The 288,358-nt window shown below is 42.2% G+C and overlaps 5 protein-coding genes and 2 long non-coding RNA genes across 29 annotated transcripts; 4 read left to right on the forward strand and 3 right to left on the reverse strand.

Moving 5' to 3' along the window:
• Positions 1-13,660: 13,660 nt before the first annotated feature.
• Mpp5 (membrane protein, palmitoylated 5 (MAGUK p55 subfamily member 5)) lies at positions 13,661-105,493 on the forward strand. 5 transcript variants are annotated; one of them, XM_030246824.1, is made up of 15 exons: positions 13,661-13,724; positions 59,024-59,112; positions 61,882-62,169; positions 74,531-74,739; positions 82,020-82,097; positions 82,404-82,550; positions 83,983-84,144; positions 85,587-85,664; positions 89,468-89,651; positions 90,636-90,707; positions 91,040-91,111; positions 94,432-94,599; positions 95,632-95,834; positions 97,144-97,254; positions 102,237-105,369. In XM_030246824.1, the coding sequence occupies exons 3-15, from the start codon at positions 61,905-61,907 to the stop codon at positions 102,411-102,413; spliced, it is 1,926 nt and encodes a 641-aa protein (XP_030102684.1). In that variant the 5' UTR covers positions 13,661-13,724; positions 59,024-59,112; positions 61,882-61,904; the 3' UTR covers positions 102,414-105,369. The 5 variants fall into 5 exon arrangements, with proteins under 5 accessions (XP_030102684.1, XP_006516160.1, XP_006516161.1 ...); XM_006516097.4 differs by having other exon boundaries at positions 13,666-13,724; positions 61,645-62,169; XM_006516098.3 differs by having other exon boundaries at positions 13,705-13,885.
• Positions 105,494-107,760: 2,267 nt separating this feature from the next.
• On the reverse strand, positions 107,761-126,787 carry Atp6v1d (ATPase, H+ transporting, lysosomal V1 subunit D). Of its 2 annotated transcripts, XM_030246956.1 has the most exons (10): positions 126,654-126,787; positions 126,198-126,415; positions 122,006-122,123; positions 117,044-117,123; positions 115,251-115,318; positions 114,519-114,563; positions 113,175-113,278; positions 112,546-112,612; positions 110,005-110,083; positions 107,761-108,389 (listed from the first exon to the last, which is right to left on the reverse strand). In XM_030246956.1, exons 2-10 carry the CDS (start codon positions 126,236-126,238, stop codon positions 108,248-108,250), a joined length of 744 nt encoding a protein of 247 aa, XP_030102816.1. In that variant the 5' UTR covers positions 126,239-126,415; positions 126,654-126,787; the 3' UTR covers positions 107,761-108,247. The 2 variants fall into 2 exon arrangements, with proteins under 2 accessions (XP_030102816.1, NP_076210.1); NM_023721.2 differs by lacking the exon at positions 126,654-126,787 and having other exon boundaries at positions 126,198-126,417.
• Positions 126,788-126,850: 63 nt separating this feature from the next.
• Eif2s1 (eukaryotic translation initiation factor 2, subunit 1 alpha) lies at positions 126,851-151,789 on the forward strand. The gene is made up of 8 exons (NM_026114.3): positions 126,851-126,959; positions 131,305-131,546; positions 139,343-139,422; positions 141,871-142,022; positions 144,730-144,836; positions 145,911-146,008; positions 148,037-148,180; positions 149,570-151,789. Exons 2-8 carry the CDS (start codon positions 131,306-131,308, stop codon positions 149,693-149,695), a joined length of 948 nt encoding a protein of 315 aa, NP_080390.1. The 5' UTR covers positions 126,851-126,959; position 131,305; the 3' UTR covers positions 149,696-151,789.
• Positions 151,790-153,469: 1,680 nt separating this feature from the next.
• Plek2 (pleckstrin 2) lies at positions 153,470-171,951 on the reverse strand. 2 transcript variants are annotated; one of them, NM_013738.3, is made up of 9 exons: positions 171,670-171,717; positions 164,834-164,998; positions 160,911-161,092; positions 159,652-159,743; positions 159,167-159,354; positions 158,856-158,957; positions 156,908-156,991; positions 154,691-154,769; positions 153,476-154,086 (listed from the first exon to the last, which is right to left on the reverse strand). In NM_013738.3, exons 1-9 carry the CDS (start codon positions 171,709-171,711, stop codon positions 153,959-153,961), a joined length of 1,062 nt encoding a protein of 353 aa, NP_038766.1. In that variant the 5' UTR covers positions 171,712-171,717; the 3' UTR covers positions 153,476-153,958. The 2 variants fall into 2 exon arrangements, with proteins under 2 accessions (XP_006515997.1, NP_038766.1); XM_006515934.3 differs by lacking the exon at positions 164,834-164,998 and having other exon boundaries at positions 153,470-154,086; positions 171,670-171,951.
• Positions 171,952-175,752: 3,801 nt separating this feature from the next.
• Gm46359 lies at positions 175,753-209,855 on the forward strand. 5 transcript variants are annotated; one of them, XR_001780633.2, is made up of 5 exons: positions 175,753-177,269; positions 180,956-181,083; positions 181,707-181,814; positions 186,359-186,498; positions 190,828-191,100. It is a non-coding gene; the product is annotated as a predicted gene, 46359 (long non-coding RNA). The 5 variants fall into 5 exon arrangements; XR_001780632.2 differs by having other exon boundaries at positions 175,754-177,269; positions 181,711-181,814; XR_001780634.2 differs by lacking the exon at positions 180,956-181,083 and having other exon boundaries at positions 175,754-177,269.
• Positions 193,638-205,253, forward strand: Gm46360. The gene is made up of 3 exons (XR_001780636.1): positions 193,638-193,705; positions 193,976-194,086; positions 204,032-205,253. It is a non-coding gene; the product is annotated as a predicted gene, 46360 (long non-coding RNA).
• A 16,718-nt stretch (positions 209,856-226,573) lies between the features above and the next one.
• Positions 226,574-272,338, reverse strand: Tmem229b (transmembrane protein 229B). Of its 13 annotated transcripts, none has more exons than XM_011244117.3 (4): positions 245,483-246,499; positions 245,263-245,301; positions 242,540-242,720; positions 226,574-229,952 (listed from the first exon to the last, which is right to left on the reverse strand). In XM_011244117.3, the coding sequence occupies exon 4, from the start codon at positions 229,932-229,934 to the stop codon at positions 229,431-229,433; it is 504 nt and encodes a 167-aa protein (XP_011242419.1). In that variant the 5' UTR covers positions 229,935-229,952; positions 242,540-242,720; positions 245,263-245,301; positions 245,483-246,499; the 3' UTR covers positions 226,574-229,430. The 13 variants fall into 13 exon arrangements, with proteins under 13 accessions (XP_011242419.1, XP_030102594.1, XP_030102595.1 ...); XM_030246734.1 differs by having other exon boundaries at positions 226,574-229,955; XM_030246735.1 differs by having other exon boundaries at positions 226,574-229,955; positions 245,236-245,301.
• Between the last annotated feature and the right edge of the window lie 16,020 nt (positions 272,339-288,358).

A 288,358-nucleotide genomic window follows, 5' to 3' on the forward strand; every position in this document is an offset into this window, starting at 1 on the left:
CTAGAGGAAAGGGATGTAAAGGCAGGCAACAGAGTCTGAGTCAGAGATAGTCCCTGCTCCAATTGTTGGGGATCATGTGAAGCTGCACATCTGCTAGGTTCAGACCATGCCATGCTCTTTGGTTGGCGGTTCAATCTCTGTGAGCCCCCATGGGCCCAGGTAAGTTGGCTCTGTAGGTCTTCCTGCGGAGTTCCTATTCCCTAAGGCTCTTGCAATCATTCCCCCATTCTTCCACAAGACTCCCTGAACTCTGCCTAAAGTTCGGGTGTGGGTCTCTGCAACTGTTTCCATCAGCTACAGGATCACCCTCTCAGAAGACAGATATGCTAAAAGCTAGGCTCCTGCCTGCAAGCATAGCAGACTATCAATAATGTCAAGGGTTGGCTCTTTCCCATAGTGGGTCTCAAGTTGAGCCAGTCATCGGTTGGCCATTCCCTCCATCTCTGCTCCATCTTTATTCCTGCACATCTTGTAGGCAAGGCAAATTTTGGGTAGAAGGTTTTCTGGGTAAGTTGGTGTCATCCCCTCTTCCCTCCACTGGGAGTCCTTCCTGGCTACAGGAGATGGCCACTTCAGACTTCATATCCCTGCCCCGTTGCTAGGAGTCTCAGCTAGGGTCACCCCATATCTTCCCAGGAACCCCCTTCCAGGTCTCTGGCTTCTTTCAGAAATGTCCCCCACTGATTTTCCTTCTGTCCCCCAGCCTCTCACTACCCCAACACCTGTTTTCCTCCCAGCCCCTTCTCCTACCCAGCACATGCTAAAAAGGATGTGGAGCAAGGGGAACACTCCTTCATTGCTGGTAGGAGTGCAAACTTGTACAACCATTTTGGAAATCAATTTGGTGGTCTCTCAGAAATTTTGGAATAGTTCTACTTTAAGACCCAGCTCTAACTACTCCTGGGTATGTACCCAAAAATATCCTCCATCATACCACATGACATTGTTCAACTATGCTCATAGCAGCTTTATTTGTAATTGCCAGAAACAGGAAATGACCCAAAAAATGGATAAAGAAAATGTGGTTCCTCAACCAAAGAATGGATAAAGAAAGTGTGTTTCATTTACACAATAGAATACTACTCAACTATTAAAAACAAGGACATAATGAAATTTTCAGGCAAATGTATGGAACTAGAAAATATCATCCAGAGTGAGGTAACCCAGACACAAAAGGACTTGTATAGTATTTTCTCACTTCTAAGTGGATATTAGCCATAAAGTATAGGATAAACCATGCTACAATCCAGAGACAATGTTACAATCCTAAAGAAGCTATGTAAGAAGGAGGGCTCAAGGGAGGATGCTTGAATCTCACACAGAAGGGGAAATAAAATAGTCATTGGAAGTGGATGGAGACAAGGTAACTTTTTATCTTTTGAAAGACATAGAAACATCTTTTGACTAACGTGGTATATCCATGTAGATCAGGCTGGCCTCCAACTCACTGAAATCTGCTTGCCTCCACCTCATAAGTACTGGGGTTAAAGGTGTGCACCATCACCACCCAGCAATAAATTTATTCTTAAAGGCAGTATATAATTATAGACTAAAACAAGGAAGTTCTATAGTATAGATCTTGAATGGCCCTCAAAGGTCCATGTATTGAAAACTTGGTCCCAGCTTTTGGTACTATTAGGAGGTAGCTGACTTTTAGATAGTGGAAGAAAATTAGATCATTGCAGGTGGTGGTGGTTTGAATGAATACCCCCACAGGGTCATATATTTAAATGCTCCATCTCCAATTGGTAGAAATGTTTGAATGTTTGGGAATGATTACGTGTGGCCCTGTTGAAAGAGGTGTTAGTAGGAGCAGTCTTGGAGGTTTTATAAGCCCAAGTCATGTCATTCCCACCTAGCTCTCTCTCTCTCTCTTGCTCGCTCGCTCACCCGCTCGCTCTCTGCCCCCTGCTTGTTGCATATAGATCAGATGTAAGCTCTCAGCTACTGTTCCAGCACCATGCCTGCCAGCTTGTCTGCTGCCATGATAATCCTAACTCCCTGGAGCCATAAGCCCAATTAAATACTTTCTTTTCTAAGTAGCCCTCATTATAGTGGTTGTCACAGCAATAGGAAAGTAACTAAGATAAGGGTGTGCCCTTCACAAGGATGTTATGATTCTATTCTCTTTCTCCTTTCCTTTTCTTTACATGATTTCTCACCATGATGTATTGTCCAGCCACAGGCCTCAAGCAACCAAAGACTGAAACCTCTAAAACTATGAGCCAAAGTTTATGTTTTCATTTATTTTGCTATAGTGACTGAAAGCATAAACACACACACACACACACACACACACACACACACACACACACACACACACACATATATCAAATCAGTGAAAGAACTTAGCACACCTGAAGCCCTCAGTCCAATTCCCAGCACCACTAAAAAGAAAGCTAACAGTTTTAGAAGGTTTTTTTAAAAATGTACACCTATACCCAAACCTGCTTGCTCTTATTGCTTTATTGCACTGCACTGTCACAGGACTCTGTGACACAGAATGAGTGCTTACCTGCTCCACTCCTGGAAAAGCTGCTGCCAGCATGGCAGAGATGAAGGGAGGGATCAATTTTCAGTCTGAGGTTTTGGCTTGGAACACACTTCCCAATAGCCTGCTAGAGAAGAGCTATAGACTATACACACACACACACACACACACACACACACACACACACACATACATACATACACACACACACACATATATATACACTATATAATAATCAAATGAGTTTCTGCTGCTTTCCCTTTTATTTGTGAATTAGCATAAGAATTTTTATCAGTGGGGATCAGGAGATGATGGTTCAACAGTTAAGAGCACTTGCTGCCCTTCCAGAAAACCCTGGTTCAGTTCCCAGCATTCAGAAGTATCTATAAACCAGTCCCTGGGGGATCCAATACTCTCTTATGGCCTCTAGGAACACCAGGCACACATGTGGTACAGAAACATAGATGTAGGCAAAACTAGCACATCCATGTCATCAAAGTATTTTTTCAGCCTTAAACAGGTCTGAATAATGGTGCACACTGAAGTCCCGGTGTTTGCATGACTTGAGTCTAGGAATGTACCAATACAGTGTAGAAAGAGCCTGTCTTTTAAAACACACGTTTGGGAGGAGTACCCACATTCCTTTAAACAATCAGCGATGTAAAGTGTAAAGCAGGGTCTACTGATTTTGACGGGGGACAACTTCTGAAGGGAAAACTTAGGTTGAAGTAACCTTTTTAAGCTATCTAGGGACTGAATTTGAAGACAAAGGTAACTGAATTTTGAAATGTGAGGTTAAAATGCTTATTTGGACTTATGATACCTTTTGACAAAGTGCCATATCAAAAATGCTAAGCTACGAATGTAAAGCAGTCTGTCATGGAAGTGTGCCATTTCCTATATTACTGATAAGATAGGAACGGGTAGGATTTTCTGCCAGAATCATGGTAGACAGTTGGGTGCGTTTTTGGGATGGAAGCAGATGATATCATTTATTTACATGAATATGAGTGAAAGAATAGATTTTGATAATGGTCTGCGATTATTTGATTTTATCTACATAATTCCAATGGTTGCCTGCTCAGAGGGAGTAAAATGTTACAAGGTCACTAATATAATACTTTTCCACAGGACTTGGGGGACAGTTTAGTGGTAAATTTTGTCTAACAAGTACAAAATATAAAACCAAATCAAACCAGATGACTAACCAACCATAACCACCAAATATGGTTGCAAATACTTGATATTCCCTCAAGGACAGAATCTACCCATTTCCCTTGACTGTGGATGAGATTTAGTGACTGTCTTTCGAGACTAAATCATGAAAAAGCCCGTGGTTTCTGCCTTGGTCTCTCTTTCTCCTGGATCCTTTGTTCTGGGGTGAGAGAGCTATTGCCACCCAAAGAGAAAGGCAAATGACCAAGAAGTGGTGTCTGTAGTAAACAGTCATGAGGGTGAGTCTTCTTCCTGAAAGCCACCCTTAAGTCTCTGTCATGCCTGCAGATAACTGTCTCAGCAGCCACCCTGACCTATAACCTCAGGAGAAAACCTGAGACACCCAGTAAAATTGCTTCTGGTTTCCTGACCCACACAAACGGAGAGAATACATTTGTGTACAACAGTGAATCACAAAATCTATCCCTAGTTTTACTGCCAGCACTTGTCCCGTCTGTGTTTCGTGTGGACTTTTCAGGTGCTTTATGAAACTTCGCTAACTGAAGTTTTAAACCCTTGTAGCTACTCCATGCCTCCATTAAAGCAAATTTGTGCATTTTATCAAGATGTTCTGTGTGTTCATACATATACACAAATATATAACCTAAGAGGAGGGAAAAGCAATGTATTTCACTACTGTTGCCCTTTTGCTCTCGGCTCTAATGCTCGGACCTGAGATTAGAAGGCTGAGACACTGCTGTGCTTTCTTTCCTGTGTTTGCTCAAAATGTTACCCAGGGGCCATGAACCTAAAAGCTTTCTCTGAGCACTTGTTTATAGTTAGGCCCTAGCAGGAGCTACACATTGTTTACATCTACTTGATTTAAACAGTTTAAAGTCACAAATATGCCCTGAAACAGTCTTCTAAGAGTTCCTTTGGATAGAGGAAACTCTGTCCACTCCCACCAGTGGCTCTAGGGAACGCCCCACAGGGAAGCTCTGGATATTCCTGGTCTCCCTCCCTGCTTGAGAGCCAAAGCCTATTGAAATTCTGGAGTCTTCCACATGGGAAGGTTAGGGCTTCCTGTGACAAGTTCGTACACTACACTATGTCAGCTTCCACTGACAGATTTTAACAAGTTCTAGGTAGATTTGCTTCTCATACCTGATTTGTAATTTCTATCAAAAATTCACAATTAACCTGACTTCCCCTAGTCTGTTTCATGACTTCAGAATCAACCCAGCTGCTGAAACTTCATACTGCAAGCCTTTAGAATTGTTATACATTAGAAACAAGATATTTTAGCTTGCCAGAAACATGTAGAAGTTCTAGAACTACAGTAAAGTGCAAACACTCAGTCATCTAGTCTGCCTTCAGAAGGAACGTTTTGATTTCTAATTCGTGGCTATACCAATTCAATAAGGTATAATTAAATTATAGTAGCTATAGTAACCCATGAAGCATAGCAACAAAGCAGGAAAGTACAAATAGTTTTCTTTATTTGCCACTGTCTACTTTATTTACCTCCTGCCACTTGGAAGGAAGAAACAGGAGACAGAAGCAATCACCCCCATGCAGAATGTTCTTATGAAATGAGATCATCATAAGTCAAACATGACAAAACTGGTTTGTTTATGACTCATCATCTCTATTCTACATACTCATAGCTACGTCATTCATAATCTAGTCGGCAAATATGTGTTAAGTACTGTGTATCAGATACTAAAATTGATAGAAATCCAAAAATAATAAGGAAAATAGAAATCTAAAAATAATAAAAATATAAGGAATACATAATAATAAGGAAAATAGAAATCTAAAAATAATAAGGAAAAACATTAAATCTTTGTCTTTATAGACCTACAAGTCTCATTTGGAAAGACAAGATAATATGCAGTGCATCAGGTGTGAATAAGTATAATGAAAAACAGAGTAGTGGAGATACTAAAAAGGGAGTAGTAGGAGATAGTGGAAGATGCTATTCATCTAGTGTGTAACAGACCTCACTGAGAACATCTGAAATGTGACCCAGATGGAGCAAAGCAACCATGTGGAGACTACTTCAAGCACAAGAGACATCAAATGCAAAGCCTTTGATACAAGCTGTTGGAACAGGAGGGGCAACAAAAGCAGAAATGTGTTTGATGTGAAAGGAGAAGGGGAATTGGTAGTAAGAGCCGAGGTCAGGACCCAGAGAGTATTGAAGCAGAGTGACACTGGACTTCATCTTTATTTAGCTTTCTGGGAACTATGCTAAGAAGAGAAGCTACTGATGGGCAGGAGGTTACTGTGATAATCCAGGTAAAAGGTGATGGTTTGGACTACATCAGGATTGGAAATACTAGGGTTACAACCTGGATAGCTTTTAAATGTAAATGTGTGTATGTATATATGTATGTGTTTATTTGTGTGATTGCTGCCCTTCCATATATGTGGCAGTGAACATGTCTAGGTCAGGGGACAACTTTGTGGTAGCTGGTTCTCTCCCTCTACCATATGGATCCCAGAGATCAAACTTGGGATGTCAAACTTGGTGGTAAGCACCCTTATACCCTGAGCCATATTCCTAGCCGTGGTATCTTCTGAAGGGTGATATAACAGAATCTCATGATGGGTTTTATGTACAGTGTAAAGGAGTGCGTGAGCAAATAGAAACTAGACAAAATGATAATTTTCACATTAAATTTTCAGGGCTTGTTAGGATATCAAGTGAAGATGATGAGCAGTCAGTTGAATCTATGCACCTTAGGGTAGAACTCCAGACTATAGATATATTTGGAGTTTAGTTTAGTGTGTTTAGATAGAATCTGAAGCCATGAGACCAGATGAAATCATCAAGGGAGTAACTAATCAAGAACATAGTGATGGGACCAGGGATGTAGCTCAATGGTAGAGCAAATCGTCTATACACAAGCCTTGTCATTTGATCCACAGCAACACAGAGGACATGGTACAAACAATAGAAACATATAATGTAGTGTTTGGCCACTGCTCTAAACAACTTACATATATAAATTCACTTAATCTTCACAGTCAGTCTAGAAGATACCTATTTTTTTTTCACTTTCATTTTATAAATGAGTAAGTTAAACCCCAGAGAAATAAGTGACTTTCTTCTGACCACATGGCAGACACTACAGCTGTGATTCAAATCCAGAGAGGAGTGAACTGTTTAACGTTAGAACTCTAGGACACCCCAAAAATTACCATCTGAGGAGACAAAAAGTAATAAACAAAGGAGGTGCCAATGAGACGGGAAGAGAAGAACCATGTTTAAAGATTGTCGAGAAGTCTTGGTCTTGGCAACAAAAGCAAGAAAAGGAAAGGGCATTGACATTGTTTGGTGAGTGCGGCAATCAGATGCAATACGTGATACCACTGTGGCTGTAAGGCCTACCACCTTCAGAAATCAGCATGCAAATGTGCTACCCAGCCATGTTCAGGAGATGCTCCTGAATGCCAAGGCTAAGACAAAATACCTCCTGGGCTGGGCAAATGAGACACAGATTCAGACATGAGGCTTGTGAAGGAACAAAGTATAAAGCTATTTCAGCATCCAGTTTGTCTTGAAGGTTTTGTTTTGTTTTTTTAATTTATTCAGAGACATGGGAAGTGAGAGACACTCAGGACTAAATGTGGGGTAATCTTAGCCAAAATGCCCAAAAATGGGGAGAGGAAACTCAAAGAGTCCACCTACAATAGATAGACAGGGCCTCAAGTGGAGGGACTGGGTTACTAACACACAGACAAAATTTCTGACCCAGAATTATTCCTGTCTAAAAGAACTTCAGGGACAAAATGGTACAGAGACTGAAGAAAAGGTGGTCCAATGACCAGCCCAACTTGGGACCCATCTCATGGGGGTTGGGTGTGGGGCGGACATCTGGCCTGACACTATTACTAATGCTATGATGTGCTTACAGACTGGAGCCTCTGAGAGGCCCTACCAGCAGCTGAGACAAAAACATATTTACATCCAGCCATTAGAATGAAATTGGAGACCCCTATGGTTGAACTAGGGGAAGGATTGAAGAAACTGTAGGGGAGAGTGACCTCATAAGAAGACCAGCAGGCTCAACTAAGTCAGACCCCAGGGAGCTCCCAAAGACTGAGCCACCAACCAGGAGCATAGGACTTGTCTGAGGCCCCTGGCACAAGTATAGCAGAGGACTGCCTGGTCAGGCCTCAGTGGGAGTAAATGTGCTTAATCCTCTAGAGATTTGAGGCCCTAGGGAAGGGGGAGGCCTGATGAGGAGGAGCACCCTCTTGGAGGCAAGGAGTAGGAGGAATGGGCTGAGGAACTGTGGGAGAGGTACCAACGACTGGAATGTAAAGAAATAAATAGAAAATATTTATTTTATGTGTATTGATGTTTTGCCTGCATCAGTGTCTGTGGGAGGGTATCAGATTTCCTGGAACTGGAATTACAGAGAGTTTGTGAGCTGCCATGTAGGTGCTGGGAATTGATCCCAGGTCCTCTGAAAGAACAGTCAGTGCTTTTAACTGTTGAGCCATCTCTCCAGGCCCCCATCTTGAAGATCTTAATCAGTTGTAAAATAAATTATAATTTTTTTTTTTTTTTTGGTTTACAAAAGCAAACTGACAAAAAAAGATCCCAGAGGAGAAAACAGAAAATATTAAGTCTAGATGAAGATACAAACACACCTTTGTCTAACATTAACAAAGCAGCTGGAATTTAAAGCCTGGCCAAACACTAGGGTTTGCTTTTGTTGTTGTTACCAGGGAAACTTAAGTTCCCTTTGTAGACTCTTAGCCTTATTTATAAAAGAATTTAGAAACTGACTCAAAGGGAGCTCAAGGAGAATTTTTATTGGAGTTTAAGGGGAAAGCAATGGGTAGGTGGAAATCCTCCACCAGGAGATGGAGGGAAAAGTCCTTGCTTTCAAGGAAGGTATGAAACGAAATTGGTTTCTGAGAAATCAACAAGCTCTCCCAAGCAGGGAAGTGGTCTAGTGAGCTGAGAAAGGCCCCAAAGCATGTGGCCATCCTGTTTTTTGTTGTCCTGCTCCCTTCCTGTTTGTATTTTGTATTTTGTGATTTGTTTCACATAAACTCTACTCATAGAGGACTAAGCAGGCTAAGGAAGGGGTTCCAGTCTTTTCCAGAAAACAGCTTTCTTTCACATACTACTCTTGATGTAGCTTCTTTTGTTTTGCCGCTGCTGGAGATGGGACCTAGAGTCTCACACAAACTAAGAAAGCTCTTAGCCAAACTATCTGGGTATTGTTCTCTCTCCACCTTTCCTAGGTTAATTTCTGGGCTCAGATGATCTCCTTGCCTTGGCTTCTGGAATAGCTGTGACCATAGGCCATATACCACCATGCCAGACACAAAAGCTGTTTGAAGCTGTTATGCAATTATATTTCAATCAAAATGAGTTTGAGAATAGAAGATTTAGGCTATATACTACTCAGACCTACACACAGACATTCACATACTAACATGAGCTAAAGTAGTAACTGATATTTTTTGTGCAAATGAAACAAATTTGATTGGGAAATTGATGAAATGATATGTGTAATTTTACAATCTCTTAAGAACAGACTTGGCTTGCTTTTTGAAACTTAGTCATAATCATATCTTCATCAGAAAATTTCTAAGTTCCAAATTTACCTACTACTCTCCAGAATAAAATTTCTTCATGGAACATGCTTTATTTAGCTAAATGTCTTTAGCTTGCTACAGAGCCACTAAGAAATGTATAAATTAAAGTGTTATCAATGACTGAAATCCTAAATATTGAACATCTAATACTGGGGTTAATAAACCCAAACTTTGATTTCCTGTATACATGCCATTCAAATTTAGACAAATGGCTTATATGGATTGTGTCCCACCTAAAGGGCCATGGAATAAAAGTTTGGTTCTCAGCTTTTTGGCACAATTAAGAGATGAATGAATCATGAAAGTAGTAGGTTTTGAGCTAAGGGCTAATCTAAGGCCACACCTACTTGCAGTAGCCTTTTATTTATTTTTTTTACACCCACTCTAAGGGAAATAGCAGACTCCCTATCTCACAGACTCCACAGGTACCTTGATTGCAAGATAAAAGCAAATTTCCTGATTCAATTCCCACTTCCATAAAGACTTTTAAAGGCTCAGGCTGCTAGATATCAGAGGACTTAGGTATAGTGGGTATACTTTAACTAAATGTGCTCTCCCCCACTTCCCTTACATCCTCAGAGCCATTAATTCCCTCCCTGAAATGCAGGAGCCCTCTCCTTCCAACCACCAGAGAAGGAAGACAGTCTAACTGCAAGCAGTACTATGAAACATCCCCCTTCCTTGGAGACCTATAAGAAAGGACCCCCATTGTGTTGCATGTTGTTGTACCTGAACTTTCATGGTATCTACCTATGACTGGCTTGGAGACTGACTTCTGGGAGACCCTGTCATGTTGTCTGTCAATAGCATTAATAGCTTTTCTAGTAACTCTCTTACCCAAAAGATAAATCTGCCTCAGTGTCCCTCTCAATCCCAACCCTGAGAGGATGGCAACTTCATCAATAGATTGATTAATGCATCAAAAGAACATCACGGGTGAATTATTAGTAGATAGGGCCTAGTTGGAAGAAGTTGGCCACTGTGCGTTATGACCTTCGAAGAGTATCCCTTGTTCCCAGAGTATCCCTTGCACTCTTTCTCTTGCTCTGCCTCCTCTTGTCATCTGTGACCTGAGCTGCTTTGCCACACTATGTGTTCCTGCTCCCATGAGTATGGGCCACAGAGCAAGAGTGATAAGTATCCATGGACTGAAACCTTGAGCCCAACTAGGCCTTTCTCTGTGTTTCTCGGTTATTATAATACAGTGCTGGAAAATGACTAATGCAGTCTGTTTTTTAATTTTAAATTTAGTTAAAAATTTAATTTATGAAAATGGCATATATTTGTGATGTTTAACATGTTTTCAAATGTGTGTATATTTGAAGAAGGGCCAAACTGATCTAATTAACTTTTCTTAATATGCTTAGTTTTTGTGGTAAGAACCTTAAAATTTACTCTGTTTTTCAAGTATGCCATACATGATTAAGGATAGTCACTATTTTGTGCAACAGAGCTCTTAAACTTATTTCTCCAATCTATCAAATTTTGTAGCCTTTAATAAAAATCTCAACTCCTACCTATTTTCCCATTATTGCGGTATTCTGACTAGTTTATTCTTTGTCCTTGTCCTTACCTCCAATTAGCTAGTAAAGGTCCTCTTGCCATGAACTTTATCTTTCTTTGATTCTTTAATTTCATTTTCCATACTTTTTTTACTGTTTGTATTTACCTTGTCTCTTTATTGTGAATTCCTCCAGGACAGAGTCTATCAGCTGTTTCAACTCCTATAGCACAATGCTATTCTGAATGTTCCCCCAAATTTAAAGCAGCATGGCGTTCTACTACTTTAATACATCGGTGGGTGATATAAGCAGATATCAAGACAAAGAAGGAGGAAGAACGTGTCCTATGGTTGTTCTTCTTCTTACAGTTGGTTTTACAGTTTGGCTTTCTCTATTCATCCGTAATGTTTAGTTACAAATCAGCCAGGGTGACTCAGCAGGTGGACTGCCTTCTGACAAGGACGAACAGTTAGTTCTTCAAACAGGAGGTTTTAAAATAAATTACTGATTACTATTTTATTCCACTTTGGGATGAATGTTATATTGTCTTAACTCCCGTACTACCCATGTTAGACTCCATTTGCAGAAGCTCCCAGTCATAAAATCAGAAACAAAAGCCCTCTTAAGTTACAAATGAGAAAATTTAAGTCCAGGAAGGCTTGTTGCACATCCACATAATAGCACTCTCATCACTTTGCCTGCAGTTTTTATACTTTCTGCTCTTTCAGGTACCCATTTTTGCATACAAGGCCAGTAATTAGTGTGATATTGGGGTTCTGGAAAATGTTCTATTTACCAAAGAATAGGTTTCATATTTGCCACAATCTTCTCTTTTTAAAAATAAAAAGTTTATATTCTATACTTAGGATATAAAATAATAAAAATTTCCTGTACTTTATAAAGGAATCTCCCATATTTCCAGAGTAGCAGCTGCCCCATTGCTTCACACTAATAGTGATTGATCATTTTATCAGAGTGGAGCCTACAAGAGGAAAACCTAAGCAACTGGGGAAGCAAGGCAAGGTAGTTACCCGGCAGGGGTGTTCATTAGGGAAGAAATGTTTTGGAAAGCTGTCTGGATGGGGCTATTGGAAGGTATGAAGAGAAATGCTTTCTAGGAGCCTGGAAAGATAAGTGTTAAGAATGTTTGGTGCTCTTGAGGAGGAAATGGGTTCAGTTCCTAGCACCCAAATGGTGAATTGTAATTGTCTGCAGTCTGAGACTCAGGGAATCCAAAGATCTCTGCCTCACCAAACACCAGGCAATAGGTAACACATACACATAAATGCAGGCAAATATGCATATACACAAAATAAAAAACAAATACATCTTTTAAAAAAGAACACCCTCCCACCCTTTGGCTATATCTGTAAACATCTTTTGTCACTTTTGGAAAGGGAGATGTGCCTGGAATCTAAGGGACAGAAACTATTTTGTCAAACACATTATCATGCACAGAACAGTCCTCACAACAAGAGTAAGCTAGCTTTATGTCAACATTTCCAAAAAGGGGGTGGGGTGGGGGAACCACTTTTTAAAAAAGGAACTAGAGTACTTGTTACCTAATGTCTTATGCATTAAAAAAAAAAAAGGTAGAAAGGAATGTCAACACTCACTAACCTTTTGTGTGTGGCTAACAGTGTCTAGGAATTCTGGAGACAGTCCACTTGCAGTTCACAAATTCTCACTTCTTTGTGAAGATGAACTAAGCAGACAGTTCAGTTACATATATTTGGAAGTTGTCCGTCTGTACTCAAAGTCCACTGAGGTATGTTTGACAGAAGGAAAGAGGTCTTTAGTGGTATGTAAAAAAGTCCTGTCCTTGGCTCTGCCTTACTAACACCAATAAACAACGTTAAGTACTTAATAAAATGTCAGTAAGATTTGAATTTGATGATCCAGGAAGAGAAGGATTTCGCCCTCCCCCCACCCCCCAAAAAAAGTTGTGCTTACTTCAGAGGGCATAGTATTCCTTGGGGACACTAACAACCCATAAGAGGAAAAAGGTAGGTAGGAGCCTGGGTATATTGGGAATGGTGCTTAAAAACCACGGTGGGAGGAAATAAAGACATGATTAATTGCATATACGAAGGCACAGAGGGACAGTTGTCTACGACATGTGCCCCTGAGAAAACTCAACAGGCTGAAGCAATGGATTTAGGTCCAGCAGAAGAGGTTTCTACATAGAACATATTTCTGTTTGCTCCAAATCCAGTTCCTCGCGCACACTTTCATAGCACTTTCCGTGCCCACCCTTCCCAGATGGTGGCATAGGTGTGTCCTGACAGCATGGACTCGCGCTGGGACTAGCCTAAGTAACTCCCAATCCTCTCCGGAGAATTCTGTGACAACTGTGGCCTTTGACATCCTTCCTGGTTTTCAGAAAGGAGTCGTCTGTGGAATCAGGGAATTGTGTGGAACTTTATACACAACCAGGTGTTGGCGTCACGGTTGTTTTGAGCATTAGCATTTTTGATGTGCCTGACAGGACAACAGGGGTCTCTTCCAAGGGAATCGGATTTTTCTCAGGAGATGACCGCTTCCCAGGCCCCGTCGAGCCTTAGCGGCTTCCGAGTCCGTCTCAGGGAAGCACGGCGACCCCACACAGAGGCGAGGAGGTGGGCTGAGGCAGCGAAGCGACTCAGCGGTTAGAACGAACGCTTCGCAGTTCGAGGCGGGTGAGTGCGCGCGGCCGAGCCCCCGGGAGGCGGGGGGGGGGAAGAGCGGACCAATCAGCGGGCCCTCTCCCCACGCGCGCTCAGGATTGGACGATCCGTTCCAGCCTCTCTCCGGGCCGTGGGCGGGCCGCGCCAGGAACGGCCTGGGATAGGCGCGCCCGCTGCGCCAGCGTCCCAGGGGCGCGTGCGCGGTCTCGCGTCAGCCGCGGGGGCCGGTCTCGCGCGGCCTCGAGGAGGAGTTGCTGGCGACGGCGGCGACGGAGGAGGCTGGCGGTGAGGAGGGGGCGGGGACTGGAGACTCCGAGGTGGGAGGAATCGGGAGTTTCTGGATTCTTTATCCAGTGTTTTGAGGGCCGCCAGACGGAGGGCTGTTGCTTGGGCTGCGTTGAGGAGCGAGGGAGGGAGAGAGGATCGGCGGCCGCCGGGGCTTGGAGGTAAGGGGCGGACCCGCAGCGCCCGGGCTGTGGCGATCTTAATCAACAGGTTCCCGGGAGCGCGGCGGGGGAGGGGCGGCGGGGCTCGCACCCCCTCCCAGACCCGCCGCACCGCCAGGGTTCCCTGGGGAGAGCCCCAGGCTGAGCCGGGCGCCGCGGTGGCAGCCCAACCTTTGTCCCTCGGAGGGACGCTCCCCGCGCGATGCCGGTTGGTTCCCTGGGCCGGGGGGTGGGGGTGGGGGGGACGCACCTTGGCGCGGTGGCGGGCCACCCCGCCGGACTTGCCGGGGGCACGGCAGGGAGTCGTCTCGCTGCGCCCAGGCCCGGAGTTCGCGAGTCTCTGGGACTCTTCCCTCACCCCACCCCTGGCCGGATCGGGGAACCAGCCTGGGAAACACTTTCCCGTGGAAGACGGAATGCAGCCAGCGTTCCGGTGCCTGAGTCAGCCCCTGGTGTTCTGCTACTCATTGCGTTCTGCGGATAAACAGTTCCTGCTTCCTTGTGACCACTGCTAAAGAGTAGTGCGTTCTCAGAACTTAGACGGAGATTGTCCGGTGAACTTTGAAGCCTGTAAATGCTTGGTAGAGCTACTTTCAATGAATGCCGCTCGGAACGATCCTTATTGTAAATTACGTAACTGACTAAGGATAGCTCTCTCCTTCTGTCCAGCTGACTGACACACAGTAATGTGTGTGGAATTTAGATTCGGCCGAAAAGTTTTCCATGACACTTTACTCTAAAATGAATGCAGCACCTACGAGGGTTTTTACTTAGTGTGTTGTGTCTAATTTAGAGTTTCAAGAGTTTAAATTCTGAAAGCCAGTGTAGCAAGAATTCTAAAGTTTTGATTTAGCGGATAAGGTGGAAGGTATTTCTGGTTTTAATAAGGCACTGTAATGTTTTAATGATACTATTCTAATTATCCTTTTAAATTATGCCAGAAATTAATAACTTGTTAACTTTTGCAACAGTAACAAATTATGTGGTGTGCTGGTGTCTTTGAAGTATAGGTATTGGTGGGAATGAACACTATCCTTTCTTGACGAGCTGTTTCTATAGTATTTCTGTGGACACGATTTCTTGTTTTAAAGATCATTCTAAACTGTAATAGCAGGCTTACATTAAAATTTAAAGAGCTTTATAAGTAAAAAAGACAAAGATATCAAAAGAGATTCATAATCTTTTTTTTTGGGGGGGGGGCGTCGAGAAAGGGTTTCTCTGTATAGCCCTGGCTGTCCTGGAACTCACTTTGTAGACCAGGCTGGCCTCGAACTCAGAAATCCGCCTGCCTCTGCCTCCTGAGTGCTGGGACTAAAGGTGTGCGCCACCACACCCAGCGTTTCATAATCTTTTAAAAATTGAGTAAATTTGCCACGAATGACTAAAAGTCATCACCTTGAATTTGACAAATAATGGTGGACTCCTTAGTGATTTTATACACACACACACACACACACACATACACATATATAAATATAATGTTAAAATAGATGAGAGACTTAATATAATTCTACCTAAGGGTCATCCAAAGTGGTACAGTGACTTAGCTATGCATGTCGACTTCGGAATTGTAATTTTTTTGAAAAAAGATTTTATTTATATGTTCATGGGGGTGGGATATTGACACATATATGCATGTGCCAGTGGCAGCTGAAGGCATTGAATTCCCCTAGAACTAGAGTTACAGGCTCTCGGGGACCACCCATTGTGGGTGCTGGGAGCTTAACTTGGTTCCTCAGCAAGAGCTCTTTAATGCTGAGCCCTCCATCTAGGCTACTGTATTGTGGTCTGATTAAAAAGCTCAGACTCACTACCTATAGTCCCCTACCTATGTAAACAAAAGCCAAATCTGCTTTCTGTCATGTCATGTCTAAAATACTTCTGTTCTTTGTTTAAGATACTGTGTAGACCAGAGTTCTGAGCCACTGTTTGGTGTTCTCTTCTGTTGAGGTTTCTCCTGTAATGTGTGCACAGCATGCATTAATAAACTCACATAATTGAGAATAACCTCCTTGAAGTCCTTTGATGGATCTTGTATGTTAATCACAAACAAACTACCTTCATATTAACATTTACACTCAAATTGGACTGGTGAGCACTGTAGTCTTACAAAGTTAACACACATTTAAATGTCACAATCATCAGACTTTCAAAAAATTTAAGATGACAATATTTAGCATATTCTTTTAACTTTTCCACAGGTAAAATTCATGCTTTCTTTTCATATGTTACCGTGTACAATATTTTGGAAATGTTTTGGGAAAAAATTGTTCTGACTTACGTATATTAATGTGACCTATTAATTCTCTGATGTTTTGCTGATTTTGGAGTGTTTATTATACACTTAGTAAATTACAGGATCATTAAGTTGGAAGTCATCTTATGTATGTACAGAACATTTTTAGGTCTCAGGGACAAGTTAGGGTTGTAGAAGAGGTGATGAGTGTGAAGTAAATACTTCACACTTGTTTTGGTATTCTACTTTTAGTGGTGTTCTCATTGCACGTGACTGCCCACTTCTCCTCCCTAGCATCTTGCTTGGTATGTAGCCCAAGCAGACCTACACCTGGTAATGTAACTAGACTGGCCCCAAACTCCTCATTCTCTTGCCTTAGACTCCAAAGTACTGGCATTGCAGGCATGTGCCACCACGCCCAGCTCTTTACTAATTGTTAATTAAATCAGTAAGTTACTTTCTCCACATCATATTAATTACTGCCAAGGTTGTATGTCCTGCCCTCCTCACTTCTATCTGTGTTTTTTCCTTTTTTTTTTTTCAATAACTACCCAATTTATTCCTTTTTGAAGTTTTTTCTATTTTTTTAAATACTTCAAACAGTGCTTAATGAATATCCTTCAGTGTGTCTCTGAAAGATGTGTGTTTTCCCAAGATGTATACCACCTGCAAAGGGAACTGTTGACTGCAGTTTGCTGTGCATTTTTGACTTGATTGGTTGCAGCCAGGCAAATGATTTTCCCTGCATTTACTCTTATGAGTGGAAGTGTTTTCTTATCTTTGCCCATGATTAGCATTGTCAGTTTTAAATTTTTCTGACCATATGGATGAGAAATTATGTATTTGTTTCCTTTCTTTAAAAGATTAAATTTTTATGTATTGGCACAGTCAAGAAACGGAACAGTTTCATGTACTATCTTTTTTTAAAGTCAGCCTCCCCCCAGACTTTACTCCTAGCAACTAATGATTTCCCTCCTATAATCTCTCTTTTTAAGACATTTAATAGTATTATCTAGTTTTTCTTGTCATTCATTTGAAGTTTTTAGTTTATTAAATCCTTTGTGAAAGGTATACGTACTGCACACATGTGGAAAGACACACGGAGCCTTTCCTCTTTGGGGAGGGGTTTGAGACGCAGACTGTTCAAAGCCCAGCTATGTCTTACTTAAGCTGGAGATTGTCCTTCCTCGTGAGGCTTACGCACCTCCTTGTACACCTGCCTTGTTGGCACCAGCCTTGGCTTTTCAGTCCTCCTCACCTCTTCCTTGTTTCCTTTGCATCCCTTTAAACCATTATCTTGAGGTCTTTTTCTTCTTACACAGGCCATGTCTTGCAAGTCTATGTAAAGGTATGAAATACTCCAAGTATTTGCATACCATCCTTGTAGAGGTGCCATGCTAATCTTTACCTTGCCAGCATTAGTGTATGTGCTGCTTAAGCAAGCACCATCTCTCCTTTTCTTTCATTTAGCATGATACATTTTAGGTTTCATCTTTCCTGAGCACATCCAGTTCCTTCCAATTTATTGCTGAACACAGTATTCTCTTGTATGAATACCAACATTTATTTATCTATTCACCAACATTTGTTTTTAAGCTTTTTGTGATTGTAAAGTTGCCATAAATCTGTGTAAATAAGTTTTTTAGTGTCTTCCTTTCTCTAACTTATGTATTTAAAGATGAAACAAAACAGCAGCAAAATTAAAGCAAAATCTGTCTTTAGTAGGCAAAGTAGTGGCCCTTGAAGATATTCTAATAATTAGAACTTGTGAATATATTTGGTTATGTTTCAGTTTAATCAGGTTGTTAATCAGCGTCTTAGAATATGGAGATTATTCATGTGGGCCTAATTATCACGAGTCTTTAAAAGGAGAGAGGGGAAGGGTGGAATCTGGGGGAAAAAAGATGCAACAGTAGAAACAGCTTCTAGATGGAGAAAAGAAAGCTGGTGTGTTTGAAGATGGAAGAGAGGAGCCCCAAGCAAAGTAGTGTGCTTGATTTTCACAGGTAAAAAACCGTAGGAAATGAATTAGTCTTTGGCACCAGGAGTATGGGGGACACGGCTCTGATAGGACTTTAATGTTAGCCCAGGGGACCTGTCAGGCTTGTGGAATTAAAAATTCTTAAGTATGTGATTCTTTAAAGGCCATTGTGTTTGTGGTACTTTGAAGCACTCTGGAAACCTAGTCCACCACGTACACTTCAAATCTCTTCCAAGTAGCTGAGCCATTTCCATTGCTGCCAGCAATGTGTGAGAGCTCTGTTGTTTTACATCCTTATCAGCACTTGATATAATCAGCCTTTTTCATTTTAGCCATTCTAACAGGCATATAGTAGTATGTCAAGGTATTTTAAAATTAAGAGTTCTCTTATATTATAATTAATAATGTTGAATATTGTTTGATGTGCTTATTTGCATGCACTCTTTGTGAAATAACAAAATGCTTTGCCATTTTTATTTATCTTTTTTTTTTATTTTTTTATTAGGTATTTTCCTCATTTACATTTCCAATGCTATCCCAAAAGTCCCCCATTCCCACCCACCCCCACTCCCCTACCCACCCACTCCCCCTTTTTGGCCCTGGCGTTCCCCTGTACTGGGGCATATAAAGTTTGCAAGTCCAATGGGCCTCTCTTTCCAGTGATGGCCGACTAGGCCATCTTTTGATACATATGCAGCTAGAGACACGAGCTCCAGGGTACTGGTTAGTTCATATTGTTGTTCCACCTATAGGGTTGCAGTTCCCTTTAGCTCCTTGGGTACTTTGTCTAGCTCCTCCATTGGGGGCCCTGTGATCCATCCAATAGCTGACTGTGAACATCCACTTCTGTGTTTGCTAGGCCCCGGCATAGTCTCATAAGAGACAGCTATATCTGGGTCCTTTCAGCAAAATCTTGCTAGTGTATGCAATGGTGTCAGCGTTTGGAAGCTGATTATGGGATGGATCCCTGGATAAGGCAATCACCAGATGGTCCATCCTTTCCTCACAGCTCCAAATTTTGTCTCTGTAACTCCTCCCATGGGTGTTTTGTTCCCAATTCTAAGAAGGGGCACAGTGTCCACACTTTGGTCTTCGTTCTTCTTGAGTTTCATGCGTTTAACAAATTGTATCTTATATCTTGGGTATCCTAAGTTTCTGGGCTAATATCCACTTATCAGTGAGTACATATTGTGAGAGTTCCTTTGTGATTGGGTTACCTCACTCAGGATGATGCCCTCAAGGTCCATCCATTTGCCCAGGAATTTCATAAATTCATTCTTTTTAATAGCTGAGTAGTACTTCATTGTATAAATGTACCACATTTTCTGTATCCATTCCTCTGTTGAGGGACATCTGGGTTCTTTCCAGCTTCTGGCTATTATAAATAAGGCTGCTATGAACATAGTGGAGCATGTGTCCTTCTTACCGGTTGGGACATCTTCTGGATATATGCCCAGGAGAGGTATTGCGGGATCCTCCGGTAGTACTATGTCCAATTTTCTGAGGAACCGCCAGACTGATTTCCAGAGTGGTTGTACAAGCTTGCAATCCCACCAACAATGGAGGAGTGTTCCTCTTTCTCCACATCCTCCTCAGCATCTGCTGTCACCTGAATTTTTGATCTTAGCCATTCTGACTGGCATGAGGTGGAATTATCATTTATTTTTAAATTTATTTATTTTTAGACAGTGTGTTATTCTGTTTTCCCGTATGTTTTTGCAGTTTTGCTCTTCCTGCCTCAGCCTCCCCACTAGCAGGGACATTACGTGTACCAGCTTCCCAGACTTCTGTTTTTTACTGTAGACTTTAGCCTCAAGCACGTGCTTTACTGCTGAGCTGCACCCCCCAGCCCAAGTTTTGATAGTTCTTTATAGTGCTTTTTCTTTTATCAGATAAGTCATTTGCCAAGATTTTTCTCCTAACCTATTAACCTTTTCATCTTCATATCTGCCTTTTGAGGTATTGACATTGTAAACTTTGATGAAGTCCAAATGAGCAATTGTTTATTTTATGGATCTGATCTGTGATATCGTATCTGAAGAACCTGCCTTACCCAGGCTCATCGAGTTTCTTCTTTACTTTTTCCCACAAGTTACATATTTTTACATTTCACACTTGGATTTGTGTTCCATTGCATTCATTTCAATATAAAATGAAAAATACAAGTAGTTTCATTTATTTGTCTTGTTTTTTCATGACACTTGAAAGGACTTCTTGAAATAACCAATGTTTATGTCAAAACAACACAATATTGGTATGTTCTATTAATCTATTTATCTGTCTTTTTACTAATAATACATTGTCTTGATTATTGAATGTCAAACATGTCTTAGCAAACAGTAATGTGAATACTGCAAGTATTCTTTTTCAAATTCACTGTGGATATCTTAGTTCCATTGATTTCCATATAATACCTAGAATCAGGTTGTTGAAAGCAAAAGAACTACCATATTGGTAATTTGATTGGGGTTGGCTTATCTGTAAATCAACCTGGACTCTTGGTGACTTCATCTTGTTAATTTTTTAATTTATATTTAATTTTGCAATACTAACAGTTGAAACCGAGGTCTTGAGCATCTGGATAACTGCTTAACACTAAACTGTATCCGAGCCTGTGTCTAGTAATTTATAACACAGTATTTCGCCTCATTAATCTTGCTCTTGATTTTGTTCATGAGAATTTTAAATTTTTCAACAAACAGTTCCTGCATAATATAGGTCTTTATCTAAGTATTTCAGTCTTTTTATTCTATTATAAATGGCAAAATGGTAATTAAAATAGTTTCTAATTAATGATTAATATGTGGAAAATCAACTAAATCATATAATAAACTTTATATTTGTTTTTGTTGTTTTGTTTTGTTTTTTGCATCTTTTGACTCAGGGATCTCATTGTGTAGCCCAAGCTGGTCTTGAACTAAAAAATCCTGCCTCAGTGTCTTAAGTACTGATGATTATAGGCATGTATCATTGCACCCCCCTCCCACCTCCCTTTTTTGACGCAATGTTTGTTATCTGGACTGACCTTGAAATGCTGAGCTCAGATGATCTTCCTGCCTCAGTCTCCCAGGTTGCTGAGCCTATTACGTATTTGGTGCCAAATATATGTATGTAATGTATGCCAAATACATATGTAGATGAATGTGTATTTGGCTTGCATATGTGTCTGTGCACCATTTGTGTTCCTGTAAGGTCAGAAAAGACCATCAGATCCCCTGAAACTGGAGGGATGGATGGTTGGCCAGCATGTGGGTGCTGGGAACCTGGTTCCTCAGCAAAAGCAGCACAGGTAAATCTTAACTGCTGAGCCAACTCTCCAGCCTCTCATTTTATTTTTCCCCTAGGCTCATTGGCTTTCTCCCCCACCCCCACCCCCAAACAAGTGGTTGATATATTGTGATTTTCTAATTAAAGAGCTGTAATATAAAGAAAAAAAAATATTTTTTCATTTAACTCAGAATGCTTTTTTTAATTTTGTTTGTTTATTTATTTATTTATTTATTTATTTATTTATTTATTTCAAGACAGGGTTTCTCTGTGTAGCCCTGGCTGTCCTGGAACTCACTCTGTAGACCAGGCTGGCCTTGAACTCAGAAATCCGTCTGCCTCTGCCTCCCAAGTGCGGGGGTTAAAGGCATGCACCACCACTGCCTCTCTTTCTTTTTTTAAACTTTCACTTGGCTAGAATTTCCAGTGGTTTGGGATAGGATAAATAAAAGGATATTTTTTTTTTAAGATTTTATTATTATTATACATAAGTACACTGTAGCTGTCTTCAGACTCTCATTATGGATGGTTGTGAGCCACCATGTAGTTGCTGGGATTTGAACTCAGGACCTTCGGGAAGAGCAGTCAGTGCCCTTACCCGCTGAGCCATCCCATCAGCCCTAAAAGGATATTCTTATGAAGTAAGATAATTGCATTTTCACTTTTAAAAAATAGGCCATTTTATGGATCCTTTGAACTAGATGAAACTTGGTATTTCCCAGGTTATTGAAGTAATTTTTTTGTCATAAATGGTTGTCAAATTTTGTCATATCTTGTCTGCATCTGTTGAGATGATCATGATTTCTTTTTCCCCTATTAGTCTATTAGCATGATTCATACTAGTTTTTCGGTGTTGAATCAAACTAGTATGCTTTTACGATTATTTTAAACAAAAAGTCACTTTGGATAGATTATAAATTATGTATAAAATTAGGAGAATTAAGATTCCTTTAACAAGTATGTGTGTTTAGTATGTTAAAATTCCTTTGTGCACATTTGTATTCATGCTTATGTGCATATGTACTAGGTCTACCTTTGATGTTCTGAAGTACCTGTCCACCTTGTTTTTTTTTTGAGATTGTATCTCTCAGTGGCCTGGGGCGCAATGATTAAGCTAGACTGGTTGGCATCAAGAGATCCCTGAGCCCCAGGGATCTTATCTTTATCTTCTAAGTGAGAGCTAGATTTTTTTCATGTGGGTTCCGGGAATTGAACTCAAGTTCTCATGAAACTTGGTATTTCCCAATAAATACAAATATAAATAAATATAAAGCAAGTGCTTTATCAGGTAAGCTATCCTCTCAGTCCTGGACTTAAGATTTGCTGATTCATAATGAAGTTTGTAGACTGAAGGACTCTTCTTTAAAATTACAAAGTAATCAAAGAAAATGTTAGATGTATCACTGTAATCAAATATTCTTTACACTGGGTTTATGTGTACATGTTAAAATAGCTTTAGAAAATGAATTATGGTTTTTGTTATTTGCTTGTTTTGTTTTTTTATGGGGTAGGGGGTAGTGCTGAGACAGGGTTTCTCTGTATAGCTCTTGCTGTCCTGTAACTCACTCTGTAGACCAGGCTGCCTTGTTTTAATTTTTTTTTTTAATACAGATGTTGATAGAAGCTTAATTCCTATTAAAATCTATATCTCCCAATGGGAAAAAAATGAGCTGGCATACTCATCCCAGGAGATAATATTCAGCAGTGAAAAGAAGCAGATTAATACATGGCATAACCTGGATGAATCTCCAGATACTAGTGGGGGATCTCAAGTTACTAGGTGGTTCCACTTACATAATGTACCTGAATTGACAGAATTAAGAATGGATAACAAGGGAGGCAGTGTGGCACACATCTTTAATCCTAGCACTCAGGAGACAGAGGCAGGGATCTCTCTGAGTTTGAGCCTAGCCTGGTTTACAGAGCAAATTCCAGGATAGATGGGGCTACATAGAGAAACCCTGTTTCAAGAAACTAAGAATAAATACATAAATAAAGAAAAATGAATTTAAAAATGGATGAACAGATTAGTTGTTAGAGATTACAGGCCTTCTATAGAATAGGTGTGATCTTCAAAGGGACATGCCAAAGATCTTTGTGAAAATATAGATCTTAACCAACACTATGAGCATGTGGTTGTGATATTGTACTATAGTTGGAAAGGTTAGCAAAGATTAGGAGCTCTGTATATTTTCTTACAACTGCATATGAATTTCAAAGTAAAAGTTCTAATTAAGGGGGGTGGGAAACAAAGTAAAAAGAAAAAGGTCTAACAACTTATATCTTGAAAATCTAGAATCATGGGGAATGCCTTGGAAAAAATTGTATTCCCTATAAAGAATGAGACCATCCAAGTAAGAATTTAAGGTTGATGAAGAAATAAATTCAGTTTGCACACTTGACAATTTCTGCAGGTACCAAAAATCCTCTGTTGTAGGTATTGAGTTCTCTTGTTACAAAGGTAGTTGTCCAAAGAACATGACTGTTACAATAAAACTTTATTGTTCATGCATCTCTTGATGACAGGGATATATTCTGAGTAATGCAGTAGTAATGAGGTACTCTCTTCCAGGTTACATTACAGTCAGGACCAGTACAGTAGTTGTCCCAAGTACAAAGTTGCCGCTTCTCTTTCTTCATTAGCATTACTTAGGCCTTAGCCTGAGAAATGTCAGAGTTCACTTACACAAAAAGGTAGTGATGATATAAACCAGCCAGTGCTTGACTTGATTTCCCTGTCCTTACCGTAGGTCAGTGAATTATTCAGAAGAGAAGGTAGGACAGAACAAAATTAGAATTATGCCCCTGTATACTATGATACAAAGGAACTGAGTTCTGTGTGAGTAGGTTTGAGGAAAAGCTTATGCTGAAGTCAGATGTGATACCTCATGGGGCAAGCCCAGCACATGGGAGGTTGAGGCAGGAGATTTGCCTTTGAGGCCAGCCTGGGCCACATCGTGCCTTCTGGGACAGCCTGAGCTACAGAATGAGTCTTTTCTCAAAAACCATGCACGTAACACAGGAAGGGTTTTACCAGGGAGAACATACAAAAGCATATGGGGGCCAAATACTCAGTTGAAGAACTAAAAGGAAACTGGTATAATTGCAATGCAGAGAAAATTTGAGGATTGGTCTGAAAATTTTTTTATTAGATATTTTCTTTATTTACATTTCAAATGCTATCCCTAAAGTTCCCTATACCCTCCCCCTGCCCTGCTCCTCTATCCCCCCCCCCCCCCACACACACACACACACTCCCACTTCTTGGCCCTGGCTTTCCCTGGTACTGGGGCATATAAAGTTTGCAAGACCTAGGGGCCTCGCTTCCCAATGATGGCTGACTAGGCCATCGTCTGCTACATATGCAGCTAGAGACATGAGCTCTGGAGGTACTGGTTAGTTCATATTGTTGTTCCTTGGTCTGAAATTCTTAATTCAGTATATTGGTAAGAAATGTGGAGCTGTTCCTTTAAGACAGTGAATTTTATATGTATAATGAATATATTTTAAGTAGGAGTAGTCTCTAAAATGGTGCTTAGAAGTATAGTATAAATAGTAAAAAACAGTCCAGTAATACAAATGGTTATAATTATTAGCATGATATATATGAATGAATGACAGAATCTCACAGTATTGCCCAGGCTAGCCTCAAACTCGGTATCTTCCTACTTCAGCCTCATGAGTACTGGGATTCAAGGTATGTATGTACAACTGTTCCCAGCTGGTGAGTTTTTATTTTGAACAAAGACAAAGTTATTTAATTCAGAGTTTTTATTTATCGTGAAAACTTAAGAGACTTTAAAGAAACAAAAGAAAATCCATTCTACTTTATTCCAAAATATCTTAGAAGTCACATACATTTGTGGGTTAGTCAGAGTGGATTGCTTGTTTGCTAGTGAGTACTTGCAAAAGGGAAGTAAAATATAAAACAAGTGCTAGATTGTTTGATTTTGAGCTTAATACCTTCATGAAATGTGGGTGAATGGAAAACCCTGCGTTCTCATTAAATATATTTTGAGTTGTGAAAAGTTTTCTTTGGTTAAACTATAGAAGACACTTAGTTGTGAATATTAAGATTTCAGTAACTTTGTTGAGCTGTTTAATTTGTTGAGCTGTTTAATTTGACAAATTTTTAAAATTTGAGTTTATCAAATATTTAACATAGGATTCTAATATTTGGCCTTCTTGTTTTTTCAGTTTAGGGCTCTTTTTTTTAGTTAATCATGTGCTTAAAGACCCTAAACATAAAGGCTTTGAGGCTTCTTAGGTTGATTTTTTATCTCATAAGGTAGAAGAAGATTACTTTCTGTAAATATTTTAAGCTTCATGGGTCATTTTGCCTCTGTAGTAGGTATTCAGTTCTGCTGTTAGAGTACAAAGGTAGTTATCCAAACAACCATGACTATGTTCCAATAAAACTTTATGGTTTGTGCATCACTTACTGACACGTGTATGTTCTGAGAAATATGATACATCATTTGTAATTTTTTCATGGTGTGAATGTCACAAAATGTGCTTACACAAACTTAAATGGTGTGGGTCATTACTCTGAGGCCTCTGAGTACAGGATTTACTGCCTTTTCAGCAGAACATACTTCATCACAGTAAGCCTTTTATATAAGTAGGCCTAGACTCTAAAATAATGATTAGAAGTATAGTATAGATAATAAAAACAATCCAGTGGTATAATTTGTTGCCATTATCAAGTATACATATTACACATAATTGTACATATTATACTTTATGTGTAGAAGGTTTTGTTTACATCAACATCAGCATAAATGTGATCTATTATAGTCTTTTGGGATCAGTGTCTTAATGTAGTCTGTCTTGACTAGAAAGTCTTTATGCTGTCTATTACTGTACCTGTTTTAAAAAAAAAAGAAAAAGAAAAAAAAACACAAAAAAGCCTGGCGGTGGTGGTGCACGCCTTTAGTCCCAGCACTTGGGAGACAGAGGCAGGCGGATTTCTGAGTTCGAGGCCAGCCTGGTCTACAAAGTGAGTTCCAGGATAGCCAGGGCTATACAGAGAAACTGTGTCTCGAAAAAAAACAAAACAAAAAAAAGGTATGCTTGATTTGACCTTTGGGTTTTGCCTACATACCTCTCCTTTAAGTCAGCCGCCCTCCCCCCAAAAAAAAAATCAGTGTAGGAAGTAAAAGTTTTAGAAGAAACATTTAGTTTAAATTTATTAGATATTTAACTTTGTTATAATTTTAATAGACTTGGGGTATCTAAAATATTATGTTTAGTAATGCGTGTGCATTACTGTACCTGTTTTGTACCTGTACTGTACATGTTACAGACGCTGTGGTATCATGCATGTTTCCACAGGCTAAGTATGCAGATCTGTGGGCAACTTTCAGGAGTTGGTTCTCTTTACCATGTTGACCCTGAAGAAGAACTCCATTTGTTAGGCCTGATCATTTTACTGGTTGGCTCTTAGTAGTGAAAAAGGCTTTGTTTTGTTTGTTTTTAATTATATGTATATATGTCTGGGTGTGAATTAAATACTCATAAATTGGAACTGGGGCAGAAGTTTGATACCCTGGTGCTGAGTTATAGGCACTGAGCCACCTGGCATGGTTGCTTAGAACTGAAAGTAGACCTTCTACAAGAGCAGGAAGTGCTTCTAACCTCTGAAACACTTCTCTAGCTCACCTTTGCCATTTGGGGGGAATTCTATTTGCCTAGCATAAAGAGATTGTTCTATATTTCCTTATATAATATTCATGGTTTTACATTTTAGAGTTAGGTTTATGATCCATTTTGGGTAAAATGTAAAGTATGAGATTTCATATCCATTTGTTAAAAAGATTTTTTCTTCTGCATTTATTTTCCCTTGTTTCTTTTCCAGAAACAATTGCATAATGTGTGAGCTTCTATCTGTGAGCTCTTGCTTTCTGCTAATATGTCTTTTCTTTTGTTAGTACTACATAGTGCTGGCTACTGGGGCTACTTCTATTAAGTAGTCTGAGTTTTTCGACTTACTCCTTATAAAAAATTGTTATTACTGATTTAGTCTATATATTTTGAAATAAGCTTGTTGATATCTCTAGTTATTTATGCACATCTTGAAAAGAATTATGCAAAACCTGAATATTTAAAACTTAAATATTTAGTAGAGTTAAATCCTCAAAGGATTATAGAAGCAGGATGGCTTTTGATGTCACTCGATATGATGTTTGCCTAGCATTTTTTTTTTTTTTTTTTTTTTTTCCATTTTTTATTAGGTATTTAACTCATTTACATTTCCAATGCTATACCAAAAGTCCCCCATATCCACCCACCCCCACTCCCCTGCCCACCCACTCCCCCTTTTTGGCCCTGGTATTCCCCTGTACTGGGGCATATAAAGTTTGCAAGTCCAATGGGCCTCTCTTTCCAGTGATGGCCGACTAGGCCATCTTTTGATATATATGCAGCTAGAGTCAAGAGCTCCGGGGTACTGGTTAGCTCATAATGTTGTTCCACCTATAGGGTTGCAGATCCCTTTAGCTCCTTGGCTACTTTCTCTAGCTCCTCCATTGGGAGCCCTATGATCCATCCATTAGCTGACTGTGAGCATCCACTTCTGTGTTTGCTGGGCCCCGGCATAGTCTCACAAGAGACAGCTACATCTGCGTCCTTTCAATAAAATCTTGCTAGTGTATGCAATGGTGTCAGCGTTTGGATGCTGATTATGGGGTGGATCCCTGGCTATTTGCCTAGCATTCTTAAGGGCCCTGGGTCAATACCAGTCTCACCAAACATGAGTAACTAAGTCAGATTCCCTTTGTTTACTCTGATTCCACAAGAAACTGTCAGCCGGGCGGTGGTGGCGCACACCTTAAATCCCAGCACTTGGGAGGCAGAGGCAGGCGGATTTCTGAGTTGGAGGCCAGCCTGGTCTACAGAGTGAGTTCTAGGACAGCCAGGACTATACAGAGATACCCTGTCTCCAAAAAACAAAAAAGTTAAAAAAAAAAAAAACCTGTCTATATACTGCTGCCATTAGCATGTTCTTAATATGTTACTCTATAACAGTATTAAATAACATTATATATATTCTTTCTTTATAACAAATATATGAGTTTTTACTTTTTTAGATTTTTAAAAAGTTTTTATGTATATGAGTGTTTTGCTTGTATGTATGTATGTATGTATGTATGTGTATATGTGCACCACATGCATGCAGGCCAGAAGTCATCAGATGCCCTGAAGCTGGAGTTACAAGTGGTTTTGAACCATCATGTGGGTGCTTGCAACTGAACTCAGGTTGTTTACAAGATCAACAAGTGCTCTTCACCACTCAGCCATCTTGCCAGCCCCTCCTTGTAAAACATTTGTAAGCTGAGGGTTGAAACTATTATTTTCTGTTTATTTAACTGTGCCCTGGAATATCAAACACAAAATATTTCCTGACTGATAACCCTAGAAGAAAAAAATTTCCTAAACAGCTCTTTAATTTTAGCATTAGAAAATAATTTGGGGCTTGACATGTAGTAAATAGAGTATTTAACTAGTATGCACAAAGTGCTAGGTTTGATTCCCAGCGGCACATAAACTGAATGTGGTGGGTAATTCAGGCACTCACAATGAAGAGACAAGATAGTCAGAAGTTCAAGGTCATCCTCAGATGCATAGAGAGTTTGAGGCCAGCCTGAGACCCAAGGTACTCTATCAGAAAAACAAAACAAAAATGCAGAGTTTTGTTAATCTGATGGTTCTTTCATCTCCTCCTCTGAAACACATGCATACTGAAGTATCAAAGGGATTCATAGGAGCTTAGGCCATGAGACTCTTACCTATCTAAGGACAATACATGTGACCTTTAAATATTTTTGAAAATGATTCACTTAATAGGAATTAATAGATGCTTAACAGCTAGCCAAAAGAAAGTTAGTAGGATTTTGGAGACTTAAAAATAACCACCTTTTTGAAAAAAAATTCAATTTTTTTATGTGTATGGGTGGTTTCCTGTACGTGTGTCTGTGCACTTGTATTCTGGAGGTCAGAGGAGGGAGGGTATTGGACCCCCTGGAATTGTAGATACTGTGAACCACCATGTGGGTGCTGCGTTTTAAATCTGGGTCCTTGAAAGATCAGCAGCCAGTGCTTTTAACCACTGAGGCATCTCTCTAGCCCCCATAATCATCCATCTCTCTCTCTTTCTCTCTCTCTCACACACTTTGTTTCTTATTGTTTTAGAGCAATATGAATATATACTGTGACTAAATAAAAATTGCCTTTTGCTTTCCCCTAACTCTTAATTCAAGTGGTATTTAATGTTTCATCTCTCGATGTGTTAAGCTGTGTGTGGTTGCCTCTATATCTATTCCTTAAGTATCACCAACCACATTTCCAAGTTTTTATCAGTACTCTCTCTTTGGGAAATGAGGAAATTGAGGTTCAAATTAATTATTCAAAATCATATTGTGATAGTGAAGATTAGAAATTCATTTAACCCCAAACCCTAGTTTTTCTTTGTAGTGAAGCCTACTTAAGACTTACTTAATGTTGTCTTTTTGGTAAGATTATCATTTTGAAGAAAGACCCTTCAACTTACTTGGTATTTAAAATATACTTGAATTAGAGCAAAGGATCTTGAGCAGATTACTAATTAAGCTCGATGCGGGTAGAAACAAATGTCTTTTTATCTGAGTATCTTACTGTTTAGTGTGGCTGTGATGTAATGAGAAATGTGTTTGGACTTTGTTCTCTGTTCCTGACGTAGAGCTTTTAAATCCCTTGGAATTTACTTAGTGATAAGAGTGTCTTTTGTTGCAATGACATACTTCTTGCCTGGACCCTTAAATAGCTTCAGGTTGGGACTGGCCACCAGAAAAATCAAGGCATGATTACAGGTTAATTCTGTACCTTTGAGGAGTTAGGGTGGAGTAGAATTACCAGAAGCCAATGATTAAATCAATCATGCTGTGAAAATAAAGCTTACATTAAAAATACTCTAAATGATAGCATTCAGAGTCTTCTGTTGGTATGTGCACCTGGAGAAGACACAAGAACGTACTATCTTCTTACCCTCATGCTTTCCCCTATGCATCTCTCCCATTTGGATTTCCTAAGTTGTATTCTTTTATGTAAATCAGAGATTATATGCAAAATGCCTTCTTGAGTTCTTTAGCCATTTGATAAATTTTTAAACATGAGGAAGGGATTATGGGAATTCATGGTTAATAAATCGCTGCATGATCAGAATTACAGGAGATTTAGGACATAAGGCTGACATCTGAATTGGAGGCAGTCTTGAGACCTGTACCATACTGTGTGAGATGGAGGTAGATGAGAATTGTAAGACTTTCAGTTGCTATCTGAAGAATCAGAGAATCTCCAGGAATGAGAAAGAGACCATTTGATGTTGGGTATTTAGTGGGGCTGGAGAGATGGCTTGGTAGTAAAGAGTACTTGCTTTCTCTTGCAAAGGACCCAGGTTCAGTTCCCAGGACCAATGTGGTAGCTCTTAACCATCTAACTCCCAGGGAATTTAAGCCTCTTAAGGTCATGGGTACCAGGAGGAAGAACATTCATACACATAAAATCTAAAAGAAATTTTAAAAAAAGTATATTGTGAAAAATAGTTCAGGATAGAACATTACTATATGCTTAATCTCATTTTTATTTGCTTAAATTTTAACTTTGACTTAATGTTGAATTCTTTTTAATCCTATAAACTAAGAAATTATATTTTTTGTTGTTGTTGGTTTGGTTTGGTTTGGTTTTTTGAGACAGGGTTTCTCTGTGTAGCCCTGACTGTCCTGGAACTCACTTTGTAGACCAGGCTGGCCTCAAACTCAGAGATCTACCTGCCTCTGCCTCCAGAGTGCTGAAATTTGAAGGCATGTGCCCACCACTGCTCAACAAGAATTTGACATTTTAAAGCAGTTCTATTCATTTTTTTCTTAACTCTATGTGTATTTGTGGTTCCATGTATGTAGAGACCAGACAACTTCAGGTATTGTTCCTTAGGAGTTGTCCATCTTACTGTTTGAGACGTGTCTTTTGCTGGCTTGCTGCTGACCAATTAGGCTAGGCTGTCTAGCCAGCAAGCCCATGAACCTGTGTGTCTCTCTTCTAGGGATCAAATTCAGGTTTTTATGCTTGCATACAAATGTAATGGGCTATCTCCCTAATGACAATTATATTTGTTTTAGGTTGGCCAAAATTTTGAAGTGGTAGTGTCATATGTACTGAATTAATTTTTTCAACATCAATATAAACTTATACTGGTGATTAACTCAGGGGTTTTATTTTGAAAGTTAACTGAGATGGTGCATCAAGAGTAAAAGACATAGTTCCTGGTATATATTGGACTCTCCATGAAAGTTAAAATTAAGTGGGAAATAGAATATGAGCTAGATTTGGTATAGTGAAGGATGATGATAGTTGAATTAAATATGATAAATGAGTTGTATTTAGATAAATTTTTTAAAATATTCTTATCGTTGTTGTGGGGGTTTTTTTGTTTTTTTGGTTTTTTTTTTTTTTTGGTGTTTTGGTTTTTTTGTTGTTGTTTTTTGGTGTTTGGGTTTTTTTTTTGGTATGAGACAGTCTTCTTGTATATCCCCAACTGGCTTCAAGTTTACTATGTATTCCATGCTAGCCTCAAACTTGTGATTCTACTGAGTCAGCTTTCTGACTACCAGTATAATTAGATATATTTTAAATAGATTAGATAATTATCAATAATTTGTTTTAGTAACTTTATAGGAGTATTTGAATTGGTTGTCTTAGTCTACCAAGATTCAATGATGAGATAATTGTACATCTAGGTCAGGTATTTTTCTCTGCAGTAGTAGTGAAAATTAGAAGGGGAAAATAGTTTGTTGCTCTACCTTAAACAGTTCACTTATATCATAAATTCAAATTCTATACAGCTTTGCTGTTGACTCTCAAACATTATTTGGAGTTTTCCACTAGATTATATATACTATATACTTTCCCCCCTCTGTGCTAGGGATTGTACATGCTAAAGAGGCAAACTCTTTAGCAATAAGCTGTTGTGTACTGCCTCCCCCTGCTCTGCATCTCATTATGTATTTACTTATTTGGGGGAAGGGGCAGGCTCTTAGTTATGTAGCCTTGGTTGGCTTGGAACTCACTATGTTGACCAGGCTATCTTTGAATTCAGAGATCAGCCTACCCCTGCCTCCTAAGTGTTGGGATTCAAGGTGGCTCATTCTATATATTTTTAATTGGGAGAGTTGAAATTCAGTGGTGTTTGAAAAGCGTTTGTTTAATTTTACTAGTATTAGTGTGCTTGTGTTAATACTTTGTATAACGAATCATTTGAGCTTTGTATTCCTTTCCTTTTATGCCAATTCTCCTAGGGTTCTCTTTTTCTGTAGTCCTGGTACAGCAGTCAACAATTAACATTGTACTGAGTTTTTGTTCTTATTTGATTTTGATGGTAGATTTTAGGTTTTTTAAATATAAGGGTACAAAGCAGTAAAGGATAGCCACAAGTTAATGTGTAAGTTGCAGAGTGAGTAGCAGGCTGTCTTGGCTGGGCCACCTAAGATTGTCTCAAAACATAAAGGACAAGAATTCTGCCTTCGTAATCTTTCTTGTCAGTGACTATTCAAGTGTTTTGTACCAACTGAGTACTTAACATTCTTGAATAAAAGTGTAGCCAATTCCTTTTAACTGCTATAGGATTAGCAGTGTAGTTATCTTACGTATTGATCTTCTAAAAATGTTACTTAGACTAGACTCATGCTCTCTCCTTTAAGACTGTGCAAGCTAGAGCTTGTTTGTACTCTTGATAATACTGTGGTACCGAAAGTTCATTGTATTCTTGTTGGGTGACATATGTATTCACCATCTTCCTTGGCAAGATTATTTTCTGTGTTGTGACACATCCACACTTTATAGTCCTGAATATACTGTTACAACTTCCTCAGTCTAACCTTATAGATTAGTCTTGCTGTGTCTTTAATAGTCCTGTCCTAGTAACTCTAAACTGGTTATTTGGTATTTCTTGATTGACAAAGCAATACAAATATTTTTAATTTGTATACCTGGCAGCCATCTAGAATAGAGGTAATCATCTACTAATTTGCTGATTTTTGAAATGTTTTTTCTCTAGTAGGCTGTAAATCAGTGAGTGTTAGAAGTTGAATATCTTGTAATGAAGTTTTAGAGGCGTGAAACTCTATGTAAGCATGTGTTAAGGGAAATGATTGATTGGAGGGAATAGAGAGACTCCCTAGTGAATACATTCAGAACAAAGCTATAGCCGTGCGAGTTTAATGACTAGAATTCCTTGAGTGTTTTTTATTGTGTCTTTTAAAAATGCATTATTATACACTGAGCGTGGTGGCGCACACCTTTAGACCCAGCACTCGGGAGGCAGAGGCAGGTGGATTTCTGAGTTGGAGGCCAGCCTGGTCTACAGAGTGAGTTCCAGAACAGCCAGGGTTATACAGAGAAACCCTGTCTCAAAAAAACAAAAACAAACAAAAAATGCATTATTATTATTGTATATGTATGTATCGTGTGTGTGTGTGTGTGTGTGTGTGTGTGTGTGTGTGTGTACATGGGTGTGTATTGTGGCACGCATGTGGAGGTCAAAGGACAACTTAGTTCTCTCTCTGCACCACAGGTCCAGGGATCACAGTCAGGCGATCGTGCTTGCATGGCAAGTGCTTGTACTCGTTGAGCTGTGTCTCTGCCCCTTGTTATTGTGAGTCATTGCAATGATAACAGATGCTGTCAGAAGTTAGGAACCTGACCTTTTTTCCAGTTCAGCCTCACACATAGGAAATTACTACCCCTAAGCCACATACATCCCCACCCTGATATATTTTAAAGTATTGGTGTCCCTCATGAAATTTAAAACCTCTATGCTTATGTTTTAAAGTTAATATTAGTTTTGTAGTTACAAAGACAACAGGCTCAGTTCTCAGTACCCAGTGACTCATAACTGTCTGTAACTCTAATTCCAAGTGATTCAATGTCCTTTTAAAGCAACAATCACACACACATACACATGCAGGCAAAATGTAACATTCACATAAAGATAAATCTTCAAAAAAAAGTTGTATATGTTTTCCCGGTTTTTGTTAATAACTTTATAAACTGTTTCTGTGTAAATACAAAAGTTGATGGTATGCAAATGCTGTTTTGAAACTTGCTTTTTTCACATGCCTTTGCATCATATCACTTCATCTAGCTAGGCCATCACGTTAAAATACCCAAATTAAACAAAAGTAAAGATCTGGAAGTATAGCTCAGGAGTAGAGTCACCCCAGGGAAGGAGGCAGAAAGAAAATTAACAGAGTATATCAAAATTATGACTATCTCAATTATGTAGTAAATATAAAAATAATATAGTTTAAATCTTTAAAGTAACAAGTCTTTGACATCCAGACTGTATTTTTACACTGATAGTACATCTCAAGTAGAATAATAAGTTTTCATTAGAAGCATTCATGAACTATATAACAATATTTTGGTTAGAAGGAGACCATATATTAGCCCCATAAGGTTATAATGGAGCTGAAAATTTGATATCATCTAGTGATATTGTAACAAAGCACAACTTATTCTGTGTTCATGGTGATGCTGGTATAAATAAACCTTCTACAGTACTAGCCATATAAAAGCATATAGCAATGTAGTTTCATAAATGAGAAAAAATGACTGCTAGTGGTTTATGTATTTGCTATACCATAATGTACTTTAATATTTTAATGTGTAATTTTTTCTTTTCAAAAATACATTTACAGTAAAACAGTCCTTCAGCACCACCATTGCCCTTAAGCATTGTATCTTTACCCTTTGCTTTGATTGGATCAAATGTCCACATTGAATTGGCTTATGCTAAGTTCTTATGTATGCTCTCTGATGCTCATAATAATCTGACTAATGGTGCACTTCTTAGAATCTCTCTCCCTCATTAAGTGAGGCACCCTATGGTTAACCTGCATTTAAATTGTATTAAATTCATAGTATAAAAAGTAGAATAATATGTCTGAACTGCTCAAGAATATTTAAAAGGTTTCTATATCAGTTATTAAATTTAAATTAAAGTTAAGTTTAAAATTTTGTTCTTCAGTTATTCCAGTTATATTTCAATAAATAACTCCCTGTGGTTAGTAGCTGTAGCAATATAACTTTTAAAGTTTGATGGTGTCCCATTATTTAAGTTTTTCTATTATTTATTCAAGTTTCTGTTTGTGGGTTATTTATTTTTTATAACTCAATTTCCTATTGATGAATTATTACCTCTAAAGTTACATTGTTGAAGTTGCTATCCTTATAGAAATACATTATGTAGGAATAATTCCTAAATGAACTAATAAATTATTTTTATTTTTGGTAGAAATTTCTCTTCAAAAATATTAAGTAACATCAACAATGTATAAATAAATATATTTCAATATATAGTTCCCAACAGTGAACATTATTGGTCAGTTATACCAACAATACAGAAACAATGGGAAAGTAAAAATTTTTAAATGTTTATATCACCTTTTTTAAACTAATTTTTAATTTTTAAAAATTTATGTTTTTATGAGTATATGCCCTGTGTATACTGGTGCCCCCAGAGGCCAGAAGAGGGCATGATAATCCCCTAGATTTGGATTTATCAGAGCTAATGTGGATACTGGTAACCAAACTTGGATTCCATGGAATAGCAAAAAGCACTCTTAACTGCAAAACCACCCTTCCAGCCCCCACCTCCAATTTATTTATTTATTTATTTATTTATTTATTTATTTAGTTAGTTAGTTAGTTAGTTAGTTAGTTTTCTGAGACAGGGTTTCTCTGTATAGCCCTGGCTGTCCTGGAACTCACTGTGTAGACCAGGCTGGCCTTGAACTCAGAAATCCACCTGCCTCTGCCTCCTGAGTGCTGAGATTAAAGGTGTGAGCCACCACGCCCGGCCCCCAATTTATTTTTTAAGTTATCAAAGTAATGGGTTTCTTTATAGCATTTTCCTGCATACATGCCATACTTCTTTTGTTTGTATTTCTTTTTTAAAAGATTTGTTTATTTATTTAATGTATTTGAGTACACTAAAGCTGTACAGATGGTTGTGAGCCTTCAGGTTGGGAGTTGAATTTTTTTAGGACCTCTGCTCGCTCTGGTCGGCCCGGCTTGCTCTGGTCAGCCTTGTTTGTATTCTTGTATCCTCTCCCACTACCTTCTTCCACTTTCAGTGCCTTTCTCTACTTATATCACCTTTTTATTTGTGTAATTGGGGAAAAGATTGTTCTCACTATAAATATTTCCATGGAATGAACAACAAAAAGCCAGAAGTCACTGGAAGCTGGAAATGTAATTGGTACCCAGCATATGCCAGGCTACTTAGATGAGGCTGAGTTCATGTTGGAGAATATCTCTAGGATGTGATATGCTTTGGTACCAGGCCAGCCAAGGCCTCATAAAATGTCCTCTCTCAGGAAGCTTTTGGAGGACACTCAGGAAGAGAATAGACAAAGAAGGAAAGGATATGAGAATTTCCCAAGGTGAGGATGAAGAATTAATAATGGTTCTCAGTACTACACTTTCAGAAGATGCTTCTGTTAGAATCCATGCAATGATGGCAAAGTCAGGCCCAGGAATAGAAGAAAATTTAATGAAAGCTCACAAAAATATTGTTCACCATAAGGAAACCAATAAAGAATGGTAAAGCTCTCCAAACATAGCAACAGCTGAAAGCCTGTTAAACATAGTCTTAAGGAACAAAGGCACTAGTTACTAGAATTAACCTACAACTGTAGCAGTCAAAGTGGGGCCACATGATGAGAATTGTGGCTTGAATGAACCCAGCCCTTATATGACCAGGAGGAAGGTGCGAAAATAACAAAGCCAACCATTCTTTGCTTCTTTTAGAGGAAGATTGGAGGATAAGAAAACATAAGATAATGGAGTCTGTGAAGTCAGCCTGCTAGAACCTGGAAAGATATCAGAGTAAACCTTTAAAAAATACTATTTCTGGGACAGGAAAGATGGCTCAGTGAATAAGAGCTGTTCTTCCGGAAGACCTGGATTTGGTTGCTAGCACCTACTTAGTGGCTCACTAGAGTTACTGTCTGTACTGTCGTCACTGAGGATCTCAACCGCTTTTGGCCTCTGTAGGCACCAGGTGTGCACATGTATACATATATACATGTGTGGAAAATACTCATACACACAAAAGATAAAATGAACTAAAAATATTTTAAAAGAATATAGGAGTGATTTCACTGAAAAGGGAAGTAGAACTTGTGGGAAGAATAACTGTAATATTAGAGAGCTAGTTCTCATTTTCTAGAATAAGTAGCTTTCAGGTAGTGTCATTAAAAATGGCATGTGTATGTACAGAATGTATGTATAAGTGTATTTCTGTACATGTTGCTAGAATTATGAAGATTGATTCTCAGTGAAACAATTGAAAGAGTAAAAGTAGGCAGACCTCAGGTAAGAGGTGAAATGCTGAATTTTCCTTTTTGTCTTAAGTTTTCTGGAATGTAGTGACGTACATATGTAATGTAGTTGTATGTCGTGATTGTACAAACAACACAGTTGCAGATTAAGGCTCTAGGATGTAAAGTAATTGTGTGAAATACTGCTGTGACCATGCTAGTATCACTTAACTACTTTGTTACAGTTGTCATTAAAGAATTTGAAAGATAGTTCTCTCTGGGCTTTTAAATGTTTTGTGGTAGGTATGGTTTTCCTCTTCTCCCCTGTCTTAGTTACTTTCTCGTTTGCTGAAATACTTTGAGAAATGTAAAGGAAGGAAAAGCTTATTTTTGGCTCATAATTGAGATTACGTCCCATTATTGTGGGAAAGTTATCAGCAGTAGGACCTTAGGCAGCTGCTAGTGCTATATATAGCTCTATCTGCAGTCAAGGAGCAGAAAGCAGTGACTGCTTGTGCTCAGCCAGCTTTCTCCTCTTTATGTAATCCAGGATCCAAGCCCAGGGAATGATGCCTCCTGCAGTGGTTGGTGGCCCACCTCAACCTAATCAAGATAATCCCCCACAGGCATACCCTGGAGATTCTAAATCCTATCAAGTTGAAGTCAACCATCATACTTCATGTATCTACCATTTAGCAATTCTTTCAAATTTAATGCAGCAATTATTGTGTTTCTAATAGGAGCATACCTTGTACTGCCCTGGATCTAGAAGAGCCAATATAGAAGACTGGAATTGCTACAGATTATTTGCATTCTAGTGGGGAAAGTACTTACACATATAAATAGGTGAGCATGTAGGACAGGTTTTTTTTTTTTAATTTTTATTTATATTATTACATTTTATATGTGTATGTAGGTGCAACTTGTGGGAGTTAGTTCTCTCCTTCTACCATGTAAGTCTAGGGATGAAACTCCTGTTTGGCCATCAGGCTCGACATTAAGTGCCTTAACCTGCAAAGCCATCTGGTTAGCCTGCAGGAAAGACATGTAAGTAGTACATAAAGTATGCTTTCAGACTTGGCTATAGGGACTGAAGAGATGGCACCGAGGTACAGAGAACTAGCTGCTCTTCCAGAGGACCCAGATTCAAGCCTCAGCAACCAAACAGTGGCTCATAAGCATGTGTAACTCCAGTTCCAGGATATCTGACACCCTCTTTTAGACTCCATAGGCATCAGGTACATACTCAGTACACATACATACATACATACATACATACATACATACATACACATACATACATATATATATATATATATATATATATATATATGCAGGCAAAAGACTCATAAAAGTAAATCTTTTTTTAAAGACTTGATTATAATGGAGATGATAGAAGTACATTTATTTGTATACTTGTATGAAAATATCATAATGGAACTATTATACAATTCATATGTACTGATATAAAAAGGAAAATCCTTGATCATTAAGTCAACCATTAATAGGTCCTTTGGGACTTGAGCTGTTCTAGCAGTATTGATAAGATTTTGATAAGAACATGGACCCATAATTTTGCATGCTATCAGACAGCTGCCTTGACATTGTTAACTTTTTTTAGTAACAAATTGTTCATAGGCATATGCTGTAGTACACACCTTTAATCTAGCACTCAGGAGTCAGACGCAGGTGGATCTCTGAGTTCTAGGCCAGCCTGGTCTACATAGCAAGTTCCAGTACAGCCAGGGCTACAGAGACCCTGTTTTGGGGGAAAGAGTTATGTTCTTTTGCTTTTTCCTTTTTTAAAAAAATTGATTTGAGCCGGGTGGTGGTGGCTCACGCCTTTAATCCCAGCACTTGGGAGGCAGAGGCAGGCAGATTTCTGAGTTCCAGGACAGCCAGGGCTACACAGAGAAACCCTGTCTCGAACCCTCCCCCGCCCCCAAATTTTGATTTGATTGCTTTTAACTTTTATCATTGTCATAAATAGTATCCTGCTTGTGTTCTCTGTTTATGTAAAGTATACATACTCTTTTCCTTGCTGGGAACTGGGGCCACTATGTGCTAGTCTAGTCATGCATGCACTATTAGATACACCCTTAGCTAAACTTTTTTTTTTTTTCATAAACTGTTTTGTTTGCTGTAGTATGAGTTTTACTTTAGCCCACTGTGAATGTAAGTAAAAACAGTGGACTGCCTTTTAAAAGGGGGTATGAGGACTAGAGTTCCTTTTATGAATACTTAACAGTCTGTTAGATATTACTGTAATTAAAATCAATTTTTTGAAGGTTGCATTTATTTTTTATTGGATATTTTTTTATTTACATTTCAAATGTTATCCCCTTTCTGGGTTTCCCCCCTCCCAGAAACCTCTATCACATCCCCCCTCCCCCTGCTTCTGTGAGGGTGTTCCTCCACTCACCCATCCACTCCCGCCTCCCTGCCCTCAATTCCCCTACACTGGGCCATCTATTGAGCCTTCATAGGACCAAGGACCTCTCCTCCCACTGATGCCAGATAGGGCCATCCTCTGCTACATATGCACCAGGAGCCATGTGTACTCCTTAGTTGGTAGCTTAGTCCCTAGGAGCTGTGGGGGGTTTGTTTGATTGATGTTGTTCTTCCTATGGGGTTGCAAACCCCTTCAGCTCCTTTAGTCCTTTCTCTAACTCCTCCATTGGGGACCCTACGCTCAGTCCAGTGGTTGGCTGTCAAATCAGTTTAATAATATCTGTGTTTTGTTAATATTTTTAGACCTTAAGGCTTTTTTACTTTGACCTGATATGTATATTGCCATCCTACCAAAATACATATAATTCTAGTCTTAGAAGCAGTGTCCTCAGGAGAGATGTTTAAAAAATAACCACTTCTCCTCATTACTTTTACTCCTGTGGTACTTAGCATCACTGCTCATTACTTCAAAGGAAAAAATGGAAGAATGGTCATAACTTAACCCCATAGGCATAACTTTGATAAATAGTAATCTAACCTTAAAATGAATTTTAGGCTTAAGGACTTCTCACCATTTGCTAGCAATATATTGTTTATTGGTAAAATTATAAATGAGGATGTGCATAGTAAGCCTGTCTCCCTCCCAGATAAGTAGTTTTTTCAGCCAAAAATGCTCAGACAAAAGATTACTTATTGATACATAACATAGTATATATGTAGTCTCCCTTATTCTTATGGGACATATGCTGGTATACCCAATATTGCCTAAAGAATTTGAGTATAAAACCAAGCCCTGTAAAATACTGTGGATGGAGGTGTGTGTGTGTGTGTGTGTGTGTGTGTGTGTGTGTATTTAAACATGCTTATGGTAAAGTTTAGTTCATAAGTTAGGGACAGTAAGAAATTAATAATATATAATAGCTAAAAAAACTATTATGACCCATCCTCTGTAACTCCTTCCATGGGTGTTTTGTTCCCAATTCTAAGCTTTCACCTATAAAATGGGGCCCCCTTGACAGAAGAAATCATAGAGATGCTGAAAGGTCATGCACTTTTTCTCAGTATCAAGAGGAAGTGATTATTATATGATGGGAGAAATTTCTTTTCTGGTCCAGTCTATTTGGAGTTCTGTAGGTTTATTGTATATTCAGGGGCATCTCTTTCTTTAGGTTAGGGAAGTTTTCTATAATTTTGTTAAGATATTTAGTGGTCCTTTAAGTTAGGAATCTTCACTCTCTTCTATACATATTATCCTAAGGTTTGGTTTTCTCATTGTGTCTTGAATTTCCTGGATATTTTGGGTTAGGAGCTTTTTGCATTTTGCGTTTTCATTGACTGTTGTGTCAATGTTTTCTATGGTATCTTCTGCCCCTGAGATTCTCTCTTCTATCTCTTATATTCTGTTGGTAATGGCTTGCAAAATTGAAGGGGTTTGCAACCCATAGGAAGAACAACAATATCAACCAACCAGAACCCCCCCCCCCAAAGCTCCCAGGGACTAAACCACCAACCAAAGAGTACACATGGAGGGACCCATGGCTCCAGCCGTATAGGTAGCAGAGGATGGCCTTGTTGGACATCAATGGGAGGAAAGGCCCTTGGTCCTGTGAAGGCTCAATGCCCCAGTGTAGGGGAATTCAAGAGTGAGGAGACAGGAGTGGGAGGGTGAGTGGGGGACCACCCTTATAGAAGCAGGGGAAAGGGGGATGGGATAGGAGGTTTCCGGAGGGGAAATTTACATTTGAGATGTAAATACATAAAATATCCAATTTAAAAAAAAAAGAAAAAAATCTTATTTTAAAAGCAATTTTATTTAAAGAAAAATGTTTTCTCCAAAGCTGTGATCAGCTCTTCTGTTTTTTTTTTTTTTGTTGTTGTTTTTTTTTTGAGCTCTTTCTTGTGGTAACTTACTTTACTTTTATAATAAATAACAATAAAACTCAAAAAAAAAACCATTATGACACAACATAAATTATACAAATTCTGTGAATAGATTTTCCTTTCTCTGATTTTATTATGTATTACTCACCCCTGTTTACAATGGAAACTGGAAAAGCAGACTAGAGTTTATAATGTACCCAAGGAGGGCCATTGTATTGCACACAGTATGAGAGCATTAGATACAAATTAGACATTAACTCTATGACAGAGCTTGAAATCTGCTTGGTTTACTATGACAGTAATATTCTAATTTCAAGGTAGAAAATACATGGTGCTTCAAAGGCATGCATAGATGAAGTGCCTTAGCTTAGTAAGGTAGGTTGTGGAAGAGAGCAGGTGAGTTTACGGCGATTTCATAAGACAGTGGAAAAGAAAAACTTAACAGGTTGAAAAATTAAAGTGTAATTTTTAAATGAGTATGAGAAAATATATTGGCGATGTGGAGGTGGGAATTTTATAGGGATTATATAGGAAATAATTTTATTTGGGAGCTGGGGAGGGAAACATAAGATGGGGAAAGTGTTTTAGGATTAAGTAAAAAGAACTCACTAAAGGGTCAGGCTAAGGAATTTCAAACATGTCCTACAGGATAGTATAAAGTACCCTGGAGTCAGACTTCAGGCTCAGACAAATTCTGTACCTTGCTAAAGGCACTCCATTCAACAAAGAGACTACTGTGAAGTTTAATTTAGATTATGCATGCCACATATTGAGCCCAGTGAATGCATGTTGCATACTTAACCCTCAGTAAACGGTAGCTTTAAAAAGGAAAGAGGCAACAAAAACTTCTAAAGGAGCACTGTCATGGTAATAGGGATTCTTTGAGAAAAGTTAAATCTGGCAGCACTGAGAAATGAATGACCCACAGAGAGCAAGACGGAGTGAGGTTGAGTTACTGAGCTCAGAGAAACCATGCAAGAGACATGGGAAGAGGAGCTGGGGTGTGTGTGAAATGTCTTTACAATTGATAGCTATGTATATTTAGGGGTTACTACAGGAATGATTTTCAAGCTGCTCAGCTTTTACCATGGAGGCGGGGTAGGGGGGAGGGGGGATAGCTAGTTTGTTGAGCAGCTAGTCTGTTAACACTTAACATACTTTTTAGAGCTATAAGGTAATTTATTATTGAAAAGTTTATCTGGTTAAGACAAGTGGCTCACCTTGACAACCCATGTTGAAGTTGGAACATGACAGAATAGAGAGTAATTTTTTAATGTAGGATCACTTGGAAACTGCAATGTTGGCAGCTTAGTTTCATTTTTCACGGCTAGTAGGGGAGAATCACATTTCTAACATTTCTCCACAGGACTGTCTCTGCACCTTTATTAGCTCAGTTTTTAGGAGCCTTGAGCAATAAATGTGACTGAAGTCAGGTGGTAAAATAAGATTGTGATCCATTAACAAATGCAGTATGAAGCAATCAGTTGAAGAAATATGTTTTCTCTGACCATATTTTAAAAGCAGGAGAGTAGTGTAATTATGTGACTTTTCAAGGAAGCACCCAGTCTGAATGGTAGTTACTGTTCTTTAGAAACAGCATTGTGGAGCCACAGGAATGTTCGCCTGTTTGGATTTTCTGCCTTGTTACTTCTAGTTATGTGATTTAACTATTCAGTGCCTATTTAGGAAAAGGAGTGTCTGCCTTGCCTACATTTTAGGGAATTTGTGGAGATAAGACTAAGAAATTGTGTCAGGCGTGGTGGCGCATGCCTTTAATCCTAGCACTTGGGAGGCAAAAGCAGGTGGATTTCTGAGTTTGAGGCCAGCCTGATCTACAGAGTGAGTTCCAGGACAGCCAGGGCTACACAGAGAAACCCTGTCTCGAAAAACAAAAGAAAACAAAAGAAATTGTATTTCCAGTGCACTATAGAAAACAGTTTGGGCCAGCTAGGTGTCTCTACAGGAGAAATCACTTGACAGTCTGAATGCTGTTTCTGGAACCTATGTAAGGTGAAAGGAAAGATCCAACTCCACAGAGTTGTTTTCTGACCCCCAGTAGGTTTGATGTGCACTACACACACATACACACACACGATGATAATAAAATTTTAAGCAATCTAAATGTAAGATGTGGATGTTTAAATTACTTAGGAACACGTCCGTTTTAGTGCCTGATCCAACAATTAATACTGTGCTAAAACTCCTAGTTTTTTATTTGTTTATTTTTGTTTTTTAGTAAACACACTGAAAGGGTATGGATAGGGGACTCTCTAGCCCTGGCCTTCAGTCCATATAGTTTGGGCAGCAATAAGAGATATGAATTTAAGTGCCTCTGAATAAAAATGAGGGTGCTGCAGGGTGTTGTCTAAAAACTGAGGGCACAGGACAGATGAGATTCGTGCTAGGAAGACCACTTCATCACATTTCTTTGATGATCAAGTTACCATGGACACATCTTTACATCAGTCATGGTGACAGTCATTGAAGGAGGAGACTCCTCTGGTGCTCTTGAAGATTTATAGTAAATTCCATGGCATGCAGCAATGAGTCCTTCATCACAGAAAATTTCTGGCCCCAAAGTATCAGCTTATTCATGAAAAATCTTGACTGGTCTTTGCAAACTAAGATACCAGCCTGCTGCTAACAAGTATTTTGTGGGGACAACAGTGCATACCCATAACAATGAGTTCTCGTAAGTAGCTATAGTGGCTACACCATTTAATAAGTCCTGTTTGCCATAAAGTTGTTAATATAGGCACTAGGAATTAACACTCTTTAAGTTTGTTTTTGGTTTTTGTTTGTTTTGTGGGGTTGGGTTTGATTTGGGGATTATATTTTGAGATAGGGTCTTACTGTGTACTTCGGACTGTCCTAGAACTCGATCTAGACCAGGCTGGCCACAAACTCACAGAGATCCACATGATTCTGCCTCCCAAATGCTAGGATTAAAGGCATGTGTCACTACACCCAGCTTCTTAAACTTGTGTTTTAAAGTTAATTTTTTCAGGCTGGTACTAGAAGAAGAGAGCTTGGGGAACATGAGCGATACTGTAAAAGTAGAATTTGATACCTTCTTCTCAGTACTTACACATCCTTCCTCTTCCTTAGGGACAGGGTCAGGGGAGTGGCCTGACTCTTGAGGTCCATATTTTAAAGTTCTATATAATTCTCCTAGGTCTAATTATTACACTATGTATTTTAGAATTATACTTAACTCCCAATCTCAGAACCTTTGTAATAGCCATTTTTTAAAATTACCCTTTTTATTCCCTTTGCTGCTTTACTCGCTCAAGTGTGAAGTATTAAAATATTATCATTATTGGCTACTCACATTTTCCTCTATTCAGCTATAGTTACATTATAGTTGATTTCTGAAAAGTCATTTTGTACTATTCTTGGCTATCAATAATCTCTTGGTGCTTAAGGAAGATATTCCAACAGTTTAACTTAGTATTCAGAAGTATCTGGTTTTATCTTGTTTCTTACATTGGCTGTGTTGTCTAGACTGTTCTTATCCTCTAGGGCTTATATATTCTTGATTGGTAGCCATATACCAATCAAGAAAGGCCATATTATGGGTCATTTAAAACTACATGCTTAAAAATCCATTTTTTAGCCTGCTTGAAAATGGCATAAATACCTTTTCCTCTAGTACATTTTTCAGGAAGCTCTTTGGGTGCATTCACTCTTTTATTATGTCACTGTTGAAGATGATAATGGCACAGTTGAAGTAACCAAGCATTTGATACTTTTGATACTGTATGGCTCCTAACTCCTACCCTGAGTGTGAGGTCTTAGAAATCTCCAAAAACCTTGAATTTTGTGTTTGACGTGAACAAATAGAGAATTTCCCATTGATTAAGATAAAATACTTTTTTACTTATATATTATAGCACACAAGGACCCCAACTAATCTGGTTTAGAAAAGTTACCATGACAACTTGGTAGCAGTTACCTAGTATACACAAGGCTCTGACTTTGATCTTTAGCACCAGAGGAAAAAGAAAAAAAAAAAAAAAAAGAATTCTGGTCTTTGGGCACTCTTCCCCTGTGCCTGCTTCCTTATACTGTATGGTACTGCTGTTATAGAATGGTGACCAAATTTGTAAAGAGCACACACAGTGAAGGATGAGCTCATCCTTAGCTTTATCTCGACCCCCAAGAAATAGTGTCCAAGCTAGGCTTTAGCATTGAAAATGAGAGAAGGTTGTGGCAGAGTAGCTCATGCCTAGACAGAGGCACAAGTATAGGTCAGCCTGGATTCTTAATAAGATCCTGTCTTTAAATACCACCTACTTCCCTATTCCTACCACCTCCTAGAAGCAGGAGAATTTCAAGCTTCAGGCCAGTTTGGATTGCATAACAAAAAATTTCTCGGAAGGAAGGAAGGAAGGAAGGAAGGAAGGAAGGAAGGAAGGAAGGGTCAAGAAGTTGTTAAATAAAAGTACCTCTGGTGGAATCACCATGCCTGACCTAAAGCTTTACTACAGAGCAATTGTGATAAAAACTGCATGGTACTGGTATAGTGACAGACAAGTAGACCAATGGAATAGAATTGAAGACCCAGAAATGAACCCACACACCTATGGTCACTTGATCTTCGACAAGGGAGCTAAAACCATCCAGTGGAAAAAAGACAGCATTTTCAACAAATGGTGCTGGCACAACTGGTTGTTATCATGTAGAAGAATGCGAATCGACCCATTCCTCTCTCCTTGTACTAAGGTCAAATCTAAGTGGATCAAGGAACTCCACATAAAACCAGAGACACTGAAACTTATAGAGGAGAAAGTGGGGAAAAGTCTCGAAGATATGGGCACAGGGAAAAAATTCCTGAATAGAACAGCAATGGCTTGTGCTTTAAGATCGAGGATTGACAAATGGGACCTCATGAAACTGCAAAGCTCCTGCAAGGCAAAAGACACCGTCAATAAGACAAAAAGACCACCAACAGATTGGGAAAGGATCTTTACCTATCTTAAATCAGATAGGGGACTAATATCCAATATATATATAAAGAACTCAAGAGGGTGGACTCCAGAAAATAAAATAGCCCCCTTAAAAGATGGGGCTCAGAGCTGAACAAGGAATTCTCACCCGAGGAATACCGAAAGGCTGAGAAACACCTGAAAAAAATGTTCAACATCCTTAATCATCAGAGAAATGCAAATCAAAACAACCCTGAGATTCCATCTCACACCAGTCAGAATGGCTAAGATCAAAAATTCAGGTGACAGCAGATGCTGGCGAGGATGTGGAGAAAGAGGAACACTCCTCCATTGTTGGTGGGATTGCAAGCTTGTACAACCACTCTGGAAATCAGTCTGGCGGTTCCTCAGAAAATTGGACATAGTACTACCGGAGGATCCCGCAATACCTCTCCTGGGCATATATCCAGAAGATGTCCCAACCGGTAAGAAGGACACATGCTCCACTATGTTCATAGCAGCCTTATTTATAATAGCCAGAAGCTGGAAAGAACCCAGATGTCCCTCAACAGAGGAATGGATACAAAAAATGTGGTACATTTACACAATGGAGTACTACTCAGCTATTAAAAAGAATGAATTCACGAAATTCCTAGGCAAATGGTTGGACCTGGAGGGCATCATCCTGAGTGAGGTAACCCAATCACAAAAGAACTCAAATGAAATGTACTCACTGATAAGTGGATATTAACCCAGAAACTTAGTATAGCGAGATATAAGGTACAATATGTAAAACATATGAAACTGAAGAAAAACGAAGACCAAAGTGTGGACACTTTGCTCATTCTTAGAATTGGAAACAATCACCCATGGAAAGAGTTACAAAGTTTGGAGCTGAGACAAAAGGATGGTCCATCTAGAGACTGCCATATCCAGGGATCCATCCCATAATTAGCCTCCAAGCGATGACACCATTGCATACACTAGCAAGCCTTTGTTGCAAGGACGGTGATATAGCTGTCCCTTGTGAGACTATGCCGGGGCCTAGCAAACACAGAAGTGGATGCTACAGTCAACTATTGGATGGATCACAGGGCCCCCAATGGAGGAGCTAGACAAAGTATCCAAGGAGCTAAAGAGATCTGCAACCCTATCGGAGGAACAACATTATGAACTAACCAGTACCCCAGAGCTCTTGACTCTAGCTGCATATGTATCAAAAGATGGCCTAGTCGGCCATCACTGGAAAGAGAGGCCCATTGGTCAGGCAAACGCTATATGCCCCAGTACAGGGGAATGCCAGGGCCAAAAAATGGGAATGGGTGGGTAGGGGAGTGGGGGGGGGGGGGACTTTTGGGATAGCATTGGAAATGTAATTGAAGAAAATACGTAATAAAAAAAAAGAAAGAAAGAAAAAAAGAAGTTGTTAAATATTTGATTCTGTGATTTTTGTTCCTCATTTTTCATCTCTTTTGTTTTTAAACAAAAAAGTTCTTATAAGAAAACTCTAAACACATGAAATAAACTCAAGAAAATAGTCAAAATAATAAGTTCTAAGAATTTTAATGATGAAGTTTTTCTCCTAGCATCAAATAATAATAAATTTTTAAAATAGTAAAGATTATAGTGGCTTTGCTTTGAATTAATACAAATTTGGAATTAAGTCTTTGGCTCTTCTAGATTCTGACTTAAGACCCGTCATAGTGGCATACTCCTATACTCCTTTAATCCCAGCACTCGAAAGAAAGGCAGAGGCAGGAGGATCTCTTGAGTTTGAGGTCAGTCTGGTCCACATCCTGAGTTCCAGGACAGCCAGGAATATATACAGAGACTCGTCCCAAAACATCCAAAAAAAAAAAAAATGACATAAGAGGCAACTTGACCCCTTCCTACTTGTTTCCCCGTTGCAACCAGAGTATTACCTTGGGTGTTAAGGGATTAAATGGAGAGAGTATGGACAGCTCTTGGCCCTAAGCTTGGCACATAGTGTTAATGCTTTACTGTTTCTGTTTTGTGCCTCTGTCAGTGCTTACACAAGCCATTTAAATAGTTGTTCTGCTTGTACTCTGTATAAAATAAGAATTCCCATTTGAGTTACCATACACAGATTATAAATGTTAGATAATATAATGGATATGAAGCTATCATGTCCATAGAAATACATAGGGGCAAGGAGATCACTTTAGCCTATTAGTTCAGGTCAGCCTGGAAAACAGTGAGAACCTACCTAAAAAGCAAAGGTTGAACAGCATCTTTCATTTTTTTTAAATTTCTATTTTAAATAGAAGACAGAAGGTCCAAGAAAATTCAAGTCACTAGCCAAAATTATACAAATACTTAGTGACAGATTTTAAATTTTTTCTAGATTTATCTACTCTATTTTAAATATAAGTATTTAGCATGCATATATATCACATGCATTCTTGGTACCTACTGACAGAGGTCAGAAAAAGGCATCAAATGCCCTGGAACTGGTGTGAGGGATTGTGGTGAAGCAGCATGAGGGTGCTGGGAGTCAAACTGAGGTCTCTGGAAGAGCATAAAGTGTTCTTAACTGCTAAATCTCTGTAGGTGTGACGGTTCTAAAAAGAAAACATCCGCAGGGTAATAATCATTCGCAGAGCAGATACAGAGCAGAAACAAATTAAAACTACTGCTGAATAAATTGCTTTACCTTGTATGTTGGAGTCTAATAAGAAAATAAATACCTTTTAAGGAATAAAGTATACATATTCCCCATCATGGAGTAGTCTCTGTGACCACCAGAGCCCACAGAGTGTCCGTCTGTGTGATGCAAGAAGGGAATCCAATATGACTCAATAACCAGTGTTGATTCAAAGGTCTAGAGTCTGACCCCAGGCAGCTTATGATAGGCATATTTGAGCATAAGACAATTTTGGGGAAAGTTTTCTAATGAAAATTAACCCAAGTGTTCAATAAAGCTTAAGATTATGTTAAAAATTTCAAAGTACATATGACCTCTTCCGTAAGATGGGTTCTATTGACTGAGAAACAGTGCTCAAAATAAGGGCCTTGGAGACTGGCTGGAAACACTGACTGCTCTTCCAGAGCACCTGGGATGGATTCCTAGTACCCACATGGCATCTAACAACTGCCTGCAGCTCCACTTCCAGGGGATCTGGTGCCCTCTTTTGGCTTCCATGGACACTGAGTGCGGATGATATGCAGATGTGCATGGAGACAAAACACCTCACACTTTTTTTTTTTTAGTTTTAGTTTTAAGAAGAATTGGCATCCAAAATTGCTTTGGAAGAGCTGATGTGATATTTGGGAATACTCTTTAAAATTACTAGTATATACTAACTGTATTAAACAATTTATTATAGCATATTAAATTATGTTATTATTTATTGTGGGGACAGATGACCATTTAGACAACTTTAATTCTGCCAGTCCATGATCATAGGCTGTCTTTTCATCTTCTGATGTGTTTAGTTTCTTCAGTGTTTGTTTACACATTTCATTGTATAGATCATTTAAGTCCTTGGTTTATTCCTAGGTATTTTACTGCTGATACTAGTGTGAATGAGTTTCTTTTCTTGATTTCTCTTAGTAAAGTCCTTATGTGTGTGTAAGAAAGCTGTTTTGTTGTTGCTCTCGATTTTTGTATGTTGATGTTTATTTCCTACTTCTTACATAGTTCTTAAAGTCTTTTGGCAGAATCTTTAGTGTTTTCTAAATATAAAGTCCTATTTTCTTTAAATGGGGATAACTTAACTCTTCCTATTCATGGCCCTGAAGTTTTTATTCTTTATTGCTCTGGCTAAAACTTCAAATAGTCTATTGGCCAGCTTCTATGGAAGTGAATGTGAAGGTTCATGAACAATTTGGCAACAGTAGGTAATCTCAGAATGAGCAATGCCCAACAGTTAATTCAAGCAAATAAATTCAAGGTGTTTCCAGCAGGGCCAGCCTATCCTTGTGTGTGTTCATTGCAGCCTAGATGTGAACATATAACACTATATGCCAGCATACCTCCCAACATTAATGAATACTATCTAACGTACCTCAGCTCACTCTTGAGACTATTGTTTGTTGTATATTATACTGCTTTTTATCATATATACAAAAGGTTTGCTCTTGTAGAAACATAATAATTTAATTACAGAAAACAAAAACTTTAATATTTACCTACTGCCATTCCTCAGCATGTTAGTATATAAAATAGGTCTACAAATCAAACATTTACTGGTAATAAACCATAAGGAAGTTTATTTTAAAATAATTTTGTATATACATATATTGAGTCCTTAGAGTCTCTCACCTCCCAGGTCCCTGGTACTTTCTAGAGGGTCTTCCCATCCCCCCATGCTGCTTATCTCTATTCATTCTCTCGGCCCTCAGCTTCTCTCCCCCCCCCCATACCTGATTTGTTCCCCTTTCCCCCTCCCTCTCTTCTCTTCCTCCCATGATTATTTCCTTCCCCCTTCTTAGTGGAATTGAAACATCCTCATTTGGACCTTTCTACGTGTTACACTTCTTAGAATCTGTGTGTTATGTCTTAGGTACTGTGTAGTTTTTGGCTAAAATCTACTAATCAGTGAGTACATACAATGTATGTTCTTTTGGGTCTGAGTTACCTTACTCTGGATGATATTTTCTAGTTCATCCACTTGCCTGCAAATGATGTCCTCATTTTTAATACCTGAATAGTATTCCAATGTATAAATGAACCACATTTTCTGTGTCCATTCTTCAGTTGAGGGACATTTGGGTTGTTTCCAGCTTCTGCCTATTATAAATAAGGCTGCTATGAACATGATGGAGCATATGTCTGTGGTATGTTGGAACATCTTTTGGGTATGTGCCCAAGAATGGTATATCTGGGTCTTCAGGTAGAACTATTTCCAGTTTTCTGAGGAACCATCAGATAGATTTCCAGAGTGGTTGTACCAGTTTGCAAATTCAAACACTAACATAATACCGAATGGGGATATTCTAATTTAATATTTAAACTGAGGAATGGTATCAGGAAAGTATTACAAGTACTTTTTTCCCACATAATAAAATCATTATGTTTGTATAAAAATAGAAACTATGTACAATAGAAACAATATCTTCTGGCATCCCCAACTATGCCTGCTTGGAGCCTAGTCACTACCATGCATGTTTTGTGTATGTGCCAGTGTCCAGTGCACATGTGTGTGGAGGCTGGAGGGCATCAGGTGTCCTGTTGTGTCGCTCTCTGCCTTTATTCTTTTGAGATGAGTTTTTCAGTGAACTTGGAGCTTGATTGATGGTTTTTTTTTTCAAGCTAGCTGTCCAGGAAGCCCCAAAGCCCTCCATGTTGTTCCCCATCACTGGGATCACAGCACATGCAGCCATAGGTAGCTTTTATGCAGGTGCCTGAGATCTGAATTCAGGTCCTTAGGCTCGTGCAGCAAGTATTCTTTCTTACCTACTGAGCCATCTCCTCAGACCTAGATTGAGATTTTATTTTCCCTAAGCATTTGAGTTATTCACTGACATTTGAGCAAGCATAGGTCATGTTTAGAGTAGTTTGTTGCTACTTCTTAGCTATGAGTATAGTTTAGCAACAGAGGATTTATACAGTGTATGCAGAGTGTTGTACTTGAGCCCATCACCAGAAAACTAGTAGGATTAGCAACGAATAACAATGAACAAGGTGCAGAAATAAAGTAAAACCCTGTAGATGTATAGCATCTACAACTCTAACAGCAGGAATGTGTGCTCATAATAAAAACTAAAATGTTTAAGGATGTAAAGAAAAACAGTAATTGGAAAATGAAAAGCAAAAGTTGAGGAGGAGGAGAAAGAAAGAAGGTTGTAATTTTAGTAAGGGGGTAGGGAGAATGAAAGATGGAATGAATAAAAGAATTAAGAAGGGAAGAGAAATGTGACAAAACCCAGAATAGTAAATATGTATATATGATCAACATGTGGAGGAAGAAGGAAAGTTGCTATTAGAAAAGAAACAACAAAACCCAGGGAAATGAGCGTGTATATCTAACTATGTCTCTATGTTCATACATGTAGTGAAAATAAGAACCCATCTACCTGTCAGCAAATACTCTAAGGGGGGAGAGGCAGGTTTTAACAACAACAACAAAAGTCTTGTCTCTGCTTAGATTATGCAGGCAGAAATGGCCATTCTTTACCTCTGCCAATCTACACTTCTTTCTGTGATTCTTTGACTGTGAGCTCCCTGGAAAGGCAGAAGCTGGAACACAGCCCCCTTTCCTCTGTGTGAGTGTGGCTTACATTGGGTCACCATCAGAGTGGGTCAGAATGACTTTCAGCTTTTCTTGCTGGCTCATACCAAGTAGCACCAAACTCACGTTCCCTTGGCTATAAATTGACTTTGAACAGATTAGCTTAGTTTATTCCCTAGGCAGAGTTAATGCCTGGATCTCAGGCCCCTTGGAAGTCGATACAGAGCACTCCTGTCGCCCACCTCACCAGGGCTGTTTGCTTTCTGTTCTGAGTCACTGAGAAGCTGGGTTATGCTGTCTGCTGCTTATCTGCCATATGTTCTTTCAGTTCTCTGATAACACAGTTCCCTGAGAATGAATTTTTTAAACTCCTACTACCATTTGCCTTAAATTATTAAATTTATAGTCTATAGTTGACTGTATTTGGGAGCACAGAGTAACCACTATGATTATTGAATATAAGGAATAATCAAGCTAAATACTGTGCAAATCACCTCAAAACTTAGCATTTCCCTCTCCCCTTTTTGTCTGAATGATCTGGAGGCCATCCACTATCACTAAGTTAAAGGTTTTGTAGTGAAAACATCTGAAATTGATTGTCTCAGCAACTTAGAAATGTTTAATACTTTATTGTGCACGCATTCACTGTACAATTTAGTATTATCTCAAAAGGGATTTCTCTCGTGTTCTTCCTGAGATTGTGTGTCCTTGAAGGTCCTCCTTCCATTCCTCCTCTCTATCTAATAGACATTCTATTCTTTGCTTTTTCCTAAATGTCTGTTCTTATTAATTTACATTTGGGTGAGGACATGTGGTGTTTGTCTTTTGTGCACGGCTTATGTCACTTAGCATAATATTTTTGATACCATGTTTATAAAACGGCAAACTTTTTTAAGCTAAATGGTATTATGTACGTGTTTCATTTTCTCTGTCCATCTCTTTTTAATTGAAACTGTTGTATGTTTGATCCATGTATGTGCATTTTTGCATGTGTGTGGGCTGATGGAGAGACCAGAGGCTAATGTCAGTTATCTGCCTTTGTTTCTTCCCACCTCCTGACCACTTTTTGAGGTAAGGTCTCTCACTGAACCTGGAGCTTATCTTTTTAGCCAGACTGCTGACCACTGAGCCCTGTCTGTGCCTACTCCCACCCACCCAAGCTGGAATACAGATATTCAGAGCATTGCCCAGCCTTTATGTGGGGGTGCTGAGGATTTGAATCAGGTCCTTATGCTTTGCCTACTGTGCCATCTATCCCGTTAGCCCCTTAATTGTGTTTTTGTTGGAGTTTTCTTGGTGTAGAGTTAGGCTGGGTACACATTTTGGATACTCACCTTTCTTGATGTATGGTATACAAATATTCTCTTTTTATCTGAAGGGGCTGACTGTCAATTGTTTCATTTGCTGTACTGACCTTTTTAGTTTGATAGTGTTAGTTTTTGTTGCCTGTACTTTTAGATCAATCCCTCAAAAAATTATTGTGATTAATAATTATTGTGATAATTCCCTTCACCCACCCCATGTTTAATACTGATAACTTCGGAGTTTCTGGTTTTAATGTTTAAATCTTTGACCCATTTTGGGTTGATTTTTGTAAATTATAAATATAGTAGTATTTTTTCTAGCAATTTGGTTTATATTATTTTATATCAAGGCACTTGTATGACCTAGAATCATAGGAGGAGAATTAGGACCTTGTAAGCTTAACTCTTTGAATTCAGATATATTTTATATATATAATTTCATACAGGAATGTAAAAACTGCTAAGTCCTTGAAAGCATAAGCATTGGAAAAAGATAGATCTTCTAAATGACATCATGTTACTGGTACCCAACTGAGTATGAAGAATCTTACTACTTTCTGTCCACAAAGACAGAATATTCTATGGCTTTAAGATAGATGTTACCCTTAGTCCTCCTTGAGTTCTTAATTGGATTTTTACTTTGCACTTTTGGGTTTTTGGTTTTTTTTTTGTTTGTTTGTTTGTTTTTTGTTTTTTTGTTGTTGTTGTTTTTTTTTTTTTTGAGACTCATCCTCAATTTGTGGATCAGGCTCACTCATAGCACCCATATCAGGTGGCTCACAACTGTCTGTTGAGGCTGGCCAGACTCAGGGATCCTCTTGTTTTAAGACTCAAGAATTTACAGGCATGAGCCACTATGCCCAGCTTCATTTATGTTTTGAACTCTCGATCCTCCTCCATCACCTTCCAAATGCTAGTGTGCACTATGGTGCCCAGCTAAAATTTTTTTAAAATGGAATTTTGCTTCCACTATTTATAAACTTAAGCAGCATTGTGTGTCTTAAGATAGTTTTAATGATGTGCAAATAGCAATAACTTCTTTGGAATGCAATTATATGATGATAAATAAATGTTCTCTTATCTGAAACCTAAACTATGTAGAATTTTAAAGATGACATTACAAGACTGTGCTTTACTTAAAAAGTAAGCCCAGGTTATTTGTACTTGACCTTTTAAGTTACTAGTGGGCTAAAGTTCAGTTTACTTCAGAGGAGTTCTTTATAAAGGCTTCCTGGCATAGGGAGGTGGCTCAGTGCTTGAGAACATGTACTGCTCTTCCCAGTGCTCAGATCAGATGGCTGACAACTGTTTGTAACTCCAGCTCCAAGGATCTGATGCCTCTGGCCACCACAGAAATAGGCACACACGTGCATATACCAAAAAAAAAAAAAAGATATAAATACACATAATTAAAAATAATACAAAAAAAATCCTCAAAACAACCACAAAAGTGTCTTTACTTTGGTGATTATGAACCAGCTTCCCAGCCGGGAATAGTATGCCTGTAGTCCACACACTTAGGAAAAGGAAGCAGGAAGATAAATTGAAAGTCTGCCTCAGTTACATAGCAGATTCTAGGCCAGCCTAGGCTGCACGTAACCCTGTCTCAAAGCAAAAAAACAAAAGGATTTTTTTCATTTGTTTCTTGAAGATTGATTTTTGTTTAAATTTGTGCCCTTATTTTATTGAGTAATAATTTGAGTTAATGCCTCATGTGACTAACTTCCCTGTATTTCAGTTTTGACTTGTATTTACTTTGTTTTGGATATAATTAGATCCTTGTTTTTTGTTTTTGTGGAGTTTTTTGTTTGTTTTTGTTTTTTTGTTTTTGTTTTCCGGAGAAGGGGACGAAGGAGTCATTCATTGTTAAGTAGAAGTTTGTGAAACTGCAACTCATGCATCTAGTTAAGTATTGTTGAGTAAGTTGAGTCATGTGTGTTCAGGAGTGAGTCCAGGGCTTATGCTTGCTAGATGCATGATATACCATATTAAGCTACATCCTCAGCAGGTAAATAGGGTCTTTATATGATGTGAATATAGCCTTTTTAAAAAAGTGTTTCTGCCCAGCAGGTAGCACACACTTATAAACCCAGCACTTGAGAGGTAGAGATGAGATGATTAGAAGTTCAAGATCACCGTCAGCCACATAGTGAGTTCCAGGCCAGCATAAGCTGCAGGAGTCTGTCTGAAACACTCCCCAAACACACAGCACACACACAGAGAGACAGACAGACAGAGATTACACATAACAAGGATAGCTCCTTTTTTCTTTCTTTTTTTATATTTTTTTGGGGGTGAGGCGTGTTGCCTGGCATTTGAACACAGAGTTGCATACATACTAAGGAAGAATTCTAGTGACTGGGCTGTATACCCAGCTCTAAGATGCCTTGTTAGGTGTATAAGGTTTTGTTTTCCTTTGAAATTGATAAATAGGCAAAACTTATATTTAAATTTGATTTTAAGTGTTCAATTTAGTGAGGTTTAAAAATAATTTATGTAGGACTGAAGAGAAGACCCAGTAGATAAAGGTGCTTGCTGGCAAGCTTTATAAATCCAAGTTCCATCCTTGGGACCCACATAGTAGAAGAAGAGAATTAAGTCCCATAAACTACCAGATATAGTTTCAGTTTCTCCATACCTTCCTTCAGTGCTTAGTACATCTAGTCTTTTTAATTTTAATGATTTTATTGTTGTTTAGTAAATAACTGGTAAATAAGTGACCAAAAACAGCCTAGTGGAAGAAAAGTTTTATTCATCTTACACTTTACAGTCCATCAATAAGGGAAGACAAGGCAGGAATTCAAGGCAAGAACCCAAAGGCAGGAATTGTAGCAAAAAATCTAGGAGGAATACTGCTTACTAGCTTGTTCTCCTAGTTGTGCACAGCTACCTTCCTTATAAAGCCCAAGCCCAGCTACCCAAAAGTGGAACTACCCTGTTGCTAATGAACTATAATTAACAATTGCCAATCTGTTGGAATCCGTTCCTCAATTGGGGTTTCCCCTTTCCAGGTGTGTCAGGTTGACAACTGAGATTAGCAATCACAGTTGTTTTTAGTGTTACTTCACTGTATTGTTTTATATCATTCATAGGCCAACAGTTCACGGATCTGTATGATAATGTATAATTCGTTAACATTTAGTATATTCAGAACTATATGAACACCACCAATAATTTATATCATTCCCTAAAGAAACCTACACAATCAGTTGTAATTCTCTTACCCACCTTCCTAACTACCATCTTTATAGTCCCACCAATTTTAGACATCTAATAAATGGAATCATATAGTATGTGGGATTTTGCTACTTGCTTTTTTTCTTTTGGTGTATATGTTTGTACATGTTTGTATGAGTATACACATATACATTTGTATGTGTAAGTGGAGATCAGTGTCTCATGTCTTCCTAAATCCCTCTCCAACTTAGTTTTTGAAACAGGGTCTGTAACTGAACCTGGAGTACATCAATTTGTCTGGGCTGGCTGGCCAATGAGTTTCAAGGATCCCCTTGTCTCGGTACTCCCTAGACTCTGGCCTTTTAGACCCTCGCTACAATGATGAACATTTTATGTTGGCTCTGGGAATATGAACTCAGAACCTGGCAGTTTCATGACTGTTTCATGGCAGTCACTTTACCAACGGAATCATTTCCTTTGAACTAACTGCTCCCTCCCCATTCCACACACACACACACACACACACACATACATACACACACACACACACACACTCACTCACTCACTCACTCAGCACCAAAACCAGCAGGGTCTCACATAGCCCTGGTTGATCTGACACAGAGATCCACTTGCTGGGATTAAAGGCATCTGTCATCATGCCCAGTGGCTTTTAAAACTTGTTTTTGAGGTTTATCTCTGGTATAGCCTGTTTTAGTGTTTCTTTTCTCTTCTCTTCTCTTCTCTTCTTTTCTTTTTTTCTCTTCATTATTCAGTATTTCATGTATGTATCCATACCTTGCTATTTACACATTCATCAGTTAGTGGACATTTGTAGGTTCTCTACTTTCACTATGTTAAATAATACTGCCATAGATATTTTTGTACTGTTGTACAGATTGTGTATTGTGTAGATGATGTGTATGTTTTAGGTTTTATACCTAAGAGTGGAACTGGTAAGATTGGTACATTGGTGTTTGCCTGCATCTATGTGTATATGAGGGTGTTGAATCCCCTGGAACTAGAGTTCCAGGCATTTGTGAGCTGCCTGTGGGTGCTGGGAATTTAATCTGGGTCTTCTGGAAAACAGCCAGTACTAGTAACTGCTGAGCCATCTCACCTCTCCATCCCCACTACTTAACATTTTCAGTAACACTAATATATAACAACATTGATTTTAAGTAATATCTGTCAATAAATGGAATGATAGTATGCATTTATAACTACAAAAACTCCTAACTACCTGCAAAAATGAATGTTATGCTGAATTAACCTTTTCTTCGCTTCTCCACAAAACACTGCGTACTTTTACACTTGGTTAGTTGCATACTTTTACATTTAGTTAATTATTTCCTTTTCTGTTTTTGCAGAAAAAAGAAAGCTAACCTGAATATTGGGAGAGGAAAAAAACAGAGAAGAGAAATAAGGATAGAAGAAAAGATTTTCCAGTTTGAATAATGTAAGTTCTTTTCACTATTCTTGGCCTGAGTTCTGTATTAGCTGACAAGGCTGTTTCTATGGAAACATAGTCCAGCCTCTTAAAATGTCAGGAGAACGCTGATCACTTGAAATGAGACTTTCCAGCTGCTGGTCAAAGGGCTTTGCAGGCTAGAAAAGAGAAGGGAAGATGAACAGGGTGGGGGGACATGGGAATTAGACTTTACTTATGCATGGACATATTCATGCATATGAAGTCTGTCTTTCCCATCTCCCTCTGCCTAAAACTTAAGGTTATATAAGAAACTATTTTCTCCAGTAAACTGATTCCTAGCTTTGATGCAAATGGTTGTTTCTTGGTATTGAGTTTTGAATTCTGACATCTGTATCATTTGATCATACAATTGCCAGTTATCTGCAACACTCCGTACTTCTGTATGGATAGTTGTACATCAAAATGCAGCACAAAGAACTATATCCTTATATTTTCCTTGTTTCTTGTCACCCTGTTTTAGATGTCTGCATCCTCTTTGAACTTAACGTAGTCCAAGTTCAGTTGAACAGATATTTCTTGGACATTTTCTCTATCATACGTATTGTACTAGACATGTAAAAATAAGACATATATAAGGAAAATGTTTTTTAATACATTGGAATCTGATGAGGAAACCCAGAGAAAAGTAATCATTTAATTTAATTTTCTGTCTCTCACTAAACTAAACACTTAGGAGGAAGAACTAAAATAGAATGTTGAAGTGACTAATACTAGTTGCAGAACTCTTTTGAGAATGAAAGAAAGACTAGATCCATGTAGACAAGTGTGATGATAATAGTCTAACCATGAAAATTCTGATCCAGATAATGATTTATAGTTTTCTTTTATGATTTAGCATGGTGAATAGATGTACTTTTAAAATATCCAATAATTATAAATGAAAAAATTAAGAGTTCATTTTTAGAAATGTATAAACTCCTAGGTTTTTAAAATTAACCATCGCAGTATAGTAACTCCTACATAAATTTGTTTGCTTATAGTAAGAACATTAAATAAACTGCATCCAGTTTAATTTATACTTTTTATAATTAACATAGCTTAAGAATCACCTAATATAAATTTCATAGCTCTCATTTTCATAGGAAAGAAGGCAATCGAATGGTAAATGAGGTAGTTATATGTAGGTCACATGGTTATTAATAAAAAGACTTAAAAGTTTGGATGGAGGATAATCTGTCATTCTTGTAAAAATACAGTTTTAGTCACTGGTGTAATTCATATCTATTTTCCTGACTGTTGACCTTAGTGCTTCTTCTAGAGCCAATGTAGGTGTTTATTGTATTAAGTAGTTTGTTTTTTCTCCCAGTTTCATTGTAAGGACATTTGAAAGAAGGCTGACTAGTATTAGGAATACTGTCTGAAAACTTGGATTTTACTGAGTCAGCATTGTACTCTAAACATACTTGCTGAAATGATGCTCAGCTCAAGGAGGCAGTAAGCTCATTAGTGTAAATATTTTTAAAGCCTGGGCAGAAGAAGCTAATTAAATTTAATGTGTGGGTTTGCACACATAAACAGCCTGCATATTTATGCCTAAGTGGGTTGAAGAAAAGCTAGTGCCATTGAATAAAATATGTTTTTATTTTAATTTATGTTGAAGGACTCTTAACATAGAATCAAATTAATATTAATAGTACATGTCTATATTTATTTTATAACTTGTATACATTATCTTTTTTTAAAACTAAGAGAAGTTCTGTGAAGTTAATCTTCTAAGTTACTCAGGTTGAGAGAAAAACTGGCTGTCCTTAAACAACAAGCTAGGAAATATGGTAGAGGGAAAATGAAAGTTCAGTCTCCCTGTCTGTGTGCGCCTTTTGCTATATGTGCTATGCTGTTTTCTCTAAATGAGTCCTTATAAAGTTCATCTTAATTTTCTTTATGTATTACCAGTTATAAAGGCTGATATTCTCTGTAGTCTTTTTCTAATCTATATAGTTTTATCCTTGGATACCTTTGCTGATAAACCTTATTATTCTTTGGGCATGGTCTTCATTGCAAAACCCACTTAAAAAAATATTGTTTTACCCAGAAATACTTTTCTATATTTAAAGTTAGCCACTAAGATGGCTTGTGCTATGCACCAGATTATAATCAGTTGTTCACACAGGTAACTAACTGTGTGTTTTAATTAAGCATAAAGTTGAGATGTTTAAAGTTACTGTTGAAATGTCTCTCTATCCACAAAGCACCTATTCTCTACAAAAGTAATAGGAAACCATTTCACTTTCTCACTTTGCTAAACTTTTTAATATATCAGTTTTCTTAGCTGTAAAATTGAATAGTATGCTTCATAGTTTTGAGAGGCAACTTTTTAAAAAATATTTCATGTCTTCAACATTGTAAAATGAAAGGAGTGACCTTACTCTGTATTACCAACTATATTAAGTACCTATTAGATATTCTCTATATTGTGTAGAAATTAGAAATGAGCTGAATGTATAAGTTTGTTTTTAATATTATAATTCTTATACTTTTCCCTCCATCTTTCCCTCTTAGATTTCCCTCATGGATACATTTCATAGCATTATTATGTGATATGAGAAGTTATTTTTCTTTCTTTGAAGTAACATGGATTTTATACTACAGAATCAAGAGAATTGGCTTTATAGCAAATTTTGATATATAAAAAGTGGTACAGGTTTTTATAGATAACCATGACAACATCATATATGAATGGGCATGTAACAGAGGAATCAGACAGCGGAATAAAAAATCTTGATCTTGCATCACCAGAGGAATATCCGAAGCACCGAGAGATGGCTGTTGACTGCCCTGGAGATTTGGGCACCAGAATGATGCCAGTGCGAAGAAGTGCACAGTTAGAGCGGATTCGACAACAACAGGAGGATATGAGACGTAGGCGCGAAGAGGAAGGGAAAAAGCAAGAACTTGACCTAAATTCTTCCATGAGACTTAAGAAACTAGCTCAAATTCCTCCAAAGACTGGAATAGATAACCCTATATTTGACACGGAAGAAGGAATTGTTTTAGAAAGTCCTCACTATGCTGTGAACATATTAGGTAAGTAAAAATAGCACAATATGTTTTGCTTTGGTTCCTTGCATACCCTAACGAAAATGTGTATGCGAAGGGCCAGATTTAAGAGACTGTAAGTGATGGCGAGTTGAGTTCAACCCTGAGATCAGTTCTTTTATATTTTAGTCACATTAAACAAAAGTGTTGGTTTAGATATTGTGCTAGTTAGTTTTCTGTGGCTGTGGTAAACACCAGGACTGAGAGCAGCTTGGGGAGAAACAGATTTATTTGGCTTGCATGTCGCAGTCACAGTCTGTCATTGAGGAAAGTCAGGGCAGGAACCATAGAGGAAAACTGCCTCATGACTTGCATGCTCAAATTGCCCTTTTTAACAGCCTGAGCAACTGCCCAGGGGTGGCTGCTGTTCCTGGGGAGATGCAACGCACATCTGTTCATCCCAGAAAGGGAACGGGGACAGACCAAAGAAATGGTTACACCAATGTCCAATTTGGTGAGCCAGTGAGCTTTTTATTGGGGTTACTAACAAAACTGTGGATGAAAGGTTACTTAGCAAGCAGCAAAGATAATGTTAAAGACCAGAAAATCTACCCCAGAGTGGGTAGCAACTCCCAAAACTGCTTGACATTCTCCATGCAGCTGACAGATAGCTTGACAGTCTGAATGTCTTTTTCAGGCAGGTTAGCTGCCCCGAGTCTCTTGTCTGCCCCCAACAATTCTTTGATCCTTTTTTCACTGCTGGCTAGGGGCCTGAGTCTTTTACATTCCTGTTCTCCCTGGCTTGTGTCTTTTTGATCCTCCTTTTCCTTCCTAGAGCAAACATTCAATTTGGAAGGAATATTGCAGTTCTGAGGAACATAGCACATAGCAGTGGTACTGCCCACCATAGTCTGGGCTCTCTCACATTAGCCATTAATTAAGAAAATCCCCCAAATATACCTACAGCCAATATGATGGAGGGACTTCCTCAGTGTAGATTCTTCTTAGATATCTAGGTTTATATCAAGTTAATGAAAACCAGCACAATTGACCCTTTGCCAACATGATATACAAATACTATTAATCATGACCTTTCCTTTCTTATTTGTCCTCAAGATATCATGTAAGTATTAATATCACAGTATGAAATAATCCAACTTTTAAAAGTTCCACAGTCTTTAAAAATTCTTGCAATTTAAAAGCTCACATTCTTATAAATCCAGAGTCTCTTTTAACTGTGTGCTCCTCTAAAACCAAAACCAAGTTATATACTTGAAACATTAGACAGTTACAATGAAATCAACCCAAAACTCCAAACTCAGTGGTGTCAGCTTAGTGTCTAATATCTGGGACTCCCTTATGATCTTCTGAGCACTAAAGGGCTTTGGCAGCTCAGATTTTTAGATCTACCATTTGCAAAACACACATCTTGTCTCATAAGCTCAAGTTGATCCCACTCTACTAGTGCAGCTGTCCTTGGTAGTTACCCCATGGTACTGGTTGGTATCTCTCAGTATTCTCTGGTCTCCCCTGCAATGAAGGTACACCTGCAATCAATGGCTTCTCAGTCTCTTCAGGGATTCTAATCCTGCCACATGGTTCCAGGTCTCTCCATGCCTTCTTCACTCTTGAAATTTTGTGCCATTGAAAATCAGTTACTGGGCTGGAGAGATGGCTCAGAGGTTAAGAGCACTTGGCTGCTCTTCTAAAGGTCCTAAGTTCAATTCCCAGCAACCACATGATGGCTCATAACCATCTATAATGGGATCCGATGCCCTCTTCTGGTGTGTCTGAAGACAGCAACAGTGTACTCATATACATAAAATAACCAAACAGTTCTTTAAAAAAAATTAAGAAGAGGTTGCTCTATCCCACACTCTGTAAGCATTCCTCTTCTGGCCTTCTCTTTAAAAAACACAAAAACGTGACGAAAGGATGGACCATCTAGTGATTGCCATATCCAGAGATCCATCCCATGATCAGCTTCCAAACGCTGACACCATTGCATACACTAGCAAGATTTCGCTGAAAGGACCCAGATATAGCTGTCTCTTGTGAGACTATTCTAGGGCCTAGCAAACACAGAAGTGGATGCTCACAGTCAGCTATTGAATGGACGACAGGGCCCCCAATGGAGGAACTAGAGAAAGCACCCAAGGAACTAAAGGGATCTGCAACCCTATAGGTGGAACAACATTATGAACTAACCAGTACCCCGGAGCTCTTGTCTCTAGCTGCATATGTATCAAAAGATGGCCTAGTCGGCCATCACTGGAAAGAGAGGCCCATTGGACTTGCAAACTTTATATGCCCCAGTACAGGGGAACGCCAGGGCCAAAAAGGGGGAGTGGGTGGGTAGGGGAGTGGGGGTGGGTGGGTATGGGGGACTTTTGGTATAGCATTGGAAATGTAAATGAGCTAAATACCTAATAAAAAATGGGAAAAAAAAAAACCAAACCAAGACAGTTACCATTCGGGAGACTTACATGTTGCTAATTTCAGCTTCTGGCTTGAGATGCAGCGTTTGCTGGGATCACAGTTTCATTGTGTTCCCCCTGAAGAAATAGTTGCCAAAAAATCTCACCTCAGTGTTGCTGGCCTCTTGTTAGTCACAGCTGGTTTTTCAACCTCAGCCAACTAGTCGATTGTCCTCTTACATCAAACGTTTCGGTGATCCTGGTCTCTTAGGAATCACTGCTGATTCGTAAACCTCAACAACCAGAAACTACAGACTCTTAATTTGGAACTATCACCAGAACGCCTGATACAGTTTTTGAGAGATTCCTCCATTGTCTGCCTTTGCCTCAGCAGTCTTCTCCTCCAAGCTGCCACAGAGCAGCCTATGAAGCCCTAAGCACTCAGTGGCTTTTCCAGCCACAAGTTCCAGTTTCACAGCTCTCTCAAAAGCAGTATGGTTACCACAACACCAGCTCCTGAGACCGCTCTCTGTCCTAATTTGCATTCTTTGCTGTGATAAGCTCAGTAACTGAAAGTGACTTGGAGAAAAAAGGATTTATTTAGTTTACATGTACCAATCATAATCCATTATTGAGAAAAGTTAGGGTAGGAGCCATGGAGGAAAGCTACTCACTGGCATGTTCTTTGTGGCTTGCTCAGCTTGTTTTTTAATACAGCCCTGGACCACCTGCCTGGGAGTGGCACTGCCCACAAGGCAGTATGTTTTATAGCAACTCAGTTTTTTTTTTATTAAACTACTAGAAAATAAAGTTGAATAATGATGAAGATAATAATTACATCTTAAAATCTAGTTTTTGATAACTGTCAATAAGATAAACAGGAATTTTTTAAAAAGATAAACAGGAATTGCTTATGTGGGATCAACTTACTATCTTCGAACTCTTTTGCATGACAAAAAATTGAAAACCTGGATCTAGGATATGATTTATATACAAAAGAGTTCTGTGTCCAAATAACATGAGAATCCTAGGTTAAAAAACTCTTCTTATTAAAGAATTTCTTCAAGCCTTTACATTAGCAGGCAGAGTGGATCTAATGAGATTAGATCTGAGATCTGAGTGATGGCAGATGCATATTCTCACACGTGGAGCATTTAATCAATAAATTTTATTTCTGCATACACTGATCCTTACAGAGCTGTGTTAAGAGCCAATAGAAGTCATTTTAAGAAATGTTGCCTTATATGTTAATTTGTGTTCTCTTTAAAGCTAGGTGATGTTTCTTATAGTTACTGTTTTTTAGATGAAATAAACATTTTTTTAATTTTGGATGTAATAAAGTTTGTTTTTTATATCATTGTCATTTTACCATTCCTGTGCCTGTTGAAACCTGCAGTTAGGTACCTTAGCATATACCATTCCTATAATAATCCTGTTAAGAAGGCCTCTATGGTCTGTTTCAGAGATAAAGACAGTAGCCAGTATCAGTGCGGACGTGTAATCCTAGCTGCTGGGAAACTGATGTGGGAAGATTGTGAGTTCCAAACTAGCCAGGACAACATGCTGTGATCTCACACAAAACAAAAGAAACAACAGTTGAATTTCAGTCCCATCACTTGCTTTGACATCAAGCTAATACTTTGGGAGGGTTAAATTTGAATTTGCCACATCTAGAGTTGATCTGTGCTGCTGCAAGTAGAGGTTTGAATAGGAAGTAACATCTAGCCTGCACTTCACTCACTTGGCCAGGGCTTAGGCTAACCCTGATTTGCCCATGAGCATCATATACATGCTACGTTTGTTCTCTCATGAGTCTTTATTCCAGATAGGAAGCAGTTTCTATTGTATCTCATTTACTTTTCTTTGATAAATTTTGTGTAGAATGCATATTTAAAATGTCTGTGCTTAAATAATGTGTGTTAGACTTCTAGGATGGTGTAAAGGGACAGATGGCAGAAAGAATCCATCTAACTTCAACAGACAGGACTGTTTGAAACAGGGAAGGACTGAACTGGGTGTCTGTAGGGAGTGTTCTGCGAAGAGGAAAGGGAGGTGGGAATGGGAAGTTAAATACAGCTTCAGGGGGCTACATACAGTCTCTACTTCATAGAATTGTTGGTCTAGACAAGACCAGTTTATTTTTCAGGACTGCCTGGCCTCCAAACACTGTCCCCTCCCCCAAATCAAGGGCTTTCATGTTGTTGCTTTCAGGATGCTGACAGTGTGTGACTGAGTTAGGCAGTGGTGGTGAGGGGAAAGGGGCTGGAGTTTCAACATAGGGGTGGTGGATTTTAGCAGGTCATAGGAGAAGGGGAAGTTCCTTGGTCAGGGTTTGACAGAGTTTGTTCAAGGTTTATTCCAACTGTGTATTCAGAGATAGTAAAGTCTGCTGCATACCCTCAGATAGAATTACAGTAGGAAAAATTAGTATTTAGTACTTCTATATGAAAGAATTTTAGTGTTTCCCCTCCTAAGGGTTTTGTTAGAATAGAAATGTTTTATCTTGTTTCTTCTTGCTTACTCTTCATTTCTTACCGTTTCTCCCTCCCTCATTTAGCCTGGATTGATCTGGTTTATGTTGAATTCTTTTAAGACTAATGTATTTGTCCATGTGGCATTACTTAGAATCAGGCTAAGTTTATACTTTTTATACTTTTTTCCGTTCCTACTCATGACTTCCATTTCTACAAGTTTAAAAGACGACTATTATTTCTTCCAATTTATAATCCACTATGGTTTTCATTAATGCCTTTATGTGGCCTTTTACCTTTTTACCTTTTAATGCTTTTATGTGGCTGTTTTACCTATTTTCTAAATTGAAATATGGTGCCAGGTATTAGTAATTTATTTCCTGGAAGATTTAATAAATCATAATGAAACTCATCATTTTGTACAGGAACCAAAAAAAATATTTCTAAAGAAGTGTAATACTGCTTATCAAATATTTTTCTCTGCTAATAATCTGCTAACACATCAGACTACAACAGAAATACTCCCTTAAAATTATGTGTCTGTTTGTCAGTGTCTTAATTAATAGACACATGACAGGAGATGGCTTCAGCCTTCTTCACAGCCAGAAACAACAATTTTTTTAAGTGAGGGAAGGACAGGGCTGCTCATTTATTTCTTTGAGAAGACGCCTTCAGTTTCCAGTCAACACATCATTTATCCGTGAGTAGACAAAGCATTCCTTAAGAATTTAAAGTGTGACTAGAAAGGTTATTTTTAATGATTGTATATGTAAATTTGTACATATTTATATGTATATTGTACATTTGTAATATATAATAATAATAAACATTCAGAAAAGTGGAATGATACAGGAAATACTCAGGAGGAACAAATCAAATTTTGTTTAAAAGCAGCTAGAAGTCTTAAATAATACTGTTACAAGTTGTAAGAATTTTAATTAAGATTTCCTTAAAATTGATGTACATTCAAAACCTTCCTTTATTGCAAATAAAGTAATTGTTTTGTTCTCATTTATCATCAAAGTAAACTATCTTGTTAACGAAATCCTGAAAAAAAAGTGAAGGTTAGAGTAGAAAGAGATAGAACCAGATAATTCTCAGGCTATGTATGCCAACTTTTGTTTTGTATTAGCAGTTATATAATTTGGGGTTGTGGAGAACTAGGCAGAATAAAGAGAATAGGCTGGAGAAAACTGCTTTCTGTGTGTGTGACTGTGTACTTGATACACCCTTGAAGAGGCAGCAGGAAAGGGCGTACACACAGAGTGAGCTGCTTGATAGTTACGTAGAAAACACTTGCATTTTGTGGTTAAAGCCTCTTGTTGTGTACCAGATGTTTTAATGTGAAGAAAATAAAAGATAAAAGCAAAGAAAATAAGGGTGAATAAAGAATGAAATAAAGTAACAAAACTCTTCTAGATTTCTAACATAAACTGACTTGATATAATGAGATATACTACAATTTTGTCACCCTGTCATAAACGTTTAAAGATAAGGATTTTTTAAAGCTAGCAAAATTTCAGGGCCAGTGATTCTTTTTTATATTAGCTTCCTTCTGAAGTTACTTTTACTATCAAATGTCTGCTTAACCTGTTTTAGGTACTTCTAAATAAACTATTAGCCATTTTTTCATGGATATTTGTTGTTTACTTCTACAAATAAGTGATTAACTGATTGAAAATAGTTAGTTTGAAGTATTGTTTCTAAATGAGGTTGCTTAACTTAGAGTGTCCCTGAAGATTTAACAGTTTGCTAGATAATGCATACTCCTATAAATGTTGGTTCTTCAACATAATCTTACTAAAAGTAATTCAGTGCTATAGCATTCAATTTCAATAAATAAAAAATGCACATACCTGAGATTTGACTCTACTTTATTAAATAATAATAATTTGTAACTTTCCCCCCTCTTACAAAGACGTCCTCTTATGGTGTGTTAAATGCTTGACAGGGCAGGAGACATGGCACAGTGATTAAGAGTGCTTACTGCTCTTGCCGAGGGCTACAGTGGGTGAAAGGTTTCAAAACAACCTGTAACTCCATTTCTAGAGGACTTGATGTCTTCTCCTGACCTTTAGTGACTCCTATATATGTATGGTTTAAAAAACAAAAACAAAAAAAAAAAAACAAAACCTCATGCCCATATGCGAATTTAAGTAATTTTTATTGTCAATTATTATTGACTTTGGACAACTTATTTATTTTTCTGAACCTCAGTATTAAGGTTTTCATGGGATCCAAATAGAAGACTGTATGTGAACAAGTGGTACACTTATATTTGGAAGTTTTGTTGTTGCTTTTATTTATTTGTTGCACTGTTATTAAGTTAACCAAAATCTGGCACATACTTGGCAAGCACTGTTACTAGTATATTAAAATCCCATCTCTAAAGTTTTTTTAAATTTAATGTAACTTATTAATGATTAATGACTGTTCAGGATATGCCTTAAGTTTCTCATAATTTTAAACAAATTCATACTGACCTGGTCCACTAAAAACCAAAGTTCAAAGATCTGAATTGTATCTTCTTTAGTTTAAAAAGAGAGAAGAGGGTCTGGGAGTGTGACCCCAGTGCAGCACCTGCTTAGAGTAAGCAAGGCTTTGGGTTTGCTCCCTGGGAATCTGGGATAAAAAGTCTCTGGCAGCTGGAAAGAGAAGATTGGGAGAGCAAACGACGCACATTCAGGCCCCAGCACCCACGTGCCTGTGACTCCAGCTTCAGGGCAGTCTGCTGCCTCAGGCCTCCACAAGCACTATTACAGATATGTACATAGCTTCACAGATAAGACATACATATAAATAAAAATAAAAATTTTTAAAATGCTTCAGATGGTTGCCCAGAGTCTTGAATATTTGAAGATAGACTCTTGCTTCTTATTACCTGTTTTTTGTTTATTTGTTTGTTTGTTTTGTGAATCTCCTTATGAAGCCCAGGCTAGCATTTGGCTTCCATGCTTCTGCCTCCCACCTCTGAAATCTAGAAATACAAAGTTGTGCCCTTAGGCCTGATCCTATTGCCTATTTTAGAGTCTTCATTCTATGTTTTATTCTTAGAAGCAAGCCAAGACTGGGAAAAAAAACATTAGGAGGTGAATTTAAGGACTTGTGTTCATTATTATTATTATTATTATTATTATTATCATCATCATCATTATATTCCAAAGCCAATGTATTTGATTTCTATTAGCATATGTAATCATTTAAGTCACATGAAATGTTAGATAAGATACTGGGACCTTAATATACTTTCTATATAAAGTCAAGTAAGGAAGAACTAATCAAATCGTAGCAGTGAGGAATTTAATCTAGACATGAAGAGTTGCTTAATAGGAAAATTGTGACCCCCCCCCATAGAATTTATTATCAAAGCTAGTAGTATTATTCATTATGACATCATTCTTTTTTTTTTTTTTTTTTTTTTTTTTTTTTTTTTTTTTTTTTTTTTTTTTTTTTAAAGATTTACTCATTTATTTATTATATGTACACTGTAGCTGTCCTCAGACACTCCAGAAGAGGGAGTCAGATCTCGTTACAGATGGTTGTGAGCCACCATGTGGTTGCTGGGATTTGAACTCCTGACCTTCAGAAGAGCAGTCGGGTGCTCTTACCCACTGAGCCATCTCACCAGCCCTATGACATCATTCTTAATTTCAGAGATAAAACCTTTTCTCGTGTTCATTAGTGAAAAAATGAGAAAATAATGAACACATTTTATTTATCATATTTCAAAGCCATACATATGTAATTACTTTCTATGTGACAAAATTATTATAAGAAAATTCATCATAATTTTGGATGTTCTTTAAAGTGATCAACTTATACCAGTTTCAAGAAGGCTTATGTCGTTTGGTATTTCACATTTTCTGTAAAGTACTGCAACTTGAGATGATTTAGTTTATATCTTCTTGTGCTGTGTGTATCTGATGACATACTGAAAACTCTTCTAAGTGACTGGCAACTTAGTCTGTTCTACTTGTTCATCAAAAGTACTTGGGCAGCTTTCCTTCCTGAGAACGCCATCTGAAAGCTTTCCCTGTTAATTCAGTCATGACAGCAGCTGTGGGGTTTATCTTTTTATTCATACCTATAGATTCTGCTGTATGTCTTTGTTGCTCAGAGCAGTGCACTGCTATCAGAAATCCTTTACATAACTATATGTGATCCAGCCAACTATTCGTGTGCTTCAATAATGGTTGGTAATACCTAAGTAATAAGGCTGAGCTTCAGTGCAAGTGGTCTCCCTTTAGTATGGTTAAATTGATTCACACAATACATTTGGAGTTTTGATGAAAAGCTTTTGCTAAAGAAAAACGAGAATGAATAGGTCTTGATAGACTTCTGTATGGGTATAAATAATGCTATTTGGAACTAGGTTTAAATTGGTCTTAAACCTAGTTGAAATTTATAGGCAAGTATAGTTTTCTCACTAATTTAATTTTTTTTAATTTACTTATTATGTGTAGGTATTTTGCCTTCATGTATGTTTGCATACTACATATGTGCCTTGTTTCCTCGGAGGCTAGAAAAAGGCATCTGGTTCTCTGGAACTATACTTGGAGATAGTTATGAGCTGGAATTGAACCCAAGTCCTAGAAAAACTGCCTGTACTCTTAACCCAAAGCCATCTCTCCAGCGACTACTTATGTTCTTTAATGTGCATAGGTCTCATATCATGAGCCTCTTCTATATTTCAGCTGTATTCTTCTTTTTCTCTGGGGCTGCCTGTACCTATGGATGTTACCATGTTCTCAAGTCCCTCTGAATGAAAGGCAGCTCCGGAATGATTTTCCCCGCTCTGAGTCTTAAATTGTCACGTGGCCTTAGAATTACTATGGACAGAGTGGCCAGATAAGACCTTTCTTTGAAACCTATGTTTCTTATTTCCAGTTCTTATCAACAGACAAAGGCTAATAAAATTTCTTCAAATTTGAAAACTACCATCTCTCTTTAACTAATTACAAATTTTCTTTTCCTGTACTTATTTGTTTGTTTTTTAGACAAAGTCTCATTATATAGCTCCAGATATTCTGAAACACACTCTGTAGACCAGGCTGGTCTCGAACTCAGAGTTCTACCTGCCTTCTGTCCCCAGAGTGTATGTCACCAAACATACAACTTTTAAATTTTTCTTTGGCAATTTTTTGAGGGAAGAGTATAAATGTGTGTTCATATGTTTGCTTGTACATATATGTGTGCATGATGTATTGAAGCCAGAGGTTGACATCCAATGTCTTCTTCAATTTCTCTGCACTTCAATTTAATGAAGTGGGATCCTGGCAACCCAGAGGTTGCCAAGTCAACACCGTGGCCTGGGTACCCCTGTCTCTACTCCACGGGGCCAGATAAGTGACGGATGCTGGTGACTACAATGCTGGTCCTCAAGCTTGTACAGCAAGCAGTTTGTACTATGGGCCATCTCCCTACCCTCCTCTTTAGTTATTTTTATAGATAACTTTTTATTAAAAGCTATTGTTCTAACATAGCAAAACAGTATGTTCTACTTAAGACTGCAGGAATATCAATTCAGTTATTAAAGATAAACTAATTGAAAAAATACAAATGATCATGTCTTGTAAAAATATGTTCACCAGAGAATAAAAGATCAGTAATCTATAATTTGATATGTTTCAAAGTAGGCACTCACAATCATTGCTTGTTGCAGTATAAGTTGCTATAAATCTGGGAGGCAGTTTGTCAGTGTGTATCAAAGTCTTTTAAATACTTCTGCAATCAGTAATCTTACACTAGGAATTTATTCTAGTGAGTAATTAGTATTACAAAAATTATCAATGTCACTGTACAGTTAGATGGGCCTTTTTAAAACTCAGAAAAGCTACATAATATGAAGTAATGTTGTAAATATTTAATATTAATTGGGGGTTTCTACCCCACCTTTGATTGTTCAGTTCCCAGATAAAAGACATAAAACTTTTATATTTATAATAAGCCTTAGCACTAGAGCTGGGCAGATAACAATCCTCTATGGCTATTTTGTCTCCTTCCCTGTAAATAACCCCAAGATAGGACCTGTCATCTCCTGCCTGGGCCACTCTTACTACAGCTGGCCAACCCTCATGCCCAGTTCCCATGATCCCTTGCCCCATGGCGACTTCCTCTCTCCACCTTCTCTCTCTTCTCCTAGTGGCCCTACCTAGACCCCAAGCCCAGAAACTGAAGCTCCACTTACCTCTCTTCTGCCCATCTAAAGACTGTAGGCATCTTTATTCAACCAATGGTTTTAAATTAAGAAGCAAGATTACATAGCATCACTTGGTATACTTGAGGATTTCCTCATCCCTGGGGCAACTATACCGTGGGGGCCAGTATTTAGCATTACAGTGCATAGCAACAGACCAAACCTCAACAAAGTAATACCAGTAATGATAACAAATAGATGAAAATATAAATATTTTTTAAAAAAGATATTAGTATGTCATGTTAAGTAGCTTTGGTGTACAGAAGAAATCTTCCATTAGTGTTTTGATCTTAAAATAACTTCCTTCTCCCTGGAGTTGAAGAGACTCTGAGAAACAGTTCCCTTCTAGAGGTTGCTTATTGGTTTCAGTCAGCTGTGAGGCCCAAGGCCTCACTTTTCTTATTTCCCAGACTACTACTCTGAGCCTCTTTTAATAGTTATTAACATTTTTAATAAGACTCCCTCCTCTTTGGGGAGTATTTGTTATTCTCTTAACATTGTGAACCATTATCTTAACTGCTTTGTAAATTTCATAAATTTTCTTTCAAGTTACTTAAATGCTTTCCTGTATTGCTCAAAAGATACTTTAAAGTTACTAATTTGGTAGAGTCTTAAATTACATATCCCTTTGTTTTGTTTTGTTTTGTTTTGTTTTGTTTTGTTTTGTTTTGTTGAGACAAAGTTTCTCTGTGTAGCCCTCACGCACACAACATGTTGGGGAGCAGGGGAGAAACTACTAATGGTTCTTAATCATTTGGGCTTAATCATTTCTGGAAACAGTGTACATGCTGTGTGTGCAGCCTGATAGGCATAAAACACACACAGGCTGGGAACATTTTAGGAGACACACACATTCATTAGTTTTGTGATAGTTAAAATGGAACCATCCTAAGTGTTGGACTTTAATGGTTATTATCATATGTGCATTAGTCATGTAAAATATGATGGACCCATTACTTATAATGTTCTTTTAACAATAGAGATGTGAAAAAAGCAATTAAAATGTACTGTTAATGAAAAAAGATGCTAAGGGGAGGAAATGTTTCTAGATAATGGGATTATTGATATTCTTTAATTTTGTATTCCCTTGTTTGTTTTTATAGTAAGAATATATTTGTCTAATTAAAATGCTTTTTTAAAATGCAAGTTATTCTGTTTTATAGCTTTAAGAGTTTTATGAAATGTTGGTAAAATAACACTTAAAAAAATAAGTGAACTTTTTTCCCTAAAAAACTTTTTTTGCTGGTTCAAGATATTTTATCTTAAAACATATCAAATTTAAACCAAAACAGTTAATTTTGGGATAACTTTTCTTCTCTTGCTAGACGTTGAAGACTTGTTCTCTTCACTTAAACACATCCAACACACTTTGGTTGATTCTCAGAGCCAGGAGGATATCTCACTGCTTTTACAGCTTGTACAAAACAGAGATTTTCAGAATGCATTCAAGATACACAATGCTGTCACAGTACACATGAGCAAGGCCAGCCCTCCGTTTCCTCTTATCGCCAATGTACAAGACCTTGTACAAGAGGTATGTGTCTTAACATCTTGTTGACATCTTCAAAGTAGTTATTAGTCATAAAAGTGGACTGTTGCAGAGACTGATGTGATTATTGTCTGAGGTCATTGGTAGTGGTCACCTGCTAATACACTGTAATGAGAAGTGGGAAAAAAATGCTTCATGCATATGTGCTGAAATTTTTTTATGATCTAGCTAGAGCACTGATTATGAAGTTAATTTTATATATAAAATAAGTTTGTATAGTAACCAATGTTTCGATCTTAATGCATCTAGTATGGTTTTATTAAGTTAACCATTATGCATTATAAACTCATGTAAAACGATGATCTCTAATAATTAGAGATTATAAATATATAACTCTTTAAGATATATTGTTTGTTGATAGTTTATGGATCTTAGTTATGAAAATGGTATAAATGTTGCAGATTATTAATTTTTATTATTTTTTAATGTATATATGTGTTGTGCCTCCATGTATGTCTGTACACCTCATGAATGCAGTGCTCATAGAGGCCAGAGGTTGTCTGTTCCCCTAGGATTAGAGTTACATACATGTAGTTGTTAACTGCAGTATGGGTGCTGGCAGTCTAACTCAGGTCCTCTAGAAGAGGAACCTGTGCTCTTAACTATTAAACCATCTCCCCAGCCCAGATTTTGCAGTTTTACTGTTGTATAAAAGTTTCTTTTTGTTAACATGCTACTTTTAAATTCCAGATTCAGTTTCTAGTTGCTGTTCAGGATTTAATATATCTGCAAGCATCTTTCAAGTTGAAAATTTTAAAGTGTTGTACACAAGCTCAGATTTGGGGACATACATTGTCATGATTACAAAATTTTATGTTATTTTAACCTTACAAAAATAATTCTGAAAATTTATCAAATAGATGTATTTCATTGAATCCATATAAAGATAGAAAAGGAACTCGGAGAGAGTATAATTTCCAAGGCTATACATTAAATTAGAAGATACTTTATATTTGAGCATAGTGTCCCTAAGGGAGGTGTTTTCCTTGTTGAAATTCGTAAGATGGCGAAGTTTTCATAGCGTGACAGAGCAATCTAGTGTTGCCCAGGGCAGAGTAACCTCTGGACATGTTTTTAGAAAGGAAACTGGCCATCTACCAGAGTCTCAAAGAACTGGTGGACTACTTATTTCTTGAGGTATCTCCCCTCCCCTTTTTCTTTCTTGTTTGTTTGTTTGTTTGTTTGTTTGTTTGTTTTTCAAGACAGGGTTTCTCTGTGTAGCCCTGACACTCTTAAAGCTCACTCTGTAGACCAGGCTGGCCTCAAACTCAGAGAGTCGCCTGCCTCTGCCTTGCTAGTGCAAGGATTAAAGGCGTGTGCCACCAGCTCATGGCTCTGGAGCTCACCTTTCACTGTTGAAATTAATTGTGTGGTATTCTTTTCATTGAAGGAATTGTTGAGCACTGGGTATAGTTTGATGTTCTAGCATGTGTCTACCATATTTGCAGCCGTAGGTTCAATCCCCAGCAATGAGGAAATACGAATTTCCAGGGTTTTGTTTTGTTTTGTTTTGTTTTGTTTTGTTTTTAATTTAAAAAATCCATTTCTTTAGCTTTTTTATTTATTTATTTACTTAAGGTAATTTAGGCACACACCTTTAATCACAGCACTTGGGCGGCAGAGGCAGGTGGATTTCTGAGTTTGAGGCTAGCCTGATCTACAGAGTGAGTTCCAGGACAGCCAGGGCTACACAGAGAAACCCTGTCTCCGGAAAGAAAAAAAAAAAAAACAAAAACAGAGATTGAAATAGCATTACTTTGACCAGGTTGGCCTTGAACTCAGAGATCTGCTTACCTCTCTCTGTTTCCCTAGTACTAAGATGAAAGGTGTGTACTACCACCAGGCAGTTTTATTTAGAATAACTTTGGCTGAGGATGTAGCTTATTGGTAACGCATTTGTGTAGCACTGCAACCCCTGGATAAAACCCCTGGCACCACAAAAATAGTAAAATAAATAAAAGCAGAATTTTTCTGGGAGTAATGATAGACACCTGCAATCTCAGCACTCAGGAGGTGAAAGCAGGAGGACCAAAAGGGAATCCAAAGCCAAGATGGACTTATTTCAGACTAGCCTGGGATCATGTCTCGTAAAACTATGTTTCAGGAACCAAAAGTACATACATATATACATACATACATACAAGAAATTATCTCATGCTTTTTAATTGTACCTTTAAGATTTTATTTTTTTCTTTTTATTTATGTGTATTTGTGTGTGCATGCATACATGCTTGCAGATACTTGTAGAGGTCAGAAAAGAGAATTAGTCCCTGCAGCTGGAGTAACGTGGTTATGTGCTGCCCAGCATGGGTGCTGGGAACCAAAGCACAGTCCTCTCCAAGAGCAACGGTGCTGTTAACACTGAGCCATCTTCCACTCTCTACTCATGCCACTTTTAAATGGGAATCAACATAAGTGAGAAATCTTAACAAATTTAGTGAAACATTAAGAAGTGTTTCTTGTTTTTATAGCTGACAATGTAAGTTAAGTGCTGGTGAAATGGCTAAGGACGTAAAAGACACTTTCCACCAAGCCTGATATCCTGAATTTGATCTCTGAAACAAACACAGTTGAAAGACTCAACTCCTGAAATTTGTCCTCTGGTCACATGCATGCTATGGCATGTATGTACCCACATATGATTTAACACACACAGAGGAAATAAATATATTAAAAAGTAAATACTTATATGTATCAGTTAAGGACTGAAGATGGCACATAGTATTAGGATTGCATTCCTAGTACTGCCAAAATAATGTGAACAAATTCTCAAACATTTACTACAAAAGATGAGTATTAAGGCCTTAAAAAGCTTCAAAATATTAAGATTCAGATTAAATCTTTGATGATCGAAGACATAAACAAGCAATTTTTGTGGTTATTAAAATATTTTTTAAAGAAAAGGTTTATAACTTGAATTTCATTAAATAAGCTTTTGCTTATCTAAAAACATTGAAGTAAAATATAAACCAACATGTCAAGAAATAGAATTTGATACTTTTTTTTTTTTTCTCGAGACAGGGTTTCTCTGTGTATCCCTGACTGTCCTGGAACTCACTTTGTAGACCAGGCTGGCTTCAAACTCAGAAATCCACCTGCCTCTGCTGGGATTAAAGACATGTGCCACCACGCCCGGCAATACTTTCTAAAATTTGATGTGTGTGTGTGTGTCTGTGTGTGTGTGTGGGGGGGGGCTGTAGTAGCATGAGCACAGTGATTGAGGGGGACATATGTCATATGTGCAGAGCAGTGGTTTAGTGGTGAACCCTGTGGGCATAAATAATGCCAGGGCTGGGAAAGAAGAAAGAATCAGGTGATATTTAATGCTAAGGAGCTTAGACTTGATCCTATAGATGACTGAGAGACAGATGATGAGGATTACAGTGGTCATATTTCTGTTTTACAGTTGAAAATCACAAATCAAAAGTTATATAATACTTTCATAAACCAATTTGAACAATATGATTTCATTTTGGTAAAAGGTGTAAGAGATATTCCCCCAGGGATAAGGATGGAGTTTGGTATCTGACTTCTTTTTTTAAAAATTTATTTACTTTATGCATATGAGTACATCACCATTGCTCCCTTCAGACATACCAGAAGAGGGCATCAGACCTCATTACAGATGGTCATGAGCTACCATGTGGTTGCTGAGAATTGAACTCAAGACCTTTAGAAGAGCAGACAGTGTGCTCTTAACCGCTGAGCCATCTCTCCAGCCCCCCTGACTTCTTGCCTAGCATTTTAAGGCTCTGGATTCAGTCCCTGGCCTGATACAAAAACAAACAAAATGATGTATAATTGTCCTTCGTTATCATTGCACTTTATAGCCTCAGATTCAGCCTAGTTTGCTAAAAGAATCTAAATCTCTACTGAACAGACTTTTTCCCCTTGTTATTCCCTAAAAAATACAGTACAACTATTACACGTTAGGTATAAGTAGGAAAAATTTTAAAGTATATGGATGGAAAGGTATGTTAATTATATGCACATACTCTGCCCTTTTGTAGAAGAGACTTAAGTGACCTTAGCTTTGGGTATGAAACAAGAGTTCCTGTAACTAATTTCGGGTGATACTGAGAAAAAGTTATATACGTAGAGTGTGTCCAGCTTTATTGAGATATAGTTTGCAATTACTAAAAATGGGTGTTTTGTTATTGGCTCAATGTAAATATCTGTGTATGCACCTATGAAATCTACCATCCACTGTCAAGTTACTAAAATATCCTCCATCCACAAAGCTCACTTACAGTCCTGAAGAGAGTAACCACCTCTTCTTTAGCCCCTTTTGTCATTTGCAAACCTGGTTTCTGTTTTACTAATTTGCCATTTATGAACATGTCAAATAAATAGGCAACATCTGCTCTTTTGTGTCTGCATTAATTATTTTTCTTGTCAGTGTGGCAAAATACCTGATAAGAAGCAACTTGAATGGGGATGATTTGTTTGGGCTCACAGATTGGGGGAAGACATAGCTTATTCTGGCTGTGAAGGCATGGCATTGGGACAGCTCACTGTGGCAGAAGGAATGTAGGGCAGCAGGCTACATTGCCTTGGCAATTAGGAAACATAGAGATGCTGGAAGTTATAACCCATGGCATATGCACACACATAAGCCATCAGCAGCCCACTTCCTCCAGTTAGGCCTCACAAAACTAACAGCACCACCTGGAGGATCAGATGTTCCAACATAAGCCTATGGGGACACTTCACATTCAAACCATGGCAGCATCTGATTTCCTCTGCTCAGTCTAATCTTAAGGTTCATTTCTTCTGTGAATGTATCAAATTAAAGCAACACTTCACAAATGATGGGCATGTGACCAGTCCTCCAGGTCCCAGTCCCAGTGATGCTTTCTGAGTAGTAGACTGTGTGACAATGTGTCGTGTCATTTCTATCGTGAGACATTGGCTGTTTGCTATTACTGATCCATTTTTAATTGTTCTTACACTTGTTTATTGCATAGTGTGAGTGTGTGCATGTGAGTATGTGCATGCTGTGGTGTGAGGATGTAGGTCAGAAGAAAACTTTGAAGAGTCAGTTCCCTTCTTCAACCATGTGGATTCTGGGAAATGAACAGGGGTTGTTTTCAGGCTGTTGGCAAGTGCCTTTACCTACTGAACCATCTTGTCAGCTTTTTGGCTACTGACTCTCAGATATGTGGTGTGGTGGTGTCTTGTTTTAATTTGCCTTTCCATCATGATTGCTGACACTATTTTTGTGTGGTCATTGGCCATTTCTCTGTTTTTAATGAAATGGGTGGTCAAGTCTGTTTTCATTGGGCAGTGGGAGGAGGCAGGTCACATATAAGAACAGTCTTTAAATTCCCTTGGCTTTGTAAGTGAAGTTCTCGGACACTAGCATAGATAATGTCTATGCCTGCTGCTACAGAAATGAGTATTTATCAGAGTTCTGCTTTTTTTTTTTAAGATTTTAGAGATGCCTAGGAACTGACTTAAAAATATAAACAGAAAAAAAGTGTCTTACATAAAATATTACTGAGTTGATTGTAGCCTTTTTTATTTTTTTTACACTCCATATTTTATCCCCCCTCCCAATTGTAGCTTTTATAAAGTCTTGATTTCTTTTTTTTTTTTTTTAATAATTCAAAACTGTCCCTCTCCGAGTTGCTTTCTCCAGCAGTCAAAAAGTATTTGGTCAGGGATTATAGATTTCAAATTAACTTTGAGTAGTTTTCATGAAGTTTCAAAAGGAAAGCAGTGTCTTTAAAATCAGCTTTCACTTACCTAAAGTTTTTAGGTACCAAAACTGGAGGACAGAGTAGTTTCAGTACTATGTTTTGTTTATTAGACAGTGTTTTAATGGTTAGCCCTGTCTTATCTGGAACTCACAGAGATGCTCTTGCCTATGGAATGAGGGGATTAAAGGCACCAAGCACTGTCCTAGTAGGTTGGGTTTTTTTTATTTTATTTTATGTTTGTGTATGTTTGTGTGTACGTGCGTGTGTGTGTGTGCGCGCGTGTGTGTGTGCACATGCACATGTGCATGCATGCACTTACAGGAACCAGAAGGCATCAGCTCCACTAGATTTGGAGTTACAGGAGGTTGTAATCTGTCTGCTATGGGCTCTGGGAATCAAACTTCAATCTTTTTATAAGAACAGCAAGAGCTCTGAACTATGGACCCATCTCTTCAGACTTTATCATTGATTTGGTATGCTTGTTTTGGTCAAAATTGGTCCTCATTTTATCATCCTAAAGGTTTAATTGGAGAACTGCTAATAAAATAACCATAAAGAATATAGAATTCCTGTTTTAATCATTGGTACACTTATATTTTCATTAATTTGACAATTTTTGTTTTGTTATTTACTTTATTGCAGTGTACCATTTTGGAGTGGGGGTTTGGAGGCACAAGGGCAAAAAGAGGCATAAACAGTAAGAGTACACAGTATAATCTTTGGGAGAAAGTAGTGTGCAGAGGAACATATCTACCTCAATATTCATTGGTAGAAGATTGTGTGCAGAGGAACATGTCTACCTCAGTATTCATTGGTAGAAGATTGAAAATTGCAAATAAGTGGACTTAATTTTTTGTTCATGTAGTTAAAAGCAAGGAAACAGGAAAGAGTACTTAAATTTCTTAATGGAAAGAGTAGATAATATGACATTAATCTTTTAAAGTAGACAATACCTATAGTACATTAGTTAAGCCATCCAGCAGTGTTAGGAAAGATCACAAGTGCAGACTCAGATTGAAGTCATCTGGTCAGCCTTTGAAGGGCTTTACACAGTGGACACCAGCCTGCCCATGAGGAAAGAAAGACACAGGGGCCTGAAAAATGTATCATAACTGTGGGAGTTTATCCTGAGAACACATTGTCCAACATTACATTTATCTTGTAAATCTATAACTTTAAATTTTCATCTCAGATTTTTAATAGTATTTGAAACATAGGATTTAAATCTCTAAAGTAGCATAATAACTACTGAGTGGGGCATATATCCTGTCATGTAATTATTATAGTAGATTTTATACTGTGTTAGAAGGAAATTTCAAAAGTGAAACAGTTCATTTGTAGTTGTAAATACCATGATATTTGAAGTATGCTTTAAAAAAAAAAAAGGAATGTTCTTTTTAAAGATCTCTGGGAAAGGATTTTTTTTCTTCATGTTTCTTTAGTGTTTTTCTTTACTCTTGAGGGTTTTTTGCCATTTTATTCTCATTTAAAAATATTCTCCTGTATAGATACTACTGCTAATTCTTATGAACCAGGAAAAAAAATTTTTTTTTATTTCTTTAGGTACAAACTGTCTTAAAGCCAGTCCATCAGAAGGAAGGACAAGAACTAACTGCCTTGTTGAATGCTCCACATATTCAGGTAGAAAAAGGACAGAATGTTGTTTGTTTCCAGTATTTGTTTTTTTTAAATCATAGTCTCTTAGTCTTGGAAGAGACCTAGTCATGCAGAAAGCAGAGTAATTATTGCTGGGTTATACATTCCATATGTAAAACTATACAAAGTATGTTTTAAAATAGCTTATTTTTAAAAACTGGGCAAAAGTCCCTTACATATTTGTCATGTTTTAGGCCCTTACAGACTTGATTGTAATACTATGTGCATGAGCAAACTATACAGAAATAAATTGTGGTCTTACTTTTCATACGGTGGGTTTCTTTGAAACAGGCACTTTTACTGGCCCATGATAAGGTTGCTGAGCAGGAAATGCAGCTAGAGCCCATTACAGATGAGAGAGTTTATGAAAGTATCGGCCATTACGGGGGAGAAACTGTAAAAATAGTTCGTATAGAAAAGGCTCGGGATATTCCATTGGTAAGTGTTCTCATGTCTGATCTAAGATTGTTTTCTATGCAAAGACCTCATATGGTGTACAGTTGAAGATCCCATTATGTTCCTGGAGAGTTTTCTCTTTGTGAGTTGTTACAATTGTTACAGCAATTTGTTACAATTGTAATATGCTCTTGCTCAAAACCCTTATTAGGTTGAAAAACTAATTTCATTACCTTTTCTCATAACTTAAAATAATAACTTATGAAATACTTACTGAGAATCAAGAAGAGAAAACAAGTTAGAAAATCTGGTCTTTGGGAGCTAGATACATAGTTTAATTGAAACGTTCTTGGCACCCAAACATGAGGATCAAGAGGTTGTACCCCAGCACCTATGTGAAAAGCCAGGAATGATGACATTTCTGTAATCCCAGCTCTGTCACTGACAGGAAGACTTCTCTGGAGTTTGCAGGCTAGCCACCAGCCTAGCCAGATCAGTCAGTTCCAGGTTAAGTGACTTTGCTCCAAATATGAGATGGAAAGAGATTGAAGACTTCCAGCACACACATACGCGGTCACACACACACACACACAGAGTAATAGAGTAATAAAAATAATTTTTAAAAAGAGTGCATTAAGTACTTTATGTAACTGGTTCCATCTTGGAGAATAAAAGGAAAGGTCATGATAATATTAAAGTAAATACTTAAGAAAATTAGTTTTATAAAAAAGATTTGTTTATTCATTATGAGTATGTGTCTGAGTGTATTTATATGTGCCACATGCATGCAGGTGCCTGCAGAGGATGAAAGGGAGTTGGATCCCCTGGCTTGAGTTACAGGGGTTTGTAAGCTGTCCAGTGTGGGTGCTAGGAACAAAAATCTGTGTCCCTTGTAGGAACTGCTGTAACCACTGAGCCCCACAAAATAGGTTTTATCTTATTTTACTGTTCTAGCTTTTGAGTATACACTTTCCCACTGTTCTTTCAATTTGTATAATAAATATTAGTATTTAATACATTTGGCTATAGCTGTGTTTAACATTTGTATAGTTAGCCATATAGCTATTTATCCCTTAATTATATTTTGAATTTTAAGAAATTCTTTATAGTTAAGCACTGTGTTAATTATGCCTAGATGTTTTCTAGGTGTTGGAATAGAATGCAGCAGAAAAAAAGTTGATTTTATGTCTTTAAACACAGTGTATTTTTTTTCTGCTTTTATATGCTTCAGAAGTCTGTACTTCAGAATTCTAATGAATACAGTATCTCTGAGACAGAAATGTTGGGTGGGGAATACTTAGCTTTCGTGTTACAATTACAGTTGTTACTTTAGCAATGTGAGGAAATCTTTTTTTCTTAAGATAAGCTAAACTAAGGACTAGTCTTACTAGATTTAAAAGAATAAAATTTAAAAATGAAATGCTTAACAAAAAATTGCATTTTTATGTTTAAATTAGATATTGGGTGTTTTTAGGGTGCCACAGTTCGTAATGAAATGGATTCTGTCATCATAAGCCGGATAGTGAAAGGAGGCGCCGCAGAGAAGAGTGGCCTCCTGCACGAAGGAGACGAAGTTCTGGAGATCAACGGCATTGAAATCCGGGGCAAGGATGTCAATGAGGTTTTTGACTTGTTGGTACGTTCAGACTGTAGAAGATTTGATTCATTTAAAAGCTTGTTTTGTTATTAAACTTAGATCATTAGAGAACATTTTTTAAAATAACTAATGAGTATAAGGTAGTTTTTAGCCTAACTTTTACAGAATTTGTCAATTTTTGTTATTATATATTTAGTTTTAGGTTTATTTTTATTTACTTTGAGTTTTATTATAACTTTTATTTTTACTTTTACTATTTTTTTAAAGATTTGTTTCTATGTATTTCTGTACACCTTGTACATTCCTGGTGAATTAAATTAAAACTCAGTTTCTTATTCACACTAGCTATAGTTGAACAAGATTGATTATGTAGTTAATGGCTGTTGTCTGAGATAGCCACTACACATCTCTGTTGAGTAAATTATCCTGGACAGTGCTGGTATACTTTGGTACTCACTTTTAATTACCTTCTTAAAAATAATTTTCTAAGATTTACTTACTTTATGCCTTATGAGTGTTTTACCTGCATGAATATGTTCCACATACATGACTGGTATCTGAGAAAGTCGGGAAAAGACATTGGATTCCTTAAAGCTGGAGCTACATATGGTTGTGAGCCAAAATATGGGTGCTGGGAATCAAACCGAGATCCTCTGCAAGGGCCACAAGTGCTCTTAACTGATGAACAGTCTTTTGTTGTTTTTTGATTGTTTGTTTTGAGGTCTCATTATGAAGTCCTAGCTAGCCAGGAACTCACTATGTAGACTAGGCTGGTCTGAAATTCAGAGATATACCTGTCCATGTCTCCTAAGTGCTGGAATTAAAAGCATGTGCCACCATGCTTAGCCTCATTGTCTTGAAAATGATGTTTAATCATATTGTATACAACACAACATATGATTTTTCTTTTTCCTTTTTGAAGGCAAGGTCTGAAATAAAACACATTATATAGCCCAGACTGACCTTTTTGGTGATTCTCCTCCCATGGCACCAGCCAGTACTCCCCTCTACAAACCCATGTGCATATTCTTAATCATTCAACATGAGGTGATACAGTAGTATGTCTCCTACCTGCTGATATCTATTGTAAAAGCTAGAAAATATCCATGTCCCTCTTTCCACCAAATCTCTGCTCATACATAGCTCTGTAGAGCAAAGTGCCATTGATGGTCACTCATGGTCCATTTGATTGGTACTGGCTTGCACTGTGCACTGTTTGTATTTTGTATAAACATTATGAAGAATGCTGTCTAGTCTGGATATGTCTGAATACAGCTAGTGCTGTACTGGGCAGGAATTATGAATCTAGCTGCACAACTCAATACAGTAAACAGTGGACAGGAAGACTAAATAATGAAAGTAGCTAGGGATGGGAAATGTTTTCGTATAGGACTGAGGGAATTCTGCCATCATCCTGTTTAAAGTGTGTTAATCATAAGATCATGGGAGATTTTTAAAGTATTTTAACCTTTCTGTTACAGTCTGATATGCATGGTACTTTGACATTTGTTCTGATTCCTAGTCAACAGATCAAGCCCCCTCCTGCCAAAGAAACTGTAGTAAGTAATTTTAAAATTACTTATTTTAAAATTGTTTATTCTTCTTTGACTTATGTCTAATTTTCTGTATCAGAAACTTCACTGAATATAGTTTGTTCAAGTAAAAACAGAAATCACGTAATTGTATTTAAATAAGTATAAAAATCAACTTTTAAAATGTAGTAAACTCTGAACTTTTTAAAAGTAAAATATACAACATAGTTCAACTTCAGACTAACAGTGTTGTTTGTCTTCAGGTATAATTAAGTTTTGCTCAGTCACATAGAGAAGGGTACTTTAACAAATGTGTGTAAGTCATTACTCTGGTGTATTTCTATCTACTAAGTATTTAACACAGCTCTATTAAATGATAGATTTGATTACTGTACAACCTAGCAATTCCTGGTAATAGAACAATCGTACATGAATATTCAGGCATGTATTATTTATAAGACCCAAAATATAAAAACAACTTAAAAATAGCAACAGCCACCAGCAATAACTTGAAAATACAACATAGTTTATCTGTCTGTACACTGAAATCTTACTTGATTGAAAAGGGCTGAGGTGTGAGTATATGCTACAAAATAGATAAGCTTGAAAAATTTATGGCAATCACAAGCCCTTTACTGGTTTATTTACATACAGTATCCAAAATAGGTAAGCCCATAGAAACAGAAAAATTTCAGTGGCTCCTTAGATGGAGATTTGGGAAAGAATGGAAATAGCTCCTTATCAGTATTTGGTCCAGAAGGTTGAAAATATTCTAACAATATCAATGGTAAGCCTCTGTCTCTGCATATACTAAAACCATAAATGGTGTAGCATATTAACTACATCATAAGCAATTAAAAATGAGGTTTTAAGTTCCTAAATTGACATAGAAGCCTGATCTTTATATATTTGTTATTTTTTATCATTATTTTTGTTTAGTTATCATATCAAATCATGGTTTTATCATAACATTTTCATACATGTATCATACATTTTCATACATGTATAGCATTCTGCTTTGCTCATAGTCACCACAGGTGTGTTGTTTTATTTAGCTCTTTCTGTTTTCTGTTTTGTTTTGTTTTTTTCCAGAACATACTGCGGTCGGTGTTGCGTGTGCAACCTTTTTTATGTTTAGAATTCTTTGTAGGAAGAAACATGAGGAAACAGACTTGGCCTCTGAATTTAGTCATTTCTCTGTACTTGCTATGCCTTTCCATGTGTCTGTCCTGTAAATAAGGCTCAAGTGTGAAAAGAGGCTCTGCACACTGAAGAGGGTTAGAACATGCTGTCTTCTAAATGCTCCTGATAACCCATCCTTCCTCAGTAAATGATTTTTGTCTTTTGAGAATGAGTGTCAGAGGTTGAGGTATATTTTATCAGCTTTTCTTTTCTGCTGTTCATGCAGTTATAATAAAAGTTATTTCTTTTACAGTTACACATTTATTTTTTTAAGGTGTGCATATGCAGTACAGCATCTACATGGTCATCAGGGAGTCAGTTCTCTCCTTCCACCTTGTGGGTCTCAGAAATCAAAATTGGGTCGTCAGGTTTGGCAGCAAGCCCTGTACCCACTGAGGTATCTTGGTGGCCTGTTAAAGTTACTTTAATAGATAAAACTAGCATGCTATATTGATACTGCTGCTTCTCAGTTAATGTGGTATGTTGTCACTTGTTTTCAGCAAATGCAAAATCAGAGTCCTGAAATCATCCATTCATCACAGCTGTTGGTTAGCTTTGGATTTTGGGGACAGGGTAGTATTGACCATCCTGGAACCCGCTCTGTAGACCTCAGTCTCACAAGTGTTGCCATTAAAGGTGTGCATATCCATGCCTGACACTTGTTTGGGTTTTTTTATAAACGTAAGAGTGAAACAACTGTGTAGGACTGTGGCTCATAACTAATCCCAGCACTTGAGAAGCTGAGATGGACAGTCACTGAGTTAGAGGGCAGCCTGGGTTAGTAGGGCGGAAAAACTAAAAAGAAGTAGCCTGTCCTGTGGAGGCCGTTGGGCTTCTACCTTAAGTTACTACGAAATAAAAGGCTCAGCTGTGTGTAATACATTTCAGGTGTGTCTATGTGTGCTTGCCCTATAAACATAGTATGTCCTCTGCTACATGAAACAATCCTCCATGTTGCCAGCCATTTAAATTAGGAGAGCTGGAAAATGAACTGGGTAGGCCAGAGTAACTTGAAAAGCATCTTTGAGCGATTTTCTTGCCTTTGGAAGAGATCATAGAGCTATGTTCATCCCTCACTTGTTTTTTGAGTTCCCTTGGTGTAATAGAGGACAGTAGATCACAAGACCTTTCTATCTAACACCCAACTAACTGTCTGTCAGTGCAGAGGCCACAAGTCTGAGGTGGTGGTAAGGGTTCAGCCTTTTTTTTCAGTCTCTAGCCTCTAAACCTTTATTTTCTGTACATTTTCATTCTTTTTTTCTTATTGGATATTTTCTTTATTTCAGTCTTTTGGTGGTGGTACATACCTCTAATCCCAGCATTTGGGAAGGGAAGCAGGCAGATCTTTGAAATCTGGAGCCAGCCTGGTCTACATAGGATGTTCCAGGACAGCCAGGGCTACAAAGTGAAACCCTGTCTCAAAAACAAGAATAAGAATTCAGCCTTTTAAGAAGTATCTGTAGCGGGCACTCCAGCAATATACTTTGCATAACATTGTTGGGTATTGCTTTCAGACAATGAGTTAATAAAATCAGCCTGACAAATCACCCAGTTAGGTAGACCTACAAAGCCTGTTAAAGTAATTTCCACTACTTGTAGTAAGGCCTAAATTTTTACTTTTTTGGTTCCCAGGGTTTGGGGACACACACATACAAAAAGGTAACAATTTAAATAGATTTTGGAAGTAATTTTCACCCAGTTTCTAAAGCAGTTCTAGCTCATACTGTTTCTCTTATACTGAGTTGATAATTTGTATGTGTGTTCTTTTTAAGCACCATTCCAACTATGTTTTGATTCCCTGCTATCCCACACTACTTTTTAAAATTCATTTTGGTACTGAGTATTCAAGATTTTAATCTAAAGTCTATTTTCACATCAAGAATAGAAGGTTCCATAAGTAGATAAATAGTTATCTTAGTTAGGTAAATAGAACCCTACTTTCAAATAGAACAATATCTTTACCATATTTGTAAACACCACCCAAAGAACCAGAATGAGACTAGCATCTAAAATTCCCACCTATGCCCCCTTTAGCCTCTGTCCACCTTGTAGTCGACCCCACACCCAACATAAACATTTTCCTCATTTCTAGAAACACCCAATTCCTTCATATTTTTCCTATAAATATATTGCATAGTTTTGGATCAAGTAAGGTAAGAATTTTTCCCCAGTGATCATCCTGATTTAGATCATTTCTCAGTGTGGAACATGCTATTTACATGCATTTTTAAAAGAAACACTAAGCAATTAAGGCACAACTACACTGGTCATGAAATCAACTGGCTATGACAGCCCCAGGGAAGCTGACACTTGCTTACATGGGACCTGGTGACACCTCACTTAGGATCATTGTTTTCACAGGTCAGACCGCTTCTATTCTGGTTACTTTGCCTTTGAGGCAACTTTGTACCTCAATTTGTTAGCTGTTAACAATCACCCAGTTTGAACTACTTCTACTTCTTTATAGTCTACAGAGATGTCAATAGATAAGTTTTAAAAAATCCTACCCTAACATGCTGTTGCTTAACTAAATGTCCTTTCAGCTCATTTCTCTGCACTGATGTAACACATAAGTTACATTTGTGCTGGATATTTTGCTTTACCATTTTATTATTCTTGCTCTTATTTGTACCCCCTTTATGTTTCAGATCCATGTGAAAGCTCATTTTGACTATGACCCCTCAGATGACCCTTATGTTCCATGTCGAGAGTTAGGGCTGTCTTTTCAAAAAGGAGATATACTTCATGTGATCAGTCAAGAAGATCCAAATTGGTGGCAGGCCTATAGAGAGGGAGACGAAGATAATCAGCCTCTAGCTGGACTTGTTCCAGGTAAGAGACAAGATTGAAAGCATTTAAAGGACTGAGGGCCCAGCCCAGTGGTAGAACATGCACTTAACTGCAGAGGCCTGGAATCAAAATCTGTTGCATCTCCTCCCCTAGATTATTTTAAGATAGAGAACTGAGAAGATGAAGGTTGATCATGTTAAAAACCTTTTATGTTAAAATCGTAATGCATTAGGGACTAGAGAGATGGCTCAGTGGTTAAGAGCACTCGCTGTTCTCCCAGAGGATCCAGGTTCAATTCCCAGTACCCACATGGCAGCGAACAAACGAACAAAGCAAACCAGAACAAAAAAAATCTTAATACTTTGAGGAAAAATGTGTTGTCTGTTTATTTGTGTCATTGGTAACAAAGGTAGAAATGAAATAAATCATTATGATACATTTATGAATAATAAATACAAATAAGTATTTTGAATGGTGTGTTGAAATCAGAACATGATGAATGCCTGTGTACTTCTTGAAAGTTAATGTCTAGAATTGATGTGTTTGAGTTGAGATAGTCTCAGTGACGAGAACCATTATATGTCCCAGCGTGGAACTACAAAGTACCATATAGTAATGCTCATTGAAAAAGTTTTTAAGGGTGAACTATTAAATTTTCTGATATTAGTTTATTGTTCACCTTTTTGTAATAAGTGATAAATAATACATATGATTAGATTGATAAGCAGGGTCAAAACAAACCTTTTCAGTCTTAGACTAGAAAGATGACTCACTGATTGAGACTTGATATTCCTTTCTGAAAGAACCCAAGTTTGATTCTCAGTATCCATGTTGCACTCAGCCCACACAGACATACACATAATTAAAAATAAACCTTCTCTTTAAAGGGGGCATTTGTAGGCTATGTGTCTTAGCCTGGATTATTCTTGTGTTGGCAAAAGGGTTTGGAAGGCAGTGTGAAATTACTAGTGTTTTCTCTTTGATTAAAAATGTTTATCCTTCTGTTTGTTCTTTTTGTGTTATTAGGCAAAAGCTTTCAGCAGCAAAGGGAAGCCATGAAGCAAACTATAGAAGAAGATAAGGAGCCAGAGAAATCAGGTTAGACACTTATATTTGCTATTGCACTTACATTTGGTATTAGTAAAAGCAAGAGTCTTTGGGTTTTCATCTGGAACCATGTTGAATTTACACATTGGAACTGTCAAGAAAGAAAGGTATAGGCCTTGAAGGAGTAATAGAAGAGGCTAAATTCATTATCTTTAGATGTAAGAAAAGATGAAAATATTACACATCTATCTACAATATAATTAATAGAAAATGATAAATTGAAAAAATAGTTGTCAACAGTATAATAAATCTTTAATCAATTTGAAATACCATTGTTTTAGTAATAGATATAGTGTTTATAACTATTTTTGATTGATCAATAGGAAAACTGTGGTGTGCAAAGAAGAATAAAAAGAAGAGGAAAAAGGTTTTATATAATGCCAATAAAAATGATGGTAAGTTCTAATCTCACAAATAGCAGTTGTATTTATGACATTTGTAATATTGTTTCCTGTAAAGTTTTTTTCTATTCAAGTTGTTTGCAAAATTATTACTTGCCTCTAACAATTTTTTTTTATTAATCATTTTATTTGTTTACATTTCAAATGTTATCCCTCTTCCCAGTCTCCCTTCCACAACCTTACCCCACTTCACCTCCCTCCCCTTTGCCTCTAAGAGGGCGCTCCCATTCCAGCCTCATCCCCTTCTCTGGGGCATCAAGCCAAGTGCCTCCCCGCCCACTGATGCCTGATGAGGCAGTCCTCTGCTACATATGTAGCAGGAGCCATGGACCAGTCCATGTATCCTCTTTGGTGGGTAGTTTAGTCCCTGGGAGCTCTGAGGGGCCTGGGTAGTTGATACTGTTGTTCTTCTTATGTGGTTGCCATCCCCTTCAGCTCCTTCAGCCCTTCCCCTATACTCTTTCATTGGGGTCCCTGGGCTCAGTCCATTGGGTGGCTGTATCTGCATCAGTCTTAGTTGCTGGCAGAGCCGCTTAGAGGACAGCCATACCAGGCTCCTGTCTGCAAGCACATCTTGGTATCAGCAGTAGTGTCAGGATTTGGTGTCTGCAAATGGAATGGATTGTACATTGGGCCGTCTCTGGATGGCCTTTTCTTCAGCCTCTGCTCCATTTTTGTTCCTGCATTTCCTTTAGACAGGGACAATTCTGGGTTAAATTTTTAATGGGTAGGTGGCCCCATCCAACTACTGGAGGTTCCTTCAGGTTCTGTCTCCCTGCTGTTGGGTATTTCAGCTAACAATTTTTACACACACACAAATGTGTTTGAGGTAAAATGAATAATTTGTAAATATAGTATCTTAAGTCAGAGAAGCAGGTCATTCTACAAAACATATTATTTACTGGCTGAGACAGGCACACAGGAATATTTATTTTATATTGACAGATTGCTAAGATTAAAAAGTTTTAAAGTCTTAACATCTCTGGGCTTATGTTCTTGGGACAGCAGTGTGCTGCACCTGGCTGACAGCTGTTGCCCTGATTGATTCACTTACAATCTAGTTGGGTATCAGCACCACTTACCGCTTTTTAAATTCAGTCATATTTTCTGGGTGCATTACCTTCTTGATTGATCTTCATTGCATTTGAATTTCTTAGCTCTGCTTTGGTACACATTAGAAAGGTCAGGTTAAAGTCAGAAGTACTACTGTTTAAAAGTCTGCAAGGCATATTTCTTAGGAATGTGAAGCATTTATGTGTAAAAATTAGTCCTGGTTCTTCCTCATGCTCCCAGAAATAAAACTCAGACTCAAAATATATTTACCAATATCTTGGCCATATAACTAGGCTCTTCTTTGACTAGGTCATGATTTAAAATAACCCATTTATTCTAATCTCCATTCTGCCACATGGCTAGTTACCTGTGCTTAGGTAGCACATATCTGTCTTGTCACATCTTCCTGAGTGAATCTCCTATACCTGGCACTTTCCCAGAATTCTCTCTGCCTCCTGGATGTCCTGACCTTCCTGCCTAAGCCACAGGCTTTTTAAGTAACAGGTGATGCATTCATAAAATAGACAAGATATTCTCTCTGCATTTATATGCAGCATAAATTAAACTAATAAAGAAAATTTTATTACTAGATATTCTTTTTGTTTGTTTTTTAAGATGGGGTTTTTCTATGTAGCTCCATATGTATACTAGATATTCTATACACTATTGAATCTAAATTGAATCAGCTTTAATAATTGCTTTCTAAGGCAAGCATTCTTTATGCCTGGCATGTTATGTAACTAAGAAGATCAGTTAGTTTTTTTTTTGTTTTTTTTTTTTTTTCTTTTTTTTTTTTTTTTATTAGGTATTTAGCTCATTTACATTTCCAATGCTATACCAAAAGTCCCCCTTACCCACCCACCCCCACTCCCCTACCCACCCACTCCCCCCCTTTGGCCCTGGCGTTCCCCTGTACCGGGGCACACAAAGTCTGCGTGTCCAATGGGCCTCTCTTTCCAGTGATGGCCGACTAGGCCATCTTTTGATACATATGCAGCTAGAGTCAAGAGCTCAGGGGTACTGGTTAGTTCATAATGTTGTTCCACCTATAGGGTTGAAGATCCCTTTAGCTCCTTGGGTACAAGATCAGTTAGTTTTTAATCTTACTAGCTAAAGCTGTGATTAATATCGTTATTTGCTAGTACAATGCAGAACTAAGTCTGGAGATGAGCCCTGTTTTCCTTGTTTTCTTTCTGTCTCCACTCCCAATCTCTCTGTGTGCTGAGAAATGAATCCAGGGCTTCATGCATGAGAGGCAAGTGTTGCACTACTGAGCCACAACCTAGCACCTCTTGCTTCATTTCTTGAAACAAACTCAAATTGATGAAGCCAACTCTGAAAGCTCCTATACTGTAGAATACTTGCCAGAGCTGAATGGGATGAGTAAGTGAGGAAATCAGAATGCTACCAGTGTGACCGTGCATGTTTGAAAACGCTCAGAAGAAAGAACGTGACTTTGAGAAAGGAAGCAATTGTCTATGTTGCTTAAAGTACCAGCTGTGCCCCATGGCAATGTGTGCTCTCACCTCACAGTAATTTTCTTGAAGTTGCAGACTAATAGATTCAAAATAGATATTCAAGTATCTGCTTAAATTGTTATAGGTAATCGAACAGTTGAGTTAAAATGTAAACAAATACAGCCTGAGCTCCTACTCTAGGCTGGGCACTAGCAAGACTAAAAGGTTACCCTCCGTCATGGAACTGACTGGTGCCTCTTCCTAGGACATGCCAGACTACCAATTGCTTGCGCTTGCTCAGATTGGATGGCTTTGGCTTCATCTGTATCTTGGGCTTTAGTTACTTTTGTTACTCTACTCCTTGGATTAAAGGGTGGATATCACAAGTGTGACTTATTTTTAAGTTACGGAAATCCAGCCAAGCGCTCTAGCATGCTCACGTATACTACTTGTAACCACTGTGTGCACATCCATACTTGCTTTCCATTATATCTGATCCTAAAAATAACTCTTTTAGCTGGGGTCTTTATGAAAATGAAGTCTCTGGCAGTCTCCTGTGTTACAGTATTCTCTGCAAACTAATTATTTTTAAATTAGGCATAATGGCTTAAATACCTGTAATCCCAGTACTTGGGAGCTGAGACAGGAGGATCACTACAAGTTAGAGGCTGGCCTGGCTACAGAGCAAGCTCCTACCTCAAAAATACACAATACCAGCAAAACTTCACTATTTTATGTAAAAGTACATCTTCATGACATGACATTAATTGTATCTGAAAGTCTTAACTCTTTCTTTTTCCAAAGATTATGACAATGAAGAGATCTTAACGTATGAGGAAATGTCACTTTATCACCAGCCAGCAAATAGGAAAAGACCTATCATCTTGATCGGTCCACAGAACTGTGGCCAGAATGAACTGCGCCAGAGACTAATGAATAAGGAAAAAGACCGCTTTGCATCTGCCGTTCCTCGTAAGTTTGGATACACTCCCATTTTCCTGTGCTTTTCTCAGAATCTTAACTACACAGGAAAATGTTCATTTTATTCAGTGTCGACAAAAGGAAATTTGTTTAGCCAAACTTGTTGGCAAATTTTTATTAAAGGCAGTTCTTGAGGAATTTACATTTTTCCTAAGTATATGGCACTAAGGGATTTTCTAAGTAAATTATATTTTGGCTCCTTTCCCTATTACAAAGGAAAAACAATTCCTGATTTTTTTAAAACTGATATTGAAGATAGAAATTTAGAACTAATTTCTGGAAAGAGCTTTAAGATTACATGTTAAGTTTACCTACTCTAACAGAAATAACTTTTAAGGAACGATGACTTGGCAGGGTTTTACCGTATAAACAAACTGGATCAAGGTAACTACAGTTAACTATTAAAACACTATAGATGGGCTGGCGAGATGGCTCAGCAGTTAAGAGCACTGACTGCCCTTCCAGAGGTCCTGAGTTCAATTCCCAGCAACCACATGGTGGCTCACAACCATCTGTAATGGGATCCGATGCCTTCTTCTGGTGTGTCTGAAGACAGTGTACAGTGTACTCATATAAATAAAAATAAATAAATCTTAAAAAAAAAAACCACCATAGACATTTTTTTCATGATTTCATAAGAACAGTAGTAAACACACAGGCCCTTAACATTTCCTCAATTCATTATTTCATAATTTGTGTTATAAAATAAAAAATCTTACTGGGTTGATTATCCCTCTTCTCCACACTGATCTATGTTTATTATTATTATTATTATTATTATATTTATTACTAAGGATTTATTTTATTTTTATTAATATGTGTGTTGGGGAGCATTTTAGTGCACTTGCCTGTGAAGATCGTTCCACATACCCTGGAGCTGGAGTTACAGGCAGGTGTAGGCTCCCTGCTGTGAGTGGTAGGACCTGAACTCAGATCTTCTAGAAAGACCAGTACATGATCTTAACCACTGATCATCCCTCCCACCCACTGTGTTTATTATTTTATCTGAATTTGTCTGCTTAGATACAACTCGGAATAGGCGAGACCATGAAGTAGCTGGGAGAGATTACCACTTTGTTTCTCGGCAAGCATTTGAAGCAGACATAGCAGCTGGCAAGTTCATTGAACATGGTGAATTTGAGAAAAATCTGTATGGAACCAGCATAGACTCTGTACGACAAGTAATCAACTCTGGCAAGATATGTCTCTTAAGTCTTCGCACACAGGTACACCTAGAATTGTGTTGTAGGGTGTTCAACTTGGAGGGCATATTTCGTAAAGTAATCCAGTGAAAACTGTTTGCCTTAAGCATGACACAGATTACTTAAGTCCTCGTGTGATTTTCTACTCACTTTTAAACTCAAATGTGTAGCTGAATCTCTCACTTTCAACATGAATATATTTTAGGGACTTAAAATACAGTTAACTCCTGTACTGACCGTACTTAAAAAGGCTTCAGAAAATACTGTTTCTGATCTGAGAAAAATTAGAGAATTTGAAAGGTGTTCTTCGGTTTGAAAGGCCATTGTTTGAAGGGCTCACAAGTGTCACAGTGAAGGCTCAGTGTTGTCTGAGTAATAGAACTTGGATTCACCTCTTTGACGGAGTAAGCCAGACAAAATTACTAACCAATAGAGTCCTATTTTAAAAGATGCTTGATGAGATTTGAGGTTTGAAAAATGACATTTGCTGTGGAAACCTTTTGCTTTTTATAAACAATTCATCTTTAACATAGAACTTTGATGAATGTGCTGGGTCTGTTGCTGATGGCAATTCAAACCACAAAATCAAGGATGCATTGAGTCAATGTACACAGACAGAAATGGACTCTAAAATGGCTTGCTAAAATAGCAATTCTTCTTTTTGTTTGTTTGTTTGCTTTGTTTGGCTTGGGGTTTCTAGAGAGCAGAGGCAGAGGTTTGTGCTATTTCAACCATTAACATTTAATGTAAGGAAACTTTTATTTCTTTCAGAATTCTTTCTTTAGATTAACAAATATTACCACAAGGCTTCAAGTAGTTTAGCATGTTAATGTTTCTTCATTTAGGAAAGGGCATGTATATAATGGGTTGTTGGAGCACTTCAGTTTGAGAATGCACATTAGTAATGCAGAGACAGGACAGTGTGAGTCCATAGCTCTTAATGCATACAGTCTGTGTTCTCGTGGATATGTTTGGCTTCTATATGGGAAGTTTTTCTCTCTGGTTTTGCTTTTTATTATCTTCACCTAGAAAGGCAACTGCCTGGATTCTAATTCCTCAAAAATGACTTGTACTGTGATTTTATAATGCATGTGATTTATTATCACACAGTTGTAATCCTTCAGAGTCTTTTACCTGTATTTCAGCACTAGAACACTAGGCTAATGTAATATATGTGAATTTATATTTAAATACATTTACAGTGAATGAAGATACTATGAATTATTTATGATGAAATGCTTGGAAATATTTATAGACACCTTAGCAATCTATGTTATTGAGAAGTAGTTCAATGATAGCAATAATTTCAACAACCTAAATATCCTTGTTACAGTCCTTGAAGACCCTCCGGAATTCAGATTTGAAACCATATATCATCTTCATTGCACCACCTTCACAAGAGAGACTTCGGGCGTTGTTAGCCAAGGAAGGCAAGAACCCAAAGGTAAACTTGTCACAGTGCTGGGTCGTCACTTTTATCAAGCAAGACTCCACCCTCACCTCAGCTGCTGGAGCTTCAAAGCTCTTACAGCATCAGCTGTCAAGCTGATGATTCTTTCTGTCACTTGTCCCCAAACTGCCACAGCTACAGCTGGCTGAACCATGGCAGCTTTCCCTATTACAGAGCTGCTCCCGTCTTCCCCAAACACCTCTTACTGCTAACCTCAGATCTATGAGTCCCTCCTGAACGCCTTAAAACCCCTTTAATCTCCATACACACCTGACAGGACTGCCTCCTCCCTACTCCAAAGGTCTCAGCAAACTTTTCTCGTTAGCTGATCACATTTGCAGAGTTCCAGAATTGAGTGCTTCTTTTCCACACAAACCTTGTTTTCTCTTCTCTTTGTTTTCCCACATGATCTGGAACAGAAATGGGGGTGGGGCGGAGTGTTTAAATTATTTTAGATATTTACTGGATGTGTTGATGGAGACCATGTTATACATATGGGTTTCATCTGCATTTTCCTGAAAATAATGAAAATCTTTTCATGTGAGCATTTGAGCATATTCCTCTGTGCAGGCCTCAAGCCCTGTTATTTTAAAGTTAGATGCTTATATATTTTTTCATTGTGTGTATGTATGTGTACATTTGTGTAGGTAGGTGCATGTGTGCCATGATGTGAATGTCAAGGTCGGAGGTCAACTTTTAAGCATTGGTTCTCCTTCCATCTTTACGTGGGTCCCAGGAATTGAATTAGATCAGAAGGCTTGCAGAGCAAGCACTTCTACCCACTGAGCTGTTTGGTAGCCCCTTGATACATGTGTATATTGCAGTTACTTTCTCCAGATCTCAGTTTGCTTTTTGTTTTGGTTTTTTTTTTCTTTGTTTTTAAGATATATAGCCTGAAGCTTGCTGTGTAGACCAGAGTGGCCTTGAACTCATAGAGATCCACCTCCTTACATCTCAGTGTTGGGCTTGAAGTCATACATAACCACTCCCAGCGGTCTTTTTTTTTTTTTAACTGCATCCTTTGGTAGTGAGAAATAAGTTTTTGTTTGGTTTGCTTTAGTTTGGATGTAAGGCAGGATCTTGCTATGTAGCTCAGGATGATAGAAAACTGTCAATCCTCCTGCCTTTCCCTGACTCCCAAGTGCTGGGCATATACCCATGTGCCATAAAACCCTGCCAGAGAAATGTTTAATTTTAATGAAGTTAACTTTTTCACTTGCTTATGGCTAATGAACTTTATACATGTCTAAAAAATTATAAAGTCATTATCCTGTGCTTTCTTAAATATTGTATTTTATTGTATTGTGCTTGTGTATTTTGGTTAAATTATTCATAGTCTTAGTGTGATGTGAAAGGAAGTTTTGTTTTTGAAATAATATGGTTACCAAATTGTTCCAACAATCTTTGTTGAAAAGTCTGACTTTTTTGTTGGCACAGTACATACAGTTTGTATGATGGTTGGGGTATACGTGTGCCATAGCACACATGTCAAAGTCTCATTTACTGCTGAGTCACTTACTGTGTTGGCACTTTTATTTCTGGATTCTATTTAGCACTTAGACTGATTCCATACTGTTTTGATTTCTGTAACTTTATTACATCTTGAAAAACAGTCAATAAATAAGAATGAAGTGCCAATGCTTAATACAACAAGGGGCAAACCTAAAAATACTAGATGCTATTTGAAAAACCTCAGACTCAATAGACCACAAGTTGTATGATTCCATACATTTAGGATGTCCAGGACAGACAGATCTGAATACATGACATAAATTGCTTAGTAATTCTTTTTTTTTTAATTTAAATTTTTTTTTAAGATTTATTTATTCATTATATGTAAGTACACTGTAGCTGTCTTCAGACACTCCAGAAGAGGGAGTCAGATCTCGTTACGGATGGTTGTGAGCCACCATGTGGTTGCTGGGATTTGAACTCTGGACCTTTGGAAGAGCAGTCGGGTGCTCTTACCCACTGAGCCATCTCACCAGCCCTTAGTAATTCTTTAGGAGTGGGAAAACAAGGTTAATGGCTACTACATTATAAATATTTTTAGGTGGTGTCTCATTTTATTGCTATGACGATTCACCATAACTAAGGCCATGTTTAATTGGGAGCTTGCTTTCAGTTTCAGAGACTGAGTCCATGACCACTGTGGTGGGGAGCATGGCAAACAGGTATGGTGTGGGAGAAGTAACTGAGAGCTTATATTTGAGGCAGACAGAGATAAGGCCTGGTGTGGGCTTTTGAAACCTCAAAGCCCAGGCCAGTGACACACCTCCTTGTCCAAGGCCACACCTCCTAAGTCTTCCTAAAATTGTTGTGCCAACTATGAACCAAGCGTTCAAAATATGAGCCTCTGGGGGCCATTCTCATTCCAGGAACCACAGATGAGGGTAAAGAATCTTCTAGTGTTGATTATGGTGTTAACTGCAGAACTCTACAACCTTAAGAAAAAGTGGATTCATGTATTTTAAATTAGTAAATTGTATGGTATATGAACTATTTAACTCAAGAAAACTGTTAACTTTTCCCTAAGATGGAGGAAAACCTCATTAGCCTTTCCTGTAGACATTGTTTAGAAACTGTTGTGAAGTTTGAACAGGTTACTTCAGAAAACCTGAGAGAGCTTCTGTCTTTTTTTGTCTTTTCTATTTAAATCACTTCGCCTTCATTTTGACTTTATTTAAGTCACACATGCCTTAACTTCTGACGATGAAACCTTTTATGATCTTTAAGCCTTTCCTCTTTTCAAACGTAGGCATTTGTCATCATAATTTTTCTGTAAGCAACTTGCTAACTACAGCCATAATTTTTTTATTATTTTGTTAAAATATTTTCTACTGTTGTCACTTTTATCTTAAACTCATGAGTTACTTCAAAATATGTTAGTTTTCACCTATTTGGTGATGTTAAAGAATGCATAACTGATTTACAGTTCCATCAGTATCAAAGAATAGATCCAAAGAGATGTCGATCCTTTAAAATGTGTTGTTTTATTTTATGGCCCATCACCCTCTCTGAATGTAAAAGTTTCTGCTCTGCACTTGCTGGCTAGAGGGTGATATATATAATTGCCTCTTTAGTCCTCTTACATTTGTATGTTCAGTGTTATTTCTCACAGTAGTTTTATCACGTAACAAGTGAGTAAACAGGAATCTTAGTAATAGTGTTACTTACCCTGTCCAAAATGTAAACCATCAGTGAACTTCGTGTACTGACAGCTTGGGAATCTGCCCTAGATTTCGGGCTTTAAGTTTGCTGACAACTGATCTTAAGCTTTGAGTAGACAGGTTTCAGCACAACTGTCATCGTGCTGGGTTGCAGTGATAAGGTCTCTGCTGTGAACATAGTCTTCAGCATTTTACATCACAGCATTTCAAGTTGAAACTGTCCCTCCCCCTTCCCCTCCCCCAAGTTTGTTTTTTGTTTTTGGTTTTGGTTTTGGGTTTTTTTTTTGTCATGCTTTTACTGTGTTTTCCTCTACTATTGAGTGCAGCTATTTTGTGGACCCAAACTTAAAAATCACCCAAGACATTGATCTGAAGTTTGATTAGCCATCTTAATCAACAAGGAGGACGGGGGACAGTGTCCACGTTTGGCCATGAGCGCCATGGCTGGGGCTCTGGATGACTTTGCACATAGCCTCGCCACTGGCTCGTGTCCATTAAACCTTTCCTTTACTCACTATTCTAAAGTAGCCTGCTATATATCATTTCCCATACTATAGTGGGATACCTTTTTATATTGTAAAACTCTCCTTTGTAGGGCCCGGCAGGTTAGTCTTAGCAGCCTTTAATACCTTTAATCCCAGAATTCAGAAGGCAAAAAGTCAGAACATCTTAGGATTCTGATGCCAGCCGTGTTTACATAGGAATTCCAGAACAGCTAGAGCCATATAGAGAAAACGGTTCCTTGGAGGGGCTGGGGAGGAGAAAATTAAATAACAAATAAAGAAAACTGTTTTTAGTAGTGCCCAGTGTGGCAGTATACACTTGTCATCCCAGTACTTGAAGCACAAGGACAAGAATTCTAGGCGCCTGGGGATAGACAGAGACAGAGAGAACATGAATAAGAGAATATCCTTTGTACATTGAAAGTTTTAAATTGCATGTTATTAAATCTTGGATTGATACAAGATTTTATTAGAAAAGATAACACAATCAATATATCAATCCTTTAGTTTTCTCATAATGTTAATTCTGCCTAACTTGTAGTACAGGTAAGACATTTTTGTTTTGTTTTTGAGACAGGGTCTTTCTGTGTAGCCCTGGGTGGACTGGAATTATGTAGATCAGGCTGCCCTCAAACTCATAGAGATCCACCTACCTATGTATCCTGAGTGCTGAGATTAAAGATGTGCACCACTAGCTCTAGCAAAAGCAAATGTTCTTGTAAAGAATGTTTTAGAGGCATTTATTCCATCAGAAAGTTGGACTCCATATTAGATATTACTCGCTTTTTTAAAGATTTATTTATGTTTATGTGTATAGATGTTTCACCTGCATTTGTGTCTGTGCACTACATGCCTACAGTTATCCAGAAGGTCAGAGGGGTCAGGTCCCCTGGAACAAGAGTTAAGGATCGTGTGAACCATCACTGTATAGATGCTGTGAATCAGACCTGGGTCTTCTGTAAGGACATGTAGTGCTCTTAACTGCTGAGCCATCTCTCCAGCCCCAGTGCTACTTTTAGATAAAGGTTATGATGCTCTAAATGTTTGAAAATCAAAGTTTTTAGGGAAGTCAAAATAACACACTCGTTTTTCAGGCATAAAGATAAAATGAAAATACATGAGAACAAAATGTGCTATAAACCAGTGTTTAAACAAGAATTCTAAAGATGCTAATGTTACCAAGGTGGCTCAAGAGAAGGGTTGGGAAGGCACTCTTGAATCTACAACAGACTGGAAAGCCATGTAGGAACCCTCCTGACTCATCCTGTATTCTGTACTCACAGTCTTTATGCTTTCCTTGCAGCCTGAAGAATTAAGGGAGATCATTGAGAAGACGAGAGAGATGGAGCAGAACAACGGACACTACTTCGACACTGCAATTGTGAATTCAGATCTTGATAAAGCCTATCAGGAATTGCTTAGGCTCATTAACAAACTGGATACTGAACCTCAGTGGGTGCCATCCACCTGGCTAAGGTGAAGGAAAGGACTGTTCTGTGTCATCATGATGAACTTTATTTGGCAAACCGCCAACAGGAGGATAGCCTTAACGCTGAGAGTTCATGTCTTAAACTAGTGAGAAAGGTCCATTAGGCAATTTGTACATAACACTTCCTGCACATTGCTTTAGGGGACCTTGACTTGTTTGGAGACTGAAAATGGAAACTTTCTTCAGAGCATTTTTGATTTATCCTGGTAAAACCTTTTGTTTTCACCTTTCTGACTCTTTGCCTCTGGGTCAGATGTCTATAAAAAACATGTATGTATATATGCAATAGTCCATTGTCTCACATAGATATGAATATTAACATTATTTAACATTTAACTTAAATGACTTCATGGGATTGAGAGAAGGGGCTGTGCTTCTGTGCGCTGAGAATAACAGTATTTTCTTAAACAACTGACTTGGTCATCAGAAATATTTCTTAAAAAAGAAAAGAAAAAAGGTGCCACTTTAGTTTGGAGCAACTTTTTAAGTTTAAATTTATTGGTTTTATCTTTTCATTCTGAAAATCATTCCATTAAAAGTACTAGTTTTGCTGGGCATGGAAATGCACGCCTTTAGTCCCACACTCAAGAGACAGAGGCAGGTAGAGCTCTGAGTTCAGGGCCAGACTGGTTTACAGAGTGAGTTCCAGGCCAGTCAAGTCTACACAGAGAAACCTTGTCTCAAAAAACCAAAAATAAAAAAATAGAGAATGCAGCCTCCAGTGTAGTTACAAGTATACAAAAGATGCTGACATTTTTAAAGATAGAATTTTCCAAATTACTTTATTAAATTGTGATGATTTGATAGTCTTGACTCCTTGTTCTGATAAAGAGTTCATATAAAACTATGTTGACCATTAAAACTTCTTCCTTGTGATGCAAATTTTTTTTATGTCAGTGAAAGGACATAACACATTTGACAGTTTCTGTATTTTCATATCTGAGCACAGAGTTGTATCTATGACTGTGCTATATAGTTATCAAACTGGAAATCAGTACTGTATACTGATATTTAATAGATTAATAAATAGTTGTGTTCTGCATTGGAATAAAGTTTTATACATACATACACACTGAGGAAATACTGACAACTAACTTAGAGATCATAAGGAAGTAAGTCATTGAGCATTTTAGAAAAGGACATCAGGAGTTTTATTAAGCGTGTACAGACAAGTTTTTATCCTAACAGTCTTCCTTGTGAGTGAAATACAGCAGCTTGCTAAATCTTAAATGTTCATGCTAACGGGATTTTTGTACTGTCTCTTTAGCTATAGCTTTAAAATTGTCTACAAATCCACAAAGAAAGTTACCTTGTAGTCGTCTCAAGCCTTTAAGGAGAATGTTCTGTGTGACAACCAACCTCAAATGTGAATGTCTTGATTTTATGTAGCTACAGAATTTCATGTTCCCAAAACTAAACACTGGAATGACACTGATGTGTCACTTAGCACAAGCAGTTGGTGTTGATGTCTTGTCAGTGCTGTTTGTGTCTGATTTCTCTTCTGGATAATCTTATTGGAACAAATGTAGAGTGTTTGTGATGTCTTTTTATGTTCAGTTTTGCATGGCTTTTGTAGTTGGCTGGCAAGTGTGTCTATTAGAAATACTTTCAAAATAATTTTCCTTAGGAATAAGCACATTCTTGGGTTGAGGGAAGGAATGCTATGCTATACGGTCTGAAGTCTGAACACTCCCAGTTTACAGCAGGAAAAGTTAACGCCTTGTCAGCACTGACGGTCAGGTCACTTAGCACGTAAGGGATTAAATCTGTCCAGGTTTTCACTGGTTTTCCCCTCAGGAATGAAAGGTAGTCTATGGTCAGTAGAGCTTTGTGATCTGCGTGCCGACCAAAAATACTGCCTGGTGAGACTTGGTGAATACCTGTAACCCTATAGGAAGATCTAAAGTTTAAGGCTGGTCTAAGTTACATCAGACTATCTCAAAATAAATAAATAAATATCTTTTTTTAATGAGAAAGAAAAGCATGGATGAAAGGATGAATATTGGATTTAAGTAAAGTTTTAAGTTAGTGTCAGTGGGGCTATGTGCTATCAAGACTCTCACACAGACCTTTACAGCAGAGCCTATACCCAGGCACTTGCCATGCCACCATGTAGTTTTTGACTGAGATTCTCCAGGTCAGCGAGATCCTATACTTTACTTGTAAGTCATGATAGGATAGTGTACATCCTGAGCTTTTGTAAATCCTAATGGTTATGAATGTACTAATGCTCAACATAGTCCTAAACAGTGAAAAGTTAGCCTCTGCTTTAAAAAAAAGCCTTGTTTTACCTGTGATTGTATGCCATTAGGGCCAATTCAATTTCCTATCCCTCTGTGGTTCTGACTGGAAACTGCTGTGCCAGGAAGCCCTAGCCACTTACAGAAAAATCGTGGTTGGCTGGGAACACAGCTCAGTCGGTAAAGTATCGCCTAGTATGCACAAAACCCTGGCTGTGGCAGAAAGCCAGCATGGGTGTTCATGGGTGTAATCCCAGCACTTGGAAAGTGGAAGCAGACAGATCTGCAGCTCAAGGTTACCATCAGCTACAGGAGACCCTGTCTCAAAAACAAAGTAGGTAACTCCAGCTAATGACATGTCCCCGGGAAATCCAAACAAGGAAGTACCTTCATTTTTTTCATACTTAAGAATAAATAGGTAGTACTTTGACTTGTCCACATTAGCTTTCTGTGAAAATCTAGTGTATGGATTATTTTCCTTCTCTCATGGCCTAAGGAGTAAATATTGATAAGGAATGATTTGAATGTAATTTTTTCGAATGTGTGGAAAATATGAAGCAGGGATTTATCCTTAATGAAGGTAGCCACTGACATTTGTTGTTGATCTCCCTTTGTACTGTCTTGTTTCTGCACTCGTCATTTTGAGATATTATACTGCACAATGTATTATAAAAATAAAAAGTAAAACTATATTTCAAATTGTAAAAGCCACTGGACACTTTCTTATGTTTATATCCAAGGTCTGTGTACATATAGACTACTCTCCTTCAAGGGATTGTCAGGATCAACACTGCTGGAAACTCTTAGGTGGAATACAAATTACAGTGTAAATGTGGGGTGTCCTTTATTGGCATAGATAGTCCTGTTTATTGGTTGGAACAAACAAGCTTTTTGTTGTTGTTGTTTGGTCTTGATACACAGTCCTGACTCTTGGAACTCACAGTTCTGCCTGCCTCTGCCTCCTGAGTGCTGGGATTAAAGACATGCACCACCACCTCTGGCCTTTACAAGTATTGAAAATAGCCAATTTAAAGTTGTTAGCACAAAACCTGAGAGGGAAGAGGTATAAAACAGGCAGCCAGGAATTGAGGATGTGGGCTGTTAGCACCTAGTGTACTTCTCCCACTGTTTATCACCCAGAGGGGTCACACCACAGTTTTGACGACTGGCTTTTCCACTCCTGATTTATCCCCTTTGGATCAGCTCACTTCCACTCCCAGAACTCAATAATATTTACCCACTATTTAATCTTGACTTTTTAATGTGAAACCATAGGCCATCTAAAGTTTTAGCTGAATGTGATGGTGTATGCCTACAATCTCAGCACTTAGGAGGCTGCAGCAGGAGGATGCTGAGCGCCAGACCACCTGGAGCACAGTAAGACGGTCTCTCAATAGGAAATCATCTGTAAGTCTGTGGACAGTTTAAGCACCAGAGCTTTACTGCAGCTACATGAGAAATTAAAATGCCTTTGGTCCAATGCTTTCAAATATATGGATATCAATCAATCAATCAATCAATCAATAAGTAAATAACCTAAATGTGGCTATCTTCAAACTAAAAGCAGTACCTAGTTAGCTCAAGGATTGTGCCTTTGAAATCAAGATCCCCTGGACTTGGATTCATTCCACCTATGCTATTTAACTTATATAAGCTGTTCAATTTCTCCATATGCACAACTGAAATGGTACAATTAACACCTCACAAAGTAACTTGCTGAACAATTCATTGTTACTGTGTGGTGTGTATATGCCACAGGTCACTGCACAGTTCACATGAGTCAGTTTTTCTTTTCATCATGTGGGTCCCAGGATGGAACTTAAGTTGTGGGATTGAGCCATCTCACTGACCATACAAATGTATCTACTTAATTTTTTGTGGTGTGTGTGTGTGTGTGTGTGTGTGTATATGTGAACTTGACATTTTCTGTGAGCTACATCTGGTTTCTTACAAATCAGATCCTCCCCCACCCAGAATCCCTATAGATAAGAACAACCCAGAAGTGCATGCTTATAATTCCTGCATGGGAATGCCAGAGACAGATCCCTGCAGCTTGTTAGCCTGCTAGTCTAGCCTGTTTGGCAAGCTCCAAGCCAATGAGATTATCTCAACAAAGATGGACAGACAGGTCTAAGGAACAGCTCTAAAGGTTGTCCTCTAGCCTCCATGTGCATATGCAAAACGTGTATTTGCACATACCAAAAAACAAAAACTTAAGTGAGTAAACTTTTATGGTCAGTGAGATGTCTGCCCCTAAATCCCAACTGCAGTTCTATCCTGGGAATACACACACACACACACACACACACACACACACACACACACACACACACACAGCTTTTTATAAAACTTAAGTTTGACTATTTGGGCTTAAATTCTAGATTCACTGTCACCACTTTGTAGCTTTAATTTAAAAGCAATTAAGCTCCCCGTGTCTCAAGTCTTTCTTTCCTCTACGGAATGGGCTAAAACACATATTTTTGGACTTGGGGTGTGTTTAGCATGAGACTTGAGTAGGCTCTGTAGCACCAGTTTTAAAAACAAAAAAAAAAACCTTCTCATGATTTTGAGAACATAAACACACAAATCAGTAAGTACCTGGCAAATAGTCCTAAATGTTTGCAGAATCATTTAGTATCTTTACTGTGGTAGCAGTTGGTCAGACTCCGTTAATGCTGGTGTCACTCTCATAACCAAGAACTGTCTTGCCCAGGCAAGCCCAGAACACACAGAACTGGTTACACTAAAGTCTGAGTACTCACAGATAATCAGGCCAAATTAAGCAATACTGAACCTCAAACACCATTTGGTCTGTCCACTGGCATATTATCTTCATAAAAAAAAAAAAACAGCAAAATGCTATTGCTCCTAAGCAAAAGCTATCTGATTAGTCCAAAATAGGAATGAATATTGTTCTTAGGTTAGGAAGGAAGTATTAAGAAGCCTACATAGTACTAGTGGTCACTTATTAGTAGCCCAATATGCAATAAACTATCTCAAATCTAGTAGCACACTAGATTGGCAGGAAGGTCAGTGATCTGAGCATAAGGACACAATCACTATTCTTAGCTAATTCTCAAAAAGAAAAAGAAACAACATGTTTTTAAAATCATTTTACTCTGTTCATAGGTCACATTTAAATGGGCAGAACTGCTTCCATTACAAACACATATCGTGCAAAGAAAAATAGGTGAAGAATTGAGCCATAGGAACACAATGGCTGTACAGCCTCGGACAACAGCGGCAAGGTTTCCAAGTGGGTAGGAAGGAAGGTTGCTCACAGCCTTTGCCTGCGACCATGAATGTTTATAGTACATATTTCCTAAAGTTTTAAACAGATCGGTCAAACAATTGTAAATAGAATAATATGACACTTTTCACAGAGGAAATTCTGTAGGTTGCTGGGCAGGTTTTGCAAATCTCGGGTTGCTGAATTATGATGCAGGAAAAAGTCTTACAAGGCATTCTGATAAATCTTACAGCCAGAGAAATTCATATGCCAAAATAAATATCCACACATACCGAACCTACACACTGAGTTAACATGGAGCTGATGCTCAGTCTGAAGGGAGCAGACGAGGGCAGCTATTCGAACAGCAGGTCTTCATCCTTCTCTTCAGCCAGCAGGTTGGCAGGCTCCATCACCTCTCCAGCTGCTCTCCGCCGCTCCAAGTCCTTCTCAAATTTTTCCTTGATAATCTTTTTCTTCTCCTGTATTTTCTTTAACCTGCAAGAAGGGGACTTTCTGAATGCTGTTTCAGTGCATAGAAACTCAATGTCTTCAGTTTCTTTAACTAGGCAATGAGCATGGAAAACTAGATTCTGACTTTCATTTTCAGTAATTTAAAACTCATTCTCAAAATATTTGAGAATAAACACTAATATCTGATTGCAGTAGCCCTATACCCTATTCTATATTAAATAAAACTTGAAATCCATTCTGCACTGGAACAGATTTTGAGCATTCCGCTTTTACATTTTTTGAGTCACTATAACCCTAAACATGAATGATAACGACAGTTCTACTTTACACTGAATTGCTCCAAGAGCTAAGAACAGCATGCTTCCCTAAGCACACCTCTCGCTTGCCCTCCCTCCACTGACGCAAGCTTAGAGCACAATCCCTTTGTTTACTATTTATTTCCCCATACTGCTCTAAATCTTCATAAACAGCCAGTGGGCATCATCATTTCTCAGCACTAACAGAAATCCGCCTGCCTCTGCCTCCCAAGTGCTGGGATTAAAGGTGTGTGCCACTACTGCCTAGCCACTCTTTTGTTTTAAAGAATAATCTTACTACTTTTTCTGAGAGTCATAAATTTTTATGCCATGTTTAATCTATGTGCAAAACATGACACTGATCTCTACAGCCTTTGAAAATATAGTAGTCCTGCTCTCTGCAGGGGATACATCCTAAGACTAGCAGATCTGAAAGTCTGTATATTATGCTTTTTCATGCATGGTCAGCCCTTTGTAACTAAACTTTCTATCTGTATACTAAAGCAAATGTGGTTAAAAATTGATAAAGTTGGAGCTGGTGAGATGGCTCAGTGGGTAAGAGCACCCGACTGCTCTTCCAAAGGTCCAGAGTTCAAATCCCAGCAACTACATGGTGGCTCACAACCATCTGTAACAAGATCTGACGCCCTCTTCTGGAGTGTCTGAAGGCAGCTACAGTGTACTTACATATATAATAAATAAATAAATCTTTTTTAAAAAATTGATAAAGTTTAATTTGAAAATTAAGTATAGTAAGGTATTAACAATTATTCCCATAAGTCAAAAACTTTCACCTCTTAAACACAGCACCACTGTGGTGACAGCCGATACCAGCTCTAATAACAGATGTGTACTAAGTGACTGACAGCAGGTAGTATACAGGGTGGGTATGTTAGATGAAAGGATGCTGCTTCACCTGTCAGCAAGGGACCACAAAGTCTCATGCTACATAGAAGAGCATACAATTGAAAACCCACATATTAGGTCTCTCATTTTCTATTTCACATTTTGGACTGCAGTTAGCCACAGTCAACTGAAATGAAAATCAAATGCAGGCAAGGGGGATTACGTTTATAATTTCTGCTTTCAGTTTTCTTTCCTCTGAGTGTGTATTCTAATATAGCCCAGGATAGCCTTAAGCAGCTTACAGTCTTGCCTTCTGAGTTCTGGGATAATAAGCAAGTACCACATGCCCAACATTTATTTCTTGCTTTTTATTTAACAAAACAAAATACCAACTGTGCTTATTCCAAAGTTCATTAAGTACATTAGTCACTGAGCAAACCAAACCTGTACATATGGAAAACAAAACAAAAAACCAGTAAGTGCCAATTTCCACAAACCTATAGAATTCTTCTCGCTCTCTCTCATCCAGTTCTGTGATGATATAGGCAAGGGTGCGTTCAATCCGGGGAATAATGACTAGAGTTTAAGAACATACATATGTGAGAACTTAACCGCCCTTTAAAAAGATCCCAGTATTTATCTGAATAGTACTTACTATTTTCTAATTGTAGCATTAATGTACACCTAATGCAGTAAACTTGGGAGAACAAAACAAAGTGAGACGCAATCTAACCAAATAAAATTACCTTGTAAATATTTTTGGTATGTACCTTTCTGGTATCTTTTCTATGTACAGATACCATATTGGGTCAAAACAGATCCAACACTAGACTCTAAGTGTACCTAAACAGATAACAGTAAGCCACAGGTGTTACTTTAAAACACACGAGAACTATGTTAAGTGCTGTGACTGTTGTGTCATTCAGTTCTGCTTCACATACAGTGTTCCTATTCTTCCGGAATGTGAGCTCCCCAAATTTGAGAACCTTATTCATTTTGGGTTTTTTGTGGGAGTTCAGACTAACACTATAAACAGCAGACAAGAAATATGTTTCAGCATCCAGGATCTAAAAATGGAAGTAGAAACAATAAAGAAATCACAAAGGGAGACAACTCTGGAGATAGAAACCCTAGGAAAGAAATCAGGAGCCATAGATGCGAGCATCAGCAACAGAATACAAGAGATAGAAGAGAGAATCTCAGGTGCAGAAGATACCATAGAAAACATTGACACAACAGTCAAAGAAAATGTAAAATGCAAAAAGACTTTCAACCTAAAGTTATCAAAAAAGATAAGGAAGGATACTATATAATCATCAAAGGAAAAATCTACCAAGAACTCTCAATTCTGAACATCTATGCTCCAAATGCAAGGGCACCCACATTCATAAAAGAAACTACTAAAGCTCAAAGCACACATTGCACCTCACACAATAGTAGTGGGAGACTTCAACATCCCACATTCAGCAATGGATAGATCATGGAAACAGAAACTAAACAGAGACACAGTGAAACTAACAGAAGTTATGAACCAAATGGATTTAACATATCTACAGAACATTTTATCTAAAACAAAAGGATATTCATTCTTCTCAGCACCTCACAGTACCTTCTCCAAAACTGACCATATAATCGGTCACAAAACAGGCCTCAACAGATTCAAGAAGATTGAAATAATCTCATGCATCCTATTAGATCACCACAGACTAAGGCTGGTCTTCAATAACAACATAATAGAGAGCCCCCATACACATGGAAACTGACCAACACTCTACTCAGTGATAACTTGGTCAAGGAAGAAATAAATAAAGACTTAATGAAATTAAGCGTTTAATGAAAATGAAGCCTCAACATACCCAAACTTATGGGACACAATGAAAGCAGTCCTAAGAGAAAAACTCATAACTACAAGTGCCTCCAAAAAGAAACTAGAGAGTGCATACACTAGCAGCTTGACAGCACATCTGAAAACTGTAGAACAAAAAGAAGCAAATACACCCAAGAGGAATAGATGGCAGGAAATGATTAATTAAACACAGGGCTGAAGTCAACCAAGTAGAAACAAAGAACTATACAAAAAAAAAAAAAAAAAAAAAAAAAAAAAAAATCAACCAAACCAGGAGGTGGTTCTTTAAGAAAAATCAAAAATATCAACCAACCAATACCCCCAGAACTCCCAGGGACAAAACCACCAACAAAGAGTACACATGGAGGGACCCATGGCTCCAGCTGCATATGTATCAGAGGATGGCCTTGTCGGGCATCAATGGGAGGAGAGGCCCTTGGTCTTGTGAAGGCTGGATGCCCCAGTGTAGGGGAGTGCCAGGATAGAGAAGTGGGAGTGGATGGGTTGGTGAGCAGGGGGAGGGAGGGTGAGGTAGGGAGTTTTTGGAGGGAAAACGAAAGGGGATAACATTTGAAATGTAAATAAAGAACATATATAAAATAAAATAAAAAGAAATATGTTTCAGGAATAAGGACGTAGCTCAGTGACAGAATACCTGCCTAGCCTGTGCTAAAAGTAATAATGTCTACAAATATTTTTAGATAGTACTATTAGGGCACCAGCTGAAGGAAGGTCTTTCTTCAGGCCTTGCTCCTTTCTTACCTAAGAATAAATGTTTCTTTTGTGGAAATTGAGTTCTTCAACCAACAACATTGTTAACAATATTTTACTGTTTTAAATAATAGAATAAAAGATAAAATAAATATAGTAAAATGAGACAACAGCCTAAGGTGAGATTTAAAGATAAATGTTTAGTGTTTTTTAAAAGAAGATCATTCAACCAATGGACAGAGGCTAAGAAAGCACTAAGACTCTCAAGGAACAGAGTCTCTTCTCAAGTAACTGCATGAATGATCAGAGGCGCTTGAGCGGTGGTAACCTGGAACTCCCTCATGACGCACCGTGTGTTTTCTCTCCTCACTGTGACAGAAGCCCATCTTACCTTTCAGCCTGGTGTGCTGGGGTAGAATACTAAAGCTGGCAGGGAGGGACAAGGGACTGAGCAAAGGACCTCCCAGAAGCTCTGACTCACCATGCTCAATGGCATTAACACGCCTGTTGGTGATTTTAATGGCTTCATCCAGGGTAACAAAGGAAGTCTAAAATAAAAGGACAAATTAATAACAAGCATGTCTCCATGATCAGCCAAACCTGTACACTTGGCCCCACTCAGACTTGTACAAAACATTTGGGAACCCAAAAGACAACTAACTTCTTTTCAGTCTACCTTAGTGAAAACTCACTTGAGATTTCTATACAACTAGTGGTATTTCCATGGGGAAACATTCCCTCATAGCCTAGGTACGTATTAACTGGACACATACACAAACCATGTTGTATTTACGTTAAGTCTGGTACTGACCATTGCTGTTCTAGTAGAGTGTCTAGTAGAGTGTCTAGTAGAGTGTCTAGTAGAGTGTCTAGTAGAGTGTCTAGTAGAGTGTCTAGTAGAGTGTCTAGTAGAGTGTCTAGTAGAGTGTCTAGTAGAGAGTCTAGTAGAGTGGAGCTGTACCACTAACACATGCATTTTATTAATAAAAAGCAAAGAAACCCATCACTTCAGAAGTCAGATCATTAGGCTTGTTTCACACAGGATCATTTGAGATGAGTGTCCCATGTGACTGCCAGAAGCCAGGCTGGGCACTCTCTGCTGCAACCCACCTGCAGGGAAGCCAGTTCCACCAGTAGTTCCACTGCTTTGGCATAATTCCGCTTTAGTTTAGCCAGCTGCTCCCCACCTCTGGCTAAACCGGTCAGTTCATAGCCTGAAAGAGCCGGTCAGACAACATTTTTAACTAGAGAGTAGATAATCCTCCGAGAATTCCCAAAAGGAAGATAATTCAGAAGAATAACAAACATAGAAAGAACTCCACTAACTCCTGCTACATGCAGATTCCAAACACAGAATGCCACACCCAGCTCGCAGGAGCAGGCCTCCACTACCCCACAGGGCCTCAGGGGCAGACCAAAGACAGTCCCACCTGAATCTCACTTGGTGAACCAATGACTTTATAGGCTCATATTACAGAGGCATGAGTTACTTGGAGAACTATTGACCCCCAAAGTTGCTTCACGGGAAAGTCTCCCCCTAGCAGTTAACTTTCTCATAGCTGTACAGTTAGACCCCACTTCAAGTTAGTCTTCCATGCTCTATCTACTCTAGCAACCCTAGAGACCACGTATAGCTAGAACAGAAATGCATGAGGGATGGCTAGAATCTCAGCTAAGGATCTAATCCCCTTCTGAGGGAAGGTCCACAAGCCTGACCTTGAGGGTCTCCTGCAGGCTACCACAGCTTCTCCAATTGGGATAGTAATTGCTGGGATTTGTATAGATTTTATTTTATAAGACTACTAGAGAAACTGTTAAGGACAGAAGCAAGACGTGTGTGTGTGTGTGTGTGTGTGTGACCTGTGCACTGGAGATGGAATCCAGAACTAAACACATGACAGACAAGCTCTACCACAGAGCTTCATCACTAGCCCAAGAGGGGACACATTACCACTGTACAAGCTTGGTGGATGAGCTAACAGTGGCCAATGTCATTAGCACAAGGAGACTTTCTGTACAGGTGACAATTCCTTTACTATATGACCCTCATTTAACACTATACACAATTCAGTGAACAAGTTCATGAACCAATGACACAGAAGTAGCAGAAGAATATTTTTATATGGGAAAAGTTAAATACTTTGCTTTGAGAAAAATAAACAAATGTTACTTAGCCCCACAAATGCTGCCGAATTAGGAAAGGAAAATTCCAAAAAGCTTGGAATAAGCTAAAACTCTCTAGAAAGACCCAGCGTTCAGAACGTGTCATAGAACATAGATCTTACTCTACTTTTAAAAGACATGAACAAGAATTATAAAAAGTCCATGGTGAATGCAGCTTAAGGAAAAAGGCAGTGCAGAAGTCGAGTGAACTGGTTATAATATTTTTAAACAGCAAATGACTACCACCTCTATCTCTCAGTTACTATTACATACCTTAGGATCTGTACTTACTGTCAGTTCCTTCGTGGTAATGTTCAAACACTGGCAAGGTAACACCTGTTAGAAAGATAATGAAGATGTGTATATGGACTCACAGTCTGGGCTGGAAGTACTTTTTCTTTCTTTTCTTCCATTGGCTCTGGTTCCTCTGAAGCAGACTATGTAGCCCAGGCAAGCTGTTTTTCTTTTTAAAGACAAGATTCTACTATGTATAGGCCAGGCTAGCCTAACTAGCTCAGTTGGTCTCTGCCTCTTTAAAAGGGTGCTGCTTTCTATACTAAGTATCAAATACTAGAAATATTAAATCAAATACTAAAAAACCCAAGAGATTAAGTTTAGAACTATAAATAGTTTCAAGTAATATACTTAAGAATTTATCTTCTCAAGAGCTTGTTTCTTCTCAAAATTAAAATTATCCTGAGTACTAGAACTAGGTTGCGAAACTTTTTTTGTTTGTTTGGGGGTTTTTTTGTTTGTTTGTTTTTCAAGACAGGGTTTCTCTGTGTAGCCCTGGCTGTCCTGGAACTCACTCTGTAGACCAGGCTGGCCCCAAACTCAGAAATCCGCCTGCCTCTGCCTCCCAAGTGCTGGGATTAAAGGCGTCACCACTGCCCATCTTGTTGCTAAACTCTTAACATGCCATCAACTTGTTCCATATTTAAGAGAAACTGGGGCTTTGTCATGCAACTGATTAGCTGTAAACTGTCCCCTTTACCCCTGCAAGGATTAGGGTTGGTCATTTACCTGCTACATTGTCTTTCTTTGCTCTGATCTTCACTTGGGCTTTATTTACATTTTGGATAACTGTGGTGCTGGGGGGGGGGGGGGAAGAGAAAGTCTTTATTTAGTCTTGTTTGCAAAAATGACTCTAAAAGGACCCACTGGATGTTGAAACCAGGAATAAGAAGTCACAATATGTGTCAGTAATCATCTTTTTTTAAGATTTATTATTTATTATAAATATATAAATTATAAACACACACACACACACACACACACACACACACGAGCTCTCTGTCTTCAATGACACCAGAAGAGTAAATCATATCCTATTACAGATGATTGTGAGCCACCATGTGGTTGCTGGGAATTGAACTCAGGACCTCTGGAAGAGCAGTCAGTACTCTTAACCGCTGAGCCATCTCCCCAGCCCCCAGTAATCATCTTTATTCCAGAAAAGAAAACTCACAGAGTTAGTAAAGGCCTCAGTGCAGAACTAACAAGCGCTAACTCACTAGCCACAGGATAAGCAAATGTAAAGTAAGTGGACGGCCTGTGTTTTCAGTGAGTGGACATGTGACTTTAGAGGATGTATTCCTAGCAGTAAACTTTCTTTCTTTCTAGGTTTACTGTTCAGTTGGTGAGCTGTTATTTACAGTCTTTATCCTAACTTTCTTCTGATGTCGTCTAACTCACCATCTATTACAAAAACAAAGAACTTTTCCCTTAGCCACACAAAATACACTACTATTGGTCCCCCCCTTCTGCTGGAAAAGTCAGAACAACTAATTATATTATCCTACTCCATCAGCCTACTGCACTAGCAAACACTGAAACCTGCCACCTAACTAGCTTCAGGGCCCACCGGTGTAAGGCCTTCATGACAGGAAACACTCCTACGGCAGGAAGGGCCCATGTCATCACAAGAAAACAGCTTCCACCTCTGTCTAGCCAAGTACTCTCAGGAACACTTCCCCTTAAAACCGGGGTAACACCATTACCTGCCTCACAGAGTTACTAAGAGAATCATGAGGGAATAAACTGGCACAATCTATTTGCAAACCGGTATGCATTCTTTGTCAAGCCATAATGATGTGATAAAAGCCATAAAGCTCTCAACTGAATAATGGATTCCATTCTCAACAAAAATGTATCCTAAAAACATGAAAATATTCACAGTCATTCCCTCAGATTCAAAAACCTAGGATTCAACTCAAAGACCCAGCACTAGGAAAAATGGTTAACAAACTGTAAGATTTCTTAGGGTACAAACCTGTGAAAAAACATGGCAAAATGTTAAATGAAAATGGGCTTCAAAATATCAAGTTTTCTGTGCTTGGCACTTATAAAAAAAACATTAGAAAGATAAGAGGTGGGCTAGTGAGATGGTTCAGTGGGTAAGAGCACCGACTGCTCTTCCAAAGGTACTGAGTTCAAATCCCAGCAACCACATGGTGGCTCACAACCACCCATAATGAGATCTGATACCCTCTTCTGGTGCGTTTGAAGACAGCTACAGTGAACTTATTCTAATAAATAAATCTTTGGCCGGAGCAAGTGGGGTTGGCTAGAGCAAGCAGAGGTCCTAAGTTCAATTCCCAACAATCACATGAAGGCTCACAACCATCTGTACAACTAAAGTGTGTACTCATATACAAAAAATAAATATATCTTTTTTAAAAAAAAAAAGATAAGAGGCAGTTAAGGTTATGACATTAGAAGTATCCCTATTACTGTACCGTTTATCTTTCTACATTTTTTAATTAATTGAACCTGAAGGCACTGGGTTTTTTCAAACACCTTGTTTGTCATCTTACCTGAAGTCCCCTGCTGTGAATTTGGCCTCAGCCAATGAGAAGGCAGCTTCTCTCATCACTTCACCCATCAGCATTTTAGTCTAAGAAAGTACAAGCCAACAACAGATTCAGTCAAGAGCTTACAGAAAAGTCATGCCATAACTAGTTCCTTTTACTAATCATCAGTCATGCCATAACTAGTTCCTTTTACTAATCATCAGTCATGCCATAACTAGTCCCTTTTACTAATCATCAGTCATGCCATAACTAGTCCCTTTTACTAATCATCAGTCATGCCATAACTAGTCCCTTTTACTAACCATCAGTCATGCCATAACTAGTCCCTTTTACTAACCATCAGTCATGCCATAACTAGTCCCTTTTACTAACCATCAGTCATGCCATAACTAGTCCCTTTTACTAACCATCAGTCATGCCATAACTAGTCCCTTTTACTAACCATCCGTATTCTATGCTAAGTATAAAGCATCGGCATCAAACCCTGACTTGATTATGAGAAACTCCAGGTCTGATCACGGTCCTGATGATGTCATAAAACCATGAGCACTAAAATTAAAATAAATTCACTGACAACCACCAAACTGAATCTAGCAAGGCTCACTTATTCTTGAATAAGTACATGTTGACTCGCTCAAAGTAATCTTCTAAATTCACCCAGAGTCCAAAACCCCATTGGCAAACTGGCTCCAGAGTGCAGCAGAAGATGTAACACTGGGGAAAGCCAACTTTTTTTTTTTTTTTCCGAGACGGTTTCTCTGTATAGCCCTGGCTGTCCTGGAACTCACTTTGTAGACCAGGCTGGCCTCGAACTCAGAAATCCGACTGCCTCTGCCTCCCAAGTGCTGGGATTAAAACGCCACCATGCCCGGCTTGTTTTTTGTTTGTTTGTTTTGTTTTGTTTTGTTTTTTAAGAGAAGAGAAATTGAGTCATAAAAATATAAAATTAGCTGAACAAACATTAAAATAAACATATCTGGTATGAGATTGATAAGAAAGAGAACAGAGTATTCAGAAACAAGTCTAGGTCTATGAAAGAATTTATTATACTAAAAAGACCATTTAACTGTCCATCCATTCACAAAATGACAAATCCCTACCTTACAACATTCTTCCACCAAAAAAGACCTGTCTGTAAAAGAGGTCAATACATTTTCTCCTCCCCTCCCCTGTGTGTGTGTGTTAGAGATGCGGGGGAAGGAAGCGGGGAGGGAAGGGAAGGGCAGGGGAGGGCAGGGGAGGGGAGGGCAGGGGAGGGGAGGGGAGGGGAGGGGAGGGGAGGGGAGGGGAGGGGAGGGGAGGGGAGGGGAGAGATTGGTTTTCCTGCTCTATAACTCTCCACTTATTTGCTGTCTCTTGAAACTGGAGTTAAGCCAGCAGCTAGCAAGTCCCCACCCCACCTCATCCACCTTGAGTTACAGGTTCCTGGGATCATGCCTAGCTTTTTCCATGGGTTCTAGGCATTTGAACTCAGGTCCTCTGGCCTCTGCAGGCACTTACACTCACATGGACATACCCACAGATACACACATGCACACATAGTGAAAATTCATCTTGAAACACATGCACAATGAGCAGATGGAGAGGCATACACCTGGAACCCTGGCGTGTAAGAGACAGAGACAGGAGATGGTTTAAGGTCACCCTTCATAGCTCACAGCTTTGAGACCAGCCCAAGTTATATGGAAATGTTGCAAGAAAACTAAACCAAAACAAAAATTATAAGCCAGGTGTTTTGCACCTATAGTCATAATTATTCAGATTAATAAGTCCAAGAGAATTGCTTGAGCCCATGAATTCATGGGAATTTGGGCAAAAAGGTAACTCTCAAAATAAATAAGCAGTTATAAAGTACAATACTTTCCTAGTCCTTTGACGATTTCTAAACCTTGTATAATTTAGATCTCTAAGAAGTCAGCACAGGGCTCCCACCAAACCCCAGCACTGGACAACTAAAGCAGAAGGGCTGAAGTAAGGTGGGCTCTACCCAGCCTGTGACTGACATCCAGGATAAGAAAAGTGAGAGAGGGAAGACAAAGGGCAAACTTTATATTTAAGAAAATAAAACTTAAAGAGCTTTAGTTGTAAAACAAAACAAAAATAAAATAAAATAAAAAGCCGGGCGTGGTGGTGCACGCCTTTAATCCCAGCACTTGGGAGGCAGAGGTAGACCAATTTCTGAGTTCGAGGCCAGCCTGGTGGAAGAACACTTACCTAGCACATATAAATCCCTAGATTTAGGTCTGAATCTAAGGAATTCAAAAATCTCAATTGCCCTTTAATTTACAGATACGAGAAAAATACTTTTAGTGTTTTATACACTTACTAGAATATATAATGACCTTTTTTTTTTTTTTGGTTTTTTTCAATGAAAAGAAACTCACCAAAAGAATCAAATTACCAGTGACCATGAAAATCTGTACAAGCTCACACATAACTGAAAATAGCACAGACTGAAGACAACACTTCAGCACAGCAGACTGGCAACAAATGAAAACTTCATTACTACCCATTAGGAAAGATGTACGAAAACAAGCAGAAGTTAATTATAAACTAGTATTAAATCTTGGCAGTTACCTATAACTTGGAAGAAGAGTACAAAATTATTTTCTGGAAAAATGTTAGCATATATGCACAAAATGATTTCAGCATTTCCTCCTCCCAAGGCACGATTAAGACTAAATACTGGACTACAGCCACATCATTAGCCATTATCCACAGTAAAAGACCATACTATAAAGACTTAGACAGATTTTTGTACTGATATATAAAGTTGTCTATGTTATGGCACAGAGTAGGGGAGAAGGAGGAGAAGGCAAAAATACTACTACTGTTTATTCAATACTACTGTTATTTTAAAATCCATGTGTATGCACAAAATACTGGGGGGTCCAAGACAGCTCAGTGGTACAAAGCACCTGATGACTCTAGATCTTGATCCCCAGAACCCACATAAAAGCCGAAAGGGCTAAGCACAGTGCCAAACATCTTTTTGTTATTTTGTCTTCCCACTCCCCACCCCCAGAGCTGAGGACTGAAACCAGGGCCCTACCACTGAGCTAAATCCCCAACCCCAGTGCCAAATATCTTTAATCCCAGTACTTGGAAGTAGAAGCAGGCAGATCTCTCTGAGTTCAAGGTCAGCCAGGTATTCATAAAGAGTTCCAGACAGGGGGCTGGAGAGATGGCTCAGCGGTTAAGAGCACTGACTGCTCTTCCAGAGGTCCTGGGTCCAATTCCTAGCAACCACATGGTGACTCACAACTACCCGTAATGGGATCCGATGCCCTCTTCTGGTGTGTCTGAGAACAGCTGTATGCTATACACCTATAGTGTATGCATATACATTAAATAAATAATTCTTTTTAAAAAAAGAAAAAAGATTTCCAGACCAGCCAGAATTATATAGTGGAAATAGAGTACTGAAAAGCCCTGCCTCAGAATAAAAGAGGACACATAGCATACACCTGTGGTCCCAGCACTCCTGTGGGGACAACAGGTGGAGCTAGAAGAACCCTCTGACCAGCCAGCCTGGAGTCCACAGGTCAGCAGCAGATTCAAGGAGACACTGCCTCAGTAAGATGGAAGGCAAGAGCCAAGAAAGTTGCCTTCTGACTCCACACATGTTCTCTGGCCTGCATATGCACATAAGCTACAATAAACAAACTCATATTTAGAAAGTGGCAAAACTAACTCAGAGAAATAAGAGAGAGGACTGCTAGAGGCAAGGAGACCTAGCAAGAGAACCTCTAGTTTTGAGAATGATTCTGTATAATTTATATACTATTCTGTATAATTCACAATTTACCCCACCCACCCACCCAAAAAATCTCTGAACAGAATCTACTATGAGCTGGCACTATTTCAGGAACTGGATATAGAATACTGAAAAGACCAAGTCCTTACTCTGTGGAAATTAAATTCTCTAGTAGGAGTGAAACCATCAAATAAGATAATTATCATTCAGTAGTGTGTAGCAGCTTTAGATAAAATGAAGAGATATGACACAAGTAAAAATAGTAGTCGCTTCAGATTGTATGATCAAACAGCCCCTTTGATGAGATCAGAATGACCAGAGAAACCAGTCAAAAGAAGTTCTAGGGAGGGATGGAGAGATGGCTCAGCGGTTAAGAGCACTGACTGCTCTTCCAGAGGTCTTAAGTTCAAATCCCAGCAACCACATGGTGGCTCACAACCATCTGTAATGAGATCTGATGCCCTCTTCAGGTGCATCTGAAAATAGCTACAGTGTACTTATATGTAATATAATAAATAAATACATCTTTAAAAAAAAAAAGAAGAAGTTCTAGGGAGCTAGATACAATCTCTTATGCCTGGAATCTATCATTGAGAGACTGAGGCAAAAGAACTGCTATAGTCCCAGACTATCCTGGCCTACAAAGCAAGGCCTGATCTCAATTTAGAAAGGACCAAGGTAAAAAGCACTTTAATCACAGAAAACATAATGAAAAGCCCCTGGAAGGGGACATGAGAAAGAGCACCCCACATGAGGTGAAAGAGGCAGGCACAACAGTACAGATCAGAAAATGTGGCTCTGTACATGACAGAGTTTGGGTTTTATAATGAACTCTCTGAAACTTAAATTTCTGTGTGTACATTTGCCTACATAGTACATAACAGTTCTGTATTATTATACCTATTATAGAGGTATTATTATTTTTGAAAGGAGAAAAGTTGACTTAAATAATATCAAGAAAAATTAGGAAGGAGATATTTACCTATGCAGTAAGGTATACATTTAGCATAAATGAAGCCCTATGCTTAATCCCCAGCACCAGAAGGAAGGAAGGAAGGAAAGAAGGAGAAGGGAAGGAAAGGGAGAAAGGGAGAAAGGGAGGGAGGGGAGGGAGGGAGGGAAGAAAAAAGTGCCCAAGTGCCCAAGGCCATACTTGGTTTTCCTTAGATGTATATTAAGTAGATACCCTGCTCTAAGCAAAGTTCTACCTCTATTATCTTCTTCAGGATCTGTCGAAATCGAAGAGTTAAGGCATCAGACTTTTTCTTCAGAAGGTTTCGACCAGTCTGTGCTCCTTTTAATCGAGCCTTCATGATGGTCTGTGCCCTACAGAGAAAAAAAAAAAAAAAAAAAAAAAAAAGCAAACATATTTATTGCACCACTTAAAAGATACAACAAATGCCACCATGAGAGAGAGATCTACATGCTGTTTTATATGAACTAAGAACTGAACGTGCTCATTCAGGTGCAAAGAACGTATCTATGAAGCTCTCACAAAAACTGAGAATGGCTTTCTTTGGAAAACCAGGCTTGGGAAAATCATGAGCTTACTTTTTTACGACTGCATTTTTGTATATTCTACACTTTATCCACAATGATATATTATATTTCTATTACTGTTGTAACAATAAAGTCATAAACAAAGATCTTATTATCACTGGAGGTCAGGCAGACAGGAATTTGAACCAGATTTGATTCTAATGACTTACCCAAGACTCAAAAGAAGGCTTAACCCTAAGAGCACTAGACCCCAGTTCCACAGTGCATCCCTGAAAGATGTTACATTATGGCACTTGAACAGTTTTCCATCTGAAAGGGTAGTTAGCAGTGGGTGACTGCCGTGACCCTCCCACCAGAGTCTAATCCAGTGAAGCTGGTTCAGTTTCCAGCCCAAGCAAGAGCTAGCCACACCAATGTGTATACTGAACATTCTGCACTGTTGACACTAAATACCAGAATTAAGACTCAAAAGATTGGAAGAGGGGCTGGGAAGATGATTCAGTGCGTAAGAACACTTGCTTTTTGAGCATAAGGAGCCAGTATCCAGGAGGAAGCCCGAAATGTCTGCATGTGCCTGTAGCCCCAGCACTGGTGGGCAGAGATCCTGAGAGCACCCTCATTAGCCAGTCTAGCCCAAACCACAAGCTTACAGTTCCATAAGAGACTGTCTCAAGGCAAAGAGGGGGAAAGCAACTGAAGAAAAAAACACTAGACATCCTGTTTTGACCTCTACAGGCACAAGCACCCACATACTTGAATGCAACACATACACACAGGAAAGGGGGGGGGGTGTGGATGGGAAGAAACTTAGATAAAATTTAAGTTAATCCCAGCACTGCAGATTCCTACAAGTTTGGAGCTCATGGATGAACTGACGGATCAACTAAAGGTCGTTCTAGATGACTGTACCTCTGTAAATGGAAAGTTTTCAGTTACAGAGACTAAAGAGCTGGATAGGGAGTGGTGAACAGCTGTAAGCCAGCACTTGAGACCTGAAGGCAATAAGACTGGAAGCTGAAGGTCAGCCTGGGATATATAATAATGAATTAGAGGTGACTTGCCTAACAGTTACAAGAACCAAGATTTACCTGACTTCTATTAACTCCAATTTTTGTGCCTTTTTCGCCCTTGAGACAGTCTTATGTATCTCAGGCTGGCTTTGAACCCCTGGTCTGCAATGCTTCAGGCATGTGCCACCACACCCAGATTTATGTAGTATTAGCAAGTGGTGGCCAGGGTATTGTGGCCAAGTGCTCTACCATCTGAACCACATCCCTTTTGGACCTCCTTTGTTTCCATCCAGACTTGTTTCATGTTCTCTGGTGATACATGAAATGAAAGCAACATTCCACAGGACAATACTACCAAGCGAATGAAGGAGAAACCAAAACCAGTACTGTGTGATCTGGACCACGGCAGCTGTTGAACCTGCTCTTTTCTGTTTCAAAGCTGCTTAGCCCTAAAAAAAAAAACAAAAAACAAAAAAAAAAAAAACAAAGAAACAAGAAGTTTGACCTTCAACTAAAACATTGACTTTGTCTCCCGTTGAATCAAAGACATCTGACTATATGACAAAGAACCTGCTGTCAGGCTTTGGGGAAAATATTTACTTCCCACCCCTGACTTCCTCTCAGCTAGCAAGCAGAGTGCTCTCAAATAACAGTTTTCAGGATCACAAACCTATCGTTTCGAGCCGGGCGTGGTGGCGCACGCCTTTAATCCCAGCACTTGGGAGGTGGAGGCAGGCGGATTTCTGAGTTCGAGGCCAGCCTGGTCTACAGAGTGAGTTCCAGGACAGCCAGGGCTATACAGAAAAACCCTGTCTCAAAAAACCCAACCCCCCCCCCAAAAAAAACCTATCATTTCTCCTGTCTGAGCCCAAAGAAGCCCATTTTTCACCTTGTAGTCTTAAATTAAAAGTCCCAAAATAAAAATAAAAACATACCAGCATTACAAATAGTGATTAAATATGGCCAGACATTATTTATAACAGTAAGACCACTAGCAGCAAAGCAAAAAGGTGAGCGCCATTCTGGCTCACACAGGTGTGCCTGGGCACTTTAAAGAGCATGAGTTGCACTCAGGCAGGCTCAGAAAAGGGAAAGTCCACCTGTGGCTGTGTCAACTGTGCCTGCTCTCTGACAGGAACAGAAGTCAGGATTCTAGCCTCCCACAGAGACACAGAGACCCTGTCCTGGTTGATTACCTTACGAAGAAGGGTTCTCTCAGATCCCTGACACATTTATGAGTTAGATAAACTATATATTCAATTAAAAACCCTTTTTCTTTCAAAGAGAGGTCTAGGATCTATCAATCAGATGTCAGCTAAAACCAGTATTTAGTTCTCCTATGGGCTTTGAGTTTTGTTTGTTTGAGGCAGGCATGGTTATTTCTACTTTTAGGTGCTGGGGATTCAACCCAGGGCCTTTTGTATGCCAGGCAAGAGCTCTGCCTCTGAGATATTACTCAGTGGCATTACAGTTGGGGCTAGTGGCTGGGGAGTGGGGAGGAGAACTGTGGTCATCCTAGGATATGTCCTTGTGTTTCCAGAAGCCACCCTGGAATCGGATGTCTCAGTAAAGTTTGGATGGGGCCATTACATGCTGGCTTTGGGATCACCCTAGGGTCGTCCTGATCTTTAGCTGTTTCACGAGCACTGCACTTCCCCACAGCTGGCAGGTTTGTACAGTTAGTATAACTTGCCATTTCAAAGCCATTGGGGAGAAGGTTAAAAGTGTTTTGTTTTGTTTTTAAATAATTAAACCCTTTCATTCACTCAGAGCTACATATACCCTGGCAGAGACAGAAACTCATTCTGTGGTTTAAATGAAACTATTTAAGAGTCCTTGGGTCTATAAGTAAAAAGGCATAGGATAAGGTAAACAATACAGTCTGTCTCTCTCTCTCTCTCTCTCTCACACACACACACACACACACACACACACACACACACACACACGCAAAACCCTAAACAGGCCCCAAAACAGGACCACAGTGAGAGACCTAATTATCAGAATAAAAACTGATTTCCTTCTTCAGGAACAATTGAAGATGAGAGCACAAATACCCTTTTCTTTCCACAAGTTATTATATGTATTTGAGAAAACTTCAAGTTTTCACTTCATCACTTCTCCTAACAAGGATGTTAACCCAAAGCAGAAAGGCGGCCTGTAACTGAGCACATCCCAAGCAAGGGTTCAAGGAACAATTTTCTGTGGACCTTCTATGCATTAAAAAGATGCCTCCTTCATCCAGGAGACAGCCCAAATAAATACCCGCGTGACAGTGTCATGAGTGACACTTGCTAGACGTAAAGAGTGCAGTCATCACAGGGCTATAGGAATACCTCAGAAATGCAGGGATATCTTCCCACAGCAAATAACACTTGACGGGATCCAAGACTGAAACCTACAGCTGCGAGAGGGTGACACATTCAATGTCACTTTGGCTGAGGGGCCTTCTAGCTGCTTCCCTGTCACATAACTTCCCGTCTGGGAGCTTTGGTCAGACCTCAGCGTCTACATCTCAATCCTCAGCAATGATGAGCCCTGGGAGGTAGAGATGGCGCCGACGGCTCAGTTATGTAAACTCCGTGTGTGGCTCAAAGGGTGTGCGGAATGAGTGAGTAAAGGCATCGACCTCCAAAAGCTGCCAGCAGGTGAACCCCCTTTTCCTGTGGACTGGAACCACTTTCTCCGGCCTCTTCTCTCAGAAACAGCAGGGGAGGGGAGCGTTGGAAAGAAACCTCGCTCGGAACTCAGAGGAAACGAAGACCCTGGGGAAAGCTCAAGGAGCGACCCAGAAACCAAGGAACCTTGCTGGTGGCCAAGGGTACGCAGGAATGCGCGCCGGGAAGATGTGCCTGAACACGGTTGTCGCTTGTCCTAGTCTTTAACTTACATTCGCGAAGGGAAGATTTCAATCCGGTCTTTGCCCGACATCCTGACGGTGACTCGGCTCGGGCCCCCCGGCGAGACAATCGGGACCGCAACACCTCCAGAACCGGTTACCCCAGTGCCCGCCTCCACGGGAGTCAGCTGACCGGGTCACTTGACAACTGCGTTGCTAAGAGGCAACCAGGAAACCGGTTCCCACTTCCGGTTCCTGTTGGGCGAGGACTGAGGGAGGGGGAGGAGACGGAATGCCCGGATGTGGAAGCGCGCACAGTCCGGAATTCCGGGTCTCTCCACCGCCCCTCCCTCCGGCGAGTCGCCGGCACCCAGCACGCTCTGAGGGATGGGTCAGGAGAGGATCACGCTCCTCCTCTTCCTCGGCTTTCCGCCATTCGTCACAGCGCCCTCTCTTGGTTGACTAAAACTTAAAGCGATCATCCTGGAGCAAGAAACAGAAACTTACCTCTCCTTTAAACCTAGCAAGTTCCCTCCGCAAAAAAATCTATAAATACCAGGGGCAGTGACTCTTCAGCTCGTCCCTTGGTTCACACCGCCCATATTAGGAGGACCAAGACTCTATGGTTAGTGGCAACGAAGGATCCTTTTCTGTCGGCGCCTGCGCAGTGAGAGGTGGCTCCGCATGCGCGCTGGGTTGGGCGAAGCGCACGCTGAGGAGCTTCGGCGTCCGGGGTTGGTGTTCCGAGTCTCCTCGTTGCCACTAAGCAGCACGGCGTGGGACCCTACTTCGGGATTCACACATCCACTTCAGGTGACCGGCCCCGCAGCTTGCTCTCCCCGAGGATTCGCCTTGGTTTTGTCCAGTGCGGCTAGGCCCCGGGCTACCCCCCCTTTCCCGTTCTTGCGCGGGAAGTGTCTGGACCCCGTCGCCACCGCCCGCTGGTGATTTCCTGCGCCCTCTCGCCAGCCGGTGTCTGCTCCTGCGAGCCAGAAACGTGGCTGGACGGGCGGAGGAACCCCTGAAGGAACGTGGGCCAAGTAGATTTTTACAGCCTCCTTAAAGATGTCTTGTGGTGGGGAGGCCTCTGGAGAACCCTCGACTCCAGTCCCACTCCTAGTTCAAGACGATTGCTTTTACCGGACCGGAGAATTTGGGCTTTTTTTTTTTTTCTTTCTTTTATCCTTCTTTTCAGCCCCAAGATACTGCCAAAACTTTTCTCTCTGTGGAGACTGAACTTTTCGCCAAAGAAACAATAGGATAAACCACCATATTTAAGTTAAAAAAAAGTCCAAAATGGAACTATTAGTGTTGAGGTCGTTAAGTTTTCGCTCTAGCTGTGCATTTCTGTATGAGTGAATTCCTGGAATTTAAAATCAGCTGTTGAAGTTATTTGCCCTGTTTGGGTAACTGCGAAAATAAAACTGGAGTTTTGTAATTATGGACGCTGAAAGCGTAAAACTTTAGAGTTAAGTGTGTACTCGCATTGGGGCTCTTAAACACCCCCTTATATTTAGGATGCTTTAATTTCCACTAAGGAACAAACATTGTTTCTTGAAGAAAGGGTACATCAGAAAAGTCTTGATTTTTCTCCTCCTCAAGTTGTTGTTAAAGAGGTGGAGACCCTCGACAGTTCATCAAAAATGTCAGTTATGAAATTGTAGTGCTTTTTCTGTGCCTATGATGCCAGATGGTGGGCCCTGATTCTCAAAAGACTTAGTTGTACTAGTAAACTTTAGAGCTGAACAGCGTTTTCCCAGCGTGGTACATTTTATTTTGGAATGTTCATTGCCCATATCTGCTATGGTGACATGACAATGTACCGACTCTAGAAGTTAACAGGGGCAAAATACTAATAATGCAAGGTATTTGAAACTAGCTTTGAAGTGTGTTTTTGTTTGTTTACATCAGAACACATACAGTCTGTATGGCATTAACTACAGAAGTGGGATCCCTTGTGAGAGGTGTGAGGTACACATATCTTTAATCCCAGCACTGAAAATGCTTGAGGCCAGCCAGAGCTGCACAGTGAAACCCTGTCTCTAAAGGGGGGGTGGGAGAGCCCTTAACATTGTCATACTGTGTGTGATACAGGGAAACTTTGTGGATATCAGATTTTGTGTTAAAGACTTGAGTTTAGTTCTTGTTTTTAGTGTATATTATGTATCTGTCTTTGAAGTCACTTATATTTCTGTTCCTTGGTTTCCTGTTAATACTTTTTTGGGCCTTTTCAGAACACCTTGTAATCCTAATTTGTTTTCCCACTAGTACTTAATTCCCTAGGGAGGGATTTTTGTGTCAGAATTGCTTAATACTAAGTAATGACTACCCCCAAAATTGTTTTAACAGATTAAATTGCAAAATGAAAAAAGTCAGAATGCTTTGAAAATTATCAAAAAGGACTGAATAAATTCTTGATTTCTGTTTTATTGACAGAAAAAAAAAAACATGGGCTCTTTTTTAAATAATTGTTTTTATGAATTGATTTAGTCAATCAGCCAACAAGTAAGTTCTTTGTGACACGAATCCCTTTGTAGTTTCAGAATACTTTCTTTCTACTGTAAGTAATATACCATTTCATTATTTACTCCATATTCTGCAAACAGATTTGTGCCTTTTAAAGTAGTGGCCATGTTTCCATTCTGTGTTCTCTTACCCTGTTGCCTGTAACCTTTAACCAGCTGATGAAGACAAAAAGCATCACCTTTTTGGATGCTACTATTTGGAGAAATTTGCTTAATAAATATGACTAGCAGCTTTTAAATCTCCTAGCATTGTTAGACATTTTTCTACAGTGTTTATTTTGATGCTTACTTTGGAAGTCTTTGTTTAATTCCCGAGTTTTCTCTATACAGATATTTGAAAGCATTTGCATTCCCTCCCTTAAGAGAAGCTCTGTTTAAAAAATGGAACTGCTGTTTCCAAATGAGTATTCTAGCTGAGTAGATACTTTCTTTTATTTACTAAATCCCTGTTTTGTTGAGCAGAGGAGAAATGAATCCGCCACATGTTACTTTTAGATAAACAGTACTTTCACTTCTGTCCTGGTAGTTTGGCCGAGTATGTGATACATACGTCCAACACTTGAGTGTCTATCAGGGTTACTTTTTGATCGTGTTAGATGTTGCTAAGATATTTGTTAATATAGTCTAATTTTAAGAGCACAAATAGTTCAAAATTTAATAGGCTCAAATTTTGACTTCCACCACATATCAGTATATAAAGGGGCAAGTTGCTCAGCCTGCACCTCCATTTCCTTATCTTCAAATAGGGAGAACTAGAGAGAACGTGGTATGTCAAAGAGCTAGGCAATGGCCAGATCATGTAATAGTCATACTGATAGAAACAGATGCGCAAGTGCCACATACATCTTCCCAGTTGGTAGTGGGACTATGTGCATGTCTGGTTGTTGGGGGTGGGGGTGTTTGTTTATTTATTTTTCGGGGCAGGGTTTCTCTGTATAGCCCTGGCTGTCCTGGAACTCACTTTGTCAGCCAAGCTGGTCTCAAAACTCATAGATCTGCCTAGAAAGTAAGTTACTAAAATGTCACATTTATTTTCTTAGGCCTTTGGGCGATAGTTACTACCTATCTTCTGAGTTCTGACAACAGTAAGTAGGTTATGATTAATAAGAAAACATAAAAGTCCTCACCTACAATTAAGGTCTCAGGACTTCCTTTTTAAAGTAGAGTGCTAACTGGTATGATTTCCAACATATGGATTATTAAAGAGAAGGTGCTGGGTACTTTGGGTGGATCAAAGGGAATGATTTTAAGTATCTTTAGTGCATGGAGATTAAAAGACACTTGAACTGTAGAGATTTATAAAGCTCTTCTCAAGAATAGGCATATATCAAAATAAAAATAGAAAAACGGGTGATGAAGTACTTCCCTAGGAAGGATAAGGCCCTACCTCATCAAACTGTTGGAGAATAATATAAGTTAGAAATAATGACTGAATTATGTCATTTGGGTTTTGGTTGGTTGTTTTATTTTTGTTTTGTTTTTGGAGACAAGGATTTTCTGGGTAGCCTTGGCTACCCAAAACTCACTGTAGACTGGGCTGGCCTCAGACTCAGTGATCTGCCTGACTCCAATTGCTAAGTGCTGGGATTAAAGGCATGCCCTGCCACCACCACTCAGCCTTAACTCATTTGTTTTAAAAGGAAATAAAATATGAAGTCATTTTTTATTTTATGAGTGTTGTACTTGCATGTATGTCTGTGTACCATGCATGTTCTTGCAGTGCCCACAGAGACCAAAAGAGGGCATCGGATCCCCTTGGATGGGAGTTACAGATTGTGGGCCATCATGTAGGTTCTAGACATGGAATCAGCATTTGCTGGAAGAGCATCTTGTGTTCTCAACCATTGAGGCATCTCTCCAGCCCCTTAATAAAGTTTTATTTTGTGATACTGTAATTTTAGCTACAGTGATTAGACTAGGGGTGCAGCTAATGAGAGGCAAGTCAGGAAAGCTTTGCTTAGTGTGTAAATAGAAACTCGGCATAGTCTGCCGCATCACAGGCAAGATTGTAACATTTGGCTCAACGTTGGTTAAGGTTTAAGTGATCAGTCTTCCCTTTGGACATTATGTGGTAGCTAGCATCTGCCATCTGAGCTGACTTAGACAGAGTAGCTTAGGTAATGTTGAAACTGTGTGATGATGATGCTTCACACACACACACCCATTCCATGATAGTAAAATGTTGGGTGCTGGTTTACTGTATTTTGGGAGTTTGTTTTTGCTTTGCTATTGTTTTGAGATGGCATCTAGGAATATAGCCCGGGCTGTTTTCAAACTCATAATCCTCTGGGTAAGCCTCTAGAGTGTTGATGTACATATATACACCTAGATGCCCTACTTAAGTGGTAATATTCAAATAGTGTTTTAACCTTGACATGTTCCTTTAATCCTTAGGCCTCACGTCACTTTATAGATAGTCATTATTTTTTAATAGTTTCTCTAAAAGTGATTGCCTAAGCATCACAAAAATATGGAGCATATAAAAACTAAAGTTGAGTCCTGGGTATCCATTTTCTGACTTGTAAGAGATGAGACTAATATCAATGTTACTTTGTTCTGTTCCTTCATTGTCAGGGTCTACAACATTGATTATTTTTAGCTTAACACTTTATTTTTGTTTGTTTAAATTTCAGAATGCCGGGGCTAAGTTGTAGATTTTATCAACACAAATTTCCTGAGGTGGAAGATGTAGTGATGGTGAATGTAAGATCCATTGCTGAAATGGGGGCCTATGTCAGCTTGTTGGAATATAATAACATTGAAGGCATGATTCTTCTTAGTGAATTATCCAGACGACGTATCCGTTCTATAAACAAACTGATCCGAATTGGCAGAAATGAATGTGTTGTTGTCATTAGAGTGGATAAAGAAAAAGGTAAGTGAGGAAAAAATAGTTAAGAAATATAAACTATAAAACTAAAGAATTTCTTATTTTAAATTGTTTATTTTTAAAGTATATATTATAAAATACACCTAATTAAACTACTATACTTTGTTAGTTTTCTGAGTCTCAAGAGACAATTAAAGAAAGAAGGTCACTCAAGGATGAGACTTTACTCACAGGGAAATCTAGCCTCTGAACTGAATATCAAAAAGACCCTCTAAAGCATATTTATTAATTGTTCACAAAAGTTATTTTTTTGGCTTAGTTTCTCATACTAAAAGACCCTAATATGTTTCCTGAAGGGACATCCCTCCTTTGCAACTTCAGTCCTTATTGGGTACTGTTTGGACTGTTTGCAGTACTCAATAATTCAAGATATTCAGGTGTGCCAGAACTGACTCTTGTGACCAAAGTTACGCAAAAGCTGTAAAGCTCCTTCAGACAGACAACTCTGTAGCTAACAGAAAACACTGTTTTCTACAATGACTTCTTCAAGATCAGAGTACTTCTAGAAAACTATTTCATTCTACTATTTACGTAGATATAATGATTCTACTAGAATTCTTGCTACATAAGTTCTTTTACATACAAAATAGTTAGAGAAGCACGTGGGGGCTGAGGACATAACCAGTCATTTAAATGCTTGATTACAAGCTGGAAGAGGTGAGTTCAATCCCTGAACCCATATAAAAAGGCCAAGTGTGATAGCATAGGCTGGTAGTCCCGACAACTCTGGGAAAGGTGGAAATCTGGGATTCCAGCCAGCCAGCCTCCTAATTTACTCAGTGAGTGTCTGGCCAATGAGAGACCTTATCTCAAAAATCAAACTGAATAACTCCTGAATACATCCAAGATTCTCCTATAGCCTCAACTGGCATATGGTATATACACATAAAACCACATACCCACATCTGCATATACGCAAGCCATGTTTCATTTGTCTAAAATTTTAAATTTAAAGGGTACTAATTAGCTAACTAAGCAGAAACCTTTTACTATAGTAGTAGTAAGGGGGTTTTGTGGGTGGGGGTTGTTTTTTGTTTGTTTCATCGGTTGGTTTGGTTTGGTTAAGGTTTGGGTTATTATGGTTAGTTGCTTGGTTTTTTAAGACAGGGTTTTGCTGTGTAGCCTAGGCTGGCCTTGAACTCACAGACATCATCCACCTGGCTTTGCTTCCAGAGTGCTGAGATTAAAGGCATGTGCCACCACTGCACAACATGTAGTAGTAGTTTAATTCCAGAGTTAGTTTGTGGCCAAATGACTTGTATTTTTTAGTATTTTAGTAATAAACTAATTATAACCAAGTTCCAAAGAAAGAAACTTAGAGTAGTAATTAACTTATCTTTACTTATAAGGGAGGACCCCTAGAGAACATACCCACTCACCAAGTTCTCAGCACAAAAGTTTATTACCCAAGAGGGACAAGGCACTGTGGGGATTTGCCTCTGGATCAGACAAAAGCAGACAGTAGGTGTTTTAAGAGGACTAGTTTTCTGAGAATAAAAAGGGGAAGTCTATGCAGGGGTCAGTTGATAAGTCCTGATTAGACAAGTTAGCCAGCATAGTCAAATATTTTGTCTCAGGAATGAGTCATTGGCCAAATAAGGGAGTAGACCTTGAGCACTAGCTTTAGGGATGTAATTTAAAGGGAAAGGACAGAACTTGTTTGAATGTTAGTAGGCGTGAATATGAATATATTTGGTGTGGAGTTTTTTTTTCTTGATTTAAAATTAAGTTAGCAATAAAATGACTGGGTTAAATGTAGAAGTGAGATACAAAATTAACAGATTTTAGGAGTTTGTTTGTCCTTCTCCTGCCCACTAGCAGGATTTCTCAGCATAGCCCTGGATGTCTTGAAACTTGCTCTGTAGACCAGGCTGTCCTCAAAATGACTGATCTGCCAGGCTGCCTCCACCTCTGAGTGTCGGGATTAAAGGCATGTACCACAATGCCTGGTGATTTTAGGGATATTTTATATGTTTCAAAAAAGAATTACACTGTATGCATACACACGCGAACTCCAGTAGCTCTAGCAGTTACGGTGTTTGTGTGTTGTCCCCCCAAATCCCAGTCTCTACAAAATCTTTCAGTGCTGAATGAATATCTTTTTTCTTTATGCATCTTTTTTCTGGATTCCATATAAATCATCACCATTGTGAACCCTTCTAAGCATGTTGTATACTACACTATACCATACTTTGTTTTGCTTTATTTTGTTTCGTGTTCTACAGGGCTCTGTGTAGCTCTATCAAACTTACTCTGTAGACTAGACTGGTCTTGAACTCAGAGTTCTGCCTGCCTTTGCCTCTGGGGTGTTGAGATTAAAGACATGCCACCATGCCCAAAAGGAGATCTGTTTTTAATATGAGAAAATTAGATCCTATTGGACAACACTTCTACCATATCAGCTGTAAACTCCAGACATGTATAAAAGTTAACTGTTGAGCTGAAGAGATTGCTCAGCGGTTAAGAGCACTGATTGCTCTTCCAGAGGTCCTGAGTTCAATTCCCAGCAACCACATGGTGGCTCATAATCATCTATAATGAGGATGCCCTCTTCTTGGGTGTCTGATGACAGCAACAGTGTACTCATATACATAAGATAAATAAACCTTTAAAAACAAAGTTAACTGTGTAAGACACAGAAGTCAAAAGGTAAAAGTCCACACTTGGAAGAAAGGAGCTCTGCTGGGTCATTTTTCTGTTTTGTGTTTTCCCCGAGTATATACTGAAGACACTAAGCAGGGTACCTAAGAGCCTGCTATAAAACTTACAGTATTACTTGCTATATCACATAAAACCCTGGGTAGCCACAGCATATGAAAAATGGTAATAATGATAAGGATTAGAACAGTCACTCTCAATTGGGGTCAAATGACCCTTTCACAGGGGTCACCTAAGACTATCAGAAAGCTCAGATATTTACACTGTGATTCATAACAGTAGCAAGATTACAGTTATAAAGTAGCAATGAAAGTAATTTTATAGTTGGGCCACAACATGGACTAAAGGAAGCATAAACTAAATGAATTAAAGGAAGCATTAGTAAAGTACTATTAGATTAGAGAAATAGGAAAGGTCCACAAAAGGAGAACCCTGGTCTTTACATAAATTCTGTCCCAGTCTGTGTGACTCCTGAATTAATAGACAGATAGCCTTCAAGCATCCCTAGGGGTTTAAAATCTGAAGGTTAAAGTTGTTTCCTATTTAAGTCCATTTTGAGTTTAAATAGTTACTTTTTCCTGATGAAACAACTTTTAAAGGAAATTTATAGTAATTCAGAGCCTATCCCAAATGTCATTCATAATGTCAAAAATGTACCCTAAACTGTTAGACATGGGGGGGAATAAAACCAAGCAGTGCCTGGGGGTTGGTTGCTAAGGACCAAATATAATCCAAGTTTGAATTAGGAAACAGGATTTTTTAAGTGGTTTTCCTGCTGCCCAAACACATTAGAAAACTATCTTTTAAAGAATGAACAAAAGGAAATCTTTAAAAAGAAATTAGAGAGCTGGGCAGTGGTGGCGCACGCCTTTAATCCCAGCACTTGGGAGGCAGAGGCAGGCAGATTTCTGAGTTCGAGGCCAGCCTGGTTTACAGAGTGAGTTCCAGGACAGCCAGGACTACACAGAGAAACCCTGTCTGGAAAAAAACAAAACAAAAACAAACAAACAAACAATATATATGTAAAAGAAATTAGGGAAAAAAAACAATATAAAGGAAAGAAAGTGTCAGGGGAAAAGAATACAGATGAAACATCAGCCATGTCTAATTCAAAAGGACTCTGCCAGCAGAAGAGTAAAGCAGCAGAAATGTACTTGAGGGAAATACTAGGCCGGACATGTCTGTTGTAGTGAAATAGCCCTCAAAAACTATAGAAAGAAAGTATGTGGGTATAGTGGGTAGGGATAAAAAGTGTTCTGGTTTATTAGAGATTATTAATAGAGGCCAGGCCTTGGGGGAAAAAAAGCCATGTTAGAATTATGTATCCAGTGATAATACCAAACAACAAAAGTCAAAATTGAGATGCTTTAAAGAGAAACTGGGAATTTACTGCCAAATAGAACTACATTATAGAAATAATAATACTCTTTTAGGCTCGTCTTGGGGTACTTGAAGTGAAAATGTGTTTAATTTTAATACACTCCTTTTTCCCCCTTTCTCTTAATTTCTTACAATGCATTTAGTTGTTTGTCTTATTTGTACCATCAAGATTTAAATTTATGAAAGTAACTGACTTATAACACAAAAGACCAGTATTTTTTTTTTAATTTATTATATGTAAGTACACTGTAGCTGTCTTCAGACACACCAGAAGAGGGCATCAGATCTCATTACGGGTGGTTGTGAGCCACCATGTGGTTGCTGGGATTTGAACTTCGGACCTTCAGAAGAGCAGTCGGGTGCTCTTACCCACTGAGCCATCTCACCAGCCCCAAGACCAGTATTTTTAAAGGAAATTTTTCTTACAATACCCAAAAGGAAAGCATGTCATGACATGCATGGTCACTTAAGGAAGCTCTAGTTTGAGATGTGACAGAAGGAGCTATGAGAAAGAGTAAACCAGTATAGTTGGTTTTGCTTTATTTTTGGTAGTGATGGCAGGGAGTAGACAGATCATATTGGCCTAGGCTGGCTTCAGAATCATAATCTGCCTCCCTAGTGAGGTTATAGACATGATCCACCTCCCGTGGTAGAATCCTGCAGGGTAGGGTGACTGGCAGAGCTGGCCAGTTTGAACACTCCTGGAAGGTATTTGGATAAAGGGGTTGCCAGTAATTTATCCTCCTGACTTGATAATAGGGCAAGTACAATATTGGCATACTGTGTGAGAATAAGTAGATTCCAGACTAGGAGTTTGTATAATATAGACCAATTACTAACTTGTAAGAGTTTGCTGGCCCTGGGAGAGGCTTTCTCACTCAAGCTACTGAGATTGCAAGAATAGGAATATCAGTACATAGAGACTTGCATGGCAACACTCCTAACCCCAGCACTCAGGAGGCAGAAGGAGGCAGGTTTCTGTGAGTTCAGTGCCAACCTGGACTACAGAGTTAGTTCCAAGATAGCCAGGACTACATAGAAAGGTTTATCATCATCATCACAATATAAAAAGCAAAGTGGTGGGATGCCTTTAAACAGCACTCAAAAGGCAAAGGCAAGTGGATCTCTGAGTTGGAGGACAGCCTGGTCTACAGAGTGGGTTCCAGGACAGCCAGTAGAGAAACCCCTACTCAGGCGAATGGGAGGGAGAGACTAGAAGCTAGTCTCATTGGTTTGTGCCTGTGGTTCCATCTAATCAGAAGACAGGTCTAGGTTGTGAGTAGCTTAAAATATTTTTCTATCATGAAATCCTGGGTTTAATCTCTGGTAAAGACAGGGGGGAAAAGAATACAGAGGGAAGGAATAGTTACTGTAATATTACTGGCAATTTTGATTTGTAACTCCATTTCCAGGAGATCCCAAGCCCTCTCCTGGCCCCAGGGTAACAGGCATGCATATGATGCATAGGAATTACATGTAAACATTTAATTATAAGCACCCATACAAATTGAAAACACTTCTAAAAAGTTCTAAAATATACTAAGTTGATTAAGACAAGTGAAAAATGAAAACCAAATTGGACAAAAGGAAAACGAATACTTGAATAATAGATCTGAATCTTATTGTATTAATAATTATACTAAATGTAAATCAAACTCGTATTGAAATTAAAAGGCAAAGATTTATAGACTAGATTTTAAAAAGCAAGACCCAGCAATAATGCTGTCATACTTTACTGAAAATAGGTAGATGGAGCCAGTGGTGTTTGGTATATGTTTTTTATCCCAACACTTGAGGCAGACAGATTTCAGAGTTCATGGCCAGCTTGGTCTACCTAGTAAGGCCTGTTTCAAAAATAAATAAGAAGATGGTAAATGGTATGCTATAGAATATCTGTTAATATCAGATAAAGTAGACAAGAATTAAGCAGGAACATTTTGTAATAACTGTCAATGTGTATGTGCCCACTAGAGATTAGTGATGGGAAGTAAAAATTTTAAATAGATGAATCTATAATTGTAGTTGAAGGTTTAGATAACCTTTAAATAGTTAAATATAAGAGCCACATTCAAAAGTAATTTGTTACAAACTTTGATTTATTCTATATTGTTCTATAATTGTTCTATAAATTTATAGAACATTGTACCCACAAAAAAATTGAACATTTGTTTCAGTATGTTCATGTCATACTTGCTAAAATTATAAGTTGGGTCCTAGTAGAGCTTTAAGTACATTTGAGGGCTGAAATCAAATATGTTCTGATCATAATGAAACTTGCTTGAATCATTATCATTGTATCTTGAGGGAGAAAGCAAACATTTGCTAATTTGAACTCCCATATATTAAGATCACAGAAAATCTTGTTATTATGTTAGAAAAGATGAAAAAGCTAAAGTGATTAGGTTTTTAGTTGAAGAGAAAATGAGACCCTAAGGGTCTACCTCAGTGAATGACCTTGCCTAGGGTGTGATGCTTTGGATTTGAACCCTGGCACCTGAAAGGTAGGGGTAGGGGGTGTCAGGAAAAGAAAAGAGGTGTGATCAAATAGAGCTAGACATGGTGGTTCACACCTTCAGCCCCAAGATAGAAAAGGCAGGCATATATATCTGAGATCAAGACCAGCCTGGGCTATCTTATCTTGTGAGACCATCTTTATTTTTAAAGGCAGCTCATTTGAGCAGTCATAACTCTGTATACTCACACTTATGCACTCAGTTGGTTATCAAAAAGGCTACAGAAGTATCTGAGTGGTAGATGCATTGTCTTTTTAAAAACAACACAGGGACAGTTGGATGTCTATTTGCTAAAAAATATGAACATGTTCTTAACCTTACAAAAGTATCCTAAAATCATAGACCCACATGAAATTTGAAACTAGCTCTTTTAGAAGAAAGCATAAAAGTAAAGTTTTATAACATTTTTTGCTACAATTTCTTAGATTAAAACATTAAAAGCGAATCCATGAGAAGAAAAATTGATAATTTGGACTTCGTTGTTAAAGGCTTAGGTTCTTTGGGAAATACTATTAAGAGAGTGAAATAACAAAAGAAGTCTTTTGTGTGGTTTATTTGCTAAGTGTGGTCTTATGGTGCACTTTTTCTGTGTTCATACCCAGCATAGGATTGTGGCTGTATCTATGGTCTGGATATCTGACAAATTCTTTATAATCTTTCTGAATCCTGGTTTCTTCAGATTGAAAGACCAGCATCTCTGGGAAAGAGAATCTACCATGCAGATTGCTTTAAGGGTTCATTGCGGTGATAAGTTTGAATGAGCCTGGTCTACAAAGTGAAGTTCTAGACAACCAGGGCTACACAAAGAAACTCTGTCTCAAAAAACCAAAAGCAAAAAAAAAAAATAGCCACAAAAAAAAAAAATGTCAATTTTCTGCATTTGCACCTTCTGAGTTTTAGAATTAACAGGCATGTGCCACCATACCTACTTTGACAATAGCCTCTTAATCAAATCATAGTGAATTCTTTACTGTCCTGGTGTTTAGAGAGAGAGATTTAAGTAGTTTTCAATGAAATAATTTTAAATTTTTTCTAAAATAATAAAGAATATATAATTGCCCTGTGATAAAAATATTTCTGAAATCTTATCTAAATCTTTCATAGCAGTATTTTTATCAGTGATTAGTGTAGTAATTATAAGCTTCTCTGTCAGATACTTAATTTGCTAATTACATCATTTTTATATTTATACTTGAGCAAATGAATTTATTTTAAAATATTTTCATACAGGATATATAGATTTGTCAAAAAGAAGAGTTTCTCCAGAGGAAGCAATCAAATGTGAGGACAAATTCACAAAATCCAAAACTGTAAGTTGGTTCTCTTTGTTAGATTTCTTTACTTTGGAGGCTATGGCGATGGCGTGATAGTTAAAGTGCTTGCTCTTCTTGCTAAGGACCCACCCAGGTTTGGATCCAGTACCCACATCTGGCAGCTCACAACTGTCACTCAAGTTCTGAGGATCCAGTGCCCTCTTCTGGCCTTGTTGGGTGTTGTATACACATGTATATACCCACCAAGAGTACACATATACACACAAATAAAAGTAAAAGGTTTTGAGCTGGCATTCGTGGTACATACACCTTTAATTCCTGTGAGTTTGAGACCATCCTAGTTTACAAAGTAATTTCTAGGACAGCAAGGGATATTACACAGAGAAGCCCAGTCTCAGGAAAGATGGGTGGGTGGGTATGTGGGGGGGGAGGAAGAGAGGCATGGATGGAGGAGGGAATGTAGATAGATACGTAGAGATTGATAAGTTTATTTTGTGAATAACTGTTTTGCCTGCATGTATGTGTCTGCACGTGGCTGTGTCTTGTGCACAAGGAGGTCAGAAGATGGTATAGATTCCCTGGAACTGAAGTTACAAATGGTTGTGAGTCACCATGGGTGTGTTGGGAATTGAACTCAGGTCTTTGCAAGGCCAGCAAGTGTTCTTGCCTCCTAAGTGATCTTTCAGTCCCTAATCTTCTGTTTTTCATGACATTATGTTTTCTTTGTCTTTTACTAGTATTTTGGTCCTTTCTGCTGTGTGTTCCTATCTTTGAGATAGAATACCAAGAAAATATTTGAATAAAAATGTTTTTTATTATTATTTTGATTAATCCAGTGTGATAGTTTGACACCTAAAAGCAGTCCTCCAGGCACACCTGTGAGGGATTGTCTTTATTGAGGTTAACCATGTGGAAAGATTTGTCTCGTGAGTGGGACCATTTCCTGAGCCAGGGATGCTGGCCTGGGTGAAGTACAGGGGGCAGGCTAAGCACTAATGTGCATGCATTGAGTCATGATCTCTACTCTTGACTGCTGGTGTGACCAATTTTCTCAGACTTGCCTCTGACCTACTTGTCTGAAATGTAACCTGGTATTGTAAGCCAAATAAAACCTTCCTTCTTTACATTACCTTTGTTAGGCTATTTTATCACAGCAACAGAAGAGACCCAGTAAAATAAATAATGAAAGTTCCACGTACATCAGACCATGATCCAGATCTCTCCTTTCATTTTATGTATTTACACATCTGAAACGTGTAAAAGAAATGTTTTTTTTTTTTTAAAGTTAAACCTCTTTTTTTTAAACTTGTTCAGAAAATATAGTCTGTGAACTAACCCTTTCAGCATTACTTGGCTACATACTGGAAATGCAGAGTGGCAAGCTGTGGTGCTGCCAGTCTCCATTCCCAGCACCCCACACCAGCATAGGAGTTTGTGATCAACTCAACCTACATAGTTGCCACCCTTTCTCAAAAAGACAGACTAGGGTTGTAGTTGAGAGGGAAGAGCATTTACCTAGGGTAGAGAAGGCCCTGGGTTTGGTTGGGTTTTTTGTTTGTTTGTTTTATACTGTCTAAGTAAAAGTGTTATCTTGATCCTGTTTCTACAACACTGCTATAGGCAATTTACAGATTTTTGGTCTCTAGGACATTGTTAAATTGAGTGTTTGCTGGTACATAGCCCTATCTACATGAAAAGCTAAAACTGGAGTTTGGCTTCAGTCTAATCTGGGTAATATAGAAAGCCTCTATTTTCATAAGACAATAGCATAAACAAGAGTATATTTCCAGTGATAAAATTAAACAAGTGGTTTAGGACCTATTCTTACTCAATTTTGATGTGAAACATGAACAACTTATTACATACATGCATACATTTATTTGTTCCTATATGTGCATGGCATGCATATGAGTTGGAAGATCCTTCTGGGGACCAGTTCTCCTACCACCTGGGTCCTGAGGATTGGACTCCAGTCTTCACTCCTGACATTAAGCACCTTTACTGGGCCGTCTCACTAGCTCATGAAATAGCTGCTTAGTTTTCTCTAAATTTGTATTATTCTTAGGGAGTTTGATGGGTAATGGAAGTATAATTGTTAAATGATAAGAGAGCAAAAGAAATAGTAAAATCTCAGTTGTTTCTGTACTTTGAACAGTTTTCCTCTTATAGTGTGGTTTTGTATATATTTGATAATATAAGAGCACTCTTGGTAAGGGAAGATACTAAGTGCCTTGTTGCAAGTGAAGCAAATGCAGGTGTTTAATTTGTTTGAAACCCAAAGTTATGTCATATTTCTGCTTATACCTACTTGAGTTGACTATTGTGAAGGAGTGACTGTTTCTTTATGGAAAGGAATTTGTAGTTAGAAACTTTACTGTTCAGGAATTATTGAAATGAAATGACATCTTCTGTTAAAATACAAAACTGCCTCCTCTTTGTGGCTCTCTTACTTTGGAGTTATTGAGTTCTTCGTTTTACACCTAGGTTTATAGCATTCTTCGCCATGTTGCTGAGGTATTAGAATATACCAAGGATGAGCAGCTGGAGAGCCTGTTCCAGAGGACTGCCTGGGTCTTCGATGACAAGTACAAGAGACCTGGATACGGTGCCTACGATGCTTTTAAGCATGCAGTCTCGTAAGAACACCTTAATTCTGCCTTCCTGTCTCACCTGCTAAGTCTTAGCACACAGATTGATTGCCTGGCATCAGTCATACAATACCCAGACATTAGGTCCTTGTCACTTTTAACTTTAAAAATGTAAAAGGCCAAAGCCGGGCACACACCTTTAATCCCAGCACTCGGGAGGCAGATGCCGGCGGAATTCTGAATTCAAGGACAACCAGGGCTATACAGAGAAACCCTGTCTAGAAAAAAAACAAAAACAAAAAAAAGGGCCATGATGTGAAGGAATGCATGTGGTAGTGAATATATGGTTTTCATGTGCCATATATACATGGTTTTATCTCTTACTACTTTCTTCTACATTTCCATTTCCTCTTCGTGCCTGGATGGTTTCAGGACCACTGTGGACATCTCACCCAAAACAGTGCAGCCTCTTGCTTACTGCACTTGCCCGAATCTTCGTCCCAGGCCACATTAGCTTACCTTCCATGTGGCCGCAAAATTGACCTTTTTATGTAGGTTTGCTTTGCCTCTTTTTGGTTTTTTCGAGACACGGTTTCTCTGTATCACCCTGACTGTCCTGGGGCTCACTTTGTAGACCAGGCTGGCCTCGAACTCAGAAATCTGCCTACCTCTGCCTCCGCCTCCCGAGTGCTGGAATTAAAGGCGTGCACCACCATGCCTGGCTGCTTTGCCTCTTAAAAACCTGTGGTTTTTAAGTATTAGGCTCTGGTTCCAAACCTGGTTTTTTCTGTGTCTTTCCTGGCCTGACTTTGTTATTTAACTTAGAAACACCATGAGATGCCATTTCAAAAACTTTCTTGCCAGTATTATGAGTCTTTGCTGTATTTTTCCTTTGCTTATATCCAGGGTTAAACAGATACTCCTGACTTCTCTGCAATTGTAGATTACTGGCAACTACTAGAAAAAAGTAGTCAGTTGGTGCCTCTGTGTATTCAGGGTCTCAGCTTGTTCTGTGTCTTCATTGCTGCCCCACGCCTGCTCTTGACCAGTTCTTGCTCCCATCTTTGTGGTGTCTGTTTCTCGGTGTTCTTCCTCAGAAGCCCTCTCAGCCGTTCACTCTTGGCTGACTTGCTCACTACCCATCTGCTTCCTTCCAGGCCATTTGAAAAGTTCATTTCTTCTGAACTCCTGGGGTTCACACCCTTCCAGCTCTCAAGCTAATCGTATTCCTGCCAGTTACTCCTGTGCTTGGTTCTTCAGCTTTTTCCTTTATTATTGATTTCTGCTACACAAAAAGAGTTCTCATCCTTACCTTGACTTTTTTATAGGAAGCATCTTGTCCTCTCTAGTAACCATTTATTTACTTCTCCCTGCGTGCTGTCTCTGCATCTTTTCCTTCCATTCCTTCCTAAATGTTAATGCTGCATGACTTCTCACCACTATCTTGAGATTAATTTTCAGCCCTTTGAGGGTTTCTAGATAATAACCTATGAATAGAATTGTTGAATCAGAAGATTGATTTTACAGATATGTACAAATATATCTATTTGATTTTGCCAATTTGCATTCCAAATTAGTTCTGTTGTTTATATTCTCCTAGCAACTATGTAGATAGATATTGCTGTTTTCCCTCATCTTTACTATCATCTGATAAAAATCTCAGATTTTTTTTCCTTTTGCCATAATTGATTTGCTTGACACTGCTTATTCATCAGGTCAACAGCTTTGTGTATTTATTGATTGTAAATGTCAGTCTGTGTTTGTCTCTCTCAATCATCATGTGACAGTGTTGATGTTTCTCTCAGTTCTCAGTTTGTCTTGTACAAGCTAATTGAAAAGTTCCCTACACACACATTCTTTCACTTTTCATTTCCTTTTACACATACTAAATTTTCTGTCACCTTTTGCCTCTGCTTATTGGTGTCTCCTGTTCCTTGTTATGTTTTGTTTTTCTTCCTTCCCCCTCCCCGTTATGTTTTGTTTTTCTTCCTTCCCCCTGCCCCGCCCCCTTATTCAGTTAACAATGGAATGTTAGCTAAGCCTTTCCCTGATCCAAGTCTTGGACACTTTGGGAGGATTAAGTGAAATGCTGGTTTCTGCATGAAGCCCTTCCTGACCTCCCTGGCAGTAAATGTCGTCCTGTTCCAGTACCCAAGTGCTGTTTCCAAGCTAGATTCTAAGGCCCTGAAATAGAGATTACTCAGAAGTACTTAAGTCAATTGTAATGGAGTGTCAGGTTTATATTAGAAGTATTTATTGAATTGCTTATTTTAGCAAGATCTCCAAAAATTTTTGTTTTGATAATCAGTTTTCTGTTTGTCATAGACTTTATTTGCATTGCTTCATGTAATACAATTCTATGAGACATTGTTGCATCTATGAGACCCTGTTTGAATTTTTTTTTAAGATTTATTTGTGTCTATGAGCACTCTATTTGTATGTGTGCCTGCACATCAGAAGAGAGCACTAGATAGACGAGAGCAGATCCCACTGTAGATGGTTGTGAGCCACCATGTAGTGGCTGGGCTTCTGGAGGAACAACCAGTGTTCTTAACCACTGAGCCATTTCTCCAACCTAGCGTACACATTTGGAAAGAGAAAAGAACACATAATTAAAATTATACAAGGTCAGAATTTTAACTTTCATGTAGAAATGAGTACTTCATTGTTATGTGTATTGCCCTGTGGGGTATGTTTGTTTTCACAGTTATTAGTAATATTACCTTGAGAGTTCTTGTTTTGTTTTTTTTCTCAGAGACCCATCTATCTTGGATAGTTTAGATTTGAATGAAGATGAAAGAGAAGTACTCATTAATAATATCAATAGGCGTTTGACCCCACAAGCGGTCAAAATTCGAGCAGGTAAATGGCTTCTGAACGACATTAAATATTGTACATGCCTGAGCAAGCTGCTAAGTGATGAGACTTACTAAAACATGTTGCTACATCAACAACTATACGTTTTTCTAAAATTGGTGTTTGTTTGTTTGTTTGGTAATAAACTTTAAGGTGTTTTGGGTTGTTTTTGCAAAGTTGGGGGGAGAGTTATTTGACTGCTTTGGGGTTTTGTTTTGGCTCTTATAATCAAACCAGGGCTTCATACACACTGGATAATTACTGTGCCACAGTCTCATGTCCTTGACCCAAGAAATTACTACTTCTACAAAACCAGATGTATACACAAATGAAATAGTCCTAGAAGGTTAACTAACTGTAATTCAGCCCTTTAATAAGGAAGTATTATTTTGCCTTTGTTTACAATTTAAAATATTTCAACAGGACAGTGGTATCATTCCATGCCTTTGTATTGATCCTATGCTAATTGTCTGGACATTCTTCCTGTACAGATAACTAAGGCAAAGTCAAGTAACCCTTTCACAGGAGTCACATATCCGATATCTACATTAAAATTCACAACAGCAACATTACAGTTAAATGAAGTTGCAATGAAATAATTTTATGGTTGGGGTCACCACATGAGGAACCTGTATTAAAGGGTCCCAGCATTAGGAAGGTTGAAAACCAGGGGTCTAAGAGGTAGAGGTTTATAAACAGGGTGGACCATATTCTTAGCATTTGGGAAGCCCTGGGGTCTCTCCCCAGCTAGCACCAGCCCCCAGTAAAGATGCATAGATGTTAACATTTCCTCTTCAAGAACAGACGTTATCAAATTTTCTTAATTACAAGAATATATACTTAACATCTATACAGGTATTCTAAAAGATCTGCTGGGTCAGTACTGACAGGATGGCTCAGCAAGTAAAGCCACTCGCTACTAGGCCTAAATACCTGAGTTCAAACCCAGGGCCTACATGGTGGAAAGACCAAGTTGCTGAACCAAAGGGTGTGCAGTTTCTAAATACTTCTAGACAATTTGGTGTCACAGTGTATCTTTCCTTGGTGTCATTTCTGGTTTTTTAATTTTTGTAATTTTAGATATTGAAGTAGCTTGCTATGGTTATGAAGGCATTGATGCTGTAAAAGAAGCCCTGAGGGCAGGTTTGAATTGTTCTACAGAAACCATGCCCATCAAGGTAAGTTGCGTGTTTTCAGATACTTGTGGTCAAACTGTGTGTTAGCAGTTGAGCCCAGGGCCACTAAGTCATGGTTCTAATCTTTTCCCCTTTTGGCTGGTCATGTTGGGTAGAAAAGTACAGCTCCATGATAAAGTGCATACCTGGCATGTTCAGTGCCCAGAGGGTTGGGGTCCGAAAATCTAAAACAACCCAAGCAGTCACAAGAGTCCAGCAAAGTGAGATCTTTATTTGACCTAGGTAACAAAAACTGACCGGTCAGGAGCTGACTGTGTCCTTGAACATTCATCTCAGTGAGTATTTAAGTAGATGAAAAAATGTATTGGACTCAGACCACCACTGATCAGGGCCACAGAACAGACTTGGGAGGTAAACCCACGACCCCTGAACCAGAATGTCATAGAATTTTTAAGCTTCAAAACCACAAACATCTATCTATGCCAGGTTATCCCTCCATCCAGGGTTTAGGGATAAGGGACTTCCTTAGGAATGTGTTTTCGTGGTACACTTACCCTGTTCTAATATGTTGGGTTGTTCAACTGTGGTGGGGCAACTTACCTAGCATTCATGCCTCAGCTTGACGAACAAGATGTTAGTTTCCCACATACATGTCTTTCTGCCAAGCAGGACATCAGTTTCCCAGGGAGGTCTTAAGGACTTAAACTTTATTTAACCCCTATTCAAAATGGAAGTTTTATTCAATATCACGCCATTCTAGTTCCTTCTTATAATAGTTTTCTAAAAACAAAACAAAAGTATCATGGAGATTGAAGAGCCAACACAGGGGGCTAAAAGCTATTACTCTTGCAGAAGATCTGAGTTCGGTGTCATGTCGTTTTTAGTTGATATTTCTGGGGGGTTATTTGCAGTTAATGGCTTTTCGTTGGCGCTCCCATCATAGTGAATATAGAGGGTTTCTATTATTAGTGGACCAGCAATATTAAATCTTCTTTACAGTAAGAAGTTACAGTGCCCAAAATGCTTGTAGTGCCTTGGGAGGCAACATTTTTTTTTTAACAACGTACATTCAACTGGATGGTTGTTACTCAAAGTTTCTTGGAAGGATTTTTCTATCAATTTAGAGATAATTCACCTTTTTCGTTTTTATGATTTATTTATAGCCAGGCATGGTGACACATGCCTTTAATCCCAGCATTGGGGAAGCAGAGGCAGGCAGGTCTCTGTGAACTCAAGGACAGATTGGCCTACCTAGTGAAAGGGTCTCCTTTATGTGTGTGTTTGCCTGTATATGTACCATGTCCATGCCTGGTGCCCACAGAGACCAGAAGAGAGTGTCAGATCCTCTAAAACTGAAGTTACAGATGGTTGTGAGTCACTGTGTGGATGTTGAGAACCAAACTAGCATCCTCTGCAAAAGCAACAAATGTTCTTAACCACGGAGCCATCTTCCCAACCTCAGTTACCCATTATTCTGATGACAACCACCAGAAGCACCCAATAGTTATAATTCTTCATATTCAGTGTTGCAGTGAGCTGTATATATGTACTAGATGAGATCACTGCATCAGTGGTCTGACTACATGTGATGGTTAGTGTTGGTTTACAACTTGACAGACTTAGAATTCTCCTGGGTATGTCTGTGCAAGATCATCTTAATTATGTTATTGAGGTACACTGACCCACCCACTATGAAGGACACCATTCTCTGAATGGATCCTTAACTGTAGAAATGGAGAGGGAACTGAATAGATTGAATGCATGCATTCATTTCTGTCTTCTGACTTTGGACATAATGTGACTGACTAACTCCCACTGCCTTGACTTTATGCCATGATGAGCTATGCTTTGAATTGTGAGCTAAAATAAATCCTTCCTCCTGTAAATTGCTTTTGTTAGAGTATTTCATCACCTCAATGAGAAAAAATCCTAAGGGAATGTATTAATAAACTGGTCTAGAGACCTGGGAGGCAGGTCAAGATGATTTCTTCATGTAGCAAATTAACAAAGCAATTTTTTAATATCCTGGGTAAGTATAATCATAACTTCATTTTTGTCTTTCTCCTTTAGATTAATCTAATAGCTCCACCCAGGTATGTGATGACAACAACGACCCTGGAGAGGACAGAAGGCCTGTCTGTCCTCAATCAGGCTATGGCAGTTATCAAAGAGAAGATCGAGGAGAAGAGGGGCGTCTTCAATGTTCAGATGGAGGTGAGATCAGGATCTTACTTTTTATTTTGTTTTTAATGCTTTTGCTTTGTTTTTTGCTTTTGATACAGGATTCCATGTAGTCAGGGCTAGTTTTCAGCTCACTTTGTAGTCAAGGCTAGCCTTGAACTGCCTGATGACTGCCTATCTACTTAACTTCATTTTTTTTTTTTAGTATGTATGCCCAGGTACACTGACCCCTGGGTGCACATATGAAGGTCAGATTAGTGTTGGATATCCTTTATCTTGTTTTCTTGAGACTCCCTGAACCTAGAGCTGAAGATGCCCCTGTCATCACTCCTACCTCTAGGTCACAGGTACATTCCACTATGTCCAGCTTTACCTATGGCTGGTGGTAGGGCTTATGCAGAAATTACTTCACCTTTTCAACTTCTTAGTGCTTTTGAAAATGTCAGATAGGGTGCCAGCAAAAAATGGCTCAGTAGTAAAGGCCCTGGCTGCCAAACATGGTGACTTAGAATCTGGTGTCCAGGACCTTTATGTTAGAGAAAATGACTCCTAAAATTTGAAAAGCACACCGTGGCAATGCATTCCCACACACACAAGTATTGTCGTTTGGATGTGATTGAGTTGGATGTGATGGTTTGTGCCGATTGTCTCTGCACTTGGGAAACTGAGACCAGAATGATTGCCTGAAGTTCAGAGGCTGCCTTATCAGCATATCAAAGCTACCTGCCCAGTCACATATAGTTGGGAATAAAAAATTTGAGTAATTGTTTGTACAGAATATTTCTAAAAAGGGTTTTGTCTGTAATAAAACACTGTTAGCACTGGAATGCCATATGGGATAGACATTTGTGCTAGTGCTGGGGTTTTCCCCTCATGGAGAAAAATTTGCTGGGCATAGTATGACACAAACCTATAATTTCAGCATTGGGAGGCAGAGGCAGAAGTACTGGCTTGTTATTTACATAGGGAATCCTGTTTCAAACATAAAATAATCTGTCTTTCTCTCAATATGAACAAGACCTAATTTCCATATGCTGTATATCTGTGTGTATAGATGTTTCGATCTCTGAGGAAGGATAATAATTTATCTGGAGCCCAAAATATTCATTTTAAAAAAAAACAAAAAAACAACAGGCCATTTGGTGGTCTTCTGCTGTGATCAGTGAACTCGTTTTCAGTTGAGCTTATTAAAATGGCAGGAAGTATTATTCCACTGTAGTGTATACTGCTTCCTTGGATGGTCTTGAATTTTCTTAACTTTCAGCTGATAGAACTTATTCAGTGGTGAGTCAGCACAGGTATGACTGAATTTTGTTAGAAATGAATTTTTTGTTGTTAAATTTTAAACATTGGTCAGTAATACTATTGAAGTCAAATCTACTCTGCTGTTTACTTTATTTTGAAATTGTGCCTCTTCCACAGCCCAAAGTGGTCACAGATACAGATGAGACTGAACTTGCAAGGCAGCTGGAACGGCTGGAGAGAGAAAATGCAGAAGTGGATGGAGATGATGATGCAGAAGAAATGGAAGCCAAAGCTGAAGATTAACGTTTTGGCAAACAGTCCAATTTAAGGAGTACGAAGCAGCCCTTCCTGGCTGTCAACCCTAGACTTGAGAGTTTTCCAGTATTGAAAACTTCAAAGCTGAATATTTTTATTTCCAAGTATTTAAGTATTCAACAAGCCAGAATCTAAATGCCCTCCTTCATGTCAGCTGTTTCCACATAGTGGCTCTAACACCTCAAGCATTTTTCAAGGGAGTGGCTTGATTTGACCAGAGACAAATCTTAAACAGCAGTCCTAATATTGGGCCTACAGTTTCCATTTCTCATGTCTCTGGAATGGCACCCTTATGGTTCAGAGATTTACCAGGGACTCCAAACACAAACAATCCCAATCTTTCTATATAAAATGTATTCAAGCAAACATCAAATAAATTTCTGGGATATTTAATTGTAGGCTTCTTCCTTCTTGTCACAAGTTAAAGCCAATCTGAATGCTCAGATCCTAATTATCTTCATATGGTAGAACTCAATGGGCAAGTAACTAAATGACTTATGCAGGAACAGACTCTCCAAAGGAATGTTAGAGAAGAAATTAGGAATTTGACCCCTGGTAGAGAAAAACCTTGAAATCAATTAAAGATTTATGTGCCTGTTAACTTACTTGAAAGCAGTGATAACTTGTGTGAGAAGTCATCACACTCAGTCCCTTTGGTTTATTCTAAGCTACTTACCTTGAATTCATAATTCAAGGGGTATTTTAATGTGCTGCTGCTTTGATGGAGTTATTTTGAGCAGCATCACCCATCTGAAGGGGACAGTTTCCTCTATCTGGTAGGTGCTACCTAATTCTTGAGTTGTGTGTATGTGTGTGTGTGTGTGTATATATACATACATGGTTTTATATATATATAAACCACACATGATGTGATTTAACAAAATTTTTAATCCCATTTTTACCTTCTCAAACTAGCTACTTTAAAGGTTAATGTGCAAAATAATTTTTTCAAATAACACAAAGTTACAGCTACAATATCACATGTAGAAAGTCTTCATTTAGTTTGGCATGCTTATCTTAGGATATGTATACTATTTATTATCTGTAAGCAAACTTGAAACTAAGTCAGTCCAGGACTAGACATCATGGGAAGAGTTCTAGAGTTGGGTACAGAAGCACATGCTGATGGCTCCAGTACTTGGAAAGTTGAGGAGGGAAAATTCCTTGAGCCAAGAGTTGCTGATCAGCCTGGACAACCACTGCAAGACTCTGTATCAAAAGGATTGGAAATTAGAATGTTGAGAGATGTTTTATGCCATTTATGAAAGTTCTTTTGTTTAATCTACTGGTCTAACCTTGTGTGACCCATTTCCGAGGAGCCATGCTTGCTAGTCTGCATACCATGTTGCTAGTATTTAGGGACTCTGAATGTACTCCAGATTGGCTGACTACAGCAGTGGTTCTCAACCTTCCTAATGCTGGGACCTGTCGATACAGGTCTTCACATTGAGGTGACCCCCCAACCATAAAGTTATTTTTGTTACCACTTCATAACTTTAATTTTGCTACTATTATGAATCATAATATAAATATCTGGTTTTTGATGGTCTAGAACAACCACTGGTCATGCATCAAGAAGCAAGTTTAGGGCCAGGTATGGTAGTGCATGCCTTTAGTCCCATCATAGACAGTGGCAGTTGGATCTCTGAGTTCAAGGCATAGCTGGTCTATATATACCAAGTTACAGGTCACCTAAGACTGCATAGTGAGACTGTCTCAATTTTTTTTTCAAGTTTATAAAAGAACATGAAGGTGTTACCAAAGCTGCAATAGTAACTGTAATCTCAGATAATTCAGAGACAGAATACACATATTTTAAGGATTTAGAAATATAGCTAAGTTGGCCTGGTGCATAGCTAGCAAGTCAAGGCCCTGGGATCAATCCCCATTACCACAGAAGAAAAAATGTATTATCAAGTATAGCAAGCGCCCTTTTCCTAGGGATTGTTTACTGAAAAGTTTTATATTTAAGAGAACAATTTAGTCAGGTTGGTGGCATATATCTTTAATTCCAGTACTTGGGAGGCTAGCCTAGTTTTCAAAGCAAGTTCCAGCGCTGTTACACAGAGAAACCCTGTCTCCAAAAAAAAATTTAAGCCAGCCAGCCATGGTAGTGCACACCTTAAATCAGAGCAGTCTCAAGACTGGGTCTACAAAGCAAGTTCCAAATCAGCCAGGCTACACAGAGAAACACTGTCTCAAAGAATTAGAAATAGCTTATGGCTCCGTGATAGATTTTAATCTATCTGAGCTTTGTTGCTAGGTTCTACAGTTGTGTAAAATGCTGACTAGCCTGGGAGATCAATACTGCAGTGATCCTGTGATGAAAAGAACAAACTAAGACACATTAGGCCAGGCAGACTCACCCAGCTGTGAGACTGAACAGTGTAAACAACACACAGAACTTACATATCTTGGTTCTCCCACCAAAGCCTTCTCATTAAAAATGCTAATAGTTCTGTTTTCCTTCTGCCATCGATTACAGTCATATGGTCCTTAATTTATACAACAAAATAAATAGACTTCATGACTCCTAACAATGATTTGAAACTAACTAAAACGAAACATTGAAACTGCTTTTTTTAATTAGTTTTATAACCAAACATAGCCAATTTTCATGAATATGTTCCAAGTTTTGGGGGGTTTATTTTGTTTGGTTGATTGGGGTTGTGTGTGGGGGGGGGTATTTCAAGATGTTCAGGTTCTTAACTGGAGCTCTAGAGATGTGCTGATCTTTGGGCCACTACTTAGCTATTGTACACCAGCCCATTTGTGTCCTGGGCATTTTTTTTTTTTTTTTTTTACAACGAGAACAATTAAAATGAGTAGGCATGAAAAAAAGCTGGGTCTAGCTAGACCTTGCCAGCTCCACTGCTTTGTCTCAAGCCAGTGCTCATCTGTTTTAGAACCCTTGAGAATCCTCTCACCCATAGCTATGGGAAGCAGGAAGCTATCAAGCCAAATGTAGTTTAATTCCGATAAGCACCTGTCAACATTCTAAAAGTAACTCTAGGTACATTAAACCTGGAAAGATGCCAAATGAAAAAAACGGTGCTTGAAAAGGCAGTCTCTTACAAAGTAAGGAGTAAAGGGAGAAACAGACAAGTTCTTGGGATTCCAAACACGGGGTCAGATATTCCAGACGTTAAGAGGAAATCTATTTTAAGAGAAGTTTTTACTTAGACACTTTAGAAATATCCACTCCCCTTAAATGTAAGTCATGTATTTTATCTATTAAAGTCCAAGCCATTGTCCTTGGCAAGAATCCTGGCCATCACTGCCAGATCACTGTATACATTTAATAAAAAATATTTATAAAAACACTGTATGATACAGACTTGTCACTTTAACCCCCAACTGGGGATGAGCTAATGTTCATTTTTAGACCAAAGTTTTATACCTTGAGTTAACTTTTGTCATTTGTATCCTTGTCGTTTGGAGAGCTGAGGCTCCACATCTTTCTAAATGTCCATTTTATATAAAAAAAAAAAAAAAAGCTGTATTTCTGCCTTTTAAAAAATATCTGCGACAGATTTCAAGAGTATGACATCTGCAACTTGTGATACCTACTGTCTTACAGTACAAGACAAACAGTATCCTCTGAACAGACATCTGTTTGTCAGCATCCCCACTTTAAAGTGAGAAACATCATCCTGGTGACAGATCACCAGAGATTCCTCCACAACCAGCTTCCGTAATACATAGGGCCTCACAGGTTAGAAACCTGTGGGAACCAGAGAACTAACTACAAGAACCATAACAGTCAGGGACAGATGTCATTCTTTATTAATCCCAGAGATACTGAGTTGTTGAAATCAGTTGAGAGAGAGTCTTGAGACTAGAGTATTTAATACAGAAAACCGGAGTTAGTGTTCCAACAGAGAAAGAGGTACTACTATTGTCCCCAAAGACAGATTTCTGTCCTGAAGAGCAAAGTCAAGATGCTGCCCACCTAACAGCTGGTCCATCTTTTAAAGTTGGTCATAGGAAGGCAGAAGGAAATCATCGCATCCCCGCTGTCATCTGAGGAGCCACTTTGGGCAGTCTTACTCCAAAGCCATGCAACATTTATAATGATAAGGTTTTTTTGTTGTTGTTTTGTTTTTTTAACAGTACCAAGAATTGAACTCAGGATGGCCAGGCAAGTCCTCCACCACTGAGCCACATCCCCAGCCCAGTATCTTGTACTCCAGTTCTCCAGGAAGTCTTATCTGTATCCAATGATGAGAACCCTGGTCCCGCTCCTTTAGATCATGTTAGCTTCTTGATAGCTTCAATCCATTCTGCTCGCTCAGCCTTGCTGCTGGCCTGGATATAATAGTGTGTGTCATCCTTCGTAATCACTTTGAAGAGATTTCCTTGGACATTCCCTTTAACTCCTACACAGGGGAGAGGAAAAGTATTGAATATCCATGTCAACTTCCAGCTTGTATTTCCACTCCCTATAGCCATAAGGTCTGCCAGTGGTTATTCTAAAAGTTTGCAGCTTGCTTGCTTGCTCCTGTGCTACTCACAGACCTACAGTTTCACATCAAAGAATCTCCTAAATGTATGTTTTAAAGAAGCACATAATTTGATGTTTACTTTGGACTGGTTTTGAACTTCAGTTTCTATACCTACAAGTCAAAATGTTGCTACTTTCCTACCATAGCTGGGGATTGTAAAATCAGTACAAACAGAAAATGACGGCATTCTTTAACATGAAAACACCGTGTCCCTTAGCTGTAACTTAGATGGACGTTTACAGGCCATCAGCACAGAAACTGAGAGTAAAGAATATCAAAAGAAAGGATTGTTCTGTTGATTCTTGAAACAGCAAGAACATCCCATATAACCTTTTACTTAATTTTTTAAATGGGTGTCAAAAATGACATCATTGACTCACTGAGAAAAGTTCTGCTCAGGGTTTCCTTCCAAGGCCATCAATAACATGCAGATGGTGGCCCCAGGGATCTTTAAGCCAGAGCAGAAGTTGTAGCTTACCAGTAGGAACACCATTATCCTCCAGAGCAGACACAAGGGAACCACGAAGAGAAAACCCACCTACTGGCCTGTTCTCTTCCTGTGGAGGAAGAGACTAGTCAGTAATTTCATGAACACACACACACACAAAGACCCATCCTCCAATAACTGATCTGTAAGCCTTGTAGAGCCACTCCAAATTATCTATAATAAAGGAGGCTGAACTTGGGCATCTTGCCCAAGTAACTTAAACCAGTGAGGCAGTTTGGGCCTCTTCATGACCAGTAGCAGCAGTGCCATTAAGTTACCAACATTCTGTAGACTGATCCAACATTCTACCAGAAGCATGCACTGGCTTCCTTAACCTTTGTCCTGCACATTGGACGTTTGTTATGTAAGTCTTTAGTTATGTGCTTGGTATGAAACAAGATTGGGTTTATGGTATCTGGATGGTTAAAGAGCAACTTGACATACCAGGAGCCTCAGCCCTTGATCCCTTCTTTTAATAATCAATACTAAATGGTGGCTTCAGCAGACAAAAGCTAAAGCAGTTACTAACAATGCAGAGGTGTTGACTAAGATACCAGAGAAGGGAAACAACACAAAGAAGGGATCCAGCATGGTGGGAGTCTACAGCAGGCAGTCTCAACCAGAGACTGAATAGGCCTTGAGAAACAGATCCTGGGTACTGACATGGATTTAGCCCAGCAGTAGGAAGCACAAAGCAAAGAAAACATGAGAGTAGATGAATAGCAAAAGGCCCTGGACTCATCAAGGGCACAAAGTAGTTGAGGTTAACTAAGAGTTAAATGCAAATCCTGTGCTCATACATTTGATATCTTCATTGCTTTAAATGGGATTTGTGTGGCTGGGAATGTAGCTCAGTTAGCATGCTTGTTTAGCCTACACAGAACTTTGAGTTCAATCCAGGGTGGTGGCACATGCCTGTAATCTCAGCACTCAAAACCATCCTTGGTGACATAGTTTGAAGCTACCCCGAGCTACATGATATACTGTCTTTTAAAAAAATTTAAGCCGGGCGGTAGTCACACATGCCTTTAATCCCAGCACTTGGAAGGCAGAGGCAGGCAGGTTTCTGAGTTTGAGGCCAGCCTGGTCTACAAAGTGAGTTCCAGGACAGCCAGGGCTACACAGAGAAACCCTGTCTCGAAAAGAAAAAAAAAAAAAGGCAAGACAGCAACACCTGAAGCAGCAGCAGCACTAGAAACCTTCGAGAGGTCAATAGGTGCCTTCTGGAGACCCAAGGGTTTGACTCCTCAGTCAGCCCTCCTGCTATCTCTCTTCCCAGGCCTTTGTCTTCCTTGTGCTTGGCAATGTGGTAGTTTGAGTACACTTGGCTCATGAAAAATGGCACTATTAGGAGGCGTGGTCTTGTTGGAATAGGTGTGGCCTTGTAGGAGGAAGTGTGACACTGTGTAGGCAGGCTTGAAGTCCTATGCCCAGGCTCCGCCCTGTGCACTAGAGACCCTCCTCCTAGCTGCCAATGAGGAAGCTCCTGGAACACAGGTCACTCTCAGCTCTTTCTCCAGTGCCATTCCTGCCTGGATACTGCCATGCTCCCAACCTTGATGATAATGTACTGAACCTCTGAAGCTGTAAGCCAGCCCCAATTAAATGTTGTCCTTCATAAGAGTTGCTTTGGTCATGGTGCCTCTTCACAGCAGTGGAACCCTAACAACCAAGAAGGCAGGGAATGAGAAGTTTCCTCCATGAGGCTAAGTGGTCCTGACGGAAAACAGATATCAAAGGTAAAGCTGAACACCACAACTAAAGAGCCATTTTTCTTCCTTTGATTAGGACTAACTTAACTCAGCATGAGGTGGTAATTATCAGAAACTCAGAGCAGCAACTCCTGACACAAAATGTGATGTGTAAATTAAATACATTAAAATGTTTTCAAAGGTGAAAAAAAAAAGCTGAGGGAGGCAGAACTTGGGGGCCAGTCAGATGAAAGGTTAAAGAGGCCGGAGTCCCCTGTGTACCCCTCACCTTGCCCGCAAAGCAGGCTTTGGGGAAAGTAAAAGGTGCTTTTTCTCAAAATAATGGCAGTCCTCTCATGGGAAGTGGGCATGGAAGGCCACACACTGAGCAGACAGCTGGATGACAGCATAGCATGGCCTGCATGGAGCCATGGCGAATATGGGAAAGGACACACACTAGCTCCCAGTCTGCTTGGACTCAGAAGTAGTACAGCCCCAAGGAACACAGGCCACTCACTTTGGAAGGGTCATAGTAGTGCAGGAAAGCTGGGTCCTTCCTCAGAACAAATCTGCGCACCTTCCAGTTTTTCCTCTTGTGCCCCTGTAGGAAGAAAAGGGCGCAAGTCTCACTGGTAAGGATTCTACATTTCTTTCCCTTTCCCATGCTCCCATTGAACAAAACCCCAACAAGCCAGCCTCCTCGGATGGGACGACCTTCCAGCGAGGTTTCCAAGAAACTCGAGGATCACAGTGACACGATCCCTGTAGTGGCACCGTAGCAAAAGTACCACATTTACTATACATAGAGGTGAGAGCACTAAAAGAAGAGGTGTGCTACCCCCACACTAAGGAGTAAAAGGACTAAGGGGCTGAGGCTGTGGCTGAGCAGTAAGGTTGTAAGGCACGCAAGCACAAGACCCTGTGTTCAATCCCCATCACTGATCAGCAACAACAAAAACGGGGAGGGGGCTGGAGAGATGGCTCAACAGTTAAGAGCATTGCTGCTCTTGGCAAAGGCTCAGGTTCACTTCCCAGCATCCACATGGTGGCTCACAACCATGGTGGCTCACAATCTATAACTCCATTTCCAGAAGATCCTATTCCCTCTTCTGATCTCTGTAAGCACCACATACACATACAGACAGACAAAACACCCATCACACTAAGGTTTTTAAAAGTAACAATATTAAATAATTTTTTTATGTTAAAGGAGGAGGAGGACAGAGCAGGCATCAACTGGACCAGAAGTTCAGAGTCCACAGTGCACCCAAGGTCACCAATGTTTTAAGGATCAACTTGGTCCAAAAACAACCCTATAGCTACATGTATATTTGTTCACTTCACGGGTATACACAGAGGAAATCAATGTAACATTCTATATTAGAAAAAGGATCAATTATAGTCTATGATACAGTATATGAGAAAGTGTAAATAGACGGTATTCATCTGTGTGTGTGACAGAGAGCACGAACTAAACTTTCCCTGAATTCACTTCCGAGATCACAAAACTTCCTCAGCACTTAGAGCCTCTCTCATCCCCTGATCCACTCATGCTGGGTCTCATTGCTTTCCTTAGTCTGTGTTGCCTCTTGGGCCCAGCAGTAGCAGGACCTTTGGGGTAGGCCATAGCTTCTATGGTAAATAATAACTGAAGAGCAGATGGAGGGAGACCTATACTCATCAGGAAGGTGACAAATGTAAAATCAGGCAATAATATAGAAGTTGATTTTTAATGTGTATGGTGGTTTGAATAGGTACGGCCCACTGAGACTCGTGTTTGAATGTTTGGCCAATAGAAAGTGGCATTAGGGAATGTGACCTTGTAGGAGGAAGTGTCACTGTTGGTGCAGGCTTTAAGGTCTCCTGTGCTCAGGCTACAACTAGTGTGGCATACAATCCTCTTCTGCTGCCTGCAGGTCATGATACAGAACTCTCAGCTCCTTCTCCAACACCATGTCTGCCAGTGTGCTGCCATGATCCCGGCCATGGTGACAAAGGACTAAACTTCTGAAACTGTAAGTCAACCCCAAGCAAATATTTCCCTTCTAAAAGCTGCCACGGTCTGGATCTCTGAGTTTGAGACCAGCCTGGTCTACAAAGTAGGTTACAGGACAGCCAAATTATACTGAGAAACCCTGTCTCAAAAAAAAAAAAAAAAAAGCAAAAACAAACAAAAGGAGTTGCTGTGGTCATGGTCATGCGTCTTCACAGAAATAAAACCCAGACAAAGACAATGTAACAATTGCATTGTGTGTCTATTTTTTCAAAACAGTTCTTGGGTCTGGTATATTTAAATGTGTACATCTTTAGCTTGCTTCTTGTGGCTGGGGAGGGGAGGCTCTGCTTCTGTGGATCCCACTCATGAAGACTACCCCAGCATCCTCAGCCCCTGCCTCCCTCTGGGCTCATTCCTGTCTCCCCCAAGTATGATTCATGCGTCTCCTCCTGCTCAAAGGCAGTCATACCTGCTTGGATAGGTAGCCTTGTTTGACCACTGTGCCACTTAACTCCATGGTGCTGAGACTGATTTCCTCCTTGGAGCTTACCTTCTTCTTGTAGCTTTCAGCCTAGTGGGAAGGCGAAAGCAAGCGCTTGTTACAAAAGAACCCCAAGCCCGGGACATGGGGGTTGCAAAGGCAGAAAATTTGTCATCACAGAAGTTCCTCGTCCCCTCGGGATAGCTGCTTCCCATGCTCTGGGCCTTCCCTATGGCTCCTACTGTTACCACTTCCTTCTCTCTCCTCTAATGGCAAGAGGAACCCAACCTCTAACTTACAAAAGTATACAGGGCTGTGGAGTCATCCAGAAACTGCTCAGCCAGATCGCCAGAGCGAATAGCTCCCATGCTCCGGACCCCTACTGGCCTGAGAAAGTTCTCTTCCATAAGCATGGAGGCCAGGGTCACTGCCTCCAGACGGCTGGCTGCAAAGTTGCTGGAGATGAGCCAGTCCACCAGGGAGGAGCCTGTGTGAGCACAAGGACAAACACCTGTCAGACCACGGGCTAGCTAGACCCTGGCCTCTCAGGGGCTTAGTCAACGACCTCATTGACGTAGACTTCCCGAGAGGCCTTGGGTTCTACCTCAGGGCAGCCTAATGGTTACACCCAACGCACAGAGCATACCCACAGGGGGTCCTCACAGGCCATCCCATTTCTTAGCAGGCAGCTCCATCCCCATTATAAGCTGCTTGGATGAGCTTGGGTGAGCTTCAAGCACTATACCCCAGGCCTCCAACCCAGCCACGGGTCAGGCAGGCTCACCCAGAAAGGTCTTTTTGTAGGTGCTTCCTTGCTCCATGTTGGGGCTTGGCCGGATTCCAGTGCTGGTGTCATGCATCTTGTCCACAATTCGACTACATAGAAGGGAGGCAAAGAAAGGAGCCTGGTCACACTGTCAGCTACAGTTCATGATCTAAAGCAAGGGACAAATGGTATGACACACACCACAGAGACAGGCTCTTGTTACATAATCAGAATCCAATATGCAGGGTTTTCAGGGGCTCCTCTCTTCTTGGTCATCTAAATGTTCGAATATTTCCACACTAGGCGACTATTACTGTTGACATCAAACTAAACCATTGTGATGGCTTAAAACACAGAGTGAGAGCATCCAGTAACCGCAGTAACCTGGGTGGCTCCCTATAATTTGTTACATTATGTCCGGACTCCTCCAGCTCCCCCTCTGTAGACCCTTTTGTAATCCACCTCATCGACTGTTCCTCCCTGTGCTCATCCTGACTTAGCAGGGATGTAGACCCTCAGACGATGCACAGAGTAGACTTCAGAGGCTGGGGTAGAGTTTTATGAGCCCAGGAGTTGACTCGCATCCCATCTATGACGGGTGTAACAGTGTGTCTGCCTGTGAGGTAATAGGACATTTCCATGATGGAAACACCTTTTATATATCTCTGACCAGTATCATCACCTCCACCACTGACTGGCATGACCTGGTGTGACAGTTGCTGCTGCCAATGAAAGATCTCTATATCTTGGGGTAGAAGGTCCTTGAGACTTTGTTTATTCTTATTTACCTCTGCCGGGCACCTGGCACAATGCATGACATTCAACAAGCACTCAATAACTGTCCCTTTTGTTTTCCTTTTAAAATTGATAGATAATAACAGTACATGTTGTGAGGTGCTCACTGAGTTCTTGGACAGCTGAATGAGGGAATCCCACCAAACAGGTGACCATTACCTGACACTGAGCTGTCAAATGAGACCTGACTTAGTTCCAAGCACTCTGTCTTAAGCGGAATGGTAGGTAGTCTCTACCTCATCCACTGAGGTAGAATGACTTGGTAGAGGCCCTAAGGTTACATAGGAGAGAGGAGCTACATAAAGCAAGTTCCAGCCATTCAACACAGCATAACCAGAACAGAGAAAACAGCTGACCCCGAAGCACAATGCTTGAATAGCCAGGCCTGCACAGTACTATAGGGCTCTCCCTCCCCAGTAGACAGGCAGGAGAGGCTGCAGGGAGTCCAGGCAGAGTCGGGGACAGGCAGGTGGAGCACTCACTGCAGGCTGATGTGTGGGGGCAACTTGAAGGAGTTCTTCAGTATGTGGAGTTGTTGGATCTTCCCTGGCTGCCCTGCATGGATAGCCCCTGTTATCTCAAAGGCCCAGGAGTCTCTCTCCTCTCGAGAACAGGCTTCCAGGAAGTACTCAGTGGAAGTTCGGGTCTTCAGTTTAATGAGGAGCTATGAGAAGAGACAACCAGACAGACCAATCAATTCTCAGGGGGAGAATCAGTCAAGGAAATGCTGGCAGCATGGATGACAGGGCCAGGGAGGACCCAGGAGGCCATGTGTCCAGGGATGCCCAGTGTCCAGCCCCTGCTGCAAGTGAGACAGCACACATTGATTTGGATACATCCAAGACAATGAGCTCATGGCCTCCTGAAGCAGCCTTTCCGGTCTACACAGATTATTGCAGAGTATATCCCAACATTGTGGCTCTGAGTCCTCCTCCCGGAACCACAGCCTCATTTCCAATCACAGTTTAAGTATCTCTAAGTCTTTCACGCATTCTTCATTTGTCTTCAGCTCCTTCCCAAAATGCTTGCCCTCTGCTCCATGCTCAGCCCTTGGTCAGCATCCTCAGAGGATGGATCCCCACCCAGGATGGAAGATTCTGCTCCAGGACAAGGTGGAGAGAGAGGAACTGCACTGCTGACTACCTATGAGTGCAAGGGCTGGGAGCAGCTGCAGACACGGTGGCCTCACACTTGGTGGACACTTGGTGGAATCAGTAGACAGTCTTTGTACTATGGGCCACTTTTGAATCCTCTAATTGGACACCTTGGGAGCTCTTAAACCAACTGTGGAAGTAGTAGATCAGGCCCACTGCCTCAGTGGTGGGGATCAAAGCCAGGGGCCTCTCTTAGACAAGTCAAGTCTAATTGTGGTCACCAGTATATTCACAACCAACTTGTTTTGCTTTTGAACTTAACAGTCTTCATTTAAATTAATACTAGAAATGGGGAATAAGGCATGGTTGGCTCACTGTCCCAAGGGATATTATGAAAATATTTCACTAAGTTATCATTCACTTGCCAGCATTATAGAAGGTTGGCTTGAACTTGTTTCTGTCAAGCAGCAGTTTACCTCAGGAGAGACTAGAAAGGCCAAGTGAACCAAACACCTCAACAGCACACACACACACACACACACACACACACACACACTTTATGACTTGTTCCTAGAGAAACTGTTGGTTGTTCTTTATCTTTTTCAATTCAAAAACAACCAAATACTACAAAACAATCATACAAGTGACAACCTCAGGTAAAATTAACACGAAGTTTGCAACTCCAGGATTTTGGCTATTTCCCATTTGGAAACTGAAACTCAAGCTTTCTCTTCTCCACAGGACTCATGGTCCCCATTCACCCTAATAAGTATTAAGGGGCAACAGGTCTAGAATGTAGCCTCAGAGTTCAAGGCTTCATTCAGTGATACCCAGAGTACCGCTGAAGAAACCAGGATTTCCTCTTTAAAACTATCTGACACAGCTGTCAATCTTTCTCCTTTGTTCAAGAGTCATTCAATAAACACAAGCCATCTATGTGTGCCCAGATGTTATAGTCAGTCTTTTGGAGGGTGAGGTCCTTTGCTTGCTTGGATTTTAGAGGTAAGGTCTGTGTAGGCCTGGCTGTCCAAGAACTTACTCTCCAAACCACGCTGGCCTTGATCTGCCTGTCTCTGCCTCCTGAGCACTGGGATTAAAAGTGTGCCCCACCATGCCTACTGTGCACTCAGTCTTAAGATTCTAAGGGGAAGAGACTGTGATGTCATCTCAGCACACACTCACCAACCTTCATTGGTTCCACTGACAGACAATTCACAGACTCTTGAGAAGTGGTGTGGTGGCTTGAATAACAATGTCCCCTACAGGCTTATAAAATTGAATATTTGGTCACCAGGGAGTGACACTGTTTGAAAGAGTCAGGATGTGTGGTCTTAAAGGAAGTGTGTCAATATGGGTGGGCTTTGCGGTTTCAGAAGCCCATGCCAAGACTAGAGTCTATTTCTTCCTGCTGATGTAGATCTAAACATAGAGCCTTCAGCTCCTTCTCCAGCACCATGTCTGCCTGCACACTGCCATGCTCCCTACTGTGATGATAATGGACAAAACCTCTGACACTGTTGTCTAGGCTGCCCTTAACTTCACGAGCTCTGGCACAGCCTCCTGCCTCAGCCTCCTGAGTGATGGGATTACAGGTGTGAGCTACTATGCCCGACACCTAAAATGACTTTTCAGCAATCCAGTCTCTCACTCAAAACCTTCAGTAGCTCCCCATTACCCCCATCTGGTCCCAGACAATCTCCCAACACAACTTCAGTGAGCACTCCCTTCTAGCTACATTGACACCCGGTAGTGATGCTTTTCTGTAGCTCATATTTACTGCTATTTGGGACCCCTAATGTCTTCTCTCTCTCTTTTTTTTTTTTAGATTTATTTATTTATTATATGTAAGTACACTGTAGCTGTCTTCAGACACTCCAGAAGAGGGCGTCAGATCTCATTACAGATGGTTGTGAGCCACCACGTGGTTGCTGGGATTTGAACTCCAGACCTTCGGAAGAGCAGTCGGGTGCTCTTACCCACTGAGCCATCTCACCAGCCCCCATGTCTTCTCTTTTTTTAAAAAAATTTATTTAGTATCATATCTAAGTACACTGTAGCTGTCTTCAGACACTCCAGAAGAGGGCATCAGATCTCATTATGGATGGTTGTGAGCCACCACGTGGTTGCTGAGATTTGAACTCAGGACCTTCAGAAGAGCAGTCAGTGCTCTTAATCACTGAGCCATCTCTCCAGCCCTGGGGACCTCTAATTTCAATTACTGTGTGGTGCTGGTGTAAAGAATCATGAGACAAGTGCTCTACCAGTGAGCTACACTACTTTCCTAGCCTAACTCTCTCCTCTCTCTCTCTCTCTCTCTCTCTCTCTCTCTCTCTCTCTCTGGTGTGTGTGTGTGTGAGAGATGTGTGTATGTGTGTGTGTATGTGTGGTGTGTGGTGTGGTGTGTTTGTATGTACCACATACTTCTAGGTGCTTATAGAGGCCAGATGGCACCAGATCCTCTGGAACTGTCCTTATAGCAGTTTGAGCTGCCTGATATGAGTGCTGGCAACCAAACTGCAAGAGCAGGAAATGCTTTTAATGGCTAAGCCACAAGTTAGCCCCATTAAATATTTTTAAGTATACACAAGCAGTCATGGCAAGCCTGGAACTCATTATATAGACAAGGCTGGTCCTGAACTCACAAGAGCCCGCCTCTCTGTCCCACAAGTGCTGGGATTAAAGGTGTGTGCCACCACACCACAACTGGACTCTCACATACCTTTTTTTTTTTTTTTTTTTGGTTTTTCGAGACAGGGTTTCTCTGTGTAGCCCTGGCTGTCCTGGAACTCACTTTGTAGACCAGGCTGGCCTTGAACTCATAAATCCGCCTGTCTCTGCCTCCCAAGTGCTGGGATTAAAGGCATGCACCACCACCGCCCACATATCTTTTTTTGATGGTCAAAGCTGACCCTCACTTCTGAAACTTATACCCATCAAGGGTTGTAAAGATCATACTGACCCCCAAGACAGCACAGTTTCTCACCCTGGTCATAAATCTTGGAGGAAGCAACAAAGTATAAAGAAAATTTCACCTGTACTCTACTGCTAAGAGACAGCCATTGTTAACATCCGGTGTCTCCTGGTTTTGTTTTGATATGGTATCTGCCCCGTAGGATGCTGGATAATTTAATAGATCACTTTCTCAGCCCCCATCACATTTTACAAATGACAGAGATGAGAGCTGAAGGAGGTTTAACTACTTGCCCTGGTTCATGGGATAGCCAGGATTTGAACTCAGATCATTCAGTGATTTAAGAAAGGGGGGGCAAGGTGGCTGGAACAGGGTGCCAAGTATCAGGATGCTCACATACCGGCCGGTTTTCATACTCCAGGCAGGGGCAGGTGATGGTGCAGCCATCAAGGACAATCCTCCCCTTGGGCGGGGTTACTCGCCGGCCACCCTCTAGCTTGTAATACAGGAGCGTGTTCTGCCGAAGGATGAACCATCGTGCCTTCCAGTTGTGGACAATGTGGCCCTGTGGACAGATGGACAGACAGGAAATCCCAGTGATGAGGTGATGCAGGGGAGGATACAGCACTAGAGAGAGGAAGCCCGTGTCTAAAGCAAGTATGGGCTGAGAGTCAGTGAACAGTGGAGGAGGGAGCTGTAATTGTGTCGGGTTCTCCTTTGCTCTTCTCTTCTAGAAGCAAAAAAGCCTTTGACCTTGGCCTTACTTCCTTTTGGCTTCTACTGTCTATAAATGCCCCCACCCTCGTGGTAAGGAGCAAACCCAGGCCCTCCGGCATATGAGACAACTTTACCTCTGCGCTATACATCCCAGGACCAAGTCATAAAGCTAGAGAGAAACTGCAAAATATAAAGAATAATCACTCACCTATAATTCTCTTAGTACAAGACAGCCATTGTTAACATCTGGAGTTTCCTTCTAGTCCTTTCCCTTTGCCATATCTGTATGTATTTTGTATGTGTGTATACATGTATGTATTTAGACAGGGTATGTACATGTATATTATGTATTGTGTATATATTAGATATGTGTATGTGTGTTTGCGTGTGTGTATTTAGACAGGGTCTAACTGTGAAACCCTGGCTTGCCTGGAACTCATGATTCTCCTGCCCCAGGGGAGGTATTACACAGTTTTAATTCCAGCACTCTTGACGCAGAAATAGGCAGATCTCTGAGAGTTTAAAGCTAGTTTGGTCTACATAACGGGTTCCAGTCCCCATCTCCAAAATAAAATGATAAGTAAATAACATTTTAAAGGACAATTTAGTGTGTGTGTGTGTGTGTGTGTGTGTGTGTGTGTGTGTGTGTGTGTGTAGCTAAAGACTGAAGCCAAGACACCATACATGCAAGGTGAGTACTCTAAACTTATATCCCCAGCCCCTAATATATAATTCTAAAAATATATTATAAACAATTCTTTGAGGGTGTATAGTGACAAAATCAAACCAGGGCCTCAAAAATGCTTGGTAAGCACTCCACCATTGGATTTAAAGCATTCAAGCATTTTTTGTTTGTTTGTTTTAAAGACAAGAGGGTCTTACCCATGATCCTATGATCCTCTGGCCTCAGCCTTCTGAGTGCTAGGATTATAGGAATAGATCATAATACCCAGAAAAGGATGTACTGTTTTTATAGTAGTAAAATAAACAAATTCAAATAAGCAAAGAATCTTTTTTTAAAAAAAGATTTATTTATTAATTTTATGTATGTATGTACACCAGCATGCCAGAAGAGGGCTTTAGATCCCGGGATAAATAGTTGTAAGTCACCATGTGGTTGCTGGGAATTGAACGTGATGAGCTTTGTAGTCGAATGATTAGGAAGGCAGGCAAGAGTAGGGTGGGGATGTAGCCTGGTGATGGAGCCCTTGCCTAGTCTTTGTATGGTCTTAGGTTTGATCCCCAGCACCAAAACCATGACAGTACTTCCCCTTAAGAGGCATCGGCATGGTTCCACATGACTTGGCCGCTGAGTCCCATGGGGTAGGGATGGGGAAGTAATGGGTTCCTGGTAGGCAGAGGTTTCCCAGTCTATGTCACAGTTTGATCTTCATACCTTGAAGGACTTTAAGGAGAAGCAGAACAAGCGTAGGGTCTCAGGTTGGAAAGGTCACTCTGGAGTTGGGGATGTAACCCAGATGGTAGAGTGCTTGCCTAACACATATGAAGTCCTGGGTTCATCCCCAGCACTGCATACACTGAACCTGGTAGCTCATGTCTGCCCTCAGGGTGGGGTGGAGGAAGACGGATCAGAAGTTAAGAATTATGTAGTTACCCTTAGCTACATAATAAGTTCAAAGCCAGCCTGTCTCAAAATTAATCAATTGATCAGTCACTCTGGTCAGGCTTAGTGGCACTCTAATCTATAATCATACCTGAGACAGGAGGGTCACAAATTTGAGGCTACACAGGGAGACCCTGCCTCAACAAAACAATCAATCTGCCCACAGTGTGTTGGAACAAGTGAATGAAACAGTGAGACTGAAGTGAGGACCTTACCAGGAGGCCTGTGGAATACTCTCGCACCTCGCGCCATAGATTAGCCACAGTTCACACAGGCAAAGTGAGTCTAGATCCAAATAGACCCAGCCCCCACTCTACCCTGACACTAGTCCCCAAGCATGGAGAACCCTCTCTCTTCAGGTCTCTTGTCTGTAAGCCACGGATTGGGGCAGAGGCCAGCTCCTTTAGGGGACGTGAGGGGTCCCATGAGATGAGCTTGCACCCCATGGTTATACTAAAGAAGCACAGAATGTAAAATGCAGCATCTCTCAAAGGAGGACACTCTACTCCTGCTTTAATGATGAGGAAACGCCAGGCAGGGTAGCTGTATATCCCAGCACTCAGAGACAGTAGGTAGATCTCTGTGAATTCAAGGGCAGCCTGGTCTATACAGTGATACCTTGTTTTAAAATAAAGAAGTAAGTAGGGCTGGAGAGATGGCTCAGTGGTTAAGAGCACTGACTGCTTTCCAGAGGTCCTGAGTTCAATTCCCAGAAACCACATGGTGGCTCACAACCATCTGTAATGGGGTTGAATGCCCTCTTCTGGTGTGTCTGAAGACAGCTACAGTGTACTCACATACATTAAATAAATAAGTAAATAAAATTTTTAAAAAAGAAGTAAGTAAATAGCTGGGTGTGGTGACGCACGCCTTTAATCCCAGCACTCGGGAGGCAGAGGCAGGCGGATTTCTGAGTTCGAGGCCAGCCTGGTCTACAGAGTGAGTTCCAGAACAGCCAAGGCTATACAGAGAAACCCTGTCTTGAAAAACCAAAAACCAAACCAAACCAAACCAAAACAAAACAAAACAAAACAAAACAAAACAAAACAAAACAAAACAAAAAAGTAAGTAAATATTATGGGATAAAATGTGTCTCTCAGAAGAAACATTGACATTCTAACTTCTGATACCCATGAATATGATCTTATTTGGAAATAAAGGCTCTGTAGATGTTATCAAATTAATATGAGGTCACATCACACTAAGGCAGGTACCAATCCAATGTGAAATGTGACTGGTATCCTTACAGAGGAAAGACTCACAAGGGGGATTGGTCATGTCATGTGACATGATGGAGCGTCCAGAGGCTGGAGTGATGGATCTACACGTCATTTGAATGCCAAGGGTATCCAGCAACTACCAGAAGCCAGAGGGGCAAGTGGGGGTTCTGCCTGGCAGGCTTCAAGGGAGCATGGCCCTACCAGGACCTTGAGTTTTGGACCTCCAGCCTCTAAAACTCCGGGAGTCTTTTTTCTTTTTGGCATACTGTTTTTCTTCACGTGTGGCTTATGTGATGGTTAACCTGCATCCTCACCTTGGCCAGGTTTGGAATCACCTAGGAGACACACTCATGGGTGTATCTGAAAGTGTTTTCAAGGAGGTTAAACAGAGAAGGGGAGACCCACTCTGAATATGGGCAGCACTGGCTCATGAGCTGGGAACCAAGGCTGAACAGGAAGGGAAAAGACACACCAGCCTAGCCCCGCTCCCTGTCTCCTGGTCTTCCCAGATGTGAGGAATCCCCAGCTGCAGACCCCACCTCCATGACATCAACCAGGTCTTTCCCACCACGACAGACTCCTAAACCAGGAGCCAAAATAAACTCTGCTTCCCTTAAATTGTTTTCTGTTAGGTATTTGGTCAACCCAACTAGGAAAAGGACTGCCACTTCTGTCATTTTCCTCTTAAGATCTAATACTGTAAGCATTTTCAACATCTGAATAGCCATTAATTAATTAATCATTTGTTGACCTCAGGAGATACGTAGGCAGCTCCCAGGGGGGTGTTTGGTTGATTGGTTGTGTTATTTGTTTATTTGAGACAGGGTCTCCCTCGTAGCCGAGGCTCCAACTTAGGATTCTCCTCCCTTAGTCTCCCAAGTGAGGTGTGAGCCACTACACCAGTCTTCTAGAAGTTTTCTTACATAGAAAGTATTCTGTGGCCCTGGGACGTAGTTCAGTTGGTTGAGGGCTTGCTGAGCTGGCTTGATTCCTCAGCACTGAATAAACTGCACATGACGTTACAAGCCTAGGAAGCAGCATTTGGGAGGTGGAGGCCGACGGATCAAGGAGTTCAAGGTCACCCATAACACACAGAACTTTTGAGGCCAGTGTGGACTACAAGAGACCCTGTCTCAAAAAAAACAAAAACAAAAACAAAAACAAAAAAACAAACAAATACAGATTTCCCTGCCTTTCCTTGAGATGGAGTCCTGGAGTCCTACAGTTGACATTTCCAGGTCGGCATGATGAGCAAGAGGCAAGCCTGGTGGCAACATCTGTTTTACCTCTCTACACCGTAGAGCTGTGTTCCCCGCCCCCCAACACACACACACACACACACACACACACACACACACACACACACACACACACACACACAGGGCTGCTCCTCTCCCTGAAAGCCAGGCTTGGCAAGTGCCCTATGTTTTGTGTTAAGTTTGGTTTTCTTGTCTGGGCAGGATTAGGAGCCAAATCCATCATGCCCCTGCCTGCCTGCCTCCAGCTAAGCCTTCCAGGAGACTGTTCTACTCTCTGGCTTCCAGCTCAGGTCTTCGCCATCCTGGGGCTGTGAACTCTCCTAAACCACCCAGTGCCATCACGACCCTGTAACTTCCCCAGTGGCACAGGCTTACTGCTGCCACGTGAGAGGAACGTGGATTTACGTGGCAGTGGGAGCAGGCAGTGGTCACAAGCAGGGGTCCCAAACCAGCTCCCTCACTGGGCAGGAACAAACGTGACCCCTCCCTTCCTGACACCCTGGATGCTAACCCAGGCCTCCCAGAAGAGAAGGGCAACCCTTCTTTCTCCTCAGTGTGTCAGGGTCCTGGTGAGCCTCAGCCCTCCCCTGTCTGTGCATAGTAGTGATGGTGGAGAGTCAGGTAGGGAACTCCAGGAACAGGCAGAGGCCCACAAAGCCCTATCTGAAGGGCTTGACCTGGAGGTAGCCCCACTCCTCCACGGGCTTCTACCTCAGCCTAGCAATTACCAAGCAACTCCACATAACACAGGCTCGGACATCTCACAGTCTGCAGTGCAATGGGAGTCAGAAATTCCCCACAGGCTGTCACTGTGACCTGGATGAACCATATTACCATGTATATGACAAAGACACAAAGTGAGCGTGGAATTCTGGACAGATGGACACCAGTCCACTGATCTGGCATCAGCTTCCCACCCTCCTTGCTTGTAGCTTTGAAGAAACATTGCCTCTCCTTTACCTCCCATATCACACACTGTGCAAAACAACACAGATATCTTGTAAACAGAGGATGAAAGGGACTTGAACCTTCAGGGCTAATGGGGCTGATGTAACCCAGTAAACCAATGAGGAGGACAGTTTTTTACCCTTCATCACCAAGCTTCCTGAGACTGTCAGCCCAGAACAGTAGCCAAAGGGCTCAGCCGCCAATACATATATATATGCATACATATACACACATATACATACATATGCATATACACATATACATATACATACACATACATATACATACATATACACACATATACACACATATACATGCATATATACTCATATACATACATATACACACATATACATACAAATACATGCATATATGTGTGTATACATATATACACATACACACATGTATATCTATATGCATACTATGCATGCTATTATACTAACATAAATATTCAGTATTGACATCAATGTTAAAGTAATTGTTTTAGAAGTTAGAGATCAAATCCAAGGTTTTCTGAATGCACCAAACTGTAAAAGTTCCTCTTTTAGGTTCTTTCGTTCATTTTCTACCTTGACCCTAGGCATCCTGGGAGTCCCACTGTCCCTGGTTGGACTCTTGCTTCTTCAACAAGGGTGATGAGGGAGGACTAAGGATGGAGTTCATGTCCTATCTAATACTCACCTACGCTAGACAAGCTATTTCGCCTTGCTGATGCTCAGTCTTGAGCAGAGAGAGAGAGAGAGAGAGAGAGAGAGAGAGAGAAGAGGGAGGGAGGGAGGGAGGGAAGGGTGGTGCCTTCTTTCCTTTCAAGCTGTAAATTGCACGGCATATCCATGGTGCCTTATATTTCAATATCATACTTAATTGAGACATGGCTGTGCATATGCATGGAGCACATACATTGGGTTGTCAATCATAGGCACGGCATGCAATGATCGCATAAGGGTAACTGGCAGCTCCATCACCTCAAACATTTATTAACGTTTCTTGGTGTTGGAAACATTTAAAATCCCCTTAGCTACGTGAGAATATACTCTTAACTGCGGTCAGCCACAGTTAACTCTCTACCACAGAAGGTCATTCCTACTTTCCAGCCGTACCTTTTAACTATGCTCTCTCCACCCTGCACCCACACCACTTTATGGTACTTTAATACAGTGTGGTGTGGTGTGTGTGTGTGTGTGTGTGTGTGTGTGTGTGTGTGTGTGTGTGTGGTGTGTTGCTGTGGACCAAATCCAGGGCCTTGAGTATGCTAACCATGGGTCCTGTCCCTGGCTTCGCCCTCAATTCCAGTAAATTGTTTTAAGAGATCCACCGGAGAGAGTAAGCCCTGAACCAAGCAGGACCAGCCTGTGCATGCCAGATCCGCTGGCCAGTGGGAGCACTTCGCCAGCTCGTCACCTTGTCCAACACTTGCTCGCCCCGCTGTCCCCACGGCCACGCGGGCGCGAGGCCAGAACACACTCACCCTCTTGACGAGGAAGCCTTCCTTGAGCACGCCGTCCTCCATGTCGCCAGTCCAGGTGAGCTGTCCCCGCGCTCCACCGCCGACGCCGCCCGCGCCCAGGAAGCCACTCCCTCCCGGAGACGCCCCCTGGCGCACATCCAGTGCCAGAGCCTCCCGCCCTGCGGGCAGGAAGTCTGGCCCGGTCGGGACTTCTGCTCCGACCTTCCCACGCCAGGTGCCCAGTGTGCCAACCCTACCCCGCACGGCCCGCGGTGATCGCCCAAGAACACGACCCTGGACCTCTGTCTATAGTTCTGAGCCTTTCCTGAGAGGCAGAGGAGTGTATAGAGCAAGTACGAGAATCTCAAGTTTAAGGTGACTGGCATAGTCTACAGAACACATTCTCACCTCAATGTGTACATCACACCATCCTCATCTCAAAAGCAAACAACCAAAAAGAATCAGATTTTAGCAATTCTGGGTGAGTTTAAAGAGCGTGCAAAATAATCGAGTCATCCGTGTAAGTCATATTGTAATACGATATTTTAAAATAAAAATTAACGCCTATGATGAAGAAAATATCCCGATAGAATCAACACAACGTTCTACCACATCATGTTGGCACCTGAAACAAGAAAACGACAGTGGTGCTGATCTGCATAGAATCCCTGATATCTTTGCTCAGCAGAGGGAACACCTGCTAGGCAGGACAAAGGCCCTGGGGTGTCTGGATTAGAGAGAGAGAGAGAACTGCCGGTAATGGAAAGACAGAGATGCCCTTCAGTCTGGCTCCCAGCACACCCTAGTGTCCCTATGCTGGGCTCTGCCCCACATGCCCCTGCGGTCTGTGACAAACATACATCTTCACCTGTAAAGCAAGAGATCTGGCAGTGTTGTGTTGCCAGGTAACAGCTTCCTAGATTTTAAATCCAAAGACAACAGAGGTTCCATTCTCTTTCCAATAGTGCTAGGTTTTATTTGCAATTATACCCCAACTCCAGGAGGCAAATAATGTGTTTTCCAGGAAACTGAAACTTGAAGCCATTGAAGTCACTCGGAACCATATCACACCAGGGCATTGGAAGAAATCGTGCTTCCGAATACCAGAAGGGCTCAAACCCAGAGTAGGAGAAGCTGGGAAAGTCAGATCCTATACCTGTCTACTCCTTTTAGGAGGCATGGACTGGGCCTTTTCTTTAGAAAACGGGTTCTTAAGTGGGTTCTCTGAAAGGGGGGAAGTTGGTTTTTTCTCCTGGTGGTGTTTCTCCCAGGAACAGCTAAGGCGCTTCCTTTGAGGGAAACCCCTGTCCCAGCCCACCCCGTCTGATTCACTGGACCTTCAGTGTGACTCACCTCCTCTGTCTTCCCCAGTCTGTCATGACTGCACCACCAACCTACCAAGGAACCGCGATGACATAAACCCAGCTCAACCAGAAGAAAACAGACAGCAGGAACGCTTGGACTTGGGGAGGAGGAAGGAACCTCCAGACTCAGGCAGACACCTTTTAGTTATGAAGGGCCAGGCAATGCCTATCACGTATCAGTGAGTAGAGAAAGCTGTTAGATGAGTGTTTGTATGCAATGACTCATAGCCTAATGTGAATTAGAGAGTCATTCCTTTGGCTTTGGATAAGAATCCTCTGTTTACATCCAGTAGATCCTTATTCACAATGAGCACTTTGGCTTAGTGAGTTTGTCAGAATGACCACCTATCCCTGGAGAATCAGAGCTGGAAGTGTGGGTCGAGGCAAGACAAGTCTCAAAGCCCACCCCTAGTGACACTCCCCCAGCAACGCTGCCTCATTTTTTAAAAAATTGAGCCCTAACTTTTTAACTTCCAATAGCTAGCAAGCAACTTAACCAATCACTAAAATGGTTCAAAAGGATGATTTCAATAGTTACATAAAATTTCATTATGACTTTGTCATAACCTATTCAATCACTTCCATACTGGCTGATTTAGCTGTCTTGTATTTGTTACCTTTTTTTGAGGCAGGGTCTTATTATATAAGCCAGGCTGGTCTTGCACTTAAGATTCTCCTGTCTCCGGCTGGAGAGATGGCTCAGCTGGTAAGAGCACTGACTGCTTTTCCAGAGGACCTGGATTTAATTCCCAGCAACCACACGGTAGCTCAACAACAACAACAACAAAACGTGCCTGTAACTCTGGTTCCAGGGAATATGACACCCCTCACACAGATATATGTAGGCAAAACACTAAAGCAGATGAAATAAAATAAATAATTAAAAAAACATTAACAAGATCCTCCTGCTTCAGTCTCCTGGGTGCTGGATTCGAGACCTGTGGTAAATCCTCACTACTAAGCTTCTTCCCAGACAAGCCCCCATCCCCACCCCTGTGATCTCCTCACCAGCATCCCAGTCTCTACACCAGCATCAAATATGTATTTTTTTGAAATCTGCTGATTTCCTCATGAACCAGAGACATAGGCTGTGTCATCTGTCAGGATGAACCCTGCTTCCTGGAACAACTTCCTGTGGACGTGACTGAGAACTGGAAGAAGCCTGGGCCAAGGAAGTCCCAGACAGGGGCAGTGGACATAGGGAAAGGGGGACATATGGCATCCGAGATCCTACAGTGTACCCAAAAGCACTTGAATAGGGTGTGTAGCTCAGGTACTGGGTTTGGTCCCCAGCACTGTAATAACAACAACAATAACAACAGCCCACCATAAATCAGGGATGGTTCATGGTCTGTCATCCGACGTCATTGCGTTCATTCACTTAACAGCAGGAGACGTACATTGAGTGTGTCAGAAGTACAAAGCACAATGTTCAGTGAGCAGTCTGCAGATGTTCCCCTGGTCAGTCATCAGCATAAACACAATGAATGTCACTTAGTGACATAATAAAGGCAAATGAGCCAGGCAGTGGTGGCACACACCTTTAATCTCAGCACCTGGGAGGCAAAAGCAAGAGGAACTTTGAGTTTGAGGCCAGCCTGGTCTGAAGAGTGAGTTCCAGGACAGTCAGAGATACACAGAGAAACTCTGCCTTGAAAACACAAAACAAACAATGGATAGCTAAGTAAACAGACAAACAAGCAGACAAAGACAAAAAAAAAAAAAAAATTGCCAAATCATGACTCTGCCCAAGCTCATCCACTAAACTACGGAAGGAACAGGGTGGCTCTCAACCTACTTGGATTCTGCGGCTTTTCAGCTCTGTGATGCTTCAAAGGCAGTTCAATAGAGACACTTATTTCAGATTTGTACGTTTTTGTCTTTTCCCAGAAAAATGCTGCAAGTCCCTTTGTTGTTTTCTTGTTTTGTTTCTGTTTTGTTTTTTGTTTTTGTTTTTGTTTGGTTGGTTTTTTTTTTTTTTTTTTTAGATAAGATCTCACTACCTAGTTCAAACTGATCTCAGACATGTTATGTAGCAAAGGCTGGCTCAAACGCAAGATCTTCCTGCCCCAGGACTTTCATGCTGGTCTACAGGTGTGCACCATCACCTGTGTGGCCCTCCTTCAGCCCAGTCAGTCAGCCATCAGGGAGGGAAGGGATGGCTCACCCCACAGTACTGCTGAGCTGTGCATTCCACAGTGTTAAACAGATTCTCAGTTTATAGTGGGTTTATGGAGCTATAACCCCACTGTAAGTCAGGAAGAATGTATATTTTTTCACTCACTATTTCATCTATTCATTCATTCATTAACAGACTGTGTCAGAGATGCCAAGCATAATTTGCTGTGAGCAATTCACAGACTTTGCTTTTGTCACTAATCAGTGTGGCCCCTACAAAGGTCACTCGGTAAAAGCTATTGCCCCTGTCCCCTCTCCTGCCCAGCTGGCCCCTTCCATCCTGGTGCTTCAGGAAACTGTATCTCTCTAGAATCTAGAGGCTAGATACTCAGCAGGTCTTTGCAAGGACCAGAGCCCAGATTCCCTGCTTCCTAAGGGTGGCATCAGCCCTGCCTAACCCCTGGAGAACTCAGGCTTCAGAGAGACATTCATGTAGGGGCTGTAGGGTTTGGGGTGCGGCAGGATGGTGACTCAGCCCTGTAAGCAGGCAGGACCCGACTTGTTGGAGAGAGATAAGGGCCCCTCCGCGCCTCTCTTACACAGTTCCCTCCCTTTCCTTAACTCCCTTCCCCAGTTGTTATTCCTGGAAATTGGTGGTTTTTTTCCTTTTGTTTATTTTGTGTGGGGTAAAGGGACTGGGGGAGTATAATCTTGGTTTGGGGATGTCTGAGAAACTGAAGAGCAGGAAAAAGTGGGTTACGGTATCCTGTGCCTAACACTGTGCAGGCCCCTGGTCACATCTGCTTGGCAGGCTTCAGAAGTCACCATCGGACTGGTCCGATTGGCCCTCAGAGTAGCTGCAGGCCTCCTACCGGGGCTACCTGGTCTCAACGCTTAGAACAAAAGGTTGTGCTGCACGAAAGAAAGAGACCCGGGCTGTGCAGTGAGGGTAAAGAGCCAAGTGTCCGCGCACAGGGCTGTCTCCTCCCAAGGAAGGGAGTTTCCTCTTCACCTAAAATCGTGGTCTGCTCACCAAGCCAGATCCCAGCAGAAGGGCAGCTGGCGTGTCCCGGCTCCCCCCCCCCCCTTCAACTTTGTGGAAAAGTAGCAGAAGTCCGAGATTCTGAAGCCTAGGTTAGGTAAGTTTCATTCTAAGAAATCCCTTTACAACCTAGATGGAAACTATTCAGGAAAAAAGAAAATGTAAAAACCCGAGCGATTCTGAAGGTGAGCTGGCTGGCCCCCTGGAGCCTGGAAATTCCCTAACTGCCCCAAACCATCCCCAGGCCGAGACTCTTAATCCCAACTGAAGATCAGTCCTCTGAGAAGGACTGAGAAAAAGCACTGCAGGGAACCGCTACGCCAGGGTCTGTGTCCTGCCCCGATGCTGAGAAGAGTTTGGGGCAGCCAGCAGCAACCCGTACTGCTCGTACTGCTCGGCCTTTCAGCCTGAGGCTGGAAGGCAAAAGTCCTGAGGACGCCCCTTTACACACCCAGCCCCACCCTCGGGAGAGGCTGCCTGTTGCTAGGTGGAGCAGTTTGCTAGGGAAATTAAAAGCCGGGTGAAGAAAGCCAGAGCCAGCTTCAACTGCAGAGCTAAGAACTAAAGGGAGGCTCCCGGTCAGGGTGGCGGGCGGGGGCGTGTTGGGCAGAGGCGACTGCAGACTTCCTAAAGCTAAAAATCGGGAGAGAAGGCAAGGGCGTTGAACTCTGATTCATGTCCATCGCTCCGCTTTTGGGGTTCCTTCGAACCGGGCCGCCCCGACTAGAAATTCCCAGGGCGAATTTGATGCTTCCGAGGCTGAGAGATGCTAAGCAGCGTTCGCAGACGTCTTCCAGGCTAACACAAGCGCCAAATAATTGAGACAACCCACAAACTCCAGCTCGGCCGCCACCGCAGGAAAGTAAACTAGTAGTTACACATTTTAAGGAGGCACGTGTCTCGGAGTCATGCAGGGGCAGGATCTGGCCCGGAGAGTGCATGTCTCCTTAAATGTTGCACCCACTCGTTCGCTTGGCCGCCTCCACAGTCCTAGTCTTGACTAGGAGAGTGGGACTTCAAAAGTAGGAACTTTCCATTCCTTGCAGGATGCTTGCCTCCTCTGTATGGAAACTTGCGAGTCCTCTAGTTTTGTGAAGGTAATAATAATCTCTTCTCATTTGAAGATCAGAAATTAAGATATATCGAAGGCAATTAAGGATGTGGTTCTAGTAAGTGCAAAGATTTAATAAGCAAACTACCGCCTGCAGGCTCGGGATTTGATCTTAATAAAGTGTATAACCGACTCTACTGAGCCTGCGGCTTTGCTGTTTTATTTTATTTTTTGAAAAATAGCTATTTTTAAAGATTGCTTTATTTTATCTTACATGTATGTATTCTGCATGCCTGTATGTGAGCCACATGCATGCCTAGTGCCTGGGGAGGCCAGAGAACATCAGATGCACTGGAACTAAATTTATAGATGGCTGTGAGCACCTCTGATGTGGATGCTGGGAACTAAACCTGGATTCTCTGTAAGAGCAGCCAAGTGCTCTTAAACACCAAGCCACCACTACAGCTCCAACTTTGTATTTTAAAAATTAAAAAAGAGCATCGAAGCAGAGGTCATCTCTCTACCACCCCGGCTTTGATTCCACCCCCACCCCCACCCCGTGGGTTAGGGTAGAATTAAAATGGCATTTTGAAGGTATATTAATACAAAGGAGTCTATTTCTTTTCTCTTCTTCCTTTGGTTTAGCAAGAAAGGGTTTCTCTGTGTGGCCCTGATCAGGCTGGCCTGGAACTCACCTGCTTCTGCCTCCCAAGTTCTGGTTTTAAAGGCATACACCACTATCGCTGCTGCAACCACTACCACCAGCCTAAGTAGTTTCTTTCTCTTTCTTTCTTTCTTTCTTTCTTTCTTTCTTTCTTTCTTTCTTTCTTTCTCTCTCTCTCTCTCTCTCTCTCTTTCTTTCTCTTTCTCTCTCTCTCTCTTTCTCTCTCTCTTTCTCTCTCTTTTTTTAAATATTTATTATATATAAGTACACTGTAGCTGTCTTCAGACACACCAGAAGAGGGCATCAGATCTCATTTTTGATGGTTGTGAGGGTCCACCACGTGGTTGCTGGGATTTGAACTCAGGACCTCAGGAAGAACAGTCAGTGCTTTTAACCACTGAGCCATCTCTCCAGCCCCAAGGAGTTCGTTTCTAAGGTTGCCTGTCTCATCAGGCTAACAGAGAGCTTCTTGCTTATGTATTGTATCTGGGGTGCCTTTACTTCTGTGTTGTCTCCTGAAAGGGGGTGGGAGGGAGAGGTGATGACTGCAAGCCGGTAACTGCATACTTTGAGTCTCCAAGAAGAGCCAGTGAGAAGCTAGTTGGGGTGGTATAGAGATTCCTACAGCTGGGAGATAGAAGAGGGACAATCCTGGAGTTAAGGCATCCTCAGCTCCATATTAACTTGAAGCCACTCTGGACTACAGGAGAGACCCTGTTCTTGTAAAAAGAGCCCTTGCTTCATGTGCTAGTTAGTAGTTAGTCAGTTAGTTTTTGTCAACTTGACATGAGTTAGCATCCTCTGAGAAAAGATGATGCTCAATTGAGAAAATGCCTCCATCATTCTGGCCTAGAGGCAAGTCTGTGGGAACTTTTTCTTTTTTAATGATTGACGTTACAAGATCTAGCCCACTCCACCCCTGGACAGATGGTCTATATCAGAAAAGCAAGCCACGAAGAGCACTCCAATGGAAAGCAGTCCAGGAGATGCTCCTCTGAGGAGCGCTTCGGTTTCTGTCTCCCGGTGCCTACCTTGAGTTCCTGCCCAGCTTCCCTCAGTGATGCGCTGTGATCATCACTGTAAGTGTAAGAACAAACTTTTCTGCCCTGGGTTGTTGTAGGCTAGTGTTTTATCACAGCACCAAAAATCAAATGAGAGCGTTGCACAACCCTGGGGACCCGTGTTCAGATCCCCAGCAACTACATAGAAAGCCGGGTACAAGCACCTGTAACCCCAGTGCTTGGAAGGTAGACAGGAATTTTACTGCAGCTGCCACACCCCAGGTTCAGCAAGACCTTGTCTCAAGGGAATAAGGAAGAGCAATGCAGGCAGACACCTCACAGGTCCCAATCTGGGCTCTGCATACCCAGATATGTGCATTCACATGTACCTATAACACACACTCGTGTGTGCATACACACACACACACACACACACACCAAGTGGAACAGTTCCAGGCCTGATGATGACCTACGGTAGGCCCTGTAAAGATAACACTTATGACCACCGAGTGACTCACTCACCTGGCTAAGGCACTAAAGTCTAAAGGCACAGTCTGAGTCTTCAGAAAGAACACAAAATTACGCAACAGCTGGGGAGATCTCCCTACACACTTGACCTCTGAACTAGACAGTCTGTTGTGCTTTGTAGGTTTCTAGTCTGTGTTGTTGTTTTAATTTTTTTTTGAGATTTACTTATTTTATTTATATGAGTACACTGTAGCTGTCCTCAAACACACCAAAAGAGGGACCAGAAGAGGGCATTGGATAGCATTACAGATGATTGTGAGCCACCATGTGGTTGCTGGGATTTGAACTCAGGACCTCTGGAAGAGCAGTGACTGCACCTAACTGCTGAGCCATCTCTCCAACCCTTAAATGCTTTTTAAAATCTCTTCCCCTGCTGCCACAGTTCACTGCTTCCAGAGGGCTCACCTCCGGCAGCTGTTGTGTAAACTGCGAACCATCTGATGGACCCTAACAAATAATCCAGATGTGTAGAACAGGGCGTGGCATAAGGACAAATGGCATCTGACTGAAGATGTGGGAAGTGTTCTAGTCATGTGAACGGCTTCTATAGAATATTTTTAAATCTTTAAGAACCAAGCTGGGCCTGAGGAGACGACCATCAGTAAAGTGTTTGACTTACAAACACGAGAGCCTGAGTTTAATCCCTGGACCCAGTTGTAGTGGGACATCCTTGTAATTCGTACCCAGAGTAGGGAGACAGGGGGATTCCTAGGAATCCCTGGCCTGCCTAGCCTACTTAATGAATTGCCATCGAGTTACCCTGTGTCTTAATAAAAACATGGATGGCCACTGAAGAAGCACCCAAGGTTAGCCTTTGACCATCACATATACACACATGTACACACACACACACACACACACACACACACACACACACACACACACATACACACACACACTACCCCACCCCTAAACCTATTTGAAGGACCAGGCTAGTATCACAGTGGTAGATTCCCTAGCATGAGAGAGGTTTTGGCATAGGAAGAGACTGACACTTTTGGAGATAGACAGTTCTTAGAAACGCCAAGACACGTACTTTTGATATGCATGCTAACCAGTCCAGAGGCACCCCTCCCCTATCTGGCCTGTACACCCCAGGAGACAACACATTTCTGCTTTAATCATCTCGAAGTCATCCAAGGGCCAGGCACAAGACAACCAGGGGCACCCCAAAATTGTAGAGCCCTTTATGGGCAATCCCAGACTGTTCCTCCTGCCTTCCTGACCTTCCCTCACTAAAGACCACAGCCTAAGTTTTCTCCTTCCTTGTGTCTTAGAGTTTCTGACTGCAGCCCTTCCTGTCTCTGGGCTTGTGAGTATATGAACTTCTCCATGTCTTTCCTGCTTCTTTTCTCACGAGTGTATCTGGACTCTCGTAGGAGAGTCCCAAGCACAGCTTCCCCAGGCCTGCGCTTGGTGAGCAAAGGCGACATATAAGGAATTCTGAGTGGATGGAATAGCTGTGTAATGTATAAGGACATTGATAGCAGAAAAACTACAGGTTTTTGTTTTGTTTTGTTTTGTTTTTTTCTGAGACAGGGTTTCTCTGTGTAGTCCTGGCTGCCCTGGAACTCACTCCGTAGACCAGGCTGGCCTCAAACTCAAGAGATCCACCTACCTCCGACTTTTGAATGCTGAGAATAACGGCGTGGGCCACTACTACCCAGGTGAAAATATAGGTTTTAAAATAATGCCATTATTACTATTTTAGTTGTTAGGGTTACCAAGGGCTGGAGAGATGACTCAGTGGTTAAGAGCATACACTCTTGCAGAAGACCTGAATTCTGTTCCTTGTGCTACATCAACCACAGCCATCTTTAACTCCAGACCCAAGGATCTGACGCCCTCTTCTGGCCTCCATGGGCACTGCACTCAGCAGCACAAACCCACACAGAGATATACACATACTCATATAATGAATAAAAAAAAAATTTTTTTTTTGAGATGGAATCTCACTATGCAGGCCTGACTGGCTGGAGGGGAACTTGATGTGTAGACCAGGCTGGCCTTGAACTTGTAGAGTTCTGCCTGCCTTATTTTACAGATGAGTGTTTGCCTGCTTGTATATCTCTGTACTGCTTGAATGCCTGATGCCCATGGAGGGCAGAAGAGGGTGTCAGATCCTCTAGATCTGGTGCCCCCATTTGGCATGCAGGTGTGAATGCAGGCAGAACTATATATCATTCCCTCAACCTTGCCCTCTGTCCTGGGTGTTCCCTCTTCTGCTTGACTTACTCTTTTGGTGTCGCTTTCCATTGTTTCCCTTGCTACTATTGTTTGTTTTCTTAAGACAGGGTATCACAATGGAGACTGGGCTGGCACAGAACTTACTGTGTAGAACAAGGTAGCCTCAAACTTTTGGCAGTTTTCCTGCCTCTCTGCAGGGTGAGCCTTCAGGGTGAGTATTTCCCACTGTACTTTTTGTTTGCTTTATTCAGCTTTTTTTTTTTTAAGTTTAAAAATTGCATTAACTGATTTATTTTCTGGTGGCGAGGACACAGGGCACGGCAAACCTGTGTGTCTTGAGTTCAGAAGGTGAGAAGGGAGCTTGCAGGAACCAGTCCTCTCCTTCTGTCCTGTGGGTGCCGTGGATCAGACCCAGGTCATCGGGCCTGGCAGCTACTGCCTTTACCCACAGAGCCATTTCACTGGCCCTTCACTGAGTTTTTCATCTCCAGAATTTCAGATTGATTTTTTTTTCTTCAAAAATCTCAGTCTCAGCCGGGCGCGGTAGCGAACGCCTTTAATCCCAGCACTAGGGAGGCAGAGGCAGGCAGATTTCTGAGTTCAAGACCAGCCTGGTCTACAGAGTGAGTTCCAGGACAGCCAGGGCTATACAGAGAAATCCTGTCTCAGAAAAAAAAAAAAAAAATCTCAGTCTCCTTGCTAGTTTCTCATCCATATGGTGGCTTTCCCATACATTGACATTCTTACTGTGTCCCCTCTACAACCTTTTTTGTTGGTGGCTTTTTGAGACAGGCTTCTCTGTGTAAAGCTGGTTGTCCTGGAATTTGCTTTGTAGACCAGGCTGGCCCCAGCTCAAAAAATCCCTCTGTCTCTGCCTCCCGAGTGCTGGGATTGAGGGCACATGCCACCACACTTAGATTTTTTTTTTAAGATTTATTTATTTATATATCATGTAGCCCTGGCTGGCCTGGAACTTGCTATGTTGACCAGACTGGCTTTAAATTGACAGAGATCTTCCTGCCCCTTCCTCCTAAATGCTGGGATTAAATATATATTATACCACTCCCAGCTCTCTCTCTCTCTCTTTTTTTTTTCTGAGACAAGGTTTCTCTGTGTAGCCCTGGCTGTCCTGGAACTCACTCTGTAGACCAGGCTGGCCTCGAACTCAGAAATCCACCTGCCTCTGCCTCCCAAGTGCTGGGATTAAAGGTGTGCTATTTTTTTTTTAAAGAAATACACTCAAAGTTTATTACCACGAATGACCATAGGCGGAAAATGGCAAAAATGTAAAGTATGAAGCTAAAAATTAACTATGGTAAAAGTTACAATAATAAGTAAATTAAGTTAAGGATGGGGCCAGAGAGAGGAGAAAGAAAAAATGGAAAGAAAAAAAAAAAAAGATCAGGGGAAGGGAGAGAAGAAAGGAGAGAGGAGAGGGAAGGGAGGGAAGAAGAGAGGAGAGGAGAGGACAGGAAAGAGGGGGAAGGGAAGAGAGGGGAGGGGAGAAGAGGGGAGAGGAGAAACAAAGGGGAGGGGCAAGTACTACACCACGTTGCTGCCAGTTTTAAGTGAGTTTCATCATCAGAGTGGCCACTAGAGGGCAACCAAACCTCGCGTCGTTGAAATGGTCATTGGCAGGTAAGGTGGAGGAGGCTGTGGCAGAAGTGCTTTCTCTCCGCAGCAGATTCAGGGGATCCAAGCTGGAGCCAAAGCCTCGCTCCTGTGCTCCCTCCTTTCTTTTCAGGGTTCCTGTACTAAACCCAAGACACAGTCGGAGTATTCTTGGTGTTTATAGGAGCTTGGGAATGTTGTATTGGCCTCCACTCCCCCAGATGGGGCATCTCTGCTGTTTCTAGAACATTTGAGAAGCTATCTACCCACATACACAAGGTGTCCTCAATGCACCAAACTCAAACTGCACCTTGCTCCTTAAGATCAGAGTAAAATACACAGTGATAGCTGGGGGGGGGGGGGGGGGGACGGGGACGCTTAGTGATTAAACACTGGCCATGCAAAAGTGAAGACCAGAGTCCCAATCCTCATGACTAAAGCTGCTTGAACAGGGTAGCCCATTTTAAATCCCGCCTCAGAAGATGAAGACAAGACCCTCTAGAGCAACACGGCAGGAGAGACTACCCATACCAGTTAGCTCTGGGTTTAGGCAGAGAGACCCTGCTTCATTGAATAAGGTAGGAGAGAAATCAAGAATGATGTGCAAAATCAACTTTGACCCTCCAAATGAAAACCATACACATTGGCGCCCAAACATGCAAACGGAAAAAGAAATAACTTAAAATTTATCGTCTGTTGTGGCGTTTTCAAACAGAGAAACGGGACAAAGGCTTTCTGCCAGGACGTAGCATTTATTTGTTCTGGCACTTGATCAGCAGATTTATATCCAAAGACTGAGCCCCACGTGCGGCAAGGCGTAGCTTGTATACTTTTGTTAGTTCCCCCATACATTTTATTACCTTTATCTCCCTTATAGGGAAACATCCATTCTAATTATGTGGTCTGTTACAGGCTCAAGATATAGCCATGCATGCATACACAGGACACAGGTCATGCCATGTTTCCTTCCCTTTGTGTTGGGAGGACAATTACCACACACCCACGCGAGCTCCTTAGGTGCCTCCTAGTGCTTACACATATGTAATCTTCCAACCATCCTCTAGAGGGTGCTATTGCCATGATTGTTGCGTAAGCCTACAAACTCAAGCAGCCCGCCTCCTCAGCGTGGCTTTTAAGCTGTATGTACCCTGCCTTTGCAGAGAACTGCATGTTAATCTACCTCACGGTCTCCTTCCACCTTTGGACTAAGTCAGGGATAGAGACCCAGCTTACTCAGCTCAGTCCTGCCTTTCCACCCTGGGCTCGAGGCCTGTCCTTTCCTTCCTTAAGTGTTGGGTATTTGTCATTCTGTGTCTGTGGAAGAATTCCTGCACCACCACCACCCCACATTCACCTGTGATGTGACCTGGCAACCTCATGATCTTTGAGCAGCCAGCTTCCTCATATAATGATCTAAAAAACAAAACAACAACAACAAAAAACATTTAAAAATATATTTATCTTATAATTTTACATAAATAAGTTTTGCCTGAATGTATGATGTTTATCACGAGTGCCTAGTGTGACAAGAAAGTTGTAAGCAGACATGTGGGTGCTGGGAATTGAACTCAGGTCCTCAGTGAGAACAATAATTGTTTTTAACCATTGAGCCAACTCTCCATCCCTCATCTGGTAATCTTAATGTCGGTCTTCATGGCAAGTGGAACGACCTCATGGGAGTCAGAGAGATGCTAGGATTACAGCATTGGGAGAAATATTAAGGTTTAAGATGTATCATTTCATTTTATATACATTAGAACCCACAGGGATAAAATAACTTTTTCAAACTCCATCAGGCTGAAGCTGAACCGGAAGCGAAGTTTTCCATTAATAACACTATCAGCGATGGTTATACCTAACACCTGTGTAAGAGGTGTTGCAAGCCAGCAAACCAACAGTAGACCCTTTGTATTGTCTTATCATTTAGTATACCTGTAACTTGGAATGAGGGCAGAGAATTTTATTTGCTTTCGCTTCTTCAGTAAATGTTTTTGAAAACGACTTTTTGAAAGACAGGGTTTCAAGTCTCCCAAGCTGCCTTAAACTTGGATGATCCTCCTGCTTCCACCTCCTTGGTGCTAGTTAGGATTACAGGCATGATACAGGGGTTAGAAAGAAGACACAGCGTGTAAGAGCACTTGCCTGCTATTCTTCCAGGAGACACACACCAGGCAGCTCACAACACCCGGACTACAGTTCCAGGGTATCTGACAACCTCTTTTCGCTTCTACTGGTCACACACAAACACACACACACATACAATACATACTCACACACACATATACACACAAACACACTCTCATATACACACACACTCTTCATTTAAAAAATCTTTAACAGTATTTTCCACCTTTTACTTCACTGAAGACATGGAATGGGCCAGGGTGTGGTTTAGCAGCAGGGCCTGTCTCTATTACATGGGAAGCCCTGAACATGATCCTCAGAACTCAAAAAATAAACATAAGAGACTAGTGACTGGAAAGGCGGTCCCAGAGTGTGAGGCTGAAACAGCTTTTTCACAGGACCTGAGTTCAGTTCCCAGCACCCAAGTTGGGCAGTTCACAACTCCCTCTAACTCCAGCTCTAGGCAATCCAATGTGTTCTCCAGCCTTTGAGGTCACCTGAAGTCATGTGTACCTACCACCCCATAAACTTAGTTAAAATAATAAAAACACATCTTAAACACACAAACCTGACACACAAAACAAAGATACAGAGCAAGAAGCATGAGCTCTTTCAACCCTTCCCCCGGCCCCTTCTGCTTCATGGGTAGTCACTAGTGATTGGAAACATCTACCCAGAGGTTCACAGTTTAAACAATGCTTTTCCATAAATCATCTCACGGATTCTAGCACTAACTCCGTAAGACATGCTGGGAGTAAATGATTATTGTCTCCATTTACAGATAGGGTTTCAAAATGTCTAGCGACTTGTCCAGAATTAGGTCTCTAAAAGATGGTGGAGCCAAGACTGAAAGCCTGGTGGTCAGAAACTTCTAAATTATGCCCCACTGAATCCCTTGATGACAGAGCCTTGGGTACTTGAAACCAGAATGTCCCATAAATAGTCCTGCTACAAAGACAGATTTTGCAGTTGGTCAGGAAACAGGAGAAAATTTGTCCTTCCTTGATGTTTGCATTCCAGAGGGGGGACTGCTCATGTTCTGCTCTGGGCAGGATTTCAAGAACACCCCTCCCCTGTCTCAGCGGATCTAAGGATGAAACGCCAGCAGTGGAGAGGCCCAGGAAGATGGACTGGAGCCATCCATACAGCTGCCTTCACAAGTGAGTGTAGTGTGTACTCTCACACTTGAGGAGCCGAAAGTCTGAACTCAGGGTGTCCAAAGGACTAGGTTCTTTGAAGATGGGAGGGAACCTGTCCCGAGTCTCTTACCTTCTGGGGTATGTTGGCAATGATGGAATGTTTTGTTTTGCAGACACATTCCTCCACTTTGTCTCTCATTCACAACATGGCTTCTCCATGTGTTTTCTCTTTTATAAAGACACCAGTCATTGGGTGTAGGGTCCATCCTAACCCCAGTATGACCTCATTATAACTGATTCTGCTTGCAAAGGCCTTATTTAAAATCAGTCCCATCCTGGAGGGCATGAATGCTGAGGAGACATCATTCGACTTAGTACACTGTCTCCTCCTGTTTCATACATTAAGTGGGGACGGCACTTCTGGAATATTGAGTCTTTTAAAGATGAGTAATGTTTTAATCCAGGAAGATAGTGCAAAGATAAGTCTGCCCATTTACAGGGAGGGAAAAGTCAAGAGGGAAAGGCAGCTGTGAGCGTCCTCAGCAATCCAAAGACAGCTGCTGGCTGATGCCAAGAAATGACATCTGCTGGGTCAGGAGGGTGGAAGTGTATCATTTTAGCTGTGTGGCTTTTGGGTCAAATGCTTTTATTTTAGTAAGCACAAGAATAAGAGTGGCCTAGGGGAAAGGGAACAGAAAGGGAGAGAGCAAGATTGTTCAAAACAGAAACTCAGAAAATAAAGTATGTGGTTGGGGTTGAGTAAATGCTTTGGGGTAAAACATATTTACTCAAAGAAAAAAATTAAATAGAAAGAGTAAAGAAAAACCTGATTGACCTAGGGATGGATTTTCATTCTGATTTTTTGTTTTGTTTTGTTTTTGAGACAGACTTTTGTGTGTGTGTGTGTGTGTGTGTGTGTGTGTGTGTGTAGCCCTGGCTGTCCTAGAACTATCTCTGTAGGCCAGGTTGGTCTAGAACTATTTCTGTAGGCCAGGCTGGCCTCAAACTCACAGAGATCCACTTGCCTCTGCCACCTGAGTGCTGGGATCCTGTGCCACCACCAACAGTGTTTCTGATTTTTAAAAATCTTTTAAAAAAATTATGTGTATGTGTGACCATGTGCACATGAGTACAGGTGCCCTTGAGGCCACAGACATGGGGTTCCCTGTATCTAAGAGTTGCCGGTAGTTGTGAGCCACCTGGCATAAGTACTGGGAATCAAACTGTATTCCTGTGTGAGAGTAGTCCCTGCTTTAAATTACTGAGTCACCTCTCCAGCTCCTTTAATTCTGATTGTGAAGTTGAATAATAAGACTAAAATGGGGAGGAAAAAGACAAAATGGGATGTATTATATAACATATATAATTATTAAAATTCATTTGGAATCTGAATGGGCAAAGTTTTGTTTTGTTTTGTTTTGTTTTTAAGGTTGGTTTATTTACTTATTATATATAAATACACTGTAGCTATCTTCAGACACCCCAGAAGAGGGCATCAGATCTCATTATGGATGGTTGTGAGCCACCATGTGGTTGTTGGGATTTGAACTCAGGAAGAACAGTCAGTGCTCTTAACCTCTGAGCCATCTCTCCAGCCCAGGCAAAGTTTTTAAAAAGTTGTTGTTGTTTGCTTGAGACAGGGCCTCACAATTTAACCCATCTTGGCAGGAATTTATAGTCCCCCTCATCAGGCTTGTCGGTGCCGGATCACAGGCATGTGCCACCATGACCAGCTCAAAACATATCAGGACAAAAATAAGAAAAGATAGTCACGTGTAGGGACACATACCTTAATCCCAGCGCTTGGGAGGCAGAGACAGATGGAGTTGTGAGTTTGAGGCCAGCCACCAAAACACAGTGAGGCCTTGATGCAAAAACAGAGAAAAGTTAGGAACCAGCGTAGACTATGTTAAGACAGAAACATTATTTAAAGACTTGGCCGATGGTGAAGAAGCATCCACAGAACACTACAAGAAAGAGCCACTCTGCGGGAAAACTGTGGGATGTCAGCACAGCTTAGGATCAGCTTCCACCCATATTTTTCATATCGTGCATCACGGTATACTCCAAATGGGTCATAAAAAGACACAGAGAGAAATGGAAATGGAAACTTTCAGCTGTGACCAGAGAAAACATTCTAACTATCCCTGCAACAGACATCAGAGACAGGAGGGATGGATCTAAATCTGTTCTTAAAAGCCGTTTGTGCCACCAAATGCAATAAAGCAAACAGGGAAGTGAAAGCCACAGATGGGGAGAGACTCATGGAGCAAATAAAGCTCTCTGCCCAAAATAACTGAAGAACTGCCCCAAGCTTACAAAAAAAAAAAAAAAAAAAAAAAAAAAAACCCAAAACCAGAATCCTGATCCTTTTTGATAAGAATCAAGAGTTCACACACACAAATAGAGAAATGAGCAGCCTCACTGTGAATCTTGAAATCTAAACATCTCTTCTGCCCCCACCGTGAGTGTGTGTGTGTGTGTGTATGTGTGTGTAGGTGTGTGTATGTGTATAGGTGTGTGTGTATATAGATGTGTGTGAGTGTGTGTATAGGTATGAGTGTGAGTGTTTGTACAAGTGTGTGTGAGTGTGTGTGTAGGTGTGTGTGAGTGTGTGTGTGATGCATTTGGAGGTACAATGTTGATATGGGGATCATCTTCAATTATTTCTCCATTTTATTCTTTTCCAATATGACTAATCTTGCTAGCTAGCATGTTCTGGGGGGAGCCTGCCTCTCAATTCTGAGGCTAGAATTAAAGTTGGGACACCAGGGTTTCTGAACCATCTCCCAGTTTCATGCCCAACCGTCTGCTTTTGAGACAGTTTCACTACACACCCCAGGCTAGCCTACACATCCCAGGCTAGCCTACACATCCCAGGCTAGCCTACACATCCCAGGCTAGCCTACAACTCTTCATTCTCCTGTTTCAGTTTCACTACACATCCCAGGCTAGCCTACAACTCTTCACTACACATCCCAGGCTAGCCTACAACTCTTCATTCTCCTGTTTCAGTTTCACTACACATCCCAGGCTAGCCTACAACTCTTCATTCTCCTGTTTTAATTAACTTTTTATGTTGTTAAAAAAAATCAATTTAAGGCCAGTCTGGTGCAGCATATCTTTAATCCCAGCACTTGGGAGGCAGAGGGATATAGATCTCTATGAGTTTGAGACTAACTTGGTCTCCATAATGAGGTATTGTGTCAACGAAACAACCCCTGGAAAAAAGCAATTTAAGGTTCAGTGTGGTGGTGTGTGACTGTTATCTTAGTCCTTGGTGTGTAGAAGCAGGGTGATCAGGAGTTAAAGACCAGACTTGGCTACATAGTAAGAAAGACAGGCAGCAATACATGAGACTCTGTCTCAAAGAAAAGAAAGCAGATATCAATTCTAGCCAAGCATAGTAGTATATGTCTATAATCCCAGCAGTCAAGACATGGAGACAGAAGGATCAAGAGTTCGAGCCAGCCCTGCACTGCTCAAGATCCTGTTTGAAAGCAAAGCAAAATCCATTTAAGTGAAACAATTTTTTGGGAGGGGGAGAATGGGTGGGGTGTTTTGAGACAGGATTTCTCTGTATAGCCCTGGCTGTCCTGAAACTCATTCTGTAGACCAGGCTGGCCTAGAACTCAGAAATCCACCTGCCTCTGCCTCCCAAGTGCTGAGATAAAAAGCATGGGCCACCACTGCCTGGCTAAGTGATACAATTTTATGTTTGGTAGTACAGACATGCTAATATGACTAAACCTTAAAAGCCTGTTTCCATCTTTTGATTCCACAATCTTACTTCCATAGCTATAGCTAAGATGTGGTCCTTGTGGTTTCTACAGTGCTTGTTATAATATTACTCAAGTTAAAAAGAAAATAACTTAAAAGCTAGTTGCTTGTACAACGATTCCTCATGGTGGAGTTTGAGGCAGGAGGATGAAGAGTTGTAGACCAGCCTTGAAATTCTGTCTCAAAAATAAAACAGGTGGGACTAGGTAAATGGCTCAGAGTCACTGGGATGCTCTCAGAATAAAGACGCAGAACCTCTGTGACTCGTTGGTGAGAATCTTTTTTTTTTTTTAAAGATTTATTTATTATTATATGTAAGTACACTGTAGCTGTCTTCAGACACTCCAGAAGAGGGAGTCAGATCTTGTTACGGATGGTTGTGAGCCACCATGTGGTTGCTGGGATTTGAACGCTGGACCTTCGGAAGAGCAGTCGGGTGCTCTTACCCACTGAGCCATCTCACCAGCCCCCCCCTTTTTTTTTTTTTTTTTTTGAGAATCTTTAAAGAGGGCCCAGGAACATTCGTTCTGTAATCAGACCAGATGATTCATTACCACGTTCACATTGCAGAGCACTCAACTACACAAACCACAGACAAGAGAGCCTTTGAAGGACTGAAGAGGGATTCAAGCAACAGGCATGGACATCCAAAATCCCGGACCCTGAGGCAGTGGCAACCCCTCCATGAGATGCCCATAACAGGATACAGTGGCCACAGTCACTGCCTAGTCATCGTGTTGCAGTCAGTTCTACAAGCCCTCCCAAGACTCAGAATGGTCATACAAGGGATTTTTTTTTAATATATATTATAGTATTTTTTAACTTTTTCCCTTTTCCTTTCTTCCCTCCAAATTTCCCATTTACCCTTTCTTGTTCTCTTTGAAATTCATGGCCTCTTTTTTCAATAATTGTTGTCATGTGCATGTCTTCTTCAACATTCCCTGAGCCTCGGGTAAGGAAGTCATAAAAGGTTTGACTGTTTTTGACAAAAGCCCAGGTAGGTCATTTGAATAATTAACCAAACACCTAGAAAGCCTCTGTGGGATTCTTGCTTAAGGGCGTTTCTACTTGCCTGCCACCCTTTCCTTTCCTTTCCTTTTTTTTTTTTTTTTTTTTTTTTTTAAATCTCCTAGGGACCCCAGACTTTAATTAAGAGAATAGAAGTCACCAGGCAGTGGTGGCACATGCCTTTAATCCCAGCACTTGGGAGACAGAGGCAGGCGGATTTCTGAGTTCAAGGCCAGCCTGGTCTACAGAGTGAGTTCTAGGACAGCCAGGGAGGTTATACAGAGAAACACTGCCTCGGAGGTGGAGGGTGGGATGGGGAGGGGAAGAAGGGGGGGCGGGTTGTTGAGATGGCTCCGTGGGTAAGAGCACTGAATGCTCTTCCAGAGGTCCTGAGTTCAATTCCCAGCAGCCACAGGGTGGCTCACAACCACCCGTAATGAGATCTGACCCCCCTCCTCTGGTGTGTTAGAAGATAGCTACAGTGTACTTATGTATAATAATAAATCTTTGTGAGCAGAGGTCCTAAAATTCACTTCCCAACAACCACATGAAGGCTCAAAATAAATAAATCTTTAAGTGACTAGAAGTCAATGCTGTTCAAGACCTGGATGGCATGGCATAAGCATCCCCAGACTGTAACCCTGGAGGCACCACAAGGGGGGGGCTGTCTTTTGTTTAAGTAAGTTTGGTGTTTGCACATTTTGCACAGTATATGTGGTAAAAAACCAAGTTATTAAAGGAGACTTACCAGGCTGCCTATTAAAGAGACTGCCGAGTCTTCCTTCATAAGGGAGGGAGACAGAGCTGATGGCTTGTTCCTAATGTTCTTCTGAGCCTCTCTGCTCCCAGAGGGCTTCCTTTCCTGCACGCTGATCCCTGAGGCCCAGACGTGCCACCACAGCTGCTTCCCACAGAAGTTCTCTTCCTGGAACTTATAGATCCATTCTTGCCCAGAGTCTCGGGGCTTCTTGCCAGGACCTGGGGATGTCACATAATACTACTTTCTGCCAAGGGTGGTCAAACTCCCCCAAGAAGTCTGGGCCAATGCCCAGAAAACCAGGCCGATTGGCACCTGTGTGAGACTAGAGAGTCTATTCTCTATCAGGAATCAGTAAGGGACATTGTGGTAGCCAGACCTAACTCAGCAATGTGCCACGCTGAGGCCCTGAGGCAGACAAGCAGGCTTCTTTTGAAACATTGATTCCTGTCTGAGAGATACAGTCTCCCACTCTTTCCTGGTGGTCCTCACAGCAGCTCCCTCTGGGTACACAATCTTGGCAACCTTGCATGGTTCATCACCTTGCTCATCAAAGGGAGCCCCACTTCTATTAGGACAGTGTCACCGAAGGCTAGCCTAGATGGCCCACCACTACCTCCAAGTGCTGGAATTACAGTACAGGTGTGTCACCACGCATAGTGTGATTTTGATTTTTGTCTGAGTCAAATGGGAAGTTACTGGAGAGTTTAAGCAAAGAACACGATCAGTTTTGAATTGTCTCTGTAGCCTCAGGTCTGAGAGCAGTCTATGAGAAACAGACTTAGAGGCAAGAAGGCCATGGGGAAGGGCACAGTGTCTTGTCCTTGCTTGTGAAAGTGGAAGAGGGAAAGGAACTTGAGACATACTCAGAAATTCACCTAAGGACTTCCCCACAGGTGGGGAGGAGGAGGAGGAGGGGGAAGAAGAGGAGGAGGAAGAATAGGGGGAGCACTAGGCATCACTGTTTCCAAGGTGGGAAGAACTGGTGGGAGGGGTTACAGAGACATGGACACGGGGACAGGGTTAGCTTGCCTTCAGGGTCCTTCTGATTCCAAAGTCAAGGAATTCGTTATCTTGCTCTCCTCGCCAGCCAGCCCCTAACACCTGATTTTATAGACTGAGGAAACAGAGTATGACTAAGCAGGGGGAGTCCAGAGTCAGGTCTGAGAGAGGATACCAAAAAGCTGATTTCCCATTTAAGGGCCTTCTACTCTCAGAGCCCGGGCTTCCAGGCCAGCACCCTCTCACCCAGGCCAGCCCTCAACTCTCTCCCCAGCACCTTACCAAAGGCCTCTTTGAGCCATCTTGGCACTGGGACTTGGGACAGAAAGCTATGGTCAGGAGACAAATGTTTTGTCTCCTTCATCCCTAGTCTGTTCCAGTCTCCCTCCTTTTCCAGTGCTTGTTAGCTGGTCAGCTTCTAGATGAGAGATAATGGCAGACTAGGCCTGGGCGGCAGGGGCTGGGAAGCTGTGGGTTAGGGCTGGAAGCAGGTTTCAGCTCCTGGATGGTTTGAGTTCATGACTTCCTTCTCTGAGAAGGATGGCCTCAAACTCACAAACCTCTTGCCTCAGCAGGACATTGAAAGAGGACATAAACCCCTTGTTTCTTTACAGGGTGAAGATTAGGGCTTATGAGTCAGGAAGACCTCACTTGGGATGTCAGCCATGTGACCTTGGGCAGGTCAGTTACATCCTTGGGAAATAGTAATCAGTTTTCTGGAAGCTTTGGGAGGGTCATAGAGAGTTCAGGTCTGATAGATGAAGTGCTCTCCTTACAGATCAGCAGGGAGCACGGGAGCCTCTGTGGTTCTGCAGTAGTGGACCTCATCCCCTTTTTTGTGTATGTTTTCACAGCAGGGTTTCTCTGTGTCTCTCTGGCTGTCTTGAAACTCACTCTGTAGACCTGGCTGGTCTCAAATTCACTGAGATTCCCCTGTCTCTGCCTCCCAAGTGCTGGTTTTAAAGCATGTGCCACCACTGCCCTGCTGCTGAACTCCTAAGACCACAAGAGACAGGCGTCAAGTATCGGTCTCAAAGCTGGCTGGAAGTCACAGGATCTAGGGTAAGAAGGCTTGATCTCAACCTAAGCTCATACCATATTTTTCTCTGTCAGCTTCAGAATGTGGTACATTCAGGGCAAACTGGATGGGTCCAGGCTGGGCTAATGATATTCAGAGGTTAACAGTTTTAGATAAAGAGGAAGAGCTGAACAATTAACTGGACCATAATAGAGCGTGGACACAGACTGGGGGCAATCTTGAGGTATATGTTTCTAAGTGCCAGACACCAGAGCAGGGCCAGTCTGAGGTGACATTCCTCTAGTCTGAGCAAAGAAGAAAGAATGTAATGTCACTGAGTTGTCTTCTTTTAAAGTATATCTGACTGGCGCTTTTTCTTTTTGTTTTTTTTTTTTCTTTCTTTTTTAATAGGTTTTGGGTTTGAGTTTGTGTGTGTGTGTAAGTGTATGTGTGTATGTGTGTATGTATGAGTGTGTATGTGAATGTGTGAACCTGAGTGCCAACAGGTATGTGGAAGTCAGAGAAGTCACTTGCGCGCTCTCTCTCTCTCTCCCCTTCTCTTCACTATATCCCCTTGAGATAGGGTCCCTCATAGAATCTGGAGCTAGATTGGCAGTGATAAAGGCCCAGCAGATTTTCTCTCTAAACTCTCTCAATGCTGAGGTTATAGTTACAAGTGACTACACTTGGTTTTTATGTGGGCTCTGCAGACTTGAACTCAGTCCCAACTCCTTGTTTGTTTTGCCATAGTATTTTACTCTGTGGCTTTGACTGGCCTGGAGCTCACTGTGTGACCAGGCAAGGCCAGACTTGCCTGAAGCTTGGGTACTTCTTGCTTCAGTCTCCCAGGTGCTGTGATCATGAGTCAAGACACCGTGTCTGGCTTTGATGTCATTGTTTTGAAACAGCATCTCCAGCTACATAGTACTAGGTGACCTCAAAGTCAAAACTCTCCTGCCTTTTGAGTTACAGGGATTATAAGTGTGTGCCACCATTTCTTAAATATAAATTTATCCCATTATCCAGTTTTAAAATTTTGTTCTTTATATTTTTTGGTGTTAAAATAGCCTCTCTTTTTCCTGGTCCAGTGGCATGTGCGTGCAATTTCAGCTACTCAGGAGGCTGATGACAGCTTGAACTTCAAGAGTTCAAGGCCATCCTGGGCAATGTAGTGATGCTTGTGTCAAAACAGATAGATCACTGAGAACAGATCTTTCTTTTGGTAAAATATGGGTGAGAATTATTGGTGCTCTGGTTATATGTGATGATTCATGATAACTTAATCTGATCTTTGAATTTTGAAACTCTGTCTATAAATGGGGCACTGAGCCCAGAGAAGATACAACTTTTCCAAAGTGAAAAGCCTGTTTGTTTTGTTTGTTTGTTTGTTTGTTTGTTTGTTTCAGAATAAGGACTGCTGGGTCTCCTGACTTCCAGCCCAGGCCCTTTCACTAGAGTTGTCTGTAGCTCCTTTGGGCCTCCTTCAGTAGCAAGTGACTGAAATCCAACTCAAATAGGCTTAAGCAAGGCGAAAAGTTAAGTCTTTCAACTAAAAAGAGAAATAGATTCTTGGTATAAATAAAACAAAACACTGGATTCTCACGAGTCTTCTAGAAGCAGATGCTCTCAGAACCAAAGCCTCCCTTCTGGTTCAAAACTCCCACGTAACTTGAGAGACAGAGGCAGGCAGATATCTGTGAGCTTGAGGTCAACTTGATCCACACAATGAGTTCCAGGCCAGCTGAGGTGACATATGAGACTCTATCTAAAACTTATTAACCAGCCAACAACACCAACAAAACCCAGTTTATAATTAGAAACCAGGCACATATTAACATACATTGGTAATCCTAGCCTTTGAAAGGACAAAGCAGGAGGATTGTGAGTCTGAGGTCAGCCTTGGTTACACAAAGGAGCGCATCTTTCTTTCTTTCTTTCTTTCTTTCTTTCTTTCTTTCTTTCTTTCTTTCTTTCTTTCTTCCTTCCTTCCTTCCTTCCTTCCTTTCTTTCTTTTTTTCGAGACAGGTTTCTCTGTATAGCCCTGGCTGTCCTGGAACTCACTCTGTAGACCAGGCTGGCCTTGAACTCAGGAATCCGCCTGTCTCTGCCTCCCAAGTGCTGGGATTAAAGTCGTGTGCCACCACTGCCCAGCTGGAGCTCATCTTTCAAAATCAACCAACCAACCGAATAACAAACCTCCATGACTGGGTTTCCCATCGTTTTTATATACCACTAACACACACACACACACACACACACACACACACACACCACACTCCTGAATCTACATCCTTTGGCTCATTTTCTTCTGGCTCACTGCTTCTCTCAGGATACACCTGCGAAGAGTGTCTAAGAAACCCTAATCCAGCAAGCTCTGCTGCTGCTCTGGGGAGGTGGCACATTATCCCTAGCGAGCATTATCCCTAGCGAGCACCATCAGAAACACCATTCCTAGCAAGCATCATCAGAACACGCTGTCCCTGCAGCTTTTCAGCTGTAACTTATTAGCCGAGTAATTGCGGGAAGCATCTGTGTTTTCTCTATTTTGTTGCTAATGATCAGCACAGACCCGAAGAACTGGAAATAAGTGACGGGAGATCAGATGTGTTTGAAGCTGAGTAAATGTGTATGTCCTCAAAGATAAGGCCTCCCTGATATGGATGAAAAGTTGCCTGGAATATGCCTTAGGCTCACGGACTAGTGTATGATTCAAATGCTCAGGTGGGTAAAACGGTAAAACTCAGCTTTGAAATTCTGTCCGCTCACCTTGCCCTGAGATACGCTAGTGTTAGGGCAGGGGCGCACCACTGGTTCTCTTTGCCTTTAGCACACTGAGCTGATGCGTTCCTCTCAGACACATCTGCTTGGCTGGTGAGCAGGAGGAAGCAAAAGGATAGCCGACAGCCATCCTAACACTTGAGGTGCCATTAGCTCCTCACAGAGAACCTTAGGGCTTGCCTTGTTTCAAATCCGTTTTCCCAGGATATTGAAGCCACAGCATGAAAGAGAAGCATCGACATCCACTTGAGGAGAACAAATCTGGATAGAATAGAGATCAGCTTTTAGGGGCCTGTTCTCACCTTCTATTATTGAGACAAGGGGTTTCTTCTTTCTGCTGTTGTGATATGTACTACAGATTAGCTGATCCACAAGTTTCTAGATAATTCTCCTATCTCCCCACAGGAGTGCTGAGGTTACAGATGCAGGTTACAACATCTGGCCCTTTCAAATTTGTTTCTGTATGGTTGGGCAGTGACGGCATACAGCCTTTAATCCTAGCATTCGGGAGGCAGAGGTGGATGTATGTCTGTGAGTTTGAGGCCAGCACGGTCTATAGAGCAATTTCTAGGACAGCCAAGGCTACACAGAGAAACCCTATCTCAAACAACAACAACAAAGCGCGTGTGTATAAGAAAAGGTTCATCTGCATGTGGGAGCCAGAAATCCTTGCATTAGCGAAGGTGAGGAATGACGAATGCCATAACTTTGGGCTACATAAGAGTTTCAGATCAGCCAGAGCTACAGGCTAAGACCTGCCACCAAAAACCAAATGAGTGAGTTGGCTCAGTAGGTAAGGACGCTTGGTCAAACTCAAGTATACTTGAGTTGAGCCCAGGAATCCACATGGAACAAGGGAACTGACTCTCAAAAGTTGTATACACATACAGACACAGACACACACACACATACACTCTAAATAAAAACAAAGCAAATAAAGACAGACACACAGACACATAGACACACAGAGAGAGAGGAGAGAGAGAGAGAGAGAGAGAGAGAGGAGAGAGAGAGAGAGAGAGAGACTGTGATCCATTAGCTCCCATGGCTTTGAGCCCTGTTGAGTCAATGCATTGTGGCAAGAAGGCAGAACTGCACATCACGCCAAATAGATTCCCATTAATGAAGGAAAGGCAAAGGGGGAAGGAGAGAAGAAGAGTCCCTTCTCTTGTGTCCTAAAGACATCTCTCTAGGCACTAGCACTACCCTACAGTGCCATCCTGGTGACCTAGCCTTTACCGCATGAGCTGTTGGAGAACATTCAACATCTGAAGTGCAGAACCAGGTGACCACTGTGTATCAGTCATACTTTCTGAGGATTACACGAAAGGATCTATGTCATTTCTACTTTCACACATCCAGGGACAGCTTCTCCAACAGGCTCAGGACAGTGTCCAGAGCTCTGTGATGATCCAATGCAGCCTTCACTTAAGTAATCCAGATACGTTGTCAACATCATTCAGGGTATCTATGAGAGTGTTTGTGAATGAGACTAATGTCTGAATCAGTACACTGACAAAGTGAATTGTGGGTAGGTCTTATCAAATCTGTCAGCAGCCTGAAAAAAGAATAAGGTAGAACAAGGCATACGCAATCTCCTCTGAGACGTTTGTTTCTGCTTTTGACTTTAGGCTCTGATTGGTTCACAAAATGACTCTCCAGAGTCACTGGCTTGCCAAAGTAAGATCACAGGATTTCTGAGTCTCCATAGACTCATGAGATATATGTATCTCCATCTTGCTAATTCTGTTTCTTTGATAAACATAGGCATGTTTTGAAATATTTTATCTAGGAAAATATATATGTTTTTTGAGTCAGGATTTCTCTGTGTAGCCCTGGCTGTCCTGGAACTCACTCTGTAGACCTGGCTGGCCTTGAACTCAGAGGTGCACCTGCCTCTGCCTCCAAAGTGCTGGGATTAAAGGCGTGTGCCACCACCACCCAGCTCTATGAAAATATTTTATTTGTAATATTTTTAAAAATTATTAGGAAAGGGTTGGAGAGATGGCTTAGTGAGTGAAGTCCAAAAACAAGGAGCTGCAACCATATCTCCAGAATAAAGGGCTCTAGCAGGCCCGGGGACAGCAAACACAGACCAGAGCAGAGCAAATGTGGCACTGTCTCTTTTGCCTTTTATAGCTTTCCCTGTTCTTTGCTAAACTCCATTAGCTTACATTCCTAAAGCCCCCAAGGTCTATTCCCTTATCTGGCCACTTCCTCCCCTGACCACCAAGGTGCAGTGAGAATTTTGGTTTCATGTGTTATGTGAATATGTTTCTGTTTTAGTCCCAGGTAAGGTTGTCCACAGCTGCTAACCAGGATTTGTCCTGTGCTCTAGGAGGGGTGTGATTTTTGCCAGCTGCAGGTAGTTTACCTTTGGAATTCTGAAAACTCTTGAGAGGTTATAAATGCAAGAGCTACTGTACCCTCTGCTGCTGGTCCCTGATGCTGCCTTTGCTGTCTTGCTGATTTTGCTATAGCTGGTTGCTGGTTGGAGATATTCTGACAACTAAGATTAGACTTGTCTCAAGGAACTTGATGTCCCTAGTTAGCAGGAAGTAGTTTAAAGAGATCTATGCCCCCTTTCTTTCTTTCTTTTTTTTTTTGTCTTTGTTTTTGTTTTTGTTTTTTTTCTGAGACAGGGTTTCTCTGTGTAGCCCTGGCTGTCCTGGAACTCACTCTGTAGACCAGGCTGGCCTCGAACTCAGAAATCCACCTGCCTCTGCTTCCCGAGTGCTGGGATTAAAGGTGTGCGCCACCACGCCTGACTCTATGCCCCCTTTCTTTTCTAACCTTCTTTCTCTCCTACCTAGTATTGGGGGGTTGGAAGGAATAAGGGTTGGAAGGGTGGTAGATATAAGAGCATCATAAAGTAGCGCATACACACACACACACACACACACACACACGCACATAAACCAACCAACTAACCAAACAAACCTATACCAAAGTCCAGCTGTCAAAGTATTGAAGTCCAGCAATCAAAAGCCCCTTATGGCTTACCTAATTAACATGACCAATCAAAACAAACCAACGCATTGATGTCCTGGTGTCAGCAGGAAGCAGCCAGAGAGAATAACGTCCACTTACCCAAGACCTAACTACCTAATAATAAAACAAAAAGGTGGGCATGAAGAACTCTAATAGGCCAAAGCTTGGCGAACACACGCCTGACCATGGGAAACACAGACATGACCATTTTAACCCTTTTTCTTCCTGCTAAAAACTATTATGTTCTTAAAGCTTGCCCCCAACGTCTATTCCCTTATTTCGCCGTTTGATCATTCCTAAGACAAACACCTCAGTCCAACAATCAAAATGTATTACTTGGCTACTATGTCCAATCAGGACTTGCCAACGCTGACTCCTTCTTTTTCCTCGTAAGAGCCCCACTCCTGTAGAAACACCCTCTCTCGCTCCTCTCGCTCTCCTTGAGAAGACTGCTCAGACCCGGGTTTAGACCAATAGAAAGTCTTTATTAGCCCGCTGGAGACCACACTGGGTGTTCTGGATCCCAAGTTTAGCCCTGAGCCTTTCTCAGGGTGAACTTTTAAGCACAAAAGCCATGTTCTGGGTTGATATACTTCAGTGAACAAGAACAGTTTGCCAGAAGCAGAATTAAAGAACTATAGAAGCTAAAGAGCAAGGTTAGTACACTTTGAGACTATCCCAGAAGTATATGGACACTGATGGATTAGGCCTTTGTTTTTTAGTCTTGCTGTCTACTTGCTGAGTTTTATAGCCTGAGTGGAACTTCCATCATGGAGTAAATTGTGCTAAGATCTGGGACCCTGTTTTCAGTCTCCAGCCCCCACATAAAGGCTGGGCATGGCAGCACTTAGTGAGCAGAGACAGGTGGCTCTCGGGGAGTGTATCCAGCCAGTCTTACAAAAGCAGCAAGCTTCAGGTTCAGGAAGAGACCTTGTCTCAAAACCAAAATGTAAAATAAAAGGTGTCTAGCAACAGAGTAACATACCAGAAGTGACATCTGGTTTCCATGAGTGCATGCAAAGGCACTGTATCTGCGCAGGCCTGCACTATACCTGCACATGTGTATACCACACATATACACATGAACATAAAGGAAAAGGGACTCTAACAATAATGAACATATAAAAATGAATAAAATTTGGAGCCTTTGTCTTTATAACAATAAAAATGTACAATTAAAATATTTTATAGGAGCCAGCAGAATGGCAGTGTCTAAAACCTATGAAAGTCACAGGAGGACAGGCTAACATTTTTAGCATACTCGTCTTTGAGCCAATGTCTGCCTTCTGGTTCTGGAGATGCTGGGGATGGTATTTCCATGGCTTTCCACTGACCTTGAAGAAGGAGTTATTTTTGGAGTCATTGTTTTGAGTTTTGTCTACGAATAGAAGTGTGTGTGTGTGTGTGTGTGTGTGTGTGTGTGTGTGTGTGTGTGTGTACGCGCAGTAGGGGATGATTCTGGTCACACAGAGGCCAGCAGGCAGGCCTAGCAAAAGGTGAGAAATAGCTTTTTCAGACAAGGGTGGCTGTTCAGAGGCTGCCTGCCTCCTCTCCCCTCTTCCTCTGTGTCCTGTCCTGTTTTCTGTCTAATTAGGTTGACCTCTGCCTCCTGTAGACCAGGGCTCAAATATTTACTGTTCATGATAGGTCAGCTACCCTACCATGAGGTAAAGATAAACTATTCAGTCAGTGCCTGGAGTCCTCAGGGAACCAGCCCCGTAAACAAGCTGCTCTAACTACTCAGCGCCTTGGGCTTCTAACAGAATTCAGTGTCCCAACTCTGCCTGGATCACGGAGCAAGGCCCTGTAGAGGAAGAGACATTTGATCAGGGCTCGGAGGCATGGATGTGGTTTGATCATCAGTGTGGCCTCGGGGGAGAGGGGAGGAAGGCAGAGCCTTCCATAGCGAAGACTTTGTGATGGTAAGAAATGAGATGAATGGTTAACAAAGACTGCAGCTTTTCTGTGAAGTGTAAAGCTATTTCTTCCAACTAAAAAAAAAAAAAAAAGAAAGAAAGAAAGAAAGAAAGAAACAATATCCAGAGGAGTGCCAGTGAGGCTCCAGTACTGACAGAGAGAAGCCAGAGGCCTCGTTGTACCAGACCAACGAGTCATCGCAATGAACATTTGCAAGCAAAGAAGTGTGGACAAAAGGGTACACTGTGGGACACACTGTGACACACTACAGCTTCCACAACATTCTTTTTCTTCTGTTGGGAGGAAGGTTACAGGAGTAGAGGGCCTGGACAGTGGGAGGGGAGAGGAGTGGGACTGGGGTGCATAATGTGAAATTCACAAAGAACCAACAAAAAGTAAAAAGAAAAAGAAAAAGAAAAAGAAAAGGAAAAAGAAAAAGAAAGAAAGATCTAGAGAGATGGTTCAGTGGTTAAAAGTCTCTCCCTCTCCTCCTTTCCCTCCCTCCCTCCCCCTACACTCTCTCTAATCCTCCACCCACCTACCCACCCACCCATCAACACCAGTCAGGGTTTCTCTGTCTCCCTAGCTGTCCTAGAACTTGCTCTGTGGACCAAGCTAGCCTGGAACTCACAGAGATGCGCCTGTCTCAGCTTTCCTAGTGCCGGGATTAAATGAGTGCGCCATCACAGCCTGACTTCCTTGCTGTTTGGCGGGGAGGAACAGATTCTAGAACCTAAACTTACAACCACCTATAACTCCAGCTTCAGAGGATCCGATGTCTTCTTCCAGCACCCATGGGCGCCTGCATGCATGTGCACACACACATTAAATAAGTGTAGAGTGTACTGTGTTGTAGAAGACCTACTGCCGGCACCAAGAATTCGGTGTCCCTTGTTTTTAATCGCCCTCGGCTTTGACAGGAAAAGAAAGGGGGTGCACTGGGCCCCTCTGAGGCTGGTCTTACTCCCCTAGCCCCTTTGCCTTTCTACTTCCTCTAGATCCTGTAGCTGACAAAAGACCCAACGACATGGGTAAGGAGCTGACAAATACCTCTTAGCATCACAGAACTCAGACCCCCTAACGCGCTTCCTTAGTAACTAGCAAGGTCCCATAGAGAAAGGAGCATCTGAGCAGGACTTGGAGTGACCTCAAGCCGTTGTATAGTCTAACTAGGGAAAAAGAAGAAAGTCGGCCGCTGGTGAAGACTTCACTCAGTGTGCAGCTGACTTTCCCTGCTTTTCCCTTCCCTCCCACAAAAGCCCTCTCATCCCTGAGCCCCGCCCCACCTTCCATGAAGGCAGAGCTTTGAGGAGCCGGTCCCTTAACTAACTTCAGGGACAACTTTGAATCATTGACTTCTTCCTTCCAATTCTCATCTTCCTCATTTTGATCACTTGGGGGTGGGGAGGCAGTAAGACATTTGATTGCAATAACAGAAAGTGGTCCTTCCGGGAAGATGGTACACACGGCACGGACAGCGAGGAGCTCAGGGTTCTGAGAGTGGCAGGCGGGCACAGTCAGAAAGAGGGGTGTGGAAGAGCCTGGTATAGTTAAAGCTGTTATCTGGAAACTAGGAAAAACAACTCACCTCAATGTTGAGTTGACTGTACCAGGCCCTTAGAGGATGTCTGGGCTGGAAGTGTGGGCTCTTCACTTGAGCCCAACGACTTCTAACGTAAAAGAGCAGGTGTAAGCCCGGCATCGCTGCCTTTCTTTTATATCTGTTTCCTTTGACACTTTACACTTTGGGTCTAATACCTGCACAACTCTGCACTTAGACCTGTCAATCACTTAAGGGACATTCATTTAAAACTGGTAGTCCCAGCTGGCCATTAGTGTTACATGCCTTTAATCCCAACATTTAATCAGTACTCAAGAAAGGCAGGCAGATTTCTGTCAGTTCAAGGCCAATCCCAGTACTTGGGAGGCAGAGGCAGGAGGATTTCTGAGTTTGAGGCCAACCTGGTCTACAGAGTGAGTTCCAGGACATCCAGGGCTACACAGAGAAACCCTGTCTTGAAAAAAACCAAAAAAAGAAAAAGAAAAAAGAAAGAAAGGGAAGAAAGAAAGAAAGAAAGAAAGAGAGAGAGAGAGAGAGAGAGGGAGGGAGGGAGGGAGGGAGGGAAGGAAGAAAGAAAGAAAGAAAGAAAGAAAGAAAGAAAGAAAGAAAGAAAGAAAGAAAAGAAAAGAAAAGAAAAGAAAAGAAGAAAGGAAGAAATGAAAAGAAAAAATAATTTAAACAAACTGGTAGTCCTCCCCCTTCCCATCAAGGCTGACGTCATAATTACCATATTTTACAACAGCCTGTTCCAGATCACCAGTGTAGCACCTGGAAGTCTCCAGTCTTTATGCTAACATGAAGAAAGGCCCTGGGGCAGCAGGGATTTTCGTATCTGTTGCAGGACTCCTACGGTGGATCTTGACATACTGGAATCAATTCTTTACCTATTCACCACCAACTTTTCCCAGTTGGTATTTTGGAGCAAATGTCCCAGCCTGGTCTGCTAAGACCCTCCGCTGAGCTGGGCTTCCAGCCTAGAACTCTAGAGGAATGTGGCTTCTAATCTGTAAGGTCCTAGCCACTTGGAAAAGCACACCTTTTAGCCTACTCCAACACAAATAGCTGTTTGCCCTTTGACTCTGCTTCCTTGCACGTAGCTCACAACCCAGTGGGATTGCCTGTGCGATAACAAACTCCTTCCAAAGTGTGCTGGAGTTCACGATAATGAGGTGAAACTCCAAGACATCTTCAGGATGGGGGTTGGTTGCCAGAAAAACCAACACTTAATTAAAGGGTGGGGATGCCCAGCCTCACTGTCTGACCTCCAGGGAGGGGAGAGGCACCAGGGGTTGAAGTGTGAGTTGAAGTGTGAGTTGAATTATGAAGCCCAAGGCTGTTCCCTGTTGGTGAAGAAACACCTCGCCTTACACGTCTGTTGACTGTTCTGACACATGACCTCAGTCATAAAGCCATGACCTTGTGTTCCCTGCATTCTGTTCTCATGGATGGTCGTTCTCAGAAGGATGCCATTAGAATCCTCATTTTGTGGTCAACTAGATAGAAATGTAGGTCATCTGGGGACCCTGCCTTGGTGGGGGTACTTTGCATAGAAATAAACCCTTTAATTTCTGAAATCTAATGCAACTCCAAGAAGAGTGTGTCAGAATTAGGTACCAGGTTATGGGAGAAATTGGGTGGAAAAATAGCATGTATTTGGCGCCACCTCCCTCCACCCTACACACATTAAGTTCAGAAGTGATGTCAGAAAGAATCCCTCCCACACAAGGGTTATTCACAAGGAAACATGAACCTGACTTGAGGGAAGTGAGTCACAGAGCAGCCCATGTAGCTCACGTTGCTTATGGCTGATGTAAAGACCTTCTAGCCTTGGAAACAAGCCTCGGAAAAACAACACACACACTCATGCACGCACTCAGTCATTCACATATGCACGTACACACCCACTCACACACACACACAAACCACACACCATACACACCATATACACCACACATACCATACTACATACATTCACCACACACACCATAACACACACACACACAAACCACACACCATACACACCATATACACCACACATACCATACTACATACATTCACCACACACACCATAACACACACACACGCCATACCATACACACACATACCACACGACATACTATATACACACACAGACCACACACCACACCCATATATATATATATATATATATACCACACACACACATATCATACCACACACTCACACAGAACACACATATGGGTGCATACACAAATGCACACATACACACACATGCACAAACCACACACTATACACACCACATATACCACACACACACATACCACAATACATATACCACACCACACACACAGACCGCATACCACACATATACACATACAACATACCAAGCACACCACATCACACACACACAGACCACATACTCTCTCACACACACACACACACACACACACACACACACACACACTACTATACACACTACATCACACTACACATCACATACCGTACACACACACAGACTACATATACACATCACACACAGGCACTACACCACACACACACATACCACACACACCACACCATATACTATACTACACTATACTACACTACACACTATACACACACCACACACATATCACATACCATACACACACACACATACACACTCACACCACACACCATACCTCAAACAATACCACCAAGCAGCCAGGTGTCTTTGCTGTGCTGTGCTGTGCTGTGCTGGGCTGGGCTGTGCTGGGCTGGGCTGTGCTGTGCTGTGCTGGGCTGGGCTGTGCTGTGCTGTGCTGTGCTGTGCTGTGCTGTGCTGGGCTGGGCTGTGCTGTGCTGTGCTGGGCTGGGCTGTGCTGTGCTGGGCTGTGCTGGGCTGGGCTGTGCTGGGCTGTGCTGTGCTGTGCTGTGCTGTGCTGTGCTGTGCTGTGCTGTGCTGTGCTGTGCTGTGCTGTGCTGTGCTGTGCTGGGCTGGGCTGTGCTAAAGGACTACTGAAGGGCTGGAGAGAGGGCTCAGCAGTCTAGAGCACTCTTGCTCTTACAGGGGGTTGATTCCCAGCACCCACATTGTGGCTCACAAGCATCTGTGACTCCAGTTCCAGATACAGAGTATCAACACCCTCTTTTGACCTCTCTGGGAATGAGACAGGTACATGGTACATAAATATACATGTAGACAAAACACCAATACACCTAAAATAAAAACAAATCTTAAAAAAGAAAGACTACCTGAGCCTGGAAAATGCATACAACCAGAGTTGATTTACCCCTCACAGTTTTGAAGGCCAATAGCAAGGCACCAGGATCTGCTGTGTGAGGAGAGCCTAGTACCTGTTTTTAACATAACGCCTTGAACACAGCGTCCTTGGGAATAACACTGCTCTTCATGTGGAAGAAGTGTGAAAGAATAAAAAGGAATTCGCTCCTACAAGTCTTAAAAGCCTTTAAGTCCATCCACATGGAGGAAACCTTAGAGGCCCCATCTTTCAGTACTGTTACAATGGGAATTAAATTGCAATGTGAATTTCTGAGGGCCAAATATTCAATAAAGCACCAAGAAATGTTACATCTTTGGTTCATTGCAGTGACAACTGGATGCCCTGATGAGTTTCCCCAGCCATCTGTCCTCTTGAGCACCAGGCTAGTGAAAGGCTCCCGGGGGCGACAATATGGAGGCCCTGGTGGGGCTGGTTCTCTGGGAGGATGTGGGAAAGGCCGAACCCAAGCTCCAGCCTACCTCTTCCACAGGTGCCTTCCTGGGCTTCTCTTTTCCAATTTGTAAGATGGGGGACCCTGTGCTTACTAATTACTAAGGCCCAGCCCTAAAAGTAGGATTCTATGAGTCTAAACTCAGAGCCCCTACACCCTGACACACATATCCCAGAGACTGATGGAGTTAACTGTAAAATGGCTCATGTTGAACAAGGGAACTCCCCTGATGGCCAACAGCCTCCAGTGTACCTCTGCCCACCTCTAAGCCAAGCATTCTCTATGAAACTGACACCAGAGATTTAAGGACCAAGCCAACAGAGGCTGTGTTCCAGGCCACTTAGGGGGCTGTCTCACCAAGCGCCCATAGCCATTGCTGTCCTGGCTCCTTACAAGTGTGACCTCCCTCAAGAGGGGTAGAGTGGGTCACCTCCTGCCACATCTTCAGGGGACTGTGCACTTGTATCTTCTAGTTTCCATCACCAGAGAGGCACGGGGGTTCAAAAATGCCATGAAATGAATTCGGTAGACCAGGTTAAATAGAGGGCCAACCTCTTAGCTAATTAACTGGGCCTGGGAGCAGAATCATGGCGAATCTGGAAGCTGTCACCACAAGAGTACACTTTGGTGGGGAAGGTTTCATTTCTGGGAAAGTCCTGAAGAGCTGGGTAATAGCAGGTTGAGGAATGACAAATGGAGCGCCCCCCAGACAATGCTGGCCCCTGAGCAGGGGCATTGGTGTGTTTGCTCCAGCACCAGGAGAAGGAGTCAGGGCTCCATTCGAATATGCTGGGAATGGAGGGAGCGCTGTGGTGACCTGAGAGAGTGCCAGACAAGGGAAGATTTAATCTTCCAAATAGGAGAATTGGCAGGGCAACTGTGAGCTCTTCAAGAATGGGAAGGACTGTTCCAGGAGGCCTGCGGGATGGTCACGTCAGGGTAGTCAGATGGCAGCCTGGCTTCAAGAAGATTGTTCAGCCAGCAGGCTTTAGGTGCTCATAACTGAGCGCAGGAGGCTGCACTTGGCCCTTGCCCCTGCCGCACTTTCCCCTCCAATTCTGAGTCTCAGAATTACCTTAGATTAGTTAACTCATCATGCCAAGAGAATTCAGGAGGAGCTAGTTCCAGCCCAGACCAAATAAAACAGAATTCCACCTGCAGGGAACGAGATCCATATATTCCAGAAACAGCTCTCTCAGAGCCTTGGAGCTGCAGAAGAGAATCACAGAAGACACTGGAAAAGGATCCTCTTCTCCTCCTCTCCCCTCCCCGCCCCTCCCCTCCCCTTCTCCTCTCCTCCCCTCACCCCTCTCCCCTTCCCCTTCCTTCTCCTCTCCTTCCCTCCTCTCCCTTTGTCTTTTGTCCTTTCCCTTCTCTCTCCTCTCCTTCCTCCCCTCTCCCATCTCAGGTAGCCGAGGCTGGCCTTGAATTAACTAAGTGGATGAGAATAGTCTTGAACTTCTGATCATCCCGCTTCATCACCCGAGTGCTGAGGTCAGAAGCATGCACCACCACACCTAGTTTATATGGCACCAGAGAATAAACCCAGAACTTCCTGCGTGCTAAACAGGCGCTCTATTAACTTAGCTACATTCCTACCTATTTTTCATTTCATTTTTTTCTCCGCTTCATTTCTTGATTGTAAGTTGGGTCAAAGGAGTTATTTTGAAGATTGGATCGCTTCGTTTTCACAAGGCTCTAAGATGGTCATTTGTCCAATGTCGCATAGACAAAAAGAGGGTAGAGCTTGAATTTGAACTTGCTTGGAACTGGTGGGGGGGGACTTCCCTGGGCCTGGCCTTGGCCCCACCCCCACCCTCACCCTCCACCCCTGCCCCTTATCAAGCCCCTTCTCAGTCTACAGCCTACCCTTCCTCTTATCATCTCAGATAAGGCTTCCTTAGGCTAACTTTTGTATGCTAAAAACACAGGACACTTTAGGTCTCACATGTGGGGAAACTGAGGCACAGTGCCATCATAGTGACATATTACCTCCAGAAAAGAGGACCAGGTGGCTGGAGCAGGTAGCAGATGTCCTCAAGTCATGATCTGGTGATAAAAGTGACTGGAGAGTGAGCCAGAGACCCACCTTGGTTACTCCCAGGGGATATACTTAGTGCTGCTGCACTGGGTCAGGAGAGCCGGTGGGTTGACACATCAGCTTGTCCCTCTGAGTGGGAGGAGGCAGCCTGCCTATGTCCCAGCACTCAGGAGGTCAAGATGGGAGCATCACTTGCGCCTAGCTTGAACAACATAAGGCTCAAAAAAAAACCAAGTAACTTAAGACAAAGGAAACATTTACAAATGTTCTCATTGTCTTGTTTCAGGCTCTTCTGGAACCGTCAGCTCTTGTGTAAAGGAAGCCCTGAGAGATGCAGCAAGAGAGCAGGATGGGTCAGAACCAGGAAGAACATCCTCTGGTAAATGGATGCAGGGTCTACCTGAAGCCTCCTGTTCTGCCCATTTGGATGTCTTGCATCAGCCCACTCAGATACTCGGGATGCTGACCGGCTGAGTCCTTAAACGGCCTTCCCTCTGATTGTCTGCCTCTGTCCTTCCCATCCAGGACATATAAATAGATCTCAGCTGTACCTATTTTTCCTCCCAAAGTCGCTGATGCTCTGAGTTGTTCCTTCCCCTGTGCCAGGTCAAGGTGGCGTCCCAGTCTTCATTGTGGTAGATCAGAGGTTCCGAGCTGGGGGCCCGAGAGCCAGCTGCTGAGTCAGAAGTGCACATGGAACATGACCATCTGCTGGGGCCTTATGGAGGCTCCCAAGCTGCAAAGAGAGTGGCAGAGGTGACCTGAGCTTACAGTTCAGCTTTGAGCATCTGGAAGGTGCAGGAGGCAGCAGAGTGGCTATAACTGGGAAGATCTTGGTTTTGCAGTTAACCGGCTGACTGTGCTTTGGAGAAACTCGATTATCTTCATTAGCCTTGTGTGTGTGTGTGTGTGTGTGTGTGTGTCTAAGGCGAGCCTTTAAACAGGTGCCCAAACTGGGAGTGGTGGCATAGGACTGTTATCCCGGGTACTTGGGAGGCTGAAGAAGGAAGATCAAAAGCCCAGTGTCTGCCTACTTTTCAGAGACCAGGTCAAGGTTGGGCTAAGCAACTTAATGAAAACTCTTGCAACTCTTGCCTAGCAGCTCTCCCTCCCTTTACACACACACATACACACACACCAGCAGGCAAAGGCTGGCTGGAAGACAGCATCCAGTGGAGTAAGACCTGGACTTTAGAATGATATTGCTAGGGTCCAAAGCCTTGCTCTATCACTCGAGGCTGCATTTCCCAGGGACAGGGCAAAGGGGTGTGTGTGTGTGTGTGTGTGTGTGTGTGTAACCTCTGAGCTCCCCACTGTCAACATATACATGGTATTAATCAAATGCTCTGTGGGTTGGTGGGAAAAATTGGATGGCTTCACACTTGCTTGGCAAAGCACTTAGAACAATGCATGGCATATGATGCATGGGCAGCGGATGGAGACCCGCCTGGTGCTCTGTGCATCCTTGTGGACCTGCTGAAATGCTTCCCCAGCACTTGGTAAACATGGCCCCCTTGACAACATCATCCTTCCTTCCTTCTAAGAATGGCGTCTTCAGTCCCTTCCTCCTTTGTGTGACACTAAATTCATGGCATCATTTACCTTTCCATTTCCCAGCTTTCTGACCCCTCCTTCTCTCACCAAGGCCACCAGAACCCTTTGTTCTCACTCCCATTTGCAGCCCAGACTTCCCCAGAGTGCAGAACTCCAAACACCTACCCAGTGCACTGCTAAAATGGCACCTGACTTGACCCGGGCATTGCATCACGCAGCAGGGCATAGGATTCACAGCCACAGTCTCTGCCTTAGCAGAGAGACCCTCAAACTGAGAGAAGGGGAAATGGAGAAAGCAGGTCATGAAACAGGCCTGGTAAGAAAGGGATGGGGTCCTAGCTCATTGGCACAGAGCTTTCTTGGTGTGTGGAAAGGCATAGGTTTGTGTGATTACAGGGAAACCTCCTGGGGATGACAAAGAAGGGGCTGGGAACAGTATCTCAGAGATGAAGCCTCTAATGCCAGGCCAGTAGCACCAAGTACAGTGGACACTGCTGGCCCTTGTGCTGCCGCTCTGGCCACACCAGAGGTCTGCTATAGAGCCTGTTGTGTTCCATCTTGTCCACCCTGTCCTCATCCTTCCCACACACCGTTGCCCCTCAGCTTCTGCTCTCTCCTGTGCCTCAGTGTGCCCCACCCACGCTGGCTCTTGGTTAGCAGGCCACTTCCCCCTACTGGACTTGGCCACAGAACCATGTAGCCTCAGGTTGTAGTTTTCAGGTTTGTCCTGAGGTTATCTATTTTGGGGAGGCACAAGTTTCTCTGTGTAGTCCTGGCTTTCCTGGAACTCCCTCTGTGGTTTAGTCTGGCTTCAAACTCAGAGATCCACCTGCCTCTGCCTCCCATGCCTGGCGACGTCATCTAATTCTGGTTTCTTGGGAAAGCAGAGTTGAAGGATAACTGAGTGAGTGACAAAGAAATGGAAGAGGCAGGACTCTGTGCTTATTAATCTCAAAAAGCTATAGAAATTACCATTTCCTTTAAAAATCATGAATAATCACTTATTTGCAGTAATTATTTATAATAACCATCATTTATCAGCTATCACAATACTGCCGAAGGGATCCTCTTTTTTTCATCCAGCAAGTGTTAATTCGACACTGGCTTTGGGTGAGGCATAGTTCCCAGCAATGGAATGAGAAAGCGATGTAGATATGATTATTGCCTTCTTATATGTAGCTGGGCTCTGGGCACACTGAAATGACTCCCTAGGGGCTAAGGAGATGGCTCAGTGCATACAGTGCTTGTTGCTCAAGCCTGAGGACCAGAATTTGGACCCGAGCAACCTTGTAAAATCTGGGTGTGCCAGCACATGTCTGTAATCCCAGTAGTGATTACAAACGATGGAGGCGAAAGAATCCTCTGGGCTTTCTGATCCACCACCCTAGCCAACCAGTGAGCTCCAGGTCCAGTTAGAGACCTTGACTCAATCACTGAGGTAGAAGAGCTGGAGAGGTCTCAGGGATTACTAATACCTGCTGCTTTTGCAGGGGTGCTAGGTTCAGTTCCCCAAATTCACATGGTGACTTACAATCTCGTGTAATTCCAGTTCTGACCTCCGAGGGCTCCATGTGCACATGTGTTGTGCACTGATATACATGCAGGCAAATACTCATATGCATCAACTAAAACAAGAAATGGGTGGGAAGTAATAGTGGAAGGCACTGCCGCTGATCTCTAGCCTCTGCACCAGCGTGCACAGGCACACACACCTGAACACACGTATGTGTACTCGCAAATGCATACCACATACACAACTTAAAAACAAAAACAAAAAACATTCTAGCCCAGAGTGGGGAGTCTGATGTGGAAGACCAGAGTAGCTAAAAGATAACCAGACACTGAAGAGCCTGGGGGCACAAGGTATGCACATGGTCACATTCGTAGTCAGTATCCTTCTTGACTGATCAGAGTGTATTGAGTTGGTGACCTCTGGGGCCTGCTGTCCCTTGCCTCATCTGCCAGGAGCAGGGGAAATGAAGAGTGAGCCAGCCGATCAGTTGTGGTAGCGATTCCTGCAGTCTGTGAAACCTGAGAGTTTGGCTGAGGACAGCCCTGCCTCTCCTTCCCTGTCCCGGGGTGAACTTGTAGCGTCAGGTTTGTACTCCCCTGAATGAGACACTTGTTATGACAGATGCAGGATGTCAGGACCAGGGTGCAGACTATCTGGAGAGGATGGGCCTGTGGGTGAGCTGGAGAGCAGGATGAAGAGCCTCCACCTCAGGTCTGAGCAAATGCTGTAGGGAACACTGTCCCTCAGGGGCTCATTGGAACACCTGCTGGTTCCCTGGTTCAGCCAACAAATGTTTATTGAGTTCCTACTATGTGCTAGACCCAGGCTGTGCAGGGTGCTCAGTATACAGTAACTGATGAGCTGTGGTCTCCAGCCTCCTTTCGTGCATCATTTGAGAAATGTTTTGCTTTTCTTTTCTTTCTTTCTTTTTTAGATTTGTTTTATTTATTATGTATACAGTATGCTGCTTGCATGTTTGCCTGCATGTCAGAAGAGGACACCAAGTCTCATTACAGATGGTTGTGAGTCACCACGTGGTTGCTGGGAATTGAACTCAGGACCTCTGGAAGAGTAGTCAGTGCTCTTAACCACTGAGCCAATTTTCCAGCCCTTTATTTGTTTGTTTGTTTGTTTTGGATTTTTTTTGAGACAGGATTTCTCTGTGTAGCCTTGGCTGTCCTGGAACTCACTCTGTAGACCAGGCTGGCCTTGAACTCAGAAATCCACCTGCCTCTGCCTCCCAAGTGCTGGGATTAAAGGTGTGTGCCACCACTGCCCGGCTGGTTCTTTATTTTCTTAATCTGAGTGTGTGTGTGTGTGTGTGTGTGTGTGTGTGTGTGTGTGTGTGTGTGTGTGTGTGTAAGTGAAGTGTGTGAATGCATAAACTGTGCCATAGATCATGTGTGGAGGTCATAGGACAACCTCAGGGGTTGGTCCTCATCTTCTACCTTGTTTGAGATAGGGTATCTTATTGTCTGATACTATGTATGCCACACCAGTTGACATGGTAGCTTCTGGACCCATTCTCCTGTCCCAACCCCCATCTCACTGCAGGAATGTTGAAGTTCCTGACTCTTGTTACTATGGCCAGCTTTTACTTGGGCTAAATCTGAATTCAGGGCCTCATGCTCTCTGTACAGGTACTTAACCCACTGAGTCATCTCACTAATCTTCTCTGTCCTTTTTAAAATTAGAGTGTTTATTTTTGTTTGTTTGCTTGTAATATGATCTTGCTGTTATCCAGGATGTCCTTAAACTCCCAAGCTCCTCCTTCTTTTTTTTTTTTTTTTTTTTTTTTTTTTTTGTTTTGTTTTGTTTTTTGAGACAGGGTTTCTCTGTGTAGCCCTGGCTGTCCTGGAACTCACTCTGTAGACCAGGCTGGCCTCGAACTCAGAAATCCGACTGCCTCTGCCTCCCAAGTGCTGGGATTAAAGGCGTGCGCCACCACGCCCGGCTTGCTCCTCCTTCTTAAGCTCTGTGATTATATGAGTGCACCATCTCACCTGGCTCAAGGTTTTGTTCTTTCAAAAGCATTTGCTAGGATTTCAACTCAGTCTTGGTCAGTGTTGAGAAGAATCCTCTAGAATGTGGGGCCTGGTGCAGTGTAATATGGGATACAGGAGATGGCATGATGTTGCTTTTGAGGGAGTAAATTCATTCCCAGAAGAGTAAGGTATTATAAGAATACAAGGAGACACACACAGCTAGCTTCATCCCTACCTCTGTGTCATTTTGTAGACACAGAACACCAGCATCATGCTGTATGGACTCACCAGCCAGCAGAATTTGGAACCAATTCATCTTCTTTACTTTATATGTTTCCCAACCTCAGGTATTTTGCTATATCAATGCCAGATGGGCCAATATACTGTTGTTTCCACTTCATAAATAGGCAAGAGAGACAGGGAAGTTACTGGCATTTTATATTATTTTTTGAAAGGTTTTTGTTTGTTTGCTCGTTGCTGCTGTTGGTTTTTTCATTTTATTTTGTTTTGTTTTTTTGAGACAGGGTTTTTCTGGAACTTGCTCTATAGATCAGGCTAGCCTCAAACTCAGAGATCCATCCACCTGACTCTGTCTCCTGAGTACTGGGGTTAAAAGTGTGCACTGCCACTGCCCAGCTCTTCTTTTTCTCCTTCTCCTCCTCCTCCTCCTCCTCCTCCTCCTCCTCCTCCTCCTCCTCCTCCTCCTTAAACTTGAAATGTGTCTCCTGAGTTGCCTGAATTCTGGGTTCAAGGTGTGTGCCTATGCTATTTTTAGTGAGTTCACGTAAACTCAGGGGTCTAATATTAACACTCGGTGAATGAGGGAAGGCTCCATACCACCCCTGACATTTTTCCCTATCCACTGTTAACATTTTTAGCAGCTTCTTGCCAAATGAAAGCCAAGCCCAGGACAGGCAGGAGGACAGATGAGAAGCCTATGTAGAGTTTTTTGCTTTCACCACAGTCCTCATCCCGTCTGGATGGCCTCTGCTTGAGGGACCTCATTGGCTGGATGTAAACACAGAAGAATGGTCTCCCTGGTTACCCATAAGCTCCTCGGGGGGTCAGAGACACAGTTTATGCTTCTGGATCTCCAAGCAGCAGAGAGCGCACTGTTCTGCACTCAGGCACTCAATAAGGCCTAATTGAATTGATTAGCTGATTGGAAACAACTACAGAGTCAAAGTGCCTGGAAAGGCACTCTTCCAAGGCTGCCGGCCAGCGGGGGTCAGGGAAGGCTCAGGAAACAAGTTACTTCAAATCAGTGTGCTTGCTCAGTCCCAAGACCAAGATTAAAGTGAATGACTGAAGTATTGTTTTAGAGCAGTGCAAAACTGCAGACCTAATAATGGGGTGGTAGCTAAGCTTATATATTAAGATCCTGAAAGGGTCTATAGTTATTTAAAGGCAAGGATGTTGTCTATTTCAATACAGAGAATGCCTACTAGATACTAACGTGGGAAAAACAAAATCTGTGCAGAATGCAGACATACATATCCCTGCGTGCACATGCGCGCGTGCGCACACACACACACACTCAAAAAGACAAAAAAAAAAAAAAAGCTTGGCTATGCAGTAGCGCATTCTCAGATTTTAGACTAATGTTTTATTGTCTTATGTGTATGGGTGTTTTGCCTGCATGTACGTCTGGACACTATATGTATGCCTGGTGTTCACGGAGGCCAGAAGAGGGTGTCAAATCTCCTGGAACTGAGGTTATGAACAGTTGTGAGCCACCATATGGGTGCTGGGAATAGAACCTGGGTCCTCCAGAATAGATCTAAGAGCAGCTGGTGCTCTTAACTGCTGAGCCATCCGCCTAGGCTCTATATTTTTAAAATTGCATTTTTATTTATTTAGCTGGGGTGCAGTTGCAGGGTTCAATGTCATAATATGCACTATGTGGAGGTCAAAGGATGGTCCAACTCAGGTTGTAAGGCTCAGTGGTCGGTGCCTTTACCTGCTGAGACATCTTGCTGGCCCAGTAGCTCATGTTTTAAAATGTAAAATTCACAGAACAAAGAGACTGGGTATAGTAGAGTCAGGTGTCATAGGAGAAGTCCCTGGGGCAGATGACCCACAGATCAGAGTACTGACAGCCTAGACTCTATGACCTTGAGTATTCCTCTGTCCTCCTCAGCTTGTCCTCAGTGTGGCAAGAATTACATATAATATTTGCCCTGTCTGTCTCACCAGGGAAGGATGGATGTAAGGCAGTCTGGAATCTTTCTATATCCCCGTGACATATATTCATAGGTACAAAAATAATAGCACCTCTGCTAATAGGGTCTAACTCACATATTGGCTCAGAAATTACAAAATATACAAGGTAAAAGAGAATGTTTTCGTTGGGCATGATGGTGCTGGCCTTTAATTACAGCACTCAGGAGGCAGAGGCAAGAGGATCTGTGTGAGTTTGAAGCCAGCCTGGTCTATAGAGTGGAGTTCCAGGCCAACCTGGCTACCAAGTGAGACCCTGTCTCAGAGATAGATAGATAGATAGATAGATAGATAGATAGATAGATAGATAGATAGATAGATAGATATAGAGATAGATATAGAGATAGATAGATAGATAGATAGATAGATAGATAGATAGATAGATAGATAGATAGATAGTGAGAAATAGACAGAAATAAAGGTGGACAGACAGATACATACATACATACATACATACATACATACATACATACATATATACATACATACAGAAAGGGGGAAGGGAGGAGGGAGGGAGGGCAGAAGGGAAAGAGAGAGAGAGGGAAAGAGAGAGAGAGAGAGAGAGACTCCTGATTTCAGACATTGCATGCCACACACTTGACAATCACTGTCTCAGCTAATCTCTTCACGTCTCTGAGAGGCTGGACTATTATTAGCTCCGTTTTCAGATGATGCCTAGACAGGTTATATAACATGCCCCAGTGAATGAGTCAGGGGCCCGGAATTCAAAGTCAGGCCCAACGTCTGGGATACCAAATCTTTTGTTCGGCAGTCAAGATGTTCTCAGGGCACATGGGATGCAGACGGCAATGTCTGAGGAAGGGGGCTGATGGCAAGCGTCCACAAATACAAAACAACCTGGCTCCTTCCTAGTCCTTCCTCGTCCCTCTGTCGCCTTCTCCTCGTCCTGGTACCTTCTAGACGACAAAAGCAGCCTCAGCTATCATCTCTGGGGATGGAATATAAGCCAGGACTGGGTCAGGTGCCTTCAGCAGAGTTAGTGGGAGAAAAAAAATGACACAAATAACTGGAAGGGATGTACAGGCATGCCTCTCAGAAAGATGAGGAGGTATCTCTTAGGATGGGAAGGCAGGCACAGTGAGATGTTCCAGTACACTGTGCCATCTGGTCCTGCTGGTCAGCCGGCATGAGATCCTGGGGGAACAGACTGAGAGCAAGTCAGAAAAATAACATCTAATGTCATTGTGCTTTCACATCTAAAGGGATCCAAAGAAAAGCTGCCACTTCAGTGTTTAACGGGTCCAGACAGGCTCCCACCTCCCACCTTGATGCTTGGCAGCTCACCCCGTTGCAGAAGCTGCCAATGAGAAAGGCAGGAGATGCTGGGGACTAGCTGACCTTGACAGCCTGCATCTAAAGTACTCCTATGTATCCCAGTGTGGAGAAAGACAGCAACTAAATTGGATTAATTCCAAAGGGATCAGTCTGTATCCTGGGGTATTTGTAAAATTTGAAAGATCTAGGTGTTTCACAGATAGTACTTCCTCTAGCTTTCAGCGGTTAGCCCAAAGCTCTGGCTCTGGAGCAGGTGAAGCTATGCTGAGCAACGGAGCATAGACTGTGTCAGGTCTGTGGGAGAGTGGTGGGGTCTGAGGCTTCACATGAAAGTATATATATATATATATACATATATATATATATATATATGCTAGAGAATATATATTGGGGCTGGAGAGATGACTCAGCAGTTAAGTGCACTGACTGCTCTTCTGAAGGTCCTGAGTTCAAATGCCAGCAACCACATAGTGGCTCACAACCATCCGTAACAAGACCTGATTCCCTCTTCTGGTGCCTGAAGACATCTACAGTGTACTTACATATAATAAATAAAATAGTTCTTAAACAAAAGGCTATATATATTTACTAAACCCTGACCTAACCTCAGGCTGGTTGGCAGGTATACATAGTACTTTATTTATAGGAACTATAACTCACCTGCCTTTGTTCTGCTTCTGTAATTGCAAGGCTTTCTGCTCTCCGCCTTGATCAAACACAAATACCACGGTGACACAACTGTGTCCTATTCTTATTAAAAATTTCCATATCCTGTCATGCTTGGGAACAGTCACAATAACTACTGTCAGTGGGAAGTACCAAGCTTGTGATTTTTACCTTTATAACCCCCCTGCTCATTCAGCTTGAGACAGCCTCTTTAGACTTTTGGTCACGCCCCCCGCTGGGTCTGTGTGGCTCAAGCAAAACTTCAGATTCATAAAGAGCACATCCTGGTCTCCTTCTCTTGGGTGAGAACAGCCTGGCTACAAGAATGGCCCATGAGATAGGAAGAGAGTTTGAGGGCTAAACGGATAAAGGCAGAAGATAAAGTTCTTTAAATGGGTTTGCACAAGCAGGTCAGTCTTTAGAGTATTTGCCTGGCATGCATGAGCTCAGTTCAGTTCCCAGTACCACATAAATGGGTGCTGTGAACCTCTACTCCCAGCCCAGCATCTGTAACCCTAACCTAAGGGATAAAAGGAAGATGAATAAGCATCCAGGGTCCTTCTTGGTGACATAGTGAGTTTGAGGCCAGCCTGGATGACGTGAAACCTTAGCACAAAAACTAAAAATATCAACAACAAAAAATATTTTAGAAGTGAGGTGTGCACTTGGGCATATATACCTGATGCCCACAAGGCACCACAAGGATAACTGCTCAACTATTTTATTGTGGCTTTATTCATAATGGCCAGTAACTGGAAATAACCTAGATGTCCCTCAACAGAAGAATGTGTAAACAAGGTGTGGTACCTTTAAACAATGGAGTATTACTCAGCGGGTTAAAAAAAAAAAAAGACATCATAAAACTGCAGGCAAATAAATACAGCTAGAAAAAAAATCATCCTGAATGAGGTAACCCAGACCCAGAAAGATAAGTATGGTATGTATACCAATAATTAAAGTGGGTATTTGCTGTTTAGTAATGATAATCAAACTGTAACCCACAGACTCAGAAAGATTAAGTAAAGAGGAAGGTATTGAGGTATCTTCCTGGGAAGGGAAAATAGAATAGATTCTGTGGGTGGACTGGGGGTGGGTGGAGACGGGAGAGGGAGGGATGAGGTTGAAGGGAAGGGATTAAGGGAGAGAATGCAGAGAGAGAGAGAGAGACAGCTGAAATGGGGGGGGCATTTGGGTAGTGGTGTGGAAGCCTAGTACAGAGGAAACTTCCTGAAATCCATGAGGGTGACTCTAGTGAGGACTCCTAGTAATGGAGGATATGGAGTCTGAACTGGCCATCTTCTATAGCCAGGCAAGACTTCCAGTGGTGGGAGGGTTACATTTGGGTAAGTTGTTGGCTGAGGAAGTCTCAAGGAGATCCCTGGACAGCCCAGGCTGATGCTAGGACAGAAGGTCACCCTCTGAGGACTGTCAGCAGAGTCCCATTGCTGAGGACAACTTCCACTCAGCTCTTTGAACATAGATCTAGCTGGTGAGGGCTTGGAGTCTTCACCCCTACATTCTAGTCTCTTTGGCATGAGAAGGTACCCTGCAGGCTATAGAAGGAGAAACCACCACAGCCACAACCTCCCCCCCACCCCCCGCCCGCCCCCTGCACAATCTGTCCTGCCTGTGCTGGGGGAATGGTGGCACAGAACACCTGGGAGTGGCCAACCAATGTTTGGTTTAACTTGAGGGCTACCCCATGAGAGGGAGCCCATGACATACACTGCTTGGATGACCAGGAACCAGAGGCTGAGACTGTATAGCCCAAAGGCTAAGGGTAGAACAAAACACAACTGACAAAAAAAAAAATGTCAATGCAATGCAATGGTTTTTAATGATATCTTGCTACACTCAGATCAGTGCTTTTGGTTGTCGTCAGAGAGGCTTCCACTGGCAGATGGGAGCAGGTGCAGAGAGCCATAGCTAGACATTATGTGGAGAGTCTAAATTGGAGGTCTTCATAGGGTCTCTTTCCTAGATTGGAGAACCCCGTGGAAAGGGGGAGGAGAGACTGTAAGAGTCAGAGGGGTGGAGGACACCAGGAGAACATGGCCTGCTGTATTGATTAAGCAGGACTCACATGGGCTCCCAGAGAGAAGGTACAAGCACGAGGCCTGTGTGGATCTACACCAGACATGGTTCTCTGCATATTTTATGGCTGTTGGCTTTTTGTTCTTGTGAGACTCAGAGCAGTGGAAGTATGTGAATCTCTAACTCTTTTGCCTGTTCTTGAGACTCTTTTCCTCCTATTGGGTTGCCTTGTCCAGCCTTGATAGGAAGGCTTTTACCTTGTCTTATTATATCTGTCCTGCCTGGCTGTTGTCTCTTGGAGACCTGCTCTTTTCTGAAGAGGAAACAGAGGGGAAGTGGATCTGAGGGAGAAAGGAGGTTGGGAGGAGCTAGGATGAGTGGAGGGAGAGAAAACTCTGGTTGGAATGTATTGCACGAAAGACGAATCTATTCTCTCTCTCCCTCTCTTTCTTTCCTTTTTCTGAGAGAGGGTTTCTCCATGTAGTCTTAGCTGTCCTAGAACTTGCTCTATAGAACAGCCTTGCCTTGGACTCACAGAGATCCTCCTGCCTCTGCCTACTGAGTTCCAGGACTAAAGGTGTGTACCTCCACTGCCTGGCAAAGAATCTATTTTCAGTTAGGAGGAGGAGGAAGAAAAAGAAGAAGGAGACGGAGAAGGAAGAGAGAGGTGTGTGGCAGAATCTGGATCATTCACAGAGAAAGTTTTTGCTGCAATACAGAGAGGAGAGACAGACCATAGCAAGGAAGATTACCTGTTGATGTAAACGAGAAGGGAGGTTTTTTAGAACCCATGAGAAGAACTCTCCAGTGTTAAAGGAAAAGCTGAGAAAACAACAGAAACCCAAACATGTCCAAACATCCAGATAGCAAGAATTAGTGGGCAGCCAGCTTAGGGTCTGAAGTGAGGCACCAATGAAGGGGGACAATGCTGGTTGTTCTGGTTCAGACCTGAGGAAAGGACCCACCAAGACCACATCCAACGGGAAAGAGGGCTTCCTGCAAAGTGGTGTCTTGTGACTAGTGAGGAATATGCTTCCACTAATGTGCTTTGTTTTGTCAGTTTGGGTGTTAGCACACTTCTTAGCCTCGGGTATACTAGGATAGCAGAACACTCTGTAACCAACAAGGCGATGGGCTAACATGAAAAGTCTTCCAAAGACCTTACCCACACATTGCTTAATAACACAGGTGTGTAATGCTGCAGCTTGCTGGGCTGAATGGAAACCAATGCCCCACTTGCTAACTGAACCTCGCCATGGTTACTTTCCCATTAAGCCTGGAGAGGAAAGGTCAGTATGTCTTCTCAATAAAATGAATCAAATCTGTGAAATGGCACTGCCAAAGGGGCCCAGTGCCTTGTCAAATGCTGTCTAAGTTGTTGTTCTATTGCTGTGAAGAGACACCATGACCAAGGCAATTCATATAAAACATTTAATTGGAGGCTTGCTTACAGTTTTAGAAGCTTAGTCCATTATCATCACAGCAGGAAGCATGGTTGAAGGCATGGCAGGCAGGGCCCTGGAGTAGTTGAGAGCTACATCCTTGTCTGCAGGCAGAGAGAATGAGCCTAGACATGGCATGGGCGTTTGAAACTTCCAAGTCCACCCCCAGCTGACATGCTTCCCCCAACAAGGTTACACTTCCTAATCCTTCTAATCCATTCAAATGGTGACCCTCCCTGATAACTAAGAATTCTAATATATGAGTCTACGGGGCCATTCGTATTTAAACCACCACAAATGCCATACAGATAGATGGTAAGTGGTTGAAACAGGGGTTAGAACTCAAGTCCACCTGGCTTAACACATGTGATATCCACCACTCATGTCCTTCTGTGGTACCTTCTAACACTACCAAGACCCCTGATACTCCACAGGTTTGTAGGAAAGGAGTCTGAGCACTTAGATCACTACAGGATGCTCTCTGGAGTCATCTTATAAAGGATCCGGTGGGGCAGATACGTTTGCAAGTTTGCAGCTCCTTAGAACCCACAGGTTCTTTGTATTCCAGAGCAATGATGGTCATGTAGCTGAGAGAGAAAGGGTTGCAGAAGCCAGGGAAGCCTGCCTTTCAGTCCTGGTGGCCTTAATCCATGGCCTGGCCTCTGAGAAAGCAAGGCAAATGCTAAGAGTACAAGGACTTCCAGGATCTGCAGGCAGCCTGCTGGCACTTGATCCTACTCCTTAGGAAGGATTATCTGTAAGGACCTGGTCAAGATCCTGTCTCTTACTTAGAACTTTGCTACATTTAGGTAAGTCTACCTCATAGGTCTGTGTAGTAGAGGTCTTCAGACAGCAGCAGTATTGGGAAGTAATGGACCTTTAATAGGTGGAGCCTAGTTAATCATAGGGTGTGAGCTCATGAACGGGGTATTGGTAACCTGACCCTTTTCTCACCCTTTGTAGCTGACCACGGGAGTGACAGGTCTCATCTGACATGCACTCTTTTAGATGGTGGTCTGTGCTATCATAGGCCTAAAGCAAGGAAGTCAGTTGGTTATGAATTGAAATCTCCAAGACTGTGAGCTAAAATAAGCTTTCCTCTTCAGCATCTGGAAGATCCTTAACCAGAAAGCTCCCTGTTTAGTAGGTGTGACTAAAGCAGCAGCAAAGGCTATGCATCGTCAGTGGACTTTCCTTCTGAGTACTATTTGACTCTAAGATGGCATTCTTTCCGAGGTCAGGATAATGCACCCCCTGAAAGAACTAATCAATCCAGCATGAAAGTTCCAAGAAGACACTGGCAAGTCTCCTTCAGGACTTAGTGGATTCAGAAAAGGGAGCAGGTCTGTCAATTGCTCCATGATGGCGGCCACAGACAATGACTGGGATAGTTGTCTGGACACAATTCCTAGCTTCAGGTCCCTCCAAAGAGCCTATGATACTCTGGAACACAAACCCCACTTATCAGTTGGTCATGCTATGTGGCTCATGCCTTTAATCCCAGCACTAGGGATGCCAAGGCAGGAGAATCACTGTAAGTTTTAGGTTATGAAGTGAGCTCCAATATAGCCTTTGTTACAGCAGTAGGCTCTATCTTTAAAAAAAAAAATCATTCATCGTGAGGTCCCTTAAACACCCACTATGTTCTGGCCTTGATTTGTCCCAAATTCAGCTAAGATTGCTTAAGCATAGAAAACACTTGTGTTTTCAAGACAGTGAGAAGCCAGCCTATCTCAGAAAGCATCAAAGGATGGCAAAGTTCTGTGTATTTCCTGGGTACCCTTACCTGTCCCTGAAGTCAAGCAGAGTCTCTGTTGGAAAATCACTCATGGAGAAGCATCCATACATGGCATAACCGATAGGATCCCTGTCACCATTTCTTCCCCTGATCATCCATCATTGCTGCTAGCCTGGTCCCTACTCTTGGAGATGTCCAATATGGAATTGAGGAGCTAAAATGGTGAATCCTCTGGCCTGTCTGAGTTTGTGGAAGGGCCTGGCAGAGGGTTCTTGTCTTACCACGAAGAGGTTTCATCTGGTAGTCTCAAGCCCTCTAAGAGTATGAACAGCCAGAGGCCCAGTCATCTCTTCAAGTTGAAAATAGGATCATTGAGAAAAGCCTGGGACAAAAATAAAACTGTGTAGGAGGGACAGAATGGGTGTCAGGGATAAATCTAGCATCCAGAGGCCAAGATTTCATAGCCTCCTCCACTGGGAGGGGTCTTTGGCCAGTTGTCTTGTCTTGGCTAAGATGGCATTCTATAGTGCCTACATTATAACCCCCAGACGCCCATCCTGCTACTCACAAACATTTCCATTTAGCTTTGTAAATGGCACTCACATGAACTGAACTCAAGTCATCACCTGACTCCTCACAAATCCTCCTTGAAAGATCTGCTCGAGTCAAAACAAGATTTGTAAAGCTGGGAGTATTGCCATGTGCCAGTTGTCAGCTGAGACAGGAGCGGTCAGGCCTAGGAGTTTGGGTCAGTGTAGGGCAACATAATGAAATGATGTCTCAGAAAAAATGGGGAGGGGGTTGGGAAGAAATGAGGTGGTTGAATCCAGGCCAGGTATGGTGGTGCACAACTTTAATCCCGGGCCTTGGAAGGTAGAAACAGATGGATCTTTGTGAGCTGGAGGCCAGCCTGGTCTACATGGTAAGGTCCTGGAAAGCCAGGGCTATAGGCTGAGTATCAACAGTCCTCCTCCATAAACAGGGACAGGATGGTGCCCATCTGAAATGGAAGAGAATGAAAACATGTGGCCATTGGTGCCTGGCAGCAGTGCCATAGAAGCTACAACTGCAGTTAAATGAGACCCAGCTCCTCTAACCTTGGACCAGTGGCTCCATCCTCCTGCATCACCTTCCCAAGGCAGGCAGTCTGCTTGTCTTCTAGTTGCACCAGCACAAGGGTGGAAATGCACACTTTGAGAGAAGAAGAGACCCACTCCAGAAAGAAAAGTTCAAGTTCTAGTACTTTCTTCGTTGTCGTTAAACATCACGCAGACCTTGGTGTGAGCTCTCCTAGGCCATTTGTGTGAATCCTGCATCTTTAGCTTTTGGGTTGGGTTGGAAGGGGAAAATGTGGGGGCGAGCTGTCAAGAAAAGATGCCCGCCTTTAATCCCAGCACTCGGGAGGCAGAGGCAGGCAGATTTCTGAGTTCTAGGCCAGCCTGATCTACAAAGTGAGTTCCAGGACAGCCAGGGCTATACAGAGAAACCCTGTCTCGAAAAACCAAAAAAAAAAAAAAAAAAAAAAAAAACAAAACAAAAACAAAAACAAAACAAACAAACAAACAAAAAAAAAAACAAAGAAAAGATGCCACCCAGCCAGGGAGCAGACTATTATAAAGAGCTTGCTTTGCAGGTATGAGGACTTGACTTTGGGCTCTGGAACACACATATTACTACTCTGGCTTGGTGATGCACCTCTTGTAGTCTTGGAGCCAGGGAGGCAGAAACAATATTTTGGGGATTAGCTAATCTAATCCTGGCCAGACTAGCCTAACCAGTGAGCTCCAGGACAATGAGAGACCCTGTCTCAGAGGAGGTGGATAGCATTCCTGAGGAATGACACCTGAGGTTGCCCTCTGGCCTCCATATACTTTCGAACATACGTGCACATGCACATACATGCATGGTGTGTGTGTGTGTGTGTAAAGTGAAAAGTCCTCTCAGTGTAGGTCCTGCCTCCTCTTTCTCTCTTTCTCTCCTTTCCTTCTTTTTCTGCCCTTTTGTTGTGTTGTGTTTTGTTTTGTTCTTCGAGACAGGGTTTCTCTGTGTAGCCCTGGCTGTCCTGGACTGGATCTGTAGACCAGGCTGGCCTTGAACTCACAAAGGTCCACCTGCCTCTGCCTCCTGAGTACTGGGATAAAAGGCATGCATCACCATACCCAGCCTGCCTCTTTTCTATGGCTCCATTTAGACTTTCATCGTTTGTCTCTTTCTTCAAACTCTTACTGTGAAAGAACTACCTTATAGGTTTGTTTTTACTAACATGCAAATGATTGTTAGGGTGCTTTCAGTTATAGTTCCACTTTATAAGGAGACCATCTGTCGAAGAAATAGATACTTCCAAGTGACTGTGGGTCCAGTAAAAGCAAAAGGCCTTCCCAGTGACTTACAAGCACTGTGCCCTGGCTATGGATGGGGGCCAGGACAGTTGGGTTTAGCAGATCAGACTGAACAACTTTGCTTTTGAGGCAGGGTCTCTCCATGTAATCCTGGCTGTCCTGGAACTCACTCTAAGTCTGAAGGACTTCTAAACTCTCCCTCTTCTTCCTGGAAGCAGAAAAGTAATCAGGAGTACAGTATATCACAGGGATGGGGCAGAGGACCTAGTCAGAACCAAGCTCACAAAGTAGGAAAGGACTACGTCCTCCAAAGGCCTTCTCAGTGAACATAGATTTGCTAGGAAGGAGTATGGAACTGAATCTTCAAGTATGATTTTCATGTTGTACAAAAGCCTCTTAGTTTTGCTTGTTTGTTTTGTTTTTGAGCCCCTCCCCCCATGGCTTCTCTAATCATGGTACATGCCAAGCTACTGCCAATCTGTCTAAAAGCTGTTCATCTCAGGACTGGTATAGGCAGCCCAAATTCTGCTGGGACCCCATGTCTACCTCCAGCCTGGGACTGCAGGAGTTAGGGAGCATTGGAGTGGACACAGGTGACTAGAGAGAGCGAGGGCTGGTGGCAGCGCCACACCACTTCACCACCTCACCACCAGCCATCCTGGTTCAGGAAGGTGTGACATAGATATTGCCAAGTATGAAGAGCCCAACCTCCAGTACGCCCTGGGAAAGGGGCCCCACAGTGGAACAGATGGGTCACAGCCAGTCCAGGAACACAAACACCAGTATATTTTATGTGCACAGTTATGAAAAGGGAGAGACAGACTAACGGAGACATAGCAGGCAACGGGCTTACAAACTGGTCATGTACCTTTCTCAAGAGCTGTCCAGTTGGAAGACAGTCCTAACCACTTCATAGGCCCTGCTACAAAGCTGGGGCCTACAGCTCCTCCAGGTAAGGGTGGCTTCAGGGTGGAAGGCACTCCCATGGCCTTCCTCATACTTCAGGGCTGGGCTGCTCACCTGCCTCCTACGACAAGACTTTGCACAGCCCAGAGCTTCATAAATAGATTTCCACGTAACTGACCCACTCAGCAGTCTCCTGGGAGATCCATGAAGAGTGATGGAGCAGGACAAAGGGGACTCACAGACGCTCCCTATATATTATTGCTGTGAATAAGCACAGGCCATTGTGACTCTCCAGCATGAGGAGGGGACAGGGTACTGGAAGCCTAGCAGACATCCAAAGCAACTCAACCATGCAGGACAGCATACTTACTATCTGAAACTCCTACCTTGGGCTCAGAACAGCAGAGGGCAGCTCCATAAACAACCAGCAGACTCCCCACTGCTCAGAAGGGCTTAATTACCCCCAACCTTTGAGCCCCTAAGCACTAAGGGGTTGGAGCCCTGAAGATAGCCAATAAGCAAGAGCTGAAATCTAAACTACACTCCGTGAGATCTGACCCTGTAGGTCTGTGGTCAGGCCTTAAGGTGTAGCTTCCCTTGGCTGGGGGTTCTATGCCTATGAGGGGCCCTAGGAGCAACAGGGGACCTAGGAAAGCAGATCACAATGCTCAGTATGGCCAGGCATGCAGATCTGCTCTGGGAACCCCTCCTGACATGGGATTAATAGAGCTTTGAGGAAAAAACGGTACTAGGGAATGCCTACAAGACAACATCTGGAGCGCTGAGACCTAGGGGCCACCCAATGGCCTTTTCTGGTTGAGAATTGGAGCCTTAATGCTGGGAGACCTCAGTTGTGAAGACAGGTGTGAGGTGGCCTGGAGAGGCGTTAGGATTCAGATAATTAAGATAATATGGAAATGGAGAAAACAAGGAATCTTCTCCACCTGTAGATGGAAAGCAACCACTCCCATTGGAAACCTGAATCCCTGTAATGCCCAAAGCGTTACAAGTATATATAACAAGTCCCCCCGCAACAGAATGGTGTTTGGTGATTTGAGAAGCCTACCCAGGGAAACACTTGGCTTTCTACCCTAGACAGAGAACACTCTGGGAAAAGATGCCACAGAAGGTTATGTCTCCAGTCTTTGCCCCAGCCAAGGACAGCCCTGCTGCTGGCCCTGGCTTGGTGCTGTCTGCACGATCCAGAGACTATACACAGGTGGTATGGTCATTTAAGAAAATGATCTATAAGAAATAAGGGCTGATTGCAACCTTTGAGGGTCCCAGGGTGGCCTCATGGGATGCTACTCTCTTTGATGGTCCCGTCTTCTCAAGGAGTGGGGGACAAAAATCAGAAGGGGCCTAGATTTCACCTGTCCACTGCCAGCAATGGACCCATCATGGGATAAAGTTACAATAACCAAGCTGACAAGGCCCATGAGTGTGACAGGGTTAACACTGCTTGAGAAACAAGCTCATGGAATCAGCTGGCCAGGGGGAGTTGCAGGAAGAGCAGCCCTGAGGGTTGACTGCTGAGCTGAGGCTATGGTGAGATTCGTTCTTTTTCCAGGAAAGGGCCTCTAAAGAGCCTTCCATGGTCTTCTGTATCTGTCTTGTTCTCCCTGGGTCTCCTCTAGCTCACAGGAAGCCATACTGGTTAACTGGCTGAAATAATAAACCATACGGGCAAACGGGACCTAGAACTCTGCCTTTTTTCCCCCCGCTGTGGATCCACTGTACACCTCTGGGCCTCGCTGTACATTATAGGGATACTATGCGTTTTCAGTAGGACCTCTGCAGGGAAGGGGCACCAGACTACTATCCCTGGGCCAGGGAGACAGGGCACCCCCCAGTCATCAGACGAAGGTGGAGGGAAGGCTGCAGCAAGGCAGGTGGGGTCCACTTCAGAGCTGTGCCTCTGGCCACTGCTGTGTTCTATAGGGAGCTGGGAGCAGAGAAGGGTATGGTGACTGACACAGAGGAAAGGGCTGCCTGCTAATGGTAAATACCTTGAACATAAGAGAAAGGGGAAACACCACCGAACACACGGGGATTGAAACCTCCAAAAGCCCAAGGTTGGTGGGAATCCAGCACCACAGGGGCCCCCAGAAGGCCAAGGGAGCAGCGTGGGGCCCTGGGAGAGGGAGAAGGAGAGGAGCCAAAGGAAGTCTTCCCAGCCTTTGCACACCACCAGTGCCACCAAGCAGCCCAGTTGGCTACTTGGTCTCTCTCAGGCTGCAGCTCAGAGGCCCCTGGGGAGGTATTGGTTGCAAGCAAGCACCTGAATATTGCCTAATGGAACCAGCCAAAGCCCAGCTGAAGCCTGGGGGCAGGTGGGGTGGTGGTCCCCAACAGCAGCCAAGGCCTTCTCAGACCTTGCCTCTCACCCGTGGCCCCAGAGTTCATGTCCCTTAGCTAGGACGGGTCTGCTGCTTCCAAAGTCATCCATCAATGTCCGATTGTTCACCACCCAGCTCCTAGTCCCCAGGATGTGTTGAGAGCCACGGATGAGTCTCAAAGTCCTTCTGTTGCCCAACTCCCCAACACCATCCCACTGCCCACCATGTGTGGTTATGTTTGCCCTACTGAGCTAAGACCCAGTTGGGGGCAGGGCTTGTGCTGAACCAAGGGGTAACTGCATCAGCTTGGTCTCTCTCTTTCTCTGTTCATGGGGTCCTATGAGAGACTTCAGGTCCTCACATTAATCTTCTGACTCAGTCGGTCTTGACGTGGCCATTGGCCAGGGCTGGTGGGCTGGCAGGCTCCCCAGGCTCTGCGTCCTTGTCAAAGCGCAGGCGGAGGGTGTTGCGGATGATAAACTGCTCCATGATGAGGGCCCCGCAGAACCAGGGCACAGCATACTCCAGGGTAATGAGGCCCATGAAATCAAAGTCGAACTGGGAGTAGTCCCAGGGACAGGCGTTGAACTGGCGTAGGATAAAGCCGGTGGTGAATTCCCACAGGTAAGTCCAGAGAGTGTAGATGACGCAGCGCACCAGAAGAGGACAGCGGCCACGCAGACGAAGGTACATACGCTCCACGATCAGGATGGAGGTGCCATAGATGAAGAGGGCCCACACGCTCGTGACCCCCGGGAACTTCCAGTTAAAATTCACCACAAACTCCCAGGCCGCTGTAAACATCACCTCGCAGAAGTAGCCGTGGATAGCATATAGGTACCAACGAGACAGCGCTGTCAGGGGCTCGGCAGAAGCCATGGTAACAACTGGGACCTCCTGCTGGGAATACAGAGAGTCAGATGAAGGAGCCACTCCATACTTTTCCCTGCCCCCAGCTCCTCATCTCTCTGTGGTGACCAGGCTGGAGGGGATTTCAAATCATCCACCTTTCTTCATCCTCATTGGTACCAACCATCGTCCCTATTGTCTACCTTCTGTATCACCTCAACTCCCTGTTAGCACTGGCTTTCTTCTGAGAAACTCTACGCAAATACTATGTGAAAATGTCTACTGAATTCTGTAATATTTATGGTTATCTGAAGAGTTAGCTGTCCTGACCCATTGGTCTTTTCCTTTCTCACCAGGACCACTGGGAACCTTATTTCTTCCCCATCTACTCCAGGTCATTCATATTTCTGAGTTCTCTCTCTCTCTTCCCTCATACATACACACTATTTTAACAATTTTTGAGTCTCGATCTCATATATTCCTCTCTCATATAGATTGCCATATTTTATAGTTTTTAAGTGTAGGATTCAATAGCATTAAGAACATTCACTATGTACTCACTAATAAGTGGATGTTCGCTAAAAAGTACAGAATACTCAAGATACAGTCCACAGAACTCAAAAAGGTTAACAAGCTGAAGGGTCCAAGTGAGGATGCCTCACTCCCACTTGGGAGGAAGAAGAAAGCAATCACAGGAGTGGGGAGGGAGGGGGGACCTGGGTGTTCCCCACCCAGGGGACAGAAAGGAAGAGGGGAACATGATCAGGTGGAAGGAAAGGACTAAAGCCACGAGAGCCAGCAGAAAGAATGGAAACAGATAACCTCAGGAGGTAGGAGGTGGGGGGGGGGGCCTCCAGAATACACCAGAGACCTGGGAGGTGAGAGATTCTCAGAATTCAAAGGGTGGGACCTTAGATGAAATGCCCTACAGTGCGGGGAGGTAACTTCTAGAGCCCACCTCTAGCAGAAAGACAGGGCATCAAGTGAGAGAGGGGGTTGCCATCCCACAGTCAAAAAATCTGACCCATAATTGTTCCTGTCTGAAACAACTGAAGGGACAAAAGTGGAGAAGAGCCTGAGGAAAAGGAGGTCCAGCAACAGACCCAAAGTGGGATCCAGCTCAAGGGAGGCTCCAAGATCTGATACTATTACTGTATTATGAAGTACTCACAAAAAGGAACCTATCATGACTGGCCCCTGATAAAGACCCAACAAGCAGCTGAAAGAGTCAGATGCAGATATTTGCACCCAACCAATGGACAGAAGCTGCTGACCCCTGAGGTTGGGTTAGGGAAAAGCTGGAAGAAGCTAAGAAGGAGGACCAGCAGTCTCAGTCTGGACCCCCAAGATCTGTCAGACACTGGACCACCAACCAGGCAGCATACACCAGCTGATATGAGGCCCCCAACACATATACAACAGAGGACTGCTGGGTCTGGGTTCAGTCAGAGAAGATGCACCTAACCCTCAAAAGACTGGAGGCCCCAGGGAGTGGAGAGGTCTGGTGAGGTGGGGGGTTGGGGGTGGTGACATCTTTGTGGAGCTGGGGGGTACGGGGGGAGGAGGTATGGGATGTGGAACAGTCAGAAGGTGGACCGGGAAGGGGATAAAATCTGGAGTGTAAAAACAAAACAAAACAAAAAAATTAAATTAAAGTTAAAAAAAAAAGAACATTCACAATATTGTACAATCATTACTACCATGGTTTCCTGAACCTTCCCATCATCCCAAATAGAATATGTGCACAAGGGCTGGGATTTTGTTCAGTTGACGAACTTGCTTAAAGCCATGCAAACTGGGCGTGGTGGCATACACTTGTAATCCCAAAGACAAAGAGGTAGTAGGATTCGGTCATCTTCAGCTACACAGAGAATTCAAGGGCCACCCTGGGCTACGTTGGGCCTTGTCTCCAAAAAGAAAGCTATGTTATTAACTCCCACTCTCTCCACCCCTCCTTCCCCCAGCTTCTGGCAGCCATTGCTTTAGCCTCAATCAACTTGACAATGCTCATAATTTTTCTCTCACAGCTGATATATTGGACTTAAATTTATTGCTCAAGGTTTATTTGGGTTGTAGTCTGCATCTGAGCAAACCCATCCTTTTCAAAGGTAGAAGCTACTTCTACTGGGCTGAACATTGTTTCTCTGCTGTTCACAGACACCAGATGACTCCTGCTTTTGAGCAGTGCTGGCCCACACAGGTGAACCAGTATCTGCTCAAGGCCCACTCCCAGCTCCTTTGGCTCCGTACCTGGCAGTAGAACTATTAGGAGACAGGGCAACTTTGTTGTTGCCTTTCTGAACAACCATAGTACTGGGCTGGACAGCACCCACCTGGCACCTGTCTGGAACTCCGTTCTAGGGGAGCTGACACTCTTCTCTGGCCTCTGTGGGCACTGCGCACATGTGGTGCATGTGCATATATATATTCTCTGTGTAGCTGAAGATGACCGAATCCTACTACCTCTTTGTCTTTGGCATTACAAGTGTATGCCACCACGCCCAGTTTGCATGGCTTTAAGCAAGTGCATATATATATGTGGTATTGTTTTATATATTTTACATCCTTGGCAGAACATGTACAAATTCGAGCTTCTTTGTATCCCTTCTTTGTATCAACATTTAGGCTTTGTTTGCCTCATAATGGCTGTCCTAGACTAGATACCTAAATATGATATCATTGTGGTCACGTTTTATTTGTAACTGCTACAGTAGAGGAGACTTGGCTAGCTTTTCTTCCCTCCTCTCTCAGACCCCACTGCCAGTCTTCACCTCCCACCATCCTTCCCCAAAGCCCGCCTCTCAGGCCTCTGTCTCTCAGGCCTCTGTCTCTCAGGCCTCTGTCTCTCAGGCCTCTGTCTCTCAGGCCTCTGTCTCTCAGGCCTCTGTCTCTCTCCTAGCTCTCTATTGTAGACGGTCTGGACCACTCATGCGGCCCCGCAATCAGAATCCAGTCTATTTACTTTTTGATACATGAGCCCTTATGATTCCACAAGCTCTCCAACTTCTGAGTGAACTCTTTTGAGAGTGTGACTCTTTTACAGCCCTGTTATCCAGCTATGGCCCCGGGCCTCTCCCCTGTAAGACTCTAAACAATACAATCTTGTTTATGCAGAGGTTAGTGAGGGAGATCTCATAGTTTATCAAGAATAAGAAGTTTTGTCAGCTACCAATGTGCATCTGGCCTGCTATCTACCAATCCTCTCTCCCAGGTAGGACAAGGGACAGAGGTTATCAAGGTGGCACCTGTTGTTTTCCCAGCTGACCGAGAATCCTAATACCATCTCTTAGGTACGCAGGCCTCACTGCAGTAATATTTATCCACCCTTGTGCCTTAACTATATTCTAAAACACTGGTTCTTAATTGAAACTCATATGAAGCCAAGTGTGGTTGTGTGTGCCTGTAAGCTTAGCACTGGGAAGGCTGAGACAGGAAGACTGCAAGTTCCAGGCCAGTCAGGGAGACATAGCAAGACCCTGTATCAAAACAAAAACAAAAACAAAAAGGGAAGGGGGGTTGCCTATCATGCAGAGGCCCTGCGTTTAATCCCCAGCACTGTGCAAACCAAGTACAGCAGAACATGACCATAACCCCAAAACTTGGGTGTTAAAGAGTAGACGCAAGGAGGGTCAGAAGTTCAAGGACATCCTTAACTACATAGTGAGTTCCTGTCCACCTGAGCTTCAAGAGATCTGAGGGAGGGTGGGTAGAGGGGAAGAGAGAGGATAAAGGGGAGAAAAGAAAGAGAGGGAGAGGGTGAGGGGAGGGAGAAGGAAGAGAGAGAGCGAGTTTATATGTGAGACTGGAAGGGATTAGTATCTGCCCCACACCCCAAGGTCTCTAAACGGAGGCCCTTAGACTACAACCTGCTCCCGATTCCCACTCCAGACTCAACCTCACACATAGCTCTGTATAGCTCCAAAGGCTCCCCCTTCTCCTAATGAAACATGATAGCATCCTTGGCCTGACAGTCAAGGCCCCAAATACATCCCTTCCACTTGGTTCTCACCATCCAAGGTCTCCCTGCCTGGATTGGGTTTTTTCTGTTTGGTATGCCTTCTCACACTCACCAGCACAGCCTCGGTGTCTGGGTGACCGTTAGAGCCAAAGTCTCCTCTCCCCAGTCATAAATCCTCTTCCTCATCTGAGTTTCCACAGCACTCTACCCTCTGATGTCAATTAATTCTGTTCAGTTCCATTTTCAGTCCCAAGCCAGACCTTATCTTATCCTCTTGGCCGTCAAAGCCTAGACCGCTTCCTTCAGTAATACAACTGGATTCCTTCTCTTTCCTAGATTATTCCTCCTCTTCTTCTTCTTCCTCCTCCTCCTCCTGATGTCCCGTGGGCACCTCAAGCTCCTTCCTAAATCAATTCAGTATCTTTACCCAAAACCAGCTTTTCTCCTTTGCCTGCTCCTGTTAGATGGCACCACCAAGCAACCAGTTAGAATTGAGAGGCCCTGTAACCTTAAACTGAGTTTCTGAGTGTAGGGACCTGTATGACGGGTTCACTGTCACACCCCTGTGTGTATACAGGACTGCACTTGGCAGAGGGATGACGGTAGTCCTCAATCTTTAGCAAACGTCGCCAAGCATACCATCCCCAATGTACCGTATCCTACCCCATCATTTCCTATTGTAGCTCAGGCATCTGTGGGTCAGAAGATCTCAGCTGGCCTAAATCACAAGGCTGAGTCACCTGGGGCTCTGTTCTGTGCTCGGCTGGGGAGGTTAAGCCGGGGTGACCCTGTTCCATCAGTTTCTCATCTTCCTCTTGGACTTGGCAGACTAGGACTTATCTCATGGATAAACATGTATATCTCATGTTTGTAAGTCACCAGCCCACAAGCAAGCCAGCCCAACCAACAAGTGTTTTTTCACTCTGGCCAAGACAGAGAAAGAAGGGAAGGAGATCATAATTAATGGCCTGGGAGGACAGTTAAAGAGAAAGAATAATTTCTAATGTCCTGGAGTATGCTAGGTTAGCTATGGTTGATTTCAATGCATTGCATATCTCAAAATATCGAGTTGGGAGGATTCTGAGTGTTCTCAAAAAACGATTCATATCTCAGGTGATAGTGCCAATTATCCTGATCTGATAAGACACTGTGACCAGGCATGGAAAGATCACACTGTATCTCGTAAGTACTAACAATCACTATATGTCCATTAAAGAGTTTTGTGCGTGGCAGGGTCTGACATACCAAAGTCTGGCGCTTGAATCACTATGTAGCCAAAGATAACCTTGAAGTTCTGATCCTCTTGCCTCTACCCACCAAGTGCTAGGATTACAGGCATGCAGCACTGCACAGTGCACACGTATGCAGTGGGAGTCAAACCCATGGCTTCCTGAGTGCGAGGTGAGGACTCAAATCAACTGAGTGCATCTCCAGCCCCTATTCAAGATACTTTTAATATTAAAATTATTTAAATTATTTTCAATAAATAAAAAGGCATTCTTCCTATCCTGCTTTTTAAATTAAGGCATGTCTGTGAACATCTCATTAGTTAAGGTACCTTTAAAATCCCTTGGGAATCCATCTCCTTGTTGCTGCTGTTCAGGTTCAACTGTATCTCACCAGGCAGCTCTAAAAGTCTTTCAGCCTTTGCCTTGCCTGCTTACAGTTCAAGTCCATAACAAAAGTGTGTCTTTCTAAAATGCCAGTCTGCTGTTTCTCCCCATTAAAAGCCCATTAGTGGATCTTCAACATCAGCATCCCTCAGAGATAGCTGGCAGTGTCCTCCTAGGCTCAGCTCTGCCTCTGGATCCCAGCCAGCCCTATGCTTCGGATCCCAGTATCGCTGTCTTGGCTGGGATGCGCTTCTCGTTTGCTGTCTTTGAATCCCCTGACCCCCACTCCAATCTGCCACAGTCCACGAACCTGCAAATCCTACAATATTCAAGAGTTGTCTCCTGCCCTGTGTGCCACCTCCACAAACCTTGTTCACCTGTCGCAACAGTCAGCCCTCACTTTGCTACGATTCATCCTGAGGCTAACCCCAGTAGCCATCTGAGGGACATTTCACACAATGTGAAAAGAAAAATGTCAGGACTGGAAGCTTTGATTTTGCAAAGGTGCATCCCCATGTAAATGTGCAAAACATCCAGCTACAAACTGTCTGTGGTTGTGACTGTATGTGATTCTTCATTCCATTTTCTGTATACTCTAAACTTGACAAATAAATGGACCCAAGGAAACCTGAAGTCACATAAAACTGATATAGGTTTTGCTTTCTGTGCTTCTCCTCAATACACTTCACAAGTTAGATGTGAACGCAGTGTACTGACTGCCCTCAGGAACCCTAGATCCTGTCTGGACCAAAGTCCTGCCTGATATCCCAAAGCTAGAGAAATGACTCAGGTCCAGACCATTTGTCATTCTTACAGAGGACTAGCATTCAGTACCAAGCAGCCACATAGTGGTTCATAATTGATTGTAACTCAAATTCCAGGGGCTCCAATGTTCTCTTCTGGCCCCTGTGGTAACTACATGCACATGGCACACTTACATACATTCAGGCAAATGCATGAGCACACATATATGAATATACATTAAAAATATTAAAACCAAAATACACACAAATAATCCTGCAAGGATCCTGTCCTTTCTGGCATAGCTTCTGCTGCTAGTTGGATCACCTCCCACTTCAGGCAGGGTCACTATGTCCCTGTCCTAGGCAGCCACTGGCAGCTTTCCCTGCTAAGCAGGCTTACGGGACATCGAGCCATGGAACCAGGAAACCCTGTGAAACAATAGTCCCACACATATAGCCTGGGAGAGCCAATGTGAGGCCCCTGCTTCCCTGTGGCTGCCCAGAGATGAATTAAGAGGAAAGGCCAGCCCTGAGGGTCAGGCTTGAAACCAGGACAGAATGAAAGAGCAAGCATGCCCAGGCACAGCCTTGCAAAGGTCCTCTGTTTTGTAAATTTTCTTCACAGACCAAGAGAGAGCAGGCGTGGGTGACTGGGAAATGCAGGGGTGAGGCATGGGAGGGAGCACAGGTGGTCCAGACATAGAGGTCCAAGACTACTGGGTCTCCTAACATGATTCAGGCCTCTTTGAACTTAGGTCTGTCTGTCCTGCACTCAAGCCTGACTCCTCCCTATGCAAGGAATCCTGGGATAGGGAGTGTCCCACTCAAGTGGTCTCCCCTGAAGTGGCTTGGCATGACTATGTAGATCTCTTATAAGCCAACTTGTGTGTGTGTGTGTGTGTGTGTGTGTGTATGTATGTTCATGTAGTTTGTGTAAGGGCATGTGTGCATATGTGTGTGTCTATACGTGTGTATGTACATACAGTTTCTATGAGTACATGGGTGCACATTGTATGTGTGTATGTTCATGCAGTTTGTGTAAGTGCATGTGTGCACATGCATGTGTGTACACATGTGTATGTGCATGTAGTTTCTTTGAGTGTATGGGTACATTCGTGTGCGTGTGTGTGTGTTGCTGGGGCTCAAATTCAGACCCTGTACATGCTAGGCAAATGTCCTGCTACTGTGCTCCTTCCCTAACCCACTCCTCCCCTTCTTCAGGTTGACTTTAAACCCTGCTCTACTTTGTCGCTGATCTCCTCTTCCTGGAATAGCCAAAAATGTTTTCTCAGCTGGGAACCATTGGCTCCAGCTTTCCAGGTAACTGGGAAGAGCTGGACTTCAAAACTTCAGCAGCAGATGCAAGATAGAAGGAATATATGTCTAAGGGTGAGGGAACATAGGACAAAAGGGGACCAACTCAGAAAATAGGGGGAAGACAGAAGAAGGAACAGAGGGAGCCTCAGGCATGGTTCCATTTCTAGACAGCAGAGGTCAGACCTTGTTCAAGGGATTTTAGCAGGAGAACACAGCTGGTCCACGCAGGATGAATATGGCCAACTGAAAGACCTAGTTGGGTGCAGTCTTTTGTGTGGTGAGTCTTTTTGGTTGGGATGCAACTCCTTGTAGTGGGAGGTACTCAGATGAAAGGTAGAGTACTGATTTGAGAACATTTCAGAATGTCACACCCAACTCCCATCTCTAATTACCGTAGGTGTTGTGTCTGAATTTACATCTAGGTTGGTCTCATCCCATCCTCCTCTGAGGCCAACAGGCCCAGTCCTTATTGTGCCCTCCCTTCATCCGGCTTCCTTACCCTTATGCTCTTTCCAATAACTCCTTTCTCAGCTCTGGAATCAGCCCTGGGAAAGTCTACAGCAGGGGCCAGCAGCTCAGTGGATGACAGCCTCTAAAGATGGGACGATCCAAGCAAACACATTCATGGTGGCACACAGGAGATTATGGGTTGGAAGCATGGGAAAAAGGCATTTGAAGAATGTGGGTGATTTCACCTGCTCACACTTGTTGGAGAAAGAATACAGTGTTCCTGAGAAGGATCAAAACTCAAGGGATTTGTCAATATGAGGGAACGGGTGGTGGGGACAAGGAAGCTGGCTTCTTATATCCTGTCCCTAGGAATATCTCACCTGAAGCTCTCAGAATGTGCTGAGCTCTGTCACAGGATAGTATGACACAGACTGGGCAGTGGAGACATGTGAAATCAGCTTGAGGAGACCAGGATAAACCTGGCAGTGGTGGTGCATGCCACCACCACTCAGGAGGCAAATGTCTATGAGTTCAAGACCAGCCTGGTCTACAGAGTGAAACCCTGCTTCAAAAACACATACACACACAGGGAGAGAGAGAGAAAGAGAGAGAGAGAGAGAGAGAGAGAGAGAGAGAGAGAGAGAGAGAGAGAGATCAGGATAGGCACAGCCAGATGGAATGGCTTTGGTTTTGCCTTAAATTCTGATCTTGTTCCAGGAAGCTAAGATTCTATAACACAATGGCTCTTGGGATTGTTGCCCAGGGGAGCATCTTGCTAGGCTTGGCATCTCATTCTCTTTCCGAGCTTACTCCTCACCCCAGGCACCCAAATCATTACTAACCCACGCTCTGAGAAGCCACACAGCCCATCTAGGAGATCTCTGGGGCAAGGCAGGAAAGACCTTGAGTCTTGTCCCTAAAAGGATTGGGGCTGAGGGTCAATGTGTGTGTGTGTGTGTGTGTGTGTGTGTGTGTGTGTGTGATCATTCTACATCTGAGTTATTGCCGGACCTCAAATGGCCTTGAGTTTCTCTTGTCATCAACGTAGAGACAGGAAAACACATGCTTCAAGGCCTGCATGGGCCACGGAGGCTAGTGCCTGTGGTCAGTGGCTAACTCAGATGCTACCAACTTTCTCTTGACAGGCCCTTCGTTCTCATGACAGGCCCCTGGGTATCACACTGAAGGCCCTGATGAGGTCCCCCTACCTCTCAAGTGACAATAATAACCTTTCTCAGCACTTTCTATGTTTTAATGCAGAGAATTCTGAAGCCCATTTTACAGAGGGGAAAAATGAGGCAGAAAAATTTATATAATTAGCCTATATTCTTATAGATCTAAATGGCTGGGGTGGGAATTAGACCCTCATAAGCCTGGCTCCACCCCTGATCAGCACCTGTACTGCTCCAAAAGCCAGCTACAGGCTCCTCTATGATACTATTTCCAAGGTGCTGTCTCTAAATACTGAGATGGTATTGGGAGTAATAAGACTCATGGAAAACTTATTACTTTCTCACTGGGCCATCAACCAAGTTCACCACTAAGTGTTAGACATAACAGACTCCAAGCCTATTTCTCAGACCAAATTCTGGCAGGAGCCACACATAAACATTCCAAGGTCAAAGCTGAGCCTCACAGCCATGGCGAAGCCACCCTTCAGGGCTTCAAGTCATGAGCCGTTTAAAGACCCTTTGCCAGGGCACACATTACCCAGTACTTTCCTAAGTGCCAATCCACCCTGGTATGGAAATCTGACCCAGCTCAGCCCCGCTTTGGAAATGCCAGCCAAGAGCAGCGGCCTGTGTACAGAATGTCCGGAGGGACCATCTGTCCAGAGCAGTAACAGCCAGGGTGTCAGAAACAACTATCCCACCCCTGACTTTGGAAGGACTCAGACTAAAAGATGAAAAGGACTCCCATCCCAGATGGGAAAGATGAAGGTGATGGACCAGGGATTGGAGTCTGTCCTGGCCCAGAGATTCACTGGGCTTGGGAAACAATGGATGACCTGCAGCTAAGGGCACAGGCTAGGCATTCTGTGTCCTGACTAGAATGCTCTTCTAGGACCTTCATGTGTCTCTCTGCTGTCACTCAACTCGGCTCTCACCCCTCTGAGACTGACCTGATCCCCAATCAAAGGTGGATGTTTGTTACTCAACCATCCCATGGTACTCACACCATCCCATGGTACTCACACCATCCCATGGTACTCACACCATCCCATGGTACTCACACCATCCCATGGTACTCACACCATCCCATGGTACTCACACCATCCCATGGTACTCACACCATCCCATGGTACTCACACCATCCCATGTCACCTTCTCTGTAGCATTCTCTAATAGTCTACTGCTGTTTATGGCCTTTTTCCTATTGCAATGAGAACTCTGGAAGTGGTGAGTCTTAGTTTTCTTCACTGGTGCCTGGCAATAGTGCCTAATAATGAATGCATAGATGGATGGATGGATAGGCGGGTGGGCGGGTAGGTGGGTGGGTAGACAGATAGATGGGCCCAAACAGGCCCAAGGCCTTAAACACAATGGGAATAAAGAGCTAGCTGACTCAGTTTTTCTCCTCTCCTCTCCTCTCTTTGGGGAGATTGCCTTTTAAGAGGTTTTAATTCTAAAATTTAAAAATATCTTTATTGTTTTATTTCAATTACTAAAATAACACATGCTCCAGCTAAAATTTAAATATTATAGGAAGGAATGACTTAGCAAACAAAAGCTCCCCGCCCCCCATTCTTAGAGAAAGTCACTATTAATGGTGCGTTCTTACAAGAAACTGCTGTAGAAGAAGCCTATTCTGGCACCACAGAAAGGAAGAGCAATCATAAGTAGACTTAGGTCACAGAGTCAGTATCTCTTCCTCTTTGCTATCTGCCCACAGGTGCAGCGGAAGGCACTGGGACGCACTCTCTTACTTTCTGTTTTCACAGTCTTTTCCAAGTTCTACAGCCTGTGTGTTCATCCTTAGAATAGCTATATAATGTCCCACCAAGTGGAAAACTATAATTTACTTGACTAAGATGTTGAACAAAGGTAATAACTGTTTTCCATTTCCCCTATTACAGAGAACAGCACAGAAATATCTTCCATGTCTGTAACAAAAGAAATATTGCCATTTTCTTGTTTGAGATTATTTCATAATAAAAGATCTATCTATCCCTCCTCTCCTTTCCTCCCCTCCCTTGTCTCTTCCTCCCTTCCTTTCTTCCTTCCTTCCACCATTTTTGTTTCTTTGAGACAGAGTCATTGATCCAAGGCTGGCTTCAAACTACTGATCCTCCTGCCTCTCAATTAAAGATGTGCATTCTGCTAGCTTGCTTTTTTTCTTTCTTTGCTTCCTTCCTGCCTTCTATCCCCTTCCCCATCCCAAACTGGGGAAGCCCAGGCTTTCCTCTATCTAGATAGCTGCCTGTCTCTGCCCTCCAAGTGGGGAGTGTGCCCCCATGCCCAGCATGGCAGATCTCTCCAGGATTAATTCAGGCAGTGGAACTACCAAGTCAAAGGCGTGGCAGCCTTCAGACTAACAGTGTAGATTGCTATGAGAACCTGTGCCATGTGATGGCATCTAGGTCACTACATCCTCACAGTGACCTCCATAACCCTCTTCCTCCTCTTCCCAGGCCCCCTCAAATCCAGGCCCACTTACCCTATTCTGGCCTCAAATCAAGAACACGTCCTGAAATGACCTGTTAGTAGCACATGATGACTTTGCAAGCATAAGTGAACTGGTAAATAGATTCTTACCTCAGCTAGGAGAGTCAAAATCTATCTACAGCTGAGAAATAACCCAGTTACCTTGTTTCCCAATCTCTGCATATACCAGTATGGAATCAGCTCTGGGCTCCAAGGGACCAGCCCATGGGCTTCTTAGAGGCTATCTAATCAAGCTGGTCTCAGTGCCAAAACAGCCTACGTGCCAACTACCTACCCTGACTTTCTGGAGCTTCCTTCTTTCTGATCCCCAATACCACCATTGTGTTGCCTGCTCTGCACTGACGTAATGGTCTTTGGGCCTCAGGGGTTAGGGAAAGCATCCAATTGCCATTCTTTAAAGTATCATCAAAGAAAAGCCAGAGAGGCGACTGGGCTAGAGGCCAGATAAGAACACCATGCTCTGCAGTCAAGGCCTTTCACCCTGTGTGGTTTGTCTGGACTTAGGAGCCCAACTCCTTGAGGGCCAGTACATTAACTGTTCATAGTATGGGGCAGAATTCGGATTCTAGGTAAGACATAGCCCCCACTACTTGGATGGAAAGCACCCAGGAGCTTCTTGAGTCAGAACATGAAGACACACTCTCCCAGGTGTCTAGTTTTATCCTGGTCATCCAATCTGGGTCTGGCCCAGTCTTAGAAGTCATAAGATGGCTCCAATAGTGGCATAGCCTGAGACTGCTCAGTGCTCACCTCCCATTCCTGTGACAAGCCCTTGGACAGGAAGCAAGCTGAGAACTTGAACCCTTAGACCTGTACCCGTGCTGATAAGATGCCAAATAGGAAGGCAGACTGGGCCAGTGATTCCCCTACATGTCTGGGGCATACTCACTTATCACAGTCTTGACTGCGTAGCTGGGAACAGACATCAGGATCACTGTGCAGCTCTGTCCCAATTTAACCTCGTCTTGGTATCAGACTGGACCTTGACGCCATTCTCAGCAATGTAGATAAGCATTCACCCCAGTGCTCAGTTAATTCTTGACTGGCTGAAGGATGGCTTTCATGTGTCTCTGGGAATAAAAGAGGTGGCTATCATTAGATTAATCCACCCCCAGTTCTAAGCAACAAGGCCAACCAAAAAGCAGATCTAAGGCCAAGTACTCAGCAACAGACCACCAAGATTTCTTTCCTAGGACCTGACATCTCTCAGCCACTCTCTCTGCTCAGGGCAGTTGATTCAGACATCAGAGGCTGGGATAGTTCCCAGGTGATCATCTTGCAGGGTTAGTTAAGTCTTAGGGCCCTTTTTATACCATGCATGAATGCACACTTTGAAACCTAAAAGGAAATATAATTTTAGACTCCAGCTCCATTCTTAGCTTTAAAGTATACTCTGCCATGCAGGGGAGACCTCTATTTACAAGGGTAGTCAAAAACGTCATGGAGGGCAACCAGTACAGGATCTTTGTTTTAGCATTTAGAACAGTGGTTCTCAACTGTCCTAATGCTGTGACCCTTTAATAATACATCCCTCATGCTGCGTTGACCCCAGACCATAATATTATTCCATTGCTACTTCAAACTGCTGCGGTTAGGAACAATAATGTAAATATCTGTGTTTTCTGATGGTCTTTTGGGAGTTGCCACCCACAGGTTGAGAACTGCTGATTTAGAGAATTAAGTATACCACACAAGGAAATGCAGGAAAGCAGAAAGTATGCTAAGCCTCCCTGAACCTGAGCTGAGCCTGGCGGTGCACCCCTTTAATCTTAGCACTCAGGAGATTTAGGCAGAAGAAATTCCCCAAGTCAGATGTCAGCTAGGGTTGCATAGTGAGACCATGTCAAAAACAAAACAAAACAAAACAAAAAAAAAACAAATGAAACAACAACAATAACAACAACAACAACAAACCTCAACTCTTAACTATAATCCACTACTGTAATACTTACTGGTGAGGTCCTTTAAGAGTAAGGTTAACAACTCGCTCGAAGCTGATATAAATCTTACATCATAAGGCCTTTTGCCACATAATTCTCTCAATAATAACCCTAAGACATTTTCTTTTCTTTTTACAATACTAGAGATTGGACCCAGAACTTGGCATACACTAGACAAGGGCCTGACCACTGAGTGATACCCCCAGATCTTTAAAAATTGTGTATCTTACACTACCAGCTTAACAGCACACCTGAAAGCTCCAGAACAAAAAGAAGCAAGTACACCCAAGAGGAGTAGACAGCAGGAAATAATCAAACCCAGGGCTGAAGTCAACCAAGTAGAAACAAAAAGAACTATACAAAGAATCAACAAACTCAGGAGCTGGTTCTTTGAGAAAATCAACAAGATAGATAAACCCTTAGCTTGACTAACCAGAGGGCACAGAGACAGTATCCAAATTAACAAAGTCAGAAATGAAAAGGGAGATAGAACAACAGACACTGAGGAAATTCAAAAAACATCAGATCCTACTACAAAAGCCTATACTCAACAAAACTGGAAAATCTAGACAAAATGGACAATTTTCTAGACAGATACCAGGTACCAAAGTTAAATCAGGATCAGATAAACCATCTAAACAGTCCATCATCCCTAAAGAAATAGAAGCAGTCATTAAAAGTCTGCCAACCAAAAAAAGCCCAAGATCAGATGAGTTTAGTGCAGAGTTCTATCAGACCTTCAAAGAAGACCTAATACCAATACTCTTCAAACTATTCCACAAAATAGAAACAGAAGGAACACTACCTAACTCATTCTATGAAGCCACAGTTACACTGCATATTTTCCCTTGGAGATAGAACAGTTTCTGTCTAATCAGGAACTTGTCACAATTTCCTTTTATAGAGGACTTCATAAGAGATTTTTTTTTCTACTTCTATCACATTTAATGTTCCAAATAGATTTTAAAAACTGGTTGAGTGAGTATTACCTTTTTTTTTTTTTTTTTTTGGTTTTTTGAGACAGGGTTTCTCTGTATAGCCCTGGGTGTCCTGCCTCTGTCTCCCGAGTGCTGGGATTAAAGGCGTGCGCCACCATGCCGGGCTGTGAATATTACTTTTAGCTTCAGAAGATATCATGTATATTTAAGAGGCATTTGACTATTATAAATTATTTTGCTGACTTAAAAAATGTCAATACTGAGCTGTATATTTTAAAATAAATTTTATTAGTTTAATAAAAAAAATTGTGTATCTTGAGTAAGATACACACAACTATCCTGCTTCACAATAGATAGAACTACAACCCTGGCTATCAAGACTAGTAAGATGATGCTTTATTTCAGGAATAATGAAATTAAATGAAGGTACCAGAGCTCCTATCAGACTCCCCTTGACACAGAGCCTTCTGTGCAGGTCTCCAGACAGAACTTTGCTCAGCACATGGGGGCAGCCTGAGAGGTGGCACTATCACCCCCACACATGGGTGGAACACAGAGATGACAGTCTGTACTCCAGGGTCATCTTCCTCCCTCCCAGAGGTTCTGAGTGGAAGCAGATCCTCTCCCATGGCTACCTAAACTAACAACTAGAAAGGTAGAGGACAACAGACAAGACAAAGTTTGAGGGTAGGGGACATAAAACATACCCTGCCATGATTGCTTTAGAAGCTCACCTGTCCCCATGTTGGCTCCTTCCCTGGTGCGCCAGGACTCTGCACAGAGAACACTGAAGGTATGTGTTGTGCCTGTGGAGGGAGGCTGCTGTGCTCAGCTTCACCCATCTCTCCCAATTCCTCTACAAACAGGAACCTCAGCCCTCGCTCACCTGTTCATCTTCCTCCTCTTCCCTAGCCTGCCTAACAGGGCTGGGGCAAAGGTTACCCTGGCACCTACCTATCGCCTGGATGAAAGAGTCTTAAGGAAGCCTGCTCCATATCACCGTCCACCATTTGCACCACCATGACATATGGCCTGGAAAGTTCAATCCCACCCATAGGCACTTCCTTTTTCCTGGGGCCAAGGCAAGCCACAGCAACAGCACAAGTCAAAACAGAAACAGAAACCAAAAACCACATCCTGCTTCTGCAGCCTGGTGCTGCAGCAGCCGATGGCCATCTGCTATGGGCTGAGATCCTATCCTAGGAGATGACACCACTGTGGGGTCAGAGCAGCTCTCTGGAAATCAGCCTCTGGCTGGCTACTTCCTGCTTCTCCGTCTGCTGGCTTTTTCTCTGGCGTGGATGAGATGCAAGGGTTACAGGGGTCCCACCTTTCTCTGCAAATGCACAAGCTGTCCCCAGATCTCTCTTAACATTCTAGCCTTCAAGAGCAGGATCCAAGCTGGGCAGTGGTGGCACACACCTTTAATCCCAGAACTATGGGAGACAGAGGCAGGCAGATCTCTGGGAGTTGAGAGGCCAGCATGAGCTACAGAGTGAGTTCTAGGACAGCCAAGACTACACAGAAAAACCTTGTCTGGAAAAACAACCAGACACCACCACCACCACCACCACCACAACAACAACAAAGAGCAGGAATCCAGGAGGCAGAAACTATGAGGCTCTTTGGTGGTTCATACAGCCTGAGTCAGAAGCCTGAGCAGCACGTGAAATGTATCAGGAGCCCTCATAGCAGCTAACATGCAGGCAGAGCCGGGCCTACTCAAGCTTGTCAATTCTCAGGATTCTCTTAGGACACCTGTGGAGCAGGGAAGGATGAGACAACATCTATTCTGGGAAGGTGGTGGTGGCGACAAATTTAAAGGCTTAGGACATTAAGAAATTTGGTCAAAGGTGGGCAGTGGTGGCGCATGCCTTTAATCCCAGCACTTGGGAGGCAGAGGCAGGTACATTTCTGAGTTTGAGGCCAGCCTGGTCTACAGAGTGAGTTCTAGGAATCCAGGGCTACAAAGAGAAATCCTGTCTCAGAGAGAGAGAGACAGACAGAGACAGAGACAGAGACAGAGAGAGAGAGAGAGAGTAGATTTGGTCAAATCTATGCATCTAATGAAACCCTGGGTCTTGGGCACCTTGCTCCTTTGAAGCCCTGAGGTGGGGGGCTCAGGGATTACAACTCAGTTTCCATCCCTGTCTCCCCCAGCCCTCCTCTGTGGCGTACCTACTCTGACACTTCCTATGCTGCTGCTTTGAGAGGCCACCACAGCCTTCAAAGTCAACCCGGCATTTCCATTTCCATGAGACTCTAACCATATTTCCATAAAATATGTCATCCCATCTGTAAATAACCTCACGTGTGTGTGTGTCACACCGGATGAGTTCCTGGAGACCACAGGTCTTCTATTGGACAGCTGAGCAAGCAGAACAGAGAAGGATCCAGCTAAATTCTTGGCTGATAGAGTCATCTAGTTTGCTATTAACCAAATCTAGCAATGCCTGCAGTTTGTCTATCCATGGTACCTTCGTGGAAAAGGAGCTCTTGCCCGAAAGCATCACCAAGGGGAGGGGTCTGTCTCTGCAGATGGGAGGCACAAAGGGAGTGCTCCTTCTCTTACTTCGATCTCCAAGCACCAGCACAGACCAGGAGGGGGTGGCATGGGTCTGGGTGATACCCAAGATCTGTCTGAAAGTCCACAGGGAGAGTGAGGCTGGGAACAGAGTGTCCCAGACAGGCATCCCTGGGGACACTGAAGGCTCCTACGTAGCAGAGGACCAGGTAGGTTCAGGCCAGAGAACAACAAAGCCCATTTTGTTATTTCTACAATATGCATGGCCAGCCAGTTCTCCTGAGGAGAATTCATTTCCCAAAGAGGTTTAACCAGCAGCTGCTGGCAGGCATGTCCCCTGCGTCATTTTCTCTCCTCTGTAACTATTTAGGGTAAGCTGGGCTTGCAGGATTCAGTCTACATCTCGGACTGGAATCCAAATCCTCTCACCTATTCCATCTCTATAGCCTGGAGCCTAAGAAGGGGGCCAGAGGGGGGTTGCAACAACACCCTTTCACTTGCAGGCCTCTCTCCCCAGAAATCCCCAAATCTCTCAGAAAAAGGCAAAAATCAAATATTCAAACTGGGCTTGGCATTAGCCTGTAATCCCAGCACTCACGAGGTGGAGGCAGGAGGATCGGGAGTTCAAGGCTAGCTTCAGCTACTCATCAAGTTCTACGTGAAACCTCGTCTAACAACAACAATATAAACAACAACACATGGACAACAAATGTGAAAATGTGATCGTTCACCAAAACAAACAAACAAACAAACACACTCTCACAACCAAGTACTTAGCACTTGCACTTCTCTAACCAGCTGTGGGGGACTCCCTACACACACACACACACACACACACACAGAGAGAGAGAGAGAGAGAGAGAGAGAGAGAACAGTTTCTCTACCGATACCAATCGCTTATCCTAACAGTTTTAAAATCTGAAATTCTACCCCAAGGCAATGTCAGTTTCTCCCAGAAATGTGAGTGTTCCCTCCCACATGACTGCCCCACCTCAAATACCAATAACAAACAGGTTTTCACCCACACTTCTGACCACTGACTACAAACCATTATTCCCAGGCCCTCGGTTTCCACCTCACAGATGCCCCACAGAACTCACAGAAACACATACCTTGACAGGGCAGCTGGACAAATAGAAAAATGGAGCAAGGTAGAGATGGGGGGGGGGTGCTGCACAGCCAGCGCCCGTTCAGCAACTGGAGCACCGCACATTTTGATAAGATTGTCAAGAGCTTTATACTTTGAGAGGCTAACGCTGGGGGCTGGAAGGTCCACCCCTCTAATCACTTTATCACAAGGAGTTCTGGTGATTGGCCAGGGCCCCACCCTAAGAACTTCAATAGTGAAAACTCAGGTGGAACCAGAGGCCGACTCAACCTTGTTAGCTCGTTCTAGAGTGAGACCAGCACTCAACACTATGACTTTGGCAGGTTCCCAAGTCACAGAGTGACACCCAAAACTACAAACACAATTGGTGTGCAGGTATTCCAAGAGAGAGGCAGTATATCACTGCCTCCTGGGAAGCAAATGGGAGGCACAGGCACGTGTGTGTGTGTGTGTGTGTGTGTGTGTGTGTGTGTAGACGGCAGCTGGCCCCTCACTGCTTTTGGTTTGGCCTTCCACTTGGCCCTTTGCTCTGGGATTGGACTCTGGAGGTCCCTGCCTCCTCCTCTTCTCACCCCCACCTTCTCTCACTTGGAACTTCTTGTCCTGCCCCCTCCTGTCCCCTCATAGTCCTCCTCACTTAATTCTGCCTTAGCAAGTCCCTTCCAATCTCTCTCTCTTAACAAAACACTGATTGCCAACCAGTACACCCCGGAGTGTTTTTCCTGACAACCTCCCCACACAGCCTCTTCCCTTTCCTTCCCAGGATGTTCACTGGCACCTGGTAGCTCCTACTTAGTGCCTGAAAAGCTGGACAGCTGCTGAGCTTTCTAATTAGCCTCCTGGCTGCGGTCCCAGAGCTGGGCATGTGTTACAGTGAAGAGTCTCCTTGCCTCTCCCTTATCCATAACCCTCCCCACGCAGATCCCATTAGGTCACTGCCAGAGGCTCTAGCAACCTCATGGGATGACCCTAGCAAGCCACCTCCTGTCAGTCATAAGAAACCAGCAGCCTTCCAGCCCCACAGGAGTGACCAGGAATCTGGATGGGGCCCTCCCTCCTCATCACTGTCTGTGTCTTCAGGTGCAAGGGTGACTCCTCATAAAGAAGACTAGAGGTCATTTTTTGTTTTTTGTTTTTTTAAATATCATCCTGAGTGAGGTAACCCAGACCCAAAAGGGCATGCACGACAGGAACCTAGCCTAACTGTCCTCTGAGAGGCTCCACCCAACAGCCAATGAAAAGGGATGCAGGGACTCACACCCAAACAGTAGATGGAGCTCAGGGAGTCTTGTGGAAGAGTTGGGAGAAAGACTGAGGGACCCAAAGAGGACAGGGACTCCACAAGAAAACTAACAGAGTCAACTAACCTTGGGGACTCCTAGAGACTAAATCACCAACCAAAGAACAAGCATGGGTTGGACTGGACCTAGGCCCCCTGCACATATGTAGATGAGCAGCCTGGTCTCCTGTGGGTCCCCCAAACAACTGGAGTAGGGGCTGTTCCTGAGTCCATTGCCTACCTGCCTGCCTGTGGATCCCATACCCCTAAATGGACAGCCTTGTCTGGCCTCAGTGGGAGAGGATGTGCCTAGTCCACCTAGTCTGGTGTGTGGGGTGGGGGTGGGGTGGGGGGGTGGGGACTGACACACAGAGGGGGCCTTTCCCTTCTAAAGGGAATGAGGGGAGGACTTCCATGAAGGGGTATTGGAAGTACAGGAAGGGCTGATATTGAGTTGTAAAGTGAATAAATAAATTTAATTAAAACAAAATAAGAACCACAGCTAGACCTGCCCAGCAGTGTGGTTCAGTGCTCTGCTTCCATAACTAAGCCATCCCAGAGGCTTTCAAGCAACCACAGCCAAGCCCAGGAAGTCTGAGTTCACTGAGTTCACTGTAGGCCAGGCACCTGCCCCTGCCACCACAGACAATTCCCACTCTGGTTGCAAGGTACCCAGTGCTGTATACAGCTCTGGCTCAGCCAACCAAAACCACTGCCTACCAAACAAAGATCCACCAGCCAGAAATGCCCCCTTGCAGGCACTGGCTGCACTAATAACAGGTTTGTTAGTAAGGGAAGGCAAAATGGATTACTTTGACCGATGGTCTAACCTTCCTCCTGCCTGTGGTTTTGACTGATGGTCTAACCTTCCTTCTACCTGTAAGCAAAGGAACTTTTTTTTTTTTTTTTTGACCGTGTTTCTCTGTGTAGCCCTAGCTGTGCTGGAACATGTTTTGTAGACCAGACTGTCCTCAAACTCAGAGATCCACTTACTTTTGCCTCCTGAGTGCTGGGATCATAGCTATTGAACATTCCTTTTTATCCAGGCTAATATGATGGGATTTCTATCACTGTCAATCAAGGAACTCCTAAGACAGGCACGAGGATCACACATCCACATAGCCATCTATCCAGGTCCAACAACAATGGCTCTGATCCTTGCAGACAGAAAGGGAAACATGGGGAGAAATCAGACCTCAAATTGGTAAGTCAGGTTAAACAGTATGGCTAATGTAAGCCTCCCTCCTGGTCATTGTCCAAACCTTAATTGGTAGAAAGGAAAATTTACCTTCCCTTTGCCAGCAACCTAGCAAATCTTGCCCATCTCCTGTAAACAGCACTCATGTGGACCAGGAATAAAGAACATGCCAAGAACAGGAAGTGCACAAATTCTTTTTTTCTCAAAATTCCAAAAATATACCATGTAATTGGGTAGCCGCTGGACATGTGAGATTATTTAAGTGTTAATAGATAAAAGTGAGCTGGGTGGTGGTGGGGCACGCCTTTAATCCAGCACTTGGAACTCAGAGGCAGGTGGATTTCTGAGTTCGAGGACAGCCTGGTCTACAGAGTGAGTTCCAGGACAGCCAGGGCTATACAGAGAAACCCTGTCTCGAGAAACCAAAAAGTAAAAGTGAATGAAATTGAAAACTTATCTCTAAGGTAAACTACCCGAATTGCAAGTACTTGAAGCTAAATATTGCCCTTGTCTGCCATATTGGATAGCAGATATGGAATATTTCTGCTGTCACAGGACATGCCATTGACTAGTACTACTCTAGATTTGCTAACCCTGAGTTCCATTCTGTTGATCCCAGGTATCTTGTGCCTTCAGAGCAGGTATCTGTGTTCTCTCACCAAATCAGAAAGAGGTCACGGTGGCCAAGGCTAGCATTTGAAATGAAGGGAGGGTAACCTTTCATAGAAGTTACTATCTATGGTATGTAAAGTGACTTCTACGCAAGTGACCAGGAGACAGTTGTGGTTATTGAGGAATAAGGTCGGCCTTTGGTTCATGCTATAGCTCAGACTATCAGTAATGCTTTGAAGGTTGAAAATCATTTCTTGATTTTTTTTCTGTGCTAGACAGCTTCCAGTAGGCTAATTCATCTGACTCCACACAAGTCTATGAGATGCACACAGACCAACCAACTTATTTAGGAAGATGAAGCTCAAAGAGGTTAAGAAACTTGCTTAAGTCCACACCTAAAAATTTGGAGGCCAAGGTCTCTACTAGTACCTACCCATCCCATACCCCACATGAAAGATAGAGATAGGGGGCTGGTGAGATGGCTCAGTGGGTAAGAGCACCCGACTGCTCTTCCAAAGGTCCAGAGTTCAAATCCCAGCAACCACATGGTGGCTCACAACCATCCGTAACGAGATCTGACGCCCTCTTCTGGTGTGTCTGAAGACAGCTACAGTGTACTTACATATAATAAATAAATAAATCTAGAAAAAAAAGAAAAAAGAAAGATAGAGATATAAGGGGGAGAGTCTAAGATGACTTGATTTTCCTATAGCAATGAGCCGCTTCAAGTTGACAACAGTTCCTTATGAGCTACTGGACATTACCTATAGGCCCAGGATCTGCCAATCAAGGTTGAAAGGCACCATACCATAACCACAGGAAGGCCACAGTACTGTGACATTGGTAGAGGTCAGAAGACAAACATGCGATATTTATCCTGGGTATAATGCAAATTTATTTAAGGAAGCTTTCTGGACCACAGGCTCCTTATCTCTGTATTCCCATGTTCTAGACAGCACTTGAAGTATGTGTTCTCCAAGAATGAGGAACTTTGGCCAAAAGCAGCCTGAAGGGCAGGTATACTGGGGTGAAGGGTATGGATGGAAGAGCGACGGCTCACTGGTGGAACTATGAATTCCCTGCTTGCTCTCCGCCTGATTCCATCTGGCCCATTTCATTTAAGCGATGGCACCCAGGAAAGGCTGCCAGCCACTTGGCAAAGCAGACAGCAGCCACCTCAGGCACCTTCATGACGACCCATGAGTTCAGCGATCCTGGCCCCTCCCTCGGCTTCTTGCTGGACAGCTCCATCTACTGAGCAGGCACCCAGCCTTGCAACACGCTCAAATTATGGCTCCAAACAGCAGTTAGGCAAGAGTAATTAAAGGCAATGTTATCTCAGTCAGTCTCTCATTAGCCATATAATTAGACTGCTGAAAATAATTAACATTCCTTTTGACAAAGGAAACAGAGGACCCATTACACTCATTAAGGGAGCCTCAAGCCAGTCTAGGAAGCCGAGGACTCCTAGTCCCGCCTGTGGCACAGCGATATTGGGTGACTCAGACCTGGTGGCAAGTCCTGCCCTGGGCCAGGCTGCTGGGTGAGCTGATGCATGTGACACTCTATTCCTCTGTGTATCTGTTACAGATAATAACACACATGCGCACAGGGAGAAAACAACCCCGAGGGAGGTGCAGAGCTACATCGGGGCTGGAGGCCAAGGGCAGGCATGTGCCTCCTCAGAGCCTGAGAATGACAGACAAGACATTTCCTAGGAACAATTAAGCTGAGACAGCACCAGAAAACAAGAAGGAATCACAAGGCCTTCCTGAAGACAGAAGTCAGGTGAGAATAAGTTGAGGCGAATGCCGCCCTCCCAAGAGAACAATGAAATAGCAATAATGACAGCTGACATTCACACAGCACATGCAATGGACACCATTCCATGCATTATCTCACTCAGCGCTTACCCAAATCCTATGTGTTAGAGACTGTCATTGCCTCCCCTATATAAGTGAGACCCTAGGTGGTTATAGGGGACTGTCTCCAGATCATGATACCAGGGCTGGGCTGCAGAGTCTCTGCTCCACTGGAGGGGCACTTTGCAGGGTCCATACTTAAGAGATGTGACCTGAAAATGTGAAGATGAGAGGCAAGGAGCACACTGGATTCCTGCAAAACTGAACCAGCAAAGACAACAGGAATGAAATGACTTAAAACATGATAAGTAGGAGTTGGCTCTCTCCCCCACGGTGTGGCTCACTGGGCTTGAACTCCGGTCATCAGGCTTGGTAGCAAGTGCCTTTACCTACTGAGCCATTTCATTGGCCCCAGAAGCTACTTTAAAATGCCTAGCATGGTACGAGTACTTAATAAGATTTTGTTGAACAAAGTAAAAAGCAGTAGCCCCTGTCTGTTATACCAACCCAGGTCTCATCAGGGCTGCCCATACCTGGCTGTCTCTCAAACACATACATGCTCTAGCCTCTTGGAGTCTGTTCAGAATTTCTACCCCCGACTCCACCTGGAATGGCTCTGTCTCTCATCTTTGTTTACCCATCTGTTCTTCAGTGCTCTCTCAAAAGATTTTGCTCTCATGGATGAAAAAAAAATTATTCTCTCTGGAAAGAGTCCACCACAATCCTTCTGACCCCCCAAACTCTTAAAGGCACCTATTTCTCCCGGGTTCCAGTGCTGGTTGAACTGTCCTGTGAGGTCACAACATTGACAATCCACAGGCTTCTTACCTTTTAGGAGGTTCAAGGCTTGTCTTGGTAGGCCAAAGAGAGGCCTCCTTTAATACCCCACTGTGTGCAATTAAGCTGAGTAATCTTTTATGTCATTTGCATGAAGGACAAGTCAGCTTCTACTGATGGGAGGATGAGGAAAATAGTGTGGAGAAGCCATGACTCAATGAGTCCAGGCTCAGCACAGCCTGGCTCTTCCCCAAGGCCATGCCTTCAGAATGGCCCACCTGGCCCTAGAGAGATTTGAACTCCCACCCTTTAGGCTAATCAGAAATACCTGTAAACACACAGGGGCTAGTTGGGGATTGGAGTAGAACAGACATGAAAGCAGTCCTGGAAGGAGGAAGAGACAGCCCCTCCAGGCATAAGAACGCGACACTGGGACTTCTATCATCTGCTAAAGTGCCCCCCACCCAGCGCATTCTCTCCCTTCTTTGCCTTCTTTTCTGTCATTTTTTTTCTTTCTCTTCCCAGGATCAGGTGATCTGTATTCTAAGGCCAAAAGACATGGTTAAACTTCTGGCATTATACCTACATGTCATTAATGTATTCTGACACCTCATTTCAATGTGCCTGGTCACAATGTACCTGGTCACTCCATAAGCCCCCTAAACGTGAGTCGTACTACTGGCTAAAACCAGAACCTTTGAGGTTTCAAGAACTTGCTAGTCTCACTCACACTGAGGCTTCCAGGACAGTTTCTCCCTTTTAAGATCTCACCTGGGCTTCCTAGAGCAGAAACTCCATTTGCAAGACCCTCTACCATCCCCTCCACTGAATTCTAAAATAGCATCCCCTACCCCCCCACACCCCTACCCCGCCACACACACATACCACATACGCCCTTCCCAGCTTCACTGTCTAGCTCTGTGCGGCCACTTTAAATAACACACAGCCAGGTCGCAGAGTCTCCCTGAGGGCAACAGGGATGGAGCGAACTACAGATGCATTTACTTAGTAATGCAGACATCCTTATATGCATCTTGCATGTGCAGACCACGGGATGCTAAACAGGCTGAGTATGAATGCTGAGGCACAACAGAGAGCTGGCAGTGTTTAAAACATAAAATCTTGGAGGGCTAAGGGTACAGTATCAAAGTCCAAAAGACCAACAACCTATTCCCTATTACAGTGTATTTTGCTGTAAAAACAGGATCTTTTATGTCAATCTTATTATCTATGCATTCACTGACATGTTCATTAAACAATCACTCAGTACCTATTTGCTCCATCAGATGTGTACATGCAAAGACCACAGAATCTGAGACCCTGGCCCAGGCCAAGCATCTTGACACTTTATTGGGCACACTCCTACATGCATAGGACATCAGAGAAAAGTATTTAAAGAGTGGGATTGGGGCAGGCTCAGCGGCAGAAAATTGTCCAGCATGTTTGAAGGCTAGGATTTATTCCCAGCATAAGAGAGGGTCAAGAAAGAGACCCGATATCCATTCTGAAGACTTGCAAAACTCTTAAACCAGCCCAATAGTAAATTAGGTATTGCAATCCTAAATCCTAATGAGGAATGAGCAACCAACACAATTAGCTAAAACGATTAGGAAATCTGACCCAGGTTAACGCAGAGTCATCATGGAAGACAAAGGGCAGGACTCCTGAGTGATTATCTGGAAGGAAGGGTTGAGGATGCCACCCAGACTTCTGCCCCTGGCTATGGTGGTGTCATTCCCTGAGAGAAGAGGATCCAGGAAGAGGTGCAGGTCTAGGAACCCACAGTAGCTTTGTTTCAGATGTTCTTTGTGTTTGAAGTACAGATAGGATAGCCAGCTCAAGGCTGGACATGGCCTGGATTCCTCTGATTCTGGGGTCTTTGCATTTACACACCTGACGGGACAAACAGGTAACTGAGTGATTACCTAATGAACACGTCAGGATGGAGCACAGCAGTGGAGGAGCATCCTGGGGAGGAGGGTGACATCTGAGGCCGGCAGAGGATAGGCCTTGAGGAGGAGCCAGAGGAAGGCATAGGAAAGCAGGAGCATGCTGAGGAAAAGACACTGGGACCCTGTGAGGCGGGAGGGAGGAGAATGCCCAAGGCCAGGACCAACTAGAGAGGAAAGCTGTCCAGGGGATGAAAAATCTTGACAGCATAGGGAACTGGTGAGTGTTTAGAAAGGTGTGGTTGCAAAAAGTGGACACTGGGCTGGCCCAGGAATGTACTGAGGACTTGAGAAGTCAGCTCATGAAGGAGAAGCTGCTGAAGCGGACATGAGAAAGGTCTCCCCCCCCAACCCATTCTTCCTTCTCTCTCCTTCCTCTAACCTTATCTTGCCCCACCTCTTCCCCCTTCTTCTCCTTCATTCCTTTTCTTCTCTCTCTCCCTTTGAATATAAGAGAAGTCTAAGAGAGTTTGAGGGCTAGAAAGACATCAAGTGAGGGGGAGTCCTAGACTGACCTGAGCTCAATCCCAGAGTAGGTAGGACACATGTGCCTTTAGTAGTAGTAGTAGTAGTAGTAGTAGTAGTAGTAGTAGTAGTATTGGTACTAGTAGTAGTAGAGATGAAACCCAGGGCTTCTCACACTCTAAGTACTTACCTCTATATCCTCAATACATGTGTATTGCTTGAATCTTCTTGACAGAGAAGACAAGCAGACATATACGATTAAGTGTAACTTATGTAAGGTTATACAAACACTGTGGTACTGTAAGCTAGACCTAAAGCCCAAGCAGCCAGTACCTGGTCCTTGGTTCTTCCTCACCAGGAGAGAGAATTGGAAGATAGCTATCAACACCATGGTAGGTGCTCCAGGTTCTCAGAGGTTCCCATTTGCCAAAACACTACAATCCCTACCTGACTTTAGAAGGTTCTACAGAAAAGATGCTCTAAATTATAACTACTACTAAACATACAATGGTTTTTTCAAAACAGAGTTTCTCTATGTAGCTCTGGCTAATCTGGAACTAGCTCTGTAGACCAAGGTGGCCTTAAACTTAGAAATCCTCCTGCCTCTGCCTCTGCCTCTGCCTCTGCCTCTGCCTCTGCCTCTGCCTCTGCCTCTGCCTCTGCCTCTGCCTCTGCCTCTGCCTCTGCCTCTGCCTCTGCCTCTGCCTCTGCCTCTGCCTCTGCCTCTGCCTCTGCCTCTGCCTCTGCCTCTGCCTCTGCCTCCTGAGTGCTGGGATTAAAGTCGTGCACCACCACTGCCCAGCTTTGTTTTTGCTTTGAGGTGCTGGGAATTGAGGGCCTTATGCAAGGCCAGCACACGACCATTTCATGACATGATTTATGAGAGAGATCCCAGTCCCTTTTGCAGGGTTTTTGTGTTGTTGCTGTTTTATTTTAGTTTGGTTGAGACACAGTCTCACTATGTATCACAGGCTGGCCTCCAATAGAAATCCTCTTGCCACAGCCTATTAAATGCTGGGATCACAGGTGTACATGTCACCACACCCAGCATTAGCGTGGCTTTGCTGGATGCTGCATTGGCCAGGAATGCCATTAACATGTAAATTGAAAGGGCCTCCTACTTTAGATTCTTTGGAATGCTACCAAGAAATGTTCATCACTATGGAGTAGCACCTTTCCTGGTATGGTGAGTCACCCACAACCCACACCTGTATCTGTTTTCTGGTCAGCTCATTCTCGGTGGTTACTATGCGAAGGATCCAGTTTCTGACTTCAGGTGGTTATGACAAAACAGTTACACACTGAATATATGATACTGCATGATAATTACGTTCTCCTTTTATTTCTCTTTTAGGTTAGAGTTGACCATTTATACTAACTTAAAAAAATTCATATAGAGGCGGCATGGATGGTTGCACCTGGCCGTAATCTCAGCACTTGGGTGGCAAAGGCTGGAGATGCAAGAGAGTTTGAGGTCGCCCTGGGGGACAGAACAAATTCTAGGCTTGGCTTGAGCTAATCAAGACTATATCTCAAAAACAAGACAAAATAAAACCCCCAAAGGTTTTTACTAGTGTAATGCTCATGCCTGTGATCTCAGCGACTCAGGAGGCTGAGGTGGGTCAAATGCAAGTTCGAGACTTTTCCTGGGCTACAGGGGGAGTTTAAGACAAGCTTGGGCAACTTAGTGAGAACCTGCTTTAAGATAAAAATACAGAAGTCCTGGGCAATGGTGGTACATGCCATTAAACCCAGCACATGGAGGAAGAAGAGAGCAGATCTCTGAGTTTAAGGCCAGCCTGCTCTACAGAGTGAGTTCCAGGATAACCAGGGCTACATAAAGAAAAACCATCTCAAGACCAATCCAAACCAAACCAAAGAAGCTTAGGATATAACTTAGTGGTAAATTACTGGGGGACCAAGCTCCAGTACTACACATACACACACACACACACACACACACACACAGAGAGAGAGAGAGAGAGAGAGAGAGAGAGAGAGAGAGAGTAGGGAGAAGATAAACACAAATAAATAGCACCAACAATAACAAACAAGAGCTGGGGATGTAACTCGATGTACAGACCTGTAAAATGCACAAAAGTTTCTGTTGATCTAGGTAGGTGCCGGCGTCTGAATTTTATTCAGAGTAATTACGAGACCGTACCAATGTACTGTCTGAAATGGGGCATCACTGTAGGTTGTCTTTAAAAGCAAAGGAAACTGCAATGCCAGGGGGGACAAGAAGAATTAGGGTAGAAGCCAAGTGATCTGTCCCTCAGAATAAAGACAATGGTCTTTTCCTGACATAGACTGGAGCTCCCAAGTGATCGTTATGGCCAAACTTCAATTGAGCACCTTTGGGAAATGTTATTTGCTTACTAATTCAAGTTATACTATACCTCAGCATTTTTTCCAGCACACTGTAACAACAGAAAGATCACAAGTCATCCGGACAGGGCAGGGGAATGACAAATGCTCAGTGTCTGGAGGCAGAAATGGTGCTTAACGGAGGCCAAAGAGGCCAGGGCCAGGCTGAGTCTGTGGAATATCTTCCTTAATGGACATAAAGATGAGTACACAGCACAGAAGAGGGTGCTTAGGGGTATTGATAGAAAATGCCACATCGTGAGGAACCGTGGCAGGCAGGATGTAGGGACAGAGAAGGGAGCAGCTTGGAGAACTCCCGACGACGGGTTAAAACGTGAGAGCTAGAAATACAGCTCAGCCTCTTGAGAGGGGCTGATTAATGAATAGTCAGGGGGAGTGGTCTAAGCTTCCACAGGCCTGGCTATCATTTCTCAACATGGACAAAGTCAAGAGAGGATGATAGTTGACTTGTGTGTCTCTAATAACCGAGGGATACATAGGGGCCAAGTGGGAAGGAGAGGAAAGAACCCACCTTACAAAAGGTCCAGAAACAGGACTTGTCTGTCAACATGCAACTCTGCATCCTAATTCCTCTCAACCTTCAGGCAAAAGAGAAGAGGAGCGGGAGGAGGAGGAGGACGAGAGCACAACGACGTCTTCTATCATTTTGCATGTCTGTGTAGGGTTGTTTTGTCTGTGTAATTTTTGCATTTCCCATAAGCATTTGAATCTATGTTTTAATTTTCAAATATGTGATCAAGCAGGAGTGGTGGCTGATGCTTGTAGTTCCCAAGTACTTGGGAGGATGAGGCAGGGAGGCGGTCACAGCACTGTGGGTTTTAGGCCAGCCCTGAGGACATAGTGAGACTTCATTTCAAACAGCCAATCTAAATAAATGAATAGTAAAATACCCAGTCAACACAGATAATGATCAAGGTACATCACTCACTTCCCAGATGAAAGAGGAGAAATGAGGTCTTGGGGCTCCAAAGCAAAACCAAGTACAGAAAAAATGCCTCTAGAAACCATCAAGCTTATTCATGTGGGCTAACTATGACAAGGAGGGAGCAGGGCATAGCCTAGTCTAGCAGGTATGCCCCAGTTTCATCTCAGAGCCATAGAGTCCAAGAGTCCTTCAGGGGATGAACTGGAAGCCAGGACTGGGGGAGGCAAGAAAGGCACTGGCAAGTGAGCACTGTAGTGCCCGATGGTCACCACGGCACTTACGTTGAGGCAGGAAGGTTTCAAGTTCAAGGTCCACTGGGGCTACATAGCAAACCTCAGGTCAAAAACAAAGAGCATTTGCTTGAAGTACAAAGCGTAAAGCAACTTATGAATGAAGAGTGTGAGTGTGTGCATGTGCGTGTGCATCTGCGTGTGTGTATAATTAAATATATAAGTTATGTGTGTGTTCTGGAAGCTGGAAGAGAATATGGGTTCCCCTAGAGCTAGAGTACCAGGTCAAGGTGAGCCAACTGACATGTATGCTGAGATCTGAATTCTGGTCTTCCACAACAGCAGCAAGCACTCTTAATCAGTGAGCCATTTCTTGAGCTACCATAAATGATATTTTGATGCAATGTTTTCAAAACACAGTAGATCATGGTCAATGACAGCAGCTCCATGGGAGCCACGGTCAGGACTCAGAAGAAGCCAATGAAGTAGAGACTCCTCTGAAGTCCCGTGACACTTAAAGAGGTCAAAAGAGCACCAGAGCCAACGGCATCTCTGCTGAGAAGCATACTATAGAACCTCAAATGTTTATCCCACAGCCTTGGAATTCAAAATGTTTTAGATTTCTGGAAAAGTAATTCTGAGCACATATAGTGAGTGACACAATTCCCAGAGCCAGAGCTAGGGAGGGATCATCCCTCAGAAACCACAATGACATCTACAAACACACTCTGCCATGAGAGTAGCCACGGATGACCTTCTCAGTCCAGGTCTGGTCCCACTGTCATCAGTTAATTCTCATTTAAGAATGTTTCTATTTCATTATCATTAAAGAGATCCATGGAGTAATGAGTGTTAAATAGGTTTCTGAAAGGAGAAAGGCAGCTGATTGGACCTGGAATGTTTGTTTCAAACTCATTCTGAGAAGAGTAAACCTCAGAGCCCTCACTGGTCATCACCTAGTGTGATTTCTAGAAGTTAGTCAAGTCCAGAATAGACATGGCATGAAATATTTTCCCAACTAATATACGTATCTTCTGTATGTAAAGCTTGCACGGAGTCCTGAACCCTCAGGATCCTAAGAGCTAAGAGGAAACAAAAGGGTAATTAAGATGTGGTGGCTCCCAACTCCTGTAACTCTGGTTCCACAGGATCCAACACCCTGTCTGACCTCTGCAAGCCCCTAAATCTAGTGCACATACATACACTCAGGTAGACCCAAATACACACACAATAATTTTTTAAGGAGAGTACAATCGCAAACTATTACAAGTTGAAGGGACCTAATTCATGCCTCCATCATAAAGATGATAAAACAAAGGTTTAGAGAAGCCAGGACTTTGCATAAGTTAGCAATAGGCAATTAGTGACTTAAATTGCTAACTTCCTGTTCGTTGCCCTTGGCGTGAATGAATGCAGTAATAGCAACTTAGTGATGAAATGACAAGAGGAGTTGAAAGAGACCAGCAGACATGGTTTGGGCCAAATATATACCCCTGTGACTGAGTTCTAGACAGCCAGATGAAGGTCTTGGGGCCAGCTCATCCACAGAGGCACAAACTTGGCAGGTCACTTACGCAGGTGGGTTAGACTCTAGGGAAAGACACGGATGAGGTTGTTGGAGTGGGGATGTCAGGAGAGGAAAGGACAAAGCAGGGAGCCTCGAGGGCCAGAGTAGGGCAAAAGTGCATCCCAAAGCAACATCTGTCAATCATATAAGTGACATCTTCATGACCCCTCCCTCGTGGGAAGCAGAAGAGCACTGTGGTTTAAAGATGCTTGCATGCTCAGGGGTCAGTGGTTTAAAGTGGTTTAAATCTGGGGTCAGATTTCCTCCATTCAAATCTCAACAACGATGCAAACCAACTTCGTGACCTTAGACAAAAGGCTTTAGCCTTCCTTTGCCTCAGTTTATTCATTTGTAAAATAGAGATAGCCCAAGCACCTCCGGGGGGGGGGGGGGGGGGGGGGGGGGGTTGAGAGTGCCTGCTCACTGTACTGAAACCAGCACTTAGCACTACAGTCACCGCTTAGTGTTGAAAGGCGGCGGTTTCTAGGAAACCCCAGCAGATACCAACGTCTGCAAAAATGCAGATCTCCTATACAAAATGCATATGACCTAGGCACATCCTCCACATGTTTTAAATCATCTCTGGATTGGTTGTCATACATAATAAATACTATATAAATAGTAGCTGTATTGTGTTGATTAGAAAGCAATAGCAAAAAAAGTCTATACACGTTCAGTAAAATATAGTAATTTTTTTTTGCATTATTTTGATCAGCAATTGATTGAATCCCTACATGAATAATCTTTGGATATAGAGGACTACTATGTAAGAACTCAATAAATGTTCATTGCTCTCATTAACCTGTTTAGATTAGCTCTGTGTGTGTGTTTGTGTGTGTGTGTGTATGTGTATGTTTGTGCATGTACTTAGTCTTGTGGATGTGTGCAGAAGCATCTGTGTAGAGGCCATAGGTTGACATGAAATTTTCCTTAGTCACACCCTGTCTTATTTTTGAGATAGAATCTCTTACTGATGGGCACTCTGACTCAGCTAGGCTGCTTGGCCAGCAAGCTCCGTCTCACCGTCTCAGTCTTTCTAGTGCTGGAATTATAGATGTGTACTGTGGTGCCTGGCTTTTACACAGGTTCTGGGGATCTAAACTCAGAGCCCTATGCTTGCATGACAAGCATTTTACCAAAGGAGTCACCTCCCCAGCCTCAAACACATGATCCTATTCTCTGTCTCCAGTTTCCCCAGTGCTGAGTATGCACGACTTCACCGAACTTGACAGTTACTGTTTTAATTTTATGTACGTATATGTACATGGCCATGCATAAATGGTTGGCAGTACTGCTCCTGGGCTCTGTCCCCACCCTACCACCAGAATTTCTCTGAGGGCTGGGTGGTGAGAAGAGCTGCCACAGAGCCACTCAGGAAACTTGATGTCTGTTCCTTACAGGTGAGAAAACAGCAGGTAGGGATAAGCAGACGGTGAACCACTGAGCGGCCATCAGCTGCAGGACGAGCGAGGGGAACTGCTGAGCTGGGAGTACGCTTGTACTTCAGATTCACTGCTCCGAAGGATATGGGATTAGTTTCTAGAACTAACATGAGTGGGTGGGAGTAGGGCTTGTCCAAGGCGCCTACATGGACAAACTAAATGGACTTAGTGGACAGAGACTGGAGGTAAATCACTGGTTTGGGGAGCCCTAAGACAGGAGCAGTAATATGGAATGACGGATAATTTTCTCTTTTTTATTGGTTTGTTTGTTTTGAGACAAGGGTAGCTAGCACTTTATAGCCTGGGCTATCCTGGAGCTCACTCTGCAGCCCTCACTGGCCTTGAATTTCTAGCAAACCTCTTGCTTTAGTCTTCCCAATGAGCACGAGTTGCCATGTCCAGTGATAAATTTTTTACTGTGAATATCTCAGCAGCTGGGAAAAGAGTGATCTCTAAGAAACCCATGAGCACGGCCACAAGAGAGAGAATCAGCATTAAATGCCTGTCAGGCCCAGGGAACAGACGTGCCGGCCACTGAACACCTGTCCTTTGCAGTTCAGTGACAAAGATGTAGCTGTATGAAATTCTGAACTGAGGCCATGCTTGCGACTTAAAGTGACCACAGGACCCTCTACTGCCCATCAACAACCAGAAGACTTAGAAAGTCTGACTGTTTGTCCACGGGTAGGGAAATAAGTAAGATCACTGAGTGAACATAAAGGCATTCTGGGACACAGAACTGTTCGTGAATAGCTATTAAAAGGAAATCTCTGTCCTTGTCGTTAAAATGGCGTCTCGTGGAGCTGGAGGGTGCTTAAGAGCACTGGCTGTTCTTCTAAAAGATCTAAAAGATCAGGTTTGAGTTCCAGGATCCCCAGGGCAGGTTATAACTTTCTGTAACCCTACTTTCTTCTAGGGGATCCAACGCCTTCTTCTCGCCTTCATGGGTACTGAATACACATAGTGCATAGACATATATCCAGGCAAAACACTCATACACATATTTTTTTTTTAAATTTTTTTTAAAAAGCCTCTCATCACCTCCAAGGTATGTGCTCACAATTAGAAATAACTAGTAGAGGGATGGCTCAGTGGTTAAGAGCACTGACTGGGGGCTGGCGAGATGGCTCAGTGGTTAAGAGCGCCGACTGTTCTTCCGAAGGTCCCGTGTTCAAATCCCAGCAACCACATGATGGCTCACAACCATCCGTAACGAAATCTGATACCTTCTTCTGGAGTATCTGAGGATAGCTACAGTGTACTTACATATAATAAATAAATAAATCAAAAAAAAAAAGAGCACTGACTGCTCTTCCAGAGGACCTGGGTTCAATCAATTTTCAGCACTTACAGAGTAGCTCACAGCTTTCTGTAACTCCAAGACCTGACATCCTTACACAAACATACATGCAGGGAAAACATAAATATGCATAAAAATAATAAATTATTGTTAAAGGAATAACTAGTATAGGAAAACAGGGAGCAAAGAGGAAAAAAAAAAACAAGAGTAGGCAGGGACAGAAATGATTGGTTCAGTGGGTTTGGGAGGAACTCACTAGCTCCTTAACCACAAATATCATAAAATAAAAACCAGAGGATGTATAAGGAAGAAAGAATGAGTAGATCTTTATATAAATGGCCCTACTCAAAGGAGACCCAGGTGGTCTAATTCCATGAGCAAAGAGGCCATGACTTTTAGCACCTGGCTGAGTTCTGGGTTTGGTCTTGTTCCTTCAGGCCGAGGTAGGTCAGCAGGAGAGGTGAGTCCTCCCAAGCACTTAGTTACCCAGGAGGTTTCAGGCAAAGTCTTGGAAGTCCTGAAGACCTAGGAAGCAGCAGGGAGGGGGAGGGGGAGGAAAAGGAGAAAGAGGTTCCCCCGAAACCCAAATGCAGAATATGAAACACTGAAAGGTACAGCTGTGCTGCAGCTTTCCCTAGAGGCTGCTCTGGGCCTTCGAGAGGATGAAGTGAGGTTTCAGAGAAGGCAAAGGGTACTTATCATGCTGCAGGTGAGATGGGGTGAGGAAAGGCACACGAACACCACCCCTCCTTCCTCGGTAAGGCAGGAGGAACGCCAGTCCTGTTACCCCTTCACTAGAAAGTTCTTACTCTAGCTCTGGCTGTGCCCCTTAACTCCCAGGATGGCTTCATTCTCCTTCCACTCCACCCCAGCTTCCTCAGCTCTGACTTCCATCAGTTCTAAAGGAGCTGAGTCCTCCCTGAGAAAGGCCAGAACCGGCCCTAGCCCACTGGATCACCCAGCACACTTCCTAGAAGAAAGGCTACAGACAGTCTCATCTGCCAATTCCTACTTTATACACAGAGGGACCCAAACCCCACAGAACTTACATCCCGTGTACAGTCACCGAACTAAGTCCAGAGCTTGTCTCCTTGTCCCTACCATGTGACTCTATCAAATGGCTTCTCAGTAACTCTAATATCGTCAGCCCTCCTCTCCCAGACCTCCTCCTCCATAACACCCATTCCTTTCCACAAACACCTCCGAATGATGTAAGAGACATAAAGTCCAATTGTCTAGGACTGAGGGTAGCTACCATTGAAGTAGCTTGTTATCTCTCGCCGCAGTATATCCTTTCTCAGAACAGGGTAACCTGATGAAGTTGGAGTAATCTGATGAATATATAAGGCAAACCTATTTTTTTCCCAGTGCTGGGGATTGATCCCCCAATCTTTACATATTCTACGTAAGTTCTGTACCACTGAGTTATATTCCAAACCCTAGTCTAACGTTTTCTGTGCTTTGCAAAGTATATCTGGGACTCAAGCCATAATCAAGTCCCCCAGATGTACAGTAACGGTCAAGGGAAACATGGGCTTGGAGGACAGACTCCAGTCACTTATTTGCTAAGATGAGCTGCTCTGAGGGGCAGGAGGCTAACAGAAAGGAAAACGCTGCCCAAGAGCCTACCAAGCAAGCAGAAAACCTGTTCCCTTTATAATAACTTCCAGGCTATCTGGTCTACTTCCCCACTGCAGGGTACAGATCTCACGAGGATGCTAGTTTTCAAGAATGTGTCCTTTCCCCAAGGAGCTGAAGGGGTTTGCAGCCCCATAGGAGGAACAACAATATGAACTAAGCAGTATCCCCCAGAGCTCCCAGGGACTAAACCACCAACCAAAGAGCACACATGGTGGGACTTATGGCTCCAGCTGCATATGCACAGAGGATGGCCTAGTTGCACATCAATGGAAGGAGAGACCTTTTGTCCTTTGAAGGCTCTATGCCCCAGTGTAGGGGAATGCCAGGACCAGGAAGCAGGAGTGGGTGGGTTGGTGAGCGTGTGTGTGTGTGTGTGTGTGTGTGTGTGTGTGTGTGTGTGTGTGTGTGTAGAGGTAGGGTGCTTTTCAAAGGGGAAACCAGGAAAGGGATAACACTTGAAATGTAAATAAAGAAAATATCCTATAAAAATATTGAAACTAAAAAAAAAAAAGAATGTGTCCTTCCATCTTCCTTTAGCTGCCATGTTTAATCCACATCAACTCTCTATAACTCACACCACCTCCGCTGTCACTCATTCACCAAAGTTCTATCACCCAACCAATCCAACACTCACAATCGGCAGCAGAATCAGACCTCAGTTCAAGTCCCAGTCTGGACATTTTCTAGCCATATGAGATGTGTGATCTCTCAGAAGCTCAGTCTTTCCAGCTGTAAAATGGGGATAATCAGTAGTAGCTTTCTCAGTGGTATACAGGAGAACGTATAAAGAGTACTTAGCCCAATGCCTGGCAGAGAGTAAGTATTCAATACATGGTGACTGTCAACTGTTAGCGCTCTGACCATTGAAGCAACTTGAAATTTCCTATGTGGAATTAAGTCTCAGAGCACTGAAACAGGTCACCCAAGGTCAATCAAGCAAGTGGGATGGGGAGCGCTCTCAGATTTCTTGATTTTGGAGTAGTTTCTCTAAAACGATGTCATTGTCAAGTGACCTAGAAGTCGGTGTGTCGGATGACATCCAACTATCACAGCTGGTGATTTAATAAGTTCTTTCACATGTCAGGAATGGTGCAGACATATGCACTTATATTAGGTCAGTATAAGAAGGTCACCTCATTGCTTTGGGTAAGCAATAAATAAATAAAAAGCCTTGTACAGTATCAGAGAAAACTCAGGATCCACTGCTTATGCTGCCCAAATGATAGCAGTATTTATTGTCCATATTTGTTTAATGATGTAGATAAAAGTGTGACCAATGTCCAGGCTCCTTAGTCCTGACTTTGGAAGTGTGTGTGTGTGTGTGTGTGTGTGTGTGTAATTGGGAAAAGGAGGGAAAGGGATCCTAAAGACTAGGAACTTAGGAACTAAGATGGAAACAAGCTAAGAACAGCTAAGGAAACTACTAGACAGGCAATGGGGGTTGTACATGTGCTAAGTACCGATGCATGATCTTCCTGAGACTAACTCTCAGGGTATAGGAAGGTACGGTGCAAACTGCTAAGGGAGAAAAGCAGTCACTAGTCCCACCCAGCCGCAAAGGCTAAGAACCACAGTGATGACTGGCCTGCCAAGATATCTCCAATGGTGCAATAGTTGCACGTTTATCTTGGGGGTAACCAACAGCCATCTAACTGGACTTAAAGCCTGCTTAAGAGGAAGGAAGTCATGCCAGGAACTGTAAACTAACCAAATACTTATGGCTGGAGAGGTCACAGACCCTAGAGTAGAATATACCTCTGCCAGTTTCCTAAACGAGTATAATTTCTAATAGTAAACTAAATGCGCATCCTTATACCCACAGATATGTGTAGCTTTCACCCCTCATCAAAGAGACCCCTTTTTGCAACAGATGAAGACTATTACAGAGATCCACAACTGTCAAAAGTAGAGAATAAATGGCTGAGACCGTCCCTATCCCCAACCGATACGTCTACAACACAACCCCTAGGCCTGAGTGTCAGAGGAAACCACTGAACAGGGTGTAAAAAGATTTTAAGAACTGGAGTACCAAGACACCTACTACTAGAAAACATCTCCCAGATATGACAGGGAAGCTACTCCCAGGAAATTTCCACAGTATGGTTGCCTAAGACCTCCAAGGTGGCAACACCATGGCTTGTTGGCATACAGCATGGATTAGCTCTCCTAGTGCCACATGGCCAGTGAAATTTTCACACTGCCAAGATTCCAGAGGAAAGAGCAGTTTCAAGACCCAGTCCCTGCTCGTGTAGACTGTTTGCTACAATATTCATGTCTCTGGCTCTTCTACAACAGCAGCCGAGATAGAGAGCAGAAGCCCCCGAGAGCCATCAGAGAAGAAGAAAGGGTGGGGTCTAGAAGTCCTGAGATGCAAGTGGCAATGGCTGTGGACCATGGACCATGTCCAACCCCATCACGAAAATGTCATCACTGGAAAGGGACAGAAAGCTTCCTCTGAAGAAGCCGAGGGCCAGCATCACCCTACAATTTCAACCCCACTAAATTTACAGGTGAGAGAAATTGATGTCAAGATGAAGACTAGGCAGGACCTTCACTTGGAGGCGTGCAGAGCCCACTCCTGGAGCCTAATGCACGAGAGCAAAAGGAAGCGAGCAGGCTTTCCACGTTAGCCTGAGATTCAGCAGCTCACCCACCCAGCCTCAGTGTTAGGTTGAGATGTGTGTCACAGGAAGAAAGCACTTCCTTTCCCACGTACACTTCAATAAGTGGCAACAGCATGGAGCATCCCATAGCTGGATACGAGGCAAATGTATTTTTTCCTCTAGCCAAGGTATCATTATATAGCCCTGGTTGGTCTGGAACTCTATAGGTAGACCAGACTGTCCTCGAATCTTCCTCCTGCCTCTACCTCCTAAGGGTTAGGATTACAGGCGTTTGTCACCATGTGACAAACCTACAGCACCCAAATCCTGTTCTAGCATCCTGGAAAAGGTTAAGCCAAGAGTCATGGGAGAGTTGATTCTAAACCTTGTCTAATCCCAGGAAAGAAACGTTAGCGTACACCAGTCATCCTGTGGTGCTGAGAGTGACTGGAGGACCAGGACCAAGAAACTCAGCTCCTGTCCCCTTCCCCTCAAACTCGCTTACACTCTACTTTTCAAAAACAAACTGGTTTCCAAAATGGCGTGGAGGGAAGAAGCAGAAAATACAGCCAGTTTCAGATGATCTTAACCCCTTTCTGGATTCCTTCCTTGGCCAGGTATGCACAAAAGGAGCCCAGGGTGCCAGGGCAGAAACTATTCACACTTTAAAAGGAATGTTCTTGAATTTAAAAAAAAAAAAAAAACCAAACAAAAAACCCACTAAAGCCTAAACCACCTTGTCTTTAATTAGGGGGTAGAGACCGGGGTGGGGAGAAGGGGGTTAAAGGCCACAAATTTGAGAGCAGTAGAGCACAGGGAGGGTTAGCTATCCATTTTCTCCCTCAAGGACAGCCAGATCTGATATGGTCACTGCTAAACCAAGCTGCCTCACTTTACTGCTCTTAGCCAGCTCTCTCTCTCTCTCTCTCTCTCTCTCTCTCTCTCTCTCTCTCTCTCTCTCTCTCTCTCTCTCTCCCTTTGATACCAGAGGCCCCCACATCACCAGAGACCCTTTTCATAGCTTCAAGGGCAATTGCCACGAACGCCCTGGTTTGTCATCTGCTTTGGAGAGCTCAGAGATGTCCCATGAGTAGAGGCAGACAGAAAAACCACCCACCGCCTGTGTACTATAGCAACTTTTCTGATTTAAAAAAAAATGACACTTTTAAAACTAACACCGACCTTTCCCTACCACAAAAGCCGTAATTGAGCCCTTCCCTGTAAAATGACACTTTTCCCTTCCGAAACAACGCACAAACCAGAGTCAACTGAAATAACCACGCTCTAAGAGTCACTAACTCTTCTCATATCTTTCATTCAAGAACTCCAGGCTCTTAAACCTGTTTATAAATGTAGATCATGTCCCATCGCTTTCAAGGAGAGAGGCGAGGGAGCCCACACGCTTACCTCACAGATTGTGTATCTGAAAAAGTCAGTCCATAGAAAAGCCCTCTTATACCCTTTCGGCTGGAGAGGTCAGGCCACTGGGAGCTACCCTCAGCCTGTGAATCAACAGCTTGGGATAAACCCAACAGAGACAGAGCCATAATCAACCCCGCTAGTGGACAGAGGATCTCCACATTAAATGATGCTACCTGTGTTGCCTAGGTGAGCCACCCGACCTAACCTTAGCCACTTTAGTTCCAGGGCCACAGATGGGACACTCAGGGCACTTCCTTCTCTCCTGTGATCCCCGACAAGTCCTTGGAATCTCCCTCGATCCTATCTTGCAGTGGCCAAAAGCAAGAGTAAATGGATGGATCATTTCTCTCCAAAGACCAGCGTTCGTTCCATCACCCTAATGCCTGTCTCTGTCTCTGAACCCAAAGTCTCAGAAAGGGTAAAGGTTCACCTCAGCCCACCCCTCACGTCTCTGGACCTAGTTGTCCCTGTAGATGCATCCTTGGTCCAGCCACATGTGTCCTTAGCTCCTTCACAGAGATGCAAGAGGATCACCCAGAAGTACAGAGCTTACTGTGCCGCCTCTCGCCGGTCAGATCAAACAGAGAAGCAAGTGAGTGAAGCTCTGCCTTGCAACCAGGTAGATGACAGGAGCTCCTGGGTGGCTGTGCTGCCATAGGGCAGGAACCAATGGTCACATGCTTGCCATCTGCAAGCTGGAGGAACCTGGCTCCCAAAGACACAGATTGGGAATTGGGATCTTGGAACCTGGCTCAATTGTCTTCTAGAGAGAAAGACCCTATACTATTCTTAAGGGAGGTTCATCAGCTCGCTCTTTGACCCCTCTTCATATCACACACACACACACACACACACACACACACGAGAGAGAGAGAGAGAGAGAGAGAGAGAGAGAGAGAGAGAGAGAGAGAGAAAGAGAGAGAGAGAGACTAGGCTTTCTGAAGACCCCAGTATGATGATCATTTGTTATTGGGGTACAGAGAACACTCAACAATGGGTAAGCAGAACCCCAAGTTTACACTGGAATGCAGCTTTCGTGAGCATCTAACCAAAGTTGGAATAACCAGACACCACAAACCCTGAGCACGAAGAGATCATACCTCCATCCCCTAAGAAACCCCAGGAAGGAAAGGAGAAACGGTGAGGGAAAGAGGGGAAACGGGTCCTCATAGAAAGAGAGAAAAGAAGGCACCTGGGAAAGACGCCAATACCTCCCTGGCCTTGCCAGAAATAGGGCTACCCATCTCAACCCTCCAGTTCCCACAAGGAAACAGAGATGGTGAATGCAGGTGGCGAACTAGCAACCAGGGGCTGAGCACTGACCTAGGCACCCACCTGAAAAAAAAAAATGCCAAGGTGTGCAGCCCACCATCACCCAGTTCTTTTATGCGGACGGAAGAAAAGGCATTTTGACAAGGTTCCTTCCCCAACCCGCAAAGTCAGGAGGGTCTCTGGTCCCTACTCCCAAGACCTGGCTCTCCAGCGTCCATCCAGTCTGGCGCCCCCCTCTGTCCTTTGCAGAGGGCCTCGGGGTGCATTCCCCTGGGTTAGGGAGATGTCAACCTTCAGAGGTCTCAGATCCTCAGTCAAGTCTTTCACCCTCGTCTCAACCCGGCACCTCTTTGTTTCAGGCGGGGAAAGTTGCCAATGTGCACCCCTTTCACCAACACGCCCCCCTGTGCGCCCATCCCCCGCAGGGAATCCAAGCTCAGACACAGCATCTAATCTGCGGCTCGCTCTCCAGCCCCAGCAGCCTCTCCGAAACCGAAAGCAAAGAGGAAGCGGGATCCGGTAGTGTCCCCACGCGGGGTCGCCGGGTCTTCCCTATCACCGCCCCATCACCCGCGCCCCCTCGCTCAGCGCTGCCCGCCCCGCGCAGACACCTCTCTCCGCGGCGGAAAGGCCTCTGTGCGGGCATCGTGGGCACCTACCGGTGCGGGGCCGGGGACGAGGGTAGGGCAAGGCAAGGCAGGGTCGGGCGGCCGTCTGCCCGACGCAGGTGCGGCCAGGAGCGCGGTCTCACGGGCTGGCTCCCGCTCCTCCTCCGCGCCGGGACTCGGGGCGCTCTCCTGCGCCGCCTGTTCCCTGCCCCCACGCCCGGCGCTCCGGCTCCCCCCGCGCCGAGTGACCGGACGAGACTCCCCCACGCCACCCGCCCGCGACTATTCCCGCATCCAGTGTCCGCGGCCGCCGGGGCGGCGCGGGGCCCGGGTAGCTGCAGCCGCTGCTGCCCCACGGAACCCAGCCCCAAGCGGCGGCGGCCGCACTCACCCATAGTACGGATGCGGTGCAAACTGCACATGCTCGCTTCTGACAGGCGCTCTGCCCCCGGCCCTGTTTAACTCCTTCAGCGCCCGCGTGTCCGCCGGGCCCGCTGCCCCCGCCGCCCACGCCAACCCAGACGACTCCCGCCACTCATCCCCAGCCTGGGGTCAGCCCTGCCAGGACTCCGCTCGCAGCCTCCGCAGCTCAGGTGGCTGCTGTAAAGATTCCTTGGCCCTCCCTGCCATCCATGTGTGGAGTAAGGGTCACCTCCTGATTGTAGGAGTTGTAGGGAACTGCTTGCAGAACATTCACTCTGGGTATCTGGGTATTGTGAAGGTTCAGGCTACCAGAGATCCACACTTCACATGGTGTTGCACACCCACTGTGTGCCCTCAACGTATTTCATACAAATTAATCTTTGAAGCAGGCAGATCAGGTCGGGTTTTTTTGTTTTTTGTTTTTATCATCATCATCATCGTCGTCGTTATTATTCTCATTTCTAAGATGGAGAAACTGAGGCCCGTGCAAAAACTAGAATTTGCCTCAATCAAGGCCTGGACCTCCAAGGTCCACGATTTGGTTTGTAAAGATTAAATGGAATTTTTTTTCTGAGGTCTTCTTAGGAGGTGCAAAACAATGGACATTACTGTAAAAACAACAAAAGAAAGGCAACAAAAGCCCTTGGCAATTTAGAATTCAGAACGTGGGAAATCAGCTCAATGAGGCCAAGTTCAGATAGGCCTTTCAACTAGTCGTGGGTCCTGCAGGAAACAGGAATGAAATTTCCCTTTCAGGCACCAACCATGAGTGCTGGTGCTGGGTACTTCAGCCAAGAGGAACATACAATCTTGAAGGCCTATAATAACATGTGGGAAGGTCTTGTTTTCTGCTTTTAGGATAGGTCTGTTCTTGAATTCCCCACACTCCTGTTCCCACCTGCCCAATGTTAGGATTACTGGAAGGCCCCAACAGGTCTGGCATGGACATGTATGGATGTCCATTTTAAAAATAAATCAGATATGAACCAACCAGACCCCCCAGAGCTCCCAGAGACTAAACCACCAACCAAAGAGTACACATGGAGTGACCCATGGCTTCAGCCGCATATGTAGCAGAGGATGGCCTTGCCAGTCATCAATGGGAGGAGAGGCCCTGGTCCTGTGAAGGCTCCATGCCCCCAGTGTAGGGGAATGCTAGGGCAGTGAGGTGGGAGTGGGTGGGTGGGTGAAGGCAGGGGGTGGGGGGAGGGGATAGGGGGTTTTCAGAGGGGAAACCAGGAAAGGGGATAACATTTGAAATGTAAATAAAGAAAATATCTAATAAAAATGTTTCAAGGAAAAATGAATAAATAAAAATAAATCAGAGAGCAGTCTTTCACAATTCTCACATACCCTATGGGTGCCAAGGCCTGACCTCAGAGGTCTGGTGGTAGCTGCTTCTTCATACATTTGTATGCATGTGTGGGGCTCACAATCTGCCACCCCACCACCCCTGCACAAATGGGGTGCTGAGAGAACTAAATTAAAAGCCTGCACAGAAGCCGGGTGTGGTGGCTCACAACTTTAATCCCAGCACTTGGGAGGCAGAGGCAGGCAGATTTCTGAGTTCAAGGCCAGCCTGGTCTACAAAGTGAGCTACAGGACAGCCAGGGCTATACAGAGAAACCCTGTCTCAAAAAACAAAACAAAACAAAAAACAAAACAAAACAAAACAAAAAGCCTGCACAGATGCAGCATGGATTTAAAAAAAGGGGGGGAGGGGGAATTTAGGGAGAGAGATAACTGTATTGGTCAGAGTTCTCTAGAGAACCAGAACTGATAGAAAAACATATATGGGGTTTATTGGCGTGACTTACAGGCTGTGGTCCAGCTAGTCCACAGATGGCTATCTCCTAACAGAAGGTCCAAGAATCCAATAGCTGTTCACTCCACAAGGCTGGATGTCTTGCCTGGTCTTCAGTGTATATCAGGATCCAGTAGAAGTAGGCTCTAATGCAGTAAAGAATGACTTAGCAGCAGGATAGATGAGCGTGCCAGTGAGAGTGAGGGCAAGCAGGCAAAAAGCAAAGAGCTTCTTTCTCCAGTGTCCTTTATATAGGATGCCACGAGAAGGTGTGGCCCAGATTTAGGGAGGGTCTCATAACCTCAAAAAATACAACCAAGAAAAATCCGCCACAGGTATGCTCAGCTGCTTGGGTTTTTAGTTAATTCCAGATGCTGTCAAGTTGGCAGCCAAGAATATCCATCACAATGACTAAAGAAACTGCAACACTTCCTTAAAAAAACAAAACAAACAAACAAACAAAATAAAAACAAGCCGGGCAGTGGTGGCACACACCTTTAATCCCAGCACTTGGGAGGCAGAAGCAGGCAGATTTCTGAGTTCAAGGCCAACCTGGTCTACAGAGTGAGTTCCAGGACAGCCTGCTCTTGGAGGCCACAAAAGAACATTGGAACCCCTGGTTCTGAGTTACAGACTGTTGAGAGTGGTTGTGTGGGTGCTGGGAACCTAACCTGGGTCCTCTGCAAGAACAGCAAATGTGCTTAACTGCTGAACCATCTCCCTAAGCCTGTTTATCTGCCCCCCCCCCTTTTATAATGTGCCAGAAGCATAGAGGTCTCAGAAGAGCAATGCAATGCAAGTTTAAGAAAAAGGTCACAGAGTTCATTCAACCTGTCTCGCCCCACCCAAGAGAAGGAGTCAGACTGCTCTTCTACTTCCTGAACCTAACCTGATGGATCCTGTCTTCCCTTGATTGCCTAATGAGACCACAGATCTCCCATCAGTCTTCTGTCCCTAGCCAGGGTATTCCAGGATCAACAATGACACATCTCTAAACTGGAGTGGGCAGTGTGGACCAGGGAGGGGCTTTAAGCCCATTCCCATACATACTCTCTTCTTGAGAATCTGTTCTTCAATAAGGAACCAGAGTGGGGCTGGGGATGAAGCTATGAAGTAGCGCGCTTGACTGGTATGTATGAGTCTGGAATCCATCTAACATCATGGGTGAAGCATTGGAGTTCAGGTAGGAATGACAAGCATTATCTTGGGCCCCCCAGACCAATAGAGAATGTCTACAGCTACAAGATGCGATTGATAAGAACTTTCGGCTTTCCTTGTCTCCTGTGTACTAGAGATACTATCGCCTACCTTATGAATATGATGTGATAATCCGGTGACTTCATACATGTGAAGTCCTGAGCACATAAGTAGACTTTCAATAACGGGAACTGTTTTCTCTTGGGAGTAAAGCCAGGAGAAGAACTACAAGCACTCAAATGGGCTATACAGAAAGACACAAGACTCTCCCAACTCAAACAAGTGACCTCATTAAACCTAGCAGCAAGGTCAAGCTGATGAGGGGGTATCCTCTGCACCCCTTGCTGTGGAACAAAGCCCTCTAGTCCTCCCTGTGTCTGGCAGCAGCTTGGCTTTCTTCTGGGCTTTGGGAGGCAGCACTCTGCAGAGGAAGGAAAGCGTTAGGAGCTGCAGGCAGCCAGCTCTGAATTCCCGGAAACTTAGCTATTAGGTCCAGTAGGCACAGTACCTAGTGCCAGCAATATTTTTAGGGGCCCACAAAAATGCATTTTTTTTACAATAAAAAACGGATGCAAAAAATAAACTTTGAGGTCAAAGAAAATGTTTTCATGTAATATTAATATTTCGTCCTTAGTCTGGAACAAGATGCCAGAGGCAGAGTACAAAGGAAGAGAGTCAGCAACTGAGACTTGGGTTTAGCACCACGCAATCTCCCCTCACCTCTCCCTCCAGCTTAATGGCAGGATCAGGATTTCCCTCCCGTCTTTAAAGGGATCATTTCCTCCTAGCAACAGTTTACACAGCTGACCTCTCTTTGAGCAGGGCAGCTGTTTCTATCTCTCATTACATAAATGAGGAAATCAGTCAGAGAGAGGGTATGTAGTTTTGCCCAGGCTACACTGCTAATAAAAGCAGGATATAACTCAAACTCAGATCCTTCAGCATCCAGACCAAGATCTTCTCCACCTGCATGGAGATGAGAAATAAAATCAGTCATACACAGGACAGAGCAGTCTGCTGCAGCAGGGGACCTAAAAATAGCATCTGTAGTAATGAGTGGGTCCCCAGGCCTTTCTACCCAAAGGATGCTGAGTCCTGCGTGCTGTGTGGTGGGGAGGAACTGGAGATGTGGCCCCAGCTGAAGAAGGTAAGCACCATAAAATCCTGGCTATAGTGACTCAAGTTGCCCTGAAGGTGGAGGAACCCTGAGAGAAACCAAGACCCAGCATTCATACATACAGACAATACCAGCACCCCTCCCCCCTTTTCTTCTTGTCTTAAAAAGCCAGTGGAACAGTGCAGTGGGCCACACAGACATATATTTTGCACCCACAATTCTGTAATATATTAAATATATTATATCTATTTTAATATGTATATTTCAGAGTTATGGCTGTCCTTGTCATGCAAGCCTGAAGACCACGGTTTGGATCTCTAGGAATTCACATAAACACTGGATGAGCATGGGGTCTTGCCTGTAATTTCAGTCTAAGGAGCCTAACACAGAGAATCTTCAGAACAAGCAGTGTTCAAGACTAAGCCAGGTCACTGAGCTCTGCGATTGACTGAGAGACTCTGCCTCAGTAAATGAAGTGGAAGAGAATGATTCCTGAAATCAACCTGGGGCATATAAACTCACCCAAAAACATGCAAAACATGCATACATGTATGCACACCACACATACACACATAAAAATGGGAGGAGGGGAACATGTCTTAATTAGAATTTTTGTGGCACAGCAGACCTGGATTTGAACTCAGACTCTACATCCTTGTTAGATATCTTAGGGCAGCTCATCTTTCTCAGACTACTTCCTCATCTGTAAAGTGGACATAGCAACAATACCCACCCTAGGATGTTGTGTGCATAAGATGATATGTTAAAGGTGCCTTCTACGGTACCAGGCATAAAGTACCTAATAGTACCAATAGCATCATCATGGAAAATCCCTGCAACCGTCAAGAGTTATCAGGGGGCTGGTGAGATGGCTCAGCAGTACCAATTGCTCTTCCAAAGGTCCTGAGTTCAAATCCCAGCAACCACATGGTGGCTCACAACCATCCGTAATGAAATCTGATGCCCTCTTCTGTAGTGTCTGAAGACAGCTACAGTGTACTTACATGTAATAGATAAATAAATAAATAAATAAATAAATAAATAAATAAATAAATATTTTTTTAAAAAGAGTTATCTTTACGCGTCCTTTCTACCACCATGATACAAAAAAATAAAAATGTTTTAAGTGTCTATGTAGCCTCTAAAATATCTTGCACATATTAAGTTCTTAGCCATATTTTCTGAAGGACATGGGACTTCTGCTTTTCCTATAAAGCAAACCACTCATAAAGGGCTTACTCTTGTCTCCAGCATAAGGAATGCTCTTGGTGAGCTGGGCGTGGTGGCACACACCTTTAATCCCAGCACTTGGGAAGCAGAGGTAGGTGGATTTCTGAGTTAGGCAGTGGGGGAGCCTGTCTATGTGGTGAGAGTGGTTCAGAGTAACAGGCTGGCATTTGAAAATGGATTTCTGTGCAACACCCCCTCCCCAGAGAAAAACCCAGCTTCTTTATGAAGCAGAGTACCACTTCATTGCCCAGTCTCTTCAAATTCATGGCAATCCTCTGGCCTCAACCTCCCATGTGCTGAGATTATAGGCAAGAGCCACTGCTTTCAACTAACAAACTTGTCTTCAAATAGACAGACCAAAAAAAGTGCCTAAAGAGGCTAAGGGTGACAAATCTGTATCACTTCTGATTCTTTGACGAGGGTCTTACATAGCCCAGGCTGGCCTGGACTTGCTAAGTACCTAAAGATGACCTTGAAATTCAGATTCTCCCATTTCTACCTCTCTTTTTTTGTTGTTGTTTTGTTTTGTTTCAAGACAGGGTTTCCTCTGTGTATCCCTGACTGTCCTGGAACTCACTCCGTAGACCAGGCTGGCCTCGAACTTAGAAATCTGCCTGCCTCTGCCTCCCAAGTGCTGGGATCAAAGGCATGCGCCACCGCTGCCCGGCCCATTTCCACCTCTTTAGTATTACAATTACAGATGTATGCTACCACAAGAAGGGGGTGGGGTTCAAGATATGGTTTCTCTGTGTAATATCCCTGGCTGTCCTGAAACTCACAGCCATCCAAATACCTCTACCTTCCGAGAGTGCTGGGATTAAAGGTATGCAGGACGAAGCTGGATATCTTAAATGTAAAAAGAATGTAATGGACAGTATGGAAGACCGACAATAAAAATAATAATAATAAAAAAAGAATGCACCTGAAAGGTTGAAGAGATGACTCAGTGTGGGAAGGCATTTGCCACCAAACCTAGTGGCCAGAGTTTGATCTTTGAGACCCACATAAAAGGAGAAAACACTCCCACCAGCTGTCTTCCAACCTCTGTGCATCCCCAGTGTCAGGAATATACGCCCCACCCAACCCCCACTGCTGCCATGCACTCACAGAGCACATACTCATACAATTAAGAAATGTATCCCTTTCAGGGTGGTGGTGGCGCATGCCTTTAATCCCAGCACTTGGGAGGCAGAGGCAGGATTTCTGAGTTCGAGGCCAGCCTGGTCTACAGAGTAAGTTCCAGAACAGCCAGGGCTACACAGTGAAACCGTGTTTCGAAAAACCAAAAAAAAAAAAAAAAAAAAAAAAAGTAGACCTTGCATGCAGTCTTTTCAGGTAGGCGTCTTCCATTTAGTAATCTGTATTTATGTCTTCTCCATATTGTCCCATCGCTTGGTACTGCATTCTTTGCATAATGCATTTAAATATTCCATAACCTAGCTTCATCAATGATCAATTCATGTCAAATCTTACTTCGTTTACACATCCACAAACTCTCCCTATATAGCTTTTAAAAGCAAATATCAGGTATTATGTATCATTTTTGCATTTTTAAATACTGAGTAAGATTCCAGCGTCAATGTACACACAGTTTGTACATACACCTACTAAAAGAACATCTTTGTTGCTTCCAGCGTTCAGTGATTAAGAACAAGGTTGTTAGGGTTGGAGTTGTAGGCCTGATGTGTCTATAGCATGTGCTTTGAATGAGCATGTCAAATCCCTAACACTGTGACAACAATCTGAATGCACTTACACAAGTCCCAGTACTCAAAAGAAAGAGCAGGGGGCCCAGGGAGATGACTCAGCAGGTAAACATGCCTATTACATGTGGTGCAGGGAGAGAATTCAATCACACAAGTTGTCCTCTGACCACCACATATATGCTCCCCCCCCCAAAAAAAAATAGCCAGGACTATACAGAGAAACCCTGTCTCGAAAAAAACAAAAAATTAAAATTAAAAAAAAACAAATAAATAAATGTAATACATAAAATACAAACATAGGAGAGACCAGGCATGGTGGCGCACACCTTTGATTCTAGTACTTGGGAGACAGAAGCAGGAAGGTCTCTATGAGTTTGAGTCTAGCCTTGTCTACATAGAAAGTTCCAGAACAGCCAGGGTGACCCTGCCTCAAAGCAAATAAATACGTAAGAACAGAGGTGCTTATAAAATGCTGTGCAATTTTGGGTGTGGGCATAAGTTTTCAGCTGCTTTGGGTGGATACCAAGGATCTTAGATGCTTGATCACATGGTGAGAGGAGGTGTGGTCTCAGAAAACTCCAAACTGCCCTCTAATGTGGCCATACCCGTCTGTATTCCTAGGAGTTTTGAATGCTCTTGATTCGGACCTTCCTATCAGGGATGTAGCAACAGCTCATCTCTCTTCTTCATGAGGTTCTCAGTCATGAGAGGAGAGGGGAGAAACCGTTAAGCCCGAAGAAGGCAGCAGGAGGCTCTGAAGTAGTTGCTGAACAATATTGTTTATCTTGCAGAAGTTGGTATAGAGCTGGATGACACACAGCTGTCAGTCAAACTCACATAGATCCTTGTGTCTCTGCCTCTCAAGCGCTGGAGTTAAAGCTGCATGCCACCACCCCGCTGAGCCAAAGGCTGTGTATCTGAGCTGTGGATTTCTCTTTTCATGACTCTGAGACTTTACAAACATTCAAGGGCTTCCTTACTGACTTTTTTGTGTTGGCTTCTCCTGTGGAAATCTACTCATACCAGAGCATAATGAGGGTGAAGCCCACGCATCTGTCTTTGTGATGTAACTTATGAACTTTCCCTAATAAAAACAATGGCTGGGCGTGGTGGCGCTCGCCTTTAATCCCAGCACTCGGGAGGGAGAGGCAGTCGGATTTCTGAGTTCGAGGCCTGGTCTACAGAGTGAGTTCCAGGACAGCCCAGGCTACATAGAGAAACCCTGTCTCAAAAGACAAAACAACAACAACACAAACACACAAACAAGCAAAAAGCATTAAGATCTGGAGACATGATCAAGGTGACAGTGGGGACTAGGAAGTGCACTTTCACAGAGCTCAAAAATAATTCAAGAGGAAAAGTTCAAGGTCCTTAGCTATACAGCAAATTCAAGGCCAGCCTCTAATAAAACCTGGTCTCAAATAATTAAAGAAAATATGATGTAACAGGGGAAAATACAAAACGAGACTAGGAACACATTGAGACCATATTACTTCAGACTTCTGAGTGTGGGTTTAACTGGGAAGGCTGTAAATCTATGGGAGGAGAGAGTTGACTTGAGTACCTAGGAATCATGGGAGAACTCCATTACACAAACACACACACACACATTGTCTACCTCTGTCTGTCTGTCTCTGCTGTCTCTGTTTCTGTCTCTGTGTGCGTATCTCTCTCTGTGACTCTCTCTCTCTCTCTCTCTCTCTCTCTCTCTCCCTGAAATGTCACTCCGACTCTGCTGCTGTCCTTCCTGAGCCAGCAGTCAATCCAGAGTCTAGGCATATTTAACAGAATTTCCATCCTAGAGATTAAAAACTGAATTCTAAGCTGGTCACCTCCCCTCTGTGCCTCCCTTTGCCAGGATACAGGGAGTGCAATCGTCTGAGGAGGGACAAAGGAGTATTGTTAAGGAGAGCCTGGTTACTAGAGGGCTTTGCAACTAAAAGCTTTTATGCCGCTGTCTAAGCCTTCTCCCCCCACCCAGGGGACACTGTGTGCTTGTCCCAACTTTACCATATCAGTTCAAAGGGAAATTTCAGCCAGACATAGCGATTACAGAAAGGTATCGTGGGACTTGGCAACATTAATAGGCTAAGAATTTCTGTCATGACATCTCATCCAAGCCCAGAGCCCAGATCACCAAGCAGCTCTACTAGGTCCTGGGATGAGGTAGAATGGGATTTTTTGTTTTTTTTTAATTAATTAATTAGTTAATTAATTAATTGAGAACTGAGTGGAGAGATTCTTCCCCTAGCAGCTGGTTGGGAGCAGACTGGCCTGGGGCTCCAAGATAGGTGGTTTGCATCATAGAAAGTAGGGTAAAACCCAGCTCTCCTCTTGTCTGGCTCTCCTAGAACTCACTCACCCTAAGGAAAAGATGCACGCATGATTCAACGGAGTCTGTCTTGCCTGGGAAATTAGTTCAGCTAAGACATCCCATTAGCTTCAGATGCTAGTTGATTAATAAATACACATTTGCTGTCTGTTCTCTTTTGTTTTGCTTAAGACTGCTGTTTTGAGGAGTAGGTTCTGGAAACATCTATGCAATGCCCATTAATGTATTGTACCTTTTACTAAAGATTTAGAGCCCACAGATAATAAAGATTTACACCTATGCATTATAGCGGAGGAGAACAACACCACAAGATACTTTGTAACTTACCCCAGCTTCCAATTCTCTGCCTTCTGGGCAGTGAAGAAAGAGTCTGGTTACTGTGTTCTGTCTCAGGGCTGACTCAGGCTGTATCTTTACCACACTTTCTTTGCAAAGTAAACTCTCTGGTTTGGGCTCACAATTGACCAGCATCCACACATCAATGTGATCCCTTTCCCGCAAAACCCTACATCTCCTTTTTCTGGCTCGAATCTTAGGCCTAGGTCAGACAGAATCTTCACAAAGTGTGAGTGTAGGAAAGGAAGGCAACATCTTTGGAAGGACTTTTCCCCCTTCTCGAGAGGCCTGAGCAGTACTGTCAAATATATAGCTGTATGACTTCCCCATAGAAGAGAAGGGGAGGTGTGGGATTAGGGAAGGGAAAACTTGGGGTTTCCAAGTTTCTTCAGAGGAAGAGCACAGTGGGGAGGGCCTTTCATAAAGGATATGTGTTTAGAAGATAGCCAGAAAGGGAACTGCTAACCAGTGTGGTGCCCTCCTGTAACCCCAGCACTTGGGAGTGAAGGAAAGAGTCACCTTTGGTCTGAGGCCTTGTCTGCAGGGGGAAAGTCCTGTCTCAAAAAGCAGAAAATATCATGGTGTAGAGGATGAACGCTTGTAATCCTAGATGGATGTGGGATGGTGAGGATTCAATCCCAGAACTGGGGAGCTAGCTCATGAAGGAAAAAACAAACAAAACAAAAAAGCACCCAAAACAAAAGCCAAACAAACAAACAACAATTAAAAGAAAACAAACAAACAAACAAACAAACAAAAAACCCTACTAGACTACTACACATCAACCTAATGACCTGAGTTTGGGTCTCCAGAACAGTAACTCCAGAGGCCACACAGGAAACAGGAAGCAGAGACAGGGGAGCCTCCAGAAGCTTGACAGCTAGCTACTCCAAGCTAAGATCGAAGGAAGAACCATGAGGGAGTCAGGGATACAGTTAGGAATAAGGATGAGTATGGGTGGCTATGGGTGGTGGGGGATGGAAGGGAGGTGGATTCAGGACTTCCTCCTCCAAACCAACAGCTATGCTTCTCCCCTGAATACTTTAGGTCAGGCCTCTGGGCCACACCCACTCAGTCAGCACAAGCTTCCGTCTTTTCTCGAATGCAGACAGTGGCTGAAAACAACCTTTCACTGGTAGGATGTGAGATGAGCTTGGATTAGAAATAAAAGCCCAATGTAACTCTGTCCCTAGACTTGTGTCTGCTTCTTTAATACTTGGGCAACGGCCAGACCACAAGAACACAGTGTATAATAGGAACCCGGTAATGCTCTTGTGGTCATAGTTTAATTGCATTGAAGAGATAATAGGGGAGCCACACAATAATAGAGGCATGTGAGTCCCCTCTGACCTAAAATTGATTCCTAACTCCCCCAGATCCCTGCTGCCATATTCCTCTCCAGTATCTTATCCAGCTGGAGACCTAAAGGGCTGGCACTCACCCTGAAGGATGGGGCCACATTTGCTTTTGGACAGGGAACTGTGGCTTTATTGAATTGGTTATCAACTTCCCCTAATCTCAGCTTTCTCCCTTTCTCATGAGATCAATACTTTTTAAACATTTTAGTAGCTTTTATTAGAAAATGATTCATGCTTCTTGTAAAAATGTTTGAACAATATAGAAAAGAACAAAACAGAAACTAAAAAAAAAAAAAATCTGAATTTCTTTACCCAAAGAAAAATCATTTTGGGTGTGGGGAGTGAATTTTCCATATATGCTTATAAATCATATTCTACATACTTTTATTCATATGTCTTTTATTTGTTTAATAGAAAGTATGTCGACATGCTTTTTATTCAAATATTTTAATTAAGTTCTTTGAGAATCTGATACAATGTATTCTGACAGTATTTGTTCCCCCCAGCTCCTCCCAGATACTCTCTTCTTCCTATCCACCCAATTTCATGTTCTTTCTCGCTTAAAACAATTTTTTTACATCTATTTACTTTATTTCTTCTGTGTGAATAGTTTTTCTGCATGTTATGTCTATGCACCACATGCATGTGCAGTACCCTGAGAGGTCAGAAAAGGGTACTAGGTTCCCAGGAACTGGAGTTATAATGTTTGTAGCCACCATATGGGTGCTAGGAATTGAACCCTGGTCCTCTACTAGAGCAATAGACACTCCAAACTGTGAGCCATTCTTCTGGGCCTTCTCTTTTTCCAGCCTATATGCTTTTTAAAAAGTTGTTTTACGTGGCATCAAATAATGGCATGACTATAATTCCATATCAATAAATATCATCATCATCATTATCTCAGGGTTTAATACTATATGGTGCCTATTTTGTAGTTGAGTCACCATTATAATGCTTATTTATGAGGCCACGATGGAAGGTTTGCATCCTTTCCACTCCCTTTATTTTGTTCTTATCGATGTTATAAACCCTGAGAATATCTCTCATTCTTCTCTTGACATGATGTGGTGGTTTGAATGAGAACAGCCCCTGTAGGCTCCTATGTTTGAACACTTGGTCCTCAGGTAGAACTGTTTGGGAAGTTTGGGAAGGATAAGGAGGTGTGGTCTTGTTGGAGAGGGCGTGTCACTCTGGAGGTGGGCTTTGAGTTTTCAAATACTCATGCCATTCTGTATGTGTTCTCTGTCTCCTGCTTGCAGGGTTGCTTTTTTTTTTTCTTTTTTCTTTTTTTTGGTTTTTCGAGACAGGGTTTCTCTGCATAGCCCTGGCTGTCCTGGAACTCACTTTGTAGACCAGGCTGGCCTTGAACTCAGAAATCCGCCTGCCTCTGCCTCCCAAGTGCTGGGATTAAAGGCGTGTGCCACCACCACCCAGCCTGCTTGCAGTTTTGAGACATGGACTCTCAGCTGTCCCTACTAATACTGCTATGCTCCCTCTCCATCACTACAGACTCTAACCCCCTGAAACCGTAAGCCCAATTAAATGCCTTCTTTTATATGTTGTTTTTCATGATGTTTTATCACAGCAATAGAAAAGTAACTAAACGCATGATGGATGAGAAATACTCAATGGATCTAGCTCAAGAAAGGACATAACGATTGCACAGTGGCATGTCAGCAAAAGCAGAGGTTTGGAGTAAAGACCTGAGTGAAAACTGTCATCTTCCATTTATAGAGTTTCCAGTCTTATATTCATGACTACACATGTCCATTACTATTTGACCAGCACGAGTGGCAGATGTATTCCGGGAACCTTATTTTCAGCATCACAATGGGTTTATTACAACACTGAAAATTTTGCTTCTCACATGAATCACAATTTTTGCAAGAGCGTCTTTTGTTCTGGGGAGCCCAGGTCCATAAAAGTGTGAACTCTACATCCAGGAAATCTGTGCTTTCAGGATCAGAACATTCTAGAAGCCGTCTGAGTGTTTCCCCAATGGAACACAGAGCAACAAGACATGCTTGAAAGAAGCAACTAACCTGGCGTCACCCAAGAGCAGTGCCATCCTAGGAAACTGCCCCACCTTTACCCTCCCTTGTAAGTCTGAAGTCTGTATGCCATCTCCTTGATTTCTCTGGTTGGGCTGCCTCGGAAGGACGCAGTGGCTTCTCTCTAGACCTGAACGAAAAAAAAGTTTTAAAGATTTATTTTCAAGTGTGTGTGTGTGTGTGTGTGTGTGTGAGAGAGAGAGAGAGAGAGAGAGAGAGAGAGAGAGAGAGAGAGAGAGAGATGTGCACATGAGTGCAGGTGCCTGTGCAGGCAACAGGTATCAGATCCCTCTGGAGCTGAAGTCACAAGTGTTTGTGAGCCACCCAGTGTGGGTGCTGGGAACTGAACTTGGGTCCTCTTTGAGAACAGTCTGCACTCTTAACAACTGAGCCATCTCTCCAGCCCCCAAATCCCCTTTTTAAAAGGTTCATTGTCCATGCCTGTGATGGTTTGTATATGCTAGGCCCAGGGAGTGGCACTATTAGAAGGTATGGTCCTGTTGGAGTAGATGTGTCACTGTGGGTGTAGGCTTTAACTGGAGAGATGGCTCAGAGGTTAAGAGCCCTGACTGCTCTTCTGGAGGTCCTGAGCTCAAATCCCAGCAACCACATGGTGGCTCATAACCATCCATAATGAGATCTGACTTCCACTTCTGGAGTGTCTGAAGATAGCTACAGTGTACTTACATATAATAAATAAATAAATGTTTAAAAGATAAAAATCAATCAATAAATAAATCTTTGATCCAGAGCGAGTGGGGCTGGAGCAAATGGTGCCAGAGAGAGCAATTTAAGAAATAATAATAGGGGGGCTGGTGCGATGGCTCAGTGGGTAAGAGCACCTGACTGCTCTTCTGAAGGTCCGGAGTTCAGATCCCAGCAACCACATGGTGGCTCACAACCCTCTGTAACGAGATCTGACTCCCTCTTCTGGAGTGTCTGAAGACAGCTACAGTGTACTTACATATAATAAATAAATAAATCTTTAAAAAAAAAATGCTGGGCATGGTGGTGCACACCTTTAATCCCAGCACTCGGGAGGCAGAGGCAGGCAGATCTCTGAGTTCAAGGCCAGCCTGGTCTACAAAGTGAGTTCCAGGACAGCCAGGGCTACACAGAGAAACCCTGTCTCGGAAAAACAAAACAGAAATAATAATAATAATAATAATAATAATAATAATAACCCCTCATCCTTACTGCCTGGACGTCAGTGTTCTGCTAACAGCCTTCAGATGAAGATGTAGAACTCTCAACTCCGCCTGTACCATGCCTGCCTGTACACTGCCATCTTTCCACCTTGGTGATAATGGGCTGAGCCTCTGAACCTGCAAGCCAGCTCCATTTAAATGTTGTGACCTTACAAGAGTTCCTTTGGTTATGGAGTCTCTTCATAACAGTAAAACCCTACTAAGACAATGCCCTTCCCTGAAATTCCAAAAAAAAAAAAAAAAATCACATTTCTGCCCATACCTCCAGAGGTTTGAAGCTGAGAACTCTCATCTCATCCCAGCTCTGTATGCTGTCACTTTATTGCCGGGTGAGTAAAGATGGCCTCTAAGTGTGCATCTGGGAAGGTTCTTTCCATCTTTCCCAGCAGCACCCTCATCTCTTCCTGGCAGCCAGTGCTGGGATTTGAGCCCAGGCCCTGCCATATGCTAAGCTAGAGCTCACCTCCAGACTTAACCTTAGTGTTTTAGTATCACTGACTTTCCCTGCTCAGTTACATAATCTCACCTAGAATAAGCTGGGTCTCACCTAGAATAAGTGGTTTTATTATAAAAGATTTATTTATTTATTTAATGTATGTGAGTACACTAAGCTGTACAGATGGTTGTGAGCCTTCATGTGGTTGTTGGGAATTGAATTTTTAGGACCTGTGTTCGCTCTGGTCAACCCTTCTGCTCCAGGCAAACCTGCTCACTCCAGCCCAAAGCTTTATTATTATTATTATTATTATTATTATTATTATTATTATTATTATTAATCTTCAGACATACCAGAAGAGGGCGTCAGATCTCATTCCGGGTGGTTATGAGCCACCATGTGGTTGCTGGGATTTGAACTCAGGACCTTCGGAAGAGCAGTCTTACCAGCTGAGCCATCTCGCCAGCCCCTAGAATAAGTGTATAGGCTGCTTGTTCAATCCCCTGATCTGTAGAAAAACAAAGGAGAAGAACACGAACATAGTATAGAGAGTTGAAAGTCTTCATTTTGGGTTAAGGATGTGGCTGGGTTGGTAAAGTGCCTTTCTAGCATGCACGAAGCCCTGGATTCTTTCTCTAGTACCACACAATTGTGGTAGCACTCGGGACGTACATGCAAGATAATCAAAAGTCCAAGTCATTCTCTGCTACACAACAGTTTTGAGGCCAACCTAGGCTACAGGAGACCCTTTTTAAAAAAAAATATCTGCGTTTTAAGTGGGGATTACAGATCCACTAACATCTGTGTTTGGAGGTTGATCAAAGTACACAGTAGTCAAATCAAAAGAGAACTGATCTGGCCCTTGGCATGTCTGGGAGTCAGGATGCTGGAGCTCTGGTCCTTAGGGAAAGCAAACGGGCCACTGTGGCCACTAGATGGCACTGGGAGATAGCCTCTCATTTCCCTCTGGGCCATGCCCAGAAAGAGTGGACAGGTTAGATGTGAGTTGATCACTAGGCACAGCAGACAGAGTGTCCAGGAAGGTATGAGGCTGCTGAGCAGAAAAAAATGTGACAGCTTAAGTCTTGAGCTGATAAGGGAATTCGCCTCCCTGTTCTTTTCTAACTAAACCAGTGTAACCAGACCTATCAGTCCCTGAGGTAGGCCCCAGCAGTGACCAAAGGCATGCTCTTTGGAATGGTCAGGCCCAGCAGGGCTTGAGTCCCAGTTTGACTGCATATCTTCTACCTTAGTGTGCTTTACTCACAAAATGGAGATGAAAAACAGCTCCAGGCACAGAGAATTGTGAGAACTGAGGTCACTCCTTTGAAAGGCTCTTTCTCTTTTTTTCCTTTCTAATGTTCTTATTCAAATGCTTTATAAAATGCCCAGCAGATGCCTGGAAGAACATGCACACACACACACACACACACACACACACACACACACACACACACACA

The sequence above is a fragment of the Mus musculus genome, chromosome 12, assembly GCF_000001635.26.
Source record: "Mus musculus strain C57BL/6J chromosome 12, GRCm38.p6 C57BL/6J".
NCBI lineage: Eukaryota > Metazoa > Chordata > Mammalia > Rodentia > Muridae > Mus > Mus musculus.

Bases quoted from the DNA above. Each gene is read 5' to 3' on its own strand.
- Mpp5 (XM_006516097.4), top strand. From the start codon at position 61,803: ATGACAACATCATATATGAATGGGCATGTAACAGAGGAATCAGACAGC. The intron at 82,551-83,982 runs GTAAGTGTTCTC...GGGTGTTTTTAG, and splicing joins AGGCTCGGGATATTCCATTG to GGTGCCACAGTTCGTAATGA. The intron at 85,665-89,467 runs GTAAGTAATTTT...TTTATGTTTCAG, and splicing joins CTCCTGCCAAAGAAACTGTA to ATCCATGTGAAAGCTCATTT.
- Atp6v1d (XM_030246956.1), bottom strand. From the start codon at position 126,238: ATGTCGGGCAAAGACCGGATTGAAATCTTCCCTTCGCGAAT. The intron at 115,319-117,043 runs GTAAGATGACAA...CCCCCCCCCCAG, and splicing joins TTCACAGCAGGGGACTTCAG to CACCACAGTTATCCAAAATG. The intron at 108,390-110,004 runs GTTTGTGGAAAT...CCCTTCTTGCAG, and splicing joins GAGCGAGAAGAATTCTATAG to GTTAAAGAAAATACAGGAGA.
- Eif2s1 (NM_026114.3), top strand. From the start codon at position 131,306: ATGCCGGGGCTAAGTTGTAGATTTTATCAACACAAATTTCCTGAGGTG. The intron at 131,547-139,342 runs GTAAGTGAGGAA...ATTTTCATACAG, and splicing joins TAGAGTGGATAAAGAAAAAG to GATATATAGATTTGTCAAAA. The intron at 144,837-145,910 runs GTAAATGGCTTC...TTGTAATTTTAG, and splicing joins AGCGGTCAAAATTCGAGCAG to ATATTGAAGTAGCTTGCTAT.
- Plek2 (NM_013738.3), bottom strand. From the start codon at position 171,711: ATGGAGGACGGCGTGCTCAAGGAAGGCTTCCTCGTCAAGAGG. The intron at 159,744-160,910 runs GTGAGTGCTCCA...CCTTCTATGTAG, and splicing joins CCCCCACACATCAGCCTGCA to TCGAATTGTGGACAAGATGC. The intron at 154,770-156,907 runs GTGAGTGGCCTG...CTTCCTCCACAG, and splicing joins ACTACTATGACCCTTCCAAA to GAAGAGAACAGGCCAGTAGG.
- Tmem229b (XM_006515914.2), bottom strand. From the start codon at position 229,934: ATGGCTTCTGCCGAGCCCCTGACAGCGCTGTCTCGTTGGTACCTATAT.